Source organism: Oncorhynchus mykiss, chromosome 3 (assembly GCF_057628025.1).
Source record: "Oncorhynchus mykiss isolate SJ-2025 chromosome 3, ASM5762802v1, whole genome shotgun sequence".
Taxonomy (NCBI): domain Eukaryota; kingdom Metazoa; phylum Chordata; class Actinopteri; order Salmoniformes; family Salmonidae; genus Oncorhynchus; species Oncorhynchus mykiss.
In genome coordinates, this window is record NC_143024.1 from 73746983 (window position 1) to 73986982 (window position 240000).

Consider the following 240000-nt stretch of genomic DNA (forward strand, 5'->3'; position numbering starts at 1 on the left):
GCTGTATAGGGAAATGAAACACTGATTATGGCGCCGCAAGACAAAGTGCGTTTAAAAACACGCCAATGAAAACCCAAGGAAAATACAGCCCCAGTCAGCACTGAACGGAACCCACACTTCAGTTAGAGGGAATTGTAAGCCTACTGTTTAGCAAAAAAAATGCTTTCATTAGGCCATACACATTGTTCCATCAGAGCGCTACTCTCTCAGTGCGCCTCTGTATGTCAGTGAGTCTTTATAACTAACCACACTGGCCACATTTATCTATGTTGTTATTTAGACACCATAATTAAGTTAATACATTCTAAATGAAATAATAATTGTTTGTACATTTGGCAGGCAAACTTACCTTAGCTTGATGCTTTGTGCTTTATTTTGCGTCAGTGGAATAAACACCGTCTCCTCATTTGGTCTACAAGAGTAATGGTTTGGCGGAAATCCCCTTCCCGGAACTTTGAACCTATATGAGTAACGTTAGCCTACTTTACGTCTCAGGGAGCGCATCGTATGCCTGGTTCCACTACAAGCCGCCCACTCAGCTAGATGCAGGTGGACTATTCTACTTTCTGCTTCTACCACTCATGTTGTGAGGTTAGTATTGTAGGCCTACAATTGTATTGTAGGCCTTAACTCAACCTGGTGTCACAGTATTTCGTATTATTCAGAAGTCGGAGGTTTACATACACTTTAGCCAAATACATTTAAACTCAGTTTTTCACAAATCCTGACATTTAATCCAAGTAAAAATTCCCTGTTTTAGGTCAGTTAGGATCACCACTTAATTTTAAGAATGTGAAATGTCAGAATAATAGTAGAGAAAATTATTTATTTCAGATTTTATTTATTTCATCACATTCCCAGTGGGTCAGAAGGTCACTTGCCTTTAAATAGCATTGCCTTTAAATGGTTTAACTTGGGTCAAACATTTTGGGTAGCCTTCCACAAACTTCCCACAATAAGTTTGGTGAATTGTGGCCCATTCCTCCTGACAGAGCTGGTGTAACTGAATCAGGTTTGTAGGCCTCCTTGCTCACACACACTTTTTCAGTTCTGCCCACAAATTTTCTATAGGATTGAGGTCAGGGCTTTGTGATGGCCAGTCCAATACCTTGACATTGTTGTCCTTAAGCCATTTTGCCACAACTGTGGAAGTATGCTTGGGGTCTTTGTCCATTTGGAAGACCCAATTGCGATCCACATAATTTTTCTTCCTCACGATGCCATCTATTTTGTGAAGTGCACCAGTCCCTCCTGCAGCAAAGCACCCCCACAACATGATGCTGCCACCCTGTGCTTCACGGTTGGGATGGTGTTCTTCGGCTTCAAAGCCTCCTCCTTTATCCTCCAGACATAACGATGGTCATTATGGCCAAACAGTTATATTTTTGTTTCATCAGACCACAGGACATTTCTCCAAAAAGTATGATCTTTGTCCCCATGTGCAGTTGCAAACCATAGTCTGGCTTTTTTATGGCGGTTATGGAGCAGTGGCTTCTTCCTTGCTGAGCGGCCTTTCAGGTTATGTTGATATAGGACTTGTTTTACTGTGGATATAGATACTTTTGTACCTGTTTCCTCCAGCATCTTCACAAGGTCCTTTGCTGTTGTTCTGGGATTGATTTGCACTTTTCACACCAAAGTACATTCATCTCTAGGAGACAGAACGCGTCTCCTTCCTGAGCTGTATGACGACTGCGTGGTCCCATGGTGTTTATACTTGCGTACTATTGTTTGTACAGTTGAACGTGGTACCTTCAGGCATTTGGAAATTGCTCTCAAAGATGAACAAGACTTGTGGAGTTCTACAAAAAAAAATTCTGAGGTCTTGGCTGATTTCTTTTGATTTTCCCACGATGTCAAGCAAAGAGGCCCTGAGTTTGAAGGTAGGCCTTGCAATACATCCACAGGTACACCTCCAATTGACTCAAATGATGTCAATTAGCCTATCAGAAACTTCTAAAGCCATGAGATCATTTTCTTGAATTTTCCAAGCTGTTTAAAGGCACAGTCAACTATAGTGAATTATAAGTTAAATAATGTGTCTGTAAACAATTGTTGGAAAAATTACTTGTCAAGCACAAAGTAGATATCCTAACCGACTTGCCAAAACTATAGTTTGTTAACCAGAAATGTGTGGAGTGGTTGAAAAACGAGTTTTAATGACTCCAACCTAAGTGTATGTAAACTTCCGACTTCAACTGTAAATCCGAGATGCTCCATTTAGTATAATATCTTATATTTCATATGTTACTGTATGTATTAATTTGAAGATGTCCATCATCCATTTTGCATGATATGTTACAAATTGCAATACTTCGATATGTTACAATTTTGCAAAACGTACAATATTTTACGAATTGTAAAACATGTCACGAATTCCAATTTGTTGTTGCTAATGTTAGCTAGGTGGCTAATGCTAACATTAGCTAGGCTAGGGGTTAGAGTTAGCTCAGCTTTTCCCAAACTTGGTCCTGGGGACCCCAAAGGGTGCATGTTTTTTTATTATTCCCCTAGCACTACACAGCTGATTCAAATAATCAAAGCTTTATGATTAGTTGATTATTTTTATCAGCTGTGTAGTGCTAGGGTATAAACCAAACGTCCACCCCTTGGGGACTCGAGGGCCGAGTTTGGAAAACTCTGGGTTAGCTAAAAGGGTTAAGAGTAGGCTTAGAGTTAAGGGAAAGGTTAGCTAACATGCTAAATAGTTGCAAAGTAGCAAGTAGTTGCAACTTTGTTATTAGCAAAAATTGTCCGTGATGAGATCCGAACACGCAACTAGGCATTCTCGTGATACGCGTTTTTGCCTTAAGTTTGGTCTCATGTAACTAAACCAAACGTAACATATCATACTAATTTGGGTGTCCCAGATGTACTTTACTATGTTATGTAAAGTCAGACAAGGCTACTTAACTTGGCCCAGTAAGAAATTGGAAGGTGACGTGTTTGTAGACCTATTGAAGAAAAGCCATTCCCATCTAAAGTGGTTAAATGTTATTTCCCATAAGTCTACTTGTGAAAACACTTGTCAAAGTTTAGGTAGGCCTATACGCCTACTACTACTACTCCTACAGCACATACCACGCTAATAATTCATTATTAAGCCTTATAGGACTAAATGTCAGCAATATTTTCACTGATCATCATCTTTGAAAACATGATCAGTCCACTTATTAACATTGTTTAATTAAACTATTATAATTAACCATTTGATTATTTTTAATAGTCACTTTATCTCCACTTGACATGAATTAAAATAGGCTACTTAAAATGATATATATATATTAGATGTCAGTAAGTTATTCATAAATACTTAGGCCTACTTATGCATTATTAATTGCATTCATAAATATTACACATATAGCTCAATGGATGATTAACATCAATCTGTGTCACACCCTGACCTTAGTTATCTTTGTTTTTTTATTATTATTTTGGTTAGGTCAGGGTGTGACAAGGGTGGTATGTGTTTTTGTCTTGCCTAGGGTTTTTTGTAATTCTATGGGGTTTTGGTATGTCTAGGTATATGTAGGTCTATGTGGCCTGAATTGGTTCCCAATCAGAGACAGCTGTTTATCGTTGTCTCTGATTGGGGATCCTATTTAGGTTGCCATTTTCCATTTTGGTTTTGTGGGTTATTGTCTGTGTAGTTGCATGTCAGCACTCGTGTTATATAGCGGCACGTTCGTTTTGTTATTTTGTTTAGTGTTCTTCGTTTAATAAAGAAGAACGTATTCATATCACACTGCGCCTTTGTCACGTTCGTCGTATTGATGAGACCATCTGAGAAACCATTCTTTCAACAATCCTTAATAAATAAAGGAACATTTTGGTGGGAGGATTTTTAAAATAGAAACAAAAACATCAAATAAATAATATAGAATATACTGTGAAATCTTTATTAAAGCTCTCACACAGATTTGGTGTGTATGTACAACATGGTAGCAGTGTTCCATAATGTGTGTGCGTGCGTGTGTGACTGGCTCTGCCAATATGGTCACTACCAAGTGTTATTTTATACTCTCCATGGTATCAGAAGATCTTTCATTCAACAGATTTCCTCCTCACGTTGGTCATTTGAACATCCATCCATAACATGTCAACACTGTCCTCTCCCAACCGCCCATCTATCCCTTCAGATGTTCAACAGACTGTTCTTCTCTGGACACTTTGTCCTCTTGCCCCTCACAGGCATATAATACCTCAGTTCCTTCCAGAAGTGTGAGGATGAGGAATGAGAGGGTGAGGAGAAAGAGGGTGAAGACCCTCTCTTCTCCTTCACCTCCTCTTCCCCCCACCTCCCACACCTCAACCCTCTGGTCCTCCTAGTCCTGCTACTCTTCCACCAGCAGACAGCACCCTGGCGCTCCCGGAGGTGGCGCACCGACTCGGGGAAGAAGGCGAGCTGTGTGGGGGTGATCTCTTCCAGCTCCACCAGAACCACCTTAAGGGAACCCTCCAGCAGTGCACGGTGCATAGCCATCTGCCTCTCAAAGCTCTTCCAGGTCTCCAGGACATCGCTGCTGCTGCTGTCACTCTGACCTCCACTGCAGAACGTAGAGCCAGTGTAGACAAGGAGGAGACGCCGGCTGGCCCACATACTCTCCTCCACAGCATCTACTACGGCTAGAGGGTGTGGGCGAGGGAGGAGAAGAGGGAGGGGCAAGAGGGACAATGGGTATTAAAACACTTTTTTATGATTAAGATGGTTTCAGAAGTTCTTTATGATTTCAGAAAAGGTTCCAAATATTTAATCATCATACGACATGTGTACTAACGCCAAGGCTTTAGCTCAGCAGACTAACACAGACCTGTGACGCCCAGGAGCCCCAGGTTTGAACCCAGTCAATCACATATGCAGATGTCTTACCGTCCCCTGGTAGGCTGTCCCGGCCCAGAATAAAGAGCCTGTAGCCACACCTCCCCTCGAGAACCTGGGGCAATGTGTGGAGGGCAAACATTTCCACCTCCCCACTGGCCACGCTCCCAGAGAGATGGGGATACGCCACATATGCATCATACAGCTTTCCATCAGACTCTGCCACATGCAGAAGAGGGTTAAAAACAACAGGTGTGTTAGTGCTGGGCTAGAGCAAAAGCCTCCACTGCACTGCCAAACGGAGGAGTCTTGGTTATGTCTGACACCATAGTTACTTGTGTTTTATGGTTACATGGCCTATTCATTGCCTCGTAGAAAACTGCATCTCCCTCTTTCCTCTGAGTCATGGAAATGATGTGCTGGCATCGCTGTGGGATGTGCTACAGTACCTCGCTACACTTGCTGCTGATTTTACTTGTGGTCAGGTGGGGAGTGTGAAACAAGCAATGCAACGTGCATGTGTGTGGGCCAGGGAGGTTGTGGTGAGATGTACTTTATGTAATCTGGTGTCGGAATGTACGTTTATGTTAGTGCAAGTTGTTTCCGTTGTGTGAATGCACAGTATGTGTCGGAGCCAAAAGGCCCTTTAAAGAAGAATTATAATTTCTGAATCATTTGAAGGATATGCATTATTTTTTAGATGGTCACTTATTTACCTGAGCCATGATTGACAGCTTGAACCTGCCCACTCTACTGGGAAGCAAAAGTCATTATGGGGAGGTAGTTTGGGAAGCTAGGGGGGGCGTGGGGGGGGGGGGGGGGGCGTGGGGGGGGGGGGAGTCCTAGCACTGGTTGGAGGCTAGCACACTAACAACATTTCATATTATACTTTACACATAACACACTGAGGTACAAAAGGCATTGCATTGTCCTTGAAAGTTTAATTTAGTTATGAATGAAGACGTGTGGCACTCTATGGAACCCTGATTCTAAAGGAGAACAAAGGAATGAAAGATGTGTTGAATCTTAAGTCAACTATTGCTAGAGCAGTGGCAAATTTAGACTTGGAAGCTACTACAAGTTGGAAACTGTAGCTCTATGGATTTGGCACGCCAGTGACTGACTATTGGAAAACGAAGCACATGGAGCAGCATTAAATAATGGCATGCGGATGCGGGATTTATGAATGAAAAAAGTAAAAGCTATCGGTAAATAGATTAATTGTGCGTGTAAGGATACAAAACCTACATGGAATAAAGGAATGTTAACAATTTCTGTTGATTGTTGCTACTTGTGGGGATTGTAAATATTAAGAAAATCGTTGAAACGTGTTTGTCGTAAATCTGCTCAATGCGCACTCATGGAATGGAAACAGTAAATAAGTGCGCCTGATCAACACAACTGAAACAAACACGAGATTGCAAATACAGTTTGGATTGGAAATGATCGTGATTGAAATGTGTTTTTGCGTAAATAATTGATGACAACCGAAGACGACATGGACAAAAATGTCTGAGCCCATGGCTGCTGAGCAAAAACTGACTAAGCTTATTGGCTATTGTAGGGCACAGCTTAGAATATTAACGGAATTAAATAAATGCGCTATTGGTTAATAAAGAAAGTGTTGACCAAGTAACTTTTCTTGCTGATGGGTTTCTGAATGAATTCATACAGCTTCATAAATCTATTCAAGCTCTATTATAGGATGATGAAAATGGTGGGGATCAAATGGATTGGTTCGACCCAAAATGATATGGTTTGATGAATTTATGGATAAATGGGTTGGTGATGCAAATTCCCTGGTCACTGAAATAGATGCCGATGACAATGTGTCAAAAAACTCTAGAAGGTTCTCAAAGGCTTCATCCACAACTTCAAGTCGGATAAGAGCTGAAACTGAAAGAGCTGCTCTCTTGGCCAAGGCAGATGCACTCAAAGATAAGCACCAAGTTGAGATAGAAGAAGCAAAAATACTAGCTGAGTTAAAAGCCAAAAAGCCCCTTAAAAGGTATGGAAGAACATGAAGATTCCTTACAAAATGGGACCAAAGACGCCAAAGGATGGCATGAATTTATATCATGAGGAGTCCAGAAGAATGACGCCTCTTAGAACCCTGGAAAAGTTCTCCATAGAAGACGGATTGAACTCACCAGAGGAGGATGAAATGTATGCTAGTCCTCACCTAACTCACCAGAGGAGGATGAAATGTATGCTAGTCCTCACCTGAACCCAAAGTGCAGTCAAGATGCATGGCTAGGAGTAGCCCCCAACATATCATCATGGCCAGCAGGTGGCACCAATATGCCAAGCAATTCTGAGCAGTTTATATTTGCTGATGTCCGACCTACACAGACAAAATTAAGTGACTGAACTCATTGTCAAGCAGCAAAGGCTGTCACTACATCCTGTCAGAAAAATTCTGTGTTTACAGGTGACCTACTTTAATACCAGTCATTCATAATAGCCTTTGAACATGGTATTGACAGCAAAGCTGACAGCAGTCAAGACAAGCTTTATTTCTTAGAGTAATATAAATTACAAATGGTCAAGCAAGAGAACTAGTCTGCAGCTGTCATCATATGGAACCTGGGGTGGGTTACAGGGAAGCTAGGAGGCTATTAGAACAGCATTTTGGAAATGGAATTAGAATATCAACTGCTTACATAGAGAAAGCTTCGGGCTGGTCTGCCATTAAAACTGATGGTAATGCTCTTCACGCATACGCACTGTTCTTGCGACAATGTTGGAATGTTATGCTACATATTGAATTTATGGATGAAATTAATGTCACCTCAAATATGAGAATAATCATTTAAAAATTACCATTCAAACTTAGAGACAACTGGAGATCTGTAGCCTGTGATAGTCAATAATTAACTAAGGAGCATGTTCTCATTGAGAGGCAGGCCCGCATCTCCTCTGATCCCGTCTTTGGAGATGTCCAAGACCCTTTCACTGGGAAAAAAAACTCCAAACCCCAAACTCTAAAACCAAAACTTCAGCTGAAGTCAGGAAGTGAAAGGAGGCTATGCTACACTTTCACCAAAGTGAAAAGGAAACCCGTCAGAAAGTTGCACTGCAAAAACTATGCATCCTTTTACACTATGGAAGCATGTAAAAGGATGAGGTCAAAGCCACATAAAGAAAAAGGTAGCGTTTCTAAATGCATATGCTTAGGATGCTTGATCAAAGGTCATATGAGCAAAGCTGGTGTGCGCAAGGAAATTAACTGATATGTGAGAAAAAAACACCCCAGTATGCTACACATTAAAGTGGAGGAATGGGTTGAAAGAGACAACAGGACACTGTGTGCACTGCTATGGTTTCTCTCCCTACAAGTGGCCACACTGGGGCTGGCAATGAAGGCTGTAGTCTTGCCATCATGCCTGTGCCTGCCTCTTTAGATCCCAGCAGTTCAGCAACATTCTGTACAGAGAAGCTTGTCAGATCTCAACATCAGGGGAAAGAGAATGGACATTCTGTTAAAGACAATGGGACAGAGGAAACCAGTGGGCTGTTACAAAATAAACAGACTGGATGTATGTGGTTTTAGAACTTCCAGAGGTATACACTCATTCCCGTCACAAAGGAAAGTATCCCCTTACAAGATCATATTTATAGCCAGCAGCATACCACCCAGTAGGAGGCACTGATTGGGGACGGTGCCGTAACTATTCCCCAGGTTGTTGCTGTAAATGAGAATGTGTGCTCAGTCAACTTACCTAAAAAAGAAAAAAAATTCAGGCATTGATCATATTTGAATATCAGGCATTGGTCACTCTTTACAGTATTGATGCAGATGTGAAACTTATCATTAGGAGTCAAGAGACCCTATGCTGCAAAAACTGTCCTTGGATGGTAAATGGATCACTCGGTAGCTGTCATGATGGGCCATGTGTGGCAGTGAACAGAGTATCAGTTGATAGCTTAGAACAGCTGCTGATCAAACATTACAGAGACTTTCCAGAGCTCACACTGAGAAAAGTTAATTATCTGTTGAAGACCAGCGCTTCCTTCAAATTGCATCTAACTCTGTTACACTTAAAGAAGGACACTACCACCTTCAACTACACTTTCGGAAGGAGGAAGTGAATATGCCGCTCACAACCTCAAAATTAATTTTGAATATAATAAAGTCTTATTCGAGGAATATAAAGGATTTCTAAATGATGTGTTAAAGCAAGGGCATGCAGAAAAGGTGCCTCAGGACCAGCTGCTCCGGCAGGATGGACGAGTGTGGTACATCCCACAACATGGTGTGTACCAACCAACTAAGAAAATGATGAGTGGTTTTTGACTGTACTGCTTCGTTCAAGGTCACTTCAAGGTCACACATCAAAGAACTGCTTTAAGGCCCAGATTGTTCAAAAACCCTCCTAGGTGTTTGGCCAGGAGCCCATTGCTGTAATGGCTGACATAGTGGGCATGTTTCACCAGGTCAGAGTATCCCCTCAAGATGTGGACTTCCTGCGATTCCGCTGGTGGCCTGATGGAGACAAGCCAACCACTGGCTGAATACCGGATGACAGTTAATCTGTTTGGAGCTGTCTCCTCTCCCAGTTGTGCTAGTTTTGCACTAAATAAAACCACAGATGACAACAGATCTGTAAAACTGTAAAAATGAACTTATGTGGATGACCTTCTGAAATCGGTGCCCTCAGAAAGTGAAGCTTACACTCTTGTCAACGATCTGAGGGCCATCTGTGCAGGAGGAGGATTTAGACTCACAAAATGGATCAGCAACAGTCATGCTTTTCCTGGGCTCATTGCCTGCTGAAGAGAGAGCCAAGGATGTTAAGGAGCTCAACCTGGATATAGAGACCTTACCAGGGGACACAGAACTTGGAGTGCAGTGGGATGTTCAAGAGGACACCCTCTCTTTCAGAACAGCCATGAAAGCCCAACCAATCACCAGAAGAGGCATATTATGAGTCGTCTGCTCTGTGCATGACCCTCAGTGTTTTTGGTTCCATTTGTCCTGACTGGAAGAAAAATACTCCCAAGAGCTATGTAGACTGGACTGTGGATGGGATGAGGAGATCCCAGAGGTCTTTGTTGTGCAGTGAAGGAAATGGCTTTTTGATTTATAACAATTGACTGGTTTCCACGTGTCCAGATGTAATAAACCGTCTGGTTAAGAAAAACTTAAGTCTGCACAGCTTCATCACTTCAGTGATGCCATTTAGGCTGGTGTCACGACTTCTGCTGAAGTCGATGCCTCTCCTTGTTCGGGTGGTGCTAGGCGGTCGACGTCACCAGTCTTCTAGCCATCATTGATCAATTTTTCATTGGTTTTGTCTTGTCTTCCTACACACCTGGTTTCAATCCCATTCATTACCTGTTGTGTATTTAACCCTCTGTTTCCCATCATGTCTTTGTCAGAGATTGTTTCTTGTTTCAGTTTCGTGTTGTTTGTATTTGGTGCGCAACGGGTCCTCGTACCCAATTTGTTTAATTTGTATCCATGGTTTTGGAGTTATGTTTTGTTTTATTAAATTACTCCATTTACCGAGTTTATTCTCCTGCGCCTGACCTCCCTGCCACCTATACACAAAAAAGTCAGCATGGAGGTGGAGGAGCGCATCATGGAACATACGGCGATGATTTTCAAACTGAGCGTTGTCATGGATCACGTTGTCCAGAGACAGGGAGTTTTCCCAGCGCCTCCACCAGCACAACCAGGGTCTCCCCTGAACGCCCCTTTCCCACCTGAACCTAACAGATTTCAGTTATCCATGCCACAGGGATAAGACGGAGATGCTGCCGGCTGCCAGGGTTTCCTTCTCCAACTAAGCCTGTACCTGGCCACGGTCCACCCAGCTCCATCGGACCGTGAGAGGCGTTTCACCCTCGTCGGGAAAGCCCTGGAGTGGGCCAGCGCTGTGTGTGGAGTTCACCCGCTGTTTCCGGACAGTATTCGACCACCCACCTGAGGGCAGAGCGGCGGGTGAGCGCCTCTACCATCTGAGGCAGGAGAAGAAGAGCGCCCAAGAGTTTGCACTGGAGTTTAGGACCCTGGCTGCCGGAGCTGGATGGAGCAACCGGGCCTTAATCGACCATTACTACTGTAGTCTACGTGAGGACGTCCGTCGGGAGCTGGCTTGCAGAGACACCACCCCCACCTTTGACCAGCTGGTGGACCTGTCCATCCGGCTGGACAACCTGCTGGCTACTCACGGACGTCCAGATCGGGGTCTGGTTGTTCCATCCTCCCGCACACCCTCTCCGATACCTATGGAGCTGGGAGGTGCGGTGCACAGGGAGAACGGAGGGGGTTCCTGCTCGTGCCCCATATGTGGACAGAGGCCACACTGCTGGTCGGTGCCGGGTTGGTTCCTCTGGGTATCGAGGCGACAGGCAGGGCACTCTGGCGTCACCCCAGGTGAGTAGGCACCATTCTCATCCAGAGCCCTCTGTTGCACATATGTTTGTCTCTGTTACCTTTCCTGAATTTTCTCCGCGTTCCCAGCATAAGGCGCTAGTAGATTCAGGCGTGGCTGGGAATTGAATTAATAAAGGATTAGCTCATAGTTTTGGGATTCCCATTGTTCCTGTAAATATGCCTTTCCCCGTTCATGCCTTAGATAGTCGACCATTAGGGTCAGGGTTTATCAGGGAGGCCACCGCTCCTTTGAGTATGGTAACACAGGGGGTCACAGGGAAAAGATGAGTATTTTCTTATTGATTCTCCTGTGTATTCCGTGGTGCTGGGCCTACCCTGGTTAGCTTGTCATAACCCTACTGTTTCGTGGCCACAGAGGGCTCTCACGGGGTGGTCGCGAGAGTGTTCAGGTAGGTGTTTAGGGGTTTCCGTTGGTACTACTACGGTGGAAAGTCCAGACCAGGTCTCCACCGTGCGCATCCCCCCAGAATATGCCGATTTGGCTCTCGCCTTCTGTAAAAAGAAGGCGACTCAATTACCACCCCATCGACGGGGGGATTGTGTGATAGATCTCATGGTAGGCGCTGCACTTCCCAGGAGTCACGTGTATCCCCTGTCGCGAGCGGAGATGGTGGCTATAGAGACATATGTCTCCGAATCCCTGCGTCAGGGGTACATTCAGCACTCTATTTCTCCCGTCTCCTCAAGTTTCTTTTTTGTGAAGAAGAAGGATGGAGGTTTGCGCCCGTGCATTGATTATCGAGGTCTCAATAAAATCACGGCGAGGTATAGTTACCCGCTACCTCTTATCGCTACGGCGATTGAGTCAATGCACAGGGAGCACTTCTTCACTAAACTGGATCTCAGGAGTGCGTACAATCTGGTGCGAATTAAGAAGGGAGACGAGTGGAAGGCAGCATTTAGTACCGCGTCATGCCGTATGGGTTGATGAATGCTCCATCAGTCTTCCAATCATTTGTGGATGAGATTTTCAGAGACCTGCACGGGCAGGGTGTAGTGGTGTATATTGAGGACATTCTGAAAGACCGGGAGCTGTTGGCTGTCGTCAGGGCCTTGAAGGCGTGGAGACATTGGCTTGAGGGGGCTAAACACTGATTTTTCTCATCTGGACTGACCATCGCAATCTGGAGTACATCCAGGAGGCGAGGAGACTGAATCCTCGCCAGGCAAGGTGGGCCATGTTTTTCACCCGTTTTGTGTTTACCCTCTCTTACAGACCAGGCTCCCAGAATGTGAAGGCAGACGCACTGTCCTGGCTGTGTGACACAGAGGAGCGGTCCATGGATCCCACTCCCATACTCCCAGCCTCTTTTGGTGGCGCCGGTGGTGTGGGAGCTGGACGCGGACATTGAGCAGGCGTCACGTGCAGAGCCCTTTCCCCTTCAGTGTCCAGCTGGGCGTCTGTACGTTCCGTCTTCTGTCCGCGACCGACTGATCTATTGGGCCCACACGTCACCCTCCTCTGGTCATCCTGGGATAGGTCGGATGGTGCGCTGTCTTGATGGGAGGTACAGGTGGCCCACTTTAGCTAAGGACGTGAGGATTTATGTTTCCTCCTGCTCAGTGTGCGCCCAGAGCAAGGCTCCTATACACCTGCCCAGAGGTAAGTTACAACCCTTACCCGTTCCACAACGGCCGTGGTCACAGCTGTCGGTGGATTTCTTAACTGATCTTTCACCTTCACAGGGTAGCACCACGATCCTGGTCGTTGTGGATCGTTTTTCTATGTCCTGTCATCTCCTCCCTTTGCCCAGTCTCCCTACGGCCTCAGAAACTGCGGAGGATCTGTTTACACACGTCTTCCGGCACTACGGGGTGCCTGAGGATATAGTGTCTGATCGAGGTCCCCAGTTCACGTCAAGGGTCTGGAAGGCGTTCATGGAACATCTGGGGGTCTCGGTCAGCCTTACCTCAGGTTTACACCCCGAGAGTAATGGGCAGGTGGAGAGAGTTAACCAGGATGTGGGTAGGTTTCTGCATTCTTATTACCAGGACAGAGATGGCCCAGAACTCACTACACCACTCCTCCACTAACCTTTCTCCTTTTCAATGTGTATTAGGGTATCAGCCAGTTCTGGCTCCATGGCATCAGAGTCAGACCGAGGCTCCTGCGGTGGACAATTGGTTCCGGCGCGTGGAGGAAACCTGGGAGGCCGCCCACGTCCACCTTCAGCGTGCCATACTGTGCCAGAAAGTTGGCGCAGACCGTCACCGCAGTGAGGCCCCGGTGTTTGCACCAGGGGACAGGGTCTGGCTCTCGACCTGAAACCTGCCCCTCTGCCTGCCCTGCCTGAAGCTGGGTCCGCGGTTTGTGGGGCCGTTTAAAGTCCTGAGGAGAGTGAACGAGGTATGTTATAGGTTACAGCTACCCACTAATTACCGTATTAATCCCTCGTTCCATGTGTCTCTCCTCAGGCCGGTGGTGGCTGGATGTTCCTCCACCCCTCGAGGGGGTCCCGGTGAACTCCGTTCAATACATTTTGGATTCGAGGCGTCGGGCGAGGGGCCTTCAGTACCTCGTGAACTGGGAGGGGTACGGTCCGGAGGAGAGATGCTGGGTTCCGATGGAGGACGTATTAGATCCTTCCATGCTGCGAGAATTTCACCGGCTCCATCCCGATCGCCCTGCGCCTCGCCCTCCGGGTCGTCCCAGAGGCTGGAGCCGCGCGTCAGGGGTGGGGGTACTGTCACTACTTCTGCCGAAGTCGATGCCTCTCCTTGTTCGGGTGGTGCTCGGCGGTTGACGTCACCGGTCTTCTAGCCATCATTGATACATTTTTCATTTTCCATTGGATTGGAGATGTTTAAAAAGAGCTGTAACATGGCTACTGAAAGACTTGTTCTGCAGCAACTGTGTCAGAATAGACAAAGAACTGACAGAAAGTAAAGATAAAAAGACTGTAGAAAAGCATACAAAGAAGTTCAGAGCTTTCTTGTGTGGTCAAAGCTTGTCTGTTGAGGACAAGGCACAGGCTGAGAAAACCATTGTAAGATGCAGCCAATGGCAATCTTTCCCTCAGGAGATTGCTTATCTGGAGGAAGATGGGCATGTCAAAAGAAATAGCACCATCTTCAGACTGGATCCTATTCTGCAGGATGGACTACTGAGAGTTGGAGGAAGGTTAAGGAGGGCTGCAATGCCAGAGGATATTAAACCTCCAGTCATTCTTGGTAAAGGCAGCCACCTCTCCACACTCATCTTGAGAAACATACACAATCAGATTGAACACAGTGGACGGAATCATATGCTCTCCAAATTAAGACAGAGGTATTGGGGAGTGCACGCTAACTCTGCTACAGGGAAGATCTTAAAAGCATGCATCTTCTTTCGACGATAGACAGCCAGAGTGGGAGGACAGAAGACGGCTGACCTCCCCAAGAGCCGTGTATCACCTGACCTGCCACCACATATGTAGGCACTGACTACTTTGAACCGATAGAGGTGAAGTGTGGCCGCTCCAACATCAAAATATATGGTGTTATATTCACGTCTAACCAGCCGCACCCTCAATCTAGAAGTAGCATCTTCCCTTGACATATATTTCTATTTGGGGTCCCTATTTGATTTTTTAATATTGAATTCAGTCTAGTATGAGAACGGTAGCCCCTATCTGCAAAAGCAGGGTGTCTGCGGAAAGCTGAGTATCTTGGCTATTGATCGGAGATGGAGACAGATACAATACCTTGTGGATCTGTTCTGGATTAGATGAATAAAGGAGTACCTTCCTTTGACGGAAGAGGGGTAAAAGCTGAACCTCAAGAAAAGTATTCTCAGAACAGATGATTTCGTGCTTATCGTGGACAGCACAACACCCAGGAACACTTGGATGATGGGAAGTGTCATTAAACCTATTCAAGACTCAAAAGGTCATATTCGGAGCGTAGTCCTTAAGACCAAAACATCTGTCTTGGAACGACACATCACCAAATTAGGTCTGCCCCAGGAAGCAGCAGATAATTAAATATACAGAACAGTACACCCTCATACAGAATGATGGTATTAAATACATTTTGAAGTGTACCATATGAAATTAGGAAGAACTTCAGTTTTGAATATGAAGATAAGTTATGGCTCCTTGAAGATTTCAGTTGAAATTATAATTGTTTTGTTAATGGCAGCCACAATTAGGGTCCGGTAATGTAGGAGCCACAAGGCCCTTTAAAAAAATATTTGAATTTATGATTAATTAGAAGGATATGCATTATTATTTAGATGAGCTTCCCATATTATGGTTACTTATTTCCCTGAGCCATGATTGACAGCTTGAATATGCCCACTATACTGCGGAGCGAATGTCAATATGGGGAGGTAGTTTGGGAAGCTAAGGGGGAGTCCTAGCACTGGTTAGGGACTACACCACTAACAACATTTCATATTATACTTTACATATAACACACTGAGGTACAAAAGGTACATTGTTATTGAAAGTTTAATTTAGTTATGAATGAAGACGTGTGGCACTCTATGGAACCCTGATTCTAAAGGAGAACAAAGGAATGAAAGTGTATGAACTTAAATCAACTATTGCTAGAGCAGTGACTTGGAAACCACTGCAGTATGCAATCAGTCTGCAGATGTGTGCGTGCATTTATGCCTGCGTGATTGCACTCAGGCATGTTTTTGTGAATGTTTCCATGAGTGGGTGTTTGCAATATACAGTACCAGTCAAAAATGTACACACCTACTCATTCAAGGGTTTCTTTATTTTTACTATTTTCAACATTGTAGAATAATAGTGCAGCCATCAAAACTATGAAATAACACATATGGAATCATGTAGTAACCACAAAAAAAGTGGCCGTAGGTGCACAAATATATTTGAGATTTTAGATTCTTCAGAGTAGCCACCCTTTGCCTTGATCACAGCTTTGCACACTCTTGACATTCTCTTAACCAGCTTCATGAGGTAGTCACCTGGAAGGCATTTCAATTAACAGGTGTGCCTTGTTCAAAGTTCATTTGTGAAATGTATTTCCTTCTTAATGCATTTGAGCCAATCAGTTGTGTTGTGACATGGTAGGGGTGGTACAGTGGGGCAAAAAAGTATTTAGTCAGCCACCAATTGTGCAAGTTCTCCCACTTAAAAAGATGAGAGAGGCCTGTAATTTTCATCATAGGATTCACTTCAACTATGACAAACAAAATTAGAAAAAAGAAATCCAGAAAATCACATTGTAGGATTTTTAATTAATTTATTTGCAAATTATGGTAGAAAATAAGTATTTTGTCACCTACAAACAAGCAAGATTTCTGGCTCTCACAGACCTGTAACTTCTTATTTTGTCTGTCATAGTTGTGTACCTATGCACCTAATTACAGGCCTCTCATCTTTTTAAGTGCAAGAACTTGCACAATTGGTGGCTGACTAAATACTTTTTTGCCAAAATGTATACAGAATAAGGTAATATAGCAAATAGGGCTAAGTCCATATTACGACAAGAACAGCTCAAATAAGCAAAGAGAAACGACAGTCCATCATTACTTTAAGATATGAAGGTCAGTTAATTCAGAAAATTAAGAACTTTTAAAGTTTCTTCAGGGTCATTCGCAAAAACCATCAAGCACTGTGATGAAACTGGCTCTCATGAGGACCGCCACAGGAAGACCCAGAGTTACATCCGCTGCAGAGGATAAGTTCATTAGAGTTACCAGCCTCAGAAATTGCAGCCCAAATAAATGTGTCCTGGAGTTCAAATAACAGACATCTCAACATCAACCGTTCAGAGGAGCCTGCATGAATGAGGCCTTCATGGTCGAATTGCGGCAAATAAATCACTACTATAGGACACCAATAATAAGAAGACACTTGCTTGGGCCAAGAAACACAAGCAATGGACATTAGACTTGTGGAAATCTGTCCTTTGGTCTGATGAGTCCAAATTTGAGATTTTTGGTTCCAAACGCTGTGTCTTTCTGAGACGCAGAGTAGGTGAACGGATGATCTCCGCATGTGTGGTTCCCACTGTGAAGCATGGAGGAGGAGGTGTGATGGTGCTTTGCTGGTGACACTGTCTGATTTATTTCAAATCCAAGGCACACTTAACCAGCATGTCTACCACAGCATTCTGTAGTGATACGCCATCCCATCTGGTTTGCACTTAGTGGGACTATAATTTGTTTTTCATCAGGACAATGGCCCAACACACCTCCAGGCTGTGTAAGAGCTACTATTTCATCAAGAAGGAAAGTGATGGAGTGCTGCATCAGATGATCTGGCCTCCACATTTGTAACGAGTACGCTAGTCGGGAAGCAAGTACAGGGAGTGAATATAATAATAAATGAAACATGGAACAAAACAATTAACACGAGTAGCGTACAGACATAACACAGGAACAGAACCAATAACACCTGAAGAAAGAACCAAGGGGAGTGACAGATATAGGGAAGGTAATCAGGAAGGTGATGGAGTCCAGGTGAGTGTCATGAGGCGCAGGTGCGCGTAACCTTGGTGGCTGGTGTGCATAATGAGACAACTGGCAACATCGAGTGCCGGAGAGGGGGAGCGGGAGTAAACGTGACAACAATCATCCGACCTCAACCCAATTGAGATGGTTTGGGATGAGTTGAACTGCAGAGTCTAGGAAAAGCAGCCTACAAGTGCTCAGCATGTGAGAACTCCTTCAATACATAGAAAAGCATTCCAGGTGATGCTGGTTGAGAGAATGCCAAGAGTGTGCAAAGCTGTCATCAAGGCAAAGGGTGGCTACTTTGAAGAATTTGTTTAACACTTTTGGTTACTTAATGATTCCATATGTGTCATTACATACATTTGATGTATTCACTATTATTCTACACTGTATAAAATAGTACAAATAAAGAAAACCCTTGAATGAGTAGGTGTGTCCAAACCTTCGACTGGTACTGTATGTGCTGTAAAGCTTCTCTCAATACATACCTGTGTTTGTGTAGAGAAATGGGAACATCCTCCTGAACGACAGCACTATGTCAATCTTGAAGCGATGGTAAATAACAACACTAACAGTAAACATCAATACCAGACTCGTCAGTAGTACCCCAATAGGGAGCAGGTAGTTTGGATCTGTGCAGAAAAAGTCAAGAAGATAGCATTTATTATTTACGCTACCATTTTTACCCAAAGTCAAGCTGACTGGTTTTAATTCTAAAACATTTTTTTTTGTGTGTGTTGAGGTTGCAAAGTTATGAAATATATTACACTATCAAAACAAGGGTAAAGGGACAGGAGAATACGTGACTCTTCCTTTTTTGAACACCGTTATGTTGTCTTTTTGAATTATGGGGCGTTTCAGGCCCCGAAGTGAACATAATTGTACACTCACAAACTCCATTAAAAATGAGGGCTGAGGGGCTTACGTTGCAAACTTCCCTTGCTTGACCAATCTTTCCCCCAAGGGCATAAGGTGAGGGTAAGTGGACGAGGGTGTGTCTTTTATGAGTTTGAAACGCAGCCTCTGCCTTCCCGTCGTCCCAGAGAGCAAATCACGTGCACTAAAATTCTAGCGCTGGCTAAAAGAACACTGAAGGATAGTTGATAATGTGAGATTTCAAAACTTGTATAACCATGACTAGAGAGAGACTGTCAATGATTACAACAAAGAGTTGCTATTTTTATGAGTGAGTTTGTTTAAGTTCATAATCAGCACTGTCAACACCACAGGAGGTTTGTGGCACCTTACTTGGGGAGGACAGGTAATGGTGGGGGCAGAATTAGTGGAAGGGTATCAAATACACCAAACACATGCTTTCCATGTGTTTGATGCCTTTCCATTTACTCCGTTGTAGCCATTATTATGAGCTGTCCTCCCCTCAGCAGCCTCCACTGGTCAACACTTTTATAAGCCATAAAATGAGCATTCTTCCTACTTCCACTAGCGCTACAACCAGCACTACAGGAAAGTGTATAGATAGGCTTGCATTGTTATTATTAGGGTATTCTTTGATATAGAGGAATATTTCACTTTCTCTGTTCATAGGAGCAACAACATTCATTTGTGTATGGGGTGAGGTAATGCGGTGAGATTCGAATTTCACTATCTGCTGGAAGACGTTCCCTTTTAGTCAGTGTCAGTGGCGGAGTCTGCTGTTCTCCCTCCGCTGAGACTGACCATCAGATGCAAGCACCATCAGCCCAGTAAAAAAAAGTAAATGATTTAGATGTATGCTCATTCAGCTGTGCCTCAAGTAATATAACAACTAATCTATTACCTGTGTGATCATAAAGCCACCTAAAATTTGAAATCTAATTTTAAAACAATGCATTGGTAGGCAATTCAAGCAAAGCCAATATGCAAAGATAATGTATTGGGCCTATAGCCTACTGCCCAAACCTCATAGCTACAATACTGTTTTTAATAGGTTAATGTAGCATACGCTTAAGTTTTTTTAAAGTCATGTTCCAAAAAAATCTGGAGGTAGATCTCAGATTGTATTTTGACTGGTGATAACTGGTCTAACCTGTAGGGTGGAGTGTGAAGGAGGCTGAATAATAGCCTCTGTCGCTCCAGGTCTGACACGTGTAGTCAATGTAAAAGTCTTCCTCTTCCACCTCCAAGAAATTCAACTGACGCTCAATCCACACAGCAGTCTTCTCTTCTTCTCTCCACTCGCTGGTTGGGCGGGAGAGAGGGAGGGAAGATGTCAAACGATTTCCACCCGTGAACAAATAATCAAACCATGTTCACAATTGAATTGACATAAACACGGTTTCCATCCAACCATTTCATGACACATAAAAAAAAGTTACAACAGGGCTGATGGAAACAAGAAATCAAAGTCGGCTCAATTTCATAAATGTCGACAGACAATTGGGTCATTATCATAATTTGCTTGGCTGCCAATTATCATATAAAGTGATTTTGCTATTATTTATATCTCATCATATAACCTGTCTACTTTATCAGCGAACTGTTGTCTAGAGAGTATGTGCCACAACCAGATTGGAAAAGTTAGCTATATATCGCAACAGTGTTTTTGATAAAACCATCGGTTGAGTTGAAAATGCGATGGAAACCCATTTCATATATTTATTTTTTTTCCGGGACATGGGAACTTAACCCGCAAAAGTGTTTTTTCTGTGCATATTGTTTTTATGCATATTTTTAAAAATATTTGCATGATAATATGTCACTAATTGAATGGAAATCTAGCTTTAGACTGTTTGTATTCAGGGATATGAACCCCATCTTGATCTTAATGGTATATCCTTGATATGATTTCAACAGTTTGGATACTATACAGTAGAACATCCATCTGGATGACACAGAATACAGGCATATAGAAGTTTTACAGTATGTGTTGTGATGCTGCTATCTCAACCTACCTTTGTGATTCCTGAAAGACTCGCTCTGAGACATTTTCGGGAATATTGTCATCTCTAGCTATCCAATTCAAGTCCACGCATTGTCCCCCCACACTCAGCACAAACACCCGACACATCTTACTGAAGGAAGAGCCTAGGGGGCAAACATTGAATTCTTTGTAAAGTTCATACATTAATTAATGTGTACAAAGGACCCAACTAGTTGCATATACACTGAGTGTACAAAACATTAAGAACACCTGCTCTTTCCGTGACATAGCCTGACCAGGTGAATCCAAGTGAAAGCTATGATCCTTATTGATATCACCTGTTAAATCCACTTCAATCAGTGTATATGAAGGGGAGGAGACAGGTTAAATAATTATTTTCAATCCCTGAGACAATTGAGACATCGATTGTGTGTGTGTACCATTCAGAGGGTGAATGGGCAAGACAAAAGATTGAAGTGCCTTTGATCAGGGGGATCGTGTGTATCAAGAATGGTCCACCACCCAAAGGACATCCAGCCAACTTGACACAACTGTGGGAATCATTGGAGTCAACATGGGCAGCATCCCTGTGGAACACTTGGGACAACTTTTAGAGTCCATGCCCCGACGAATTGAGGCTGTTCTGAGGGAAAAATGGGGGAGGTGCAACTCAATATTAGGGAGGTGTTCCTCATGTTTTGTACAGTGTAATTACGTAGACTTTGTGTAAACTCTTGTCTGTATTCTGTCTCTAAATGTTGTCTATCACTAGCAGCACCGCATCATCAAGTAAAATTCAGAGTATATGTTAATGTACTTGTCAAATAAAGGTGATTCTGATATTTAGAAGTCATACAGATATAGTAGGAGCATGCACACACACACACACACACTACATGTTCCATAGTGTCTTACCCAAATCTGCTTTGATGATCTTATTAGCAGGTTCAACCACTTTGGGGACAAGGCAATACTCCTCTGAAATTATGACAATGATTCATAAACGTTATAAACAGACGCAAAAATATGCAGTCACCTGACCCTATAGAAAACAACCTCTTCTAAGCTCTCAGAGCAAGCATGAAATCATGAAGTTGCCCATAAATATCTGACCCTGTGTCAGGGGTTATGTAATGGCTAGGTTAAGGATTGTGGGTATATGGTAATAATCTGATCCCAGATCTGTGGTTAGGAGCAACTTCTATGAGCTGTGCCAACAGTACTCACTTTTCACCGTACCCACAAAAGTCTCTGAAATTCTGCCGCTGAGCCCTTCCAGGTCAAAGGTCATGGTGCAAGTGTAGAATCCATGGTCTTCAGGGTGGACCTGAGCTACTAAGAGTTTCTGGCCATCACTGACATAGGTAAACCTGTCCCACAATGGGTCATCTTCCACAATGCGTTCGCATCCCTGAAAGATTTCAAGTAGAAATGCACACTGAAAGGTAATGGAAATGGAATACGGCTCGTGGGTCTTTCTTCAATTACGGTGGCATTTGCAACCATGAAAAACACTTTAAAATGACATATAGTTAGTTACACATCATACATGTTTTTGTTTATTGAACTGTTCATCAATAATAAACCATAATGCAAGTCCTTTATACTTCAAAAACGTTGTTTATGCATTGTTTAAAGTACTTTGGGTAAGCAAATTCACTTATCCCAGTAGTGATTTGTAGTGACATATTTTGGGGATTTAGAGATTATTATTTTGAATTCTAGAAAGTGAATAAATGGTTTTTCATATATTGTTTAGATCAATAAAAGTCTATTAAAAAGCCTTTTTTTATATAGTATAATGTGTGTCCCTAAGTTATGTCATTGGTGTTAACGCCTTGAAAATCACTCATTACAATGATATAAAGTACATAAAGAACCTTGAGCATTCCCTCCAGTGGCTGTTATTTGGGGAAGGGTCTATATTAAAGAAAATGATTAGCTAATCACACCCTTTTAGTATGTGATACATTTGAGGATTGCATAGGAAACTGTGTCTAAATACAATGTGTCATTGTTGTTACTCAACTTCAATGAAGGGAAATTTAATTGTGAGCAAAATTATTAATCATATCAAATTTGAAATTATTTTTTAAAAGGGTTAATGACCTTAGATTTGAGCATCTGTGGCCTCCATTTAAGGAAATCCTCAATAACCAAACATTTGTAATTGGTGTTACCATCATTGGTGTTACTACTCCTACTGGTGGCAGAACGTTATCATAATGATAAAACATTTCATCACGCTGCCATATTAGTTGATTTAGAATGGGAACATGTACCTAAATACATTTAAACATTTAAAAAAAAAAATGAACTTTTGAATTTATTTTGCAAAATGACATGCCCAAATGCCACAGTAACTCAAGAATTACCCTAGTAATACAAAATATACAATATTGCAGTTAAGTTAATGTTAAGATAATGTCTTACCCATGAAGACCTACAGTAAGCCTTCTATGAGAATAATTTGGTGTAAAAGTGTATATTTGATGGAACATTCTCTCACATGTAGTCACCCTACATTCCTATAGTTTTAAAGATAAATGAAGAATACAAAGAGACAAACTTTCCATCACTGCCAGGCCTCAAGGTTCCCCTCAACATTCTCCCTCCCATCTGTTTACCGTATAGGACTCACCTTGTACCACTGGATGGAGTAATTGTCCACTTTCCTGATCTGGTCACTCAATGGGCAGGACAGGAAAGCGCTGGCTGTATTGGTCAGGACCTGTTCAACCTCATTCTGTGGTCGACCGCATTCTTCTGGGTTGATCTGGTTCACAATCAGTAAGGTAGCCTGCTTGTAGCACTGGGAGGGAGTTCTGTTCATCCAAGATAGCAGGCAATATTTACAGCACTGTACAACTGGGTCTGTACCACACACACACACACACACACACACACACATACACACACAAAAGTATGTGGACACCCTTTCAAATTAGTGGATTCAGCTATTTCCGCCACACCCATTGTTGACAGGTGTATAAAAATCGAGCACACAGCCACGCAATCTCCACAGACAAACATTGGCAGTAAAATGGCCTTACTAAAGAGCTCAGTCACTTTCAATGTGGCACCATCATAAGATTCCAACAAGTCCGTTTGTGGAAATGTCTAGGAGCAACAATCGCTCAGCCGCGAAGTAGTAGGCCAGACAAGCTCACAGAACAGGGCCGCGGAGTGCTGAAGCTCGTAAATCGGCTGTTTTCGGTTGCAACACTCACTACCGATTTCCAAACTGCCTTTGGAAGCAATGTCAGCACAATAACTGTTTGTCAGTGTCACACCCTGATCTGTTTCACCTGTCTTGTGCCTGTCTCCACCCCCCACCAGGTGTCTCCTATTCTTCCCCATTATCCCCTGTGTATTTATACATGTGGTTTCTGTTTGTCTGTTCGTGTTGTTTTGTCAGGTCTTACCAGCGTGTTTTCCGTTTCTCAAGTTCTTGTTTTCTAATCTTCCCGGTTCTGACTTTTCTGCCTGTCCTGAGCCTGCCTGCCGTTTTGTCATTGATTGACTCTGCCTTGGATTACGAACCTCGACCTTCCCTCTGCCTGCCCCTTAGTTTGGTTCTCAGAATATTTATTATAACAATCTGCCTCCTGTGTCTGCCTCTGGGTCATATCCTGAGTCGTGATAGTCGGGAGTTTCATGAAATGCAGCCGCACACAAGCCTAAATTCACCATACGCAATGCCAAGCGTCAGCTGCAGTGGTGTAAAACTTGCCGCCATCGGACTCTGGAGCAGTGGAAACGCATTCTCTGAAGTGATGAATCACTCTTCACCATCTGGCAGTCAGACGGACGAATCTGGGTTTGGCAGATGCCAGGATTAAGCTACATGCCCCAATGTATAGTGCCAACTGTAAAGTTTGGTGGATGAGAAATAATGGTCTGGGGCTGTTTTTCATGGTTCGGGCTAGGCCCCTTAGTTCCAGTGAAGGGAAATCTTAACGCTACAGGATACAATGACAGTCTAGACGATTCTGTGCTGCCAACTTTGTGGCATCAGTTATGGGAAGGCTCTTTCCTGTTTCAGCATGACAATGCCCCCGTCCAGAAAGCGAGGTCCATACAGAAATGGTTTGTCGAGATCCGTGTGGAAGAACTTGACTGGCCTGCATAGTGCCCTGACCTCAACCCCATCGAACACCATTGGGATGAATTAGAACGCCGATGGTGAGCCAGGCCTAATCACCCAACATAAGTACCCGACCTCACTAATGCTCTTGTCGCTGAATGGGAAGAAAGTCCCCGCAGAAATGTTCCAACATCTAGTGGAAAGCTTTCCCAGAAGAGTAGAGGCTGTTATAGCAGAAAAGGGGGGACGAACTCCATATTAATGCCCATGATTTTGGTCATGTAGTGTATATATCCTACCTCACAACACAGACATAGTCTCCAGCATCGTCCATCTCAATGTTAAACATCCACAGTGTCTTCCCCTGCACCAATGTTTTCCCCGTCTCGCTGGTCAGCTTTCTCCCAGTCCTTGGGTCGTACCATGAGATGTTATAGGGGACGGTGTGATGGTTGAACACGTTGGGGGCCAACAGGGTGGATGTCAACATGGCGGCATCACCCGGGACTGAAAATACCCGCTCAAACTCTCGTCCATAGTCCTTACAGAGCTCTGTACACAAAGAGTACATAGAGTGAAGACAAACATGCGGCACAGAGACTATTTGAGGCCCCCCTTGAAGAATGTGGATGCGCACACAATTAATGTGGTTTTGTAAATTATGCAATTATACTGTGTGTCATGTAAGTATTGATTTTGTACAGAGATGGTCTCATAAAAAATATCTGTGCTTAAAACCTTTTAGAAAAGGGTTCTGCCCCCTCCCCCAAGAATGGGTGCTCGTTTTGTTTTTTGCCCTAGCACTACACAGCTAATTCAAATAATCTAAGCTTGATGATGAGGTGGTTATTTGAATCAGCCGTGTAGTGCTAGGGAAAAAAACAAAACGTGCACCCATGGCGGGCCCCATGACCGAGTTTGGGAGTACCTGTTTTAGCACACCAATAAACGTGCACACAGATGCTATATTTGCACGGCCGCTGTATCAAAGACTAATTCCATCAACGCCCACCAGAGGTCAAAGTTGAGGTATCCCGAAGTGAAGGGCCATGTTTCAGATTATAGTTAGGGCCATTGAATTGAGACAGTTTTGGTCATTCAAACTGTGCTTCTAGCTGTCCTCATAACTACTACCTGATTGATTGATTAATGGCTGACTGGAAGTCTTTGGTGAAGTGTGTCCTACCTACCTCCTACAGCCTTGGAGCTGCCAGTGAGACAGATGAGTGAGAAGAGGAAGATCTGCAACATCTGACTCCAATCCATAGCTGAAACAGAGAGACACAGGGAACACTCATTACCAAAGCAACACTGAACAAACTAACAGAATCCTACAGGACATATCATAACACTGTTGAAAATCCTCACCAAGTGAAATGATCACACACAAAAAAGTATCATTCCGCTTCCCGACCTTCCACTGAATACCTCACTTGTCAGCTGAATCTCCTACACAAACACGCCACAGGCAATCTGGGGCAGGACTTTATGGAAAACCAATCATATTTGACTACAGGAGTCACCACGGTAAGGCAGGCAGGCAGGATAATACCTCATGCCTAGAGGAGGGACAGACACATTCCCCAGTCCACCACAGGAAGACTGGCTGACTAACTGACTGGGGACGTCTCCAGGGCTCTGCCGGTAACTGGATGAGTAAAGCTAAGACATATAATAACAAAACCCAAGAGAGAAAATGATCAGCAGGGGTCAGCAACCCCCACCCTGGAGTGTTACCCTACAGCACCTGATTTTACTAGCTGCTCAATAGGACGTTGATTAGTTGAATCATGTGTGTTATAGCAGGGTTAAAGCAGAATCCTGCATTCCCAGTAGCTGTCCAGGAGAAGGGTTGATACTGTGTGGCCTAAGAGTCATGAGGTCAGTCAGGGTTATGAAAGCTTAACTGCCTGATCCCAGCTGGTCTAGATTGACTCACTACATGACTTGACTATATAGTACATTTCGATCCCCTTCTATAATACAAGCTTGACTCTTTGTTAAGGGGAAATGGTTGGTTTACAGGCATTTCATACTGTCTGACAGACACACTTCACAGTGGAGGTGTTTAACTGTATAACTGTAAGCCAGCTGTTATAACAACTAAGTTAACTAATGAGGTGTCAAACTACTTATGTCCACTTGTAATTTGATATCACATGTAAATTCTGCAACTAAAATAAATAGTAAGGGAATTAAAACAAACATTTTTGCCAACTTTTAAACTACATACATCCAATGACATGGTGCCATTTTTTGTTGATTTCACATTGAATTCATGCTAGTTGGCAACTCAACCAAATATGAATCAAAACTAGATGTTGAACTGACATCTTTGCCCAATGGGATGTGATCGTGTCTCAATGTATTCAAGGTATGAAATTCTAGTTATTTTCAAATATAATCTCTTTTTGGGCTTAGTTTTGGTCAATTCGCATTGTACAAAGTATTATAATTATGTTCCGGCCCCCCGACCATCCTCTCCAAGAAAAACATGCCTGCGGCTGAATCTTGTCACGATCGTCGTAAGGAGCGGACCAAAATGCAGCGTGGTATGTGTTCATGATGATTTTTTAATTAAAGAAAGCACTGAACACTGAATACAAACTATACAAAACGAATAACAACCGTGAAGCTATAATGAGAACTGTGCTGACACAAGCAACTAACATAGACAATCACCCACAACCCAAAATGACAAAACAGGCTACCTAAATATGGCTCCCAATCAGAGACAACAACTAACACCTGCCTCTGATTGAGAACCATATCAGGCCAAACACAGAAACAGACAAACTAGACATCCAAACAGACAAACTAGACAGCCCACTCAGATCACACCCTGACCAAACAAAACATAGAAACATACAAAGCAAACTATGGTCAGGGTGTGACAAATCTAGTTGGCTACCCCTGCACTACAGGATGTGGAAACAAGAGTGGTAGTGGGTGCCTGAATCTGATTGGCGCGGTGTCAACCACAATGATTGGTGGTGCCATACAGGAAGTGCTATCTCTGCCCTATCTACCTCTCAGCACAACCACAGGAAAACACACTAATAGAGATATTACAGCTAACTGATAGAAATATATAAATAGCAAAAGGTGTACGTACACAGACTGAGAATGAAAATGAATTGTGCCAACAAACAGAGAGAAACAGGATTGATAAAAGTTATCGGGTTAGATTAGTATCAAAGAAAAAAGAGGAGTTGCAGAATTCCAGTAAACCCAGTGTAGAGAGAGAAAATACTGAAAACATGTTGAAGTAGAACCACTTAGCAGTCTTGGTTTTCCATGAGAAATGTATAAATATCAAAACATGGGAAATAAAATCAAAAGACAGGAAAAGTCTAAATCAGAGATCTACTAGATTCAGCCGCGGGCCGATTTTTTTCTTGAGCGAATAGCCCGGGGGGCCGGAACATAATTCAGCAATAAGGCCCGAGGGTGTGTGCTATAACAGCTAAGGGCTGTTCTTATGCACGAAACAACGAAGTGCCTGGATACAGCCCTTAGCCGTGGTATATTGGCCATACACCACTAACCCCTGAGGTGCCTTATTGCTATTATAAACTAGTTACCAAAATAATTACAGCAGTAAAAATAAATGTTTTGTCATACCCGTTGTATACGGATTGATATGCCAGGGCTGTCAGCCAATCAGCATTCAGGGCTCAAACCACCCCGTGTGTCACGACTTCCACCGAAGTCGGCTCCTCTCCTTGTTCGGGCGGCGTTCGGCGGTCAACGTCACCAGCTTTCTAGCCATCGCCGCTCCATTTTTCATGTATCCATTTGTTTTGTCTTGTTCCCTGCACACCTGATTTTCATTCCGCAATCAATCTACATGTATTTATTCCGCTGTTCCCCATCATGTCTTTGTGAAAGATTGTTCGTGTTACGTGTGTATTGTTGACGCAGCAGACTGGTTTGTTTTTTCCGTGTTATTTTTTCCCGAAGATGTTTATTGTTAAACATAATTCTTGTGACTGTTTTGCACATTTTGCTCTTTTGCCTAAATAAAGTGTGCACCTGTTCACAAATCTCTGCTCTCCTGCACCTGACTTCGTTACCAGTATGCACACATTCTGACACAGTGTATAATTACAAATAATTTGTAGACTGCATATTGACTGCAAGAAGCCCAAACAGATCTAACGTTTGACTAAAATATAATTATTTCAAACCTTGCTTACATTTCTATACGATCACTTGTCTCTCTATTATGTGTGGGAATACTTGGGAAGAGATTTCTTGAATTAAAATCACTTGGAGCTCATTTCCTGGTGTTTTTACAGTCTTTTATGTAATTGTATTTATTTATTTTGTTTAGAAAACTTAGGGGGCCGAATAAAACCACTCGTGGACCAAATTCGGCCCGCGGCTGCCAGTTGGGGAACCCTGGTCAAGTTGATTTAATAAAGATCCAAATGAGAGAGCTAGTTCTAGAGCCTGGAGTGGGAAGAGGAGAAGGAGGAGGAGGGGGTAAAGACCGTGCTGGCTGGGACAGGCGCAGACCGAGAGGAGCGTGGGAAGAGAGAGGATAGGAATAGGCGTAGGAGGGACATGCAGGATACAGGGGCCAAGGGCTGTGACTCACTAACCATCAGAAACCTTGTCTGAACAAGTTCTGTCTTGTTTTGCTCCTTTATTTGACTTAAGGGGGTTGGTTCCACTACGGATTAAGACATATCCAGTTGTGACTGGCACTTTCACATTTCCTGTACTTTAAGATTCAGTGTAGGGTAAAATGGGCCTCAACTTTCATGGCCATTTCCAACCCTTCCAAAAACACCCACTGTTGTGTTCAGTAGGGCATAGCGTAACATAATGTTTTGCAAAAGAAAACAAAAATGTGTGTTCTTTTTGGGCAAGATCAGGTAATAACTGCTCATTTTTTTTAAAAGAAGGCCCTACTGAACAAGTCCCAGGTGTAGAACAGAACATGCCTACATGGTAAAAAGTACCTGCTGTGGTGTTGCAAGAGCCCCTAACTGAACACATTTATAAATGTGTGCTTACATAACGACAAACGGTCAGAGCATGGCTATTTAGTTTAGTTACCTCTGGGTACACAGTAAGTAGTGCTGTTTGTCCAAACAGACACAACATAGTTGGACTTTGACTGTCAGTTTTTTGGGGTCAAAGTTACGAGAAATGTCAAGAAAAAAGGGAGCATGAACCCTCTTGCATCTGCCAGAGTACCTAAACTCTACACAGCATGTGTACTTAACCACTACACAACCTCTACACAACGCGCATACAGAAAAACCACACAACATCTGTAGACAGCCTCTACACAACATGTGTACACAACTTCTACCCAAATGTTTACCCAACCTCTGCACTACATCTACACTGCATGAGTACACAACCTATAAACAACCTATAAACCATCTATACACAACACCTGTAAACAACAACTTCATGATCTACTCTTAAAATGTTAACCAAAACTGGGTTTCCAAAGACAACTACTGCATATGTGAAGGATTGTGTTGCATGAAGAGTGTTTAGGAATACTGTGGTACTAGCTGTGATTTAAAACTGTCACCAGAGGGCAATGTCTCAGTTGCCTGTGAGTCATTCTAGATGACCTAAAAGATTAAGCAGTTTGCAGATTAAATGTTTGCTCAGAAATGGGAGCAAGTATGCTGACGTGTATTTGATCAGACATGAATAGGCTAATCTAAAAGGGTGTCATTCTACTGTGACAAAAGGCTCATTGAGAATAATTATACTGTGACCAGAACATACCTGCAAAGACTACAGCCGCGACACACGCATTGGCTTGTTCACATTGCCCTGCTACAATGTGTGGATCGTTGCACACGCCCTGCTACAATGTGTGGATCATTGACAGCAAGCACTCTCACCTACAGTATGTTTACTGTACCTCACTGTGTTGTTTCAATGTATCTGGGGGTAAACACATACTTTTTTGAGAGAGAGATTCGTCTTCATGTATCAACCATTATCATGATTGGATCAGAGAGACAGAATGGTCACGTGGGAATATCCAGATATTGAGATGATGGAAGTCAACTCAATGTGACAGACTGTCAGAAGCTTGGTGATCACTCCCAGTGGCCTTTATATCCCAAATAAATGGCCAGTTAACGTCTTCAGTTCTAGTGGTTAGAGCATTTTGCCAGTAACCAAAAGGTTGCTGGATTGAATCCCCAAGCTCACAAGGTAAAAATATGTCATTCTGCCCCTGAGCAAGGCAGTTAACCCACTGTTCCCCAGGCTCCGAAGACGTGGATGTTGTTGAAGGTAGCCCCCCGCACCTCTCTGATTCAGAGGGGTTGGGTTAAATGTGGAAGACGTATTTCAGTTGAATACATTCAGTTGGACAACTGACTAGGTATCCCCATTTCACTTACTACAGTAATGATGTCCGCCTATTGAAAAGGATGGTGGGAAAGCTCTCTGGTGAGACGAGTACAGTTATAATCATTTTATTAGTGGACGATCACCAGATCTGGCAGAGGTGAAAGTGAATGGAGATTTCTCTCCCACACTGGCTTAATATCATTACGCACATCTGACATCTCACAATAAATCTGATAAATTACGTTAGAGATGTGATTGACTAAAACAATGAGCAGATTTAGTCTGGGGGGAAAGCACGGCAGACTACAAAACAAGAAAAAACACAACTCACAAAGCAACATCAAGAAGAACATCAACACATTGCAAAAGATACAGCAAAAAAGTCAACTAACTGATTGAATCCTAGTCAACACTATACTCCTATGTCAAACACACACACTACTAGACAATTCCAGAAATTATACTCCTGGGGTTGACAGTTAAAGCAGGTTTAAGCAGGTTGCTCATCAGATCATCAAACAAGGCCACAACTTTGCACGAGTGCATGGAACATGTGCATGGCCCATGCTTCGTACTCCATGAACATACAAAGCACAAACTAGCAACCACTAACACATTCTTAGCACTATAGTAAAGCACATGGTAAGATAAGGCTAATCTTTCTGTCACTTGCACACAGAGCACAAATGCCTGATTGAGGAATTCATTTGTGGAGGGTGTCCAAGCCTTCTGAACAATGCTCTCCAAGCAAAATGATGACAACAGGAAGCGTGCAATTTGTGGTAAGTGTTACAACATCATGAGGGAGTTCCTCAAAATCCGGAAATCTCAAAGAATATTAATCTTGCAAGAAACAAATGGTTTAAGTTATATTCTGTAGTTATCACTGGTTAACCTATGCAGGATAATTTAGTAGCATTCTTTTTTTTTTTTACATATGACGATTCAGTCACAGAAACAATGCGAATGTCCTCACCTATCCACACTGCAGGGATCCACACAGGACCGGTTGCAAAAGAGTGTGTTCTCTTTAGGAGTCCAGCCTAGAGAGGAAGCCTGACTCGACCTCAGCAGGAGGTCCTGGGATGAAGCTCAACCAATGATAACACAGTAGCTGTGTCACAGGGACTACAAATTAATTTGAACCATTAGAGGGCCTCTAGACAGAGCTGCATGCTGGGGACTAGGTAAAAAGCTAGTGCAGTTGAGTGACCACAAATGGCCCAACCATGGAGTTGCTTCTTGGTAGCCAGGTGAGCCTTATGACATAGCTGCTGGACCATTTTAAAATCCATTACGTTTTACTCTTAGTGCCTTGCAAAAGTATTCAGACCCCTTGGATTTCTTCACATTTTAATGTGTCACAAAGTGGGACAAAAATGTATTTAATTGTCATTTTTTTGTCAATCTATACAAAATACTCTATAATGTCAAAGTGGAAGATAAAAAATAAAAAAATCAACAAAATTCATAACTAAAATATAGTCATTGCATAAGTATTCAGCCCCTTTGTTTAGCTGAGCCTAAATTAGTTCAGGAGTCAAATTTGGCTCAACAAGTTACATAATAAATTACATGGACTCACTCTGTGAAAGAATAGGGGTTGACATACAACATCTCTAAGGCCTCTCAGTCAAGTATTGAATTTCAAGCACAGATTCAACTGCAAAGACCAGGGAGCTTTTCAAACGCCTCATAAAGAAGGGCAGTGATTGGTAGATGGGTAACAATAACAAATCAGACATTGAATATCTCTTTAAGCATGGTCAAGTTTAATAATTACAGTATGCTGTGGGTTACAGTGCCTTCAGAAAGTATTCACACCCCTTGACTTGTTCCACATTTTGTTGTGTTACATGCAGCCTGAATTTAAAATGGATTAAACTGCGATTTAGGTCACTGGCCTACACACAATACCTCATAATGTCAAAGTGGAATTATGTTTTTAGACATCTTTACAAATTAATAAAAAATGAAAAGCTGAAATATCTTGAGTCAATAACTACTCAACCAATTTGTTATGGCCAGCCTAAATAAGTTCAGGAGTAAAGATTTGCCTAACAAGTCACATAATAATTTGCATGGACTCACTGTGGCAATAATAGTGTTTAAGATCATTTTGAATGACTACCTCATCTCTGTACCCCACAGTGGTGGAAAAATTACGCAATTTTCATACCTTCTAGTAAAGGTAAAGATACCTTAAAAGAAAATGACTCAAGTAAAAGTAAAAGTCACCCAGTAAAATACTACTTGAGTAAAAGTCCAAAAGTATTTGGTTTAAATGTACTTAAGTATCAAAAGTAAAAGTATAAATAATTTTAAATATCTTATATTAAGCAAACCAGACAACACCATTTTCTTGTTTTTTAAATGTACGGACAACCAGGGTCACAGTTCAACACTCAGACATGATTTACAAACGAAGCATTTGTGTTTATTGAGTCTGCTAGATCAGAGGCAGTAGGGATGACCAGGGATGTTCTCATGATGTGTGTGAATTAGACAATTCCTGTCCTGCTAAGCATTCAAAATGTAATGAGTACTTTTGGGTGTCAGGGAAAATGTAAGGAGTAAAAAGTACATTATTTTCTTTAGAAATGTAGTGGAGTAAAAGTAAAAGTTGTCAAAAATATAAATAGTTAAGTAAAGTACAGATAACCCAAAAAACAACGTAAGTAGTACTTAAAAGTATTTTTACTTGAGTACTTTACACCACTGGTACCCCACACATACAATCATCTGTAAGTACCCTCAGTCGAGCAGTGAATTTCAAACACAGATTCAACCACAAAGACCAGGGAGGTTTTCCAGTGCCTCGCAAAGAAGGGAACCTATTGTTAGACATTATTAAAGTAGACATTGAATATCCTTTTGAACAATATTAATTTCACTTTGGATGGTGTATCAATATACCCAATCATTACAATACACCCAGTCCTTCCTAACTCCGTTGCTGTAGAGGAAGGAAACCACTAAGGGATTTCACCATGAATTACAGAGTTTAATGGATGTGATAGAAAACTGAGAATGGATCAACAACATTGTAGTTACTCCATAATACTAACCTAAATGACAGAGTGAAAAGAAGGAAGCCTGTACCGAATAAAAATAACACTTTTCATATTTTCGAGCATGGTGGTAGTTTCATCATGTTATGGGTATGCTTGTCATCAACAAGGACTAGGGATTTTTTTTAGGATAAAAAGAAAAGGAATAGGCCTCCCGAGTGGCGCAGCGGGCTAAAGGCATAACTACAGACTCACGTTTGATCCCGGGCTGTGTCACAGCCGGCCATGACCGGGAGACCCATGAGGCGGTGCACAATTGGCTCAGCATGTCTGGGTTAGGGGAGGGTTTGGCCGGCTGGGATTTCCTTGTCCCATTGCACTCTAGCGACTCCTTGTGGTGGGCTGGGCGTCTGCAAGCTGACTTCAGTCACCAGCTGGATGGTGTTTCCTCGGTTTCCTTGGTGCAACTGGATTTCGGTTTAAGCAAGCAATGTGTCAAGAAGCAGTGCGGCTTGGCAGGGTTGTGTTTCAGAGGACGCATGGCTCTCCACCTTCGCATCTCCCGAGTCCGTAGGGGATTTGCAGCGATGAGACAAGACTGTAACTACCAATTGAATATCATTAAATTAGGGAGGAAAAGGAGGTCAAAGTGAAAAACAAAAAAAGGAATAGAGCTAAGCACAGGAAACATCCTAGAGGAAAACCTGGCTCAGTTTGCTTTCCAACAGACACTGGAAGATGATTGCAAATCTCAGCAGGACAATAACCTAAAACAAACAAAAGGCCAAATATACAGTGGAGTTGCTTACCAAGACGGTATTGAATGTTCATGAGTGGCCTAGTTATAGTTTTGACTTAAATTGTCTTGAAAATCTATGGGAAGACTTGAAAATGGCTGTCTAGCAATGATCAACAACCAACTTGACAGAGCTTGAAGAATTTAAAAACGAATAATGTGAAAATATTGTACAATCCAGGTGTGCAAAGCTTTTAGAGACTTACCCAGAAAGACTGACAGCTGTAATAGCTGCCAAAGGTGATTCTAACATGTATTGACTCAGAAGTGTGAATACTCAAAGCCAATTTATGCCTGATCCGAAAATGTGGTCGGAGGCTCCTTAGGGAGGGTGTGACTCAATTGTGAAGCCTCTGGAGGCATGCAGAGACCAATTCGAGCTCCATACAGCATCACCGTGCGCCTCCCAAATCGTGAAACAATATGGAGGGCTCTGTATATCTCCGTGTAGCTCCGCATTGACATAGATGGGGGCTGGACGGTAGACGGTAGATGGGGGCTGGAGGTCCTGTATAAACACAAGCTCACTTCCTTGACAACTTCCTTCACAACAGCTCTGCTCTGCTACATGAAGCGCAATAAGACTTTAAGACTTTTGCAGAGGCCGTTTCGCAGTAAATGCTGTACGGCCGCTACAGACACGGATTGACCATGCAGAGCCTTGTTTGATATTTAGATATTTCTGTATTTCATTTCAAATACATTTGCATACATTTCTAAAAACATGTGTTCACTTTGTCATTATGGGTTATTGTGGGTAGATGGGTGAGGGAAAAAAAGGTGTTTCATCAATTTTCAATCCAGGCTGTAACACAACAAAATGTGAAATAAGTCAAGGGGTATGAATAGTTTCTGAAGACACTGTATGATTTAAATCGCCAACACACATCAAAGATACAGTCGTCCTTCTGAACTGAGCTGTAGGACAGGAATTAAACTGTTCAGGGATGTTACCATGAGGCCATTGATGATTTTAAAACAGCTACAGAGTTCAATGGCTGTGATGAGAAAAAACTGAGGATGGATCACAATAATGACCTAAATGACAGATTGAAAAGGGAATACAAATATACAACACAAGGTGGCTGAAGTGTGACTTTAAAGGAAGGTGCCTCAGGTTGACAAGACGGTTGTTTTCTTTTTTATGTTTCTTTTTTACCCCCTTTTCTCCCCAATTTTGTGGTATCCAATTGGAAGTTACAGTCTTGTCTCATCACTGCAACTCTAGTAAGGACTCGGGAGAGGCGAAGGTCGAGAGCCGTGCGTCCTCCGAAACACAACCTGGAAGCCAGCCGCATTATTGTGTCTGGGGAAACACTGTACACCTGGCAACCGTGTTAGCGTGCACTGCGCCCGGCCCGCCACAGGAGTCGCTAGTGCACAATGGGACAAGGACATCCCTAACCCGGACAACACTGGGCCAATTGTGCGCCGTCCCATGGGTCTCCCGGTCACGGCCAGCTGTGACAGAGTCTGGACTTGAACTCAGAATCTCTAGTGGCACAGCTAGCACTTCGATGCAGTGCCTTCGACCACTGCGCCACTTGGGAGGCCCTTGCAGGTTGTTTTCTTGTGGTTTGAAACAACTTTAGCTGGATTTTCCCCATTGGATTTGAGAATCCCCAGTTCTAGCCTCACAGAGGTACATGTGTGAGTCAGTATGACACCCCTGCCCTTTAAGGGGCCCTTCCCTTCTTCTGTCCTGGAGCCAGGAAGTGTCTTCTACCTCTCACAGAGGCTCACAGCAACAGATGCACTTCTTGGAACTTCAAGGCCTATCGTGCAGTCACAAACCCACAGGTTCACACAGACACTCGCTCAAACACACACACAGATGCACACAGACCACAGACATGCATAAACACTCACATGCACACTGACACACACTGACACACACACACCCGGTCACATCTGCTCCTGCTACGCCCTCTGGAGTTCATCCGGTGTCTTCTTAACCTGCAGTTACTCCCCCAGTACACTCTCTCTCGCTCTCTGTGTGTGTGTGTGGAGACGGGTGTGCTGGAGTCAGAGCAAATCCCTTCCCAGCTGCAACTCGTTCCATAATCAAGACCTCTACAAATACTTTGTCCTGCCACTTCCACTCTGCCAGATCGTAATCTCTGCTCAGTCAGTTATTATTCTAGCCATTTATGATTACTCAAGATCCTGTTACTCTGCTGTGCCTGTTTCCCTGCCTGACACCGTTTATCCTCTCATTGCAGTTACTGCTCTGTCTCTGTCTCCTGTTCCACATCTCACCACCCAACTACCTTGCTCTGGATTTTACTCACCACCTCTACCTTGGATTCCCTTCAGGATCTGTTTACCCTGTTCTACTCAGCCAACTCCACCTGTCTTCACATCTGTTTTTTCTGCAACACATCCGAGCTTCCCCGGATCTGCACTCCATATCTCTCTGTGTAACAAATGTTTTGGTTCATTCATCCCTATTTCCTCACCGGAGTCTGCTCTTGGGTTCCCCGGTGTCGCTCTGCTTAACAGTACGATCTGTCCAAGTGATGAATCCAGCAGACTCCACTAGTCTTCACCAAATTCTTTTTGGTCAAGGCACCCTTCTTGAACATCAAGGAGTTTTCACACAGCCTGTCTGACCTACAGGTCCGAACCTCCACCCAGAGTTCACAACCAGTCTCAAGTCCCTCTTCTGCACCCCGGGAGCCTTTTGTTCCGACTCCTGAGCGCTATGATGGTAATCTTGGCGCTTGCAGAGCCTTTCTTTTCAATGTTCACTAGTATTTAATCAACTCTTATTCTCTTTACTCTTATTCTAGTGAATGAGCCCAAATGTATTTTTTGATTGGCTGCCTTCTGGGAGCAGCGCTTTCCTGGGCAATTGCGGTGAGGGAGAGACAGTCACCTATCTGCTTCTCCTACGGTGATTTCACAGATGAGATGAGGAAGGTCTTCGACCACCCGGTTTGTGGAAAGGATGCCGCTAACCAAGCTCCATCCTTGTGCCTTCTTGTCCCGCAAGCTCTCCCCTGCAGAGAGACATTTTGACATAGGTAACCGGGAACTTCTGGCTGTTAAGTTGGCTCTTGAGGAGTGGCATCACTGGTTAGTTGGTACGGTTCTTCCCTTCATTGTGTGGACGGATCACAAAAATCTAGCCTACGTCCAGACAGCCAAACGTCTGAACTCTCGGCAGGCCAGGTGGGCATTGTTTTTTGGAAGATTCAACTTTACACTCACTTATCACCCCAAATCTAAGAATACCAACCCTGACGCCCTCTCCCATCAGTTCACCACTGACTACACAGGTTCCCGAGCCAGAAACCATTATGCCTTCCTCCTGCATCGTTGCTGCTGTCTTCTGGGAGATTGAGTCCCGTGTTCGTCAGGCTCAGCTGAACCAGCCTGATCCTAGAAAGGGTCCTTGTAAGGCTATGTTTGTGCCAGATTCAGTTCGTTCTGATGTTCTTCAATGGGCCCATTCTACTCACCTCACCTGTCACCCTGGCATAAACCGGACTGTCGCCTTTCTGCGTCAGAGATTTTGGTGGCCCACCTTGGAGAAAGATGCTTGGGAATTAATCTCAGCCTGCTCGTGTCTGTGCCCAGAACAAAACCTCCACCAAACCTACATCTGGTCTGCTTTGCCCTCTTCCCATACCCAGTCGCCCCTGATCACATATAGCTCTGGACTTTGTCAATGGCCTTCCCCCATCGAATGGTAACTGATGTTGACCGATTCTCCAAAGCTGCTCACTTCATTCCCCTCTCCAAGCTTCCATCCTCCCGGGAAACTGCGGACCTGCTGGTATTCCATGTTTTGCGGCTGCATGGCATTCCTATTGACATTGTTTCTGACAGAAGACCCCAGTTTACATCCCAAGTATGGAGAGCCCTTTACACAGCTCTGGGTATTAATGTTAGCCTTTTGTCTGGATATCACCCCCAGACCAACGGCCAGAACGAGCAGGCCAACCAGGAGTTGGAAACTGCCCTACGCTGTGTGACTTTGGCTAACCCTTCCTCCTGGAGTGCTCAGCTACCCTAGGTGGAATATGCCCACAACACCCTCATCAGGTATGTCACCCTTTGAGTGTGCTCTGGGTTACCAACCTCCCTTGTTCCCTGCCCAAGAGGTCGATGTAGCGGTGTCCTCAGTCCAGGACCACATGTGCCGTTGTCATTGCACCTGGAGGAGGGCCCGGGCTACTCTTCTTCGTGCCTCCGCCAGAAACCAATCCCAAGCTAACTGTTGTTGTGCTTCAGCCCCAGTCTACACTCCAGGCCAAAGGGTATGGCTTTCATCTAAGGACTTGCCCTTGAAAGTCATTTCCAAAAAACTAGCTCCCCGTTTCATTGGCCCCATTGAGATTGTTCGTGTCATAAACCCCTCTGCGATGCACCCAGCTCTCTCAATTTACCCCACCTTCCATGTGTCCTTAATTAAACCAGTCTGCTCCAGTCCCCTGTCCCCTCCTGCAGCTGCTCCTCCACCCCCTCGGCTCATCGACAACCATCCTGCCTACGCTGTCCTCCGGCTTTTGGATGTGCGCCGTTGGGATTCCGGTTGCCAGTATCTGGTGTACTGGGAGGGATATGGGCCTGAGGAGCGCTGCCGAGTACCCCGTCGTCACATTCTGGATCCCTTGTACAGGATTTTCATACCTCACACCCAGACAAGCCGGGTCGTGCACCAGGTGGTGCCCGTGGTGGGTGGGGGGGTACTGTCACATCTGCTCCTGCTACACCCTCTGGTGTTCATCCAGTGTTTTCTTAACCTGCAGTTACTCCCCCAGTACACACTTCTCTGTCTCGGTCTCTCTGTGTGGAGACGGGTGTGCTGGAGTCAGAGCAAATCCCTTCCAGCTGCAACTCGTTCCATAATCAAGACCTCTACAAATACTCAGTCCTGCCACTTCCACTCCGCCAGATAGTAATCTCTGCGCAGTCCGTTATTATTCTAGCCATTTATGATTACTCAAGATCATGTTACTCTGCTGTTCCTGTTTCCCTGCCTGACACCGTTTATCCTCTCATTGCAGTTACTGCTCTGTCTCTGTCTCCTGTTCCACATCTCACCACCCAACTACCTTGCTCTGGATTTTACTCACCACCACTACCTTGGATTCCCCTCAGGATCTGTTTACCCTGTTCTACTCAGCCAACTCCACCTGTCTCCACATCTGTTTTTTCTGCAACACATCCGAGCTTCCCCGGATCTGCACTCCATATCTCTCTGTGTAACAATAAATGTATTGGTTCATTCATCCCTATATAGCATAGCTATACATAGCTTTACATAGCATTGCTGTCCTCAAGGAAAAAAGTCCAACCTAAATGTTATAAAAACCAACACAAACAATTTCAACCAACCACAGATAAGATACTACACAAATACATTGAAAACACTATACATGGACACACTATGTAACACCACCAGAAAAGAGAGTGACATATTGATTGATCTGTGCCAAGGTATCCCTCCCTATCCGTCTGACACAGAGCGGAAAAGTTTGCATACCTGAAGTTTAGTTCTGGTTCCACGCCTTATCCGAACAGCTTGAAGTCCATGTCACATTCCTTTTCTATTAAACAGGCTTCTCCATGTACTTTGTCTAGTAAACGACTGTAAAAACACCATCTTCAATTTTAACCTAAAGGCTATATTGAAGAATATACATTTAAAAAGCATCAGACATGCTCAAAAACACTGTTTTCCCAAACAGAAGTTCTTCTGTAGTCTGGGAGTGTTTCTGGGCTGAATGTGTAACAATTTCCTCTGGATCTTAAGAAACCTTTCTGCTCAAAAGCAAAGAATGCAGCGTTGTGCAACACGGCAGGGAGGGACTTGGAATCTGGCATGATTCCACCAAGAAGGGGAGACACCCACCTATCTGTGTGTTATTTGTTATGTTGCTATTATAAAACTATAGGCACGTAGAGGGAGGGAGAGAGAACAATAGACAGACAGCAGGGTAAATCTCATTCCTTTCCTTCTTGCTGTAGAAAATTACCTCCAACTGTTAACCACAGCAGGACTCAAGTCAGAATCTTTTGTGATTGACTTCACACAGAGAATATATTGAGTGTCAGTCTAATCACCTTGTAATGTATCACCATCTAGTGGCATCTTAGCAAAGGTGTATATAATAAACTGAGTGGTTCAAGCCCTGAATGCTGACAGCCATGGTATATCAGACCGTATACCACAGGTTTGACAAAACATTTATTTTTACTGCTGTAATTATGTTGGTAACCAGTTTATAATAGCAATAAGGCACCTCTGGGGTTTGTGATATGTGGCCAATATACCACGGCTAAGGGCTGTGTCCAGGCACTCCGCGTTGTGTTGTGCTAAAGAACAGCCCTTAGCCGTGGTATATTGGTCATTATTGCTTAACCATAACATGGTTGAAGGGGTCTCATTTCATTCCACCAAAAATAATCATAAACAAATAATTATTGTCATATGCAGGCCTATATGCTAAAATATAATTTTGTGATACTTCTTACTACCTTGGAATCCCTGTGTGACTGTTGCTGTTGTGGTTCACGGGTCACTGATGAACAGGAGTGAATGCTCTTATAGCCTACCAGAACCTTCTGTCGTTGTCACCTCAGCTCCTTATTCTTTATCAGAAATGGATCACGTTCATATAAAAATTAAATATTTTATTTTTGATATTCATTCAAAAATATGTTTAATAACAATAATACATTGTATACATTCTGTTTAAAGTAAGTCAACTTTTGTATACACTGTGTAACAAAACAACAGAAAAATAGCCATCGAGATCACTTGAGAGGTGTTTATGTGGAGCTAAAAGTAGAGCTAAAAGTGCTGTTCTGTCGAGCCAGGAAGTAGTCAGCCTTTCCTCTGGGTTTTAGGAGGAGGTAAAGGAAGATGGAGACCACAGTCAGGAAACAAACAGACCCTGCTACACCCACCATCAGCCATGTGGACCTGGGGTCTGAGAAAGGGAGAGAGCGAGTGAAACACACACATTTCATGGCTTGATTTGAGTTTCAATCACATAATCAATGGTACATTTAAGAAATAAGGCCTGAGGAGGTGTGGTATATGGCCAATATACCATGGCTAAGGGCTGTTCTTATACACAACGCAACGCGGAGTGCATGGATACAGCCATTAGCCGTGCGTGGCGTATTGTCCATATACCACAAACTCCTGAGGTGCCTTATTGCTATTATAAACTGGTTACCAATGTAATTAGAGCAGTAAACAAGTAATTTTGTGTCAAACCTGTGGTATATTGTCTGATATACCACATGCTTTCAGCCAATCAACATCCAGGACCCAAATTGCCTGGTTAAAATTATCAATATGTACAGGTCTAGTGCATGTATCATATGTTAGTTGAGATGGGCCTACCTTCGACTCTGAACTGTGCAATGACCTCCTGTCTTCCTCCCTGGTTTTGAGTGACACACTTCAGCTCCGCCCTTGTATCCTCATCACACAGCTCAATGATGTACAGATTCACCTCAACATAACAACCCCCAGCCACTGTGGTTACCCTGGTAACAAAGCAATAATCTTCATTGAGCTTCCTTGCACATTATATGTGTACACAATTAAAGAGACACATGCAATATGTATTACCTCCTCTGACTCATCAGAGCCCGTCCACCAAGGTTGGACGAATCCAATGAATGGCCGTCCACCAACCATGTGACCATTGTGGCGTCCGCTGATTGGCTCCCTGTGAAAACCTGGCAGGATATCTCCAAAACAGAGCCTGGATGTGGTTAGATAGAGGTGGTACAGTTAGAATACGGATGCAAGCCAAAATCAAAACATAGGTTTTCAAGTTAAACAGAGTATGCAAATGTGATTCACCCACCCAATGGACTTTCAAAGATTGTTCCATTGGCAGGAGACACAATCTTGGGGGACACAACTGCTGGGGCTAAAAAAGGAAAGAAACAGGCATTAGACAAAGCCAGGACCAAGACTACTACACTAGCCTAAGCATAAGTACACGATCAACAACATAAAGTGATACACGCTAAGTAAGCAATTTATGCTTTTGAAGAGGTGAATTGGTCAAAAATAGAAAGTACTGTTATTGACATTTCTTTTCTGAGCCGCATAACGATAGATCCACTCACATTCCACAGTGCTGAGACCAGGGTTAGGGGTTAGGGTTGTGTCTGGGTCAAAGATGGGCCTGGTGGTCTGAATGTAGGGAACTGGGTCAGGCACTGGAGAGAGAGGTCCACAGAACACACCACCATTACAACACAGTATACCAATACAGCCGCACATAAGTCAGGAGCATCATAACTGTCAAAATGGTGGATTAAAAATATTGAGCAAATGATGGGACAACTATGGAGAGGTATTCACAGGATTCAGTCAGTGGGTTCTCAGATAAAGCCATAAAACTGTTGTCGTGCTATGGTATTCCACCTTTTACATTGAGGTTAATGGTCCTGCTGACTGTGTACTGGAGGTTGTTGACGTGGACTCTAAGCTGACAGGTGTAGAGGCCCTGGTCTGCTGGCCTCACGTCTGAGATGAGGATCACATCTTGTCTCTGTCTTTGGTAGCGACCACTGCCAACAGGAAGCACTGTCGGGCTGGAGTCCTATGTGAATGGAAACAGTTGAGTGAGGAAAACTCCAGACATGCTTTAGGTAGATGGTTCATAGCTAGATGCACAAACGACAAAACAAACCCTAAATGAAGTCTGCAATAAAGGTAGCCTATTGTTTGCACACACCTTATACCACTCTATTTCGTCAGTCCTGTTGAAGTCCTTTAAATGAGGACATCTGATTGACAATTTTTTTCCCACGGGTGTAGAGATGGGATAAGACAACTTCTCAATATCAGTTTGCTTGGTCTCATAAACTTGTAGAGTGAAGCTTCCAATTACACATAATGTGTCATTTCTGAAAATGACAGAAGAAAAAGCAATACATATTAAGCACTGATACCACAGGATATAACCTGTGCTTAGGATATGTTAGATATTCCATGACATTGTCCATGTCAAAATATAATAAAGTGTTAAACTGACAGACATCAATATACGACAGGTAGACAGACATATTTACATATTGTACATACTACAGTAAAAGTAAGGAACTAAAGGGAAAGCCTTATGCAAATGGCTGTGATGATTTATCTACCTGTAGATGCAGGAGTACGCTCCGGAGTCAGACGTTCGAGCTGGGAGGAGCCACAGCTGTCGCTCACGCTGCAGGACCCGCCCCTCTTTCCCCTCGTCAGGGTCAATGCCCTCCGTCCCATTTCCCTTGGCGATGACATAGGTGTAACCCGCCTTGGCCTGGGAGAATCGTCTGTAGAGGACCCTGTCAAACACAACGCAGCTAAGGACCACCGCTTCACCCTGCACACGGAACACCTCCGGCTCTGGAGACACCCTGAAACAGCCATCTGGGGAAACACATCAGTTACCATCAATAAATGTATACATACAGTGCCTTCGGAAAGTATTCAGACCCCTTGACTTTTTCCGGTTTCTTTGCAATTTCTCGCATGGAATAGCCTTAATTTCTCAGAACAAGATTAGACTGACAAGATTCAGAAGAAAGTCCTTTGTTTCTGGCCATTTTGAGCCTGTAATCGAACCCACAAATACTGATGCTACACATACTCAACTAGTCTAAAGAAGGCCAGTTTTATTGCTTGTTTAATCAAGACAACAATTTTCAGCTGTGCTAACAAAATTGCAAGGATTTTCTAATGATCAATTAGCCTTTTAAAATGAAAAACTTGGATTAGCTAACACAACGTGCCATTGGAACACAGGAGTGATGGTTGCTGATAATGGGCCTCTGTATGCCTATATAGATTTCCATTTTTTTTTTTTATCAGCCATTTCCAGCTACAATAGTCACTTACAACATTAACAATGTCTACACTGTATTTCTGATCAATTCGATGTTATTTTAATGGACAAAAAATAGTGCTTTCCTTTCAAAGACAAGGACATTTCTAAGTGAACCCAAACTTTTGAACGGTAGTATTTAAAAAAAAGAAAAAAGAAATCCCTTATTTACATAAGTATTCAGACCCTTTTCTAATAGACTCAAAACTGAGCTCATGTGCATTTTGTTTCCATTGATCATCCTTGAGATGTTTCTACAACTTCATTGGAGTTCATCTGTGGTAAATTCAATTAAATTGACATTATTTGGAAAGGCACACACTATATAAGGTCCCACAGATGACAGTGCATATCAGAGCAAAAACCAAGCTATGAGGTCGAAGGAATTGTCCTTAGAGCTCCGAGACAGGATTGTGTTGAGGCACAGATCTGGGGAAGGGTACCAAAACATTTCTGCAGCATTGAAGGTCACCAAGAACACAGTGGCCTCCATCATTCTTAAATTGAAGAAGTTTGGAACCACCAACACTCTTCCAAGTCATGACAGCCTGCTTGGAGTTTGCCAAAAGGCACCTAAAGACTTTCAGACCATGAGAAACAAGATTCTCTGGTCTGATGAAACCAAGATTTTGGCCAAAATGCCAAGCGTCACATCTGGAGGAAACCTGGCATCATCCTTACGGCGCAGCATGGTGGTGGCAGCATCACGCATTGGGGATTTTCTTCAGCAGCAGGGACTGGAAGACTAGTCAGGATCGAGACAAAGATCAACGGAACAAAGTACAGACAGATCCTTGAAAACCTGAACGCTCAGAACCTCAGATTAGGGGCGAAGGTTCACCTTCCAACAGGACAAGCACACAGCCAAGACAAAGCAGGAGAGGCTTCGGGACAAGTCTCTGAATGTCCTTGAGTGGCCCAGCCAGAGCCCGGACTTGAACCCGATCAAACATCTCTGGAGAGACTTGAAAATAGCTGTGCAGCAACCCTCCCCATCCAACCTCACAGAGCTTGAGGTGAACTGCAGAGAATGGGACAAACTCCCCAAATACAGGTGTGCCAAGCTTGTAGCGTCATACCCAAGAAGACTCTCGACTGTAATCGCTGCCAAAAGTGCTTCCACAAAGTACTGAGTAAAGGGTCTGAATACTTATGTAAATGTAACATTTCCGTTTAAAATTAGCAAACATTTCTAAAAAACAGTTTTTGATTTGTCATTATGGGGTAATGTGTGTAGATTGATAAAAAAAAATGTCTCATACATTTTAGAATAAGGCTGTAACCTAACATAATTTGGAAAAGGTCAAAGGGTCTGAATACTTTTCCGGAGGTACTGTACATTCTTAGGAATAAGTCATAGACCAGTCACATTCATATATAGATGCAAATGTACGAGAGAGGGAGAGAGAGAGAGAAAGAGAGAGAGAGAGAGAGAGAGAGAGAGAGAGAGAGAGAGAGAGAGAGAGAGAGAGAGAGAGAGAGAGAGAGAGAGAAAGAGCGAGAGAGAGAGAGAGAGAGAGAGAGAGAGAGAGAAAGAAAGAAAGACAGATACACACACACACTTACCTATCATAGGTAGCGGAGGTAGTCGTAGTCCACAGGCAGAGCGAGCGATGAACAATGCCGAGAGCAGATTGAGGATAACCATGGCATACTGGAGGAATAAGAACATATGTGTAGACCTTGCATCCAGAGTGTTGTTATAATCACATGCTAAATTTGTAATGTTGGAGTGTGTCTGTGAGATTAGGAGAGACACTTTTCACTTGTCTTAAAAATGTAATGTGACATAAAATCCTTTTTGATACACCCACACAGACAGAAGTCGCTGACAAAGGGGTAGCTCTGACGAAAAACAGAACTCCGAGGGTGAAACCCGATATCTATCTATACTGCTGGAAGTTATTAAAAAAAGTGTGTTGTCAAAGTTTCAGTTCAGTAAATGATATAATAGCAAATGTTCAGCAGGAATGTGATTTGATATAATTCTGAAGTCAGCTGATCTAGTAGAAGAGTACCTGCTCTCTGCTTCTCATGGAGAGACTAATAATATCAGTAATATACATTTATTCTAGAGCTGCACCCAGGTAGACATGGTCTAATATAAATACACAGTGTACAAAATATTACAAACACCTTCATATTCAGTTTGCCTTTAGAACAGTCTCAATTCGTCGGGGCATGGACTCTACAAGGTGTCGAAAGCATTCTGCAGGGATGCTGGCCCATGTTGACTCCAATGCTTCCCACAGTTGTGTCAATATATCTTTCATCTTGCCCATTCACCCTCTGAATGCCACACATTAACAATATGTCTCCAGGCTTAAAAATCATTATTTAACCTGTCTCCTCCCCTTCATCTACACGGATTGAAGTGGATTTAACAAGTGACATCAATAAAGGATCATAGCTTTCACCTGGATTCACCTGGTCAGTCTATTTAATGTTTTGTACATTCAGTGTATATTGTAATGTAAAAATATTGAATATAGTGAGACAAGTCTTAACAGCAAATATCTAACTACACTAAAAACAACAGCAGAACAAACTAAAAGTTGAAATCAATATAGTATTGATGTATAGCATTGACAAGACAATTAAACATCTACCTACTATTCCCTTTTCTAAAATTCCTCAGGTGTTCTTTATTCTAAAGATCCTAAAGTGTTCTTTATTCTAAAGATCCTAAAGTGTTCTTTATTCTAAAGATCCTAAAGTGTTCTTTATTCTAAAGATCCTAAAGTGTTCTTTATTCTAAAGATCCTAAAGTGTTCTTCATTCTAAAGATCCTAAAGTGTTCTTTATTCTAAAGATCCTAAAGTGTTCTTTATTCTAAAGATCCTAAAGTGTTCTTTATTCTAAAGATCCTAAAGTGTTCTTTATTCTAAAGATCCTAAAGTGTTCTTTAATCTAAAGATCCTAAAGTGTTCTTTATTCTAAAGTTCCTAAGGTGTTCTTTATTCTAAAGATCCTAAAGTGTTCTTTATTCTAAAGATCCTAAAGTGTTCTTTATTCTAAAGATCCTAAAGTGTTCTTTATTCTAAAGATCCTAAAGTGTTCTTTATTCTAAAGATCCTAAAGTGTTCTTTATTCTAAAGTTCCTAAAGTGTTCTTTATTCTAAAGATCCTAAAGTGTTCTTTATTCTAAAGTTCCTAAAGTTGTCTTTATTCTAAAGTTCCTAAAGTTGTCTTTATTCTACAGTTCCTAAGGTGTTCCTTATTCTAAAGTTCCTAAGGTGTTCCTTATTCTACAGTTCCTAAGGTGTTCCTTATTCTAAAGCACTAACTAATGTACTATGTAGTTTCCACTACTGAATTGAATCAGTACTCACGTTTGCCCAGGTGACCATGATGGTGACAGTGATGAGGTAGTGACAGTGGCTCTGTTCCAGTAAATCCACACCACCAGAGTTAAGAAGACACAGTGGACCTCTGAGTGTGACATGTTCCTTCTTATACATATGTGACTGTCAGTCAAGACAAGCCGCTTCCGGGAAACTCTAAGTCTTAAGATTTCCCTCCCAGCGTAGAAATTTCTGACGTTTCCCAATAAAATGGACAGCTCAGCTCATGATGAAGACATCTCACCACTTCCAAAACAAAAAACCCACACACACACTAACACACATGAGTACAAACATACACAAAGACAATAAGGTATGTTTGGCTTGTACTGTACAAATATACTCGTATATATTTTCCCAACTTAACCCAATATTGGTTGACCTTAACTGCTTTGTAGTAGTAGACAGACATCGGGTATAACTGTTTACATCTGTTATTTTCCTCTTCCCTTAGACATCTTCTGTTTAAACATGTTTGCTTTATGAGAACACAGGCATGTTATACTGTCACACTGAGGAAATAAACAGCAGATTATGCAATCCAGTTCACTCACAAACTGCAAAGATTCAATGATATTCAAGACAGGAGGGATGAAAAGCAGTTGTGTCTCTCTGTGTGGATTGCTGTAATTGTAACTGAACTCCCATAGCTGTGGTGTGTGTGTGTCCGTGTGCATGAGTATGTGTGCAGCCATGTACATGTCCACCATGTGACTAAACTGTTTGTTTTCTTGGTGTTGGGTGTCATATGACCATCAAATTCCCCAGTATACTTACCAGGTGAGTGACAGCACGTATAGTTAGGCGTCTGACTCACTGCATGTCTCAATTCTGTAGTAATAAGCATTCCATTAACCAAGATTAGACTCATATTAGTCACCATGTTGGAAGATGGTAGCCGTCGCCACTGTGCTGATACTAAATGCCAACTAACTCAGTGTATAGTAGTCACACACACTCATCTGCTCTAACAAATATTTATTAACAATGGGGAGTGATGCATCATCTCTAGGGACGGCAGTAGGGTTCAGTGACTTGTATCGACCGTTGACTAAGCGTCATTGCATGTTTTGGGAACTCTCCAACTAGATTGGTTTTGATACGACTCGGCAACATTAACACTGAATCCTATTGAAGAGCAGGGGCTGATATCCCAGAAGCCGTGATGTCATAGATCAAGTCTATTTATTCCTATTCATGGAGGTCACCGGGTGCAGTTGGAGAAAATAGAGAGGGAATAATATATGAAAGAAAGAGGATGACGATGTGTCTCCAGACGTAATGGTTTTTCTGAAACAGACAAAGCTACCTTACATAAGTCAAAGTTAAGTAACATTTTCTGTTAAGAAACATGACATTATCGTGACTTCTCCTTTCCATCTGAGCTTTCACACCCACACACCAATCCAGATTCATGTCTACCACCTACACACTCGCCTCAAACAAACCTTAAGAGATACACCGTTACACAATACTTATAACATAGATACTGTATATTAGAGAACAGCTACAGACCTTCATGACACTGGCTCTACCATCCCTAGTACCAAATCTATAAGTGCAGGTCTGGTATATTCCACCCAATTCCTTGCAGAAGTTATGGACAGATTAGTAAACACATAGAATTTCTTTACGTGAACAAGGCCATCATAATATAAATAGACAAACAGTGAGCTGCCCCGGTCAATTGTAAGTGCTGTTATTGTGAATTGGAAACATCTAGGAGCAACAACGGATCAGCCACAATGGTAGGCCACACAAGCGCACAGAACGGGACCTCTGAGTGCTGAGGTGCGTAAAAATTGTCTGTCCTCGGTTGCAACACTCACTACCGAGTTCCAAACTGCCTCTGGAAGCAACGTCAGCAGAAGAACTGTTCGTCGGGAGCTTCATGAAATGGGTTTCCATGGCAGAGCAGCCGCACACAAGCCTAAGATCACCATGCGCAATGCCAAGTGTTGGCTGGAGTGGTGTAAAGCTTGCAGCCATTGAACTCTGGAGCAGTGGAAATGTGTTCTCTGGAGTGATGAATCACGCTTCAAATCAAATCACATTTTATTGGTCACATACACATGTTTAGTAGATGTTATTGCGGGTGTAGTGAAATGCACCATCTGGCAGTCCGACGGACAAATCTGAGTTTGGCGAATGCCAGGAGAACGCTACCTGCCCCAATGCATAGTGCTAACTGTAAAGTTTGGTGGACAAGGAATAATGTTCTGGGGCTGTTTTTCATGGTTCGAGCTAGGCCCCTTAGTTCCAGTGAAGGGAAATCTTAACGCTACAGCATACAAAGACATTCTAGACAATTATGTGCTTCCAACTTTGCGGCAACAGTTTGGGGAAAGCCCTTTCCTGTTTCAGCATGACAATGCCCCCATGCACAAAGCTTGGTCTATACAAAAATGGTTTGTTGAGATCGTTGTGGAAGAACTTGACTGTCCTGCACAGAGCCCTGACCTCAACCCCATCAAACACCTTTGGGATGAATTGGAACGCAGACTGCGCGCCAGGCCCAATCACCCTACATCAGTGCCTGACCTCACTAATGTTCTTGTGGCTGTAAGAAAGTCCCCACAGCAATGTTCCAACATCTAGTGTAAAGCCTTCCCAGAAGAGTGGAGGCTGTTATAGCCGCATAGGGGTGACCAACAGGGGAAATGATGTAGAGAAATATACTCCAGAAAGTCTTTAAATTACTTTAGTTTATTCAAAGAAAAAAAAACTTCAGGAAAATACAGGACTTCCTGTCATACATAGAGAGGACATAAATTAGAGTAGCATGGCAGAAACACTGGAGAAAAACACCCAAACCTGACTGACATCCAAGCCTGCAGGAAACGGACTGTACATCACAACAATGTCCCCACAACGCTGGATTAATGTTATGGGAACATCTGGAAAATTAAATATTGCAAGTGTATTCTTTATTGTGTTGTGAGTTGGTTATTTGAGCGAGAAAAACAATGGCATCATTTAGGATTATTGACTAAAATAACGTTCAATACAAAACAAGCAACAAAAAAACATAAATATGATGCACATTAGTGTAACAAAACATTGCCTCTGTAAACATTTCAATTTTCTCGACCTAACGTGAGCATTATAATATTCAACCACTGCAGAGTACATAAACTTACAGAAACCATTATTAAGCTTCTTAACCAAGTTAAAACTTAAGAATACAAAATGCTTCAAGTGAGATCAACGAAATGGTTTTGTAATTTAAAGAAAAACATTTAATGTTGCCATCTTAGCACTTTTTTAAAAACGTTAAATCAGCAAGCGACTGCTTTTCAGATTGCAAAAATGTTAAATCTTTTTCCATTAATAAGAATATCAATAACCATAATCTTAATAAAGTAACTTATGCCTCATGAAGGCCTTGATGCAACCAGAAAGACATAGTGGGTCAGCATTGGGAGGCTATTAAACACACACATACAGCATTGGGGTTCGCTCTTCAAACTGGTTTCTTTTTCCATATACAAGTTGGCTCGTGAAACAATTCTGTGACATGTAATTTGCAATGCCTTTCCCACAGCTCTACACACATAATGACATGACTGTTAGTACGAGAAAGACCCAACTCAGAGATCATTGACCCACTGTCGGACACATAGTCAGTGTACAGAGTCTGTCCACTTGGGTGAAATAGCTTTGATCCATCACCACATTACAAAACAAGATTATAGCCTGTTGTTGATGTTGTTCTTGTTTGTCACCATGGTCAACGAAGGTTAGATACACCACTGTTGTGGGAGAGCCGTAGCAGGGGATATTGCAGTTAATTGAATAGTCTTCTTTACATATCTGTACAGACTATAGCCTTTAACAGTGAAAAAAAGGATTCTGCCCAAAGTGGGTTTCCGTCATGAACACCGTCAGACGAGAGCTGTAGAATCACAATGGTCAGGTCACCTGTGTTCTGGCTCCTGGTGACCAGACTGCTCTCCTCTGATTTGAAACAAGTTGTTTTGTATTTTATTGCCTTCCATTGATTGATAAGCTGACATTGCACAAGATGGACAAATGTACCGTGCTCAAGACGACTTAGCTAAGCGTGGTCATGTTGTTTACAGTTACACTAAGGACTAAGCCCTGTTGGTGAATAAGGCTGATTAGGCTACTGTGAGCATACTGGCTCCACAGAAAACTACTATAGCCTAGCATCGTCTCAACTCAGAGCTGCTCCCTCTCCAGCTCTGATGCACTTTAAAACATTGAGTTTCTGAAAGGAAAATCAACATCTTTAATAGCGGAGCCTTCATTTAGTATTCACTTGTGTTACTTTGAAATTGAACATCGAAATCAATCACTTGAGACAAGGAACACAAATAAAAGTCTCATGCCTTTGACCACCACACAGTATACTTCTTTCTACATTCTTGACACTTAGTGCACTGCATTCATGAAAAGATACAAATGAAATATCAAAAGAACAATAAAACACTGTTTTGTTCTATCCACTGACTAGGAGTCCATTGAGTTGTGCTGACCATGTGTAACCTTTCTGCTACAAAAACGTACATCAACACCCCTCCTCTCTCATCTATTGGCCCCTTTAAAACCAACCAACCAACCACACACACACACACACACAAAATACTATCACCTTACCCTTCTCCTCCACTCTCTTTTATTATATCTGTCTATTCACATCCGGACCATGTCCTCCATCCTGGACCCTCTGATGGTCCAAGCCAGATCACCGAGGGATCCACTCCCATGACCACTGAAACTATGGATGAGATTAAATGACATTTTATTATACATAGACATGGTTTCCTTTTCTAACCCACCCACTCTCTCTAACTCCTAAAACACTTCAATGTGTTGTGGGTTGGAATAAAATCAAGCAAACTGGAGACTGTGCAAATGTGATTTTAGAAAATAAGGTAAAAGAAATATTAACTCCACATAGTTTCACTTTTTTTAGGGAATTTATAATAAAAAATACTAGTCTGAAGTCCATCCGGATAAAATCATTTTCTTTGACCGCGCCCATTAAAATACTGTAGCTGTCTTAACTCTATCAACACACAGTCCAGCTGAGTCCTCTCAGATACTACCAGATTTACGGTAAAACGCCTTGGACCCTTCCACCTTCTGTCATCATGGCATCGAACAAATTGGCTCCCTTGCTCGGCTTCTCTACTCCCGCCTCCTCCATGACTGACAGCTTCAACCCCCTCCGCCCCCTTGCAGTCAGCAATCATTGTACCAAACAGAAATACATTTACATACACTACTGTAGCATTAACACTGTATGCTCCACCCCTGCTCCTCCCTCGCTAAGGAAAAGGGTGGGGTGGAAGGGGGTTCCTGAAATACGAGCAGAAGATGCAGAGAGTAGTTAGTAAACTTCAAGCCCACAGCACAGTCAGTTACTAGGAACGACACACACAGAGGTCACAGGTGTTCAGGGCAACGACCCCGCACAGACGTGTCCACAATCAGTTGAGCACCACAGCGGGGCAAACCGTTCCCCCTTTTATTTTTGTTGTTTTATAATCAATTAACTTAATTTTGAACAATTCTCATATCTGGTATTCACGGCTGGGGAGACGGCATCTGGATGTTGTATGTATCCTCAATATAACATGATGCTCCGGGTCGAAGGTCGTAGCTAAGACGGAGATGGTTGGCTTTTGTCCGTTGGCATCACTGAACGTTGGGTAAAACGCGGTTGGTTGGTTTCCAGTGTAGAGGGGGCATGGTCTTTCTCTACCAGCTGAGCAGAGAGGTACGCCCCAGGGTCATAAAGTACACCTGGCTGGCTCCTCCGGACCGCACCGAGGCAAAGAACACCTGCGGATGGAAACACACACAAACACGTCAATAAATAACTAAACTAATCAGTGACACATCATCAGTGATACATCATAAAGGTAGGGGTGAACTTCTTACACAGAGATGCATACGACCATCATGTTTTTCTGATTGAGTCATTTACAATCACTGATCCATTGTAACAAAGGAAATCAAGACGTGTGTCGTAGTGTTAATACTTCGTACACAATGTGTAATGGCGGATGGTTGTAAAGTCCATAGAGGTGTGCTCAGGTGTTCCGCAAGGTTCTATTTTGGGCCCACTGTTTTTCATTTTGTATATCAACAACATTGGGGATCTTATTGAAACAGCGGATGTTAGTTTTTATGCAGATGACACTGTTCTTTATTCAAGTGGTAGTAGTTTATCTTTGGCTTTTGAAAATGCTCAAAGAGCATTTAACATCATACAACAGAATCCAGAATACCATTTGAATGGTATTTTCAAATGCCAGGCATGTTACTAATCATGTCATTGCTACATTGGCTGGACATACTATAGAGCAAGTTAAAGTGTACAAATATTTGGGTGTGTGGGTTGATGATAAGTGTATCATGCAGCCCTCAAGTTCATTACAAATCAAAAATGTCTAACACATCATTGTGATCTCTACAGCGCTGTTGGCTGGTCATCATTGACCTGGCGTAGGCTTAAAGACTGGTATACACTGATTTATAAGACCATATTGGGTAAAATACAATTTTATCTCTGTTCTTTTTTAGTCAGGTCAGTAAACAAATATCTATTACTGTCCCATTCTCATTTGCTTCTAACAATACCAAAAATTAGAACAGGTCATGGTAGAAATAGTTTTAGTTACTTAGCTCCGTGGTCCTGGAATTCTCTCCTGAACATTTAAAAATTTGATGATCTAGTTCCGTTGGTGGAGTTTAAACACTTGATCGATGTATATATCATAGAAGAGTGTAATTGTTTTTAGGCCAGCTGTTTTTAGTCGACTTTCGTGTTTTTAACGTAAAAAAAAATATTGTACTGTATGTGTGTTTATAGTTTTGTTTAATGTTGTGTTGGTGTATGTAAGTTGTTTAGTTGAAACATTGTTCCCCCTGCTGCTATTGGACCAGGTCTCTCTTGGAAAAGAGATGTTATCTCAATGAGAAAAACCTGTATAAATAAAAGGTAAAAAATGAATCATAGGAAAACAATAGTGACAACCACGCAGAGAATTCCTGTATAAGCAGTCAGTAATACAACCCCAAACAATGTATGTTAAAGCCCTAGCTATATCAAACATCAAGAAGTCTAACAACTTCCCGAAAGTATATACACTATAATACAAAGGTATGTGGACACTCCTTCAAATGAGTGGATTCAGCTTAAAAAATAAAAATGCGGGCCTGGATGGCGCAGTGGTTAAGGGCGCTGTACTGCAGCGCCAGCTGTGCCATCAGAGTCCCTGGGTTCGCGTCCAGGCTCTTTCGTAACCGGCCGTGACCGGGAGGTCCGTGGGGCGGCGCACAATTGGCCTAGCGTCGTCCGGGTTAGGGAGGGATTGGTCGGTAGGGATCTCCTTGTCTCATCGCGCAGAGACTCCTGTGGCGGGCCGGGCGCAGTGCGCGCTAGCCAAGGTTGCCAGGTGCACGGTGTAGCCTCCGACACATTTGTGCGGCTGGCTTCCGGGTTGGATGCGCGCTGTGTTAAGAAGCAGTACGGCTGGATGGGTTGTGTATCGGAGGACGCATGCCATTCAGCCTTTGTCTCTCCCGAGCCCGTACGGGAGTTGTAGCAATGAGACATGATAGTAGCTACTACAACAATTGGATACCATGAAATTGGGGAGAAAAAGGGGTAAAATTCAAAAAAAAATAATAATAATCCCCAATTTAGTGGTATCCAATTGTTAGTAGTTACTATCTTGTCTCATCGCTACAACTCCCGTACGGGCTTGGGAGAGACGAAGGTCGAAAGCCATGCGTCCTCCGAAACACAACCAACCAAGAAACACAGCGCGCATCCAACCCGGAAGCCAGCTGCACCAATGTGTCGGAGGAAACACCTTTACCTGGCTACCTGGTTAGCGTGCACTGCGCCCGGCCCGCCACAGGAGTCGGAATTCAGCTATTTCAACCACACCCATTGCTGACAGGTGTACAAAATCGAGCACCCAGCCACACAATCTCCATAGACAAACATTGGCAGTATAATTTTTCAACAGGACAATGACCCAGAACACACCTCCAGGTTGTGTAAGGGCTATGACCAAGAAGGAGAGCGATGGTGCTGCATCAGATGACCTGGCCTCCACAATCACCCAACCTCAACCCAATTGAGATGGTTTGGATGAGTTGAACCCCAGAGTGAAGGAAACGTAGTCAACAAGTGCTCAGCATATGTGGGAACTTCTTCTAGACTGTTGGAAAGGCATTCCTCATGAAGCTGGTTGAGAGTATGCAAAGCTGTCATCAAGGAAAAGGGTGGCTACTTTGAAGAATCTAAAATATATTTAGATTTGTTTAACAATTTCTTTGGTTAGTACATGATTCCATGTGTGTGATTTCATAGTTTTGATGTCTTCACTATTATTCTACAATGTAGAAAATAATAAAAAAAATTAAGAAAAACCCTTGAATGAGTAGGTATGTCCAAACTTTTGACTGTTAATGTAAATTAGAGTAGCATGGCAGAGACACTGGAGAAAAACACACAAGCCTGACTGACATCCAAGCCTGCAGGAAACGGACTGTACATCACAACATTGTCCCCACAACGCTGGATTAATGTAATGGGAACATCTGGAAAATTAAATATTGCAAGTGTATTAAAATGAAGTGAAATCAATTCATTAGGCCCTAATCTATGGATTTCACATGACTGGGCATACAGATATACAGTGCCTTGCGAAAGTATTCGGCCCCCTTGAACTTTGCGACCTTTTGCCACATTTCAGGCTTCAAACATAAAGATATAAAACTGTATTTTTTTGTGAAGAATCAACAACAAGTGGGACACAATCATGAAGTGGAACAACATTTATTGGATATTTCAAACTTTTTTAACAAATCAAAAACTGAAAAATTGGGCGTGCAAAATTATTCAGCCCCTTTACTTTCAGTGCAGCAAACTCTCTCCAGAAGTTCAGTGAGGATCTCTGAATGATCCAATGTTGACCTAAATGACTAATGATGATAAATACAATCCACCTGTGTGTAATCAAGTCTCCGTATAAATGCACCTGCACTGTGATAGTCTCAGAGGTCCGTTAAAAGCGCAGAGAGCATCATGAAAAACCAGGAACACACCAGGCAGGTCCGAGATACTGTTGTGAAGAAGTTTAAAGTCGGATTTGGATACAAAAAGATTTCCCAAGCTTTAAACATCCCAAAGAGCACTGTGCAAGCGATAATATTGAAATGGAAGGAGTATCAGACCACTGCAAATCTACCAAGACCTGGCCGTCCCTCTAAACTTTCAGCTCATACAAGGAGAAGACTGATCAGAGATGCAGCCAAGAGGCCCATGATCACTCTGGATGAACTGCAGAGATCTACAGCTGAGGTGGGAGACTCTGTCCATAGGACAACAATCAGTCATATATTGCACAAATCTGGCCTTTATGGAAGAGTGGCAAGAAGAAAGCCATTTCTTAAAGATATCCATAAAAAGTGTTGTTTAAAGTTTGCCACAAGCCACCTGGGGGAGACACCAAACATGTGGAAGAAGGTGCTCTGGTCAGATGAATCCAAAATTGAACTTTTTGGCAACAATGCAAAACGTTATGTTTGGCAACACAGCAACACAGCTGAACACACCATCCCCACTGTCAAACATGGTGGTGGCAGCATCATGGTTTGGGCCTGCTTTTCTTCAGCAGGGACAGGGAATATGGTTAAAATTGATGGGAAGATGGATGGAGCCAAATACAGGACCATTCTGGAAGAAAACCTGATGGAGTCTGCAAAAGATGTGTCTTCCAACAAGACAATAATCCAAAACATAAAGAAAAATCTACAATGGAATGGTTCAAAAATAAACATATCCAGGTGTTAGAATGGCCAAGTCAAAGTCCAGACCTGAATCCAATCGAGAATCTGTGGAGAGAACTGAAAACTGCTGTTCACAAATGCTCTCCATCCAACCTCACTGAGCTCGAGCTGTTTTGCAAGGAGGAATGGGAAAAAATTTCAGTCTCTCGATGTGCAAAACTGATAGACACATACCCCAAGCGACTTACAGCTGTAATCGCAACAAAAGGTGGCGCTACAAAGTATTAACTTAAGGGGGCTGAATAATTTTGCACGCCCAATTTTTCAGTTTTTGATTTGTTAAAAAAGTTTGAAATATCCAATAAATGTCGTTCCACTTCATGATTGTGTCCCACTTGTTGTTGATTCTTCACAAAAAAATACAGTTTTATATCTTTATGTTTGAAGCCTGAAATGTGGCTAAAGGTCGCAAAGTTCAAGGGGGCTGAATACTTTCGCAAGGCACTGTATATCTGATGGTCACAGATACCTTAAAAAAAAGTGGGCCTCAATCTCGTCGCAGTATTTTTTGTGCATTTAAATTGCCAATAGATAAAACGCTAGTGTGTTCATTGTCCCCAGTTTATGCCTGCCCATACCATAACCCCACCGCCACCATGGGGCACTCTGTTCACAAACCGCTCGCCCACAAGACACCATATACATGGTCTGCGGTTGGGAGGCCAGTTGGGCGTACTGCCAAATTCTCTAAAACTACGTTGGAGGTGGCTTATGTTGGGGAATGAACATTCAATTCAAAGCTCAGGCGGACATTCCTGCAGTCAGCATGCCAATTGCACACTCACTCAAAAATGTAGAAATCTGTTGCATTGTGTTGTGTGACAAAACGGCACATTTTAGAGTGGCCTTTTATTGTCCCCAACACAAGATGCACCTGTGTAATGATCATGCTGTTTAATCAGCTTATTGATATGCCACACCTGTCAGGTGGATGGCTTATCTTGGCAAAGGAGAAATGCTCATAACAGGAATGTAAACAAATTTGTGCACAAAATTTGAGAGAAATACGCTTTTCGTGCGTGTGGAATATTTCTGAGATATTTTATTTCAGTTCATGAAACATGGGACCAACACTTTACATGTTGAGTTTATATTTTTGTTAAGTGTAGTATTTGGTGATTCTCAGAAACACTATATTGGGCTCCCGAGTGGCGCAGCGGTCTAAGGCTACAGACACCCTGGTTCGAATACAGGCTGTATCACAACCGGCTATGATTGTCCAATAGGGCAGTCCCATAGGGCAGTGCACAATTGGCCCAGTGTTGCCTGGGTTTGGCCGGTGTAGGCCGTCATTGTAAATAAGAATTGTGCGACTTGCCTAGTTAAATAAAAGCTACAAAAATATTAATTTCTACCAGATAAAGAAACTGAAAATTATATTGGGATTTTATAACTAACCAATGAGTGCCTTGGAGTTTTTTCAACCTCACATAATGTCTGTACATCTTTCCCATTATTGAGAGACTATAGGAAATGGGGAAACTACGGCTAGACTAGCTCTCTCCACCAGTTTAGCTGCTTCTGCTTTGTGGTTGGTCCCACTCATCTAACATACTAGCTAGTTCAGCTCTTAATTGGTGTGTATAACAGAAATCCAACAGAGGCTAAAAGGTTCCCGAACATGAAATACAAAAAAGGCACCAAAAACCTTATTTTGCCATTCTTAATGAAGCAGGGGGGGTATAGTTGGTGTATAGCTGTGCATTACTTTGCCTACTCCACTAGTTAACAAAGGAGAGTGAAGGGTCAGAAACTAGCTTTGATGGCCACTTTAGCCTAATTGCTGTCTGTCTAAAAATACCCTGTGTTTCAATGGAATGATTGATCGATTGATACTCAGTGAATGGGGTGCCGAGTCTGCTTGGGACACAGGATGAGTCAGCGCTTTGTGACACACAAACAGGAGACGGAGCTCTGAGAGGGACAGAGTTATTAGTGTAAACAGCCATCAACCTAGGTAATTACCTCCAAATGTATGTGTGGTGTGTGTGGTGTGTGTGTGTGTGTGTGTACGTGCCAGGGTTTCCGTTAGGAAAATGTGGCGCCGGACATTTGACAGGCAGCATTTTAATTTACCGGACATTTGAGAAATTTACCGGACCCATACGCATTGGTGTGTAACCTGATTAGGGCGTCCACCCACGGGGCTCAGAATGACAGAAATCACATTTAGGTTATGGTAATTCATCATAACAGAACATGCAAGTCGAGGATGCAACGATGTGCAGTCCTTACTGAATTCTTATGTGCACTTTGAACATTAGAATAACATATTTACTTTTCCACAGCCAACAAGATGAGTAACGAACAGCAAAATCACTAGCCTATGTCAATCTACTATACTAGAAACGTTTAGGCTACCGATTCTATTGGTCAGCTGGTCGAGAAAGAAATAGCCTATTCAAAACAGACTCTGGGACAGTTGTGGGACGGTAGATCCCAAATTCATACAACCAGTAGGTCTAAGTTACATTTTTGAATGTATTTATCTGATTTTCCATTTTTTTGTATCAGACAAAAGCCGGTTATTACCGTCTTAAGGAAACACTGGTTTGTGTATGTGTCTAGGGGTCTAACCTTGTCATTTCTCTCACACAGGAACTTGAGTCTCTGGGCTCTCTTGTGCATGAAGACCCCGTCCAGGTGTCCGGTCTCCACAGACCTGATCTCTATGGCCTTCTCCCCCCAGCCCATAATCTGGTTAGAACGTATGTAGGCTACATAGAAAGACAAAGAGTGGGACAGGGGGGTGAGTGGCTGGTATGACAACCGAGTTAACATGTTCAAACATTTAATTTAAGGACCTATTGTATGAGTGTGTATGTGTATTTGTACGTGTGTGTGTCTCCACCTACCCACAGAAGTGGGCATCTCGCCCCACTGCAGCACCACGTCCTTGGTGATGCGTCCATAGGTGTTGACATAGACACCCTCGTCCTCGTAACACACTAGCAGCTCAATGCCATCTGTGTTGGGCAGGATGATGATGGCATGGGACTGGATACTGGTCTGGATCTACAGAGGGAGACAGAGGGAGAAGGGAGAGAGAAAGACGGGGAACCATGTTAATTCAATCATGTTAATTCAATAGTGAAGTTATCCATGGAAAAATAGAGGAAGAAAAGAAGGGGATGAGGGAGGAGAGGATACACAGACACTAGTGTTTATTTTACATGGGTGGGCAGGTAGATGTCGTAGACTGCCCCCGAGTCCACGTCAACGGCATGAAATCCGTTACTGGAGCCATAGATGACCTTTAATCTCTGACCTTCCTCCACCGTCAGGTCAACCAGCAGGGGCTTATGCACCAGGTCACCAAACGACTGCAGGGGTCAACCAAGGGGCAAAGGTCATTCACATACAGCAGTGTGTGTCATTGTAAGATTGTCATAACAATTCACAATAGCTGCATAACTGATTGAATAGATGGAAGTGACTCGCTCCCATAGGCATCTTAGGTTTCCTTAATGTTCACCTTGAAAGCCATGAACTTGTGGTAGGGCTTCGGTGCCCATGCATAGACCTCCACCGAGTTCTTCAGGGCCAGAACCAAAAACTTGATCCTCTCGTATTTCACTGGGAAATAAAACAGTTGGGATACATGAGGAAGATGAGGAGCCAACTGACAGGGTTAATTCAGAGCATCCTCAAGACTTTTAAATGACAGTATCAAAATCAAATTTAATTTGCCACGTGCTAAATGCAACCTTACTGTGAAATGTGTGCAAGCAATGCAATTTTAAGGTAATTTGATTAATTGTTCAGCAGACTTGTTTTTAAGTTCTCAGTCCCAGTACTATTATTAGTAGGAAATGTAATTCTACCAAAATACTTTTAGCTGACATAATATTACAGTCTTATTATCTTACTCAGAGAAGTGACAGAATTGGGACATGGAGTTCGCTGGGTAGACCGAGGGTATTTCATATTAGGAAGCAGTTGTGTACTTTCCCACAAAAAAAAGTATATACGATTCTAAGGCTTAAACTCATGGGCAGAACATAGATGGCCTGACCGACAGCTGACAGAGAGGCAGGGTTTCCAACAGCAAATTCAGGACTTTGCCCTGTGACATCACTAATCTGGGGAGATGGAACGTGAGACAGAACATTCTGGTCTCGTCTCTTCCAGGAAGTTCATGTACCTATCATTACAAAACTCTGGACTTTCTCTTCCATGTTGCAGTCATGACATGACGTGCTGTGCCAGTGTATTATGTACCCTACTCTGGCTGTCTTTCAGATAGTGATTCTAACATAGTGGATGAAGACCAACTGAGATAAAACATTGTTTGGTTCATTTGGAGGGTCATATGAAAAATCAACAGGTCTTTGGTGGTTCGTAAACATGTTGTGCAGACATGACCATAACATCAATTTCTATGAAAAAACGGTCCTAAAAAAAATGCATTTTCTCCCCACATCATAACATCCCATCCTTTTAACCCTACTGGCCAGATGCATGTTGAAGATGGAACGTACCAACTTTGTAGTGCACAGCGCCCTCCAGGTCTCCCACAGTGACCCAGCCCTGTTTCTTCTCCACCTCAGGGTCGTTGTGCAGGATCTTGTTCCTCAGCCAGGACAGATAGTAAACACGCAGCTTGTTCTTCTTGCCTGCACGAGACAGGGTCAGACAAGGGGAATAGTCAAGGGTCTGGGTACCTACAATGCACCTACGATACAGTATCTAAATGTAATGGCACAGGGGTGAAGTTTCCCTTAGGTACAGATCTAGGATCAGCTTCCGCTCTCCAAATCTACCATTAGTGTGGGCCAAACTGACCCAAGATCAGTGTGTAGGGGGACCTTCATCCTACTTCCATATAATGGGTGGAGAGAGGTTGTTTTATTGTACAAACTTATTGCAATGAATGGAGGTACACAATATATACAAAAACTGTGTGGACACCCCTTCAAATTAGTGGATTCCGCTATTTCAGCCACACCCGTTGCTGACAGGTGTAGAAAACCGTGTACACAGCCATGCAATCTCCATAGACAAATATTGGCAGTAGAATGGCCTTACTGAAGAGCTCAGTGACTTTCAATTTGGCACCGTCATAGGATGCCACCTTTCCAACTAGTCAAATTGACAGGCGTCGGCTGGAGTGGTGTAAAGCTTACCGCTATTGGACTCTTGAGCAGTGGAAACGTGTTCTCTGGAGTGATGAATCACGCTTCACCATCTGGCAGTCCAACAGACGAATCGAAGTTTAGCGGATGCCAGGAAAATGCTACCTACCTGCCCGAATGCGTAGCACCAACTGTCAAGTTTAGTGGAGGAATAATGGCCTGGGGCTGTTTTCCATGGTTCGGGCTAAGCCCCTTAGTTTCAGTGAAGGGAAATCTTAACACTACAGCATACAGTGACATTCTAGATGGTTCTGTGCTTCCAACTTTGTGGCAACAGTTTGTGGAAGGCCCTTTCCTGTTTCAGTATGACAATGCCCCTGTGCACAAAGCTTGGTCCATACAGATTTTTTTTGTTGAGATCGGTGTGGAAGAACTTGACTTGCCTGCACAGAACCATGACCTCAACCCCATCGAACACCTTTAGGATTAATTGGAATGCCGACTGCAAGCCTGACCTAATCGCCCAACATCGGTTCCCAACCTCACTAATGCTCGAGGCTGAATGGATGCAAGTCCCTGCAGCAATGTTTGAATTAGAGAATTGAATTATTTGTTTCAATTGTGATTGACATTATGGATACTAGAACAGAGGAACTGACAGGGTCTGTATTTTTGCACAACCTGTACTGTATATATTTGACAACACGTTGCAACATAATGGAAAACTGTGTTTGTGAATGTACATTGAGGTTGTGGAAATTTTAGAAGACAAATAACATTTTCGGTGAATTGACCAACAAGTCGTCACACACAACTTTCATATTCATCTACTGAGAATGATGCAGTACAACGACAATGGCTTGAAGGATAAAACGTAAGTATTTCTATCTACGCTAAAAATGGAAGAAGCAACGTCAAGTTATCTCCACGTCTCATGAGCATGGACCCGTTTTTTCCTTCATTGCAATATGACATCAAACTGACAGATGACACTGCAATCAGACTGCAATCAGTGTTTCCATCATGGAAATCTTTGTGTGTGTATGTGTGTGTGTGTGTGTGTGTGTCAGTGGACATGCAATACATGTATACATTGTGTGCACAACACATTATGAACACCTGCTCTTTCCATGACACCAGGTGAATCCAGGTGAAAAAGATAGGATCCCTTATTGATGTCACCTGTTAAATCCATTTCAATCAGTGTAGATGAAGGGGAGAAGACAGGTTTAAGAAGGATTTAAGCCTTGAGACAATTGAGACATGGATTGTGCATGTGCCATTCAGAGGGTGATTGGGCAAGACAAAAGGCACACCGGTTTGCATCAACAACTTCAACGCTGCTGGGTTTTTCACACTCAACAGTTTCCCGTGTGTATCAAGAATGGTCCACCAGCCAACTTGACAGAGCTGTGGGAAGCGTTGGATTTAACATGTTCTTAACGTTTTGGACACTCAGTGTATGACGTCCTACACTAACTGGCCATTTACTCAATTTCCTCTGTTGTGACATCCGACGCAACACTGTGTGACACAGACCAGCGAGCGTTGGATGGTTGCTACAGTCAATTATGTGACCACAGCACAGGAAAGAGAAGCAGGAACCTACAGTCAGACACTATGTCTGCTTTGCACGAACGGTCTCAGAGAGATCACTTAGACCCCTTACATCTGTGTGCATGTCTGTTTTTCCATCAATCAATCAAATGTATTTATAAAGCCCTTTTTACATCAGCAGACGCCACAAGTGCTTATACAGAAACCCAGCCTAAAACCCCAGATATAGAAGCAGGGTGGCTAGGAAAAACTCCCTAGAAAGGCCAGAACCTAGGAAGAAACCTAGAGAGGAACCAGGCTATGAGGGGTGGCCAGTCCTCTTCTGGCTGTGCCGGGTGGAGATTATAACAGAACATGGCCAAAATGTTCAAACGTTCATAGATGACCAGCAGGATCAAATAATAATAATCACAGTGGTTGTAGAGGGTGCAACAGGTCAGCACCTCGGGAGAAATGTCAGTTGGCTTTTCATAGCCGAGCATTCAGAGTCGAGACAGGTGCGGAAGAGAGAGTCGAAAACAGCAGGTCAGGAATAAGGTAGCACGTCCGATGAACAGGTCAGGGTACCATAGCCGCAGGCAGAACGGTTAAAACTGGAGCAGCAGCACAACCAGGTGGACTGGGGACAGCAAGGAGTCATCAGGACAGATAGTCCTGAGGCATGGTCCCAGGGCTTAGGTCCTCCGGGAGAGGAGAGAGAGAATTAAAGGGAGCATACTTAAATTCACACAGGACACCGGATAAGACAGGATAATTACTACATCAGATATAACAGACTGACCCTAGCCCTCCAACACCTAAACTATTGCAGCATAGATACTGGAGGCTGAGACAGGAGGGGTCGGGAGACACTGTGGCCCTGTCCAATGATACCCTCGGAAAGGGCCAACCAGGCAGGATATAACCCCATCCACTTTTCCGAAGCACAGCCCCCACACCACTAGAGGGATATCCGCAAACCACCAACTTACTACCCTGAGACAAGGCTGAGTACAGCCCACGAAGATCTCCCCCACGGTACAAACACGAGGGGGGCCGCCAACCCGGACAGGAAGATCACGTCAGTGACTCAACCCACTCAAGTGACGCACCCCTCCTAGGGACGGCATGGAAGAGCACCAGTAAGCCAGTGACTCACCCCTCGTAATAGGGTTAGAGGCAGAGAATCCAAGTGGAGAGAGGGGATCCGGCCAGGCAGAGACCGCAAGGGCGGTTCGTCGCTCCAGTGCTTTTCCGTTCACCTTCGCTCCCCTGGGCCAGACTACACTCAATCATAGGACCTACTGAAGAGATGAGTCTTCAATAAAGACTTAATAAAGGTTGAGACCAAATCTGCGTCTCCCACATGGGCAGGCAGACCATTCCATGAAAATTGAGCTCTATAGGAGAAAGCCCTGCCTCCAGCTGTTTGCTTAGAAATTCTAGGGACAATTAGGAGGCCTGCGTCTTGTGACAGTTGTGTACATGTAGGTATGTACGACAGGACCAAATCGGAAAGATAGATAGGAGCAAGCCCATGTAATGCTTTGTAGGTTAGCAGTAAAACCTTGAAATCAGCCCTAGCCATGTACGTGTAGTAAATGTGTACAATAGTGTGTGTCGCGCACGTGTTTGAATGTCTGTATTCCCATCTATGTATAGTAACTGTGTGTGTGTACCTGATATAGTGACCAGGACGTTGAGTCCCTCTAGTACGTCCATCTGTTGGAAGCGGCGTCGGCTGATTAGGGGGTAGACCTTCCCCTGACCACTACGGTCCAGCAGCATCAGACCACTCTCTGTGCCCACCAGGAGGTTCACTCCTACACACACACAGTTTGGCATTTAGATTGCTGTCACCTGGTAGTGAAGACTAATATTACTGTGATAACTACATAGCAGAGATAATTGTGACCACTCACCCCAGAGTGCTGCACACAGGATCTCAGAGTTAAACCTCTTCTTATACTTGCGGATCTCTGGGGTGTCGCTTTGTGGTCGTGTGTTGACAGGGTTCACATTGACCACGGAGCCTTTACGTGACGGGTCCGCCCTCAGTGCCTCTGCCAGCCTGGCGTCGTTCCCAAAAGCTGCAGAGGACAAGGAAGGGATTCAGTTGGAAATACAAACTGATTATGTATTACTACCATATATATTCAGTTCTGTATATTTAGTATACGTTTCTATAAATGTTCTATATTTAGTATACATCTCTATAACGTTTGTTTGGAATAAACGGGTGTTCTCTGGTGTTGCCTCAGAAACGAACACAAGGTTTGTTGACACTGGAGAGAACCCCTCAGATAATGCTGGTCGCCCAATAAGAGGGCTGGGAGCTGGTGGGAGGGGCTTACCCAGGTTATTGAGAGCGGCGCCGGATGGAGAGACCTGGAGGAGGCGTGGATCAATAAAGGGAGTGAAGGAGGAGGAGGACTTGTGCTTCTGCATGCTGTTGCTGGAAGAATGGCTCTAGAGAAGCAGGTAAATAGAATAACATATAGACATATATAATCATTATGTCATTGACTTACCAGCCAACTCCTAGACCAAGGCTACAATGGCAGCAGTTTGTGTACGTATAAACATGAAACGCCATTTCCCATAGCTCCATAAATACCACAAAACAAAAAAATAGAAATACAGAACCAAGAAACTGGGGCAGGTGTAAGGAGCATAGAGAAATCAGGTACAGGAAAAACAATTCACAAAATCATACAGTGAATTAAAGAGAAACAGGCAAAAACAAGAAGTATCTATAGTGGTGGGTAAAACAGATGGAATGTTCAGGTAATAACAAAAGTTGAGGAACAAAAACATATCTCAAGGAATGGCTTTTCATGGTCAAATAATTACCTGTGTTTATTCCTGAAATATGCTATGTTGTAGCCTAGTCCAACGAGGGTTTCTGGAATATGTCTTTAATCATCTGTGACTAAAAGCCACAAATAATAATCAAAATGAGCCTCCGAGGAGATGTAAGCCAGCACAAACCTAGTCTAAAAAAAAAAAGTATAAAAAATTATAAATTATGTAAAATGCCCCTGTGACAACAATTTTGGACCCCCTTGTGGCCCCCCTAAATGTGGAGTATGAAATCATTTTTACATAACTAATTTTTGCTATCGTTCTTTTTTTTTAAACATCCGTTACTGACCCCTCAACAGTACAACTGGCCCCAGCTTGGCCCCCCCAGTTGAAATGGTCTAGAACCGCCACTGGAGACAACACCAGATAGAGAGAGAGAAAGAGAGAGAGAAAGAGACCACCACCAGGTGACCAGAGACACCACCACTAGGTGGCCAGAGACACCACCACTAGGTGTCCAGAGAGAGAGAGAGAGAGAGAGACAACACCACCAGGTGGCCAGAGACAGAGAGAGCACCACCAGATGCAACCAGTTCCTAACAGACCCAGGCCTGAGGGAGGACCATGGGCCAGAAGGAGGCTAAGAGGGACATACCTCCAGTAGCATGCTGAGCTTGTCCAGGGGGCTCTGGGGGGACATTGACATGGTGGGGCTGGTCAGGCTGGAGGAGGAGGGGGAGGAGGAGGCAGAGGAGGAGGGGGAGTGGTGGCTCTGCTGGATCAGGTCAGGCAGGAGGTGAATGCGGCCTGCAAAGCCATTTCTCTCCTGGTGGCCTTGGAGAACGGGGTGGCCCTGGAGGGCAGGGTGAATTAGCCCGGGGCTGGGGACAAAGCCAAGGACAGGGCCTTGACCAGGGCTGGGGACAGGTCGCTTTTTGCTGTCACCTGCACTCTGGAAGTAAGAACAGGGGCACACTTTGGGTCTAAGTTTATTTCCCTGAGGAGGAGGGATTCTATTGGCTACTTGTGTTAAGGGAAGGCTAGTCTACTGAAGTAGTCTACTGAAGCTACAGTCTACTACTGTAAGAGACTTCAGACTCATTCATTTGGGGATTAAGTAAAAGAGAATTGTCAATAACAGAGACCAACAGTGTAATTTTACTCTATATTATTTCTAGGACTTTAGGACTTTATTGGAGGCATTTTATGATGTTCAATCTGTTGCAGGACTATGCTGTCGTCCAATGGGAGAACCAGTGGTTAATACTGGGAGTGGGTGCATTTCTTCAGGTTAACAAAGCCCTTTCCATTCTAACCCTGACCCATTGGCTTCACCAGCAACACAAAGTAAACAATGAGAGAACAAATAACAAAGCAAGGTCCAACACAATATTAAACACAGTGGATAAACCATAAAAGGACAAATGAGTGAAATATCACAATAAAATAACTAAAAGGGTTTACAGTGTGTGACTGATATGTTGTTATAAGAGAGGTGGATGGGGTGGCCTGGGTGTTGGCCTTACCGGTCTGACGATCAGAGTGCCATCTTTACAGGGTGTGGTTTTAGCGTCACTCTCGCCCTCCTCGTGAACGATCATAGTCTTCACAGACTCCGTCTCCCCGTTGCTCAGCCTCGAAGAGCTGGAGGTGGCATAAACAGAGAATCAGGAAGAGATTGTTCTAATCACATTCATTTTCCTTCACACGCTCAAATGTCATTGCAATATGATGTCATTGTGAGTAGGGATAGGGTTGGGGTTTAGGTACAGTTCCTCCAATACGTACACAGCCCGAGAGTCCTCTGGTCCTGAGGTAGACTCCTCCCCACCCTCCTGGTCCACCTCTTCATCATCATCCTCATCTGTGGTGCCCGACTCTTCACTGGATGAGGAGTAGTCCGTCACCTTGTGGGGGCGTGGAACGTCCTCCACTGCACGCAGCTCTTTGGCCAGTGCCGTCAGGTCCTAGAAAGAAGGGTGGGGGTCAGAGGTTAGAGGTCAAATTCGGTTTCCTTCCCCTTCTCTCTCTCTTTCAGTCTCTCTCTCTCTCTCTCTTTTAGCTCTCGTTTTCCGGGTTGTGGATTTGTTGCCGTGTCATTCGCAGGGTTAAATGCAGGAGACAGGATGCAGGAAGCTGCTTGGGGAGGAAGTGAAGTCACAGGTGCTCCAGCAAATGAGGAGTGGGCCAGTGAGTAGCAAATCCAACAGGAGATTTAACTAGGCAAGTCAGTTAAGAACAAATCCTTATTTTCAATGATGGCCTAGGAACAGTGGGTTAACTGTCTTGTTCAGGGGCAAAACAACAGATTTTTACCTTGTCAGCTCGGGGTACCCACTAGGGTACCTGCCGCCACATGAGTAATAACACACTGCTGCCATAATTCCAATCTGTCTACAAGGCTGGAAGAGGTTAGTGAGTCATCAGATGACAAGACCAGACCCGAGCATACAAGGAAGGAAGGGGCTGCAAGCATGAGAGAGATAGAATGATCCAATAGAAAGAAATATAAGAAGTATGGGGGAGGAGATGTTAAAAGGAGCATGAGTAAAATAGCACCAATCAGGAGAGAGGCAAGTCATTAGTACAGAACCCTTCAGCCAATGAGATTGTCAGTACAAACACACACTATTTCACTCTAGCTTACCATTTCCCCCTACAGAATTCACATGAGTACCAGTAATCCACAGCGCAAAGGGCGAAACACACAAAGAACTATGTCAGATCATTGTAAAACCATCATTCCCACTCAAAACTGTTATTTCCACCGCTTTTTGAATTGTCACAACACCTGGTCTCGTTCAACACCAGTTAGTACACTAGCTAGTACACTAGTCAGCTAGTCCAATAGTTTTACGGGGGTAAGATCTCACCACCGGTTGGTTAGGTCTGACCAATTCCTTCCTCTCCTCTGGGGTTTTCCCAGCATGCTCTGGGCGCTGAAGGGGAGAACCCTCAGACTTTGATGAGGCTGAGAGGGGGACAGCGGGGATACCGGTCAGTAAACTAAAGAGCTATGTGCAGATTTTTTTGTAGTGTATTCAATGGCTAATGTACTCTAATGAATCATATACTGTAATCCAATGCTGCAATGTTGTGCTAAATGTATTATCATTTGATTACCAATAATTGGGTACTTTGTATACAATAGTTATGTGTGTGTGTCTTGAGAGTGTGCATGTGAGAAACTCCTCATGAGACTATGCATGTGTGTGCGCGTGTGTGTGTATCAGGGGAACATAAGACTCACAGCGGGCTCTGAATCTCTCCCCTGAGCCGCTGTGAGAGCTGGAGTTACTGGAGCCAGAGGAACTGCCAGTACTACCACTACTACCACTGCCTGGCCTGGAGACCAGCTTCTCCACCCGCTCCCACAGCAGACGCGGCTCCGCTGCAGCACTGTGGAGAGAGATTATAGACACACATACTTTACATATAAGCAAAATATATACAATACCAGTCAAAAGTTTGGACACGCCTACTCATTCAAGGGTTTTAAGTTATTTTGACTATTTTCTACATTGTAGTATAATGGTAAAGACGTCAAAACAATGAAATGGCACATTTGGAATCATGTAGTAACCAAAAAAAGTGTTAAACAAATCAAAATATCTCTTATATTTTAAACTCTTGAAAGTAGCCACCCTTTGCCTTGATGACAGCTTTCACACTCTTGGCATTCTCTCAACCAGCTTCATCTGGAATGCTTTTCCAACAGTCTTGAAGGAGATCCCACCAATGCTGAGCACTTGTTGGCTGCTTTTCCGTCACTCTGCGGTCCAACTCATTGTTGAAAAACAAATGATAGTCCGGCTAAGCACAAACCAGATGGGATGGCGTATCGCTGCAGAATGCCTTGAATTCAAATAAATCACCAACAATGTCACCAGCAAAGCACCCCCACACCTCCTCCTCCATGCTTCACAGTGGGAACCACACATGCGGAGATCATCCGTTCACCTACTCTGCGTCTCAAAAAGACACGGCGGTTGGAACCAAAAATCTCTCATTTGGACTCATCAAACCAAAGGACAGGTTTCAACCAGTCTGATGTCTATTGCTCGTGTTTCTTGACCCAAGCAAGTCTCTTCTTATCGGTGTCCTTTAGTATTGGTTTCTTTGCAGCAATTCAACCATGATGACCTGATTCACACAGTCTCCTCTGAACAGTTGATGTTGAGATGTGTCTGTTACTTGAACTCTCTGAAGTATTTATTTTGGCTGCAATCTGAGGTGCAGTTAACTCTAATGAACTTATCCTCTGCAGTAGAGGTAACTCTGGGTCTTCCTTTCCTGTGGTGGTCCTCTTGAGAGCCAGTTTCCTCATAGAGCTTGATGGGTTTTGCGACTGCACTTGAAGAAACTTTCAAAGTTTTACTGACCTTCATGTCTTAAAGTTTTGATGGACTGTCGTTTCTCTTTGCTTATTTGAACTGTTCTTGCCATAATATGGACTTAGTCTTTAACCAAATAGGGCTATTCTCTGTATACCACCCCTACCTTGTCACAACACAACTGATTGGCTCAAACGCATTAAGGAGGAAAGAAATTTCACAAATTAACAATTAACAAAAGCACACCTGTTAATTGAAATGCATTCCAGGTGACTATCTCATGAAGCTGGTTGAGAGAATGTCAAGAGTGTGCAGATCTGTTATCAAGGCAAAGTGGTGGCTACTTTGAAGAATGTCAAATCTCAAATATATTTTATTTGGTTACTACCTAATTCCATATGTGTTATTTCATAGTTTTGATGTCTTCACTATTATTCTACAATGTTGAAAATGGTAAAAATAAAGAAAAAACCTGTAGGTGTCCAAACTTTTGCCTGGTACAGTACATTTTAATAGGCAGACATATAGACGCATACATTTTCATAGACACAGACATGCACACAAAGTCTCACAGGAGATGAAGCTCAGCATTATAGAGAATTGCTAAGAGAGAAAAGGTGTGCACACACACACAAATAGGAGACAAGGATATGTATCACAAGGCAGAGCAGTGAGTAATGTTACATAAAAGCCTCCCACACAGTATCCACACACAGAGAAGACCAGGACTCCACAGAGAATAGACAGAATCCACACACAGAGAAGACCAGGAATCTACAGAGAACAGACAGAATCCACACACAGAGAAGACCAGGACTCCACAGAGAAGAGACAGACACACAGTATCCACACACAGAGAAAACCAGGACTCCACAGAGAACAGACAGAATCCACACACAGAGAAGACCAGGACTCCACAGAGAACAGACAGACACACAGTATCCACACACAGAGAAGACCAGGACTCCACAGAGAACAGACAGAATCCACACACAGAGAAGACCAGGACTCCACAGAGAACAGACAGACACACAGTATCCACACACAGAGAAGACCAGGACTCCACAGAGAACAGACAGAATCCACACACAGAGAAAACCAGGACTCCACAGAGAACAGACAGTATCCACACACAGAGAAGACCAGGACTCCACAGAGAACAGACAGACACACAGTGAAGAGGTTTTACAATACAGTACGAACACTCGAAAAGAAGAGGAGAGGAGAGGGGGATGGTGAAATAGCACAATAGAGGGGGAGACAGACAGAGAGACGGACAGAGAAAGACAGAGAAAGGGCAGATAGAAAAAGAAAGAGGGACATGAAAAGGTACCTGCTTGCTTTCCTCTGGCTCACCGGGTTGCTAGGTGTGGCATTGCCATGGGAAGGGGAGTCCCTGCATGACAGTACTGGAGACCTGGACGTTGTCCTCACAGGAACCTTCCATAGAGACAGATGCCAGCTCTCACACAAACTCTACGGACACACACACACTCGGAGCGCGTGTATGCACGAGAGAGCGTGACATAGGGGTGCCAGGAGCACAAATGCTAGACACACTTTTAAGACATCCTTACAAGGTCCCGACAACGTTTCTACAATGTCCAAATGATGTTCCCCCCATACCCACACTGTGTAAAGTCACCCCACTGAAAGAGTTAGGTCTGATACACAGCAAAAGACAACATTATATCCACACTCTTCCCCTTATCAACCCCTGACTTAACACAAACACCGTTGTCAGGTTATATTATTGATTTGTTAGCATTCCTCTGTAGTATTTTCCAGGGGACAGGAGGGAAAATAGCCTAAGAACAGGGTGCAGCATCCAAAGCAGAGCAGAACAAACAGCCACTGCATTCAGAAGGAATACTAACACTGACATTGATTTGAGACACTAACAGAGGCTCGTTTGGGAAGTGGAGGGGGCAGAACAGGAAATTACATACTCATACCTCACCAGGGAAGAGGAAGTGATGTTTGATAGATAGGCCCTATGTGAAGAGAGGACAATAATTCCACCTCTAATTTGTGCAGATGGGGGGGGGGGCAACGTCTAGATTTCAACATGATGAATATTTTCCTAGAACAGACGGAATCCTACCCCTCATTTGTGATAGCCTCCAGCGTCCCATTCATTTGGGAGCATTTGTAAAATGCTGAGATGTAAAAGCACTCAGCATTCAAGTGGTTGCTGCTGCACCTTTCTTTCTCTGCTATTTTTAAAACAGTCTCCTTCTGAGGTCTGGGAGGCTGAACGAGGGAGGGTTCTGTGAGGAGAGACAATAGAGGGGGAATAGAGAACAGAAAATGGACCTCTAATCCTTTCATAACGTTCTGCTCTCTCTGAATCCTCTCAGCAGGCCAGGGTGAGGAGGTGGTAGAGCCCTGCACAGGCTTGAATTTTAAGTCAGAGCCCGAGCCATGTCCGCGACGTTAAGGTCCGATTGATTCTGACAAATTGAAGGCCCGGCCCTGCTCAAAACCCGAAATCAGAAATAACTTCCTCCATTAGTAAATCCATTAGCTGCTCCTCTCTCTCCGTCACTCGCTCATGCACTCTGTTCGCTCTGCATGTGCTTTTCTCATGGCGGCTCTGGGTCTGAGAGTATCCATAGCAACGGTTCCGCTTGGGCTGCTCTGCTCGGGCTGCTCTGCTCAATGACGAGACAGAGAGCAGTTAGCTGTTAGCTACTTTCATCACTCAAAACTCAAGCAACAATGATTTCCAGTGAAATAATCTCTCCTGTTTTATATTTTACTAGGTTGAAGCACTTCTGAAGCCATGTTATGATCTTAGTCAGATATGACTGTACAGCGCAGCAGAGCATGAGCAAATGGCTCAGCTTCAAAATGTTAGTGATCAATTTAGTGATACCCGAGCCCTGCCCGTACCCTACTTACTGATGAAAAAATAAGCCTTACCCTGCCCTAACCCGATGTATAATGTTGGGGCCCGTCGGGCTTGGGTCGGGCAGCAGAGCTCAAGGAGGAGGTCGCCCCATCTTAGTTATTACTGAGACAACGTCACTCTGCTCATTCCCTCCAGTATTGTCCTCTCCAGCATGGCCATCTAGTGACTACCAGTCTACCTGTCTACAGTTCAGACTTCCTAGTAAAGTCGTCAAATGACTAACAGTCTACTCTCCTTTGCCAGGGGATAGGCCTGTTCTTACCCTGGGAGGGGAGTCGTCTGTGGGGGCCTTCTCGAGGGGAGTGGCTCTAGGCTGCGGGTGGGGCTGCAGGTCAGTGTGTGCGGGCGATGATGATGATGATGAGGGTGCAGGTTGATGGTGCTGCTCCTGAGAGCGTAGGTTGAGGTGTGCAAAACCAGGGATGATGGGCTCACTGAAGGAATGAGAGCGTGAGACAACAGGGGGAGTGGCGATGCTGCTCTTTAGAGCAGCCAGGTGGGACCATTGGACCTTCCAGAGACAGATAGACAGACGGGGTTCATCAGAGGGGAAGGACACATTGGTAGGAATGGGGGAGGAGGAGGGAGACACAACAAGAGAACAAGACCACAAACACAGGCGGCAGACAGTGATTGGATACGGAAGCTTCAGGAAGCATAAAAATGGGTGGAGCAGTCATGCAACCAATATGAAGTCTTAGGAAGACAGATTTGATTGGTTCACATCACAGACAGCCAATGACAGCTCTACCTGTTTTGGTGCTCATGATGCTTCAGTCTCATCACCAGTTGTGAGAATGAGCATGGATCACATAAACAAGGCATACACAGATGAGCTAGCATCATGCATGGACAGACACAATCACACATACTCACATATTCAAGGATACTTTTTTGGTGAAAAGTAACTGAGAAGAGTATCATCCAATAGGAACATATCAATACTAGGTTTATAGCTGAAATTATTCCATGTCCTATTACTTTCAAATATGTACTGAGAAGCCCTCAGACATGAAGCTCCTTAGAAAGAGACATATCCCTCAACAAATTAGTATTTTGTAACGAGCCCATGTCATCACGCTTCATATCTGTCTCTAATGACGTGTCACTAACGAGTGCAGTGACTAATGCATTCAAATGGCTCAGCTAAAAAATGTAGCAATCAATTACATCATCATCATTGCCACCAAATTCAACAATGTTTCATCTAATCACCATGACATTACCCAAAAAAAGAATGTTGCCCTGAATGGTGAACTGTAACAATGACTGTATTCATGCTGGGCTGGTTGAGTCTTTCTCCCTGAGCAGTTGAGATGAGAAATATACTGAGTCACTGTGAAAACAGAAAGATGAATTCTGGATGTGTTTGTGTTGTTTAGCACACAGTCCCAATGTAACAGCTATACTTTTATAAAGAATTCACCATCTCAATCAAAAACCTGGCAATGCATACACTCACTCACACACACACACACACACACACACACACACACACACACACACACACACACTCACACACACACACACTCACATACACACACACACACACTCACATACACACACACACACACTCACATACACACACACACACACTCACATACACACACACTCACATACACACACACACTCACATACACACACACACTCACATAATACAGAAGGCAGTCAGAGGTAGAGTGAGTGTGTGAAGCTGGTATTAAACAGTGAGTGGCCAGATCAGAAGCAAGCAGCCTGGACTTCATACTAACACAGGGGTGGAGGATAGGCTGTCACCCAGGGAAGCATCAAAGACATTGGAGGAACCCATTAAGGGACCAGAAAGTTCATCTATGTCATCATTAAGGGACAGAGAACAACGCCCACATTTCTCCGCACAGTGAAAGAATTCAGCTAGAACGGAGGCTAGAACAAAGGGAGGGGGAGAACAGAAAGATAGTGAATACAAAAACAGTCATCTACTGTAGCTAGTTAGACACCACTACTGATACACAACCCGGAGAGAGAGTGAGAGAGAGGGAGAGAGACCGTCCTGTTAGACCTACTTGGAAAGAAGAAGGGATTGGAAAAATAATGAAGGAAAAGGACAGTGTAGCGAAAGGAGGAATAAGCTACTGCCGGTAGGCCATCTTGGTTGCTGTGGTTACCTGGGCTTCCATCGGTCTGTGCATGGCGGGCGGGGCGGCCACGGGGGCGTTTCCATTAGCGACGGTCTCTGCGGCGCGGGGAGGAACTGGGGGCTGGACCTTAACCTGGGCAGCCTGAGGAGATCCTTGGATGTTCTTACGGTACCTCTCATCAGCCTGGAGGGACATACAGCAAGGACAGAGAGAGGGACAGAGTCATTTATCGTCACCAGGCCAAAGAGGATTGAGCCACAGCAGCAGTGGGAGGGGTCAGTAGTAAGATCAGTTAGGACCACCATTAAGACAGGCACACTTGCAGGGACTAGAAAGCATTACCACAACATGACAACCAGAGAGAGATATTATGACATGAAGAACAACAGGGGAGGCTTGTTCATCATGTATTAGTGCATCAAAAGAGGCCTACTGGCAGAACACAGTCAACAAACAAGACCTGTTTAGTATTGCACCTGATGATAGGAGGGACAGGTTAGTTTCAACCATTCAGCTGACAAAAGCCAGACTCCAGACCACTGTCCTCCTGACTCTTTCCCTGCAGGTGATAATGTAAGCAGCAGGTCAGACCAGTAGAGGGTAGAACCAGGGATACACAGCAGAGCAAGGCAGAATGAGCTGCCTCTATATCAAACTGGGTCATTAGCTCTAGGATAGCGACAACAGCAGCATTTTAGCATTTACCCCCCCCCCCCCCCCCCCGGAACAGAGTGGTCCATGTTACTATACCCTCGAAAGGGCTTCAATGAGGGGAAATAATACTTATGTAATCTTTATGTCTGTTAGGAAAACGTGGCAATCATGTTAATGACATTGTTTTACAAACCTCTGGGGCGGTGGGGAATGATGACTGAATAATGGCATTATGTGTGTAAAATGTTAAGAAGTGTGAGGTAGAGAAATAAGTATGGATGGATGTGGACTGAAAGTGGACAGAAACCTTCACATTTGATATATAGTATATTGCCCCCCCCCCCCCCCCCCCAAAAAAAAAAAACATAGGTTTAATTGAATGATGAATAGAGACCACGAGATCCTTCTGGAAATTGATTCAAAACCTAAAACATCATAAGAGGTTTTAGTAGTTGTAAAGCAGGCGTTGACTGACAAAGCACAGCTTCAAGTTTTACAGTGCCTTGCGAAAGTATTCGGCCCCCTTGAACTTTGCGACCTTTTGCCACATTTCAGGCTTCAAACATAAAGATATAAAACTGTATTTTTTTGTGAAGAATCAACAACAAGTGGGACACAATCATGAAGTGGGACGACATTTATTGGATATTTCAAACTTTTTTAACAAATCAAAAACTGAAAAATTGGGCGTGCAAAATTTTTCAGCCCCTTTACTTTCAGTGCAGCAAACTCTCTCCAGAAGTTCAGTGAGAATCTCTGAATGATCCAATGTTGACCTAAATGACTAATGAGGATAAATACAATCCACCTGTGTGTAATCAAGTCTCTGTATAAATGCGCCTGCACTGTGATAGTCTCAGAGGTCCGTCAAAAGCGCAGAGAGCATCATGAAGAACAAGGAACCCACCAGGCAGGTCCGAGATACTGTTGTGAAGATGTTTAAAGCCGGATTTGGATACAAAAAGATTTCCCAAGCTTTAAACATCCCAAGGAGCACTGTGCAAGCGATAATATTGAAATGGAAGGAGTATCAGACCACTGCAAATCTACCAAGACCTGGCCATCCCTCTAAACTTTCAGCTCATACAAGGAGAAGACTGATCAGAGATGCAGCCAAGAGGCCCATGATCACTCTGGATGAACTGCAGAGATCTACAGCTGAGGTGGGAGACTCTGTCCATAGGACAACAATCAGTCGTATATTGCACAAATCTGGCCTTTATGGAAGAGTGGCAAGAAGAAAGCCATTTCTTAAAGATATCCATAAAAAGTGTTGTTTAAAGTTTGCCACAAGCCACCTGGGAGACACACCACCATGTGGAAGAAGGTGCTCTGGTCAGATGAAACCAAAATTGAACTTTTTGGCAACAATGCAAAATGTTATGTTTGGCGTAAAAGCAACACAGCTGAACACACCATGCCCACTGTCAAACATGGTGGTGGCAGCATCATGGTTTGGGCCTGCTTTTCTTCAGCAGGGACAGGGAAGATGGATGGAGCCAAATACAGGACCATTCTGGAAGAAAACCTGATGGAGTCTGCAAAAGACCTGAGACTGGGACGGAGATTTGTCTTCCAACAAGACAATGATCCAAAACATAAAGCAAAATCTACAATGGAATGGTTCAAAAATAAACATATCCAGGTGTTAGAATGGCCAAGTCAAAGTCCAGACCTGAATCCAATCGAGAATCTGTGGAAAGAACTGAAAACTGCTGTTCACAAATGCTCTCCATCCAACCTCACTGAGCTCGAGCTGTTTTGCAAGGAGGAATGGGAAAAAATGTCAGTCTCTCGATGTGCAAAACTGATAGAGACATACCCCAAGCGACTTACAGCTGTAATCGCAGCAAAAGGTGGCGCTACAAAGTATTAACTTAAGGGGGCTGAATAATTTTGCACGCCCAAATAATATTGAAATATCCAATAAATGTCGTTCCACTTCATGATTGTGTCCCACTTGTTGTTGATTCTTCACAAAAAAATACAGTTTTATATCTTTATGTTTGAAGCCTGAAATGTGGCAAAAGGTCGCAAAGTTCAAGGGGGCCGAATACTTTCGCAAGGCACTGTATGTTCATAATCATTTAGTTTGAAGAGGATATAAATATAAAGAGGTGGGCAGTTAAATGTCCAAGATGCTGCATCTCTATCTGACAACAGGCGTCTGTCTCCATTTAGAAAAATGTGCTTAATTCTATAGCCAGAGGACTCCTGATATCTCCATGAGTGATAAGTATAATTTTTGTCTTAAATCGGTTGTTGTCTAGTACCGTCTTTTTGCTATCTAGGGCCATCTACTTTAAGTGCTGCCTGTCTTCACAGTAGCCTACTTGGTGTGGGAACTGCTGACTGATATTAACTTGCAGATGACTGTTGACACATTAACCAGGATTAAGTAGCAGGGCAATTTGTGACTGTTGCCGTTGTAATAAGTGGCTGTATTGGAGGGGGAGTGGTTTCTCCTCTCCTAGGCAATTAGCCATTTTTAAACTTGTTTTATTTCACTTTATTTAACCAGGTTAAGACCTGCGATCTGGCCAAGATAAAGCATAGCAGTTCGACACATACAACAACACAGAGTTACACATGGAATAAACAAAATATACAGTCAATAATACAGTCGAAAAAAAGAAAACACAAAGTATATATACAGTGAGTGCAAATGAGGTAAGATATGGGAGTTAAGGCAATACATAGGCCATGGTGGCAAAGTAGTTACAATATAGCAAGTTTACACTGGAATGGTAGATGTGCAAAAGATGAATGTGCAAGTAGAGATACTGGGGTGCAAAGGAGCAGGATAAATAAATAAATAAATACATTATGGGGATGAGGTAGTTGGATGGGCTGTTCACAGATGGGCTATGTACAGGTGCAGTGATCTGTGAGCTGCTCTCACAGCTGGTGCTTAAAGCTAGTGAGGGAGATATGAGTCTCCAGCTTCAGTGATTTTTGCAGTTCGTTCCAGTCATTGGCAGCAGAGAACTGGAAGGAAAGGTGGCCAAAGGAGTAATTGGCTTTGGGGGTGACCAGTGAGAGATACCTGCTGGAGCACGTGCAACGAGTGGGTGCTGCTATGGTGACCAGTGAGCTGAGATAAGGCGGGGCTTTACCTAGCAGAGACTTGTAGATGACCTGGAGCCAGTGGGTTTGGCGACGAGTATGAAGCGAGGGCCAGCCAACGAGAGCGTATAGGTCGCAGTGGTGGGTAGTATATGGGGCTTTGGTGACAAAACGGATGGCACTGTGATAGACTGCATCCAATTTGGTACCGGCAACAGGTACCGGGAGGTGTGCTCTTTACCTCTACAAGGAAATTAGCAAGTGTTAGTACTTCAGGCTCCCGTTTTTTAAGCGGGAGCTATCAGCGGCAGCTCGTTGCAAAATTAAGAGCGTCGACGAAAAAACAAGGATGGTTCTGCCGAGTTGTTCTGCATAGTCTTTTGTAGCTTTGACAACTATGTACTTTTCTATACCTATTTGCTCCTCTCCATGTAGGCTTTACAGACACTCCCCACCCCTTGGCTGTAACCCTTTTAATTTAGTGTACCATGGGCACAAAACCACAAAATTCCTGGTCTCTGGCAGCATTTGGAACTATGCTGCCATTCAGACCCTTGACTTTCTGGCCCTGACGGAGAAATGGATCACCCCAGAGAACACTGTTACTCCAGCTACTCTCTCTTCATCTGACTATGTTTTCTCTCATAGTCCAAGAGCATCTGGTCATCGTGGAGGTGGCACAGGGCTTCTCCCTCTACTCCAAACCTAGCCACAGCCCCTACCCAGATGGTCATGCGCTATCACAATCTTTGCTCTCTCTCTCACTACTCTCTCCTCTTCTGTCCTCTCTCCCTTTAGATAAATCCTTCTCTCCTCCTGTCCCCTGATTCTGCCTCTTCAACCCTCCTCTCCTCCCTTTACGCATCCTATGACTCACGCTGTCCCCTTTCCTCCCAGCTGGCCCGGCCCTTCCCTCCTGCTCCGTGGCTGAGTGACTCATTGCGAGCTTACAGAACAGGGCTATGGGCAACTGAGCTTAAATGGAGGGAAACAAAACTTCCGGAGGACCTATCATCCTTTCACTCCCTCTATACCTTCTCTTCCTCTGTATCCGCTGCTAAAGCCACTTTCTATAACTCTAAATGTAAAGCTTCTGCTTTACTGTTTTAATCCCTCAATTCTCCACACCCTCCCTCTCCCTCTGTGCCAATGACTTTGTCAACCTCTTTGTAAATAAGGTTGATGACATCCGCTCCTCATTCACTCAGCCTATTGTGTCCAATGGTCCAACTCACACAGAAGTACCCTTCGCCTTGACCTCTTTTTCCCCTCTCTCTTCAGATTAAATCCTGCAACTAGTTAGGTCTGGCAGTCTGACAAGCTTCCCTCTTGACCCCATCCCATCCTCCCTTCTCCAGACCATCTCTGGAGACCTTCTCCCATTCCTCGAATTCATCCCTGACCACTGGCTGCATCCCCTCTGACTTCAAAATGGCCAGAGTCACTCCCCTCAAGAAACCAACACTCGTCCTCTCTGACGTCAAACTACAGACTGGTATCCCTTTATTTTCAACACACTTGAGCATGCTGTCTCTGGCCAAATCTCTAACTAGATCGCTCAGAACGATTTTCTTGACCCTAACCAGTCAGGCTTCAAGACATCTGACTCAATAGAAACGTCTCTTCTCCGTGTTACGGAGGCTCTCTGCACTGCCAAAGCTGACTCTGTCTCCTTTGTTCTCATCCTCCTAGATTTATCCGCTGCCTTCAAAACGGTGAACCATCAGATCCTCCTCTCCACCCTCTCAGGGCTGGGAGGTCTCAGGCTCTGCACACTCTTGGATTGCATCCTACCTGGCAGGCAGCTCCTACCAAGTGACGTCGAGAGGATCTGTGTCTGCGCCACGTAGTCTCACAACTGGTGTCCCCCAAGGCTCGGTTCTAGGTCCTCTCCACTTTTCTCTATACACTAAGTCACTTGGCTCCGTCATATCCTCACATGGTCGCTCTTATCATTGCTATACAGATGACACTCAACTTCTTTTCTCCTTCCCACTTCTGACACCCAGGTGGCGGCACGCATATCTGCGTGTCTGGCAGATATCTCAGCTTGGATGTCGGCCCACCACCTCAAGCACAACAAGATGAAGCTGCTCTTCCACCCGGGGAAAGCTTCCACACTCCAAGTCCTCTCCATCACAGTTGACAACTCCACGGTGTCCCCCAGAGTGCAAAGAACCTTGGTGTGACCCTGGACAACACCCTGTCGTTCTCTGCAAACATCAATGCAGTGACTCACTCCTGCTGGTTCATGTTCTTGAACATCCGTAGAGTACGACCCTACCTCACACAGGAAGCGGAGCAGGTCCTTAACCAGGCACTCCTCATCTCCCGTCTGGACTACTGCAACTCGCTGTCGGCTGGGCTCCCCACTTGTGCCATCAAACACCCCCCTTACTAGCGCTGACTTAGCTGATAGAGTATGTATTTTTCCTCAATAAAGTGATTGTGATGTGTGTGATGTGGTTGTCCCACATATCTATCTTAAGATGAATGCACTAACTGTAACTCGCTAAGAGTGTCTGCTAATGTAAATCCCAAACAGTACTCTTCACTGAATATTTGATTGGACAGATTGGGGAATGGTGAAATGCTAATAGACTGCCATTTGAATGTAGAAAGAATATGGGTCAGTAGTTTAGACAGGGCTGTATCTGTAGTTTCTACACTGAGTGTACAAAACATTAAGAATACCTTCCTAATATTGAGTTGCTTACATCCCCCCCCCCCCCACATTTTACCCTCAGAACAGCCTCAATTCGTCAGGGCATGGACTCGAAAGCGTTTCACAGCGATGCTGGCCCATGTTGAGTCCAATGCTTCCCACAGTTGTGTCAAGTTGGCTGGATGTCCTTTGGGTGGTAGAACATTCTTGATACACACAGGGAACTGTTGAGTGTTGTCTCATCCTGAGCAAGAATAGTAATATGACCAATAAAGTGAAAGTCCCTCACACCAGCAATCAAGCCACACACCCCACAGAGATGCACACCCTACAGTAGATAGTATTCTTAAAGCTGTTTATGTCAGCAGCAGCACAAGCAATGGTAGCATTCAGCAGCAGTGTCATGGCAACGGAGCTGGGTTTCACCTCTCCGATTGTGGCGGGGCCTTTGGGGTCAGAAGTCAGTTGCTGTGGGGACTTGGTCTTCTCTTGAATCAACAGTTGCTGTGGGGACTGAGGCCTGTTGGTAGCTGGCGGCAGGGGTTTGGGCTGCTGTTGGAGAAGCAGTAGGTAGGACTGATCCTGCTGTTGGAGCTTCTGGGCCATACGCTGCTCCTCCAGCTCCTTCCACTTGTGCTCCTGAGTGCAGGGAGGTGTGGTGGTGCATCATCTAAACTTGCCATGGTGTGTGCTGTTCTATTTTAAGGAGTTCTGTAGAATGAGGGCTGGTGTCTTAATGGAAGAAGCTGTATCCATGTAACCAGGAAACTGATTAATGGGTTTGTATTTTCACCGGGGCCCAATTATTCTAAGAGTTTGAATGCTTTGAGAATATTGACTATTCCAGTATAGCCCAAATATTGGTTTAAGATGTAAAGGAAAAATGACTGAGCTAAAAGTTGATGATGAGTAAGAAGACATGGTGGGGGACAGTAAGACCGTGTAACAGAATCAATGACACACAATGGTGGTGTGGAAGGATGTGAGTGATCATATCCTCACATTATCTAATGTCCTCTTCTCAAACCCCTGGAGGAACATAGGCCTTCAACAACATACACAACATAAACACGTTGCCACGCAGATCCGCTAACACACCGTCTCAGCAGAATTAGGAACATTGGGAAAGAAACAATGAAACCCCTCTCTTCCTGTAGATAGGACACATCCTGGTGACATCATCACTTAAGAACTGTAATAAACACTGACTTCCACAACTTGGCCCAGAGAATTCATAACCTCCAAGCTCAATAGTTAGCTTCCTTCAGATCTGCCATACTGTGACATACTCTAACCAGATTTTCTTGAGACAGTTAGAGTAGTGGTACTTCAATAAATCTAAAACTTGCTAGCCATTCTCCAACACCCTACTACAGAGCGAAACCCATACATTACAATCCAATGACTTAGAAGGCTAGAAGAACAGATGGATAATGGAAGATTTCTAGATGGATAGAAGTAGATAGATAGGCTTACAGAGTTTGGTCTCACCAGCAGCATGGCCTGTTCGTGGAGCAGCTGCTGCTGCAGGATCTCCAGGTGCCTCTGCTCCTCCTCCAACTGGCGACGGATGTACTCCTGACAATAAAAACATACACACAGACACACAGGTCATCAAGTGTCAGGGAAGACTACATGTACTATGAAGGAGAGTGTTGTCAATGGAGAGTTCTCCTACCTGCTCGCGGTCAGCCCTCCTCTTCTCCTCCTCTGCCCTCCTGCGCTCCTCCTCCTCTTTACGCCGGCGTTCAACCTCCTCCATACGCCTCTTGTCATCCTGCTCGCGTCGCCGCTGCTCACGCTCCTGCTGCCTCCTCATCTCCCGCTCGCGACGCTGTTGCTATGGACATCCACAGGGGGCGACAGAGAGCAGGTATCAGGAGCACTGACATCACTATCAGTTAACACACGGAGCTAGTTAGCGGTCTTGTTTATGGTCACCATATCTGGCCATTATGAGATAAGCTAGCCATTTCTTGTTGTGCTGGTCTTGCTTCCCAGGGTTCACAGTTGGTTAACTACGCTATGGAGGTGCCAAGTTTTACCTGTAGGCTTATCATCACCATATCAAATTACAGTATGGCTGGCAGTCTCTTAAAAATGGGCTCATTAGCATTGATTTATTAAATCATCTCTATAAGTACAGTAAGTAGCTCTACGCCAGTAGAGTAAGACCTGCAGGACACTGTGTGTGGTCCCTAGTTTTATTAAGTACACTATGGTGGTCCCTGGCTGCATCCTGAAGTAACATGTCTCCATTTTTAACCTTTCAACTTGCAGATGGGGATATCTAAAACAGGAGCACACATTCTCATGCCCCTTAGTCAACTATCCCAAGAGGATTTCCTGAACCTACAGTATAATTCAGAAATGCATTTGCTCATTAATCATAAGAAAGCTTGAGGCTGTCAAGTTGTATGTGAAACTGTATGGGAACATGTGTGATTTTGACCTACTGTACATGGAAGGATATATTTTCTGACTCCATTTTACAGGTTGTGTGTCTTTTAAAGAGGTTCCAAGCTGAGACATTAGACATGGTAATATCATGGGGACTACTGCATTTAGGGCATAGGTCAGAGAATTGGCTGTGCTGATTTCTGCAGACTAAAACAACAGACAAGCAGAAGCTGTCTCCCTCCAGCATGTTCTAAAGTCTCTCTGGCCCAGGTCTCCCAGAGAGGCTGAGATGGAGACAGAGCTCTCTGGTCTTCCTCTGGAAGAGATAACGGCCAATTAGGGAACACAACCCAGAGGCTGTACACAAACACACTAATCACTACTGAAAACACAACACAGAGCAGGGAAACGTCTGTGGGGAGTGTGTTGACTGTTCTAGCACGGTCACAGACATGTTATGCATACATGAACAATTTATGGGTGCAGCCTGCAAAGTAAAAGGAACAAACACACACACACACACACACCATTAAATGGAATGAAACAGCCGGGAGCAGGTCTCGAACCCTCGACCTTCGTCCGGCGCGCTATCGAATGTGCCGCAAAAGCATGTTCGTGCGGCAGGGTCGATTTCAGCGCTTATAAAACCCAGGGTCGCTACACTACTCCCTCCTTTCAAAGAGCGCGTCCTCGCGCTAGCTTGCGACTCTACGTCTTACAGGAACACGCTCACCGGCCAATCACACGCACTGTCGTGGATGCGAGGTCCGATCCCACTTCTGACACCAATGTAATGAAACAGCAGGGAGCAGGTCCCGAACCCTCGACGAGGTCCGGCGCACTATCGACTGTGCCGCAAAAGCATGCTCGTGCGGCAGGGTCGATTTCCGCGCTTATAAACCCAGGGTCACTACATAAACAGGGTGGAAGAACACACACATACACAAACTTAGACACACACAGACACACTCGCTCTCTCTCATACCTCCTCCAGCCTCCTCCTTTGCTCTTTCTGCTGCTCGATGCGTTTCTGCCTCTCTGCCAGTAGTTGGCGCTTGTACTCCTCCTGCTCCCGGAGCTGCTGCTCCTGCAAGAGCTGCTGTCTGCGCAGGGCCTCCGAGCGCTCCTTGTTCTCCTGCTGCAGACGGATGAAGTCCCTACGCAGGGTTGATTCCCCTGGCTGGTTCACTATAGAGCTACAGGACAAAGAGATATGTTAATATGGAGCGCTATGGACTGAAAAGACATGTTAGCTAACGCATTTGCCATTAGTATGTTGGCTAGTTTTTTGGATTGATCCATGTGGGTTAGTTACCTGGGCTCCCCCTCCTGCTCCTGAGCTTCCTCCTCTTCTTCTTCACTTCCACTGTACTCATACTCTGTATCATCTAGAGAAGAGAGGAAAGGGTGAGAATGTTTCAAATGTCTTCTGGAGATGTCTTAGAGAAGACTAGTAGTGTGTGTGTGTGTGTGTGTATTAGTATGTCTAAGACTCACCCTTCTCCCCTCTCTTCTTCTTGGTGCGGTCGATGTGGTCTTTGAGCTGGATGCGGACCTGCCTCTCGTTGGGCTGGTCCCTGATGAAGGGGTGTTTCAGCAGCTGGTCGGTGGGGGGGCGCTGGGTATAGTTCTTCACCAGGGAGCCTTCAATGAAGCTGCAAAACTTCTTAGACCTGAGGAGCAGAGAGAAGCCATTTGTTACTTTTATGAGCCTATCTACCAGGCAATGTCAGATGAGCTATGAAAGCGTTTCACCAGTATCATTTTTCACAGTGGGATTGTAAAATGGTGGTTTAAATGTCTGAAATCACAAGGGCATAGATTAGTTACATACCATTTCTTTGACTTGAGTCGAGGAGGAGGGTTTCTGGGGATGAGGAAGAGCGCTCTCATTGGATGCATATCGCACAGTGCTGGAAGACAAGACAAAACAAACACCACCAATTTCAACCAGGTTAGCTCGCTGGAAAAAAATAGTACTGTAGAAGTCCAATAGTAATGTTTGCAGGGGATTTTTCATTTAACTAGGCAAGCCAGTTAAGAACAAATTCTTATTTTCACTGACTGCCTAACCCGGCCAAACACTCCCCCCCTGGACGACGCTGGGCCAATTGTGCGCCGCCCTATGTGTGGTAATAGAGTGGCTGTACTTACGAGGAGCTCCCTCAGCCATCTCTATAGCTGTGATTCCAGTGGACCACAAGTCACTCTGCAGGAGAAAGCACACTATGAGAGATATGGACACAGCTACCATTGTGTGTGTGTGTGTGTGTGTGTGTGTGTGTGTGTGTGTGTGTGTGTGTGTGTGTGTGTGTGTGTGTGTGTGTGTGTGTGTGTGTGTGTGTGTGTATATGAATATATACGTGCATGCATCTATATAGGATGGTAATTACCACCCTCTCTGGTCATGACAACATCTACCCCAACCTGCTACTGTACTGTCTGTACTGTCCCATCAGCCTACACAGCCACATACAATGGCACAAACGCAAGCAGCTATCATTCAACTAACTTTACATACAACTGGACACTGACAGCCATTAGCAGATAGTGGTATGGTGTTATTGAGTGCATCTTACTCTGTAGTCGTACGTGGCGTCTGGGTTCTCGTCGCAGGCAATGACCTCCGGCGCCATCCAATAGGGTGTCCCAATGAAGGTGTTCCTCCTGCCCACTGTCCGGTCCAGCTGGGCGCTCACACCAAAGTCCACTGGAGGAGGGGGAGAAGACCAGTCAGAACCAGTTCAAACTAGTTTTGTCCCATGTATCATGTTTCAAACCAGCCTCAGTTTGAATCAGACTCATTTGAACCAGTTTAAACCATTCTAGCCTCTTGCATCAAATCATCTCAAACCAGTTGAAACCAGTGAACTCACCCAGTTTGACCTCAGCGTTCTCAGTCAGCAGCACGTTCTGGCCCTTGATGTCACGGTGGATCACATGGTGGGCGTGCAGGTGAGCCAAACCCTGAGGAGAAACACAGACCCTCATGAGACCACAAGATACCAGCATGCAACAGCAAGGGGAACGTGTAGGAAGTAAAAGTAGACTCACCCTGAGGATCTCACGGGAGATGTAGGCGATCCAGTCCTCCTTCAGTGTGTTGCCCTTGGTGTTCTTCACCAGGTCTGTGATAGAGCCTGCACCACAGAACTCCATCACCAGCTAGAGACCAATAGAGAGAGAGCGAGTTAGTCATGTACACATAAGCGTGTCGCGCACACACACACACACACACACTATGCAGCCATAACAGTGTAGATGTAAAAGGTTAGAGACGCAGCTGTGAAAACAATAGTCGTGGTACCAGTGGTGGAAAAAGTACCCAATTGTCATACTTGAGTAAAAGTAAAGATACCTTAATAGAAAATGACTCAAGTAAAAGTGAAAGTCACCCAGTAAAATACTACTTGAGTAAAAGTCTAAAAATATTTGGTCTTAAATATACTTAAGTATAAAAAGTAAATGTAATTGCTAAAATATACTTAAGTATCAAAAGTAAAATTAGGAATATTTTACAATTCCTTATATTAATTAAACCAGGCGGCACAATTTTCTTGTTTTTGTTATTTGCAGATAGCCAGGTGCACACTCCATCACTCAAACATAATTTACAAACAAAGCATGTGTATTTAGTGAGTCCGTCAGATCAGAGGCAGTAGGGATGACCAGGGATGTTCTCTTGATAAGTATGTGAATTGAAAAATGTTCCTGTCCTGATAACCATTCAAAATGTAATGAGTACTTTTGGGTGTCAGAGAAAATGTATGAAGGAAAAGTACATCATTTTTTAAAGAATGTAGTGAAGTAAAAATTGTCAAAAATATAAATAGTCAAGTAAAAAAATGTTTTTACAAATAAAACTACTTAACTACTTTTAAGTATTTTTACTCAAGTCATTTACACCACTGCATGGTACTTGAGTCTAGCGAGAGAACCCCTCACTCCCTTTCCCTCCCTCTCTTTCTAAGTAAAGCAGAGATGGGTGGCAATAAACCGGGAGTAACCCTGTCCTGGAGAAACCTATAGTTAAATCCCTCTCTCTCGCTCCATCCCTCCTCCTTCCCCTATCTTGCTGGTCGCTCGTTCTCCGCAGCACCTCTATCTCTGAGAGATAAAAAGCCCAGAGTCTGAAAGGGGCCATTAAAGGTAACACTAGCAGGCAAACACACAGGGACTGACCGGGGAAGGAGGGAGGAGAGAGATATTGTTGACCCAGAGAGAAAGGAGGAGAGGAAGGGGGAGTTCAAACCACCCAGCCTTTAGGGAAGACTGTTCATTTTTTAAAATTGAACCTTGATTTAACGAGGCAAGTCAGTTAAGAACAAATTCTTATTTACAATGACGGCCTACCAAAAGGCCTCCTGCGGGGACAGGGATAAAAAAAACACACGTCACGACAAGAAAGACACCGCGACATTACATACAGAGAGACCTAAGACAACAACATAGCAAGGCAGAAACACATGACAACACAACATGGCAGCAACACAAAACATGGCAGAAACATTATTGGGCACAGACAACAGCACAAAGGGCAAGAAGGCAGAGACAACAATACATCACGCGAAGCAGACAACTGTCACTTAGTCCATGTTTGAGTCTTTGAATGAGATAAGAGATAAAACGGTCCAGTTTGAGTGTTTGTTGCATCTCGTTGGAGGTGGAGGGAAGGGTGGTTTGAAGGGGATATATCTGTAGCCACTCATTCATAGATGGTTATAGTGAGGAGGACTATGGATGGCGAGGTAGGTAGAGTGAGGATGGTACCTACTATTTAACCTAACTAGCAATGTCATCCTATGACACCGTTATGAAGGCCTTATGCTGGAGGTGTCTAAGTAGTTTAGGCTTGAGTTTTAGGTAGATGTATTTGGGACTGAGGGATAGACTAGGTAAATACACACTCACCCATAGCTGGTCGTCATGTCCTGGTGGGCTCTTCTTGATGAAGGCTCCGTAATAGGTGGCTATGTTTCTGTGGTGGGAGTACTTCTTCAGCATATTAATCTCCAGTTTAATCTCCTCTTCTTCATCCTAGACTCACACACACACACACACACACACACACACACACAGTGAGAGAAAAAGAGAGAGAGAGAGAGAGAAAGCGAGAAAGACCATTAGAGCTAATAAATTCCCATTGCCCTGGAGAGGGGGAGGGGGGTAATTTTATGAAGTAATGGAGCGAATCATAACAAACAAAACAAATATTCATTGTTCTATTTGTCCCGGCCAGAGAACACGTCCTAGAGACATGTGAACTGATAACAGTTCATCTGAGAGCCCCCGGTGACAAACAACCAACCACACACACACCCTAATGAGCTCTTTGTTTTGTGTATGATGGTCGATGAACTGACACTCCATTGGTTGTTTACCCCTCATGGCATTTCCAGAGGGGGAGTTTGTTGTAATCATGACAACAATAACAGAAACAGACTGCTATTTATTCAACCAGATTGAGCCTGGTAAATACCACAATTTATTGACTTTCAGTCACAGCGAGAATGTTGACGAGCATGGAAGTGAAAATGGCACGTTCTATATCGTAAATGATAATGGAGCCAAATAAACCAATATTATCACACAGGCGCGCACACACACAGTGTATGATTCACTCATAAACCATTCTGGCTGGTAAAACATTGATTTAGCAGTGGTAAACATTGATTTAGCAGTGGTAAAACATTGATTTAGCAGTGGTAAACATTGATTTAGCAGTGGTAAAACATTGATTTAGCAGTGGTAAAACATTGATTTAGCAGTGGCAAACATTGATTTAGCAGTGGTAAAACATTGATTTAGCAGTGGTAAACATTGATTTAGCAGTGGTAAAACATTGATTTAGCAGTGGTAAAACATTGATTTAGCAGTGGTAAAACATTGATTTAGCAGTGGTAAACATTGATTTAGCAGTGGTAAAACATTGATTTAGCAGTGGTAAACATTGATTTAGCAGTGGTAAAACATTGATTTAGCAGTGGTAAAACATTGATTTAGCAGTGGTAAAACATTGATTTAGCAGTGGTAAAACATTGATTTAGCAGTGGTAAACATTGATTTAGCAGTGGTAAAACATTGATTTAGCAGTGGTAAAACATTGATTTAGCAGTGGTAAAACATTGATTTAGCAGTGGTAAAACATTGATTTAGCAGTGGTAAACATTGATTTAGCAGTGGTAAAACATTGATTTAGCAGTGGTAAACATTGATTTAGCAGTGGTAAAACATTGATTTAGCAGTGGTAAAACATTGATTTAGCAGTGGTAAAACATTGATTTAGCAGTGGTAAAACATTGATTTAGCAGTGGTAAACATTGATTTAGCAGTGGTAAAACATTGATTTAGCAGTGGTAAAACATTGATTTAGCAGTGGTAAAACATTGATTTAGCAGTGGTAAAACATTGATTTAGCAGTGGTAAAACATTGATTTAGCAGTGGTAAAACATTGATTTAGCAGTGGTAAAACATTGATTTAGCAGTGGTAAAACATTGATTTAGCAGTGGTAAAACATTGATTTAGCAGTGGTAAAACATTGATTTAGCAGTGGTAAAACATTGATTTAGCAGTGGTAAAACATTGATTTAGCAGTGGTAAACATTGATTTAGCAGTGGTAAAACATTGATTTAGCAGTGGTAAAACATTGATTTAGCAGTGGTAAAACATTGATTTAGCAGTGGTAAAACATTGATTTAGCAGTGGTAAAACATTGATTTAGCAGTGGTAAAACATTGATTTAGCAGTGGTAAAACATTGATTTAGCAGTGGTAAAACATTGATTTAGCAGTGGTAAAACATTGATTTAGCAGTGGTAAAACATTGATTTAGCGTCACTTTCTATAACGCTCCCTCAACATGTGGTCTTCCTGTTGCTGGGATGACCTGTCTTTTTTTTTTACTCATCGTCTTATTAATGAAGTAAGCAGGAATGAGCAGGAATGAGGCAGGAATGAGGGAGGACAGAGGTCCTTACGGTCAGATTTGAAAAATGGACTGCGAGCTTTGTAGGCGTCTCTGTGTGTGGAGTAAAGGTAGGTGGTCTAGATTTTTGTAGCCTCCACTTGCTTAGCTGACATTTCTGGTAGATTTAAGTTTTCCTGCATTAAAATCGCCGGCCACTAGGAGTGCCGCCTCTGGATGAGCATTTTTGTTGTTGTTGCTTATACAGCTTGTTGAGTGTGGTCTTGGTGCCAGCATCGGTTTGTGGCGGTAAATAGACAGCTATGGAAAACATAGATGAAAACTCCCTTGGTAAATAATATGGTCCATAGTTTATCATGAGGTATTCTAACTCAGGCGAGCAAAACCTTGAGACTTCCTTAATATTAGAGATTGCGCACCAGCTGATGTTAACCGACGCTGCCGCTCTGTCCTGCCGGTGCATAGAAAAACCAGCTAGAATATTATCCGTGTCCTTGTTCAACCTAGTTTCTGAGAAACATAGGATATTACAGTTTTTCAGGTCCCGTTGATAGGATAGTTTCAAACGGAGCTCATCCAGTTTGTTCTCCAGTGATTGTTGTACATTGGCCAATAGAACAGAGGGTAGAGGCAGATTATTTACTTTCCGCTGTAGCTTCATTAGGGTGCACGCGCATCGGCCTCTATATCGCTGTCTCTTTCTCTTCCGGATCAGGGCCAGGTTTCGGTCATAGGAAATGGAGGAGGAGACATTATGTACAAAAAAAGTTGAGCTCACAAAATAGCAGAATTGGTCAGGAGCATGTGAAACATCCGCTATGCATTTCAGTGCCATTCTTCTCTCAGTCTGCACTTTTCATAACCTCATATTTTCATCACCACATCTTCTATCCCCCAGTTCTCTCATAGTCCGGATGCCATTTTCACAACTCTAAATCATGTGTAGGAAGTGAGATAATGATGGTGGGAGGTGTTAACAAGGGTGGTTCATCTTACAGATAGTATCACACACAATGGAAAGAATAAGGGGGATGGGTCACCCTTTTTAATACCTCCCACCATCATTATCTCACTTTCTACAATAAAGATATTCAGCTAAGAGAGTGAGCCAAGACAGTGAGAAGAGATGAGTTGAGAGAGACAGTGCACGAGAGAGAGAAAGAAGAGAGAGCCAACAAGAGGGAGAGAGGAAAGATGGAGACTGTTTGAATCAGGGCGTTTGCTAATAACTTCTGACTCCTATTGAATCCCAGTGAATTAGCCTCCAAAAGCCGCCTCTCTGCTAGGTTAGCTTGAGGAGCAGGACTCTAGATACTACAGTCCTCTGCTCTAGTACACCTAATGTGATTAGAGGTTATACAGTCACAGAGGCAGGGAGAGGAGTGATAGGGAGAGAAAGAGCAAAAGGAAGGGAGAGAAGAGAGATGGGTAGTGATGGGAAGAGAGCAAGACAGAGAGAGGAGGAGCAAGAAAGAGGGCGGGAAAGCGAGCAATAGAAAAGGGGAGAGCAAGAGAGAGAAAGGAGACAGCAGGCAGGAGAGGTGATGAGAGACGAGTGGCTGAGCGATTTAAAACCCTCCCATAATCCCACTGCACTTCAAATGAACCTTCTGAGAGGAGGAAAGAAAAACAAACTCTTCCCCTTCTCTCTCTTCCACTCTTCTCTATTTCTCCCTCCCTCCCTCGCTCTATGCTGTATGTAGGACAGGAAGTGGTATCTGGGTCAGAGCACAAATGCTGAAATCAGCCTGTAGAGTAGAGTGAAGCTAAAACTATACTGGAGCTGTCTGTAGCTCTACTGTAATATGTTATATTCACAGGAACACACGGAACACACATACATGGTAAGGAGCTTGGGCAGAAGTACTGGGTTTACAATACAAGGATATGTTCTCATCTTAGGTGTAGACCCTATAACTGGTGTGCACCACCACTACACATACATCAATGATGCTACCTGGCTCTCTGCTTCTTCAAGTAGTACTATACCATTGTATACACAGTTAAATAGTACTGGGCAATTCCACTGTAACGGGAAAAATGAATGCCAAACAAAAAAACATTGATTTCAAGTTTAACAAACCATACAACTATATGCACAATGACTACTTTGAACAATTTACAAAGTAAATAAAAAAATAAATATTTACTGAAAAAACTCTGCAGATGCAGTAAAATCTTCTGTTACCAAACATTGTATCTGCACAGTTCTTCCTGTAAATGTGGAAATTGATAAAAGTTGCCTTTTTACAAAGAGGTGTATGGTTTGTTTGTTTGTTTTTTAGGAATACGTTTTCAAGTGAAAAATCTGGGTCTCTGTTTCCAGGCTCTACAAACAGATGTTTTCTGCTGACCAGGAGTTCCTGGATGAAGCATATCATATGTACTGAATCCTGTAAATCCACTAGACTAGCCTATCCCCCTGCAGGACAACGATAGAAGATCAAGATTTTCAAAAATAAACATGCTACCACAACCCAACTAATTCCCTCTCTTGGCAAACGCCTAAACCCCAACTGAAGTGTTTATTTTACAAAACAGCTGAACAGGGGAGAAAATTACCCCTTTCGAAAACTCTCTTCACAGAAAAGAGTTGATATGTGAAAGATCTGTAACAAGTGTAGATCACCAGTAGGACTGTATAAATACAAGCCACACGCCAATACTCAGACAGTCTGGCAAACAGAATCCATCTCTCATTCTCTGTCCTCCTACTCACTCCATCCATCCTTCTCCCTGTCCTAATCGTTTTTTTCTTTTGCCTTATTGACATAAGAAATAAAAGGATGGTGCTTGGATGTTTTTTTTCTCAATCAGTAAAAGGGTAGGAATATGCTTTGTCATGTAGGCAAATACTGTCTGTAACATTTGCCTAGTGACAATAGTCTGAGTCTGTCTTTCTGTTCACACTTAGTATACACGCACGCAAACACACACACAAACTTCTTACATGCAGTATGCCAAGATAAGAGGAGTGTGTAACGCAAATAGCAATGAAACACCAGTTCTTCTTCAACACGGAGTGTAAGAAACTGCTGAGTCACATCCAGTGTGTATTACTGTATTGAGCTCAGATTCTTGACACCACCTTCACTCTCACTGTAGGAGCCGTTTTGGCCCGTTTTATGTGTCATTTTATGTGTTGTGTACACAGTACCAGTCAAAAGTTTGGACACACCTACTCATACTTTATTTTTTTACTATTTTCCACATTGTAGAATAATAATAGAAGAATAGTAAAGACATCAAAACTATGAAATAACACATATCATGTAGTAACCAAAAAAGTGTTAAATAAATCAATATCTTTTTTTTACCCCCTTTTCTCCCCAATTTCGTGGTATCCAATTGTTAGTAGTTACAATATTGTCTCATTGCTACAACTCCCGTACGGTCTTGGGAGAGACAAAGGTCGAAAGCCATGCGTCCTCCGATACACAACCCAACCAAGCCGCACTGATTCTTAACACAGCGCGCATCCAACCCGGAAGCCACCAATGTGTCGGAGGAAACGCTGTGCGGAGACCTGGTTAGCGTGCACTGCGCCCGGCCCGCCCGGCCCGCCACAGGAGTCGCTAGTGCGCGATTAGACAAGGATATCCCTACCAGCAAAACCCTCCCTAACCCGGAAGACGCTATGCCAATTGTGCGTCGCCCCACGGACCTCCCGGTCGCGGCCGGCTGCGACAGAGCCTGGGTGCGTACCCAGAGACTCTAGTGGCACAGCTAGCACTGCGATGCAGTGCCCTAGACCACTGCACCACCCATCAAAATATATTTTTGATATATTTTATATTCTTCAAAGTAGCCAACCTTTGCCTTGATGACAGCTTGCACTCTCTCTGCATTCTCTTAACCAGCTTCGTGAGGAATGCTTTTCTAACAGTCATAAAGGAGTTCCCACATATCATGAGCACTAGTTGGCTGTTTTTCCTTCCCTCTGCGGTCCAACTCATCCAAAACCATCCCAATTGGGTTGAGGTCAGGTGATTGTGGAGGCCAGGTCATCTGATGCAAAACTCTCATCATTCTCCTTGGTCAAATAGCTCTTACACATCCTGGAGGTGTGTTTAGTGTCATTGTCCTATGGAAAAACAAATGATAGTGGGACTAAGCGCAAACCAGATGGGATGGCATATCGCTGCAGAATGCTGTGGTAGCCATGCTGGTTAAGTGTGACTTGAATTCTAAATAAATCACAGACAGTGTCACCAGCAAAGCACCTCCACACCATCACACCTCCTCCTCCATGCTTCACGGTGGGAACCACACATGGAGATCATCTGTTCACCTACTCTGCGTCTCACAAAGACACGGCGGTTGGAACCAAAAATCTCAGATTTGGACTCAAAGGACATATTTCCACTGGTCTAATGTACATTGCTCGTGTTTCTTGTTCCAAGCAAGTGTCTTCTTATTATTGGTGTCTTTTAGTATTGGTTTCTTTGCAGCAATTTGACGATGATGCCTGATTCACGCAGTCTCCTCTGAACAGTTGATGTTGCAATGTGTCTGTTACTTGAACTCTGTGAAGCATTTATTTGGGCTGCAATCGGAGGTGCAGTTAACTCTAATGAAGTTATCCTAAATAGCAGCGGTAACTCTGGGTCTTCCTTTCTTGTGGCGATCCTCATGAGACCAGGTTTCATCATAGCGCTTAATGTTTTTTGCGACTGCACTTGAAGAAACTTAAACATTTCTTGACATTTTCCATAATGACTGACCTTCAAATCTTAAACTATTGATGGACTGTCATTTCTCTTAGCTTATTTGAACTGTTCTTGCCATAATATGGACTTGGTCTTTTACCAAATAGGGCTATCTTCTGTATACCACCCCTACCTTGTCACAACACAACTGAATGGCTCAAACACATTAAGAAGTAAAGAAATTCCCCAAATTAACTTTTAACAAGGCACACCTGTTCATTGAAATGCATTCCAGATGACTACCTCGTGAAACTGGTTGAGAGAATGCCAAGAGTGTGCAAAGCTGCCATCAAGGCAAAGGGTGGCTACTTTGAAGAATCTCAAATAGAAAATATATTTTGATTTGTTAAACACTTTTTTGGTTACTACATGATTCCATATGGGTTATTTCATGTGTTGATGTCTTCACTATTATTCTATATGTTGAAAATTGTAAAAATAAAGAAAAGGACAGGAATGAGTAGGTATGTCCAAACCTTTGACTGGTATTGTATGTCAAGGGTTATTTCTACTTGTTTTGTACACTAGGGGGCACTATATGTTGGGGTCATGGGTCACGTATATGGGTCTTTCTATAAATAATGGGGCCAATGTGTGACATTGGGATAAAAATTTCAAAATGGTTTGAAACAAAAAATAAAAAATATTTTTATGCAGTTCCACATGTGTACTTAGAGGAAATTGGCCCATAACTCCACCTATACAACAACATAGACCTAGGACTATACATTATTTAAGCAGGGTTCATATAGACATTGGCAAGTCAAATTCTAGGACTTTCAGGGACTTTTTCATGCACTTAATTGTTATTTTCACTGACCTCAGTGTTATACAACTGTATCATTTACATATGGCCTAATATTGAATACCCCACCTTCCCCCAAAAAGCATGCAATTAAAAAAAATAAAAAAATAAAGAATAATGCATTTTTTAGGCTTTGCCAATGCATTGATATTCAAAGTATTACATAAAAAAATGTGTGAGAACAATTTGGACATTGCCTGACTAAATAGATTGGATGTATGCATGGCGATTTTTCTGTAGCCCAGTTGCCGACGCAGGTACACATAATAAACCCATGAATAGAGGTAGCATTAATCTCACTATTTGAATCTCACCATTGTTGATTTATATTGAGAAAGTGTCCAAAAACTCGGTTCCTTTTTCAATGAAAGGATTTGAATGGTAAAGCCAAGTTGAAGCAAACAGATGTTATCCTCATAATAAACGCACATGATTTAACCGAAACAGAGTACTGCAACACGCTTCAACTGAAGCGGCAGGAAACAATCGAAAGTGGCCACATCTCTCACAAAAACTGACACAAAATGTAATCACGGATAATTATAAAGGGAGCAGGAGGACTTTTCAAGCACCAAATTGAGGAAATGTCAAATGTTCAAGGTAGGCCTATTCCAGTACTTTCTGAGCTCCAAATTCAAGTTCAAGTGTCATTGGGAAAATTCCTTCCTGGATCAGATGACGATATGTGAAAACATTACAACGTAACTAAATCAGTTGGACACCAAACAAGTATTATGCAAGGTAAGGTGACTCTTTCGGTTGGAAGCATTCGATCTTTCAATCGCATACATCATTTTGGATTTGTGTGCCCATGAAAACAGTTTTCACCCCGTAACATAAGACACAAAATGTTACGGAGTTAGACAGCATTTCTGAGATCTCTATACAAAAAACTGTCCAACAGCTAGATCCAGGATTTTTACAGGGTTCAAGTTGAATGTCTAATTTAACTGATTAATGCTTAATATACAATATAACGACAACTTACACTGCCATACATGCAAGGACAGAAAATTCATATTTGTCACACGATTGTTGGACAAATCCAGACACCAACCATAATAAACAGGTTAAACATAGGTTTTTAAATCAACTCGTGAAATGTATTGAATATAGCTATGACACCCCCCCTTATCTTAATGTAATGACATGGAAAAAAATAGCTGATTATTATCAATGACTTAACAACAGCTGTAAAAAGTTGTCCAGTGTAGGAACACACACACACACACACACAATACGCAGTTCTAAAGGATGTCACGCTGCTTGCTTATCAAGTAACACTTCCTCCCGATTCAGTCCATACCTGGCACGAACTCCAGACCTCTGTCTTGCTAGCAGAAGTGACCACTCTCCTGAAGTGTCTTACCAGTCAGCGCCACATGAAAAGCTAGCGATTCACTCCATCCAGCTCCAAACACAAACTCAGCTTTGTGGCATGAAGAGGAAAAATACTGCGGAGGTTGAAGCCCTACATTCATATTATAGCTATTTTAGGAGGGAAAATATTGACTAGGGGAATTGAGGGAAGGAGAGAGAGCAAGGGGGAGGTGGAGGTTAATCTTGGCAACTACTACTATCCAGCTATTTGTGTTTTGGTTATATTTAAGACATATCTAGGGCCTCAGATGCAATACAAATCGACTTGGGGTATGTCACAAATCTACATGGGCTATAATGTGGGTGGCTATAGAGTACCAAACAATGATCAAACATAGCTGGAACCGTGAGTCAAGTACTATTCTGTGATCCCAGCTTCTTCTTTGGTCTTGAAACCAGGTCTGACATGAGTAAAATTACATCCATCTGGTTCTTAAAAAGGAAATGTTCCTCTCAGGAGCCTATTGGAGGGAATATAAAGTCTAGAATAAGTCCAAGGAAGGATTAGACAGTGATGTCATAAATCACTGGATTATTCAGGAAGTAGTAGTATATGAGCACTGGGAACCAACATGGAACTCCTAATGAATGGAAGTGAATATGTGGGAGACAAAGGACTACCAAGTAAAGGTGTGGAGACTGCCAAGTGAAACTGTCAGTCTAACCAGCGCTCTGTTGTATCACACACAAAACTCTCCCAATCGAGCGAAGGCTTACCTCTGTGACATCCATGACCTTGATGGCCGCCAGTTGTCCTGTCTTGACATGTCGGCCCTGCAGAGAGAGACAGAGAAAGAGACACAAAGACAGAGAGAGAGAGACCGGGAGAGAGACAGAGAGTGAGATGAGTGAACAACATTTCAGCCCTGATATGCAAAGTATCCAAGTGACGTAGTTTCAGTCAGAAAGAGCTTGAGCGCTTCATTCCTAACCATGAGTGGACACTACACATGACAATCATGGAAACTATAACGGCAGATATCAGGTACGTAAGTAACAACCCTGTCCATCTTTACGACCCCTTGCTAGTCTTTAGTTACCTCAGAATGTAAATCAATCTTCAATTACATAATATTTTCTGTTAACAGAGGAAGTAGTGGAATAGTAAGGGAGGGGGTTAATGAGGGGGTCACAGAGCTTTGCTGGACTGACTGGGAGCACAAGCAGACAAGAAGGATGACTAGAGCAAAGAAAGACATGGGTTCACAACCTTAATAAAAAACCTGCTTGCAAATCAGAATCAAATGCTGAACAGAATACAGTAAGCTAGATATAAGAGAGAGAGAGATGGAGAATGAAAAGACAGAGAATCCCAGAGTCATGACAGTTGTATGGGCATATGTCAGTGCTGAGTTTGGGGGTCTGTTTCCCAGCGCCAGTCTGCTTAGTCTTTTCAGTGCCCTGCATGGAACAGTCACCATGACAACGTGTCCTACCACGTTTTTAACGATAGGGATGAGAGAAGGCTGAAGGAAAGAAGGAGCGGAGTGACAGGTCTAGTGTGTGTGTCCCTATCCTCAGCACTTGGCAACCCTGCCTGAGTCGAAATGTGTATTTAAAATTACTCAGGCACTGACAAAGACACCCCACTGAGGGCAGGGAACTCAACCAGGCAGCAGCAACATAGGACCGCACAACACCCCCAGAGGACACTGCCAGCTACCAGACAGACTTTAACACTCCACCCATGGCTGCCCAGGGATTCACCAGACCAGAAATCTCAGCAAGGCCCCATAAATGAACTGCACACTCACAAACCCTCACAACCCCCAATCAAACAAAACTGGACTGCCTATTTGCATGTTTAATGCCAGGCAGGGCGTAGGGCAGCTGTGGTCCTGAGGGATTCTGTCTGGGAGAGGGGGTAATCTAATCTGGTGATCTGTCTAATGACTGTGGGGATTAAAGAATGTCTCACCAGTCCACATTCACACACAAACACACATAGGTACAACACAAGAGCAGCCTGTAAGCATAACAGGAAAAGTCCCATCACTGTTACATACCGGTACCTAGATAAAACTAAATTGCAGGTTTATAATTCCTATACTATTCATATGATGTTCATGCCTTGAAATGGTCTTTCAACAATAATGCAGAATGGTCATCTAACAGCAATGTTATTAACTTGATGAAACCATCACAGTTAGGGATGCACAATATATCGGTGAACATATCGGAATCGGACGATATTAGCGAAAAATGCCAACATTGGTATCGGCCAGAAGTCTAGTTTAACGCTGATGTGCAAAACCAATGTCAAAGCTGACGTGCATACCTATATAACGTAGGTACATGACGTAATGACGCCACGTAAAATGTTGCACTGCACTTGCAACACAGCATTCCTAACCTAGCCCACAATGTCTGCTGTGTGGATCGAGCAGTCAACAAGTCGAGCAGTCATTTGAAAGAGTAAGAAAATTGAATTGAGACAACTCAAAGGCGAAATCCATTAACACCAAGATAATGGAATTCATTGCTCTTGACAATCAACCGTTCTCTGTCGTGGGTGATGTTGGCTTTTGCGACTGGTCGAGCACCGGTACACACTAACGTTACCAAGATGTTGTTCAGATGTTGCCCTACCAGAGTTAGAGAGTAATAGAGTCACTGCTCTTAGCTTCCCGACATACTAGGGAACGCCGTTTGGGTCTTTGCGTGTCAAAAAATATACACGTCAAGTAACACTATTTGACATGTTAAATAAGCTTTTAATTTGACACATCAAATAACACAGTTCTATTATAGAATGTTGTGTGTTCTGTAGCACTGTCAAAGCTGAACAACTATCAGTAGCACTGTCAAAGCTGAACAAAAAAGTCTGCAAACAAGCAAACATCGGCCACGAATGTTGGTAATAAAGCATTATTTGTTTGACCGCAACTTCTGGGTAGCTAGCTAGCTTTAGCTTGGTACCTAGATAGCACCAATACAACCAGCCTGAAAACAGTAGAAACTGCAGTCATTTTCACTATTCTTAGCAATGATTTAGGAATCCTTGTGAGTAAGCATTAGCAAGGTAGCCACTTGTTCGCCTATTGAAATTGAACTTCAATTCATGAAAATAAATAGCAGCCAGCAAGCTTCATCTGGCTAGTGAGGCTCGACCTGACCAGGTTATGTGTTGTGAAGCTAGCCACAATAAGGATTAGGCACAATAGGGAATTTGCGTTTTGCCTTCAAAATAAAAAGTACCTCCTTGAAAGTGATGCAGAAGGTTACAATTGGTGGATTCATGCCATATTTAGACGAGATAATGTTAAACAAGGTTGAAATGTGAAGCAATGAAATGGGGTATCAGTCTACTCGGTGACACCCACAGAACACAACTGTGAAGAGTTTACGCAAATATTAGCATTGTAGCTCTTTTCGTGGGACTGTGACTGTGTGAAATCACCTCCCCAGTCAGCTTATTGTGTGTATTGACATTCATATTGTACTGTACAGCTTTACCTAAGGATTGGAGATCAATGAAATAAGGTAACAGTCTACTGAGAGTTATCAGACTCCAAAACATCCACGCGGCATTGTTTTTTCTCTGGATAGTGTTCAATACACATAGGTTGACAATAAATGTGGCTCAATTCACAGTTGTTTCAGAGTCCCACAATAAGAGCTACGATGCTAATGTTCTCTGGGTGTAGACTGATACCCCATGTCATTGATCCACAATCCATAAGTAAGGATGCCCCCAATGCAATTGTAAAGTATAATACATCCAGTGTGATTTCAACAGATTTGTCAAATTAACAAATTATTGTCTTTTGTTGATTTTATATAACATTCCAACCTCGTTTAGCATGATCTATTAAACTATAGCATAATTCTACTATTTGTATCGCTATCAATGACATACTTTTGTTTTGAAGGCTAACCGCAAAGACCACTGTTGTGGCTAATCCTTATTGTGGCTAGCTTCACATAGATGGGCCCGACCACCATTAATCAAATAAGAACTGTCTTATAAATTAGGGTTATTTTAGACGATGACACCTAGCTATATAGTTAGCTAGCTAACTATAGCAACTGAAACAGATTGTCGCTTTGCTATGTTTTTGGGGAAGAACATTGTTTGCTCCCATGAGCTAGCTAGCTTTTTTTATGACCAGCACTGTAGGTGCATGAGACAACTTTACCAGCACCATAGCATACGTATCGATTAATCGTTGTGACATGAAGTACAAGTGATAGTGTAATCAATGTGTAATAACTACAGTGCCTTGCGAAAGTATTCAGCCCCTTTGAACTTTGCGACCTTTTGCCACATTTCAGGCTTCAAACATAAAGATATAAAACTGTATTTTTTTGTGAAGAATCAACAACAAGTGGGACACAATCACTTGGGGTATGTCTCTATCAGTTTTGCACATCGAGAGACTGACATTTTTTCCCATTCCTCCTTGCAAAACAGCTCGAGCTCAGTGAGGTTGGATGGAGAGCATTTGTGAACAGCAGTTTTCAGTTCTTTCCACAGATTCTCAATTGGATTCAGGTCTGGACTTTGACTTGGCCATTCTAACACCTGGATATGTTTATTTTTGAACCATTCCATTGTAGATTTTGCTTTATGTTTTGGATCATTGTCTTGTTGGAAGACAAATTTCCGTCCCAGTCTCAGGTCTTTTGCAGACTCCATCAGGTTTTCTTCCAGAATGGTCCTGTATTTGGCTCCATCCATCTTCCCTGTCCCTGCTGAAGAAAAGCAGGCCCAAACCATGATGCTGCCACCACCATGTTTGACAGTGGGGATGGTGTGTTCAGCTGTGTTGCTTTTACGCCAAACATAACATTTTGCATTGTTGCCAAAAAGTTCAATTTTGATTTCATCTGACCAGAGCACCTTCTTCCACATGTTTGGTGTGTCTCCCAGGTGGCTTGTGGCAAACTTTACCCAACACTTTTTATGGATATCTTTAAGAAATGGCTTTCTTCTTGCCACTCTTCCATAAAGGCCAGATTTGTGCAATATACGACTGATTGTTGTCCTATGGACAGAGTCTCCCACCTCAGCTGTAGATCTCTGCAGTTCATCCAGAGTGATCATGGGCCTCTTGGCTGCATCTCTGATCAGTCTTCTCCTTGTATGAGCTGAAAGTTTAGAGGGACGGCCAGGTCTTGGTAGATTTGCAGTGGTCTGATACTCCTTCCATTTCAATATTATCGCTTGCACAGTGCTCCTTGGGATGTTTAAAGCTTGGGAAATCTTTTTGTATCCAAATCCGGCTTTAAACTTCTTCACAACAGTATCTCGGACCTGCCTGGTGTGTTCCTTGTTCTTCATGATGCTCTCTGCGCTTTTGACGGACCTCTGAGACTATCACAGTGCAGGTGCATTTATACGGAGACTTGATTACACACAGGTGGACTGTATTTATCATCATTAGTCATTTAGGTCAACATTGGATCATTCAGAGATCCTCACTGAACTTCTCGAGAGAGTTTGCTGCACTGAAAGTAAAGGGGCTGAATAATTTTGCACGCCCAATTTTTCAGTTTTTGATTTGTTAAAAAAGTTTGAAATATCCAATAAATGTCGTTCCACTTCATGATTGTGTCCCACTTGTTGTTGATTCTTCACAAAAAAATACAGTTTTATATCTTTATGTTTGAAGCCTGAAATGTGGCAAAAGGTCGCAAAGTTCAAGGGGGCCGAATACTTTCGCAAGGCACTGTACGTAAAAAATGGATGAACGCATTAAATTATTATGGAACATGCAGTCATATTTAGGTCCTGATTGGTCAATAAGCTTATTTGACACGTCAAATAGTGTTATTGACGTGTATCTTTTTTGACATGCAAAGACCCAAACGGCGTTCCATAGAAATCCTGGTTGAGAATGAAATGACTGAACAAATGAATAACGAAACAGCACAACAAGTAAGTGAAAGAAATAGGTTTTTATTGTGTTTTACTGGTAATGGGGACATACGTAAATGCCAACAAAATAACTTTAGTCAGTGTGTGTGTAACTTTTATTTAACTAGGAAAGTCAGTTAAGAACAAATACTTCTTTAACAATGAAGGCCTACCCCGGCCAAACCCGGACAATGCTGGGCCAATTGGGCGCAGCCCTATGGGACTCCCAATCACGGCTGGATGTGATACAGCCTGGATTTGAACCAGGGACTGTAGTGACGCCTCTTGTACTGAAATGCAGTGCCTTAGACAGCTGCGTCCATGTGTGTGTGTTAACTATTTAACTGTACTACAATGCTTAAAAGGCCGCTAAAATTGTAAATATTGGTTATCAGTATTGGGTTTTTTTTGGCAAGGAAAATATCGGATATCGGTATCGGCCAAAAATGTGATATCGGTGTATCACTAATCACAGTGTGAGAAGGGTTGGCTGAAGACCAGTAAATGGCTTCTATCACTCTCTTCTATCACTCCTATCACTCTTAACAGCGTGCTGTGTTTCTTTCTGGGGACTGTAATGTAACGTGTGTGTGTGTGTGTGTGTGTGTGTGTGTGTGTGTGTGTGTGTGTGTCAAGGGGTAATGGATGACTCAGCAGAGCTGGTGTAATGGCCACACATGCAGGAAGAAGATGGATGCTGCCGTTTAATGGAACCTGATAGAGGTTGACCACTGGGCCCTTTCACTCTGGGCAAACACCATACACTCAGACACACACACATGTACAACAGATGAAGACACACACAATAAATATCCAGTGCTTATTGCCTAATCAGTCTAGACTTATTTCCTCACTTTGAGAATTTGTAGAACACATTTTCTCCCTTTTTAGCAATTTCAAGTACATGAGTGTGTGAGAGAGATGTGGGCGTGCAGAGGTGGCATGGAAGAAGAAGGAGATAGAGGGAGATGGGGAATAAGAGGGAGCAAAGAAAGAAAGAGGCTGAGGGCCAAGTATTTCTGCGGATCTTAGCGGTTATTCAGATTCTCAACAAAAACACACACCCACACACACACACACACACACACACACACACACACACACACACACACACACGACCTGAGGGTGACTCGGTGCATATGGTAAGGAGGGTTGGTATACGTGCCCCTAACTGGAGATCAGAATTCATCACTACCTGTCATGATGTCAGTGTCAACCTTTGGCTTGTCTCAATGAGTTGTCTCTCATTCACTCTCTTTAACTCCATCCCTCCATCGTGAGGTTTGTTTCAGACCTCTTTGAAGTTAAATAACCCACAAGTGATTGGCACCCAACCATTTCACTCTCAGAGCTGTGTATGTGCTTGCATGTGTGCGTTTGTGGACGTGTGTGTGTGTGTATGTGTGTGTGTGTGTGTTTGTGTGTGTTTAGGAGTATGTGTGTGTGTGTGTGTTTAGGAGTATGTGTGTGTGTGTGTGTGTGTGTGTGTGTGTGTGTGTGTGTGTGTGTGTGTGTGTGTGTGTGTGTTCTCTCCAAGGTGAGAGAGGTGATATCGGCAGCACCCAAACCAATCACAGGAGGCCCACTCCCTTATGACATCATCTGCTCAGGTTCCTCTACTCCACAGACACACAGCCTTGTGTCTCCCTCTATCTGCCTAACACACACAGGTGCACACACAAACAGGCACGCGCACACACACACAAAAAGGACAATAATACCCCAGCCATGTGAGTATTTATTTTTTCCATGAGTTCACTTCCCCATCTGCATCTAGTCACAGTCAAATATAGTAAGTATATAAAATAAAATATAACAGATGGGCTTCTGGAGTGTTTCCCCCAGGATTGTTTTCAGCAGTGGTGGCAAAATTATGTTGACACCATCGGAAATATAACTGATTCACGCCACTGCACTGCAGGGAGATGATAAGGAACACAGTGGTTGTGCAATCCTGGCTCTCATTCGCACCACTGCTCACTCTGTTTGCTAAAGATATAGGTTTTAACTTGTCACTCTGATCTTAAAGGGATGGGCTTAACTGCCAAAATCTTGCACTGTTTTCTACTTACCAGCCGCTGCTAAATTAATATCGGGGAAACACTGGCTTCTGACATTAGAGACAAAAAAAAAAATCCACCGTCTCAGTTGACTGTGGAAGACCTGCATCTTTGACCACAAGCAGATCATTTTGGAGTGACTTCCTCCATAACAGTCTCGAAGGCCTCTTTTCCTTCAGCCTTCTTACTCCTTCACCTATCAGTAATCACCAAGGGAAGGAGATGTGGTGATGAAGCCTTCTAGGACTATGGGGACCAGTTCATAAGATAATACTTATGAGAATCTGACCTCTGCCCTCTGACCCCAGCACACATCTGGAGTCCTCATTAAAGGACCAGAGCACAATTTGGCTTCCTGTCTGGTCAACCTCCCAAACCAAAACCCAACCCCCATCCCCAACTATCTTACCTCACCTCTTGTTCTACAAATAGCAACAAATAGAGGAACATGAATTATGCTGATATGCAGTAAATAATCGTGACAGTCCAGGACTGACTGGGACTAGTTAGTACAGATGCTGTGAGAGGAGGACCTATGAGTGTTCTGTGAGACTATTTTTGATTTATATTGTTGTGTTTGACTGGAGGCAGAGATGGGGGATGGGAGGGGTGTTTGTTCTGACTGTGAGCAGTAGAGAGGGGGGCAGCAGTGTGTCTTCACCAGAGTAGAGGAAAGGGACAGTTAAGGTGAACAAATGGAAAATAAGTGTAGTCATATTGGCAATGATGACAGTGCTGCTACTGATGACGACGATAGTGACGTTAAAAGTCATGGATGCAATGATATCAGTAATGGTGATGACAAGTAGCATTAATGTGTCAGTCTGTTGTTTATGAAGTAGCCAATAGAACGTGCCCATTAGGCTTGGAGTGGAACTACAAGAAACACACAGAAGCCAACACACAATAGGAGGAAATCAATACAAACAAAGAACGCAACAGAACACAAAAGCAGTGCTATCAAGTACAGAACACACCAAACTAGAAAACTGAAAAAGAGTTCAAAGTTGAAAAAGTATTAGAGCATTGGAAGTGTGTCGTTCAGCATCTCGTGTCTGAGGAAGATGAAAGCAAGATTAGACGTAGCCCAGAGAGCCACTTCCCTCAGGAAATACCAGGGGAGTATAGTCATCCTGGACCAGCACACACACACACACACACACACACACACACACACACACACACACACACACACACACACGTGAAGGCTCTCGAACACGTATACATTAATATTTTTCTGCGTATATCAATAAGCCAATGCAAACATACAAAAAAATGTACAAAAATTTAAATAAAATAGATCATAAATTATGTTTAGTTTTAGTTTATTTATTCTAAACTTTGGGCAAAAAAATTTAATAGTGTTAAGCTTTTTTTCTAATGGGGTTTTTGAGCTTCTGAATCTGGCAGGTAAATGCTGCCAGTAGATGCCGGTGTTTCAAATATGCCTAGCAAGTGCATCAGTATCACTTGGTATCAGTAGCTAATAGGTAAGAAAATCTGAGGGCGAGCACAGAGTGTGACTGGGACAAGCTAGAGCAGCTTGTGAAGTTGCTGGAGTCGTTTGCAATCCACACCGACCAACTTCAAACTGACAGCCAGTTGCGGTGCCTTGCCTTCTCAACCTTGAGGCACACTTGCAGTCAACTACTGTTGTAAAACAGTTGGCACAGGTCCTCCTGAAGTCACTGTTTGAGCGCTTCGCTCAAACCCTGCAGCAGCTTGCCTAATGGACCCAAGTCTGTCTCAACAGAGATGGAGCCACTGATGAGGGAAGCAGAGTATTTTGTACTTCAGCAAATTAGAGAGTACAGCAGTGGAACAGCAGGACACCAGCAAGATGCCAGCACGTTGAATCCAGCAAGCATCTCGACCAGTTCTTCAGAAATATAGCTTAATCACATTGAAGATTGTGTCTGAGGTCACTGTCCAGCCAGAGGCTCAACCTGGCAGGGCATCAAGTGCCCTGTGTGAGCTGCGGAAATACCTGGAAGAGGTAAAGGGGGGTATGTTTACAGAGTCACCGCTCCAGTTCTGCAAGGCAAGGATGGCTGTTTATCCAAAGTTGTGACACTGGATCTGGTTTCTTCCCCTGCATCCTGAGCGTTCGTGGAGAGAATATTAAGCTTGACATCAGGCTTGGCATACCGAATGACCACCTCTATGGAACGCAGTCTTCTTCAAGATAAACCAGAAAATCTTGGTTGGTTGAGGTACTTGATTCTTCTTACATCTACTACTAAAGTTAAAAAAACATTGGATTGGTGTAAACATGGGAAAGAGAGTTTCCTTTTACCATATTTCTTGCACCAGTCTAGGCGCTTATCCTTTAATCCAAGTCACATTAGGATTGTTTAAAAACTTAAACTTAACCAAACCTATGCCCTGGACATGGAATTGTATGGAGTCCTCGAGTGACCAAAAACCTAGACCCCTTAGGGGTGCATGCACCTGGACCCCTTGTCCCATCCCCCAAGCCCAGAGGGTTGCAATAAAGAACCCCTTGTCCCAAAAGCTGGAGGCATAAACACACACACACACACACACACAAACTAAGAGCTAACTGTCCATGCAGCTTACTAAGACTGCCTCATACTCTATCTCAGCAAGTAAATCTCTAGCATTATTAGCCCCACAGCGTTAACATGCTATTGCATCTACAATAAGGCTTTATTGATCGAACCAATAATGCATGTCATTATACTTATGTTAATTATGCTAATCACTGAGTTAGCAGAGACAACGATTCATCACAGGATGATTTTTGGAATGTGATGTTATAACCATCCCTGTACGAGCTACAGTGCCTGCTCACACACACACACACACACACACACACAGTGGGGTGACATACAGCAGCTGCATACCACTCCAGCCCACTCCCAGAGACACACACACACTAAGGGGGGAGAGAAGAGACAAGAGGACCAGCGGAGAGGAGGAATTAATGTAGAAGCACTGCATTCCAGATAACAGAACCAAACCAATCTCTATTCTCTTCCACCATCTCCACAACCCTTTCTCACTGGGAAGAAGTGCTATGAATTAGCCCACCATATGGTATGGTTGCTTTTCTTACATGTAGACATACACTTATGTATGTATACATATACACAATTGAAGTCAGAAGTTTACATACACTTAGGTTGGAGTCATTAAAACTCATTTTTCAACCACTCCACAAATTTCTTGTTAACAAACTATAGTTTTGGCAAGTTAGGACATCTACTTTGTGCATGACACAAGTAATTTTTCCAACAATTGTTTACAGACAGATTATTTCACTTATAATTCACTGTATCACAATTACAGTGGGTCAGAAGTTAACATACACTAAGTTGACTGTGCCTTTACACAGCTTAGAAAATTCCAGAAAATAATCTCATGGCTTTAGAAGCTTCTTATAGGCTAATTGACATAATTTGAGTCAATTGGAGGTGTACCTGTGGATGTATTTCAAGGCATACCTTTAAACCCAGTGCATCTTTGCTTTACATCATGGAAAATCAAAAGAAATCAGCCAAGACTTCAGAAAAAAAATTGTAGACCTCCACAAGTCTGGTTCATCCTTGAGAGCAATTTCCAAATGCCTGAATGTACCATGTTCATCTGTACAAACGGTATGCAAGTATAACTGGTACGCAAGTATAAACACCATGGGACCATGCAGCCGTCATACCGCTGAGGAAGGAGACACATTCTGTCTCCTAGAGATGAATGTAATTTGGTGCAAAAAGTGCAAATCAATGCCAGAACAACAGCAAAGGACCTTGTGAAGATGCTGGAAGAATAAGTAAAACGTAAAAGTAAAACGAGTGCTATATCGACATAACCTGAAAGGCTGCTCAGCAAGGAAGAAGTCACTGCTCCAAAACCGCCATAAAAAGCCAGACTGTGGTTTGCAACTGCACATGGGGATAAAGATCGTACCTTTTGGAGAAATGTCCTCTGGTCTGATGAAACAAAAATATAACTATTTAGCCACAATGACCATCGTTATGTTTGGAGGAAAAAGGGGAAGGCTTGCAGGCTGAAGAACACAAAGCCCTGACCTCAATACAATAGAACATTTGTGGGAAGAACTGAAAAAACGTGTGTGAGCAAGGAGGCCTACAAACCTGACTCAGTTACACCAGCTGTCAGGAGGAATGGACCAAAATTCACTCAACTTATTGTGGGGAGCTTGTGGAAGGCTACCTGGAATGTTTGACCAAAGGTAAACAATTTAAAGGCAATGCTACCAAATATTAATTGAGTGTATGTAAACTTCTGGCCCACTGGGAATGTGATGAAAGAAATAAAAGCTTAAATAAATCATTCCCTCTACTATTATTCTGACATTTCACATTCTTAAAATAAAGTGGCGATCCTAACTGGCCTAAAACGGGGAATTTTTATTCGGATTAAATGTCAGGAATTGTGAAAAACTGAGTTTAAATGTATTTGGCTAAGGTGTATGTAAACTTCCGACTTCAACTGTATATACAGTAAACTCAGTTTACAATTCCTGACATTTTAAACAAATGATAGTCCCACTAAGCGGAAACTAGATGGGACGGCGTATCACTGCAGAATGCTATGGTAGCCATGCTGGTTAAGTGTGCCTTCAATTCTAAATAAATCACTGACAGTGTCACCAGCAAAGCATCTCCACACTATCACACGTCCTCCTCCTCCATGCTTCACTGTGGGAACCACACATGCGGATATCATCCGTTCATCTACTCTGCATCTCACAAAGACACAGCGGTTGGAACCAAACATCTCAAATTTGGCTCATCAGACCAAGGGACAGATTTCCACCGGTCTAATGTCCATTGCTCATGTTTCTTGGCCCAAGCAAGTCTCTTCTTATTATTGTTGTCCTTCAGTAGTGGTTTCTTTGCAGGAATTTGACCATGAAGGCCTGATTCACAGTCTCCTCTGAACAGTTGATGTGTCTGTTACTTGAACTCTGTGAAGCATTTATTTGGGCTGCAATTTCTGAGGCTGGTAAGTCTAATGAACTTATCCTCTGATGCAGAGGTAACTTTGGGTCTTCCTATCCTGTGGCGGTCCTCATGAGAGCCAGTTTCATCATAGCGCTTGATGGTTTTTGCGACGGCACTTTTCTGTATTGACTGACCTTCATGTCTTAAAGTAATGATGGACTGTAGTTTCTCTTTGCTTATTTGATCTGTTCTTGCCATAATATGGGCTTGGTCTTTTACCAAATAGGGCTATCTTCTGTATACCCCGCTCCCCCCTACCTTGTCACAACACAACTGATTGGCTCAAATGCATTAAGAAGGAAAGAAATTCCCCATATTAACTTTTAACAAGGCACACCTGTTATTTGAAATGCATTCCAGGTGACTACCTCATGAAACTGGTTGAGAGAATGCCAAGAGTGTCCAAAGCTGTCATCAAGGCAAAGGGTGGCTACTTTGAAGAGTCTCAAATATTAAATATATTTTGATTTGTTTAATACTTTTTTGGTTACTACATGATTCCATATGTGTTATTTCATATTTTGATGCCTTCACTATTATTTTGACAATGTATAAAATACAAAAAATATAGGAAAACCCATGAATGACTAGGTGTGTCCAAACTTTTGACTGGTACTGTATATTTGTTTTCCTGATTCTGACATGTCTCGTTCTGATATTTCTAAATTTCTTTCTTTTTGGATTATGTGCATATGGTTGAGTTCTTTTTAGGTATTATTACTATACTGCAATATTCCCTCTAAGCTGTGCGCGTGCAGCAGCGCCGAAATATCAGAGAAGCACGAGATTGAACTTCACTCAACTTTCTGGAGCAGTGATCACCAACCGGTCTATCGGGATCGATTGGTCGACCTCCAAGGCATTCCTAGTCGACCACCAAACCTTTATGTAAAAAACCCAACATTAAAGCCAACATTTTTATTCCTCTGGGCTGTTTGGCAGTAGGTGTACACAATTCAGCTGCTCTGTGTGCCAGTTAGGCAAAAGGTTGCGATTTTGAACCATTTCAGGTGTCTGAAGGTACAAACTCTGTCTTCCCAGTGGGCCCTGAGAGCAAAGTGTGCACTATAAGCTTCCCGCAGGTCAATCGAATGCCTCAGAATACCGTGTCTGCAGTAACGTAGCAGGCATAAGAAATCTACACACAAATGAGATTTCAAAATGTTTAAAACAATGATTAGAGAGAGACTGTCAACAAATAGAGCAAAGAGATGCTGTTGTTATGACTGAGTTCATGTTTAAGTTCTTACTCAGCACTGTCAACACTTTGTATTCAACACCTTTATAAGCCATAAAATGTGCCTTCTTCCCATTTCCACTCAGCGCCACAACAAGACTGCAGTTGGGTATTTTTTAATATCAAGGAATATTTCACTTTCTCTGTTCATAGGAGTAACAACATGAATCTGTGCATGAGGCCGAAATAATGCAGTGCGACTCGAGTTTCGCCATCAGCTGGAAGACAGAGGCCCTTTTGGTCAGTGTCAGTGGAGGAAAGGGAGAGTGGAGGGCTGTTGAGAGGCAGACCCTCAGTCTGCTGTTCTCCCTCCACTGAGACTGAGCATCAGATTCAGGCACCATCAGCCCAGTAATATTGAAATAAAAAGCGAATTATTTAAATGTATGCTCACTCAGCTGTGCCTCACAAGTAATACAACAACGGCTCTACCATCACATAGCCTACCTCAAATTTTGAAATATATATATTTTTAAACGACCTGAAGAACAATGAATTGGCACGGCAATTCAAACAATATGCGCTGATAATGTATTGGGCCATAGCTTACTGCACAAACCTCACTGCTACAGTACTGTTTTAAATTGGTTAATGTTGCACAGGCTTACATTTTTTAAGTCATGTTAAAAAAACAATCGGAGCGGTAGATCTCGGCTTGCATTTTGACTCAAAAAGTGATCTTGACTCAGAAAAGGTTGGTGAACACTGTTCTAGAGTTCTCTGTTAACACTATCAACATTTACCTTTACTGTAGCCACTTTCAACGCAACAAAACAAACTATGCAAAAGATTTTGTTGTAGGCAGAACGCATCGGAGTAGGATTCTATTGCATTGACACACACTACTCAGCCCGTACTCTACACAGACCGGTGTGGCATAAACAAATCAAAGCTGCAGTAGGCCTATATGGATCTGTGCCATTTACGTTCAACTGGACTGTGTTTACAGCATGAGCGGTTCTGAGTACATGCGCCTGTTCTGAGATCAAAGTAAGAGCTGCATGCAGCCACGCGTGCACATTTTGTTCATATCCTTTGCTAGTTAGTGAGAAATTAGCCCTGTTTTAGATAATTTGTAGTCAACAATAGGGGTGATTGCTTCCCACAAAAGCGCAAAACGTGTACATTTCTAGACATCTTTGAAAAGCGAATCAGGTAAAGAGCTTTTTTTTGTCTTAAAGGGGCTGTGTTGTATTTTGAGACAGACTTGAATAAGCTAAGTAGCCAATAGGTAGAGGGTAGTATAATGTGTCTGATTCTCTGTAATAATGGTATGGGAATAATAATGCATTTTATTTTGTAAAGTGGTTTCTTGCGTCAAACAATACAACATTTTCAGTCACCTCCTTGCATAAAGAAGTTCATGTCAAGCCCTGTATGTTTTTTTCAAAAGTCTCATGGAATGTAAGCCTTTATTGAACACCACACATTGGCTGCTACTGTAGGCTGAATGATAGAACAGCCTTTTCCATGTTAAAATGATATGGGATGCATTCATTCCATTATTTTTGATGGTAGGCCACTATGGTAGGCCTACATTATGATCAAATAGTCACAGTAGCCTATATGGTCATTGTTAAAACTGTAACTTAAAGCAGGTACAGCCTCAGTGTTCACAGTAAATGGCGCTGGAAGTTGCACAGAATTTTCACAACATTCAAGTTTGCGCTCAGCAGACCTGAAATGAGCTCAGTGACGAAAAAATGTGAGGGAACATTGCTACACTGCTGGAGCTGGAAACACAAGCATTTCGCTGCACCTGCGATAATATCTGCAAATCTGTGTATGCAACCAATTAATGTTGATTTGACTTGATTTACACACAAACACATGCAACCACCCTGCACTTTAGTGCAGCACCGGTCTATAAAGTAATGTAGAGTCATGTGCAAGAGACTCAGGGGATTACACCACTACCACTCTCCATTGAGGGAGATGGAGAGGTGTGTGGTGAACTGCTGAATGGCCCTGGTGATGAAAACAGGGATGTGGCGAAGCGAACTAATGCTGCTTTGAAATGGAGATGGTTAAAGAAAATGGTCTGAAATGAAGGCTGTTTTAGATGGAGAGATGCTGCTTGCTCTTCCAGCCACAGAGACAGAGGTAGAAATGTGGAGGTTTGAGATGCAGAGAGTGATCTGGTCTGGTCTGCTGTGTCTTGGATGTTTGAACAGGGAGGTCTGTGTAAGTAGGCCAAGAAAACAGCCCTGCTCTGGGGGAGAGAGAGGCATGAGAGAGAGGCAAGGAGGGGTGTGGGAGTCCTCCAGGTCAATAATAAACCTCTATTGATCGTTGCAGTGCAGCTGCAACAAGCAAGGAGGAGTATCGGCTGGCCTGTAAACAGATAGAAATCTCTTAGTACTGCTGTTCCACTCCCACAGAGCGGCTGGGCTGCTGCTTCTGCTATTCAGGTAAGATCTGTGGAGTTAAAGAATGCAAAAGCATACCACTCTCAGACATACAATATCTATAATATGAGCTTGGGTGGGGAGAGGTAGTGAGGAGATAAATAGGCTATCTATTAGTTGAGGACAAAAATGTATGTTAATAAATTGCAAAAATTGACCAGAAAGAGGCATGGGAGGAGGGAGTGCATGCATGTGTGCATTGGTCTGTGTATGGTGAAAGTGTGTGTTGCGCATGCTATCAGGTCAAGTACTAACTAGTAAGTAAGAAGTTCAATTCTGGGCAGTGGCACAACTTTCCATCACCCAAGGATGCTCAGCCCATTTTTAGATACACTGGGGTTTGAGTTACACACACTGACATGGATACGGTTTATAAGCGGTGACAGACCACGACATGAAAGGTGTTCCAAAATCAGCACTCTGGATAGTGTGAAGTAAATCATCACGCTTCCACCAGAAGAGCAGAGACGCATTCTAAACATCTTCAAATCTAAACATAAGACCGTTTGGAGACGGAAATGGACATCCATTTTGCAGCAGCTTTAAATTATACACTATAACGTAGTGAGTTTACAGACTGGCTGACTGTACATACAGCTCAAATGGCTGCTTTGGTTTCCAAAGGCATGACTGGTATCTTCAACCCAGTAAATATGTTGGGCCCCGAGGCCCTGGTTGTTGCTTTGCTTTCCTATTTGTACTGCCTAGAACCTTATAGGGAAGCATTGCTTCAACCATCTACCAGCCATCAGGAGCGAGAAGCTAGGAAAAGACTGCAGCTCCACTATGCATTCCCTGCTCTATTGTGTGTAGCCTACAGACAGACAGACTGACAGACAGACAGACACACACACACAAAAAGAGGACCCCCCCCCAATCATCCACCCATCCCCATTTCACATTCCTCTTTTGAAGCAGGAGGATCACCAGTGAAAACAGCCAAAAGGGTGGAGCTGGAGAGGCAGGGGCAGTGCTGCTCTCTCTCCCCCCAGTCTCCCCCTCTCCCCCTGGGCCAGACCTGAGCCCTTGAATAAAGCCTGGTGAAGCCTTGAGCACACAGGAGGATTACCGCGCTGTCCAACACTATTATTCATGTTAATAAAGAGCGCTATCGTCTGGAACACCGCCTCGCCCAGTCAGATCCACCTCGTCCAGAGAGAGAGAGACGGGGAATGTTTATGATTTTATTTCATAGACTCATTCAGAGAGTGTGGATCTGGGATGAGTGAATTATAGAGATAGGAATCAGAGAGAATTCATACAACAAATGGACTCAAAGGAAAGCTTTCTTATATTAACACTGGGAAACAAAACAATGAGGATTTGGAAGCTGAGGAAGATGGCTACTAAAGCGGCTGCTAGATACAAATCAGATCCGTAGTCCAGAGTTCTTACTAATTACTGCAACAAACTGCCAAAGGAACAAATAGCGTTCCCAAACCACTATGGGCATCCAACTACTGTTCTACTAATCTACGACCTTTGACTCTATTCTCTATGCCCCAAATTAGAGTCTAGTTGGCATTCCTGTTATCCAATGCATGTATGGGTAGCCCAATACGGCGACCAGAGTATGGGGCAAGTAGGTGTGTCGAAAGGAGTGGGTGTATGGAAAGTGAATTGGGCGGATTTGTTGCCACTCAAGACCGTTTTGCGTGGCTGATTGGGCTGCACAACGAGTCGATAAGCTTGAAGTGCTTCCTACTCGGTATCACAATCGTGTCGCTAACGTGGCCATTTTTTTTCTCTTACATGATTTTATTTTCGAGTAGGATAGCAGCCTACGCATCAAATAACTAATATCGATAACCATCTAGATGTCACCTTGATGCATACATAGTCTACTACTCAATGGGGAGGGAATGAACGGCAACGGTATGGAAAGTAGCAACCTAGTAGCCAATATCAGGGTGATAGCTGCACAGCCACACAACGCAAGTACACCCATTATCAACACTTTAAATAAAAAATAAACAATCGTCAGTTTTATAACTAAAATTCTACAATTATTAGTAAAACTAACAGTGAAATACGACTTAGACTCATCCTATGGCTTAAAAACCGAAGTCCTAACTCACGGTACGGTAGCTCAACGTACGGTGAGTTGTGTCGTAAGAAATTAAAGAAAAAACACCACTCAAACAAAAATGTCTAACCTATAGCAGAGCAGTTTCGACTCACCTACTCCTTTCCACATGCCCACTACTTTCCTTTCGACACACCCACCCATACTCCGGTCGCCATATTGGGATGCAGATACCCCCTTCTCATCCGGTGAGGGGCAAACTATTATGGAGTCACTGGAGACGCCTATAGAAAGATTGTGTTCAACATTTACATCCTGTGCCTGGGAAAGGGTTATGATACAATAGTCTCAAAGAGCATGTTATCTCCTCCCATCCCATACTGCCCTCTGATCCAACATCAAACCAGATCAGCTGACCGTTTAAGTCACACTGGTAAACACAGTCAGGGTCAGTGAAGGGGCAGAGTATTTAGGTAAGAGGAAAGAGACAAAAAAAAGCAGAAAGGAGAAGACAGAAAGGGAGAAAAATTGAGAGAATAGAGAAAGGGAGAGAAATTGAGAAAATAGAGAAAGGGAGAGAAATTGAGAGAATAGTGAAACCTGATTTTGCAATGGAATCTGTACCCTTATAGGCCAGAAACGGATTAATTTAAACCTGGAACCAATATTAAAGGCTAATCAGAGAGGGGAGGGCAGGTGAAAGCGCTAACTTGATTAGCGGGCGCTGTCTGTGTTAGCTATTAGCCCCTATGCCCTCAAACTGATGGGGAGTGCTAATGGCTGCGCTAGCCTAGCTCTTAGCAAATAAGAGGAGAAGCTAGGTCTGGCTTTCTGGTATGATTTATTCTCCAAGCTCTGACTTTATTATGCATTATTGCTATGAGAAGTGACAATTGCCCTCAACATCAGATGGGGGAACGGAATAAAACCAGACCATTATAAATAAGCTTAGAAATCCAAGACAACCCAGAACAAGACAACCCAGAACAAAAAAATACCAGGCAGGCAGGCAGGATGAACAGCTGACCCCTATTGGCACACACATGTAGTCAAACAGAGCTCTATCCGATTTTTACACATCAACCATTTCAAGGACAGAAGCCTCATCGGATAGAGTGCAGCCAGCTAGTCATACAGGCAACCATTACGAAACACTGATGCATGTATGTTGTCTGACAGAGCTCTGTTTGACTACACGCATGTGCCAATAGGGGTCAGCTGTTCATCCTGCCTGCCTGCCTGCCTGGTATTTTTTGTTTCTGTCTGTGAGAAGCCAATGGCCTAGTTTCTCTGACTGGGTTGTGAAGCAAGAAGAGCACTGCTACCAGTCCTGGAGTTATGGGCAAGCCTTGGGGGGCCTGGCCTGCCCTACCGTACCCTCCTTTGTCCAAATAAAATATTGAAATATTTATCATTTATTTGACAGAGACACGTGTCGACAGAAAAACACATCAATCTCAGATAAAGCATCAGAGCTAGCGAAACAGCACCCCTATGTCTCAGTATGTGTAGACCATGTATCTGATGTTGTCTGGAGTATGGCATGTCATACTCTTTTTCTCCAGACAGCATCAGATATATGGGTTACATATAGTAAGACAGAGGGGCGCTGTTTTGCTCGCTCGGATGCTTTCTCCAGATGTGATAGTTTTAGCAGAGTAGAAGAGGTGAAGCGAGAGGGCTCATTCTGCCAAAATATGTCCAGAATAAGCCTGCCTTTCTGCCTTTGGGACAACAACTCCCATTGTTAGAGAGTGGAGACATGAGCATCTCATCATTATATACAGATCTCTGGTTTCAGCCACTTGCGAATTGGAAAGGAAAGTTGGCAGGTGCACAGTGCACTGTTCGGATGCTGGCTTCCCCTAAAGTAAATTGATGTTATGCCAAAATTAAATCCTGTCTAAATAAAATCATTCAAAATACTTCACCAGAGAGCATGACTTAGCCACAGAGGATCATTAGCTGTTGATTGTAGATAGGCCTATGCCTATTTGGGTACGCCCACAATTTGGACATCGCGCATGACAATAGGCCTAGGTGATTATTGAGTTGCAGCTGTCAGTGAAAAGCATCTAAAATGTGTGAAGGTAATGTGTTGAGTATAATTTTAAATGTTGAGACAAGAAGAAGGGGTGTGGGTGTGTGGCTAAGATATGTCTCTCTCCAGAATGCACTCAACTGTCTCCCTATAATCCCTGTGCATTCATTGTTTTATTGTGTTATCCGTTTGCCCCGATTACTTTTTATCAACTCCCCATTACATATGTCACCAGTAGTAAACGTACCGTTAATCCCCATCGTTTGGTTACATACATTTCTGTTAATGTATGTATTAATGACAGTAATTTACTTTTTTCATTCTCGGAATGGAAACATTGTTCGCAGAGTTCACAACCTGCTACAGTTTGGGTTTATTTCATAGCCATCAATAACAAGTTTGGTAAATGTTTTAATCGTCTTTTGTGTGGAGTGCTCCATGTGATCAATGAGCATGTATCAGGTTTCTCTGCCTTGATAATGTTGAGGGAATGTGCATGCCTGAGCATGCATAGAAGTACCTGTCCTGCTGCTTGCAAATGTAGAAAAGTGCCCATTTGGGGAGGTCTATTGTCCCCCTTTTCATGAAAACGGAGAAGGGACTGTGGATCCATTCATACATTTATTTGTTTGTAGGTTAGTCACGTGTTCAGTGATTGGGTCTCAGTGTAGGCAGCAGTCTCACTGAGTTAGTGATGACGATTTGACAGTTTGATAGCTATTTTTCAGTCTCTCAGTCCCAGCCTTGATTCACCTGTACCGTCCTCGCCTTCTGGATGATACCGGTGTGAACAGACAGTAGCTCGGGTGGTTGTTGTCCTTGTGATGCGTTGTGCAGACTGCACCACCCTCTGAAGAGCCTTGCGGTTGAGAGCGGTGCAGTTGCCGTACCAGGCTGTGATACACAATCTAGAGCATCCTGGCGGGCTGTATCTGTAAAGGTTTGTCAGGGTTTTGGATAACAGGGAAATTTTCTTCAGCCTCCTGAGGTTGAAGAGGCACTGTTGCGCCTTCTTCACCATACTGTCTGTGTGGGTGGACCATTTCAGTTTGTCTGTGATGTGTACGCCCAGGAACTTAAAACATTCCACCTTCTCCACTGCTGTCCCTTCGATGTGGATAGGGGGTGCTCACTCTGCTGTTTCTACGATCATCTTCTTTGTTTTGTTGACGATGAGTGAGAGGTCTTTTTCCTGACCTCACTTTCCGAGTGCCCTCACCTCCTCCCTGTAGGCTGTCTCGTGGTTGTTGGTGATCAAGCCCACTACTGTTGTGTCGTCTGCAAACTTGATGACTGAGTTGGGGGTGTGCATGGCCATGCAGTCGTAGGAGAACAGGGAGTAGAGGAGAGGGCTGTGCACACACCCTTGTGGGGCCCCAGTGTTGAGGGTCAGAGAGGTGGAGATGTTGTTTCCTACATTCACCACCTGGGGGCGGCCAGTCAGAAAGTCCAGGACACAGTTGCACAGGGAGGGGTTGAGACCCAGGGCCTCCAGCTTGATAATGAGCTTGGAGGGTACTATGGTGTTGAATGCTGAGCTGTAGACAATGAACAGCATTCTTACATACAGTTGAAGTTGGAAGTCTACATACACTTAGGTTGGAGTCATTAAAACTCATTTTTCAACCACTCTCCAAATTTATTGTTAACAAATTATAGTTTTGGCAAGTCGGTTAGGACATCTACTTTGTGCATGACACAAGTAATTTTTCCAACAATTGTTTACAGACACATTATCTCACTTATAATTCACTGTATCACAAGTCCAGTGGGTCAGAATTTTACTGTGCCTTTAAACAGCTTGGAAAATTCCATAAAATGATGTCATGGCTTTAAAAGCTTCTGATAGGCTAATTGACATCATTTGAATATATTGGAGGTGTACCTGTGGATGTATTTCAAGGCCTACTTTCAAACTCGGGGCCTCTTTGCTTGACATCATGGGAAAATCAAAAGAAATCAGCCAAGACCTCAGAAAAATACATTTTGACCTAAAAGTCTGGTTCATCCTTGGGAGCAATTTCCAAATGCCTGAAGGTACCACTTTCAAGTCCAAGTCTAAACACCATGGGACCATGCAGCCGTCATACCACTCAGGAAGGAGACACGTTCTGTCTCCGAGGTGTGAACGTACTTTGGTGCGAAAAGTGCAAATCAATCCCAGAACAACAGCAAAGGACCTTGTGAAGATGCTGGAGGAAACGAGTACAAAAGTATCTATATCCACAGTAAAACGAGTCCTATATTGACATAACCTGAAAAGCCGCTCAGCAAGAAAGAAGCCACTGCTCCGAAACCACCATAAAAAAGCCAGACTGTGGTTTGCAACTGCACATGGGGACAAAGATCGTACCTTTTGGAGAAATGTCCTCTGGTCTGATGAAACAAAAATAAAATTGTTTGGCCATAATGACCATCGTTATGTTTAGAGGAATTAGGGGGAGGCTTGCAAGCCGAAGAATACCATCCCAACCGTGAAGCACAGGGCGGCAGGATAATGTTGTGAGGGTGCTTTGCTGCAGGAGGGACTGGTGCACGTCACAAAATAAATGACATCATGAGGAAAGGAAAATGATGTGGATATATTGAAGCAACATCTCAAGACATCAGTCAGGAAGTTAAAGCTTGGTCGCAAATGGGTCTTCCAAATGGACAATGACCCCAAACATACTTCCAAAGTTGTGGCAAAATGGCTTAAGGACAACAAAGTCAAGGTATTGGAGTGGCCATCACAAAGCCCTGACCTCAATCCTATTAAAAATTTGTGGGCAGAACTAAAAAAGCATGTGCGAGCAAGGAGTCCTACAAACCTGACTCAGTTACACCAGCTCTGTCAGGAGGAATGGGACAAAATTCACCTAACTTATTGTGGGAAGCTTGTGGAAGGCTACCTGAAACGTTTGACCAAAGTTAAACAATTTAAAGGCAATGCTACCAAATACTAATTGAGTGTATGTAAACTTCTGACCCACTGAGAATGTGATGAAAGAAATAAAAGCTGAAATAAATAATTCTCTCTACTATTATTCTGACATTTCACATTCTTAAAATAAAGTGGTGATCCTAACTGACCTAAAACAGGGATTTTTACTAGGATTAAATGTCAGGAATTGGGAAAAACTGGGTTTAAATGTATTTGACTAAGGTGTATATAAACTTCCGACTTCAAATGTAGGTATTATTTTTGTCCAGATGGGATAGGGCAGTGTGCAGTGTGATGGCGAGCCACTCAAAGCATTTCATGATGACAGAAGTGAGTGAGTGCTACACTGAACATTTAGTTCAGTTATCTTTGCCTTCTTGAGTACAGGAACAAAGGTGGCCATCTTGATGCATGTGGGGACAGACTGGGATAGGGAGCTATTAAATATGTCTGTAAACACACCGGCCAGCTGGTCTGCGCATGCTCTGAGGACGCGGGTAGGGATGCCATCTGGGCCAGCAGCCCTGCGAGGATTAACAAGTTTAAATGTTTTATTCACGTCAGCCACTGAGAAGGAGAGGGGTGGCCGCAGTCTTTGTTAGCGATCCGCAACGGTGGCACTGTGTTATCCTCAAAACAGGCAAAGAAGGTGTTTAAGTTTGTCTGGAAGCGTGACGTCGGTATCCGTGACGTGGCTGTTTTTGTTTTGTAGTCCGTGATCTTCTGTAGACCCTGCCACATAAGTCTCTTGTCTGAGCCGTTGAATTGCGACTTCACCTTGTCCCTGTAATGGCATTTCACTTGTTTGATTGCCTTACGGAGCGAAACCATCCACGGTTTCTGGTTAGGTTAGGTTCTAATGGTCACAGTGGGTGCGACGTCTCCAATGCACTTATTTATAAACGCACTCACGGAGTCAGCGTATAGGTCAATATTGTCCTCTGAGGCTGATCGGAACATATTCCAGTTTGCGTGATCAAAACAATCTTGGAGCGTGGCTTCCGATTGGTCAGACCAGCGTTGAATGGTTCTCGTCACTGGTACATCCTGTGAGTTTCTGCCTATAAGCTGGGACGAGCAAGATTGGTTCATGGTCGGCTTTGCCGAAGGGAGAGCGGGGGAGGGCTTTGTATGCATCGCGGAAGTTAGAGTAGCAGTGGTCGAGAGTATTAGCCCTATGTGTCGTGCAATCAATATGCTGATAAAATTTAGGTAGCATTGTTCTCAAATTTTCTTTGTTAAAATACCCAGCTACAATAAATGCAGCCTCCGGATATATAGTTTCCAGTTTACATAGAGTCGAGTGAAGTTCCTTGAGGGCCGTCTTGGTGTTCGCTTGAGGGGGGGGATGTACACAGCTGTGACTATTGCTGATGAGAATTCTATTGGTAGGTAGAATGGCCGACATTTGATTGTAAGGAATTCTAGGTCGGGTGAGCAGAAGGACTTGAGTTCCTGTATGTTGTTATGATTACAACTAGAGTTGTTAATCATAAAACATACACCCCCGCCCTTCCTCTTCCCAGAGAGGTGTTTATCTCTGTCAGCACGATGCATGGAGATGCCCGGTGGCTGAACGGATTCCGACAACATATCCAGAGAGAGCTATGTTTCCGTGAAACAGTGAATGTTACAATCTCTGATGTCTCTCTGGAAGGCAACCCTCGCTCGAATTTTGTCTACCTTGTTGTCAAGAGAAGGGACATTGGCTTGTAATATACTCGGGAGAGGAGAGCGATGTGGCCGTTTTCGAAGCCTGAACAGAAGACCACTCCGCCTGCCCCTTCTGTGTCGCCGTTGTTTTCGGTCAGCTGCTGGAATTAGATCCATTGCCCTGGGTGGTGGTCCAAAGAGAGGATCTGAGAGTGCACGGGGTGTGACTGGTCAGGCACCGTGTGATGCAGAGATGCGCACGGTGTCTCCAGTTCGTATTCATAGCCCGGTGCGCTCTATTCCAGCTCCTCGCATTTACCGGGCTAGAATGGGCATCCAGCCAGGATGGATGTTGCCGGCTCAGCGCTCCTGGTCTCCAGTACACCTCCTTGGACCAGGATATCCTGCGCCGGCTTTGCGTACTGTGTCTCCGGTGTGTCTGCACAGCCCAGTGCATCCTGTGCTAAAGCCCCGCACTTGCCGGGCTAAAGTGAGCATCCAGCCAGGACGCATTGTGCCAGATCTATGCTCCAGATCTCCAGTGCGCCTCCACAGTCAAGTAAGTCCTGTGCCTGCTCCCCGCACTCGCCCTGAGGTGCGTGTCTCCAGCCCGGTACCACCAGTGTTGGTCCCACGCACCAGGCCTCCACTCCAGCGAAGGTCCCCAGTCCGGGGTCTCCAGTGATGATCCAAGGTCCGGTTTTACAAAGGCGGAGAGATCAGAATAAGGAGGGGTGGCTGCATCCAGAACCGGAGCTGCCACCGAGGGTAGATGCCCACCTGGAACCTCCCCTATAGGTTCAGGTTTGCGGCCGGGAGTCCGCACCTTTGGGGGGGGTGGGGGTACTGTGACGCTCTGACCTTTAATATCTGTATTCTATATATTTTAGTTAGGTCAGGGTGTGACGAGGGTGGGTATGCTAGTTTTTGTATTGTCTAGGGCTTTTGTATGTCTAGGAGTTTTGTAGGCCTAGGTCTTTATATGTCTACGGTGGCCTGATATGGTTCCCAATCAGAGGCAGCTGTTTATCGTTGTCTCTGATTGGGGATTATATTTAGGTGGCCATTTTCCCTTTTGTGTTTGTGGGTTTTTGTTCTATGTTTAGTTGCCTGTCTGCACTACTCATATTAGCTTCACGGTTCGTTTTGTTATTTTGTTTGTTCAGTGTTCATTCTTATAATAAAAAAGAATGTAAGCATACCACGCTGCACCTTGGTCTCCTCCTTACAATGAACGTGACAAACACGAAGCGAGGCGACCATCTCTGTTGGCGCCATCTGATATGATGGCGCTGACACATAGGAGGTCCTGTGAAAAAATCCGACCCCCATGGAAATCAAATGCCCATCCAACTGACTCATTCTCATGCCGGCCCTATCTGTTACAGAAATCTATTAACCTCTGTTGTGTTCTAAAAGCACAGGCCTGATTACTGTTCAAATGACTATCCAATAGAGCTACAGTACATGCCCACTGAAGAGAGAGAGAGCAGACACAGAAGTATTTTCTCCTCTTTTCATTCCATTCCATTGGGTTATGGGGGTTAATCCAGAAAGCATGTGTGTTCTTAATCAAGCCATTGGGGAGGTGTGTGTGTGTGGTCCTATATTCAGCTCTCATGTGAGCGCATAGTGTAAAATATCAGTGCATTCGTAAATTAATGTGTGACTGGACACGTGTGTGTGCCGTGTTAATGACCTTCCTGACTGGACACACACCAGTGCTGGGGTTGTGCTGGCGCCGGTGTTGGGGGACTACCTATGTGCACATTCTCATTCCCATAAAACATAAGGCTTCAGTTGCACTACAGAGCGCAAGGATTGCATCACTGTGGAAACAAGCCAACCTCATAACCCTGATTTAGCTCTGTCGTAAGAAGCAATCTATAAAGGTCAAAGGTCACATCCACACTATTTCTAATCACTTACCTATATATTTATGTTTTTGCATTATTGAGTGGCAGTAATGTGATGGAAAGGTTAAAAGGACAGGTAAAGAGAGAGAGCACTGCACACACACACACACACACACACACACACACACACACACACACCCAACCTCCCAGGGCCTAGAAGACCTCTCATACCAGATCATTTTAAGTGCACTGAGCCATAATGTCAATGCACATGCCAAGCTCCAATCTCAGAGGATCGTATATAGAGGGGTGGTATGGTAGACACCCCGGACAATGACGAATCAGGATTCATGCTTCCTTGCCTCCCTCCATGACTCCATGGAAGTTCTTTGGACTTGTCATTCCTAAAGGAGTGGCTAGGAAGGGTAGGAGCCTGGATAACTATGTGTTCTAAAGAAAGAAGAGCTATTCTGGACCTGTGTCAGTGGATGCTATAGGAAAACTAGCACAGAGCTCCACTAGCCTAGTGCATGACAGCATCTTGACAGGGAGAGTCAAGAGTTTCTGAAACCCAAATTACAAACTCTGTCTCTCTAGGATCTATCTTGCTCTGTCATTTCTCCACATCTTCCAGACAGGAAGCTGCTGTCGGGGCCTTTGGATCCACCAGGCCTCACAGCTCCATAACCCTCCATTTTGTGGGAACGAGGGGGGCGATATCTAAACCACTGGAACTTTTTACACAGGCATTTTTATCACCTCCTCAAAGGGCCGGGCTAAATCTAGGTCTTGTGATGAGGAGGTTTCATATTCACAGCAGGCTGTAACAAAAAGAGTGTCTCTTTGGTACAGGGAAGGGTGAGGCTCAGTTAATTAAGACAGAGCTGTTTTAACCTCCAGTAAAAACAAATGTAAAGAAAAGTGGCGAGTGAGAAACAATACAATGGAGATAACAGTCCTTGTGAAGAACATAGTGCCCGGTGTTGTTTCACAGAGATTTTCTTCCTCACGTCACTCCATGGTGGCTCTTCTGACAATGAGCCGCTTCAGAGAAGAGCTTCTCTCCCAAAGCTGAGTAGCTGTATAGACAACCCAAATGGTTTGATTTGACTTTCTTTGCCAAGAACTGAACGGGGCATAGACAGCAAATGTGATGTGGTCCATAGATGTTGTAAAATAGACCGAGCATTCTGCTCGGGCAATAGCATGGAGAGCCCAAATTGTGTGGGTCCTGTCTTCTACCAAAAAAGAAAGTTTGCACTGTGGTCCTTGTGACACCCATTGAAGCCTTAGCATTGGGAGGTAGTGAAGCTTATCCACCCTCTCTGTTCCAAAATGACCCCACATACCAACATGTCAACACAGAGATATTAATGCTCATTGTGACACCGGGTCAAACCCCAGCCCTCTTAGTGAGAGGGTGGCACATTCAACACACATCCACCTCTAGACCAGGGGCTTAGAGCCAGTTGACGCCAGTGACCCAATAACAAGTCCTCAGCCTGGGTGTACCTCAGAGTCCTGTACTGGTACCACTCACTAAGGTGGGGGTTTACAGAACAGCATACAGTCAAAGCACAATGTCATACAAAACAAGCTGACTCTCTTGTGTGCTTTGTTAGCTATACACTCAGGAGAAGGCTGAAACATGTTTGTCTTAGATAAAGTATGTATATGTGTATTGTCATACTAATCATACACCCAACCATAATAACTCCAAGGCTAATAATAGCAGACTGCATGTTGACTGCTATTCAGACCCCTAATGTTGGAACAGAACTCCACCCTGGGTTCTTCCTTCTATAAACATGCACACAGTGCAAAGGTTCTTTCAGTGTGTGTGTGTGTGTGTGTGTGTGTGTGTGTGTGTGTGTGTGTGTGTGTGTGTGTGTGTGTGTGTGTGTGTGTGTGTGTGTGTGTGTGTGTGTTAAAGCAATACATGACATTGTATGTAATGGTGGCCAACTCAGTGGCCTTGTGGTTAGAGTGTCTGCCCTGAGATTGTAGGTTGTTCAATCCTTGGCCGAGTCATAGCAAAGGCTGTAAGAATGGGACCTGATGCATCTCTACTTGGCATTAAGGAGATAGATTTGGGGTAAGGCACTGTGATAGACTAGCATTCTGTTCAGGGGGTGTACTTGTACATCAAGCTGCTAGCCCTCCTGCCCTGTGTGTGTACGCCTATGAGAGATCATATGTGTGTAATCATGATTTGAGGGCTCAGCATTAAATCCCCTGCAGAAACACAGATTTGAGCATTGATGAAATGTTGTAGGGTCTCCTGTTGTAGAGATCTGTTCAGGTGAACTTGCCTCGCCCTTGCATCATCATTCAACTCTCATCATCAGCCTGTCTGTCCCCAATTCCCCCTCCTCCACTATGATGTCATCCACTGTGCTTCATCCTCCCAGAATGCTTTGCTTGAGATGACAGCAGACAAACTAAATGAATCCTTCCAAAAAAAAACTAAAATTGCCCTGGGCAACAGTCCACAAGGAGCGAGAAGTTTGGAAACTGCTGAGGGGTAAAACAGAGTGGTGGTTGGAAGGCACTTCTGAGGACAGGAGTAGCCACTACTCAGCAGGTGGGCAGACAGGAGTCAAATCAGCACAACATGATCTGTTCCTGCCTCACCGGAATTTTACATGACTGTGGTTTTTAGCGGGGTTACCTGATTCTCAGCAATGGAATAGTGCTGGTACAAAAACAACAAACTCCCCTATAAAGCACTGTATGTTCGAGAGGCCAGAGCTCAAAAGTTGCCCCAAAGCAACTGTGCACAACAACAGAGAGACAGAGCTCGCCAAGACTTTGCTATGAACACCACTGAAGCCCTTAACCTACTGGGCCTGATACAGATCATCGGATTCACTAGCTCGGTTTCTTGTTTCACTCAGGGGAACCGCCAAATATAGCAGCTATCGCAGCCTGCCTCACAAGTTGCCATGGGACTAAACAACAGTGGTTGTCAAGGGCTTGTTTTAATCAGATGGAGGGGCTGGTGGGGTGTTAGAAAAAAGGGGGAGGGTGAAGGTGGGAGAGAGGGAGAGAGAGAGCAATTACATAATGATTACAGTGCAGAGTGATGCCATGACGATAAAAGAAAGAGTCAGAGATTTACAGAGTAGGAAGAGGGGAGGAGGGAAAAAGGGAGAGAAAGGTAGGGAAGGAGAGTGTTTTATGAGTGCATAGATCTTCCATGCATCCAATGCTTACACACACACACACACACGGAAGGAGGAGGGGGGCTCACTGTTGCTAGGGCAAACCACACATACACACAAGGAATAAGTTAGCCCTAAATATTTCTAAAACTAAAAGCATTGTATTTGGAACAAAACACTCACTAAACCCTAAACCTCAACTAAATCTTGTACTAAATAATGTGGTGCCACAAGAAAAGGATTTAGGAAAATTGTAATTAGCTCACAACAGGGCAGCACGGCTGGCCATTGGATGTACACAGAGAGCTAATATTAATAATATGCATGTTAATCTCTCCTGGCTGAAAGTGGAGGAGAGATTGACTTCATCACTACTTTTATTTATGAGAGGTATTGACATGTTGAATGCACCAAAGCTGTCTGTCTGAACTACTGGCACACAGCTCTGACACCCATGCATACCCCACAAGACATGCAGGTCTCTTCACAGAGATGGGAGGCACACAGTACTACATAGAGCCATGACTACATGGAACTCTATTCCACATCAAGTAACTGAAGCAAGCAGTAAAATTAGATTTATAAAACAGAAAAATACACCTTGTGGAACAGGGACTGTGAAGCAACACAAACATTGGCACAGACACAGACACAGACAGAGATTTAATACTGTAGATATGTGGTGTTTTTAAAATTGCATACATTTCCTTCATTTTGCGGGACCCCAGGAAGAGTGGGGATCCATAATAAATACAAATACCAGAGGTCGACCGATTATGATTTTTCAACGCCGATACTGATAATTGGAAGACCAAAAAAAGCCAATACCAATTACATCGGACGATATTTTTATATATATATTTGTAATAATGACAATTACAACAATACTGAATGAACAATGAACACTATATAATATAATACACAAATAACATATATTTAGTCTCAAATAAATAATGAAACATGTTCAATTTGGTTTAAATAATGCAAAAACACAGTGTTGGATAAGAAAGTAAAAGTGGCATGTAAAAAAGCTCATGTTTAATTTCTTGCTCAGAACATATGAAAGCTGGTGGTTCAATATTCCCAGTTAAGAAGTTTTAGGTTGTAGTTATTACAGGAATTATGACCCGTCAACTATTTCTCTCTATACCATTTGTATTTCATATACCTTTGACTATTGGATGTTCTTATAGGCACTTTAGTATTGCCAGCCTAATCTCGGGAGTTGACAGGCTTCAATCAAGCATTGCTAAGAGCTGCTGGCAAATGCAGTAAAGTGCTGTTTGAATAAATGCTTATGAGCCTGCTGCTGCCTACCACCTCTCAGTCAGACTGCATTATCAATTATATCAAATCATAGACTTAATTATATATATAATAAATATAATAAAAACAGAAATATGAGCCTTTGGTTATTAATATGGTCAAATCTGGAAACTATCATTTCAAAACCAAAACGTTTATTCTTTCAGTGAAATACGGAACCGTTCCGTATCTAAAAATTGCTGTTACATTGCACAACCTTCAATGTTATGTCATAATTATGTACAATTCTGGAAAATTAATTACGGTCACACAGTTCGCAACGAGCCAGATGGCCCAAACTGTTGCATATACCCTGACTCTGCTTGCAGTGAACGCAAGAGAAGTGACAATTTCCCTAGTTAATATTGCCTGCTAACATGAATTTATTTTAACTAAATATGCAGGTTTAAAAATATGTACTTCTGTATATTGATTTTAAGAAACACGTGGCTGTTTATGGTTAGGTACATTTGTGCAACGATTGTGCTTTTGTTAAATCATCACCCGTTTGGCGAAGTTGAAGTAAGCTGTGATTCGATGATAAATTAACAGGCACCACATTGATTATATGCAACGCAGGACAAGCTAGTTAACCTAGTAATATCATCAACCATGTGTAGTTAACTTGTGATTATGTGTGTCATGTATTGTCATGTTGTGTCTTGTTTCTGTCCTTTCTCTTCACCCTGTCTCCCTCTGCTGGTCGTACTAGGTCACCTTTTCTTCCCCTCTTTCCCCCAGCTGTCCCTTGTCTTCTCTGACTACCTCGTTCACCCCTTTTCCCACCTGTTCCCTTTTTTCCCTCTGATTAGGTCGCTATATCTCTCTCTCTTTCTGCCCCTGTCTTTGTCGGATTCTTGTTTGTGTTATTCATGCCTGAACCAGACTATCGTCGTGTTTTCTGCAACCTTGTCCTGTCCTGTCGGAATCTGCCTGTCCGTCTGAGCCTACGTGTTTCATAATTAAAGAAACTCTGTTTTGTTAATTCGCTTTTGGGTCCTCTTTCACGCACCTGACAGAAGAATCCGACCAAGAATGGACCCAGCGACTTCGGATCCTCTCCACTCTGCCGTCGAGATCCAGGGAGCGATGCTAGGCAGACACGAGCAGGAATTGTCTGCTGCTCGACATGCCGTTGAGACCCTGGCCGCCCAAGTCTCCAACCTCACAGAACAGGTTCACCATCTCCGCCTCGATCCACCGGCCACTTCCAGGGCTTTCGAATCTCCGGAGCCCAGAATCAATAACCCGCCGTGTTACTCTGGGGAGCCCACTGAATGCCGCTCGTTCCTCACCCAGTGTGATATTGTGTTTTCTCTCCAGCCCAACACTTACTCCAGGAGCACAGCTCGTATCGCCTACGTCATATCTCTCCTTACTGGACGGGCTCGTGAGTGGGGCACGGCAATCTGGGAGGCAAGGGCTGAGTGTACTAACCAGTATCAGGACTTTAAGGAGGAGATGATACAGGTTTTTGATCGTTCTGTTTTTGGGGAGGAAGCTTCCAGGGTCCTGTCTTCCCTATGTCAAGGTAATCGATCCATAACAGACTACTCTATTGAGTTTCGCACTCTTGCTGCCTCCAGTGGCTGGAACGAGCCGGCTTTGCTCGCTCGTTTTCTGGAGGGTCTCCGCGCAGAGGTAAAGGATGAGATTCTCTCCCGGGAGGTTCCTTCCAGCGTGGATTCCTTGATTGAACTCGCTATTCGCATTGAGCGACGGGTTGATCTTCGTCACCGAGCTCGTGGAAAGGAGCTTGCGTTCTCCGTTGCCCCCCTCTCCGCATCACTACCATCTTCCTCTGCCGGCTCGGGTGCTGAGCCTATGCAGCTGGGAGGTATCCGCATCTCGACTAAGGAGAGGGAACGGAGAATCACCAACCGCCTCTGTCTCTATTGCGGTTCCGCTGGTCATTTTGTCACTTCATGTCCAGTAAAAGCCAGAGCTCATCAGTAAGCGGAGGGCTACTGGTGAGCGCTACTACTCCTGTCTCTCCTTCAAGATCCTGCACTACCTTGTCGGTCCATCTACGCTGGACCGGTTCGTCAGCTTCCTGCAGTGCTTTGATAGACTCTGGGGCGGAGGGCTGTTTTATGGACGAGACCTGGGCTCGGGAACCTGACATTCCTCTCGGACAGTTAAGGGAGCCCACGGCCTTGTTCGCCTTGGATGGTAGTCCTCTCCCCAGGATTCAGCGTGAGACGCTACCTTTAACCCTCACTGTCTCTGGTAATCATAGCGAAACCATTTCTTTTTTAATTTTTCGTTCACCTTTTACACCTGTTGTTTTGGGCCACCCCTGGCTAGTTTGTCATAATCCTTCTATTAATTGGGCTAGTAATTCTATCCTCTCCTGGAACGTCTCTTGTCATGTGAAATGTTTAATGTCTGCTATCCCTCCTGTTTCCTCTGTCTCTTCTTCACAGGAGGAGCCTGGTGATTTGACAGGGGTGCCGGAGGAATATCACGATCTGCGCACGGTGTTCAGTCGGTCCAGGGCCACCTCTCTTCCTCCACACCGGTCGTATGATTGTAGTATTGATCTCCTTCCGGGAACCACTCCCCCCCGGGGTAGACTATACTCTCTGTCGGCTCCCGAACGTAAGGCTCTCGAAGATTATTTGTCTGTAGCTCTTGACGCCGGTACCGTAGTCCCCTCCTCCTCTCCCGCCGGAGCGGGGTTTTTTTTGTCAAGAAGAAGGACGGGTCTCTGCGCCCCTGCATAGATTATCGAGGGCTGAATGACATAACAGTGAAGAATCGTTATCCGCTTCCTCTTATGTCTTCAGCCTTCGAGATCCTGCAGGGAGCCAGGTTTTTCACTAAGTTGGACCTTCGTAATGCTTACCATCTCGTGCGCATCAGGGAGGGGGACGAGTGGAAGACGGCGTTTAACACTCCGTTAGGGCACTTTGAATACCGGGTTCTTCCTTTCGGCCTCGCTAACGCTCCAGCTGTCTTTCAGGCATTAGTCAATGATGTCCTGAGAGACATGCTGAACATCTTTGTTTTCGTTTACCTTGACGATATCCTGATTTTTTCACCGTCACTCCAGATTCATGTTCAGCACGTTCAACGTGTCCTCCAGCGCCTTTTAGAGAATTGTATTTTTGTGAAGGCTGAGAAGTGCACTTTTCATGCCTCCTCCGTCACATTTCTCGGTTCTGTTATTTCCGCTGAAGGCATTAAGATGGATCCCGCTAAGGTCCAAGCGGTCATTGATTGGCCCGTCCCTAAGTCACGCGTCGAGCTGCAGCGCTTTCTCGGCTTCGCGAACTTCTATCGTCGTTTCATCCGTAATTTCGGTCAGGTGGCAGCTCCTCTCACAGCCCTTACTTCTGTCAAGACGTGCTTTAAGTGGTCCGTTTCCGCCCAGGGAGCTTTTGATCTCCTCAAGAATCGTTTTACATCCGCTCCTATCCTTGTTACACCTGACGTCTCTAGACAGTTCGTTGTCGAGGTTGACGCGTCAGAGGTGGGCGTGGGAGCCATTCTTTCTCAGCGCTCCCTCTCTGACGACAAGGTCCACCCATGCGCGTATTTTTCTCATCGCCTGTCGCCGTCGGAACGTAACTATGATGTGGGAAACCGCGAACTGCTCGCCATCCGCTTAGCCCTAGGCGAATGGCGACAGTGGTTGGAGGGGGCGACCGTTCCTTTTGTCGTTTGGACTGACCATAGGAACCTTGAGTACATCCGTTCTGCCAAACGACTTAATGCGCGTCAGGCGCGTTGGGCGCTGTTTTTCGCTCGTTTCGAGTTCGTGATTTCTTATCGTCCGGGCTCTAAGAACACCAAGCCTGATGCTTTATCTCGTCTCTTCAGTTCTTCAGTAGCCTCCACTGACCCCGAGGGGATTCTCCCTGAGGGGCGTGTTGTCGGGTTGACTGTCTGGGGAATTGAGAGGCAGGTAAAGCAAGCACTCACTCACACTCCGTCGCCGCGCGCTTGTCCTAGGAACCTTCTTTTCGTTCCCGTTCCTACTCGTCTGGCCGTTCTTCAGTGGGCTCACTCTGCCAAGTTAGCCGGCCACCCTGGCGTTCGGGGTACGCTTGCTTCCATTCGCCAGCGTTTTTGGTGGCCCACCCGGGAGCATGACACGCGTCGTTTCGTGGCTGCTTGTTCGGTCTGCGCGCAGACTAAGTCCGGTAACTCCCCTCCTGCCGGCCGTCTCAGGCCGCTTCCCATTCCCTCTCGACCGTGGTCTCACATCGCCTTAGATTTTGTCACCGGACTGCCTTCGTCAGCGGGGAAGACTGTTATTCTTACGGTTGTCGATAGGTTCTCTAAGGCGGCTCATTTCATTCCCCTTGCTAAGCTTCCTTCTGCTAAAGAGACGGCACAAATCATCATCGAGAATGTTTTCAGAATTCATGGCCTTCCGTCAGACGTCGTTTCGGACAGAGGTCCGCAATTCACGTCTCAATTTTGGAGGGAGTTTTGCCGTTTGATTGGGGCTTCCGTCAGTCTCTCTTCCGGCTTTCACCCCCAGTCTAACGGTCAAGCAGAACGGGCCAATCAGACTATTGGTCGCATCTTACGCAGTCTTTCTTTTCGTAACCCTGCGTCTTGGTCAGAACAGCTCCCCTGGGCAGAATACGCCCACAACTCGCTTCCTTCGTCTGCGACCGGGCTATCTCCTTTTCAGAGTAGCCTCGGGTACCAGCCTCCGTTGTTCTCATCTCAGTTCGCCGAGTCCAGCGTCCCCTCCGCTCAGGCTTTTGTCCAACGTTGCGAGCGCACCTGGAAGAGGGTCAGGTCTGCACTTTGCCGTTATAGGGCGCAGACTGTGAGAGCTGCTAATAAGCGTAGAACTAAGAGTCCTAGATATTGTCGCGGTCAGAGAGTTTGGCTCTCCACTCAGAACCTTCCCCTTAAGACGGCTTCTCGCAAGTTGACCCCGCGGTTCATTGGTCCGTTCCGTATTTCTCAGGTCATTAATCCTGTCGCAGTGCGACTTCTTCTTCCGCGATATCTTCGTCGCGTCCACCCGGTCTTCCATGTCTCCTGTGTTAAGCCCGTTCTTCGCGCCCCCGCTCGTCTTCCCCCCCCCCCCCCCCATCCTTGTCGAGGGCGCACCTATCTACAGGGTCCGTAAGATTTTGGACATGCGTCCTCGGGGCCGTGGTCATCAGTACCTAGTGGATTGGGAGGGGTACGGTCCTGAGGAGAGGAGTTGGGTTCCCTCTCGGGACGTGCTGGACCGTTCGCTGATCGATGATTTCCTCCGTTGCCGCCAGGTTTCCTCCTCGAGTGCGCCAGGAGGCGCTCGGTGAGTGGGGGGGTACTGTCATGTATTGTCATGTTGTGTCTTGTTTCTGTCCTTTCTCTTCACCCTGTCTCCCTCTGCTGGTCGTACTAGGTCACCTTTTCTTCCCCTCTTTCCCCCAGCTGTCCCTTGTCTTCTCTGACTACCTCGTTCACCCCTTTTCCCACCTGTTCCCTTTTTTCCCTCTGATTAGGTCGCTATATCTCTCTCTCTTTCTGCCCCTGTCTTTGTCGGATTCTTGTTTGTGTTATTCATGCCTGAACCAGACTATCGTCGTGTTTTCTGCAACCTTGTCCTGTCCTGTCGGAATCTGCCTGTCCGTCTGAGCCTACGTGTTTCATAATTAAAGAAACTCTGTTTTGTTAATTCGCTTTTGGGTCCTCTTTCACGCACCTGACAATGTGAAGATTGATTGTTTTTTATAAGATAAGTTTAACGCTAGCTAGCAACTTACCTTGGCTCATTGTAGCCACAAGGTCCTTTTGACACTGCACTCGCGTAACAGGTAGTCAGCCTGCCATGCAGTTTCCTCATGGATTGCAGTGTAATCGGCCATAATCGGTGTCCAAAAAGGCTGATTTACAGATTGTTATGAAAACTTGAAATCGGTCCTAATTAAATCGGCCATGGCAATTAATCGGTCGACCTCTAACAAATACACACACACCAGTTATGCACAGAATATTTACTGTAATGCATTACTGTTATTGAATATCACCTCTAACCCTGACCCAACCTTAAGCTCTGCAATCATGGGTCTGTTTTTCCCTCATAAGTAAGTGGGATATTGTGCGTGCCTACATGTGCGTGTGTATGTATGGAAAACCTGAACCTGAACTAATGAGCAACATCAGCTGGCACAGTTGGTCATTGAAACAGTTTCTTGTAACGCCTCAACTGTTCAGCTCTCTAAAGTGGCCATGTCATTTACTTACAGTACTTCAGTACCAACGAGATAAAACAATGTGACCTTCTCACGCGACATCACGAGGCACCTAACGTATGTGCACACATAATATGGTGACTTGTTGGTCATGCAGAAGGCACTATGTCAGTCTCAGTCTTTTCAGTGTGTCTGCCCTATAAATGTGTGTATACGGCAACCACGCACCGCAGGCACACGCAACAGACACCAGTCTCAGCCCCGGAGATGAGTACAGTGCAGAAGTAGTTATTTAGGGCAGGGCACTCACCCTCAGCCTTAACCCACCACTGTCTGTTACTGCCACTGTCTGCCCCCTGGCACATAACTAGTACACAGCTACTGCTATGTCGGGATGAGAGAAGGAACAGAGGAGGAAAGGGGGAGGGAAATGGGAGATTTAAAATGAAAGAATACAAGAGAAAGAAAATAACAGAGAGAATGAGGGAAAGGTGAAAACTAACAGCCAGCAGGCCAGAAGTCTTGGGACACCTTCATGGGCATGGCCATTCATTCAATAGAGCTAGGGATTCACCATCAGTAACACACCACTATCCAATGATACCCTGGTCCATCTTCTCTCTATTACACCACCAAGAGCTCTCTCCTCCCCACCCGTCCACTGCCAGCTGGTCCTTGAGCACAGGCATTTAAAAACCTGCCTAAACTCCTCTACCTCCCTGTGTCCTCAGGGTACGGCCCTGCTCCACATGAAACTGATAGGGGATGAGCAAGACACGCATCTGATGGGCTTACCTACAGACAGAGAGATGAGGGGAGCAGGTGCTAGCCCTCCATAGCTCTCTGACTGGCCTCTGCCCTGTGGGCTATGTGGTGAGGGCTGAAAGTGTGTTTATGTTTTGGGGGGAGGGGAGGTTGGGGATTGAGAGGTAGTTACAGGCCACTTAGTTAAATGTCAGTTAACACCTGACTTTCACTACATAGAAAATCTGTTTGGAACTGGAAACAGCAGGTGACCCTTTACACAAAAAAATAATGTGCACACACACTAACCCTCGCTAGAGACAACAGTGCTGCACGACAGAAAGCCAGAGTTTAAATTCAGTGCCATCCTCGGCCCAAACCCAGAGCCAAAACCACGGCAACTCATCGCCATGACAACTATACAACCCCCCTAACCTACCACCCACTCCCCCTCAATCAATACACCCCCACCACCTGTGCAACTGAGCCGAACTTAGTCGGAACTGCAAGGCTTTTGTGGAGAGAGCAAGGAGGTCTTTGTGAATTCAGTTCAATACCTCAGCAGCACCCTTCTGAAGGGAGTCCCAGTTCTGTATACAAGCTGGCTGGCTGGCAGAGAGGAGAGGAGAGAGAGGCAGTTCTGTATACAAGCTGGCTGACTGGCAGAGAGGAGAGGAGAGAGAGGCAGTTCTGTATACAAGCTGGCTGACTGGCAGAGAGGAGAGGAGAGAGAGGCAGTTCTGTATACAAGCTGGCTGGCTGGCAGAGAGGAGAGGAGAGAGAGGCAGTTCTGTATACAAGCTGGCTGGCTGGCAGAGAGGAGAGGAGAGAGAGGCAGTTCTGTATACAAGCTGGCTGACTGGCAGAGAGGAGAGGAGAGAGGCAGTTCTGTATACAAGCTGGCTGGCTGGCAGAGAGGAGAGAGAGGCAGTTCTGTATACAAGCTGGCTGGCTGGCAGAGAGGAGAGGAGAGAGAGGCAGTTCTGTATACAAGCTGGCTGGCTGGCAGAGAGGAGAGGAGAGAGAGGCAGTTCTGTATACAAGCTGGCTGACTGGCAGAGAGGAGAGGAGAGAAGAGAGAGGCAGTTCTGTATACAAGCTGGGTGACTGGCAGAGAGGAGAGGAGAGAGAGGCAGTTCTGTATACAAGCTGGGTGGCTGGTAGAGAGGAGAGGAGAGAGAGGCAGTTCTGTATACAAGCTGGGTGGCTGGCAGAGAGGAGAGGAGAGAGAGGCAGTTCTGTATACAAGCTGGGTGGCTGGCAGAGAGGAGAGGAGAGAGAGGCAGTTCTGTATACAAGCTGGGTGGCTGGCAGAGAGGAGAGGAGAGAGAGGCAGTTCTGTATACAAGCTGGCTGGCTGGCAGAGAGGAGAGGAGAGAGAGGCAGTTCTGTATACAAGCTGGCTGGCTGGCAGAGAGGAGAGGAGAGAGAAGCAGTTCTGTATACAAGCTGGCTGGCTGGCAGAGAGGAGAGGAGAGAGAGGCAGTTCTGTATACAAGCTGGCTGGCTGGCAGAGAGGAGAGGAGAGAGAGGCAGTTCTGTATACAAGCTGGGTGGCTGGCAGAGAGGAGAGAGAGGCAGTTATGTATACAAGCTGGCTGGCTGGCAGAGAGGAGAGGAGAGAGAGGCAGTTCTGTATACAAGCTGGCTGGCTGGCAGAGAGGAGAGAGAGGCAGTTCTGTATACAAGCTGGCTGGCTGGCAGAGAGGAGAGGAGAGAGAGGCAGTTCTGTATACAAGCTGGCTGGCTGGCAGAGAGGAGAGAGAGGCAGTTCTGTATACAAGCTGGCTGACTGGCAGAGAGGAGAGAGAGGCAGTTCTGTATACAAGCTGGCTGACTGGCAGAGAGGAGAGAGAGGCAGTTCTGTATACAAGCTGGCTGGCTGGCAGAGAGGAGAGAGAGGCAGTTCTGTATACAAGCTGGCTGGCTGGCAGAGAGGAGAGGAGAGAGAGGCAGTTCTGTATACAAGCTGGCTGACTGGCAGAGAGGAGAGAGAGGCAGTTCTGTATACAAGCTGGCTGACTGGCAGAGAGGAGAGAGAGGCAGTTCTGTATACAAGCTGGGTGGCTGGCAGAGAGGAGAGGAGAGAGAGGCAGTTCTGTATACAAGCTGGCTGGCTGGCAGAGAGGAGAGGAGAGAGAGGCAGTTCTGTATACAAGCTGGCTGGCTGGCAGAGAGGAGAGAGAGGCAGTTCTGTATACAAGCTGGCTGGCTGGCAGAGAGGAGAGAGAGGCAGTTCTGTATACAAGCTGGCTGGCTGGCAGAGAGGAGAGAGAGGCAGTTCTGTATACAAGCTGGCTGGCTGGCTGAGAGGAGAGGAGAGAGGCAGTTCTGTATACAAGCTGGCTGGCTGGCAGAGAGGAGAGGAGAAGGGCAGTTCTGTATACAAGCTGGGTGGCTGGCAGAGAGGAGAGAGAGGCAGTTCTGTATACAAGCTGGGTGGCTGGCAGAGAGGAGAGAGAGGCAGTTCTGTATACAAGCTGGGTGGCTGGCAGAGAGGAGAGGAGAGAGGCAGTTCTGTATACAAGCTGGGTGGCTGGCAGATAGGAGAGAGAGGCAGTTCTGTATACAAGCTGGCTGGCTGGCAGAGAGGAGAGGAGAGAGAGACAGTTCTGTATACAAGCTGGGTGGCTGGCAGAGAGGAGAGGAGAGAGAGGCAGTTCTGTATACAAGCTGGCTGGCTGGCAGAGAGGAGAGGAGAGAGGCAGTTCTGTATACAAGCTGGCTGGCTGGCAGAGAGGAGAGGAGAGAGGCAGTTCTGTATACAAGCTGGCTGGCTGGCAGAGAGGAGAGAGAGGCAGTTCTGTATACAAGCTGGCTGGCTGGCAGAGAGGAGAGGAGAGAGAGGCAGTTCTGTATACAAGCTGGCTGGCTGGCAGAGAGGAGAGGAGAGAGAGGCAGTTCTGTATACAAGCTGGCTGGCTGGCAGAGAGGAGAGGAGAGAGGCAGTTCTGTATACAAGCTGGCTGGCTGGCAGAGAGGAGAGAGAGGCAGTTCTGTATACAAGCTGGCTGGCTGGCAGAGAGGAGAGAGAGGCAGTTCTGTATACAAGCTGGCTGGCTGGCAGAGAGGAGAGAGAGGCAGTTCTGTATACAAGCTGGCTGGCTGGCAGAGAGGAGAGAGAGGCAGTTCTGTATACAAGCTGGCTGGCTGGCTGAGAGGAGAGGAGAGAGGCAGTTCTGTATACAAGCTGGCTGGCTGGCAGAGAGGAGAGGAGAGAGGCAGTTCTGTATACAAGCTGGGTGGCTGGCAGAGAGGAGAGAGAGGCAGTTCTGTATACAAGCTGGCTGGCTGGCAGAGAGGAGAGGAGAGAGAGGCAGTTCTGTATACAAGCTGGCTGGCTGGCAGAGAGGAGAGGAGAGAGAGGCAGTTCTGTATACAAGCTGGGTGGCTGGCAGAGAGGAGAGAGAGGCAGTTCTGTATACAAGCTGGGTGGCTGGCAGAGAGGAGAGGAGAGAGGCAGTTCTGTATACAAGCTGGGTGGCTGGCAGAGAGGAGAGAGAGGCAGTTCTGTATACAAGCTGGCTGGCTGGCAGAGAGGAGAGAGAGGCAGTTCTGTATACAAGCTGGCTGGCTGGCTGAGAGGAGAGGAGAGAGAGGCAGTTCTGTATACAAGCTGGCTGGCTGGCAGAGAGGAGAGAGAGGCAGTTCTGTATACAAGCTGGCTGGCTGGCAGAGAGGAGAGGAGAGAGAGGCAGTTCTGTATACAAGCTGGCTGACTGGCAGAGAGGAGAGAGAGGCAGTTCTGTATACAAGCTGGCTGGCTGGCAGAGAGGAGAGGAGAGAGAGGCAGTTCTGTATACAAGCTGGCTGGCTGGCAGAGAGGAGAGAGAGGCAGTTCTGTATACAAGCTGGCTGGCTGGCAGAGAGGAGAGGAGAGAGGCAGTTCTGTATACAAGCTGGCTGGCTGGCAGAGAGGAGAGAGAGGCAGTTCTGTATACAAGCTGGCTGGCTGGCAGAGAGGAGAGGAGAGAGAGGCAGTTCTGTATACAAGCTGGCTGACTGGCAGAGAGGAGAGGAGAGAGAGGCAGTTCTGTATACAAGCTGGCTGGCTGGCAGAGAGGAGAGAGAGGCAGTTCTGTATACAAGCTGGCTGGCTGGCAGAGAGGAGAGGAGAGAGGCAGTTCTGTATACAAGCTGGCTGGCTGGCAGAGAGGAGAGGAGAGAGAGGCAGTTCTGTATACAAGCTGGCTGACTGGCAGAGAGGAGAGGAGAGAGAGGCAGTTCTGTATACAAGCTGGCTGGCTGGCAGAGAGGAGAGGAGAGAGGCAGTTCTGTATACAAGCTGGCTGGCTGGCAGAGAGGAGAGGAGAGAGAGGCAGTTCTGTATACAAGCTGGCTGGCTGGCAGAGAGGAGAGGAGAGAGGCAGTTCTGTATACAAGCTGGCTGGCTGGCAGAGAGGAGAGAGAGGCAGTTCTGTATACAAGCTGGCTGGCTGGCAGAGAGGAGAGGAGAGAGGCAGTTCTGTATACAAGCTGGCTGGCTGGCAGAGAGGAGAGAGAGGCAGTTCTGTATACAAGCTGGCTGGCAGGCAGAGAGGAGAGGAGAGAGAGGCAGTTCTGTATACAAGCTGGCTGACTGGCAGAGAGGAGAGAGAGGCAGTTCTGTATACAAGCTGGCTGGCTGGCAGAGAGGAGAGGAGAGAGGCAGTTCTGTATACAAGCTGGGTGGCTGGCAGAGAGGAGAGAGAGGCAGTTCTGTATACAAGCTGGCTGGCTGGCAGAGAGGAGAGGAGAGAGAGGCAGTTCTGTATACAAGCTGGCTGGCAGAGAGGAGAGAGAGGCAGTTCTGTATACAAGCTGGGTGGCTGGCAGAGAGGAGAGAGAGGCAGTTCTGTATACAAGCTGGGTGGCTGGCAGAGAGGAGAGGAGAGAGGCAGTTCTGTATACAAGCTGGCTGACTGGCAGAGAGGAGAGGAGAGAGAGGCAGTTCTGTATACAAGCTGGGTGGCTGGCAGAGAGGAGAGAGAGGCAGTTCTGTATACAAGCTGGGTGGCTGGCAGAGAGGAGAGGAGAGAGGCAGTTCTGTATACAAGCTGGGTGGCTGGCAGAGAGGAGAGGAGAGAGAGGCAGTTCTGTATACAAGCTGGCTGGCTGGCAGAGAGGAGAGGAGAGAGGCAGTTCTGTATACAAGCTGGCTGGCTGGCAGAGAGGAGAGAGAGGCAGTTCTGTATACAAGCTGGGTGGCTGGCAGAGAGGAGAGAGAGGCAGTTCTGTATACAAGCTGGCTGGCTGGCAGAGAGGAGAGAGAGGCAGTTCTGTATACAAGCTGGCTGACTGACAGAGAGGAGAGAGAGGCAGTTCTGTATACAAGCTGGCTGGCTGGCAGAGAGGAGAGGAGAGAGAGGCAGTTCTGTATACAAGCTGGCTGGCTGGCAGAGAGGAGAGAGAGGCAGTTCTGTATACAAGCTGGGTGGCTGGCAGAGAGGAGAGGAGAGAGAGGCAGTTCTGTATACAAGCTGGCTGGCTGGCAGAGAGGAGAGGAGAGAGGCAGTTCTGTATACAAGCTGGCTGGCTGGCAGAGAGGAGAGAGAGGCAGTTCTGTATACAAGCTGGCTGACTGGCAGAGAGGAGAGGAGAGAGAGGCAGTTCTGTATACAAGCTGGCTGGCTGGCAGAGAGGAGAGGAGAGAGGCAGTTCTGTATACAAGCTGGCTGGCTGGCAGAGAGGAGAGGAGAGAGAGGCAGTTCTGTATACAAGCTGGCTGGCTGGCAGAGAGGAGAGGAGAGAGAGGCAGTTCTGTATACAAGCTGGCTGGCTGGCAGAGAGGAGAGAGAGGCAGTTCTGTATACAAGCTGGCTGGCTGGCAGAGAGGAGAGGAGAGAGGCAGTTCTGTATACAAGCTGGCTGGCTGGCAGAGAGGAGAGGAGAGAGAGGCAGTTCTGTATACAAGCTGGCTGGCTGGCAGAGAGGAGAGGAGAGAGAGGCAGTTCTGTATACAAGCTGGCTGGCTGGCAGAGAGGAGAGAGAGGCAGTTCTGTATACAAGCTGGCTGGCTGGCAGAGAGGAGAGGAGAGAGAGGCAGTTCTGTATACAAGCTGGCTGACTGGCAGAGAGGAGAGGAGAGAGAGGCAGTTCTGTATACAAGCTGGCTGGCTGGCAGAGAGGAGAGAGAGGCAGTTCTGTATACAAGCTGGCTGACTGGCAGAGAGGAGAGGAGAGAGAGGCAGTTCTGTATACAAGCTGGCTGGCTGGCAGAGAGGAGAGGAGAGAGAGGCAGTTCTGTATACAAGCTGGCTGACTGGCAGAGAGGAGAGGAGAGAGAGGCAGTTCTGTATACAAGCTGGGTGGCTGGCAGAGAGGAGAGGAGAGAGGCAGTTCTGTATACAAGCTGGCTGGCTGGCAGAGAGGAGAGGAGAGAGAGGCAGTTCTGTATACAAGCTGGGTGGCTGGCAGAGAGGAGAGGAGAGAGGCAGTTCTGTATACAAGCTGGGTGGCTGGCAGAGAGGAGAGGAGAGAGAGGCAGTTCTGTATACAAGCTGGGTGGCTGGCAGAGAGGAGAGAGAGGCAGTTCTGTATACAAGCTGGCTGGCTGGCAGAGAGGAGAGGAGAGAGAGGCAGTTCTGTATACAAGCTGGCTGACTGGCAGAGAGGAGAGGAGAGAGAGGCAGTTCTGTATACAAGCTGGCTGGCTGGCAGAGAGGAGAGGAGAGAGAGGCAGTTCTGTATACAAGCTGGCTGGCTGGCAGAGAGGAGAGGAGAGAGAGGCAGTTCTGTATACAAGCTGGCTGGCTGGCAGAGAGGAGAGGAGAGAGAGGCAGTTCTGTATACAAGCTGGCTGACTGGCAGAGAGGAGAGGAGAGAGGCAGTTCTGTATACAAGCTGGCTGGCTGGCAGAGAGGAGAGAGAGGCAGTTCTGTATACAAGCTGGCTGGCAGGCAGAGAGGAGAGGAGAGAGAGGCAGTTCTGTATACAAGCTGGCTGACTGGCAGAGAGGAGAGAGAGGCAGTTCTGTATACAAGCTGGCTGGCTGGCAGAGAGGAGAGGAGAGAGGCAGTTCTGTATACAAGCTGGGTGGCTGGCAGAGAGGAGAGAGAGGCAGTTCTGTATACAAGCTGGCTGGCTGGCAGAGAGGAGAGGAGAGAGAGGCAGTTCTGTATACAAGCTGGCTGGCAGAGAGGAGAGAGAGGCAGTTCTGTATACAAGCTGGGTGGCTGGCAGAGAGGAGAGAGAGGCAGTTCTGTATACAAGCTGGGTGGCTGGCAGAGAGGAGAGGAGAGAGGCAGTTCTGTATACAAGCTGGCTGACTGGCAGAGAGGAGAGGAGAGAGAGGCAGTTCTGTATACAAGCTGGGTGGCTGGCAGAGAGGAGAGAGAGGCAGTTCTGTATACAAGCTGGGTGGCTGGCAGAGAGGAGAGGAGAGAGGCAGTTCTGTATACAAGCTGGGTGGCTGGCAGAGAGGAGAGGAGAGAGAGGCAGTTCTGTATACAAGCTGGCTGGCTGGCAGAGAGGAGAGGAGAGAGGCAGTTCTGTATACAAGCTGGCTGGCTGGCAGAGAGGAGAGAGAGGCAGTTCTGTATACAAGCTGGGTGGCTGGCAGAGAGGAGAGAGAGGCAGTTCTGTATACAAGCTGGCTGGCTGGCAGAGAGGAGAGAGAGGCAGTTCTGTATACAAGCTGGCTGACTGACAGAGAGGAGAGAGAGGCAGTTCTGTATACAAGCTGGCTGGCTGGCAGAGAGGAGAGGAGAGAGAGGCAGTTCTGTATACAAGCTGGCTGGCTGGCAGAGAGGAGAGAGAGGCAGTTCTGTATACAAGCTGGGTGGCTGGCAGAGAGGAGAGGAGAGAGAGGCAGTTCTGTATACAAGCTGGCTGGCTGGCAGAGAGGAGAGGAGAGAGGCAGTTCTGTATACAAGCTGGCTGGCTGGCAGAGAGGAGAGAGAGGCAGTTCTGTATACAAGCTGGCTGACTGGCAGAGAGGAGAGGAGAGAGAGGCAGTTCTGTATACAAGCTGGCTGGCTGGCAGAGAGGAGAGGAGAGAGGCAGTTCTGTATACAAGCTGGCTGGCTGGCAGAGAGGAGAGGAGAGAGAGGCAGTTCTGTATACAAGCTGGCTGGCTGGCAGAGAGGAGAGGAGAGAGAGGCAGTTCTGTATACAAGCTGGCTGGCTGGCAGAGAGGAGAGAGAGGCAGTTCTGTATACAAGCTGGCTGGCTGGCAGAGAGGAGAGGAGAGAGGCAGTTCTGTATACAAGCTGGCTGGCTGGCAGAGAGGAGAGGAGAGAGAGGCAGTTCTGTATACAAGCTGGCTGGCTGGCAGAGAGGAGAGGAGAGAGAGGCAGTTCTGTATACAAGCTGGCTGGCTGGCAGAGAGGAGAGAGAGGCAGTTCTGTATACAAGCTGGCTGGCTGGCAGAGAGGAGAGGAGAGAGAGGCAGTTCTGTATACAAGCTGGCTGACTGGCAGAGAGGAGAGGAGAGAGAGGCAGTTCTGTATACAAGCTGGCTGGCTGGCAGAGAGGAGAGAGAGGCAGTTCTGTATACAAGCTGGCTGACTGGCAGAGAGGAGAGGAGAGAGAGGCAGTTCTGTATACAAGCTGGCTGGCTGGCAGAGAGGAGAGGAGAGAGAGGCAGTTCTGTATACAAGCTGGCTGACTGGCAGAGAGGAGAGGAGAGAGAGGCAGTTCTGTATACAAGCTGGGTGGCTGGCAGAGAGGAGAGGAGAGAGGCAGTTCTGTATACAAGCTGGCTGGCTGGCAGAGAGGAGAGGAGAGAGAGGCAGTTCTGTATACAAGCTGGGTGGCTGGCAGAGAGGAGAGGAGAGAGGCAGTTCTGTATACAAGCTGGGTGGCTGGCAGAGAGGAGAGGAGAGAGAGGCAGTTCTGTATACAAGCTGGGTGGCTGGCAGAGAGGAGAGAGAGGCAGTTCTGTATACAAGCTGGCTGGCTGGCAGAGAGGAGAGGAGAGAGAGGCAGTTCTGTATACAAGCTGGCTGACTGGCAGAGAGGAGAGGAGAGAGAGGCAGTTCTGTATACAAGCTGGCTGGCTGGCAGAGAGGAGAGGAGAGAGAGGCAGTTCTGTATACAAGCTGGCTGGCTGGCAGAGAGGAGAGGAGAGAGAGGCAGTTCTGTATACAAGCTGGCTGGCTGGCAGAGAGGAGAGGAGAGAGAGGCAGTTCTGTATACAAGCTGGCTGACTGGCAGAGAGGAGAGAGAGGCAGTTCTGTATACAAGCTGGCTGGCTGGCAGAGAGGAGAGGAGAGAGAGGCAGTTCTGTATACAAGCTGGCTGACTGGCAGAGAGGAGAGGAGAGAGAGGCAGTTCTGTATACAAGCTGGGTGGCTGGCAGAGAGGAGAGGAGAGAGAGACAGTTCTGTATACAAGCTGGCTGGCTGGCAGAGAGGAGAGGAGAGAGGCAGTTCTGTATACAAGCTGGCTGGCTGGCAGAGAGGAGAGAGAGGCAGTTCTGTATACAAGCTGGCTGGCTGGCAGAGAGGAGAGAGAGGCAGTGCTGGCGTGTAGAACACCTTGCTAATGAGTCTCAGTTAAGAGCACAGAGTTGGTACAGACAAAGGAGAGAAGCGAGGAGGAGGAGGAAGGGCGAGAGAGGCTGCCCTTCTCCTGCCAACATGCCCACGGCTGCATCCACAACTACCGCCTACGATGAGACGAGGCTTTCACTATCCGCCTCCACTTCCACTGTAGCAAACATGTTGGTTGTCTATATCTGTGTGCTACTCTGTGTACTCAAATCATTTAAATGTGCATCTGTAGGTCCTATCTGTATAAGTGTTTGTGTGGGAGAGAGTGTCTGTGTGTGTGTGTCTGTGTTTGAGAGAGAGCAAGTCAATCTCTCCAAACAAGCATGTGTGTACAGTCAGTGCATGCGAGAGAGTGTCAATATTCAACTCTGTGAATCTGCATCAGAGTGTGTGGGAGTATATATGTGTTAGATAGACTATGAGGATGTATCTTTGTGTGTATATGTGCGTTTGAAGCCCCCGTTCTCTCGGGTGTTTAGAGAGTCTGCCCAGCTACAGGAGGAAGTGCTCTGGTACTCTGCTCAAATCACAGGCATTGGTTCAAGTCAGGTGACCTGGGCAGACCTCAAGTATTGTGAATCAGATGAAAACAAACTTAATGAGGCCCACAGTCATTCAGTCAGTCAGTCAAACCGTTCAGTCAGCCAGTCAGTGCAACCAGCTGCCTGGCCCTGACAGTGGAGGAGAAGGGTCTGAAAGGGAAGAGGCTGTCCCCAATAAAGAAAAACAGCCATTACAAGAATCAGGGACAGATGGAGATCACATGGAAGTGTGTGTGTGTGTGTGTGTGTGTGTGTGTGTGTGTGTGTGTGTGTGTGTGTGTGTGTGTGTGTGTGTGTGTGTGTGTGTGTGTGTGTGTGTGTGTGTGTAGGGAGGGAGGGAGGGTAATGTGAAGGACAACTTCTAAATAAAATATAAATTAAACTTTGTATTTACAAATAAACTGATAAACTGATCCATTTTAAGTTCAACAAAATAGAAGACAATAGGGGCATGGTCAGAAATGTGTTTCCAGGAGATACAACTTTTATGCAATCCATCACGATTCTCTTTCAGGTAAATACAAAATGCCAATAAAACAAACCAAAGCACTTGTGGGGTGAAACACTACAGCATTGTTTCCCGTATGATTTTTTTCAGCAGTGGTGTCAAGGATTGTATTGTTACTAGCGTTAGCGCAATGACATGCTAGCAGTTCCCATTTATTTAGAGTCATTGAGCCAAATAACTATCAATTTAAAAGAATGTCTCGGCAGAAATAAATATATATATTTTATAACTACATAATGTTTTTTTTGCTGCGGTGGCAACAATTTAGCAGCAGTGGGCAACCACTGCTACATTAATATAGGGGAAACACTGCTACATTAATATATGGGAAACACTGCTACATTAATATAGGGGAAACACTGCTACATTAATATAGGGGAAACACTGCTACATTAATATAGGGGAAACACTACTACATTAATATAGGGAAAACACTTCTAAATTAATATAGGGGAAACACTGCTAAATTAATATAGGGCAACCACTGCTAAATTAATATAGGGAAAACACTGCTAAATTAATATAGGGGAAACTCTGCTACATTAATATAGGGGAAACACTGCTACATTAATATAGGGGAAACACTGCTACATTAATATAGGGGAAACACTGCTACATTAATATAGGGCAACCACTGCTACATTAATATAGGGGAAACACTGCTACATTAATATAGGGGAAACACTGCTACATTAATATAGGGGAAACACTGATAAATTCATATAGGGGAAACACTGATACATTAATATAGGGGAAACACTGATACATTCATATAGGGGAAACACTGCTACATTAATATAGGGGAAACACTGCTACATTAATATATGGAAAACACTGCTACATTAATATAGGGGAAACACTTCTACATTAATATAGGGGAAACACTGCTACATTAATATAGGGGAAACACTGATACATTAATATAGGGGAAACACTGATACATTAATATAGGGGAAACACTGATATATTAATATAGGGGAAACACTGCTACATTAATATAGGGGAAACACTGATAAATTAATATAGGGGAAACACTGATAAATTAATATAGGGGAAACACTGCTACATTAATATAGGGGAAACACTGCTACATTAATATAGGGGAAACTCTACTGCATTAATATAGGGGAAACTCTGCTACATTAATATAGGGGAAACACTGATACATTAATATAGGGGAAACACTGATACATTAATATAGGGGAAACACTGATACATTAATATAGGGCAACCACTGCTAAATTAATATAGGGAAAACACTGCTAAATTAATATAGGGGAAACTCTGCTACATTAATATAGGGGAAACACTGCTACATTAATATAGGGGAAACACTGATAAATTAATATAGGGGAAACACTGATACATTAATATAGGGGAAACACTGCTACATTAATATAGGGGAAACACTGCTACATTAATATAGGGGAAACACTGATAAATTAATATAGGGGAAACACTGATACATTAATATAGGGGAAACACTGATAAATTAATATAGGGGAAACACTGATAAATTAATATAGGGGAAACACTGATACATTAATATAGGGGAAACACTGATACATTAATATAGGGGAAACACTGATACATTAATATAGGGGAAACACTGCTACATTAATATAGGGGAAACACTGCTACATTAATATAGGGGAAACTCTGATAAATTAATATAGGGCAACCACTGCAAAATTAATATAGGGCAACAACTGCTAAATTAATATAGGGCAACCACTGCTAAATTAATATAGGGAAACCACTGCTAAATTAATATAGGGCAACCACTGCTAAATTATAATATAGGGGAAACACTGCTAAATTATAATATAGGGGAAACACTGATACATTAATATAGGGGAAACACTGCTAAATTATAATATGGGGAATCACTGCTACGTTAATATAGGGGAATCACTGCTACAGGGAATACAGCCTTATTCACAACACAATCTCAATACTGAGAGGGGTATATAGTCCAATGGACACCTGTTGTTATTCGTCTTCTTTTTTTATTCAAGTTCTGCTACATTCATCCATATCTCCCTAAATCCTTGTGCCCACACAGACTGCATCAGCCTCTAACCCCCCTCCTTATATCCCCTATACCCAATCCAGATGGCAAATCGCCACCCATACAGTAGAATGCTAAACCCTAAAACCTCAGACAATCCACAACTGTCATTAACCCCACACAAGAAAATGAGTAACACTTCCAAGAGCTAGTACCTGAGGATATATATCCAAGACCTAGTACCTGAGGATGCATATCCAAGAGCTAGAACCTGAGGATATATATCCATGTCACGACTTCCGCCAAAGTCGGCTCCTCTCCTTGTTCAGGCGGCGTTCGGCGGTCGACGTCACCGGCTTTCTAGCCATCGCCGCTCCATTTCATGTATCCATTTGTTTTGTCTTGTTCCCTGCACACCTGGTTTTCATTCCCCAATCAATCTACATGTATTTATTCCGCTGTTCCCCATCATGTCTTTGTGTAAGATTGTTTGTGTTAAGTGTGTATTGTTGACGCGCCCGACTGGCTTGTTTTTAGGTGTTCTTTTTTTACGAAGATGTTTATTTTTAAACATAATTCTTGTGACTGTTTTGCGCTTTTGCCTAAATAAAGTGTGCGCCTGTTCACAAATCTCTGCTCTCCTGCACCTGACTTCGCTACCAGTACACACACATATTTTTTTATTTTTTTATTTATCCGTTAACTTACCAGGTAAGTTGACTAAGAACACGTTCTTATTTGCAGCAACAACCTGGGGAATAGTTACAGGGGAGAGGAGGGGGATAAATGGGCCAATTGTAAACTGGGGATTATTAGGTGACCGTGATGATTTGAGGGCCAGACTGGGAATTTAGCCAGGACACCGGGGTTAACACCCCTACTTTTACGATAAGTGCCATGGGATCTTTAATGACCTCAGAGAGTCAGGACACCCGTTTAACATCCCATCTGAAAGACAGCACCCTACACAGGGCAGTGTCACCAATCACTGCCCTGGGGATTTGGGATATTTTTTTAGACCAGAGGAAAGAGTTCCTCCTACTGGCCCTCCAACACCACTTCCAGCAGCATCTGGTCTCCCATCCAGGAACTGAGCAGGACCAACGCTGCTTAGCTTCAGAAGCAAGCCAGCAGTTGTATGCAGGGTGGTATGCTGACAATCTTGGCTCTGACAATCCAAGAGTTAGATCCTGAGGATATACAGTGCCTTGCGAAAGTATTCGGCCCCCTTGAACTTTGCGACCTTTTGCCACATTTCAGGCTTCAAACATAAAGATATAAAACTGTATTTTTTTGTGAAGAATCAACAAGTGGGACACAATCATGAAGTGGAACGACATTTATTGGATATTTCAAACTTTTTTAACAAATCAAAAACTGAAAAATTGGGCGTGCAAAATTATTCAGCCCCCTTAAGTTAATACTTTGTAGCGCCACCTTTTGCTGCGATTACAGCTGTAAGTCGCTTGGGGTATGTGTCTATCAGTTTTGCACATCGAGAGACTGACATTTTTTCCCATTCCTCCTTGCAAAACAGCTCGAGCTCAGTGAGGTTGGATGGAGAGCATTTGTGAACAGCAGTTTTCAGTTCTTTCCACAGATTCTCGATTGGATTCAGGTCTGGACTTTGACTTGGCCATTCTAACACCTGGTTATGTTTATTTTTGAACCATTCCATTGTAGATTTTGCTTTATGTTTTGGATCATTGTCTTGTTGGAAGACAAATCTCCGTCCCAGTCTCCCAGGTGGCTTGTGGCAAACTTTAAACAACACTTTTTATGGATATCTTTAAGAAATGGCTTTCTTCTTGCCACTCTTCCATAAAGGCCAGATTTGTGCAATATACAACGGATTGTTGTCCTATAGACAGAGTCTCCCACCTCAGCTGTAGATCTCTGCAGTTCATCCAGAGTGATCATGGGCCTCTTGGCTGCATCTCTGATCAGTCTTCTCCTTGTATGAGCTGAAAGTTTAGAGGGACGGCCAGGTCTTGGTAGATTTGCAGTGGTCTGATACTCCTTCCATTTCAATATTATCGCTTGCACAGTGCTCCTTGGGATGTTTAAAGCTTGGGAAATCTTTTTGTATCCAAATCCGGCTTTAAACTTCTTCACAACAGTATCTCGGACCTGCCTGGTGTGTTCCTTGTTCTTCATGATGCTCTCTGCGCTTTTAACGGACCTCTGAGACTATCACAGTGCAGGTGCATTTATACGGAGACTAGATTACACACAGGTGGATTGTATTTATCATCATTAGTCATTTAGGTCAACATTGGATCATTCAGAGATCCTCACTGAACTTCTGGAGAGAGTTTGCTGCACTGAAAGTAAAGGGGCTGAATAATTTTGCACGCCCAATTTTTCAGTTTTTGATTTGTTAAAAAAGTTTGAAATATCCAATAAATGTCGTTCCACTTCATGATTGTGTCCCACTTGTTGTTGATTCTTCACAAAAAAATACAGTTTTATATCTTTATGTTTGAAGCCTGAAATGTGGCAAAAGGTCGCAAAGTTCAAGGGGGCCGAATACTTTCGCAAGGCACTGTATGTCCAAGAGCTAGTGAATGACATGCAGTCAGCAGCCACAGGACAATGTCTCTCATCCTAAAAGTGCTAGTATCACCATTCATCGGACAGTGATTGATTGACAACACTAATGGACCGAATACATGGGCCAGGCATACTATCTCCTTGTGTCTAAACCCATCTCAGCTGCCCGGCCCGGGCCCAAACATTATACATTGGTTTAGGGCAGAGTAAGGTTTATTTTTTTCTTCATTAACTAGGGTACGGGCAGGGTTCGGGTATCACTAAATTGATCATTAACATTTTGAAGTTGAGCCATTTACTTGTGCTCTGCTGCGCTGTACAGTCATATCTGACTAAGATCATAAAATGTTGTTAGAAGTGCTTTGACCTTGTCAAATATAAGACAGGAGAGGTTATTTCACAGAAAATAATAATGTTCCTTGAGTTTGGTCAGAGTGACGAAAATGAGCTAACAGCTAACTGCTCTCTAATGTCTCACCATTAAGCAGGGCAGCCGAGAAGCCCAAGTGGAGTCGTTGCTATGTCGCCATGAGCAGAGTGCATGCAGAGTGAAGGAGAGACAGATAGAAGCAGCTAATGGATTTACTAACAAGGAAGTTATTTTGGGTTTCGGGCAGGGTTAGGGCCTTCAATTTGGCAGAAGCAATCGGGCCTGGGTAGGGTAGGACCTGAACATCACGGACATGGCTAGGGCTCGGGCTTAAAATTCATGCCCGAGCTGGGCTCTAAGGCAGAGGGTAGCCCTGTGGGATTTCTCCAGAGCTTCTGTCTTTCTGCTACACATGGAGCTGATAGCAGCCGGCCGGCCACGGCAGCCATTTTGGTGTGGGACAGAAGCCTTATCAGTCAGGAGGAGGTCAGACATAGATAGCAGAATGAAGGAGGAGTTGTCTGTGAGGCCAGATAGTGCCAGGCTCTCTGGGTCTAACAGACCACTCTATTAAGAATCAATCTAGCCTGGTCTCAGAGAGAGGGAGAGAGATAGAGGGTGGAAGAAAGAGAGATGGAGAGACATCTGACTTAGCTAAAGCCTACCACCCCACACAGACATGAGTGGTGTGTCACACGGGAGGCCTATCAGGACACATCGAACACACATGACATGATGAACTGACAGTGACATGGGTTCCCTTGGACGTATGTGCGTGCCTGTTTAGACCTATGACTCAAAGCATACTTAGCCATCCACTGGTCTCCTTCCTATTGACTCCTGCAGGCTTCATGTCTAGCTAATCCTCTCTAGGATAGAGCTGCAGCCACATTTTTAAAGACACAATGTTAATTATGTGAAGAAACTATCCAGTGAACTGTCCACACAGAGGAAATGGCGTTTTCAAAGAAACGCACTCGAAAAGATCAGTACTGTTACTGTCTCTGGGAGCTAGAACAGCACTCTATCTACCTCATTTTGAGAATGTATTATTCCATTGCGCACTCTATTACAGAGCATTAACATACTAAGTGATTTGTGTAACAATCCGTCTCCTCACCCACAGAGAACAGGGGACATAAAGATGCTTATGGTTTGGAAATGAATTACATTGAAGGCGATCAGGACAAACAAGCAGCTAGTGCTTGAGATAATTGTCTTTTGTTGGAGGCACGCGAGCGAACATCAATGCTTGGCCCTTATTGATCGCGTCGCAACTCGCCTCACTGCATCTTCATAATCCTATCATGACCTTTATATGGGGGAGTGGGTGGGCATGGTGCATGGAGGGGCGAGGGGAGGGGTCACTAGCTAGTAAGCCAGGAGATCTAGCTGGGTAGATGGAAGGACCAAAGCCATCTTAATAATCAGGGGGACAAGTTAAAAGAGGGAGGGGTAAAAGGACAAGATGGGGGTAAAATCTAAATAAGGTGGTAAAAGGCCCACAAGCTGCTCATTAGATGTGGCTATGAATGGCGAGATAATGGGCCGGCCAGCCAGCCAGGCAGCTGACCTGAGGGCAGTCAATGCTGGGCCAAAGGCCAGGCCACAGTCTATAAAATGAAACTAGAATGCAAGTGTGTGTTACTGGATGGACTGAAAGCCTGCTCCTTACCAAGTAGCTCTCCAGAACCTTGTCTATTCTCTTCCGCATCTTCTATCTGTCTCCATTTATTTATCTCCCTCTTTCTCGGCATGTGGCGTCACCTGCTGTGGGATTACTGCAGCCATGATGCACACCATCCCTTCCCCCATCTTCCTCACTGAGTCATGTAACCTTGGCTGTGAAGTAGGCTAGATTTGCTCAGTGACCAAAAACCAATGACCTTCCACTCAACCTCTCCCATTTAACCTCATTGTCCCTCTCTCTCTCCATTCCTGTTCTCCCGTATTTACTTTCTATTTCACTTTGTCTTCTCTCTTTCCTCCCTTCTCTACCCCTGTACCCTTTCTACATTCTCATGGACACTGCCCAGGCCTTGCATTCCACAGTGAGGGATGGTCCACTACTGCCAGAGCAGAGGGAGAGAAGAGAGGTGGACCACTGTGTGTTTACAGCTTTTTCCACCTTTCACAGCAGGCTGTCAGGGGGCTAGGCAGTAGGCAGAGCCTCTGTGCTTGGGTGGGCTGGCTCTGGGACGGAAAGGAGTACAGCAGTCCCTCTATTAAACTCTTGTTTAGTGCGAGTCGAGCCAGTGGTTCAGTATGCAGTAGCAGTGACTTAATCTGGATAGAAAGCCGGTATGTTCATGAAGGACCTACACCTGAGCAGGTAATAGAGGGGAAACTATGTGTTAACCACAAACAGTGAGTGAATTAGGTTGTAGCTAACAACATGGACTGGTGAGCACTAGATTACTGTGAGAAGGGGCAAGCCAGTGTTTAATTGACACTTTAGCTCACTGTTTTTTTAAAGGCACGACCAGGGATGATGGTTTGAATCAGCAGAGGGTGGAAATTAAAATCAGGTTAAAATCAGGCCTTCCTTCTTGCCAGGTTTATAGTACCTTTAGCCTTAGACTGCTTTAAGGGAGTGCAGGCGCCCACTACAAACTACATGGACAAGAGTCTGTAGTTGGTACTGCACCGTATCACACCTCCCACCACAGACCATTAACCCTGTTCCTCCAGTTCCTAGTCCTGGCTCACTCTCTCCCTCATCAACCTTATCTATCATCTCTTGTAGACCTTTGGGAGATGGAGGAGGAGGTGGAGGGTCAGGGGAGGGTGAGATCTCTAAAGCTGACAGCTTCTGCAGAGCCAAGCCAACATCCCCCTGGCCCATCTGTAAAGTGATCCAACGCTGTCTCTGCCAGTATTTCCTCTGTGATGTACAGCACTGCTGCCTGACCCCAACAAAAGCCCTTGGTCCCGAGGAGAGAAGGCGGAGAAAAAAAGAAGCCACAGTTCAATTAGAAAGCTCAGCAAATTACTCCTAAGTGCTTCAAATGAATGGAAAAGATGGAGACTGACACAGAACCTTCCTTCCACAATGATCCAAAAATGTGAACTGGAGTTTTCCATTGTAAACGTAATGATAGCTGCGGGATATGATCTTGAGGTGCAGCCATACACGGATGTGTTATGCGTAGGTGTGGGTGAGGCACATATGTATGTGCATAGTAAATTCAAGAATCTCTGACGATGCATACAATAATCTACACAAAAATTGAACTCATTTGATGTCTTTCTCTGTGTCCAAAATCGAAACTCAGAATGACAATGAATCAAACAGTGTGGAGAACTACCTTGTGGTATACACTGTGGCGTGCCAAGCCACCTACTTCTCATCATTACATGGATGACTTCCACAATTTTTCTACTTCCTCACGTCTGACTAACATCCAACATCCTCTACAGAAAAGATGACAATGACTAAGTTCCTTAAAAATAACCATGTCAGACTAACTAGAATTAACTGAACTGTTGACCAATAATGGATTATAACGGAGACATTCACATGCTGCCAAGCCATTATAGTTGTAGAATGGACTAGACCAGCCTTTAAAGTATGGGTCGCGACCCAAACCTGTTAAATGGTGGGTCGCGGTAAATTTATTATTATTTCATTAATTACTGGAATTGATTTTGGCCAAGTGCAACTGCATTCTCTGTTCAGTGCGCTCTCTGCTTAGCAGCGGTGTCTCGGCTCAGTTTGGCAGCGGTGTCTCGGCTCAGTTTGGCAGCGGTGTCTCGGCTCAGTTTGGCAGCGGTGTCTCGGCTCAGTTTGGCAGCGGCGTCTCGGCTCAGTTTGGCAGCGGCGTCTCGGCTCAGTTTGGCAGCGGTGTCTCGGCTCAGTTTGGCAGCGGTGTCTCGGCTCAGTTTGGCAGCGGTGTCTCGGCTCAGTTTGACAGCGGTGTCTCGGCTCAGTTTGGCAGCGGTGTCTCGGCTCAGTTTGGCAGCGGTGTCTCGGCTCAGTTTGGCAGCGGTGTCTCGGCTCAGTTTGACAGCGGAGTCTCGGCTCAGTTTGACAGCGGTGTCTCGGCTCAGTTTGACAGCGGTGTCTCGGCTCAGTTTGACAGCGGTGTCTCGGCTCAGTTTGACAGCGGTGTCTCGGCTCAGTTTGGCAGCGGTGTCTCGGCTCAGTTTGGCAGCGGTGTCTCGGCTCAGTTTGGCAGCGGTGTCTCGGCTCAGTTTGGCAGCGGTGTCTCGGCTCAGTTTGGCAGCGGTGTCTCGGCTCAGTTTGACAGCGGTGTCTCGGCTCAGTTTGACAGCGGTGTCTCGGCTCAGTTTGACAGCGGTGTCTCGGCTCAGTTTGGCAGCGGTGTCTCGGCTCAGTTTGGCAGCGGTGTCTCGGCTCAGTTTGGCAGCGGTGTCTCGGCTCAGTTTGGCAGCGGTGTCTCGGCTCAGTTTGACAGCGGTGTCTCGGCTCAGTTTGGCAGCGGTGTCTCGGCTCAGTTTGGCAGCGGTGTCTCGGCTCAGTTTGACAGCGGTGTCTCGGCTCAGTTTGGCAGCGGTGTCTCGGCTCAGTTTGGCAGCGGTGTCTCGGCTCAGTTTGACAGCGGTGTCTCGGCTCAGTTTGGCAGCTGCGCGAGTGGGTGGAAGATGCCCGTGTGCTTCACGGTTTACCAGATCTTTTTTGGGCAGTTTTCTTGAAGATCACTCTGCGACCCACACACTGTAGTGCTGTTGTTCAGCAGCAGATGAAGTGCTTTCAGCCACTGGCTTGTCATTCCCACTCGCCATCATCGAATTGACTCAAACTAGCCAGATCTGACTGAGCTCAATTGTCATGGAACGCAAATACAGCAATGAGTTTCTCTCTCTTGGTTTAATACAAACTTTGATAAATAACAAGGAGCGCCAACAATGTGTTTTGTGCAGGGAAGTGAGTCTCTCAAAACTAAACAAATTAAAAACGACAGGTCTTGACCAAACATCCACAGTATGATGGTAAACCCAGGGAGTTCTTTCAGAACAGGGCAGAATGCTTCAGGAAACAGTGCTTCCACAGTGGAAAAGTAAGTCAGCTAGCAAGGCATTTTTGTCATTTTATAAAAGGTGATGACAAGCAGAAATAAGGGAGTATACTATCTCTCATAGTAGTCAATGTGAGTTTCTCTTTCAAACAATCCCCTTCTACACAGCTAATAGCTAGCTAGCTAATGTTAGCCAAAGCAAGCTATCTAGCTACTGATAGTGCTACCCTAAGTAACAACACAGATGAAGATGAAAAAAATAAAAACTGTTGCTGTTAAAAAACAAGTAATCATTTTTATTCTGAACTGGAATACATTGATTGACTTTTGAGGCAAACACACTCACACACTTCTGGGTTGCTCATCTACAGCAGGTTGCGGTCTCCTGCCTGGCTGAGAAAACAGTAGATGTTCTGATCCAGTTTGATGCAACTCTGGCATACTTAAGAAACAAGTAAAGTAACAGACTCAATGCTGAACATGACCTCAGGGTTACACTGTCAAAAACTGAGCCCAGAATAGACCTGCTTGTTGAAAACTTCCACCAGTCACACACCTCTCATTAGGACTGTGTGTTTTCTGGTCTAAATCGGTGTGATGTGATCAATCAGTTTAGTCCAGTTCAGAATTAAAATGATTTATTGTATTTTAACAGCAACAGTTCCAACCTAGACAGCTATGTAAGAGTGTTTTTAATAGGGAAAGAAACATGAGTAGCTATTTATATGGGTATTTCATTTAATTGTTATGTTGCATTTGTTAATGGGCATAAGGGCAATGAAATGTACCGATATTCCATATAGTTGCGTGTTTTGTAAACTTGGATCCCAGGAAAACTGAGAATTTCGGATGGGTCCCATGCTGAAAACGTTTAAGAACCCAGGGGTTCACACGAGGGAATGCCAGATTTCCTTGCTGACTGACTGTTGGCAGTGTGGGTAGGATGTTTTTAGGACCAGATAGTGTGAGACATGCATGCTGTTTTTCCATTACAACTCCTGCAGGGACTTACCCTCAAAACAAAAGCACCTTTGATTAAGGGATGTCTCTTTCTCTCCCTCTCCCTCTTACCATCTGAACAGCTGCAGTCCACACAGCTACAAAGGCACACAGCTGCCATTGGCTAGTCTGAGTATGATGGCCAATCAAAATGGGTTGTGAATCGAATATACACATGCAGATCCTAACACAAACACACAGCCATAGATCAAAACATGTGCAAACTCCAAACACACACACCTAGCCACTAAATGAATGTGGTTCATGGAAGAAAAGCTTGGTTTATTCTTGCCAAACTTGCAGCATATGAGATGATTCACTAAGACTTAAGGAAGTTAAACTCCAAAAGTCAAGGCCAATTTGTGTTACAGAGCATTTCTAAACGGCCTGGCTCCCAGTTAATGACATGGTCTCACTACTGCCATGCCCGCCATGCGCTAGAGCAAAATTACGCTTTTTAAACCCCCAAAGCATATAGACTTATTCTTCATGCTGTGTTGTTTCCAGAGACACAAGCCAATACCAGGGGAACTCAGAACAGTTTATTCAGTCTATGGCCTCTACTAGCTCACCAAGACGTGCATAGGCAGTCTTCAAAGTGTGCATTGCATAGTAGTAAAACACACACACACACAGGAATGATTAGGCTTTATCCATCGGCAGCCTTAAGGGCCTTCACGATATTGGCAGACAAGTCAACATGATTTGACTTCTCTCCACTCGGCTATATATGTGTTTACTATATATAGCCGAGTGGAGAGAAGTCAAATCAAATGCAAATTGTTTGTGCCACTCCCCAGAGCTAACATGCTGACCAGACCACGATCGCGCAAATTTTGATTTTGTTCACCCACACCAGACACAATCAGGACACGCAGTTTGAAATATCTGAGCCAACTATATTAATTTGGGGACAGGTCGAAAAGCATTTAACATTTCCTAGGGTCCCTGGTGTCAACATCACCAACAAACTAACATGGTCCAAGCACACCAACACAGTCTTGAAGAGGGCACGACAAACCCTGTTCCCCCCTGAGGAGACTGAAAAGATTTGGCATGGGTCCTCAGATCCTCAAAAGGTTCTACCACTGCACCATCGAGAGCATCCTGACTGGTTGCATCACTGTCTTGTATGGCAACTGCTCGGCCTCCGACCGCAAGGCACTACAGAGGATAGTGCGAAAGGGTCCAGTACATCAATGCGGCTAAGCTTCCTGCAATCCAGGACCTCTACACCAGGCGGTGGCAGGGGAAGGCCTGAAAAATTGTCAAAGACTCCAGCCACCATAGTCATAGACTGTTCTCTCTGCTACTGCACAGCAAGCGGTACATGAGAGCCAAGTCTAGGTCCAAGAGACTTCTAAACAGCTTCTACCCCCAAGCCATAAGTCTCCTGAACCCCTAATCAAATGGCTACCCAGACTATTGTCCCTAAAAGGAAGACTTCCTGTCAGCACACACCCAAATGCAAAGTGGATGGTTTTAGACAGAAGGGTCATTCCATATGATTTCAATCACCTTCTGATTTCACCCCTTTTGATTTGAATGAAGCCTTCCATACATGGTTGCCCATGGTAGAAGTGGTCAGAAAGTGACTTTTTGGACCTGAATGACAAAACATTCATGAGATAGAGGTGCTCAAAGTTGACCCATTTGGCATATCCCACCCTTCATCACTAAAAAAGATAATCACTTCAGCTTGCTATTATTTTAAAGCTTATAAACAGGGTTTATAAACTGCTTCATGACTTCGTTGAGAAAAAAGTGTGTTTTACAAAATTTAAGCTTTAAAGTTAAATTATCTAAATACGAGTCATCTCCCCTAAAAAAAAAATATGTTCAAATATGTTGTAGCTTCAACCCTATTTACATCATCTGGGGTGTTTGTTGTGCCTGCACACGCTTGAAGAAAGAAAAGGTGGTGGCCAAACATGTATGAAAGGTTTCATTCAAATCAAAAGGGGTGCAGTCAGAAAGTGATTGAAATCATTTGGAATGACCCAGAATCAAGATAATGACACACTACAGAAAACTCATGGTTGCATCTTGATGTTGACCATCTTGATGTCAACCTTCTGAGGAAGGAGCGGTCTTTATCTCCACTCTCAATGTCTTCTGGTATGATTATTACATGTTTTTGTCATACCCTGCTGCTGAACAGCTATGTAGGGCTAATGGAGGTCTGCTTTGATCACTGTGTGTGAATAACAAAGCCCACCAAGGGACCAGGGGATATTGACTCAGTCCTTTACTAGGCCCCTGACTGTGATCTGCAATGAATCAGACCTGGTCAGCCCAGTCATGGTATACAGTAGGGTATAGTGTACATTATTGTGAATCCATATGTTTGTTGGAGTGTTTCCATCAATTCATGAATAAAAAAAACTATTTATTTTATTGAACCTTTATTTAACTAGACAAGTCAGTTAAGAATGGGGGTGCCACAGGGTTAAATTCTTGGACCGACTCTCTTCTCTGTATACATCAAAGATGTCGCTCTTGCTGCTGGTGAGTCTCTGATCCAACTCTACGCAGACGACACCATTCTGTATACTTCTGGCCCTTCTTTGGACACTGTTAACAACACTCCAGGCGAGCTTCATTGCCATACAACTCTCCTTCCGTGGCCTCCAATTGCTCTTAAATACAAGTAAAACTAAATGCATGCTCTTCAACCGATTGCTGCCTGCACCTGCCCGCCTGTCCAACATCACTACTCTGGATGGCTCTGACTTAGAATATGTGGACAACTACAAATACCTAGATGTCTGGTTAGACTGTAAACTCTCCTTACAGACTCACAAAACATCTCCAATCCAAAGTTAAATCTAAAAATGGCTTCATATTTCGCAACAAAGCCTCCTTCACTCATGCTGCCAAACATACCCTTGTAAAACTGACCATCCAACCGATCCTCGACTTCGGTGATGTCATTTACAAAATAGCCTCCAATGCCCTACTCAATAAATTGGATGCAGTCTATCACAGTGCCATCCGTTTTGTCACCAAAGCCCCATATACTACCCACCACTGCGACCTGTACGATCTCGTTGGCTGGCCCTCGCTTCATACTCGTCCCCAAACCCACTGGCTCCAGGTCATCTACAAGACCCTGCTAGGTAAAGTCCCCCCTTATCTCAGCTCGCTGGTCACCATAGCAGCACCCACCTGTAGCACGCGCTCCAGCAGGTATATCTCTCTGGTCACCTCCAAAACTAATTCTTCCTTTGGCCGCCTCCCCTTCCAGTTCTCTGCTGCCAATGACTGGAACAAACTACAAAAATCTCTGAAACTGGAAACACTTATCTCCCTCACTAGCTTTAAGCACCAGCTGTCAGAGCAGCTCCCAGATTACTGCACCTGTACATAGCCCATCTATAATTTAGCCCAAACAACTACCTCTTTCCCTACTGTATTTATTTATTTATTTTGCTCCTTTGCACCCCATTATTTTTATTTCTACTTTGCACATTCTTCCACTGCCAATCAACCATTCCAGTGTTTTACTTGCTATATTGTATTTACTTTGCCACCATGGCCTTTTTTTGTCTTTATCTTCCTTATCTTACCTCACTTGCTCACATTGTATATAGACCTGATTTTCTACTGTATTATTGACTGTATGTTTGTTTTATTCCATGTGTAACTCTGTGTTGTTGTATGTGTCGAACTGCTATGCTTTATCTTGGCCAGGTCGCAATTGTAGGTGAGAACTTGTTCTCAACTTGCCTACCTGGTTAAATAAAGGTGAAATAAAAATAAATAAATAAATAAATAAAGAACAAATTCTTATTTACAATGACGGCCTACGCCAGCCAAACCCGGCCAACGTTGGGCCAATTGTGCGCCACCCTATGGGACTCCCAATCACGGGCGGTTGTGATACAGCCTGGACAGGGTCTGTAGTATTTGTATTTATTATCAGCTACTCTTCCTGGGGTCCGGCAAAACTAAGGCAGTTATACCATTTAAAAAAAATTACAATACATTCATTACAGAACTTACAACACACTAATGTGGGCCCTCAGGCCCCTACTCCACTACAACATATCTACAACACACTAAGTGTGTGCCTTCAGGCCCCTACTCCACTACCACATATCTACAACACACTAAGTGTGTGCCTTCAGGCCCCTACTCCACTACCACATATCTACAACACACTAAGTGTGTGCCCTCAGGCCCCTACTCCACTACCACATATCTACAAGGCAAAATACATGTGTGCGTGTGTGTATAGTGTGTATGTTATCATGTGTTTGTATGCATGTGTCTGTGCCTATGTAGTTACGCCTCTAGCACGGAGATGCAGTGCCTTAGACTGCGCCACTCGGAAGAGGGCTCAATTGCCCAAATGTTCATTTAACAGATTATTTGTTACGGATCAAATGCATATTTTAAATGCTTTTAAATCTTTTAGTATTTTACATATGTAAATATTAATATAACAAAAATAATATGGTACAATTGATTTGGCTTTGAGTTTGCACTTTTGGGATTATCCCGTTGCATAGATTGCCAGGTAAGCTAAATCAAGTGAGAATCAAATTGGCCATTCAAAAGTTTTTAAGCAATACACTTGACCAAGGTCTTATAATTTTCCATCGGCAACCATTTGTGACCAATAAATCAGGTGACAACAGGTCTGGACATATTCTCCCAATCTCCCTTCCGTTCTACCAGATAACAGCAGCTTCAAAACAACAGGATGTGATGTAGTCTGCTCTATCCACTCCGGTGAGACGTGATGGCTGTAGCTAGATACTATCGGCACAATTTTACATTTTGTCATATAGCTGACGCGCTTATCCAGAATGACTTACAGTAAGTGGTGAGTGCATATATTCTAATATTTTTTTCCGTACTGGTCCACCGTGGGAATCGAACCCACAACCCTGTCCATGCTCTACCAACTGGGCTACACGGGACAATCGCTTCCACATCGAATCCCATACTTTGCTAATCGACTAAGTGGCATGTCAATAATAGCTCATCACTGCATTGGATCTGAATACAGTATGCGCAACGGTGCACACCCAGTAGCGCACGGGGAGAAGTCGGTCAGGCGCCTATGATAAGGATCGCCAGACAAATTAGAGCTGGTTTGGCTTGTTAAATCTGATGGGTTGCAGTTAGTTAGTCCTAACACAATAAAACACACGACAAAATCGTTAAGAAAAGGAAATGCACATGCCTAAATCTTTAGGCTATACCTTACATCTCAGCGCAGTAATAATCCAGTCCGCAACTGGTCCAACCGTCTATAGGCTATTTGCCATTTCTCTCAAACTGGGAGAAAAATACATGTTTGCGCTACAGTTTACGCCTATTTTCGGTGGTCTCTGACAGCCTACAATAGGCTATATATTGCCTATATGAAATTGGGAAACGCAAACAAACCTTGTATACTTGTCCATACGTGCCATTGCCGACCACTTCCACCAGTTCGAAAATACCAGCTGGGTCCTGAAAATGAAATTAAGAAATGGTTAACATTTATCAAATAACTTGGTGAAAGATGGGTGGTTTTCATAGTATCATGGCCAACGTTACAACCCGTTCAATTAGGCAGTAGCGCCAGATTTGCCTCACATGCCAGTGCATTGCCAACAAAGGAAAGATAGAGGAATGTATTATCCTCCTATCCTACCAAGAACAACACATCCCATTTGTAAAACATTTTACGCTGGTTTAGCCCATGGTTGAGTCAATAAATGGATTTGGACAGCAAACAATGTACATCCTCAGAGATAAGATGTATTGCACTCACCCGCAAAGAGGCAAGGTCTATGTCAACTAGACTTTTAGCTGGAGACTCGTTCGCCATTTTTCAATAATACATAGAAATTGCTAAGTCTATTTTATTCCCTTCAAGTTGATTGTGTGTATGCAATGTCGTATCTCATTATTGGAAGTGATCCCTTATTCCTTGTGAATGTAATTTCGATCCAAAACGGGTTGTTCTTTGTACTCCCGTCGTTGTCGAGCCTACGCGGTTACTCCATATTGAGCTACCGCGGCTGGCAGTGCAGAGTGCTGCTTGCTTTCTCTATTCTCCCCCTGCCTCCCTCTCTCTTGTTGTCGCTCTCTCACTCACTCCCCTGTAAAGCATCACCAACAGAGGAAGCTGAATCGGTCAGGGCCTGAATGAGGGCAGTAGAGAGATAGGGGGAGCAGCGGCTCCCTCTCCCCAAAATAAATTAATCCAAACATGCTGAATGTATGTGCCATGCTGATTAGCTCACAATAATGTATTTTTAAGCATTTTTTTGTAGTCTTCATAAAACGACATCCACTTACATTTTAGCAGACGTTTTATCCAGAGCGATTTACAGGCGCAATTAGGGTTATGTGCCTTGCTCAGGGCCACATTACCAGATTGTTCACCTAGTCGGTTTGGTGATTCAAACCAGCGACCTTTTTTGGTTACTGGCCAAACACACTTAACTGCTAGGCTACCTGCCATCCATGCATATAGCCTACCTAAACTAGGTATGAACAATAATATAAACACAACATGCAACAACTTCAAAGATTTTACCAAGTTACAGTTCATATAAGGAAATAAATAAATTAGTCCTTAATCTAAAGATTTCACATGACTGGGAATACAGATATGCATTTGTTGGTCACAGATACATTTAAAAAAAAGGTAGGGACATGGATCAGAAAACCAGTCAGTATCTGGTGAGACTATCATTTTCCTCATGAGCATGACACATCTCCTTTGCATAGAGTTGATCAGGCTGTTGATTGTGGCCTGTGGAATGTTGTCCCACTCCTCTTGAATGGCTGTGTGAAGTTGCTGTTATTGGCGGGAACTGGACAGGTCGATCCAGAGCATCCCAAATATGCTCAATGGGTGACATGTCTGGTGAGTATGCAGGCCATGGAAGAACTGGGACATTTTCAGCTTCCATTGTGTACAGATCCTTGCGACATGGGGCCGTGCATTATCATGCTGAAACATGAGGTGATGGCGGCTGATGAATGACACAACAATGGGCCTCAGGATCTCGTCACGGTATCTTTGTGCATTCAAATTGCCATTGATAAAATGCAATTGTGTTCGTTGTCCGTAGCTTATGCCTGCCCATACCATAACCCCACCTCCACATGGGGCACTCTGTTCACAATGTTGACATTAGCAAACCGCTTGCCCACACAGCGCCATACACACGGTCTGTGGTTGTGAGGCCGTTTGGACGTACTGCTAAATTCTCTAAAACTATGATGGAAGTGGTTTATGGTAGAGAAATTAACATTAAATTATCTGGCAAGAGCTCTGGTGGACATTCCTGCAGTCAGCATGCCAATTGTCAATCTGTGGCCTTGTGTTGTGTGACAAACTGCACATTTTAGAGTGGCCTTTTATTGTCCCCAGCACAAGGTGCACTTGTGTAATGATCATGCTGTTTAATCAGCTTCTTGATATTCCACACCTGTCAGGTGGATGGATTATTTTGGCAAAGGTGAAATACTCACTAACAGGGATGTAAATTAATTTGTGCACAAAATCTGAGAGAAACAAGCTTTTTGTGTGTATGGGATCTTTAATTTCAGCTCATGAAACATGGGACCAAAGTGTTTATATTTTGTTTACAATGTATCAATAAACCGTTTATTATATTACAGTATGGTGTAACTCACAATATGTTTATGTGCTCTCTCTCTCTTCTGTCTGTTAGATTAGGCTTTCGGCCAGTTTTCTCTTGTCAGTTAACGCTTATCTTATTGCGTCAAGATGTCCACCATTGTTCCTGTACCCAAGAAAGCAAAGATAACTTAACTAAATGACTACCACCCTGTAGCACTCACTTCTGTCATCATGAAATGCTTTGAGAGGCTAGTTAAGGATCATTTCACCTCCACCTTACCTGACACCCTAGACTCACTTCAATTTGCGTACCGCCCCAATAGATTCACAAACCATGCAACCACCATCGCACTGCACACTGCCCTAACCCATCTGGACAAGAGGAATACCTATGTAAGAATGCTGTTCATTGACTGTAACTCAGCCTTCAACACCATAGTTCCCTCACCCATAGTGAACCTCGCCCTGTGCAACTGGGTCCTGAACTTCCTGACGGGCCGCCCCCAAGTGGTGAAGGTAGGAAACAACACCTCCACTACACTGATCCGCAACACAGGAGTCCCACATGGGTGCATGCTCAGACCCCTCCTGTAATCCCTGTTCACCCATGACTGCGTTGCCAGGCACACCTCCAACTTGATCACCAGGCACCGACTCTTCAATGCAGATAACACAACAGTAGTTGGCCTGATTACCAACAATGACAATAACCTCTCCCTTAACGTCAACAAAAAGCTGATCGTGGACTTCAAGAGACAGCAGAGGGAGCACGCCCCGGTCCACACAGGACCGCAGTGGAGAAGGTGAAGAGCTTCAAGATCCTCGGTGTACTCGGCATACACATCACACTCCCCCATTCTCATCGACGGGAATGTAGTGGAGCAGGTTGAGAGCTTCAAGTTCCTTGGTGTCCACATCAACAACAAACTAACATGGTCTAAGCACACCAAGACAGTTGTGAAGAGGGTACAACAAAACCTATTCCCCCTCATGAGACTGAAAATATTTTGCATGGGTCCTTAGATGCTCAAAAGATTTTACAGCTGCACCAGAGAGCATACAGACGGGTTGCATCACTGCCTGGTATGGAAACTGCTCGGTACATCACCGGCCAAGCTTCCTACCATCCAGGACCTCTATACCAGGCGGTGTCAGAGGAAGGCCCTAAAAATCGTCAAAGACTCCAGCCAACCCTACCTGCCATCAAAGACTCTTTAACAACCCTACCTGCATGTACATAATTATCACAAATACCTCAACACTGGTGCCCCCGCACATTTACACATTGACTCTGCACAGGTACCCCCTGTATACAGCCCCGCTATTGTTATTTACTGCTGCTCTTTAATTATTTGTTTTTCTTATTTAACTCTTACTTTTTTTAACTTTACATTTTTTTTTGTATTTTCTTAAAACTGCATCGTTGGTTATGGCCTTGTAATTAAGCATTTTGTATTCGGCGCATGTGACAAATAAAATTTGATTTGACAATCTGAAACGGTCCACCCACACAGACAGTGTGGTGAAGGCGGCGCAACAACGCCTATTCAACCTCAGTAGGCTGAAGAAATTTGGCTTGGCCCCTAAGACCCTTACAAACTTTTACAGATGCACAATTGAGAGCATCCTGCCGGGCTGTATCACTGCCTGGGATGGCAACCACTGGGCTCTCCAGAGGGTGGTGCGGTCTGCCCAATGCATCACTGCCTGCCCTCCAGGACACCTACAGCACCCGATGTCACAGGAACAAAAACAAAATCAAGGACATCAACCACCTGAGCCACGGCCTGCTCACCATGCTATCATCCAGAAGGCGAGGTCAGTACAGGTGCATCAAAGCCCAGGACCCGAGAGACTGAAAAACAGCTTCTATGTCAATGCCATCAGACTGTTAACTAGCCATCACTAGCCAGCTACCACCGGTTACTCAACCCTGCACCTTAGAGGCTGCTGCCCTATGTACATAGATATTACATCACTGGTCACTTTAATAATGTTTACATACTGTTTTACTCATTTCATATGTATATACTGTATTCTGGTCAATGCCACTCTGACATTGCTCATCCTAATATTTATATATTTCTTAATTCCCTTCTTTTACTTTTAGATTTGTGTGTATTGTTAGATACTACTGCACTGTTGGAGCTAGGAACACGGGCATTTTGCTACACCCACAATAACATCTGCTAAATATATGTATGTGACCAATGCAATTTTATATCAGTCTATCACAGCGACAAACTGTAACATCTGCTTCCAACTCACTCTCAAACACATAGATCCCCTGAACGCAGCCCACAATCCAGATCCCAATCACCTGAATTTTAATCACCTGTTCACACACCTGTATGTCATTATCACACACTATTTAGTTCAGTTCTTTGCACCCCATCACTGTGAGGTATTGTTTGTTTTGTGACACACTTCTATTCGGAGAGCTGTTTTCCCCTGTAATTTAATCCTCCTGTGTATGATAGTGAGGCAGGCAAAAACTAACTACGCCTTTTGCGTATTCCCTGCCTGTACTGTAGCCTATCAGATTTCCTGTTATCTACCTATTGCCTGATCTCCCGGACTACGTTACTAGCCTTTTCCCTGCCTGTACTGTTAAACTTTTGGGCCCCCTGTGTATGACCTTCTGCCTGCCCCTGGACCCAGCTACCGACCTCCCCCTGTGTATGACCTTCTGCCTGCCCCTGGACCCAGCTACCGACCTCCCCCTGTGTATGACCTTCTGCCTGCCCCTGGACCCAGCTACCTGCCTCCCCCTGTGGTCCTTTACAAATAAACACCTGCTGCACTTGAAACCAGCTCTCTGTCTCCCTTCGTGTTCATTACACAAACAGTCTGTCATTCAGAAAAGGAACTCTTGTCGCCTTAGTGTAGACAATATTTACAATGGTAAATGAGCTAAACGGCTGAATCATCCTGAATCAATACATCCTCTCAAAACAACCAACATCAACCTACAAGAACACCCTCCATCTTTCTCAGAGACCTGTGTTGTAGGCTACACAGTAACATTGTGAATGTCGCCAACCGCCAGCTCTGTCAGATGAGTTAATTAGAGCATGTGAAATGGAAGCAGTGATAAATATTTCACCACTGATGTCAACCCTGGTATTTTTCTTGGGTTCTGTCCCCTTTCCTGCATCATGTCCCATTGCTTCCACCACCACAACAGATATCAGCAGAATTGTTGCAAGCTCCTCTCATGTCATTCACAATGGCTGAATTGTCAGTGTGCAGGCAGTCCCTGTGTCCCAAATCCTGGTGCTCTTTACACAGATCAGTTCCCTACATGTACCCCGTGACTCAACTAAAACAGGCCCAAAATGTATAAAGTATATAACAGTAGTCTTCGATGATGAAGAACTAGGTTAGTCTAACTGTCCCGTCAACATCACAGTACTAAAGGCTGTAACCGTGTTTATCTTGATGCCATCGTTAAAGTGGCTCCCTAGTTCTCATGGCCACAGCTGCCTATACAATGTGGTGACGTCACAGTTCCTCTAGCTGCCAGAAATAGGACATGCTGGGTATTGTTTGACCAGGCTGCTTAGGCCCTGGACTGTGGGAAAATGTATTGAATTATGTATGTTACATGCCACATGACTGGTTCACTGCTGTGGGGATGTAATAGTGGGATTCTGGAGTGTGTGGGGTGGAGGCTGGTAGGTGATGTAATACAAGGTTGAATTCTATTTCTCTGGCATCACATGGCTGTTATGATTTGTTCATCTCAGTCAAAAGGTTTTTCATTGCAACATAAGAGCATTTCATTCTGTGTTTGCACTGCGACATCACTCATACTGCAGTCTATTGTTATTCTCTCATATACACTGAGTGTACAAAATATTAAGAATACCTGCTCTTTCCAAGACAGACTGACCAGGTGAATCCAGGTGAAAGCTATGATCCCTTATTGATGTCATTTGTTAAATCCACTTCAATCAGTGTAGATGAAGGGCAGGATACAATTTAAATGAGGATGTTTAAGCCTTGAGACAATTGAGACATGGATTGTGTATGTGCCATTCAGAGGGTGATTGGGCAAGACAAAAGGCACACCGGTTTGTGTCAAACTGCAACGCTGCTGGGTTTTTCACACTCAACAGTTTCCGGTGTATCAAGAATGGATGGTGGACCAAAGGAAATCCAGGCATTTTGACAACTGTGGAAAGCATTGTAGTCAACATGGGCCAGCATCACTGTGAAACTCTTTCGACACCTCAGAGTCCATGCCCTGACAAATTGAGGCTGTTCTGAGGGCAAAGGGGGGGAGGTGCAACTCAATATTAGGATGTTGTCCTTAATGTTTTGTACACTCTGTGTATAATGTACCTTCAATGTCAATACCCTATACATTACTAAGATGTGACTTTGCAAATTGTATTCCCTCATAAAATCTAAATTGGCAAAATGGGAATAAAACAGTTGTTTCGCTCATGCAAGCAGGTCCAAAAGATTCCCATAATGTCTCATCAATAATTGCAGTCTATAAAAGTACAGTAAAGTTCCATATCTGAGCATCCAGACATAATATTTGAACATTGTCTATCCCAACAGACCTGTCCTTCTATCAGAAAGATACTGTAGATGGTTGGGTAAACAGAAGAGATTCAACTGTGTGTGTGGTCTGCCCCATCAACAGTGAGCCCCCTCCTCCTTCCATCCCTCCATACACACACTGTGACCCAACTGAAGCCGTCGATCAGGTCAGACCAGTGCCAAGCAACATCAATTAACCTGGGGGGGGGGGAATGCCAGGCAGTGTGTGTGAACACCTACTTGCCTCAGGGAAGCAAGAATGGAAAACGAGCAGACACATTGAAGAGGCGGGAGGCACCGACTTGGGAGCGCAAATTAACGAATACTCAGAGCGATTAAATTCTTCCCATTTTTACAGCCTTACAGTTAACTACCTTCACAACCTGTGGTGTTTGATAACAGTCACACCTTGCTCACACACATGTGAAGTGAAACTCATAGCTGTGGAGGCCCACAGTAATGTTTGACCACATGGTGGCAGTGGAGAGTTGCAGTAGATGAGTCACACCGTGCTCATCTACTTCTTCCTCCTCCAGCCACAGAGAAAAGCAGAAAAGAGGAACCGTTTGCATAATTGGGCAGCAGGCAGGGGCAAACAGGCATTGTTGGTTCTGGACCTGTACAGCAAACAGGTGCATGTGTAACTAAAAACCCTCAGCCAATTTCACACACCTCCAGGGGATAGGTTCATTACAAAAATATAATCAAAATCAAATGGGATGCCATCAAATAATATCTCATGGGATCTGTTGGTTCAAGCATCATGCCAAGATAAAGTGATCAGAGGTTACGGTTGCAGGCTTCTGTACTGTCCGGCAGCACTGAGGGAGTGAGTGCGCACCTGCGTGTTTGAGGGTGTTGGTCATGTTATTTTGGGAAACAGGAAAGGGCTGCAGCAGGATCAGCCTGAAATTACAGTTGGATGATGACTTACACAAGTCTCCTGCCACAACAGAAATATCACACAACAAATATTTTACAGAGACCCCTCAACCCTAGTGCTTCTGTCTCATGTATAGACACGTATAGATAGATATACCTTAAACCATGTATAAACATACATAGACTGTAAGCTATACACATTCTCAAGCTGATTGATGTAAACACACTGCACACATACTTCAAATGACTCTATTGGGCAATAGATTACTGTTCTGAATCAATATGTTCACCTTATGAACAAGGCCTGATGTTGACATTTGTGCTGAGCATCTAAGTGCCCGTCAAAGTCAGATTGGGGTGTGGTCTATCTGTCGGTCTGTTGTTACAAAGGGAGAACATGAGCTGTTTCTGTCTGTGTGTCTGTCAACTCAGCACCCCAAAAATCCACACAGTGACTCATCTACTGTAACTCTCCACTGCCACCATGCGGTCAAACATTACTGCAGGCCATCATAGCTATGATCTCAACTTCACTTTGCCCAGCAACAGCCACACTGTGGAGTCTATATAAAAATCACCTCCAATGACGGGGCCCAGGAGAAAAATGAAAAACTTAAAAATTCTGTCATTCCCCCTGAGCTGCTCATATAAACTGTACCCAAAAACAGAAGGGTGACCCAAACTAAATCTCAATGTCTTGGAAAATAAATGATCCTCTTCCTTTGTGTTAGAAAACTAACAATAGTGTAGTCTTTCTACCTATAGCCATGTAGCTGGTGGCCCTTTAACCTGAGCAGGCCTCACTCCAGGCCTGTGTTAGACTGCCCTTCAGTTTGGGTCTGGAGTTATTCCTGAAGATGAAAAACTCCTGACCCTAAATCTTCATTGGGCAAGCATAATTGGGAGTCAATCTATAGTTGTGTATTTTTCTAACCAAGGGCTGAGATTTGTATGGACTGATTGAGACCCAGTCTGTTATGGCTGGTTTATAAATCTAACAGACACTGCCTGAGGTGAAACAGTCCCTGTGAAGTTACGTAAGCAGAGCGTCCACATCAAGGCCAGAAAGTAACATTCCATAAACCCTTCCAGGATAAACAGACAACAGCAAGTAAACAGGTTATAAAACAAGACATTTAAGTAAAACAAGCCAAATGGAGCCGCAAGAACTACAGTCCAAGAATATGTCCTATTTAATCTATCACATACTTACCAGGTTGATAGTAGAGACAACACTAAGAAAAGGACTCAAAACATCTCGCAGTAGACACGTCTTGGGGTATTCTACAAAGATTTAAATAAATACTTGAGATTTATCTTCCTCGATGAGTCATTTGCATGTAACGTTCTCGGTCTCCTCAACATGCTCTTAATCTGTTTTGTACTGTGGCTTAAGTTGGTTCAGCTTCCTCTTCAGAGACACTATATATACACAAAAGTATGTGGACACCCTTTCAAATTAGTGTATTCGGCTATTTTAGACAGACCGGTTGCTGACAGATGTATAAAAATAAAAATATATTTTTTTAAATCGAGCACACTGCCATGCAATCTCCATAGACAAACAATGGCATTAGAAAGGCCTTACTGAAGTGCTCAGTGACTTTCAACGTGCCACCGTCATAAGACGCCAACAACTGTAAGTGCGGTTATTGTGAAGTGGAAACGTGTAGGAGCACCAACGGCTCAGCCCCGAATTGGTAGGCCACACAAGCTCACAGAACAGGACCGCGGAGAGCTGAATCGCGTAGCGAGTAAAAATAGTCTGTCCTCGGTTTCAACACTCACTACAGATTTCCAAAGTGCACTAATGTACTAATGCACTACTAATGTTTAGCGATCAGGCCTGGCTCGCAGTCAGCGTTCCAATTAATCCCAAAGGCGTTCAATGGGGTTGCGGTCAGGGCTTTGTGCAGGCCAGTCAAGTTCTTCCTCACTAATGCTCGTGGCTGAACGGAAGCAAGCCACCCACTAGATGTTGGAACATTGCTGCGAAAGCCTTCCCAGAAGAGTAGAAGCTATTATGGCAGCAAGGGGGGGGGGTCCAACTCCACATTAATGCCCATGATTTTGGAATGAGATGTTCAACAAGGTGTCCACATACTTTCGGTCATGTAATGTCACATCGCAATGAAATGACGATAGCGAAATCTTTCTTTCTGAACACTTCAAGGAAAACAATCAGAAACCAAATACATCTCAGGCATCTCTTTTTCCAGAAAAAAAATGCTATATCTTCTTTTATAAATAAACAAGTCATAACACCAGCCAAAAGAGGAGCTACACATGTCATACAGATCAGGAGAAACAACTAAATACACTTAAATAAGACATTGTAAAGGCCTCAGAGAGTTAACATTGATAATCACAGTTAAATCCTCCAATTCACATTGACCATACATCATATATATATATAGCAGAAGAGAAACAAGACATGAAACAGAATAGTTTAACCCCATTTCCTTCCCAAAGACACTTACAGTACATACATTACCATTGTTGTTTTGGACTATCATTCAGATTATCATAGTTTGATTACATGTTCATAAACAATGTCAAGTTACAGTAGGGAAATTGTTTTAAATGTCTTAATTTTACTGAAAGTAAAAAATAAATGTAAAAAAAAAGTTGCATTTAGATTATGTCTACCAATAAGTGAGTTTAACCCCAAATCTCTTACATTTACTTACATACCAATTTCAGGACTCTTTTGCATTTCTTTCAGATGCACTACTCCTTCACCACTCTATTGGGGCACATGCCTGGGCAAGACGCAGGCTTACGGTTCTGCATCTATTTCCCTAGTCATGTAGAAATGAATGCAGAAAAGCCATTTAAACAGGAGCACATTCTCATATGTAGACCTTCTACTCCATTCGGTGGTTTCTATCTCTCTGGGTCTTACATGTGTCTCTCACCATAGTCAGCAGGGATTGAACAGAAACATAACATCCAAACTAAAGACAACCCAATACAATCGGTGTTGTATTATTTTTCAGTCATACAAATTATTTTTTGGTACGTGTCAGGTCTTTTTTAAATATGTTTTTATACTAAATTTACAATATTAAGAAAATTGGATAAGTCACACCATCATGGACTCGACACAGTTATGTGGTCAGCTTAGTTCTGGTGCATCATGACAGTCACCAGTTCTATTATCTTGACCTCTTATTCCCTCCCTAAGAGAGGGGACAGAGGAAGCTGAGAGATAGCGTGACATAATTCAGTCAACCCTAATGTCTAAGGGAGTCAAAGACATTGCTCTCATATCAAGTCTGATGAGTGGGTTTAATGAACGAGTGAATGACCATGCATGGTCCTAGCAGTTGTGGTGGCGGCTGAGCGGTCATCGGGGTCTCTTGCGCGTGACGAAGATAAGGACCCTGCGGATGGCGATGAGGCGGTCCTTGAGGGAGGGCATGGCCAGGATGGTGAGCTGGGCACGGTTGTCCAGAGGCAGCACAGCCAACAGCCACCAAGCCCACGCTGGACCACTGGGATTACTCTGGAGGGAGGGATAAATGCAGCCCATTCAATCCCTATATGGCATACAAGTGTGATTCTCACCAGGTGTGTGTGTGTAATGGTTAGGTTAGTGTCATACCTGTGGGTCAGGGTCCTTCCCGGGCAAGTGTCCAAAGTGGCTGATTATCTGGCTCTTCATGTTATCTTTGAGGGAGGTGAACCAGCCACTGGCCTGGTCGTACACAGAGACATAAAGCTTCTGCATCTCTGCTAGTTCCTGGCCCTCCACCTGACCACAAAATATATAATGCAGTTAGCACACAAAGTACACATACAATGGAACACACACGGTTGGGATGGAAGACTGAGGATCACATACACACTCCAATCATACACATATCAAACACACACACACAAAACTTACAAAAGTGAGGATATGAATATCTATCAAGATCTATCCAAATACCTCTAATGCACTCTTTGTATCCACATGTATGCAAAACCTTCCTCACACACAGCATTAGCCAGTACACACACCTTCTTATCCTCCAGGTACTCAATCTTGGCCGTGTTGTATCCGTCTCTCTGACCGTGGCTCAGCACTTTGAAGCGGGACACTCCAATGGTGTCGACCACGGACCTCCCATCGGGGAAGAACTTGACATCCCGGACCTCCAGCATGCAGCCATAGTCAGCGAAACCCTTCAACTCATCAGCGATGCACATGCCAAACCGCTTGGTTCCGGTCTCCATGGAGCGGCGGATCATGAGGCGGTAGCATGGTTCGAAGACGTGCAGTGGACAGGGGATGGTGGGGAAGGCCATGGTGCACACAAAGATTGGTACTTCCTGGTTCAAGCTAGGGTGTAAGGAGGGATATGAGATTGGTCAGCAATTAGCTGAAAAAGCAGGACTGTTGAAGTGCAGTTAACTCACTGACGATGCTACTACGCAATTAATTTACCATAAAATCAATAGCTATGTAAAGTGATCAAATCTGTGTTTGTGTGCTAATGCGTTTGTGAGTGCGAGAGACTCACTTCGACAGTTCCTTCATCTCCTCCTCGTGGATCTTCTTCCTCTCCGCCAGCTCATCTCCAAGGTAACGCTGCAGCACCTCCTCCATCAGCAGCGTCTTGTTGTACCCTCTAGTGGCCAGATACTGGTATTATACAGAACACAGAGGAATAGGATGTTACATTCACATCCTACTGGATCATCCATGTCTTTGGTGAATTATCCTTTAAATTATATATTGTCCCAATATACTACTTCACTCTCTGTGTCGGAGGAAGCTTTGTGCTAACTTTTTTTGGTCACGCTAAACCATCCCTCAAGACACTCAAACACAGAACAGAAATTATATTGTATTACAGTCAGCCCTAAGCCATCATTTTTCATAATCACCAGGTCTGCCTTAAGCCATCTATCCACATATAGAGTACAGCTACTTCCTGTGTGTGTGTTTACCTCTGAGAGGTTCTCTTTGCAGAGAGGGCAATTGGGGTTGTGGTCCAGACAGCGCTCCAGACACTTGAGGCAGAAGGTGTGTCCACAGGGGGTGGTGACGGGCTCATAGAACAGCCTGGAGGAAACACAATAACATAGGCTTTATCAGTTGAAGTAATTGTCAGTATTGACTGAAAATCAAACACTGAGTGGCTAATCGTAAATGCATAATTGTGTGGTGGTTGGTGGTTGGTGGTCCTCTTACCTCATACAGAGGGAGCACTCCATATCTCTACTGTCGAGCAGGTCTGCAGCCACTGTCCTCCTCCCAGGGGAAGCAGCAGGAGGTTGAGAGGAGGAATAGGCTTCATCTGGTCTGGGCAGTTTGGAGGGGGCGTTGAAGGCTGGGCTGTCCCCACTATGTCTCCTCTTGAGGCCTCCTGGGGGGGCAGGTAGGGCAGCCAGGACACTGGCCAGGCTCTTGGCGTCTTCTAGCAGAGGCTTCTCAGCTTCGCTACTGGGGGACAGGGGGTGTTTGGAGGAGAAGGAGGGACCCTCGCGAGGAGAACTCTTACTTGCAATAAACGCTGGGTCCTGGAGAGGAGAAGAGTGGAGTTACTATGAGAAGTAGGTGTGTGGGGAGGTAAGTGTGTGTGTGTGTGTGTGCGCCGACCTGAGAGGAGCAGCCAGGCCTCTGTCGGGTGGTGGGGGGGTGTAGAGAGCTGAGCAGGGCGGGAGGCTTGAGGCGGCGAGTGGAGGGACCACCCTGTAGGGGATGTAGGGGAGTGGGCTGACCGTCCTTTTCAAACGCTGACGAGAACAGCTCACTAAGCAGCTACAGAAACACACACTGTCAGTCAACACGCTCATACAATGTCATAGCATTCATAAGTAGCTTATAACTAGTACCCAGAGTTTAAAAGGGAATATGGTGGAAATACAGGACAATGGCTCAAACTGGACAGACTGTCTTGACATAGTTACAGACCTAGTGGTGGAAAAAGTACCCAATTGTCATACTTGAGTAAAAGTAAAGATACCTTAATAGAAAATGACTCAAGTAGAAGTGAAAGTCACCCAGTAAATTACTACTTGAGTAAAAGTATTTGGTTTTAAATATACTTAAGTATCAAAGTAAAACGTAATATACAAATGAAGCATGTGCGTTTAGTGAGTCCGCCAGATTAAAGGCAGTAGGGTATGTTAATAAGTGTGTGAATTTTACCATTTTCCTGTCCTGCTACGCATTCAAAATGTAATGAGTACTTTTGGGTTTTAGGGAAAATGTAGTGAAGTAAAAGTTTTAAAAAATATATAAATAGAGTACAGATACCACAAAAAACGACTTAAGTAGTATTTTTACTTTACACCACCGGACAGTACATATTGCAGTGAATATGTAACAGCAGTGGAGCTACTAAAACAGGCCACAGTGACAGCAGGGGATAGGCCTGGAATAGCTCCCCAGCTAAGACAGCTGGAATGGGGGCATTGCATCATCACCTAGTGTGGAGCAGAGCAGGATTTTTTTTTTAAACTAATCCGGTCTGGTAAGCATAAAGACAGATTTACACTGTCATATCGTACATAGTAATACTGCATTTTTATATAATTGATATGTGACATTAAGGGGCAAGTAAATGGACAAAAGTTTTTTTTAAACTTGTGTATTACCTTCTGAGCTTCCAGCTTCACCGTCATCCAATCAGGCTTGAGCGCTACACACATGAAGTACTCTTTTAAGGCCTCATCATTGTAGTTGGCTTTACTCAGGGCTGAGGCCTTGATGTAGTGGGCCTGGGAAAAAACAGACAAGAGGGTGTTTTGAGTAGGGAAACACCAAAGTGAGTAGGAAATATTCTGATGGCATTTCAACTATACCTCTAAAGTACACTGCTCAAAAAAATAAAGGGAACACTTAAACACAATGTATCTCCAAGTCAATCACACTTCTGTGAAATCAAACTGTCCACTTAGGAAGCAACACTGATTGACAATAACTTGCACATGCTGTTGCGCAAATGGAATAGACAACAGGTGAAAATTATAGGCAATTAGCAAGACACCCCCAATAAAGGAGTGGTTCTGCAGGTGGTGACCACAGACCACTTCTCAGTTCCTATACTTCCTGGCTGATGTTTTGGTCACTTTTGAATGCTGGCGGTGCTTTCACTCTAGTGGTAGCATGAGACGGAGTCTAGAACCCACACAAGTGGCTCAGGTAGTGCAGCTCATCCAGGATGGCACATCAATGCGAGCTGTGGCAAGAAGGTTTGCTGTGTCTGTCAGCGTAGTGTCCAGACGATGGAGGCGCTACCAGGAGACAGGCCCGTACATCAGGAGACGTGGAGGAGGCCGTAGGAGGGCAACAACCCAGCAGCAGGACCGCTACCTCCGCCTTTGTGCAAGGAGGAGCACTGCCAGAGCCCTGCAAAATGATCTCCAGCAGGCCACAAATGTGCATGTGTCTGCTCAAACAGTCAGAAACAGACTCCATGAGGGCCCGACGTCCACAGGTGGGGATTGTGCTTACAGCCCAACACCGTGCAGGACGTTTGGCATTTGCCAGAGAACACCAAGATTGGCAAATTCGCCACAGGCGCCCTGTGCTCTTCACAGATGAAAGCAGGTTCACACTGAGCACGTGACAGACGTGACAGTCTGGAGACGCAGTGGAGAACGTTCTGCTGCCTGCAACATCCTCCAGCATGACCGGTTTGGCGGTGGGTCAGTCATGGTGTGGGGTGGCATTTCTTTGGGGGGCCTCCATGTGCTCGCCAGAGGTAGCCTGACTGCCATTAGGTACCGAGATGAGATCCTCATACCCCTTGTGAGACCATATGCTGGTGCGGTTGGCCCTGGGTTCCTCCTTATGCAAGACAATGCTAGACCTCATGTGGCTAGAGTGTGTCAGCAGTTCCTGCAAGAGGAAGGCATTGATGCTATGGACTGGCCCGCCCGTTCCCCAGACCTGAATCCAATTGAGCACATCTGGAACATCATGTCTCGCTCCATCCACCAACAGACTGTCGCTCCATCCACCACAGACTGTCCAGGAGTCGGCGGATGCTTTAGTCCAGGTCTGGGAGGAGATCCCTCAGGAGACCATCCGCCACCTCATCAGGAGCATGCTCAGATGTTGTAGGGAGGTCATACAGGCACGTGGAGGCCACACACACTACTGAGCCTCATTTTGACTTGTTTTAAGAACATTACATCAAAGTTGGATCAGTCTGTAGTGTGGTTTTCCACTTTAATTTTGAGTGTGACTCCAAATCCAGACCTTGATACATTTGATTTCCATTGATAATTGTGTGATTTTGTTGTCAGCACATTCAACTATGTAAAGAAAAAAGTATTTAATAAGAATATTTCATTCATTCAGAGCTAGGATATGTTATTTTAGTGTTCCTTTTATTTTTTTGAGCAGTGTATATTCAAAACACTGATCATCTATAATCTGAATATTGTTTCAGTGAGCGCCCTAAACGACCTAAGAGAGAACCATTTAAAAACAGAGGAAACATGGGAATATAAGGTCATTCTTGTCATAACCCCTCGGTTATATTTCCAGGGGCTCTTCAACCTGGTCAACATAAGCTCTTCCCTATTGACACTAGTGCCTGGTTTTCAGGTCTATATGATCTATTTTGCATGTGTATCAGCTGCTATAATTTGCATATTAACATACACAAGCTTGTAGCATCCAACCTCACTTACGAACAGACTTGGCAGCATCCGATAATACTTTCACACATACACTATACATGCTCAGGACTGTATGTATTGGGTGCAGACTGGGTCAGACTGTGGTTGTGGAGATGTGATGGGTAGTTCATGACACGACTAGAGACAGATATTCAGACACCATCTGGTGGTCTAGGTCTATACTCTGCTGGGTTAGGTAGATTGAGTTACATATCAATTTCTCTCACCTTTGGACAGAGAGGTTTGAGTCTGCACAAGCTCTCTGCGTCCTGGATGGCCTGGCTGTAGTTCCTACTGTCCATGTGCAGCTCAGCACGCTGTCCCAGTAGCCTACCTATAGATGGCGCTGTAGAACAGAGAGAACACAGGAAGAATGACAAAATGTAATTTACACCTTTCCACACAGGTACAATGTTGTCAGTGTATACAAGACCACAAAGAACAGTATCAGGTACTATGCAACAATATGTCAACTTATTTAATGTGTCTTTTCTACAGAAATGTAATTCGACATTGGATGTTATTCACCCCACACAGTATGAGTAGGGAACACTGGACCAAACCGGAGCATTTCCATTGAATCAAAATACTGCACCATAGTCGACCATGCAGTCTGTGCCAGGAATAGGTCTACAATGACATGCAACAACCTTCTGGCTAGTGGGGAGGGGAGGGGAGAGAAGAGAGGGTCAACATTCTATTCCTGATGAATGATTCTGTCCTGTGTGGCTCAGTTGGTAGAGCATGGCGTTTGCACTCACTACTATAAGCAACTCTGGATACGAACATCTGGTAAATTACTCAAATGTAAAAAGTTGAGGCCTCCCGAGTAGCGTGGCGGTCTAAGGCGTCACTACACACCCAGGTTCGATCCCAGGCTGTGTCCCATAGAGTGGCACACAATTGGCCCAGCGTCATCCGGGTTAGGGGATGTCCTTGGCCCATCGCACTCTAGCAACTCCTTGTGGTGGGCCGGGCGCCTGCAGGCTGACTTCAGTCGTCAGTTGAACAGTGTTTCCTCCGACACATTGGTGCAGCTGGCTTCCGTGTTAAGCAGGCGGGTGTTAAGAAGCGCAGTTTGGTGGGTCATGTTTTGGAGGACGCATGACTCAACCTTAGCCTCTCCCAAGCTCGTTGGGGAGTTTCAGCGATAAGACAAGATTGTAATTGGACACCACGAAATTGGGGAGAAAAAAAACGGCATTTTAACATGTAAAAGTTTATGAATCTTTGGCTCAGTGGATGATATGCCGCCTCTGTGGGTAAAAACAGTCTGCGTCACCCCCCCTCCTGACTTAAATAAGCAGGTCAGTAGCTGACATTAAAGCAAAAATAATGGGGTCAGTCAGAGCTTCTGTGCTATGCTGTTGCGCCGGCCTCTACTGAAGCACCAAAGGGCCTCTGACTCTGGCTCGCTCTCATTCCTGACTATGCCTAAAAGCTCTCTCTGTAGTAAGGGTCAGCACAGAAGCTTTTTCTAGGGAGTTAGGCTAATTACGGGCCCAAGTTTATCCTGGTAAAACTCAGGTCACAAGGTTGGGGAAAACAACTCCTGGCCATCTATATGGAGTGAACTGTCCAGGGCTGACCTGGTGTTTCAACTTTAAATCAAATAACATTTTATTGGTCACATACACATGGTTAGCAGATGTTAATGCGAGTGTAGCGAAATGCTTGTGCTTCTAGTTCCGACTATGCAGTAAAATCTAACAAGTAGACTTTAGGAGTGACCTGCATGCCTGCATCTTGCCTAAAATGAGAAACACGTGGAGCATGTTGGAGAAAATAAAACTAACTGGGGCCTGTCTGTGGTAAATACTGTTTTTCATTCAAAAGGGGAGTGAATTTGAAAACGTAAATGAATAATACCTTAACATACCTTAGGAATAATAAAAAATAGTAGTGGACTACCCTTTGATTTAAAATGTAGTGTCTTTTAGAGAGAAGGGTAATGCATTAATTGTCATGGTAAAGCTTTCATAAGAGTCCAACTTACATCAGGAGTTGCAAAAGAGGACTTGTTTTTACTGGGTTAAATAATGGCCATTTTGCAGGTGATACCACTCGAGGAAATACAAGCAACTTATTTCACCATTTGAAACACAGGTATGTAATACAGCGTGACAGATGAATGCCGAAAACTTAGGAAGGAGGCCAACAAGCACCATCACAAGAGAAAACAAAGCCCAGGCAAGAATCCATTACGGAATTGTTTGCACACACAACTCCATATGCAACACAATCTCACCAATGGAATTAAATAACAGATGCCATAACGTACAACATTGCATTTTGATTGTGTTTGGAGCAAATAATATGCAACAATTACCAAATGCCAATATACTAATGGACTTGTACATGGTTTGAAATACGGTTACATTTAAAATCAGCAATAAATGCAAAACTAAATGAATGTTTAAAAAAATAGGTCTCTTTTGTAGCAGCATTATATCATCTTAGAAATCATATGCTGGATCACCTGGTAAGCAAATAACTTTCTTTGACCTGGTGTAAAAAGGGCGCTAATGGAGAGTAACTGTAATCTTGCTAAAACCAGCCTCTCTACGTCCTTGCAGCTGGCTGTGTAGAAACGTGGGTCGCGTGTCTGCCAGGCTAGCATACATGCTGACCACACTGCCTGTCTTGCTAAATAAATTTACACATACATGTTATTCAATCATTTCATCCAAACTGCTAGAGAGCGTATGCGTAGCCAGGCGCAAAAATAGAACGTGGTTCCATTTGACGCCCTGAAAGTCCCACCACTCCCATCTCCTTATTGTTTTTTTGGAGCATATACCCACGTGGGTGATTGAAAGATGAACTGAAGTACACATTCCAGTCAAAGTTGGTTGCCAACCACCATATAAAGTCCACAGAATAATAAGACTGAAGGACGAGAGATTACTATAAACTAATTAGGTTTCCCCTTTTATCTGAGGATTAATTGTTGGAGTAGAAAACACACAATTGTGTGTGACTCAAAATGGGTGAAAATTCTACAAAAGATCCAGAAAAAAAGGACCTTGTGCATTTCAGGTAAAATAACAACCCAATGTTTATACCCAAAGACAAATTAGCTACCAACAGCAAGCTAGCTTGCTAAATGTTTCAGAGACCATGTTGCCTAAGGCAGGTTGACATTTATTGTCATTTATTGTCATGAATCTTGCTCTGGAGGCAATTCTACAAAAAACTATTTGCTTTTTGGCTTTAAAAGGTGCAAAATGTTAGCTAGTGACCATTCTGCAGAGCTGCCTCCAGGTCAAGATTCATGACAAATGCCAACATGCTTACATCCAATAATGTAATATGTCCCAATAAAAGGCCTACTTATTCTACATAGCCAGTGAGGAAAAGACAACACGTAGTCCAGTCATTTTTAATTTAACAGCACAACCAGTGTGAATATTATTAAATAAATCCATGGGCTATGTGACTCAGAAGAAGTAGAATGTGGGTTTGGCAATAAGGGGGGGGGGGGGGCTACTGGGTTTATGAAAGGATTTCTTCGAGAACTGAAATGGGTACAGTGTCACCCACTATCGGTGACACAATGTAACCTTTATTTAACTAGGCAAGTCACAATGCGGAGTAGTGAAAAGTAGGTAATCTAGACTCCCAGATATTTGGTTTTAAATAGGTAAAAGGGAAACATAAAATACACAATCTGTTCTAAAACATATGAATTCGACAATTGCTTAGTCAAACTCACTGTAAATGTTACATTATCTTACCCAGTTCTACGGCTTTGTTGTATTTGTCCAGGGCATCAGTGTAATCGTGCTTCTTTCGTGAGCCCTCGCCTTCTATCCAATGTCTCCTGGCTTTACTTTCAGAGTCGAAACATTTATCCAACAAACTACTGAGAATGACGTTTACTCTAAACCCAATGGACAGGATCTGTCCGTCTTTTTTGTTCAGTTTATGTTTGCATTGTATGCAGTCTTTGACAGTTTCTTCTTCTAAACAATGTTTGCAAAACGTGTGGCCGCACTCCAATGTGGTTGGTTCTGACAGTAAACACCTACAAAGGCGGCATGAAAACAAGTCCAAGGGTTCTTCCTCAAACGTCCCATCGGCCTCAACCCCATCGTTTCCATTCCCACTATTATGACAACTCGTTGCCTTCGAATTAATGTTTAACGTTAGCTCCTTCTCGCGAAGAGTCCGTGCTATGTTTTCAACCAGAAGCTGCAATTCGCCTGGCCGAAGTTCGCCAATGTTGGCCGCGGTGCAGTACGAGTCAAGCGCCTCTGCTATCCGCCCGGTCTGGGCCAAAGCGTCAGCTTTGCGCAAACAGAGGCCCCGGTCTGGATGCTGGAGGTCCGCCAGCTGAGAACTATAGATCTCCGCAGCAAGGTCGTAGTCACCTGCCCGGTTTGCTTCCTCTGCCACCTCGAGCATTTCAGGGCATATACCCGCTGCTCCAGGGTCGTATACCGGGTGGACAAACTGCGCCGACTGGTGAGATTGGATTACCGTCTCCATGTTCATCTTGGAATATTACACATAGCAAACTGTGTTCAAAAACACTCCTTCTCACAAAACGTCGTCAGACTAACGTTATAAGGGTACATGTGCCATCGTGAAAGACTCCTGTCGTCTTCCAAGAGAAGAGCTGGTTAGGCCTCGTTCCGCGATAGCCGAATTGAATACGCACCAAACTGGTGACTCCTGAAATTTCAAAATAGTTTGTATGTAGACTTCCCAAATGTCAGACTATAACGTTGCATGTGCCATAGTGAACGATTCGTGTCGTTTTCCAAGAGAAGAGCTGGTTAAGAGGCCTCGTTACACGACAGCCGAATAGAATTCGCACCAGTCATTTGCTAAAATGTCAAATTAGTTTGTATGTAGACTTCCCGTTTTTCAAACCCGATATATTCGGACTCTGTGTTACAGCACTGTAATGCCTATTTACCTACCCAGCTTTGCTGAATAAACCAGTTCAGTAATTCACGAACTGAGGAAGTAACGTTAAACGTCGAGTCAATCCTCTTGTTTGGCTGACAACGGCATAACGCCTCCCCAAATAACAGCAAGTAACGCTAGGTATGTACTTCTAGTCAGCTAAACATTGTTGGCAACTCAAATCCTTCATCGGAGGTTGGCAGGCTTTAAGTCATTAAAGGCAAAAGGACGGTTTCCTGGGAGTAACGTTCTGTGGAGCAAAGTTCCGAGTGCAATTTCACGTTACCTGTTTTTATGTAAGACCCGAAACAACCCAATTAATTTCCCTAGCTGGCTAACCTCTCGCGCTCACTGTTGCTGGAAAGCTTAGTTAGTTTCTCTGCCCGGGTCTTGACATTCAAACTTTTCTTGTTCGGTTATAACAATTGATGCCAAAATACTATTAAAATGAAAGTATCTGGTCCACGCCGTACTCCATACTGTTGCTCAGTTAGCGACTTCAAATTCAGCTATGATGATTCGCCGAACGAAGCACGTGACGGTAAGTGTGAAACGTTATTGGTCCATTAAATGGCTCACTTGTATAACATATCAACATTGCATAACCACTTAACACTTAACGTCAGTGTAGATCGCCGGGCACTCAGTTCATGTAACAACCTGACATTTATCATCGTTACACTATGTTTTAGAGAAATATATCTGACTAGAGAGACTATCCAGGTATGGTAATAGACTACCTAGACCTAGTTGTTTCATCTTCATTAGAATTGCACTGGTTATATCACTGTTCTGAGGGGGAGGGGTGCATTGTTTTATGTAATCCTTTATATAAGAAGCAGAGCTTGAATTACCCTTACATTTGTTTGAGAACACTGCCAAAACGTAATTGCAGTGATTTAAAAGACACAGAAAACAGCTAAAGGTTATTGCTTTAGATAAAGAAAATGATGTCCAAAATGATATACAGTACCTCTCAAATGTAATTTAGGCAGCAGGCTATTTGTATACTATAAATAATCTGTTGAATAATTTGTGCAATCTATTTTGTTGTGGTTCAAAAAAACTTTGTCATTCTTATACTCTTAGCATATGGATTTGTATTATTATTATTTTTTCCAATGTCTATCATACTGAGTGTAGTCCTATCCTTTGAAAATGTGGGTAGAATTACGGGTGGATGTCAGAACATTTAGCCATTGTCAAAACATAAACTTTAGCCATTATTCAATATGATAAATATGATGACAAGAATATGTCCACCTCAGGTAGCAGGCTACTACTAAGTAGCTACAAATAAGAACACAAATCATCATATCTCAGAGTCAATGTGTAATTGCTGTGGATGACTCTCCCTAACTAGCTCTTCCTCTCTCCAACTCTCAGCCAGGTAACAATGTTTATGTAATTTCAAAGTTGCATAAGGATGACCTCAGCTTTTATGATGACTCACATCTCCCAACATTTCACACACTTATGATGCTGCTGCTCTACCAATCTTAATGAGGGGATGGTCTAAACTTAACAAAGAAAATAGACATTTGAACATTAACAATCACAGGGAAGATAAATCCTTTATCTTTAAGAAAACATGTTTTATTTTAAGGTTACATGACACAGATGTTGCACTCCTCAGGGTAAACTCATTACTTCTCTCATTTTGTATGACCTGTCTAGTCTATGACATAACCCATCCGTCATAGGAAGGAACACAGTGTTCCCTGTTAAGGAGATCTATTGCTCACGTCTGATTAAATACTTATTTTCATTTTCATGTTATGCACTGTATAACAATGTATAACAGTTTTATGACAGGGCACACAAACTCATGCAAAAGCAGAACAGGGCCTTATGGTCTCCTCTGGTCAGTATGCATGCAGAAGTCAGAGAGGTGAAGGAAAGCCCAAACCTCCGCTACAAGAACCATTTAATCCCCGTAGCACAATAATCCAGGGCCAACCTGAGATTCTGGTTAAGAAGAGTAGTCCGTACGTTTCCCCTAAGGAAGAAACTCACTATTATATGTGTTTCACCACATTCATCACAGTTAAGTAATGAGTATTTACACAGTATCTCATGAGTCACCATGACTACTGTAGTAATGTTATAAGATGCTGACATAAGAGTTAGATTTCATAATAGTTGGCATAAAATAATGCCAAGAGGTGCTGAACTTGTTTGAGCAAAATGGCAGATTTGAGCCAGTAATACAGTTGGGGTTATTGACCATATCATTTACTGGTATTTGGAGACCACAAACACAGAACAGGTTTTGACATTATCAGGATAATGTAGGATGTTTATGCCTACACTCTTAGGGGGGGGAAAGGTGCTATCTAGAACCTAAAAGGGTTATTTGGCTGTCCCAATAAGATAGCCATTTGAATAAACCCTTTTTGGTTCCAGGTAGAACGAACCCAAATAAATTATACCTGGAACCAAAAAGGATTCTCCTATGGGGACAGCGAAAAACCCCTTTGTAGCCCTTTTTTCAAAGTATTAAGAAAAAATAAAAAATACATTTGGGAAAAGTCCCAGGTGCCACTTACCTCGAATTAAAAAACAATCTGGAGCATCAGACAGGAAAGTTGTTCGCTTGGCATACCTGTTTGGGTAAAACAGTGATAATGCAATACTGACTAATTTGCCCTTCCCTAACACTTTATGCAAGGTTCATCACCTATGTTGTGTGGATGACGTATTATATTGTATATATTAGATTTATATAGCGCTTTTCTACCAACTGAGGTACTCAAAGCACTTTACATAGTACGAGGGGAAATCACCTCACCCACCTTCAATGTGCACCACCAACCTGGGTGATGCATGGCGACCATTTTTGTGACACAACGCTCATCACCCATCAGGTGAGGAGTGATATGCCAATTAGAAATGAGGGGAAGGATTAGGTGGCCTTGATGGAATGGGGCTAGGTTGGGAATTTAGCCAGGACACCAGGGTTAACACCCCTACTCTTAAGATAAGTGCCATTTTTATTGCCCACAGTGTTAGCACAACCATTTAACATCCCATCCGAAAGACTGCACCCTACACAGGGCAAGGGTGGTATGCTGCTGGCAATTGTTTTAAGTCATAAGTCAAACTAATCACAACCTTTTTACCATTTGAATTTACTACAAACACTTACATCAAACTTCCAAATGATATTTCATGACAATAAGAAAACACATATCCTTTAGAATACATATTTATAGATGTAGAAACCTAAGGCAGTGACAAGTCACTGATTTATATTGCCCATCTTGAAATAGCAGTAAAATACATTTAACATGTAATATCATTAGAAATAGGCATAGAACAAGTCTGAGGTTTATACAGTCCATCATAACAGGCTAGACCATTGAATCAATCAGTTAGTCTACACAATGCTAACCTGTGGAGATCAGGGCCTGTATCCACAAAGCATCATAGTAGGAGTGCTGATCCAGGATCTGTCCACATAATCTTATTCACTCTGATTTAAAAAGGTAAAAATGATCCTAGATCAGCAGAGATCAACAGCTGTAGTTCTGAGGGGTAAAAGTAAATAAAAAGCACCCTTTCTATCGACACTATACTGACACAATGTTAAAAAACTGAAACATTAACATATAATAAAAAGGTACACAGATAGACCATGTATGTATTAAACAAGCCTGCAAATGGATAAAATGAATTCACAAAATAATTTTGAGTATAATGGGTTCCCTGTGTTTGGTTTTAGTATGTTGCCATTGGCCTGAAATTGAGAAGTCTCATGATCAAATTTAAAAACTGATGGTGTGATTAAGGTGTGCTGGAAAAGAGCTTCAGATAGTGGACAGTCCGTGTCCACTAACAATTGCTGATGAATCCTCTGACGTCTTCAAAGACTGCTGTACTATAGTCTGTGTTATAGGCAACTTTATCATACATCAATGGTTTTGGTAATAGTCCGAAACAAAGAAAGAACAGGGCAAATCTGAAAGGAAAGGGTTGAGGCCTCATCCGCATGGTTTTTGATAAAGCTGTTCCCAGACAATCTCTCAGTTGTTTAGTTCAGTGAGAGATGCAATCACCACCTCCCCCTGAAGATATAATGTTTATAACTAGGGGCTTTTTGTTGAGCTTAAGAGGCAAACAGTGCTATGGGAGAACAACAATCATGTTGGTTTTGCACTTCTTTAGCCTCAAATTGCCAGCCGTGACCACTTGATGAGGTGATTAGCCAGGGTTGGGATATGCCTTCAGTGGCTACACGTGATGTAACCACTTGATGAGGTGATTAGCCAGGGTTGGGATATGCCTTCAGTGGCTACACGTGATGTAACCACTTGATGAGGTGATTAGCCAGGGTTGGGATATGCCTTCAGTGGCTACACGTGATGTAACCACTTGATGAGGTGAGTAGCCAGGGTTGGGATATGCCTTCAGTGGCTACACGTGACGGTCAGGTCTGGTAACTAGGCTGACAGAAACTTGAGGCTGAAGATAGCTATACTTCATCTAAAGGCTTAGTTCAATCAAACCTGTACTCCAGTATTTGCCCATTAGCTATTTTTCCCATTGTCAAATAAAATGACAGATTTTACATTAAAAACATTCTACCACCAGCCCAGTTAGATACCCTCACAGGTAGATACTGTACTTCCAGAATACATTCTCTCTCTCTCTCTCACTCACTCACTCACTCACTCACTCACTCACTCAGGAAGTGAAGGCTTAGCCACTAGTGCATTGGGCTGGCCCCATATAATCCCCTCTAATCAAGGCTATGCCTATTTCATTGCTAGATTTTTTTTGAATTTGTGGAATGCCATTGGCATAGTTATTGTTTTGATTGTCATTGACTGCAACGTAATTGAATTGACACTACATATGACATTTATATATATATATTTTTAAACAGAATTTCTTCCATCTCCTTTTATTATTGTTATTGCTTGTCACTACTAATGTGAATGGTTTTTTTGGGGATTGCGGTGGCATTTGGGCATGGCAATTTGGGGGAAATCAACTTAATTAAAAAATTGATACAGTACCAGCCAAAAGTTTGGACAAACCTATTAATTCCAGGATTTTCTTTATTTTGACTATTTTCTACAATAACACATATGGAATCATGCAGTAACCAAAAAGTGTTAAACAAACATTCTTTGCCTTGATGACAGCTTTACACACTCTTGGAATTCTCTCAACCAGCTTCATGAGGAAGTCACCTGGAGTGCATTTCAATTAACAGGTGTGCCTTGTTCAAAGTTCATTTGTGGAATTTCTTTCCTTCTTAATGCGTTTGAGCCAATCAGCTGTGTTGTGACAAGGTAGGGGTGGTAATGTATACAGAAGATAGCCCTATGTGGTAAAAGACCAAGTCCATATTATGGCAAGAACAGCTCAAATAAGCAAAGAGAAACGACAGTCCATTATTACTTTAAGACATGAAGGTCAGTCAATCCGGAAAATGTTAAGAACTTTGAAAGTTTCGTCAAGCGCAGTCGCAAAAACCCTCAAGCGCTATGATGAAACTGTCTCTCATGAGGACCGCCACAGGAAAGGAAGACCCAGAGTTTCCTCTGCTGCAGAGGATAAGTTCATTAGAGTTAACTGCACCTCAGATTGCAGCCCAAATAAATGCTTCACAGAGTTCAAGTAACAGACGCATCTCAACATCAACTGTTCAGAGGATTTTTGCTTCCAACCGCCATGTCTTTGTGAGACACAGAGTAGGTGAACGGATGATCTCCGCATGTGTGGTTCCCACCGTGAAGCATGGAGTAGGAGGTGTGATGGTGTGGGGGTGCTTTGCTGGGACACTGTCTGTGATGCATTTAGAATTCAAGGTACACTTAACTAACATGACTACCACAGCATTCTGCAGCGATACGCCATCCCATCTGGTTTGCGCTTAGTGAGACTATCATTTGTTTTTCAACAGGACAATGACCCAACACAGCTCCACGTTGTGTAAGAGCTGTTTGACCAAGAAGGAGAGTGATGGAGTGCTGCATCAGATGACCTGGCCTATACAATCACCTGACCACAACCCAATTGAGATGGTTTGGGATTAGTTGGACCGCAAAGTGAAGGAAAAGCAGCCAACAAGTGCTCAGCATATGTGGGAACTCCTTCAAGACTGTTGGAAAAGCATTCCAGATTAAGCTGGTTGAGAGAATGCCAAGATTGTGCAGCTGTCATCAAGGCGAAGGGTGGCCACCTTGAATAATATAAAATCTATTTTGATTTGTTTAACACTTTTTTACTTACTACGGGATTCCATATGTGTTAATTCATAGTTTTGATGTCTTCACTATTACTCTACAATGTAGAAAATAGTAAAAATAAAGAAAATCCCTTGAATGAGTAGGTGTGTACAAACTTTTGACTGGTACTGTATATATATATATTTAAATGTATTTGGGTACATCTTCCCATACTAAGTCAACTAATATGGCAGCTTAATTTTAATTAAGCTTCTTTTTTTTTACAATTATGATAACATTGGGCCCCCAGTAATAGGTGTAAGTAACACCAATGATGAAATTATAGGTCATTTAGGATTTAATTTTCTTGAATGGAGGCCACAGATGCGCAAATCTAAGGTCATTAACCCATTACAAGACATTTGCTCATTAAACACCAGTGACATAACACTTAAAGACACAAAAATGTGTAAAAAGATTAAAAAATAGTTTAATAGCCTTCTTTGTTTGTATTGATCTACAATATATTAAATATTATTGTTTACATTGTAGCATTCAAGATAATAGATATCTACAGGAACAAGCCAATTTGCTTACCTTCAGAACTTTAAACTATGCATAAACACCAAGTTTTGCACGATAATGGACTTGCATTATGTTTTATCATCAACAGTTCAATATTAACAAAAACATGTATGATGTGTAACTATTTTACATTTTAAAATGTTTTTCAGGGTTGCAAAAGAGAGATGCAAATGCCTACGCAATTCAACAACAACCCATATTTGTTTTTGGGCAGAATCCCATTTTTTTCTTCTGTAATTCACTCAATTGAGGGAGTGAATACATACAATGTTCTTTTACGGTTGTCCATATCCCCAGTCCGTTTCACCACATGCAGTCCCAGCTGGACGAGGTAACCGGCCCCGCATGTCCCTGTTCTCTCTCTATGATCACCTGTCAGATTCTCTCCCACCTGCAGCACGGTCTCCTCACCTCCACCATGTGCAGCACAGCACGTGGCAGTTAGGGTATCATTAAAGAACACAGCCTCACAGTCCTACTGCCTGTGTTTCACTGAGGTTATGAAAGAAAACGCAACAGCAAAACATCCACAACAACCATCTATCCCACTGAGGGGCTGAGTGGGATGATTGTTTAATGAGTTCTTCTCTCTCACACTCACGCAGGCACACATACACACAGCTGCAGTCAGGGGGTTTAGAGTGCTCATGGTGTTGTTGCTATGGCAGCAGTGTTCAGTTGATCCCCAGTGTAGCAGGTGTCAAAAATAAACCTAATTTTATATTATGCCATATTCTATCCAGGTAAAATAGCAACACATTATCCTTGAGAATGACACATCAAATGCTCATCAATTTTACAAACCTTTTTCCATTACCTTGAGCATTTAGAGGTAATTGTATTTCCTGCCAAAAGCAATCATTATAAACTGTGACGTATGTTTGTGTCTATAGGCTACATGTTTTGTACTGGTGTTGACTCTCAACCTCCTCAGAGCAAAATAGCATGGTCCATTTTGATATAGTCTCTGTCAAATCTAAATTAATTTAAAGCTCAGTTTTCCTGTTGTCATGTGTGGATGACGTAGTCTGAAATAGGTTCATCAATGATTCACACTATGTATTGCCTATAGTCTCTTCTTACACTATAAATATACATTTATGTGGAGACCCCTTCAAATTTGTGGATTCGGCTATTTCAGCCACACCCGTTGCTGACAGGTGTATAAAATCGAGCACGCCGCCATGCAATCTCCATAGACAAACATTGGCAGTAGAATGGCCTTACTGAAGAGCTTAGTGACTTTCAACGTGGCACCGTCATAGGTTGCCACCTTTCCAGCAGGTCAGTTTGTCAAATTTCTGTCCCGCTAGAGCTCCCCCAATCAACTGTAAGTGCTGTTATTGTGAAGTGGAAACGTCTAAGAGCAACAACGGCTCAGCCCTGAAGTGTTAGGCGACACAAGCTCACAGAACGGGAGTGCTGAAGCGCATAGTGCGTAAAAATCGTCTGTCCTCGGTTGCATCACTCACTATTGAATTCCAATCTGCCTCTTGAAGCAATTTTAGCACAAGAACTGTTCGTCGGGAGCTTCATGAAATTGGTTTCCATGGCCGAGCAGCCGCACACAAGCCTAAGATCACCATGGGCAATGCCAAGCGTCGGCTGGAGTGGTGTAAAGCTCACCGACACTGAACTCTGAAGCAGTGGAAAAGCGTTCTTTGGAGTAATGAATCGCGCTTCAACATGTGGCAGTCAGACAGATACATCTGGGTTTGGAGGATGCCAGGAGAACTCTACCTGCCCGAAGGCATAGTGTCAACTGTAAAGTTTGGTGGAGGAGGAATAATGGTCTGGGGCTGTTTTTCATGGTTTGGGCTCCTTAGTTCCAGAGAAGGGAAATCTTAATGCTATGTCATACATTCTAGATGATTCTGTGCTTCCAACTTTGTGGCAACAGTTTGGAGAAGGCCCTTTCCTGTTTCAGCATAACAATGCCCCTGTGGACAAAGCAAGGTCCATACAGAAATGATTTGTCGAAATCAGTGTGGAAGAACTTGATTGCCCTACACAGAGCCCTGACCTCAACCCCAACGAACCCCTTTGGGGTCAGTGCCAACATCAGTGCCTGACCTCACTAATGCTCTTGTGGCTGAATGGAAGCAAGTCCCTGCAGCAATTCTTTTTAAACATATATATTTCACCTTTATTTAACCAGGTAGGACAGTTGAGAACATGTTCTCATTTACAACTACGACCTGGCCAAGATAAAGCAAAGCAGTGCTACAAAAACAACAACACAGAGTTACACATGGGATAAACAAACGTAGAGTCAATAGCACAATGTTCCAACATCTAGTGGAAAGCCTTCCCAGAAGAGTGTAGGCTGTTATAGCAGCAAAGGGGGAACCAACTCCATATTTTTGCCCATGATTTTGGAATGAGATGTTAGACGAGCAGGTGTCCACATGCTTTTGATCATGTAGTGTATGTAGTGTCCTGGGACATAGACCACAGAGACTGTCATATTTTTGAGTCAGTAACATTTCAGTCACATAGTTCATTGGACTGTTATGTCCCTCATATGAAATAAATTAGGCTTTGATGAGATAGATGAAAAATCTCGCCAGAGCTCAAGCAGACACTAGTGCTTGTTTAGGACTTGTGCCAAGAGCTCTTTAACCTCTTAACATGTCCATTATCTGATTCTAAACAGAGGAGGTTTGTCTACCACCATTTTACACCACAAGATGGCACCATGTCCTTTACTTCCTCATTCCAGTTTTGTTTTCATTTGACATTTTAAACCCTTTTATACCGTTGGATGTAAGACAATAAACCATTTAGTCATCGACAGATGCGTAGGTTCCAGCCTGGCATAAACTGAGAATATGACCTTTGTTGAAGAGAGAAGTGTTCTGTCATTGATTGGGCAAGGATAACAAACCTAGTCAATATATATACAGTTTAACAGAGTCATGATGACAGCATCACAGTGTCAAATTCCTGGAAGGAAGTTTTATGACCGTCAATCAACTGGATCATATCTAGACTTGGTTCTTCCCTATCCGGACTGACTCACCCCTAGTTAATGTTGTACATAAAATATATTGTCATGGAGACTTGGCAACAGAGGTGGTTATGTGACCAATGGAAGTTTACATGGCTGACTAGACAAACATTTTAAAAAACTAGAGTCGATGTCACCGCCCCTGCGGAAATTTAATTAGCATAATAAACAAATCACCATAACAATCTGTCTGTTTAAACTAGCGATATCTGTCTCAATCCACCGCATCCTCCGATGTCGCACTTCCGCGTCTGAGATGAAAGGTGACAGGGCTAGAATGGTGTTTGTCAGACCAGACCGAAAATCGTTCTTATCACAAGACTTCGTCTGTAGCACCTGAACAGTTATGACCCCTCTATGGAAAGATGAGACTCCCCACAAGTGTCTTGGGACTGGCTGTACCGACTACAGACAAATCTGTCAACTCCTGACAGTAGCGCTCAAACAGTTTGGGCTACCCACTAATATGACCCCTCTGTGGAAAAGGTGAGACTCTCATAAACACTTACATGTCGGTTATTTTGCTCTAGGACGGACACATGCCTCACAGATCAGCTTTAATTTTGCAGATAGATTGTGGCTTCTATCAATGTAATTGTCTCCATCATTTCCAGTCCCAGATATATATTTTTTGTAAATATATATGTAATTTTAAATATATACAGTGCCTTGCGAAAGTATTCGGCCCCCTTGAACTTTGCGACCTTTTGCCACATTTCAGGCTTCAAACATAAAGATATAAAACTGTATTTTTTTGTGAAGAATCAACAACAAGTGGGACACAATCATGAAGTGGAACGACATTTATTGGATATTTCAAACTTTTTTAACAAATCCAAAACTGAAAAATTGGGCGTGCAAAATTATTCAGCCCCCTTAAGTTAATACTTTGTAGCGCCACCTTTTGATGCGATTACAGCTGTAAGTCGCTTGGGGTATGTCTCTATCAGTTTTGCACATCGAGAGACTGAAATTGTTTCCCATTCCTCCTTGCAAAACAGCTCGAGCTCAGTGAGGTTGGATGGAGAGCATTTGTGAACAGCAGTTTTCAGTTCTTTCCACAGATTCTCGATTGGATTAAGGTCTGGACTTTTACTTGGCCATTCTAACATAATATGTTTATTATTGAACCATTCCATTGTAGATTTTGCTTTATGTTTTGGATCATTGTCTTGTTGGAAGACAAATCTCCGTCCCAGTCTCAGGTCTTTTGCAGACTCCATCAGGTTTTCTTCCAGAATGGTCCTGTATTTGGCTCCATCCATCTTCCCATCAATTTTAACCATCTTCTCTGTCCCTGCTGAAGAAAAGCAGGCCCAAACCATGATGCTGCCACCACCATGTTTGACAGTGGTGATGGTGTGTTCAGGGTGATGAGCTCTGTTGCTTTTACGCCAAACATAACGTTTTGCATTGTTGCCAAAAAGTTCAATTTTGGTTTCATCTGACCAAAGCACCTTCTTCCACATGTTTGGTGTGTCTCCCAGGTGGCTTGTGGCAAACTTTAAACAACACTTTTTATGGATATCTTTAAGAAATGGCTTTCTTCTTGCCACTCTTCCATAAAGGCCAGATTTGTGCAATATATGACTGATTGTTGTCCTATGGACAGAGTCTCCCACCTCAGCTGTAGATCTCTGCAGTTCATCCAGAGTGATCATGGGCCTCTTGGCTGCATCTCTGATCAGTCTTCTCCTTGTATGAGCTGAAAGTTTAGAGGGACGGCCAGGTCTTGGTAGATTTGCAGTGGTCTGATACTCCTTCCATTTCAATATTATCGCTTGCACAGTGCTCCTTGGGATGTTTAAAGCTTGGGAAATCTTTTTGTATCCAAATCCGGCTTTAAACTTCTTCACAACAGTATCTCGGACCTGCCTGGTGTGTTCCTTGTTCTTCATGATGCTCTCTGCGCTTTTGACGGACCTCTGAGACTATCACAGTGCAGGTGCATTTATACGGAGACTTGATTACACACAGGTGGATTGTATTTATCATCATTAGTCATTTAGGTCAACATTGGATCATCAACATTGTGTCCCACTTGTTGTTGATTCTTCACAAAAAAATACAGTTTTATATCTTTATGTTTGAAGCCTGAAATGTGGCAAAAGGTCGCAAAGTTCAAGGGGGCCGAATACTTTCGCAAGGCACTGTATGTCTCCGAATCCCTGTGTCAGGGGTACATTCGGTCCTCCACTTGACCCACCTCCTCGAGTTTATTTTTGTGACGAAGAAGGATAGGGTCTGCGCCCGTGTATTGACTATCGGGGTCAGAACCAGATCACGGTGAGGTATAGTTACTCGCTACCGCTCATAGCCATAGCGATTGAGTCAATGCACGGGGTGCGCTTCTTCACCAAACTAGATCGCAGGAGCGCTTACAACCTGGTGCCTATCAGAGAGGAAGACGGCTTTCAGTACCACCTCGGGGCACTATGAGTACCTCGTCATGACGTACGGGTTGATGAATGCGCCATCAGTCTTCCAAGCCTTTGTAGACGAGATGTTCAGGGACCTGCATGGGCAGGGTGTAGTGGTATATATTGATGACATTCGGATATACTCTGCTACACGCGCCGAGCATGTGTCCCTGGTGTGCAGGGTGCTTGGTCACCTGTTGGAGCATGACCTGTATGTCAAGGCTGAGAAATGGCTGTTCTTCCAGCAGTCCGTTTCCTTCCTTGGGTATCGCATTCCCACCTCAGGGGTGGAGATGGAGAGTGACCGCATTTCAGCTGTGCGTAATTGGCCGACTCCCACCACAGTAAAGGAGGTGCAGCTAGGGTTTGCCAACTACTAACTGAGGTTTATCCGGGGTTTTGGTCAAGTGGCGGCTCCCATTACCTCACTGCTGAAGGGGGGCCCGGTACTTTTGCGGTGGTCAGCTGAGGCGGACAGGGCTTTTGGTCACCTGAGGGCTCTGTTTACCTCGTCTCCCGTGCTGGCCCATCCGGATCCCTCTTTGGCGTTCATAGTGGAGGTGGACGTGTCCGAGGCTGAGAAAGGAGCTGTGCTCTCTCAACGCTCGGGTACGCCATCGAAGCTCCGCCCCTGTGCCTTCTTCTCAAAGAAGCTCATCCCGGCGGAGTGAAACTATGATGTGGGGGACCGGTAGCTGTTGGCTGTCGTCAAGGCCTTGAAGGCATGGAGACATTGGCCTGAGGGGGCTAAGCACCCTTTTCTCATCTGGACTGACCACCGCAATCTGGAGTACATCCAGGCAGCGAGGAGACTGAACCCTCACCAGGCAAGGTGGGCCATGTTTTTCACCCATTTTGTGTTCACCCTTTCCTATAGACCAGGCTCCCAGAACGTGAAGGCAGACGCATTGTCCCGGCTGTATGACACAGAGGAGCGGCCCATGGATCCCGCTACCATACTCCCCACCTCCTGCCTGGTGGTGCCGGTAGTGTGGGAGCTGGACGCAGACATTGAGCAGGCATTACGTGCAGAGCCCGTTCCTGTCCAGTGTCCCGCTGGGGGTCTGTACGGCCTGTCTGCTGTTCATGACCGGTTGATCTATTGGGCCCACACGTCACCCTCCTCTAGTCATCCTGGGATCGGTCGGACAGTGAGCTGTTTGAGCAAGAGGTACTGGTTGCCTACCTTGGCTAAGGACGTGAGGGTTTATGTTTCCTCCTGCTCGGTGTGCGCCCAGTGTAATGCTCCTAGGCACCTGCCCAGAGGGAAGCTACACCCCTTACCCGATCCACAACGGCCTTGGTCGCACCTGTCGGTGGATTTTCTTACCGATCTTCCCCCCTCACAGGGTAACACCACCATCCTGGTCGTTGGGGATCGTTTCTCTAAGTCCTGTAGTCTCCTACCTCTGCCCGGTCTCCCTACGGCCCTACAGACTGCGGAGGCCTTGTTTACGCACGTCTTCCGGCACTACGAGGTGCCTGGGGATATAGTGTCTGATTGAGGTCCCCAATTCACGTCTAAGGTCTGGAATGCGTTCATGGAACGTCTGGGGGTCTCGATCAGCCTTACTTCAGGGTTTCACCCAGGAAGTAATGGGCAAGTGGAGAGAGTAAACCAGGATGTGGGCAGGTTACTGCGGTTCTGTTGCCAGTACCGGCCGGGGGAGTGGCCGGCGTTCGTGCCCTGGGCCGAGATGGCACAGAACTCGCTTCGCCACTCCTCCACTAACCTCTCTCCCTTCCAGTGCGTACTGGGGTACCAGTCGGTTCTGGCGCCTTGGCATCAGAGTCAGGTCGAGGCTCCTGTGGTGGACGACTGGTTCAGGCGCACGGAGGAGACATGGGAAGCTGCCCGTGTTCACCTTCAGCGGGCCGTACTGCGCCAAAAAGAGAGTGCAGACCGTCACCACAGTGAGGCCCCGGTGTTCGCACCTGAACCTGCCCCTCCGCCTGCCCTGCCGGAAGCTGGGTCCGCGGTTTGTCGGGCCATTTAAAGTCCTGAGGAGAGTGAATGAGGTTTGTTATAGGTTACCCCTCGTTCCATGTGTCTCTCCTCAGGCCGGTGGTGGCTGGTCCGCTCCAGGAGTCTGAGGTGCGGGAGGTTCCTCCGCCCCCTCTGGACATTGAGGGGAACCCGGCATACTCCGTTCGCTCCATACTAGATTCGAGGCGTCGGGTGAGGGTCCTTCAGTATCTCGTGGAGTGGGAGGGGTACAGTCCGGAGGAAAGGTGCTCGGTGCCGGTCAAGGACGTGTTGGACCCTTCAATTCTGCAGGAGTTCCACCATCTTCGTCCAGATCGCCCTGCGCCTCGCCCTCAGCGCGCTGTTGGAGCCGCGTGTCAAGTGGGGGGTACTGTCACGACTTCCGCCGAAGTTGGTCCCTCTCCTTGTTTGGGCCGGTCTTCTAGCCATCGCCGATCCACCTTTCATTTTCCATTTGTTTTGTTTTGTCTTCCCAAACACCTGGTTTCAATTCCATCATTACATGTTGTGTATTTAACCCTCTGTTCCCCCCATGTCCTTGTCCGGAAATGTTTATTGTAGTCCTTGTGCACGTTATGCTGGTGCGTAACATGTTTTGTTTACCCATTGAGTTAGTGTTCTGTTTACGGTGGTTTGGTTTATAAAGCTGCGCCGTTGTAAGTCAGTTTTTGCTCTCCTGCGCCTGACTTCTCTGCCCCCAGTACGCACCCCCTACAGTTTCACAGTGTTATTCCAACAACATAGTGTGGAAATATAAATAAAACACAGGAAATGCACTGGGCCTTTAAGGCAAGACAACATTCATTTTCAGCTGTGAGACAGTGTGTTTGGAATCAGTTAGTCAATAAAACAATATTCACTGTCTGAAAGAACAGGGACAGGTGATTTGACTCCTAGGGTTCCCCTGACATTTGACTCATTTGTGCCCTGTCCCTGGAACTGGTCATGTTGCTATGTGCTAATGTCACACTCCGTTATAGCCATGTCTCTCTGTGAGGCTAATTGACACACTGCTGAATGACTCACACCTTCACTCAATTAGGCGTTAACACTCTCTACTCCCTCAGAGGTTAATACCGAGCAATGGCAGGGAGAGTGAGGTGGATATTGTAACATTTACTGACAGGTCTAAAACACAGGAAGGATTGGGAGCCAATAATTAAAGGATTGGGAGCAAATAACTAGTATATAATTAAGGAAACTCAACAATTTGTGTGATGTTAACTTTTACTACTCAGCTGAGTGTGCGTAGGAGATCAGGATCAAATCACATCAAATACTTGTAAAATTAAACTGAAATGGATGAATCATGGGAGATTCCATTGAAGTGCAGTGCCTGAGGCAAATCTTCTTCCTCAGCCATCCCCATAGTCCCATGAAGGCCAATGGCAAATCGGAGACGAAATGCAGCCTAACACTAGTGTGTTGGGTTGCTGCACTGTGGGAGAGGTGCATCACTGTTTTTTGAGTCCTTCACTGAAATGGGTTAGGTCATCACTTTGTGTCTTATTGTTGTGCATCCATCTCTCCCCCAGCTGTTGTTTGCTCGCTGTTTGACAGGTCTGACCAAAGGGAGGGCTTACTTAATCCTTACTAGAGAGCACAATACCCACACAACACAAACAGATCCTTTCAAGGACACAAATACACACTCTCTCTCTCACTCAATGTAACACACACACACACACACACATACACACGTAGGGCCGGCTCCAGGAATAAGCGACATAAGCGGTCGCTTAGAGCCCCCGGCCGCTGGGAACTCAGTCGTGGTCTCAGCTTACTGTTGAGAGTTAAAATAGAAGAATATACCAGGTGCAAGTTCAACATTTTGCTGGGCATCAGCAGGTTTTTTCTTGTTTTGTCAGTCACTGACAGTCACTCATTTAGTCATGTCAGCTAGCAATTTTTACATTGGTAAGTTAGTCTAGCTAGTTATCTAAAGTTTAATCATGGTCGAATACCGACCGGATACGTGTCCATGGGCCCGGGCCAAAAGGGGGCCCCCATTGATTTTGTTAGACACTCTCACTCATATCATTAACATGGCATAATGCATGGCAAAATGTGTAGAATTGCAGGAAATTAGCTTTAAAGCTGCAAAAATGTCCCTCCGCCCAATGGCAAAATGAGTAGAACGCAAAAAACAACAGGTTTAATTGGTGTTCTGTATTCTGATATTTACGAAGGAGCAAGTGAAGAGTTTATTTCCAAAACATTATATCCACCAATGTTTCATCAGAAATGATTGCTTATCAGTACCTTCATGTGTGTGTAAGATATTACTGTTCTCAGATTTTTTTATTCATAGATTTTAGATGTGTATGAAAATTAGATTTTTTTGCTAAACTCTATACTTAGAACAGCCTTAATTCATCGGGTCATGCACAAGGTGTTAAAAGCATTCCACAGGGATGCTGGCCCATGTTGACGCCAATGCTTCCTACAGTTGCGTCAAGTTGGCTGGATGTCCTTTGAGTGGTGGCCATTGTTGATAGATACAGGAAACTGTTGAGCGTGGAAAAACCCAGCAGCATTGCAGTTCATGACAAACCGGTACATCTGGCACCTACTACCATACCCCGTTCAAAGGCACTTAAGCCATTCACCCTCTGAATGGCACATACAGTGCCTTGCGAAAGTATTCGGCCCCCTTGAACTTTGCGACTTTTTGCCACATTTCAGGCTTCAAACATAAAGATATAAAACTGTATTTTTTTGTGAAGAATCATCAACAAGTGGGACACAATCATGAAGTGGAACGACATTTATTGGATATTTCAAACTATTTTAACAAATCAAAAACTGAAATATTGGGCGTGCAAAATTGAGCCCCCTTAAGTTAATACTTTGTAGCGCCACCTTTTGCTGCGATTACAGCTGTAAGTCGCTTGGGGTATGTCTCTATCAGTTTTGCACATTGAGAGACTGACATTTTTTCCCATTCCTCCTTGCAAAACAGCTCGAGCTCAGTGAGGTTGGATGGAGAGCATTTGTGAACAGCAGTTTTCAGTTCTCTCCACAGATTCTCGACTGGATTCAGGTCTGGACTTTGACTTGGCCATTCTAACACCTGGATATGTTTATTTTTGAACCATTCCATTGTAGATTTTGCTTTATGTTTTGGATCATTGTCTTGTTGGACGACAAATCTCCATCCCAGTCTCAGGTCTTTTGCAGACTCCATCAGGTTTTCTTCCAGAATGGTCCTGTATTTGGCTCCATCCATCTTCCCATCAATTTTAACCATTTTCCCTGTCCCTGCTGAAGAAAAGCAGGCCCAAACCATGATGCTGCCACCACCATGTTTGACAGTGGGGATGGTGTGTTCAGCTGTGTTGCTTTTACGCCAAACATAACGTTTTGCATTGTTGCCAAAAAGTTCAATTTTGGTTTCATCTGACCAGAGCACCTTCTTCCACATGTTTGGTGTGTCTCCCAGGTGGCTTGTGGCAAACTTTAAACGACACTTTTTATGGATATCTTTAAGAAATGGCTTTCTTCTTGCCACTCTTCCATAAAGGCCAGATTTGTGCAATATACGACTGATTGTTGTCCTATGGACAGAGTCTCCCACCTCAGCTGTAGATCTCTGCAGTTCATCCAGAGTGATCATGGGCCTCTTGGCTGCATCTCTGATCAGTCTTCTCCTTGTATGAGCTGAAAGTTTAGAGGGACGGCCAGGTCTTGGTAGATTTGCAGTGGTCTGATACTCCTTCCATTTCAATATTATCGCTTGCACAGTGCTCCTTGGGATGTTTAAAGCTTGGGAAATATTTTTGTATCCAAATCCGGCTTTAAACTTCTTCACAACAGTATCTCTGACCTGCCTGGTGTGTTCCTTGTTCTTCATGATGCTCTCTGCACTTTTAACGGACCTCTGAGACTATCACAGTGCAGGTGCATTTATACGGAGACTTGATTACACACAGGTGGATTGTATTTATCATCATTAGTCATTTAGGTCAACATTGGATCATTCAGAGATCCTCACTGAACTTCTGGAGAGAGTTTGCTGCACTGAAAGTAAAGGGGCTGAATAATTTTGCACGCCCAATTTTTCAGTTTTTGATTTGTTAAAAAAGTTTGAAATATCCAATAAATGTTGTTCCACTTCATGATTGTGTCCCACTTGTTGTTGATTCTTCACAAAAAAATACAGTTTTATATCTTTATGTTTGAAGCCTGAAATGTGGCAAAAGGTCGCAAAGTTCAAGGGGGCCGAATACTTTCGCAAGGCACTGTATACACAATCCATGTCTCAACTGTCTCAAGGTCTTTAACCTGTCTCCTCCCCTTCATCTGCACTGATTGAAATGGATTTAACAAGTAAAATGAATAGGGGATCATAGCGTTCACCTGGATTCACCTGGTCATTCTATGTCATGGAAAGAGCAGGTGTTCTTAATGTTTTGTACACTCAGTGCATATTCATTGTTTAGCTGAAATGGAATGTTCGTACCCTATATATTTGACTGTGATATGGGGTTGTCTCACCGAGCAACCTTAGGATGAATGCACTTACTGTAAGTCGCTCTGGATAAGAGCATCTGCTAAATGACTCAAATTTAAAATGTAAATGTTTTACATACAGATCTCATATTACTGTAATGAATTGAGGTACCTAGCAGAACTATTTATCTGGAAGTGAAGCAGATAAACATATAGCATTTAGCAACAAAAAAAAAACGTGATTATTTGTCTCTCTGATATTAAACCATCAAAATTTCAAACAAAGACATGTCTGCCATTGAACAACCCCATGCCATGATTAGATAATGAAAAAATACACCAATGTTTTTCATAATTTCTTTAAACAATAAAAGCTAATTTACCAACATTTATGAAAATGGATATAGAACGTTTTTGAATGAAACTCGTGTGCTATCATCGAACAGAGGAGCAATGAGTTCTGTGACGTGAACACTTGCGTCAATGTAACACTCAATAGTCATGCAGTGTCAAGCATATGCAAATGTTTTAATCATCGTACAGTGTGATTGCCCTGAAAATAACAGCATCAGCAAAAACAGGAATCTAGTGATGAAGAGGCCGTTTGAGAGAGATGGTGGCCTTCTAGAGGACTCTTCAGACCCTGAGGCAGTCTCAGCGCTGCACATACAAAACAAGGTTCACCCTTGATGGGGAATATGAGCATAGGCTATCAGCACTCTCTCTCATTCCACCTCTCTCCTTTTTGGCATTTCTTTCTCTGCATCTCCCCCTCTATCACTCGCATGTGAGGTTTTAGCTTTATGTGTGGAATCTCTCTGGAGTTTCCTGTGGGAACAGTGGAAGCCATTAATAGAGTTGAACAGGAAAGGTTCCTATTGATGACTAGCGGTGATTAGAATCAGTTGGAATAATTAATAAAATGCAGGGGGATGATTTAAAATGCAGATCAATGCCGAGGGTCAAGTCATCCCAGACATTACACCCCTTTCTGTTTGTGCATTAATGTGTTTGCTTGAGTGTATTCTATTTTGTTTGTATGTCAGTCTGTGTGTGTGGCTGTGGGATGATTGTGGGGATGATTGCTGTCTCAAATGCTTTTGTGTGACGTGTGCTGTTTTACTAGTGTGGTGGTGATTGGGAAAGCATCTGATTGTTGATTGTAAGTTTCCATGAGGGAAACACAAGAAGACAAAATATTCCTCCACAATGAATGTCATTCAAATAAAAAACTGAGGAAAGATAGACACACACACAAAACACACACAAGGGTGTCCATCATGTCTCTGGGTTGGCTGTAGTTGGTCCCTCAGTCCAGATGAAAGTGCTGGCAAATCCATACAATGGCTTATTAACAGTATAAATCTCCCCCACCTGTCTGTGAGGCTCGTCTCTAAAATGAACTGAAGAGTCCTTTCCAATATGGTTGATATAACATACAATCACTGCTCAGGGGACCTACAACAAAGACAAACATACAGTAAAGGCCTGTTCTAAATGTAATGATCAATATGTTGAGCTGAAGTGTAACTGCAAAAGCTCTTGTTTTTCTATTGGTTCCATCATAGAGCGAAGTGACTATAGGATTTCATAAGCATTCATAACCATGTTATATGCAACCATAACTACTAATTAACACAAACTGAACTGACCCAGAATAGAGACGTTATATGTTCGAGGGTGGGGGTCTGGGTCTCCCCCTTGAGTGTTCTACGCTATTTTCCATTCAAGGACCACCGGGCAGGTACAGCTAATCCACAGTCTCTCTGGAATATTGTTTCAGATTCATCCAGGAGAAACTCGATCCACTGACCCACACATTCAGCTTTCATGCTTACACAGGGAAACCGGGCCCCAGCAGTCACAATAACTCTCTGTAGTCAATCTAATGAAAAATACTAATTTATCAGTAAATGTACACAACACTGATAAATTGATGTAGTGAGATTAGAGGAGACAAATTATATGATAATAAATGTTGACATTTCAACTCTGTGTCACTTCCACAGGATCACAGAGTAAAAAGGTTGTTAACACAGTTAGGCCTACATAATACATTTATTTGGTAGCCTACTTCATGGTTTTGACTGACTGAACATGAGCATCATCTGGTCATCCAAAGATAATTTCCTTTAATCAAGTGCACTGGGAAAAAAATGGAGACCAATTTTATAACCTCCATTTTGATTTTATATTCAGTGGCATCCTGTTTTTGATGAATTTATTTTATTTAGTTTCCGATCTAAATGTATCTAAAAACCATTATCAAAATTGACTTACACAAGTTGTTATTGTCTGACAGGCAAGAGAGAGGACACCTGCGCTCTAAGACTCAGATGATGATCAAGGAGACCAGTGGGATGTTGATTGGTCACTTCTACGTGGGAGATGATGCTTCTCCCATCAAAGTTATAGCCTATATAATTCTCTCGGTTGAGAAAGTCATTAGTGTTGAGTTCTAGGACCTGATTTTGCGATATAACAAGACTTACTCCTGCAGCACCAAACCACACACAGAGAAGCTATACTCTCACCAAAGCGCATGAGAATCTGATTGCTCGAGATGAGCGCAACGTATCTGCGACAACTTTGCCTCCTTCATTTGGTCTGGTGCCTTGGATGTTGGAAGGTGACAGGTGAGAGAATATTATTTATATAATTTAAGTTAACTTCAATATTTCAATATAACTTATTTTAAACTAATCATTTAATTGTAAGTCTTCTAAAAAATTTTTTCAACATTCAATTGATTTCTCTTTTGGTTTAGCTATTCATTGATATTGTTGATAATAGTTGACAATTACATGCATTTTGTTAATGTTGATGTTGATTATAGATTAATAACATTATAAATATATGCTTTTTAAACTGACAATGTTCTATCTATTTTTAGAAGCTAATCCCAGCAAAGAGTGTGAACATGGAATTGTTTTGACAAAGGTATGGGAAAAAGGCTACATTTACACAGGCAGCCCGATTCAGATTATTTCCCGCTAATTGGTCTATTAAACCAATCAGATCAGCTGAGAAAAATATCTGATGTGATTGGTCAAAAGACCAATTAGTGAAAAAAAAGATCAGAATTGGCATTGTGAAATTAGTTTTTAAAACAAATAGATTATTGTGAAATTAGTTTTCAAACAAATAATTATTAATTTATTACCATTACATTCCCTTATTTGATACCAAAGTCAACATTTTGAAGGTGTACTAGACTCAAAACTATCAATATGTGCCTTGAATGCGAATCACTCTGGCTGCGTTTAGACAGGCAGCCCAATTCTGATGTTTTTTTTCACTAATTGGTCTTTTCATCTATCAACTCTGAAAAAGATCTGATGTGAAAAGATCTGTGATTTGTCAAAAGACCAATTAGCGGAAAAAATTGGCCTCCCTGTCTATGAGCGGCCTTAAAGACGCTGCATTGGCCGTGAATCATTTACATTGATACGACCTCTGCAGATGTCAGGGCATTCATTATTTTTGCGCTTCACGAAGCAGCACAGAGCTGTTGAGTTGAGCTGTAAAGTAAGTTGTCAAGGAAGTGAGTTTGTGTTTATACACCACCTACCGTCTACCAATCATGTCAATGCGGAGCTATACAGAGCTAAACGGAGCACTCTGCATTGTTACAAAAATTGGGAGGCACATGGCATTGCAGTACGGAACTCAATTTGGCCTCTGCATGCCTCTGACCACATATCCAGATCAAGCATAAATTGGCTTTCGGTCTGTATCTTTGGTTGTCTTTACACAGGCAGCCCAATTCTGATCTTTTGCCACTAATTGGTCTTTTGACCAATCAGATCAGATCTTTTGACAACATTTTGGCCAATAATTGGGCAAAATATCAGAATTGGGCTACCTGTGTAAACGCAGCCTCTCACTGTTTAAACATCATGGGTTGCTTTAGTTGCACACCTCTAGAAAAATCTATTCTGCGTCTGAGTAGGTGGTCTGCAGGTAATTCCATTCAAATTAAATGGTTTTCTTGTGGTGGCTGGGGCAGGGTAAATGTGTTGAGGGGGTAGAGAACACAGAAGTGAGTCACACTGTAACTTGAATTAGACTGGTGGGGGATGAGACATGAGGGGCATAAGAACATTTATGACTTTAACCTGCTCTCATCAGCTGGATACACAGGTTACAGAGACATGATTATTACTTTGCAACCTGTATAGTATAGTATAGTACATAATGGATTCTTGTCCAACAGATTTAAGGTTTTCTTGGGTTTAGTGATGTCTTATAGACTTATGTTTGATCGCCATTGGTTTGCCTGCTGCAGGGTCCTGGGATCCAGACTGATGTGGGAGATATGTGGAGAGATCAGAATGAGGTAAGGCTAAGTAACTGCATGACTCAATCATATCACAAATAATGTATAATATCAGTTCTGTCAGGATGCTTACTCTCTCCCTTTCCCTCTTCCCTCACAGCAGCAAGTTCAGAATGTATTCAAAAGAGTAAGTTCCTCAACAATATAAAAATGTTATTCCTACCCTGTACATATATACCGTATCCTTCAAAAAGGCAATACACTCTTTGGAACAGTGTGTTTACTTCGTATATTCTCTTTTTGTCAGTTCCTGTTCCACTATTCAAAGGCAAACTCAGTAGGCTCTATACAGCATGCGGTAAGTAAAGGAGGACTCCTCACTGTACAAAATGGCAACTTGCAGTGCTTTCGGAACGTATTCAGACCCCTTGACTTTTTCACCTTCCAACAGGACAACAACCCTAAGCACATGTGACCGATGTGAAATGGCTAGCTAGTTAGCGGTGGTGCTCACTAATAGCGCTTCGATCGGTGACGTCACTCGCTCTGAGACCTTGAAATAGTGGTTCCCCTTGCTCTGCAAGGGCCGTGGCTTTTGTGGCGCGATGGGTAACGATACTTCGTGAGTTACTGAGGTTGATGTGTGCAGAGGGTACCTGGTTCAAGCCCAGGTTGGGGCGAGGAGAGGGACGGAAGCTATACTGTTACACACACAGTCAAAACAACATAGGCTTTGGGATTTCTCGGAATATCCTTGAGTGGCCCAGCCAGAGCCTGGACTTGATCCCGATCTAACATCTCTGGAGAGACCTGAAAATGGCCATGCAGCGACGCTCCTCATCCAACCTGATAGAGCTTGAGGATCTGCAGAGAAGAATGGGAGAAACTCACCCATTGTGGTGAGACCCACAGGTGTGCCAAGCTTGTAGCGTCATACCCAAGACGACTCAATGCTGTAATTGCTGCCAAAGGTGCATCAACAAAGTACTGAATACTTATGTAAATGTAATATTTCCATTTTTTTTATACATTTGCAAACATTTATAAAAACTTGTTTTTGCTTTGTCATTATGGGTTATTGTGTGTAGATTGATGGGGGGGGAACATATTTTAGAATAAGGCTAACGTAACAAAATGTGTAAAAAGTCAAGGGGTCTGAATATTTTCCAAATGCACTGCATCTTTAGATTATAATATTGCAACATTATGCAATTGATATGTGACTGGTCTAACAGGCCTTTCCCTCTCTAGTCCCATTCAGTGCACCCATTGATGCGCCTGTCACCAAAACTGTCTCAGAGGAGAAAGAAGCAGCTCCTGCTTTTGGTAAGAATCCTGTACCTTTTAAACTTGAATGGTTAGCAGAATGTTTAGGAAACTGAAGAAGTTCCTTTGAGACAGGGTTATTCCCGATCAGCGATGCAGAGGACCATAGCCTTCCCACTGGGCACAGACATCAGATCAACATCTAGTTATTCCTTTAGTTTGTAGAGTTATCAAATAACATGATTTCAATGTGAACAAAACATTTCACCATGTCATTGGATTTAGGTTAAAAGTTCAATTACATTGATTACTTTTTGCAAATCCAATTAGTTTTCCACATTCATTCAACCAGTTTTTGCAGTGGGTGAGGCCAGTCAGTAAGGCTCAATCAAGGCATACATAAATGTATTTAAGACACACAGTATATGGAACCTCAGACCGGTGTTAGAACCATTATTTTAAGACAATTCAAATGTACCAAAACTATAACTGAGGCTTTCACTCTTCCCTATTACACAGAAGCTCCGGGATCTCCCTGAAGGTGTGATGTAAAAATCAGACTGTGGAATAACTTGAAGGCAGACACCAGCAAGTTGCATACCCCTGAACACAAAATGGTAGACAGACAGAAGCAGCATTCTCAGCTCTCGCTGGACTTGATATTTTTGAGAAATAAATTAAGATAAATGTGACTGCATTGCAGAATGTAAAGTGTCTTCCTGATTACCATTGGTGAACATAAATATGTTGTGATTTAAAATTAGGTGGCAATTACACATACAGGCATTATTAAGTACATCGCTATCAGAACAGTGAACATACACAAGAGTCAAATATAACCAAAGCAGGCCTTCATGTGATGGTTACACAGATCACAGCGAACACTTTATTTAAAAAACTGTCAACTGTGATTATGGCATGGGTGAATGTCTACTTACATTTAATTTTACAATTAGATGTATACATTTATATTGTCATATTATAAAACGTATATGTAAAAAAGGACAATATTCAACCAAAGGTTCTGTAGAAACCCTATTGAAGAGTGATCTGATTTAGGAGAATGATCACTTAACACGAGATCCTTTAAATCGGGAAGGCATAGAACCGACGGAGCCTCTCTGCGGTAAGCATAGGAAGAGGTGTGCATTTTAATACATCCCCACAGGAGAAAGCCATCCCCATTCAGAGACCGTGGAGCATTAGATGAATGTTATTTGGAGGTTAGGGGGCTAGTTCTCTTCTGAGTCACTGTCTTTCCGTGTGGGGAGAGTGGATCGAATCGACGACATTAGCTTGTCTTCAATCTGCTTCTTGGGGTTTTCTTCCAGGTCTGTCTTGACAGCGCCAGATTCCGATAACCTCCACTCCAGCTCTGAGGATGATAGGATAATGGATAGTTTAATATCTAAAATATTGTCACTAATAAAACTGAGGGTGTTATGCTAGATTTCATATCATGTAACTAATACCATCCTAACTTAGTATAAATAAAAAAAAGTCCTTCTTGAGAGTATAGCTTACCTTCAACTTTGAGGTTCATGCCTCCGAATACCAGAGGCCCGATGTACTGTGCCTTCATCTCTCCCTCGTGGTAGACAAATATTGTGGGCAGGTTGCGGTCGGGGTAGTTTGGGATGCAGGTGGTGGAGATGGACTTGAGGAACTTGGTCTGGGGGAACTTCCTGGCCAGCTCTGATAGATGCTGGTTTATCAGGGTACACAGAGGTACTCTGGGAGGACAGAAGATTAGAACAGGACATGTTAGAGAGAACAGATGTCACAATGAGTAAATTAGTTAAATCAGATATTTTGGTAGATAGGTCTATTCAGAGCAAATTAAAATGGACCACTGTAAATCAGGCTTAGGCTAAATGAAAACCTTGAATCATGATTTTCAAATAAGGTCTTGGTCATCAATGTTTTCACAATTTTCTGGTTTATCAGATCTTGTCAAAAATCAAACATCACTTTTTGAGAGCATGAATTGGTGTGCTCAACTGCAATCCTTTGAGAGAGAGAGAGGGTAGAGAATGGCTCACCCCTGTTTGTAGAGATGGAGCACAACCCAGATTCCCTCTCCAGCTTTGTTCACCTCCTTGATGTAGTCCTGCCCAGATATCTCCACTACTTCACCGAAGCAATTCTTTATCTGGGTGGCTTTCCATTCTGCAAGCCTCTTCTGTCTGGTAAGAGGGAAATGCAGAGGGTGTAAAGAAAGGTAGGCTAATCAGAAAGATCAGTTTTAGCGTGCTGAAAAACATCTGCCCAATGGGGCAAACAATCACAGAACAGGGTCAACTTGCCCGATTGCTCAGCTCACATGCCCCAGGCAATAGGGCAGCCGTTCATTCTTATCAACCCCTGTTGTATGTACCATCTAAGTGATGCTTTAAAGAGATCACTGACCTGTACATCTCGATGGCGGCCTCGTCCTCTTCACTGAAGTCATCCTCGTTCTCATCCAGCTCGTCCAGAGTCATGCTCTCATAGGTTTTCACTGGTCACAAAACACCATATGCGTCACAAGTTTTTTTTTTAAGTACAATTTAAGCTATTAAAACAACATGTTAGAATCAGCCTTCCTAAACCATGTCCTGTTAGTTAAGAATAACATCAGCATTTGTTTGCCCTAGATCAGTTCAGTAGAAACTTAGTCCCATAGAAGTAGCCAACTAGAACTCGCCATCTCTTACCAACAGATGACTGCTCAAGAACTATCTGCTTCTCTAGAGCTTCCTCCTCAACCTCATCCTGAGTTCTCTCCTTGGGAGGAAGGACCCCCTTCTTTCTCAGGATGTCATTCCACTCTGTATCTGCATTAGGGTCCTGAGAAATAAGAGATCATGTTGGAATGTTATTGTAACTTGGCTGTTTGCCATTCTGTACCACCACAGAGTTAAAAACACAACATCTATATAGCTAGGCCCTTTGGTATTACTGCTAGCGAACATTACCTAATGTTTAGCCATCTAGTTAGCCAACATTTAGCTCTCAAACTCTAAGCATTCTGCCTTCTCCCTACAGTTTTTAGTCATTAGCTTTGCCCCCGACTGGCTCATGTGAACTACAATCAGGATACTATGTTTTAACTATTAGAAACGTAAATCATCAGTGGCGATATGGCTTTCGAACCATGGCCCTCAGCGAAAAAAAAAATTAATTCTGATAAACTGCTAGAGATGCCTCCATCAGACGAAACTACATTTCCCGAGTTAGCTTACATACAGGTGTTCGAGCACGCTAGATCACTAATTATCACAGATGGTCCGTGATCGTAAACAAGCGCTGCAACATGGATATATCGCCATGTGGGAACAGTAAGTGTATTCATGTAACATTTTGGTTTTTAGAAAATGAATTATCGCTGATATGATATGCATCCAAAACCGTACCGCAAGAGACGCGTGTTAATGTTCAGATTGAGCGTTGGGGCTCTTAACAAAACGCCCCTGTACAGAAGACGCCTTCCTCCAACAATTACTTATGTAACGTTATAATGGAACTGGGAGTCATGATCAAGGGTTAAATAACGTTATGTGCCAATCGAGGTGGCGTGCGAACAGATAATCATATTAATCGAAACATCGGCTAAGTCCTTCATACGATCAGAGTTATAGCTAGAAAAAGTTATCGAAGTTTACCAACCTGCATTTTTTTAACCGTTCAAAACAGACGCTGAAAACACCACTGCTCTTCCCAGACACGGAAATAGAAGGACCTCACCCATATTTATTCCGGAGTAAAACAAGATCTTTAATGTGACAAAACTTAAATACTTGTCAGATATCTCAAATATAGAATCGTTACAAAATAATTTATTTTCTGAGGACAAATCTATTCCATCACCTGTTTTATATGTATTATTATCATAAACCTGGCTAGGGCAAGACATTCAAGGGACAATAATAAAGGTTGCACCAATATCCGGTTTAGGTCCTGTATGTCTATATTAGGAGTGGGAAAGCTGTACTACATTCCATGTGTGGCATCTGATTGAGACAACAGCTGCACCTGAAAATCACACTGCTGTGCTGTCAGTGTCTGGGTTGACCATACATTTATGGGGGTTGCATAGAGGTCCAAACATCTCTGAAAATTGTTGGCCTGTTTTTTGGTGTGTAGATGTGCTTCAATATGATATCCTTATACTGTATTTGTTTATTTTCAATGTAGTTATGATGACTATAGCAAGTATAGATGATGCGTTTATGAATCATATACTTAGGTACATGTTCTACTGTGCAAATATATTTTCAAATCCTTTATTATGGGTATGGTTATAAATCTTCATGTCAGTCTTGATCTTGTGAAACTCAATAAGATTGCTGCTCTAAAAATATGATAATTTTCTTTAATTTCAGTGTTACTCTACACCTGTTGTTTACGAAGCATGTGACAAATAACATTTGATTTTAATAAAGTATTTTATGATAGGGGCCTTTGACAACTCTGACCTCGTGTGTTTATTCTAATCAAATCAACCATAGTTTAAAACAGACATCATAATGCAATCCTGTATTTGTTATTTGTTGATTACATGTCAAGCATGCATGTTGCAACCTCTATTTTACCACAGAAGTAGGCTATAGGGATGGGTATGTATGTCCATATAGAACATTATGTAAAGTGTTATATTGTCTAGACTCTATAGGTACTTTATCATTGAAAAGAAAAGTGACCATGTCACCGACATGGCATTGATGTCATTAAATTAATATGTGGTATGATCAAAAATTTTAACATTTAAAACTATAATATAAAGCGAAAGCAAACAAATATTTTGTCATTGTAAGCATAATGCAGCATTGAGATAATAGGTACTGTACATCATCTTCTGACGTATTTTTTGCACACATCAGACAGCATATGGCACATGACTAAACCCCTTTACTATGGGCAAACAATGTGTTTACAATCCAATTATATTCTCAGATTTAGTTTTGTATGATGTTTAATGAATAGGCTACTACTGCATAATAACTATTCACAAAGCAAAGGGACAGTGAAATTAAACTTCCTCGCTTTCGCCGGAACTATGGGAAGGATGTTGGGAAGGAAAGGTTGGGTTAAATGCGGAAATAAGACGCTCGCTGTGTAGGCTACAGTTGCAACCGGTGTGAGAGAAAATATGAGCACAAGACGCCTGCTATCTCGGACAGCGCTTGAGATCAGTCATGGATGATTCTGAAATCACCTAATTTTCTCCGACGCGTGGAACTGTTGAAGAAGTGTGCATTCTATCAATAGCACAACAAAAACTACAATCGGCTTTGTTTTGTTTTCGTCCATTCTCTTTGTAAATATCTTGTTTTGAAAGCATGTGGTTGAATCCGGAGGAAGTTTTGCTGAAAAATGCATTGAAGCTTTGGGTTACCGAAAAATCTAACGAATTCTTCCTTTTGCAGCGCAGAAGAGGGCATGGGGACACAGGGGGGAAATTTACAGGTAATACGCCCCCTCCCATCTTCATCTCACTGTCTGTCGTCTGATTTCAGCAGCTTTGGCAGCCTATACGGATACACCAGTCTACGGAATACACTTGCAACACAGTAACAAATCATTTATAAACAATTTTGCAACTTGCCATTATCGGGGCAACAATGTATCACTTTAAATAGGCTCAGGATTTTTACACAGCATTACTTGGGAAACAAGTGTTTTCTCCATATTTGGTGTCGTCAACACCTTGGAGCAATAACAGGCAACTTTCTTGCATATAGTATTTAGACATTTATTTTGTTTCAGGTCTTCCTTGATTTCTTTAAGTTCGATACAGTGTTTGTCTGATGATGAACTTTGATAAGGTGCCACCTGGTCTTGTTTTTGTTTAATCACCATTGGGACTTTCATACTTAACTGAACACATCAAGGACAGGAGGATAGAGAGTAGACATCTCATAAAAGGAACAATATAAAAACGGCCCATGATTTACAGTATTTGTTTGTCACCATGGTGACAGGTAAGACAAAGCCCTAGCTGTATTGGGGTTGGCTCTTCTTACAAAACCACACCATAGTATGTTTTGTTATATGAAGAGAATAACAAGTACAATATCAATTGGAAGAAGAAATCCATGATTCGATTAAGATAGAGGTTGCAGATGTTTTTATGTTCTATCACTTTGTGTCACTAACTAAAGTATCTTCTGCTTCCTATTTCACAAAGAGCACTTTGCTACAAGGGAATTTTTAGTTATTTATATACATAGGGTTTATTTTCTCTCTACATCTGAGCACACTGTACATGTCCATTGTCCACAGCCATACAAACTCAGTGAAATATATAAGCAGAACACAATACATGATTTACAGTAGTTTAAGTTGGGACTTACAATGTAAGCGGTTTGGTGACAAATACGTTTGTGTTGCCAGGGTGTCATGGTTCAGAGCAGCAGATGGGCAGAGCTTATAGATGTGGTGTGGTCTGGAATGGGCAGTGCTCTAGGAGAGGGTTATTTGTCAGGAGTTCAGTTTGTCTTCCGTCCCTCTCCTCTTTTGTGGCGGGCGGTTGGGCGGGAGTGAGAATGCCAAACACTAGATAGTGATCTCATACAGACTAGACTGTAGCCTATTGAACGTAGTAAGCCTTGTCTTGCCTGCTGTGTGCTTATTACACATTTGATTGGCCAAATCATTAACAGACTGTTCTTGCTAACTTGATTTTTTATTGTAGTTGAGGGATGTAATGTGTTGCTATTAGGACTGTTTTTACTAGCGCTCCTTAAATGCTCCATTCTGTTGAAAATGGCAAAGAAAACCCAGAATTAAAACTAGACAAGAGGGACTAGTGTTTGGTGCCTTTGGCCTCAGTGGGAAAGCATGACCATGAATAGCAGTGGAGTTAAAGAGATACTATGATGATGAGTGTAGGCTCTGTTACCTCAGGGTATTCGTGAGCCTATCTGGTTCCATTAGGCTGATGACTGGTGGGGATGACTGGATGTGTAAGTTCTCCCTAAATGCTGGTTCCAGGGTTAATGTAGCCTTCACAATGCCTAATAGGTACAAATTAGTTAGGTCTGGATGGAAATTGAAAGCTTGGGGTAGAGTAGTGCAGTTTCTCTTGAACGTCAACTGGGGTGTCACTGTCAACCATATTGGATGAGATGTTAGGGGCTCTGTATTAAGTTTGTATTTTTTAGACCATGGCTTTAGGGCTTCATATGTGGAGGATATGGGGGGGGTCTCCAATCCAATACTATTAGCCATTGGTTCTAGTGGACCAATATAGTGACAAACAGAGAACAGCAATACTTGTGAGTCTCTCAATAGCTTGTAAGCCTATGTTATGCTCTCACATAATGTGGCCATTATGAGACTGTTAGTGACCGTAAGTTGTATCAGTTTATGTCCTATCCAGTGCCAATCTTCTTCTGCTTGGCACCTCACTGTGGAATGTCTTGGTCTGTGATAGACATGGTAATGACTTTAGCCTTCTGGCGTTATGTGTAATAGGTACCTTTGTGTCCCATCTGCTTAAAGGCACAATCTGTAAACTTCCTGCTGTTCAAAAGTAATTCCACTAATGCTAAACATTGATTATGTATGTTAGAGTATATCTTATTAATGCCTTATGAGCTTAATACAATTGTCTTATCTTTTGAAAATGTGATTTCAGTTTATATGGGTTGGTATAATGTGGCCTCTCTCTCCCATATGTCAATGAGCTCATTGACATGTATGTGTTGTCAGATGGTATTTCTCAGTATTTTCTGGTCTCTTTCTGTGTCTGACTGCTCTGGTCTGTCCAGGTCTTCTGGTGGGAGCTCTGGACTCAGTGCTGGACTCCAATGCCCGGGTCACACCGTTCCGTATCCTACTACAGATGCCTGGGTCACAGGTCAGCTGGACAATAGCTTGTGGTAAGCTCTCTGACATTTCTCTCCTTTGCTTTCTATCTCTCTGATTCTCATATTTGTCTGTCTCTCTCTATCTCTCTCTCTTTCTCTCTCTGTGTATCTATCTCTCTGATGGGTGTTGTATGTGTGTGTGTTGTTATACAGGTGCTGCTGTTGGAGAGATGAACAGACATTGGGACTGGCTGGTCCAGAACCTACTCCACTCTCTCTCAGTGTTTGAGAACAAGGAGGATGTCGCCAGCTTCGTAAAAGGGAAAGTCAAGGTACTGTACTATTAGAATAAGACCTACTGTAAAGACCTGTGGTACACTGTAAATACTTTGTAGGCCTACTATCGAAAATCACAGTATTCAACCTAATCTCAACTGTTGATCTCTCTCCTCCTGACTTTCTTTTCTATTTGTGTCTCTTGCTCTCCTTTTATTTTCTCTTTCTCTCATTTATTTCTCCTCCTCCCCCAGGGTCTGATAGCGGAGGAGGTAAGGGGGAGGCAGGCGGCTCAGGAGGAGGAGCCTGAGAAGTTCCGGGAGGCGCTGCTGAAGTTTGAGCTATGTTTCGGCCTGCCCTCCTCAGAGAAGCTGGTCACCACCTACTCCTGCTGCTGCTGGAAGGGGCGGGTCCCCCGGCAGGGCTGGCTCTACCTCAGCATCAACCACATGGCCTTCTACTCCTTCCTGTTGGGAAAGGAAGGTCAGTCCCCTTACATGCTCTTCCTTTCAATAGCACACAGAATAGCCCCCAGTATTACTGGTTGTGAACTGGTTGTGAACTTTTAATGTTTGACCGCTTCTCTCTCCCTTAGTGAAGTTTGTGATCCCGTGGGCGGAGGTGACGAGGCTGGAGCGGGTCTCTACGGGTCTCATGACGGACATGGTGCGTGTGATGACGCGGCGGTGCCAGTTGGACTTCTCCATGTTCCTGAGCCTGGATGAGGCGTTTGGGGTCATTGGTCAGCTGGCTGACATCGCCCTGCGACGCCTGCTGGACAGTGAAGGCCTGGAGCTGGACCGAGTCCTCCAGCAGTCCTCCAACATAACCAAGAGGTCAGCAGGCAACGCAGAAAAAGTTAAAGTTGTATCGTATTGTAGTGTAAAGGAGGGCAGGGGATTTTGTGTGGTTGTATCATTCGCTTTGTTCAGATTCACATCATCTGAGAGGATTAGAACAGTTGCTTGCCTGATTAATCAGTTTGATAAACAGTAATTTAATAAGGTTCTCATTCTTATCTGTTTTGGTCAAAAGAGACCTCATCAAGCGCTTCCTGAAAACCCCTCATATCTTAACTGATTTACTTCCCTTTAGTTTCCGACCATCCTTTGTATAACCATAGCATCATAGTGCAACTGATCTTCCTTTGAGCCGAGAGGGACGTTCAGTCATGTTCTTCAGACAAACATTATATGAGGCTGATGAGCTCATAAAGACTTGTAAATACCTAGACTTTGCCCCTAGGTGTTTCAGCCATAACAGGAAGACAGCGTATCGTGTTAGTCTATGGGAAAATATATATATTTTTAAAATGTTCCTTCCTTCCACTGCCTGTGTATTGGGTTCCGGCTGGTCTCAGAACAGTTGTGTAGTGATTGATGGGCCGCGTTCCACGACACAGCACTGCACCATACGTTATAAATCAGTGTTTGTCTCAGTGTGACTGGAAGGCACTTCAGCTCTATCCTGTGGGAAATGATACCTTCGCTTGGAGAGGTAGCTCATAAATACACCCCTGTTCTTCGTTCAGTCTTAGTTCTGTGTGTGTGTGTGTGTACACGTGTGTGTACGTGTGTGTGTACGTGTGTGTGTGTCTAAGTTCCACCTGTAGTACATTCACCATAACATTTTCAGTTTCAGGTTTTGTGTGTAAAATGACAACTTGCGGTGGTAAACATTGTACTTGAGCTAGGCTAGAGCATTTAGTTCTCTCTCTATGGGTGTAACAGACTGTTTAATAATTCATTTGGTAACTTCCTCACATTCAACCCTTCTCAAATGAATGATATTTTTGTCCCTCCCCATCATTCAAACTAGTGACTTTATGTAAATTCCTCATCACAATACCATAACAGGAAGTTAAAAATTACCTGACCTAAATTGTAGTGACCAAAATAGTCTGCCTTTATCTAATTGTCTGTGGGTACATGTGGATTATTTCAAGAGCAACTCTTTTTAACCTCGTATTCATTATCTCCAGCACCAAAACAGTGTCTACATTACTTCTTCTAATTTTTTTCTTGCACAGGCTTGAGGTACACTCACTGAACTCTAGCCACACACTCACACATACTACACTGACATTCCAACACACACACATACAGTAGTGTAAACTACTAACGTAAAAATACTTTAAAGTACTACTTAAGTCTTTTTTGGGGGGTACCTGTACTTTATTATTTATATTTTTAACTACTTTTACTTCACTACATTCCTTAAGAAAATATTGTACTTTTTACTCCATACATTTTCCTTGACACCCGAAAGTACTCGTTAAATTTTGAATGCTTAGCAGTTGTAATGAATCCTCAGGTAGAAAAAGGTGTAGATTCACACACAGATTTTTATTAAGCCTTCGCAGAAGTCAGGAATTGTGGTCACAGGCAATGGTCAAACACAGGTAGGCAGTCAAAAACAAACAATACCTCACAACCATACAAACAGAAATAAATGAACTAAATAAGGAGCTAGTGAGAAACAAACACAGGTGAAATCAATGACCAAAAATGAAAGACAGGGCTACGTTCCAGAACACAAAGAAACAGGGCTATGTTCAAGAACACAAGAAAAAGAACACACGGTTGACTAAGAAAAGAAAAGCAGAACCTTACAGCAGGACAGGAAAATTGTGAAATTCAAGTACTTATCAACCGAACATCCCTGGTCATCTCTACTGCCTCTGGTCTGGTGGACTCACTAAACACACCTGCTTAGTTTTTAAATTATGTCTGAATGTTGAAGTGTGCCCGTGGCTTTCCCTAAATGAAAAAAAAACAAGAAAATAGTGTCATCAGGTTTTTTAACATCAGAAAATTTTAATTATTTCTACTTTTACCTTTGATACTTAAGTATATTTTAAAACAAATACTTTTAGACTCATACTCAAGAATAATTTTGCTTTTACTTGAGTTATTTTCTATTAAGGTATTTTTACTTTTACTCAAGTATGACAGTTGGGTACTTTTTCCACCACTGCAGATATACATTCACAATCTTTCACACTCTTCACATACGCTGCTGCTACTCTCTGTTTATTATCTATGGAGTCACTTTATCCCTACCTACATGTACACTACTGGTCAAAAGTTTTAGAACACCTACTCATTCAAGGGTTTTCTTTATTTTTACTATTTTCTACATTGTAGAATAATAGTGAAGACATCAAAACTATGAAATAACACATATGGAATCATGTAGTAACCAAAAAAGTGTTAAACAAATCCAAATATATTTAATATTTGAGATTCTTCAAATAGCCACCCTTTTCTTTGATGACAGCTTTGCACACTCTTGGCATTCTCTCAACCAGCTTAATGAGGTAGTCACCTGGAATGCAATTCAATTAACAGGTGTGCCTTCTTAAAAGTGAATTTGTGGAATTTCTTTCCATCTTAAGGGGGTATACAGAAGACAGCCCTATTTGGTAAAATACCAAGTCCATATAATGGAAAGAACAGCTCAAATAAGCAAAGAAAAACTACAGTCCATCATCACTTTCATACATGAAGGTCAGTCAATATGGAACATTTCAAGAACTTTGAAAGTTTCTTCAAATGCAGTTGCAAAAGCCATCAAGCGCTATGATGCAACTGGCTCTCATGAGGACCACCACAGGAAAGGAAGACCCAGAGTTACCTCTGCTGCAGAGGATAACTTCATTAGAGTTACACGCCTCAGAAATTGCAGCCCAAATAAATGCTTCACAGAGTTCAAGTAACAGACTCATCTCAACATCAACTGTTCACAGGAGACTGGGTGAATCAGGCCTTAATGGTCGAATTGCTACAAAGAAACCCCCTACTAATGGACACCAATAAGAAGAAGGGACTTGCTTGGGCCAAGAAACACGACCAATGGACATTAGACCGGTGGAACTTTGTCCTTTGGTCTGGAGTCCAAATGCCGTGTCTTTGTGAGATGCGGTGTGGGTGAACGGATGATCTCTGCATGTGTATTTCCCATCGTAAAGCATGGATGAGGAGGTGTTATGGTGTGGGGATGCTTTACTGGTGGCACTCTGTGATTCAGTTAGAATTCAAAGCACACTTAACCACTGTGGCTACCACAGCATTCTGCAGCGATACGCCATCCCATCAGCTTCGCACTTAGTAGGACTATAATTTGTTTTTCAACAGGAAAATGACCCAACACACCTCCAGGTTGTGTAAGGGCTATTTGACCAAGAAGGAGAGTGATGGAGTGCTGCATCAGATGACCTGGCCTCCACAATCCCCCAACCTCAACCAAATTGAGATGGTTTGGGATGAGTCTGACCACAGATGGAAAATGGATGGAAAAGCAGGCAACAAGAGCTCAGCATATGTGGGAACTTCTTCAAGACTGTTGGAAAAGGATTCCAGGTGAAGCTGGTTGAGAGAATGCCCTTGTAAATAGCCTCGTTATTGTTAATTTATTGTGTTACTATTTTTAATTTAGTTTAATTAGTAAATTATTATTTTTGTATTTTTTTGTCCACCTATTTCTCCACCATTTTCGAAATATCCAATTGTGATCCAGTTACGATCTTGTCTCATTGCTGCAACTCCCAAATTGGTTTGGGAGCGACGAAGGTCGAGTCATGTTTCGGTGGATGCATGACTCGCATGACTGCTCTCCTTAACACCCACTTAACCTGGAAGCAAACTGCTCTCCTTAACACCCACTTAACCTAGAAGCCAGCTGCATCAATGTGTCGGAGGAAACACCATTCAACTGACGATCGAAATCAGCCTGCAGGCGCCTGGCCCGCCACAAGGCGTCACTAGAACACGATGAGCCAGGTAAAGCCCCCCTAGCCAAATCCTCCCCTAACCCGGATGACGCTGGGCCAATTGTTTGCCGCCCTATGGGACCCCCGGTCACGGCCGGATGTGACACAGCCTGGGGTCGAACCTGGATCTGTAGTGACGCCTCAAGCAATGCAATGCCTTAGACCGCTGCGCCACTCGCGAGGCTCCAAATTGTAAGGGCTGCACCTGTTGTATTCGGCGCATGTGACAAATAAGATTTGATTTGAAGACGCGTTTCTATGATCATTGGTTAAAAAGATAAGAACAAAAGGTCCTAAACCACCAGGGTACGATTAAAAATAAAGAAACTGTGATTTTCAAAACCTGCAATGAGTTTCTAGCCACAAGGAGGGTATTTTCCTGCTCCCCACGTCACAGTGAATCTCATAGTGTTTGAAAATCAATGTTTTTTAAATGTTTAAACTTTTGATGATGTCATTGAGTAGAAGTAAATGTAGAAATACGCCATTTCCATGTAGACACTTGTATTGTGCTGGAGATAATGAAAATGAGATTGAAAATTGGTGGAATTATCATTCAAGTGTTCCTGACTCTCAGTTAGAAATGTCTAGGTCACTAAAGGCAACAAGGCCTTGAGGATTCACCCACAATCTATCATTTACACTCTCCTTCTCTCTATCCTGGAGGTTGAATTCCTAGCTGTCACTCATTTGCAACAGAACGTTTCACTGTATCTCTTTCCCCCTGCCAGCTAAGTATCTCTTTCTGAGTGTCCCTCTAACTCTTCCCCCTCAGGGTTCTGGAGGAGCAGGCGTTAAGGACGTATGTCCTGGCTCTATTTCGGCTACCACGGGGCGAACGTCTTCAGGAGGTGGCGCTGTGTTCAGTGTGGACGCCCCATGCCCGCTGTCACACGACAGGAACACTCTTCACCACCGACAGCTACCTATGCTTCGCCAGCCGAGAGGAGGGCCACTGCAGCCTGCTTATCCCTCTCTCAGAGGTACCCATTGTACCATATTGCAGTGCCTCCCTATTTGATTTATAGAAAGGTCTCACACAAAAATCCCTCACAAGTTCCCCTAGCTTAGCTCTTAAGGTTAATCCAGCCTTCCCAGAGGAGAGCCTTTATCAGTGTACTGCAGTGTATTTTGGAGGGGTGGTGTATTTTGGCTACATACTATGTTGACCCTGCTTCTCTGCTGGTTAAAGTGTAACGCAGGTGGAATGTGGCTACTGCTGTTTACACAGTGTTGTTGGAAGTGTTAGAGTTTACACCTTTAGCTTTACCATGGTTATCTACATTATATACCAGTCAGTCATACATGAAGCTATATATAAATGTATGTATGGCTCTGCTATACATAAAAGCTATTCATAGTTTATTACTGTGTTATTACTGTTTTACAAGTAAATAGCGCTACAGTTATTTCTTTGGCTGTTCACCTCTGACCCCTGTCTCCTCCTGTTTTATTGTCAGGTGATCTCCATAGAGAAGGCGGAGAGCACCAGCCTGCTGCCAAACCCAGTGATCGTCAGCGTGAGGGGTAAGAAAGCCTTCCAGCTGATTGAGCTGCAGGACAGAGACAGCCTGGTGGACGGCCTGACATCACGCCTCAGAGCCCTCCAGTGGAAACACTCCATGTTCCGCAGCAAGAAATCTCTGGTATGATACAGCAACACTACTAACTGCTAAATGTCTGTTGTCAATTACACACATCATATCTCATGGTGATGCCCAACAGGCCTAGTCCACAAAGCAGAATTGCTGCATATTAATTGTGTATATTTGACTAATTCTGGTGTTTGGCTGCTCCAGACCTCCTCGTCTCCCTACTACACCTTCTGCTATGACACCATGTACTGTGATGGGGAGGATATCGAGGAGAGAGCACTACGTCAAACAGTGAACACAGAGGCTCTGATGGCATGCTATCATCACTCTCAACCTGACCCCAACAACAGCACGGCTGTGAGTATGGAAACTGGCGCACCATAGGCTGTAGCCCTGATATGAATAGGGCCTCTATTATTATGGTGTTTAGATAGCAGATACCATAATAATGGTGGCTGCAGCCATTTCAGGACTAGATTGGCCAATGTGTTTTCAGTCTAGGTGTAACGGATGTGAAACGGCTAGCTTAGTTAGCGGTGGTGCGTGCTAAATAGCGTTTCAATCGGTGACGTCACTTACTCTGTGACCTTGAAGTAGTGGTTCCCCTTGCTCTGCAAGGGCCGCGGCTTTTGTGGAGCGATGGGTAACGATGCTTCATGGGTGACTATTGTTGATGTGTGCAGAGGGTCCCTGGTTCGCGCCCGGGAATGGGCGAGGGGACGGTCTAAAGTTATACTGTTACATAGGCTTGATGTTTAGCATTGTGAATTAGGACTGGTTTAAGGTTTAGCTTGGTTTCCAGTTTCTAGTTGAAATAGGGTGATTCTTGGATTTCGGTGGTAAATGCTGTCTCTTGATTTTGGCACCATGTAAAAACACTTTAAAATTACAAAGACATTACAAATAAATGTTCTATTTATTTGACTGTTATTTAATAAGAGCATATGTAAGTCCTTTATACTGCAAAACATTTATTTGTATTCATTGTAAAAAAACTACTGGGGGCAAGCAAATTGGCTTGTCCCACTGGTGATATGTAGAGAGAGGTAGAGTGAAATGTTTTGGGGATATAGTGATATCTATCTACTATATTGAATCCTAGACAGTGAACAAAAGTATTTAATATATTGTATAGATCAACAAAAACAAATAAGGCTATTAAAATACCCTATTTTTACCAGTACCAGTGTGTGTCACTCAGTTTTATGCCATTGGTGTTACCGCCTTATTTACTGCTGCTCTTTAAATAATTAAAGAACAGCAGTAAATAACAATAGTTGGGCTATAGACAGGGAGTACTGGTACAGAGCAATGTGTCAATGTGTGGGGGCACCGGTGTCGAGGTAATATGTACAGTCGTGGCCAAAAGTTTTGAGAATGACACAAATATTAATTTTCAAAGTTTGCTGCTTCAGTGTCATTAGATATTTTTGTCAGATGTTACTATGGTATACTGAAGTATAATTACAAGCATTTCATAAGTATCAAAGGCTTTTATTTACAATTACATGAAGTTGATGCAAAGAGTCAATATATCCAGTGTTGACCCTTCTTTTTCAAGACCTCTGCAATCCGCCCTGGCATGCTGTCAATTAACTTCTGGGCCACATGGCAGCCCATTCTTGCGTAATCAATGCTTGGAGTTTGTCAGAATTTGTGGGTTTTTATTTGTCCACCCGCCTCTTGAGGATTGACCACAAGTTCTCAATGGGATTAAGGTCTGGGGAGTTTCCGGGCCATGGACCCAAAATATCGATGTTTTGTTCCCCGAGACACTTAGTTATCACTTTTGCCTTATGGCAAGGTGCTCCATCATACTGGAAAAGGCATTGTTTGTCACCAAACTGTTCCTGGATGTTTGGGAGAAGTTGCTCTCGGAGGATGTGTTGGTACCACTCCCTTGGCTGAGAAGCAACCCCACACATGAATGGTCTCAGGATGCTTTACTGTTGGCATGACACAGGACTGATGGTAGCGCTCACCTTGTCTTCTCCGGAAAAGCTTTTTTCCGGATGCCCCAAACAATCTGAAAGGGGATTCATCAGAGAAAATGACTTTACCCCAGTCCTCAGCAGTCCAATCCCTGTACCTTTTGTAGAATATCAGTCTGTCCCTGATGTTTTTCCTGGAGAGAAGTGGCTTCTTTGCTGCCCTTCTTGACACCAGGACATCCTCCAAAAGTCTTCACCTCACTGTGCGTGCAGATGCACTCACACCTGCGACAATTTTTAGGGCCTTCCTCTGACCCTGCCTGGTATAGAGGTCCTGGATGGTGGGAAGCTTAGCCCTGGGGATGTACTGGGCCGTATGCACTACCCTCTGTAGTGCCTTGTGGTCGGAGGCCGCAGGCAGTTATGCAACCTGTCAGGATGCTCTCGATGGTGCAGCTGTAAAAACCTTCGAGGATCTGAGAACCCATTTTAAATATTTTCTGTCTCCTGAGGGGGAATAGGTTTTGTTGTGCCCTCTTCACGACTGTCTTGGTGTGCTTGGACCATGTTAGTTTGTTGGTGATGTGGACGCCAAGGAACTTGAAGCTCTGAACTTGCTCCACTACAGCCCCGTCGATGACAATGGGGGCGTGCTCGGTCCTCCTTTTCCTGTAGTCCACAATCATCTGCCTTGTCTTGGTCACGTTGAGGGAGAGGTTGTTGTCCTTGCACCACACGGTCAGGTCTCTGACCTCCTCCCTATAGGCTGGCTCATTGTTGCTAGTGATCAAGCCTACCACTGTTGTCATCAGCAAACTTAATGATGGTGTTGGAGTCGTGCCTGGCCATGCAGTCATGAGTGAACAGGGAGTACAGGAGGGGAATGAGCACGCACCCCTGAGGGGCCCCCGTGTTGAGGATCAGCGTGGCGGATGTGTTGTTACCTACCCTTACCACCTGGGGGCGGCACGTCAGAAAGTCCAGGATCCAGTTGCAGAGGGAGGTGTTTAGTCCCAGGGTCCTTAGCTTATGGTGTTGAATGCTGAGCTATAGTCAATGAATAGCATTCTCACACAGGTGTTCCTTTTGTCCAGGTGTGAAAGAGCAGTGTGGAGTGCAATAGAGATTGCATCATCTGTGGATCTGTTGGTGCGGTATGCAAATTGGAGTGGGTCTAGGGTTTCTGGGATAATGGTGTTAATGTGAGCCATGACGAGCCTTTCAAAGCATTTCATGGCTACAGACGTGAGTGCTACGGGTCGGTAGTCATTTAGGCAGGTCACCTTAGTGTTCTTGGGCACAGGGACTATGGTGGTCTGCTTGAAACATGTTGGTATTACAGACTCAGACAGGGAGAGGTTGAAAATGTCAGTGAAGACACTTGCCAGTTTGTCAGCGGATGCTCGGAGTACACGTCCTGGTAATCTTTCTGGCCCTGCGGCCTTGTGAATGTTGACCTGTTTAAAGGTCTTACTCACATCGGCTACGGAGAGCGTGATCACACAGTCATCCGGACCAGCTGGTGCTCTCATGCATGTTTCAGTGTTGTTTGCCTCAAAGCGAGCATAGAAGTTATTTAGCTTGTCTGGTAGGCTCATGTCACTGGGCAGCTCTCGGCTGTGCTTCTCGTTGTAGTCTGTAATAGTTTGCAAGCCCTGACACATCCGACGAGCGTCGGAGCCGGTGTAGTACTATTCGATTTAGTCCTGTATTGACACTTTGCCTGTTTGATGGTTCGTCGGAGCGCATAGCGGGATTTCTGATAAGATTCCGGGTTAGAGTCCCGCTCCTTGGAAGCAGCAGCTCTCCCCTATAGCTCTGTTTGAATGTTGCCTGTAATCCATGGCTTCTGGTTGGGGTATGTACAGTTGAAGTGGGAGGTTTACGTACACCTTAGCCAAATACATTTAAACTCGGGTTTTCACAATTCCTGACATGTAATCCTAGTAAAAATTCCCTGTCTTAGGTCGGGATAGCAGGTAGCCTTGTGGTTAGAGCGTTGGACTAGTAACCGGAAGGTTGCAAGATCAAATCCCAGAGCTGACAAGATAAAAATCTGTTGTTCTCTCCCTGAACAAAGCACCCTTTAAATTGTTTAACTTGGGTCAAACATTTCGGATAGCCTTCCACAAGCTTCCCACGATAAGTTGGGTGAATTTTTGCCCATTCCTCCTGACAGAGCTGATGTAACTGAGTCAGGTTTGTTGGCTTCCTTGCACACAAATGCTTTTTCAGTTCTGCCCATAAATGTTCTATAGGATTAGGGTCAGGGCTTTGTGATGGCCACTCCAATTCCTTGACTTTGTTGTCCTTAAGCCATTTTGCCACAACTTTGGAAGTATGCTTGGGGTCATTGTCCATTTGGAAGACCATTTGTGACCAAGCTTTAACTTTCTGACTGGTGTCTTGAGATGTTGCTTCAAAATATCCACATAATTTTCCATCCTTATGATGCCATCTATTTTGTGAAGTGCACCAGTCCCTCCTTCAGCGAAGCACACCCACAACACGATGCTGCCACCCCCGTGCTTCATGGTTGGGATGGTGTTCTTCGGCTTGCAAGCCTCCCCCTTTTTCCTCCAAACATAACAATGGTTATTATTGCCAAACAATTTCATCAGACCAGAGGACATTTCTCCAAAAAGTACGATCTTTGTCCCCATGTGCAGTTACAAACCGTAGTCTGGCTTTTTTATGGCGGTTTTGGAGCCGTGGCTTCTTCCTTGCTGAGCGGCCTTTCAGGTTATGTCGATATAGGCCTCGTTTTACATTGGCTATAGATACTTTTGTACCTGTTTCCTCCAGTTTCTTTTTTAATTTATTTAACCAGGTAGGCTAGTTGAGAACAAGTTCTCATTTGCAACTGCTACCTGGCCAAGATAAAGCAAAGCAGTGTGACACAGACCACAACACAGAGTTACACATGGAGTAAACAATAAACATGCCAATAACACAATAAACAAATCAATGACACAGTAGAAAAAAATATAGTCTATATACAGTGTGTGCAAAAGGCATGAGGAAGTAGGCAATAATAGGCCATAGGAGCGAATAGTTACAATTTAGCAGATTAACACTGGAGTGATAAATGAGCAGATGATGATGTGCAAGTAGAGATACTGGTGTGCAAAAGAGCAGAAAAGTAAATCAAATAAAAACAGTATGGGGATGAGGTAGATAGGTTGGGGGGGCTATTTACAGATGGACTATGTACAGCTGCAGCGATCGGTTAGCTGCTCAGATAGTTTATGTTTAAAGTTGGTAAGGGAAATAAAAGTCTCCAACTTCAGCGATTTTTGCAATTCGTTCCAGTCAGTGGCAGCAGAGAACTAGAAGGAGAGGCGGCCAAATGAGGTGTTGGCTTTGGGAATGATCAGTGAGATATACCTGCTGGATTGTGTGCTATGGGTGGGTGTTGTTATCGTGACCAGTGAACTGAGATAAGGCGTAGCTTTACCTAGCATAGACTTATAGATGACCTGGGGCCAGTGGTTCTGGCGACGAATATGTAGCGAGGGCCAGCCGACTAGAGCATACAGGTCGCAGTGGTGGGTGGTATAAGGTGATTTGGTAACAAAACGAATGGCACTGTGATAGACTGCATCCAGTTTGCTGAGTAGAGTGTTGGAAGCTATTTTGTAGATGACATCGCCGAAGTCGAGGAGTTTTACTAGGGTAAGTTTGGCGGCGTGAGTGAAGGAGGCTTTGTTGCGAAATAGAAAGCCGATTCTAGATTTGATTTTTGATTGGAGATGTTTAATATGAGTCTGGAAGGAGAGTTTACAGTCTAGCCAGACACCTAGGTATTTATAGTTGTCCACATATTCTAGGTCGGAACCGTCCAGGGTGGTGATGCTAGTCGGGCGGGCTGGTGCGGGCAGCGAACGGTTGAAAAGCATGCATTTGGTTTTACTAGCTTTTAAGAGCAGTTGGAGGCCACGGAAGGAGTGTTGTATGGCATTGAAGCTCGATTGGAGGTTAGTTAGTACAGTGTCCAAGGAAGGGCCAGAAGTATACAAAATGGTGTCGTCTGCGTAGAGGTGGATCAGGGAATCGCCCGCAGCAAGAGCGACATCATTGATATATACAGAGAAAAGAGTCAGCCCTAGAATTTAACCCTGTGGTACCCCCATAGAGACTGCCAGAGGTCCGGACAACATGCCCTCCGATTTGACACACTGAACTCTGTCTGCAAAGTAGTTGGTGAACCAGGCGAGGCAGTCATTAGAAAAACCAAGGCTATTGAGTCTGCCAATAAGAATATGGTGATTGACAGAGTCAAAAGCCTTGGCCAGGTCGATAAAGACGGCTGCACAGTACTGTCTTTTATCGATGGCGGTTATGATATCGTTTAGTACCTTGAGCGTGGCTGAGGTGCACCCGTGACCGGCTCAGAAGCCGGATTGCACAGCGGAGAAGGTACGGTGGGATTCTAAATGATCAGTGATCTGTTTATTAACTTGGCTTTCGAAGACGTTAGATAGGCAGGGCAGGATGGATATAGGTCCGTAACAGTTTGGGTCTAGGGTGTCACCCCCTTTGAAGAGGGGGATGACCGCGGCAGCTTTCCAATCTTTAGGGATCTCGGATGATACGAAAGAGAGGTTGAACAGGCTGGTAATAGGGGTTGCAACAATGGCGGCAGATCGTTTTAGAAAGAGAGGGTCCAGGTTGTCTAGCCCAGCTGATTTGTACGGGTCCAGGTTTTGCAGCTCTTTCAGAACATCTGCTGTCTGGATTTGGGTGAAGGAGAAGCTGGGGAGGCTTGGTATGTTCACAAGGTCTTTTACTGTTCTGGGATTGATTTGCACTTTTCGCACCAAAGTACGTCCATCTCTAGTAGACAGAGAGCGGTATAACGGCTGCATGGTTCCATCGTGTTTATATTTGCGTACTATTGTTTGTACAGATGAAAGTGGTACCTTCAGGCATTTGGAAATTGCTCCCAAGGATGAACCAGACTTGGATTTTTTTTTCTGAGGCCTTGGCTGATTTATTTTGATTTTCCCATGATGTCAAGCAAAGAGGCACTGAGTTTGAAGGTAGGCCTTGAAATACATCCACAGGTACACCTCCAATATACTCTAATTATTTCAATTTGCCTATCAGAAGCTTCTAAAGCGACAGTCAATTTTGTATATGTGAACTTTTGACCCACTGGAATTGTGATACAGGGAATTATAAGTGTAATAATCTGTCTGTAAACAATTGTTGGAAAAATTACTTGTGTCATTGCACAAATTAGATGTCCTAACCGACTTGCCAAAAATCTAGTTTGTTAACAAGAAATTTGTTGAGTGGTTTAAAACGAGTTTTAATGACTCTAAACTAAGTGTATGTAAACTTCTGACTTCAACTGTACGTACAGTCACTGTGGGGACGACGTCCTCGATGCACTTATTGATAAAGCCAGTGACTGATGTGGTGTACTCCTCAATGCCATCGGAAGAATCCCGGAACATATTCCAGTCTGTGCTAGCAAAACAATTTTGTAGTTTAGCATCTGTTTCATCTGACCACTTTTTTATAGATCGAGTCACTGGTGCTTCCTGCTTAAATTTTTGCTTGTAAGCAGGAATCAGGAGGATAGAATTATGGTCAGATTTGCCAAATGGAGAGCGAGGGAGAGCTTTGTACGTGTTTCTGTGTGTGGAGGAAAGGTGGTCTAGAATGTTTTTTACATATAACATATAACACTGCTAAACAGTGTACATGATTGATTTATTTGTTCCAAAGTGTATTGGTGTTAGTCAATTTAAATTAAGGTAAATAACATTGTGAGCAAAATTATTAATCATATCGGTTTAGTAAATTATTTTTAAAGAATTGAGGAACTTTTGTGGCATTAATTTCATAAAATACTAATTTACCTAAATTGTCTCATTGGTGTTACCATGATTCATGTTACTACTCCTAATGGTCGCACAAAATTATTTAAAGTCATTAAGCTACCATATTCGTAGATTTAGGATGGAAAGATGTACCCGCATACATAAAAAACAAATGCCAACGTAATTCAAGAACGACACAGCAACTCCTTTGTTGTTGTCATACCACAAATGTAGTAGAACGAATCAGAAACAGACTGGAAACCAGGGTATGCTAAATGTGATAAAGTGTGACTCTGTACATCTCTTTTATTATTTACACATATTGATCCCTGTTCTCCCCCTGGCTGGCATCCTGGGTAACTTGACCTCCTAATACAGGCCACGGCTATTGTGGTTAATAGTGCTAAGAATGTGCTTACAGTACTATATTCAATTTGCTGAAGGTTATGTGTGTGTCCTGTAGACCATGGAGCAGGTGAAAGAGCGTCTATGGGAGGACCACTTCCCGGAGTACGGTCGAGGTGTCCACATGTTCCGCACAGAGAAGATCCAGAAGCTGGTTGCCATGGGGATACCAGAGTCGCTACGGGGAGAGCTATGGATGACCTTCTCTGGTGAGGGACGGAGGAGTCTGAGGTTATTGGTTACTATATCAACAGGCCACATACACTACATGACCAAAAGTATGTGGACACTTGCTCGTTGAACATCTCATTCCAAAATCATGGGCATTAATAAGTTGGTCCACCCCTTTGTTGCTATAACAGCCTCCACTATCCTGGGAAGGCTTTCCACTAGATATTGGAACATTGCTTGCTTCCATTCAGCCATAAGCATTAGTGAGGTCGGGCACTGATGTTGGGTGATTAGGCCTGGCTGGCAGTCGGCATTCCAATTCATCCCAAAGGTGTTAAATGGGGTTGAAGTCAGGGCTCTGTGCAGGCAAGTCAAGTTCTTCAACACCGATCTTGACAAGCCATTTCTGTATGGACCTTGCTTTGTGCTTGAGGGCATTGTCATGCTGAAAAAGGAAAGGGCCTTCACCAAACTGTTGCCACAAATCTGTATTCACAGAATTGTCTAGAATGTCATTGTATGCTGTAACGTTAAGATTTATCTTCACTGGAACTAAGGGGCCATGAAAAGCAGCCCCATTATTCCTCCTCCACCAAACTTTACAGTTGCCAATATGCATTCGGTTAGGTAGTGTCATCCTGGCATTCGCCAAACCCAGATTCGTCCATCGGACTGCCAGACGGTGAAGCGTGATTCATCACTCCAGAGAACGCGTTTCCACTGCTCCAGAGTCCATTGGCGGCAAGCTTTACACCACTCCAGCCAACGCTTGGCATTGTGCATGATGTTCTTAGGCTTGTGTGCGGCTGCTCGGCCATGGAAACCCTTTTCATGAAGCTCCCGACGAACAGTTCTTATGCTGACGTTGCTTCCAGAGGCAGTTTGGAACTCGGTAGTGAGTGTTGCTACCGTTGACTGGCGATTTTTACACGCTTAAGCACTTGGCGGTCCCGTTCTGTGAGCTTGTGTGGCCTACCACTTCGCGGCTGAGCCATTTTTGCTCCTAGACGTTTCCACTTCACAATAACAGCACTTACAGTTGACCGGGGCAGAAATTTGACAAACTGACTTGTTGGAAGTTGGCATCCTATGACAGTGCCACGTTAAAAGTCACTGAGTAAGCTCATTCTACTGCCAATGTTTGTCTATGGAGATTGCATGGCGGTGTGCTCCATTTTAAACACCTGTCAGCAACCGGTGTGGCTGAAATAGTCAAATCCACTAATTTGAAAGGGTGTCCACTTACTTTTGTATATATAGTGTATATTTAATAGTAGAGTGATGGTTAGGGTAGATATTTGTATATCCCCAAAGGAGGGAGAGAGAGAGAGTGCTGTTCTGTTCTGTTCTACTGCCTACTTTCCGTTCCTTTCCTGTGTACTGTACCATACCTAGCAATTCTAGTATGTGCCTTTTTTCTTAAAGTTTGTGGAGTGGCTTTTACCAGGCAAGCAGTTCCCTTTTTTAGAACATTGTAGAGTCCATTCTCTGGGACCCTACTTTGTCATAACTGTTAGCATCAAATTGAATGTAATATGGAATCCAGAGCAGCAGGATTTAGTGGGCATACAAATAACTTGTGACCACATCTCCAATGGAAACAAGCAATTAGGCCTGTGAGCACCCTGCACACACTGCACCAGAAACAGACAGGCAACCGATTGTGGCTTCTCCACTCACTGGGATAGAACTGAACAGACTGTTTTATTTGGCCCCATATCAAACTATCCTAGGTCCATGTTTACTCCCTCTCAATGATCTGAAAGCATCCTTTCACATCCTAGAGGGGGAGTCAACAAAGGGAAAGAGCTAGTTTTTAAAAAACAAGCCTTGTCCCAAAGTCATCTCGGTTAACCCAGAACTAAAGTCTTGCGTAATCCCAAAGTAACCCCTACCTTTTTGGTGTTTGCAGATCTGAAAGAACCGGAAAGGTGATTTATCCATTCCTTTTAGATCGAAAGGAAAGGGAAAGGGAATGTTGTTTGACCAGGCCTTCATGTATGTAGTTATATGCTGTTGCTGTGTAACACTGATACCTTTCCCCCTGGAAACACAGATGCCTCATCAGAGTTGGCATCCCACCCAGGCTACTACTCGGGGCTGGTGACAGAGTCTATGGGGCAAAGCAGTCTGGCCACGGAGGAGATCGAGAGAGACCTGCACCGCTCTCTGCCAGACCACCCCGCCTTCCAGAATGTCAAAGGCATTGCCGCGTTGCGCCGTGTCCTCACCGCATATGCCCACCGCAACCCCAAGATTGGCTACTGCCAGGTAAGGTACCCACCACCATACAGTATGTCACAGTGTGTACACATGTGTACAGTCAACTGTATAGTGTGTCCAGTGTCCATAACCATACAGTTACAGACAATATAACTGACTGTCTGCCTGTCTGTCTTTTTAGTCGATGAATATCCTGGCATCTGTGCTGCTGCTGTACACTAAAGAGGAGGAGGCCTTCTCACTGCTAGTGGCTGTGTGTGAGAGAATGCTACCTGACTACTTCAACCGCAGAGTTATAGGTGAGATGTCAAACTGACCTGTATAGGTTTACCACTGCTACTACAGTACTTTTACTACAGCGATGGTTTGTTTACTTCAGCTAGTATTGTACATTAGAGAAGTATTATCAAAGACACAGCAGAGAGACTATTAGTACACATGCATTTTCCTGTAGAGCTGTTCTGGTGTTTAGGTGATTTGAATGTGGTTTCCTTGTGGCATGTTTATTCTGTCAGGGCTGTTTTTCTGCCCCGACTGCCATTGGAGCCAACAATATCCAAAGGCTTTCTTTAGCCATGTGAAGCGTGTGCTGAAACACAAGCTAATTTCCTCTGCTTTGTGTTGCTATTTATTTATGGCGCATATGAAATGCGTTCAAAGTAATTTCCTCTTCCTTTAACTGTTCTGTCTGAATGAGTGTCTGGCCTGTTCTGCTTTGAAAGGGCAGTTGTTTACTTATTCTCCTTAGAAAATAGATTGTTAATCTCCAGGCAACTTCCTGGCTCAAATAGTCTTTAAAATATAACTTATCTGGGATATTTCACAATGAGTATACATCATGAGTATGCACCCATAGTATTTCCATGAGAACAAAACCCATTTCCTTCGATGGGATACAAAATATGTTTTATTTTATACTTCTATGTGTGTGTTTATCTATAATATTGTAGATTTCCACTTGTGTTTGAGTTTGCAGGTGCTCAGGTGGACCAGTCAGTGTTTGAAGAGCTGATCCGGGATCGTCTTCCCGAGCTGGCCGAGCACATTCCCGACCTCTCCCCCCTCTCCTCCATCTCCCTGTCCTGGTTTCTCACCCTCTTCCTCAGCGTGCTTCCCTTCCGCAGCGCTGTCTGTGTGGTAGACTGCTTCTTCTTTCACGGCATCAAAGCCATCTTCCAGCTGGGGCTAGCTGTGCTGGATGCTAACGCTACGGCACTGTGTGCTAGTGCAGACGACAGCCAGGCACTCATGATCCTCACTGGGTAATGTTTGACGGAAACAAAAGCCTACACACACAGGCACTCTGTAGACAAGATTGGCCAACCCTGATGTGTGGGATGTTAATAGTTAATCATGCCTTTTATTTTCACTCTTGGCTCTGTCTGCAGTTTTCTGGACCAGGTGAAGTACGATGAGGATCCAGCTCCCCCTACCCCTCACCCTCTCTCGTCTCAGAGTGGGGAGGAGGAGGGCAGACCGCCTGTTAAACAACACACCCTGATCACTGACCTCATCGCTGACTCCTATGAGGTAAGACGGCACTGCAATATTCCCTCCACACCACCAGAGGGTTGTAGTGACAGTGTGGAGCTGATCTTTGTTCTTGTTGTGTGTTCTGTCTTGTCAGAAATTTGGAGACCTGACGGTGAGACAAATTGAGAAGTTGCGATGCAGACACCGGATCCAGGTTCTCCAAGCACACGAGGACACCACCAAGGAGAATGCGGTGGTTCTCTCATTTCACATAAACAGTCACAAACCTTATGCTTTTCCTCTCCAAACTTCTCTGACCTTGCCCCGCCCTCTCTGTGTATTTAGCTCAGGGTGGTGACCCCAGATGTCTCTCTCTCCCCTGAAAACCTGGCTGATGTCTACGACCTCTTCAAGGTACTTCAGTTCAATTCAATACACCTTCATTTATCTCCCCAGGACCACTAAGAAAGGCATTGCCAGAACACAATAATAACATCCTCTGCTTATAGTCCAACTGTACAACAACACTTCTGTTTCTGTTTGTCTTATAGACAGAGCACTTCATCAACCTGTACTGGGGCGATGGGGGCACCACATTGGCCCTCCAGCACCATGACCCAGGCCGGCCCTATGTGGAGCAGTACAGAGTGGACCGGGTCCAGTTTAAGAGCCTGTACATGCTGCTGGTTCCCTGGCTTTGTGGCTTTCATACTGACACCGTGGCCCACCGGACCTTCACACTACTGGACCAGGACAGAGACTCACTCATCACCTTCAGAGAGTTCGCTGGGTGGCTGGGTATGTGAGCGAGTGTTTGTGTGTGAAAGAGAAAGAGAGGGAGGTTGTGTTTCTAAAGGGAGGGAGAGTAAGTGAGTGCCTGAAGAGAGACTGTGTGTAATATGAGTTTGTGTGCGTGACTGTGCCTGCGAGTATATACAAAAACCAAGAAAACATACACCAGGCTATCTCACATTCAAATTCCCTTGTAAGGCATATAAGTCATGAACATTGGAAACCTGCCCACTATGCTTTTATGGGCATCTGGAATTCAGCCCACAAAGCTTTTATGGGAATCAATATCCAGCCAAGGCTTTTAGGAGTAGATGTTGTGTACAGTACAGTGAGAACCACTGAAGTTGAGGAAGATCAAGATGATGTAAATTCACCTCTTAAACTCACACATCTGAAGGGCTCCCTCTGTGGCCCTCTATCATTCAGAATAAACACTAACCTAGAATTTACTGACAGTATAAGCACTAACCTTTCATTTATTGACACACATTGTGATTTAAGGCCAATGACATTTCTGTGTGTGTGTCTCTCCGTTTCAGATACGCTATACTTTGAGGAACTGAATGAAAAGGTCAGACTACTGTATCGTTTGCACATACCTCCAGGTGGGTCACATAGTCTTCCTGTGGTGTTGTGCTTCTCTTTCATGTACTTTAGTTGGACATGCTATTATCTTTAAATAACATGTGCACTTTGTGATAACTGCTGATGTAAAAAGGACCTTCTAAAATATATTTGATTGATGAATTAACTAGAGATGAACATTCTTCATAATGGGACTGTTTCCTGTAGCTCTGACTGAGAGTGAGGATGACCCATCTCCACTGAAGAGCCCTCAGCTGTCCACTACCGGACCACTCCATGTAGAGCTGCCCAATGGTAAGTATTCACACACTGTTCCAGATTCACATTTACAGCGCAGGTCTGTTTAGATTATCACGTTGATGTAGCTCCTGATGTGTGTGTTCATGTTGAAGGGGAGATGAGAGACTTTCAGGAACAGTTGAAACAGATGTTGAAAGACCTGGCTAAAGAGAAGGAGAAGGATGTGGAGCAACCTGTACCTCCAATGAACCAGGTACATACAATAAAAAAATGAATTAAATCAGGGATCTATTAAACAAAGAGTCATTGAAAGGTACTAAGTAAGTCACAATAAACTTGTATAATTGTTTTCTACAGAGGGAGTTCATCCAGTTCTGTAAGACCCTCTACAGCATGTTCCATGGCAACCCAGACGAGAATGAGCTCTTTCAGGCCATCGCTACAGTGACCAGCCTGGTGCTGCAGATCGGCGAGGTCGGGCACCGCAGCCGCTGCTCAGGGTCAGAGGTCAGCAGCAAGGGTGGGGCCGGGGACGAGGTAGAGGACGATCACAGGGAGGGGAGTCAAGAAGAACATCCCGTCTTCAGCACCAAAGAAGAAGAAGAAGGAGAGAGAAAGGAGGGGACCAGCAAGAGTTCAGGGTCTGAGAGTCAGAGCGAGTGGGCGGTCAGCTACGCTCAGATCCTGGCTTCTCTCCTCACAGAACAGCAGCTAGTCAACTTCTTTGAGAAACCGATGGACCTGTCAGCAAAGGTGGCTGAGGCAAAAGTGAAACAGTACCATGAAAGGGCTGGTCTGCTTATGCTCCAGCAAGGGACCAGCTGATTTCAACATGACCAACAGAACCTCGATGTGAGAACCATAGTGTGACCCAATACTGGGTTTCCAATCTAGTTTCTTATCTAGTTGTCCAGGCACCTTTGTCCCCAATAAGTGTTGTCTGTGTCCTCCGTCTTAAAAGGATGAGTGGGTACCAAGAGTCCGTATGTGCCTATATTGAGTCGTTGGTCGAGCACAAAGGAGAAGTAATGTAGATGTGTAGGTCTTCCTCTCCTGATGTAGCCGTGAAGAAAGGTGGCCTTGTCTTTTGGGATCAACAACTGTCTGAAAGCAGGTTAACCAAAACCAAGACATGCATGATAATCAAGAGACTACATGATGCATCAGTCATAATCATATATACTACTGTGAGAACGTCACACACCATGCACTACACATAGCACCATGAAAAGGGTTATTTTTCGTTCAGTATTTATACACACGTTTTCATTCTGCTTCATCCGGTCTATGAAATGGGAACAAACTCAAATGTGCCCAGTTTTAGTGACATTTTACTTGACTTAACATTGGCTGCCTGGTTGGTGATACACTTGTTTACCATATTGTCCAATCAAGTAGAGCAGACAAGTGTTATTTTCTGCCCAAATATGTTATGCGTGTACGCCTGCAGTGTATCATTTTGGCAAGCTTTTTCATTTTCCTTTTTTTATATGTAGCCCAAGGAGTCAAGAACTATTAACTGCCAAATGTTTGTCATACAATAATGGACATTGGAATCTTGCTTTTATGTGCGACACATTAAAAATGTGCACCTATATATTTTGTCAAATCACATTCGTCACAGTTTACAGCAAGTATAAAAGGTGCAGCGAAATACTTGCGCTAGCTCCTCAACAATGCAGTACATTAATCAATAGTGTTTATCCTGTATTGATTGAATGATTTTGTTCTTTAAGAAGTCTTATTTTAGGTGTTCTAAAACTGTTTGAGCCTTATTATTCTACCAAGCATATTTCTTCATTCCAGCCTTAAGTCTAAGTGACCAGTGTTATGTTATAGACTAAAGTCCTACACACTTTCTTAAAATCAGTTGATACTAAACAAACAGAACTGCTGTACCTCAGATTTAGTTGAATAAGTCTTCTATATAGAGAACTTGATTTTTCCATTTCAAATCAGTGGTGGTGTTAAATTTAGGTTTTGGTTATTCCAGAACCAGTCTGATGCCTTCTAATTGACTACAGATGCACCTTGATGTTATTCGTAGTGCACACTCACAAGTTCACTTGATGTGCATTCTCACAAATCAGGCCATTTATCACTTCTTTAACGTGTCTGCTGCAAAATATCGGACATGGTTTGTTTGTAAATCATTAAAAA

General features: G+C 44.0%; 8 protein-coding genes across 49 annotated transcripts in view; 2 read left to right on the top strand and 6 right to left on the bottom strand.

Annotated features, from left to right (window-relative positions):
- il1rl2 (interleukin 1 receptor-like 2) overlaps window positions 1-590 on the bottom strand; it is a 26486-nt gene extending 25896 nt beyond the window's left edge. The window contains exon 1 of one of the 3 annotated variants that reach the window (XM_021581389.3): window positions 350-590. The gene's annotated coding sequence lies outside the window, so the exon portion shown is untranslated. 3 annotated transcript variants of the gene reach the window in all.
- A 3288-nt stretch (window positions 591-3878) lies between these two features.
- zmp:0000000936 (interleukin-1 receptor type 1) lies at window positions 3879-40719 on the bottom strand. 4 transcript variants are annotated; one of them, XM_036974836.2, is made up of 11 exons: window positions 40219-40719; window positions 25769-25846; window positions 24878-25130; window positions 23133-23316; window positions 21719-21902; window positions 21407-21469; window positions 20523-20655; window positions 19658-19809; window positions 18120-18263; window positions 4871-5038; window positions 3879-4626 (listed from the first exon to the last, which is right to left on the bottom strand). In XM_036974836.2, the coding sequence occupies exons 2-11, from the start codon at window positions 25842-25844 to the stop codon at window positions 4136-4138; spliced, it is 1848 nt and encodes a 615-aa protein (XP_036830731.1). In that variant the 5' UTR covers window positions 25845-25846; window positions 40219-40719; the 3' UTR covers window positions 3879-4135. The 4 variants fall into 4 exon arrangements, with proteins under 4 accessions (XP_036830731.1, XP_036830730.1, XP_036830732.1 ...); XM_036974835.2 differs by lacking the exon at window positions 40219-40719 and adding an exon at window positions 31894-32004; XM_036974837.2 differs by lacking the exon at window positions 40219-40719 and adding an exon at window positions 25947-26084.
- Window positions 40720-41354: 635 nt separating this feature from the next.
- Window positions 41355-47994, bottom strand: il-1rii (interleukin-1 receptor type II). The gene is given in 10 exon segments (NM_001124355.1): window positions 41355-41668; window positions 42091-42236; window positions 42322-42457; window positions 42563-42628; window positions 42831-42923; window positions 43132-43309; window positions 43445-43616; window positions 43857-44124; window positions 46145-46232; window positions 47911-47994. Coding segments are annotated over 10 exon segments (1326 nt in total). The 5' UTR covers window positions 47929-47994; the 3' UTR covers window positions 41355-41507.
- Window positions 47995-50612: 2618 nt separating this feature from the next.
- map4k4 (mitogen-activated protein kinase kinase kinase kinase 4) lies at window positions 50613-165142 on the bottom strand. Of its 31 annotated transcripts, none has more exons than XM_090230098.1 (33): window positions 164775-165105; window positions 164405-164470; window positions 164223-164293; window positions 99867-99923; window positions 90240-90365; window positions 88383-88493; window positions 88205-88295; window positions 87908-88038; window positions 87483-87537; window positions 87163-87241; window positions 86826-87001; window positions 86644-86716; window positions 86314-86524; window positions 84607-84768; window positions 84405-84506; window positions 83355-83567; window positions 76571-76726; window positions 74686-74934; window positions 72843-72949; window positions 70426-70574; window positions 70049-70146; window positions 68964-69142; window positions 68702-68819; window positions 67831-68127; window positions 66725-66839; window positions 66293-66460; window positions 66050-66193; window positions 62241-62375; window positions 61235-61335; window positions 60933-61082; window positions 60615-60774; window positions 60337-60476; window positions 50613-53733 (listed from the first exon to the last, which is right to left on the bottom strand). In XM_090230098.1, the coding sequence occupies exons 4-33, from the start codon at window positions 99879-99881 to the stop codon at window positions 53650-53652; spliced, it is 4095 nt and encodes a 1364-aa protein (XP_090086224.1). In that variant the 5' UTR covers window positions 99882-99923; window positions 164223-164293; window positions 164405-164470; window positions 164775-165105; the 3' UTR covers window positions 50613-53649. The 31 variants fall into 31 exon arrangements, with proteins under 31 accessions (XP_090086224.1, XP_090086223.1, XP_090086226.1 ...); XM_090230097.1 differs by having other exon boundaries at window positions 164218-164293; window positions 164775-165073; XM_090230100.1 differs by having other exon boundaries at window positions 84420-84506; window positions 164775-165034.
- Window positions 165143-174230: 9088 nt separating this feature from the next.
- LOC110520328 (LON peptidase N-terminal domain and RING finger protein 2) lies at window positions 174231-188133 on the bottom strand. Of its 2 annotated transcripts, none has more exons than XM_021597575.3 (10): window positions 184400-188133; window positions 180890-181008; window positions 178629-178751; window positions 177628-177789; window positions 177220-177548; window positions 176976-177090; window positions 176546-176667; window positions 176043-176364; window positions 175645-175794; window positions 174231-175545 (listed from the first exon to the last, which is right to left on the bottom strand). In XM_021597575.3, exons 1-10 carry the CDS (start codon window positions 185157-185159, stop codon window positions 175387-175389), a joined length of 2361 nt encoding a protein of 786 aa, XP_021453250.2. In that variant the 5' UTR covers window positions 185160-188133; the 3' UTR covers window positions 174231-175386. The 2 variants fall into 2 exon arrangements, with proteins under 2 accessions (XP_021453250.2, XP_090086246.1); XM_090230120.1 differs by having other exon boundaries at window positions 185591-186064.
- An 18378-nt stretch (window positions 188134-206511) lies between these two features.
- Window positions 206512-210451, top strand: LOC110520332 (uncharacterized). The gene is made up of 7 exons (XM_021597579.3): window positions 206512-206845; window positions 207103-207149; window positions 208498-208548; window positions 208649-208675; window positions 208796-208846; window positions 209740-209814; window positions 210274-210451. The coding sequence occupies exons 1-7, from the start codon at window positions 206773-206775 to the stop codon at window positions 210304-210306; spliced, it is 357 nt and encodes a 118-aa protein (XP_021453254.1). The 5' UTR covers window positions 206512-206772; the 3' UTR covers window positions 210307-210451.
- A 160-nt stretch (window positions 210452-210611) lies between these two features.
- On the bottom strand, window positions 210612-213679 carry LOC110520331 (phosducin-like protein 3). Its single transcript, XM_021597577.3, has 6 exons — window positions 213403-213679; window positions 212451-212583; window positions 212164-212254; window positions 211797-211940; window positions 211279-211487; window positions 210612-211129 (listed from the first exon to the last, which is right to left on the bottom strand). Exons 1-6 carry the CDS (start codon window positions 213406-213408, stop codon window positions 210987-210989), a joined length of 726 nt encoding a protein of 241 aa, XP_021453252.1. The 5' UTR covers window positions 213409-213679; the 3' UTR covers window positions 210612-210986.
- LOC110520333 (TBC1 domain family member 8) lies at window positions 212972-239437 on the top strand. 6 transcript variants are annotated; one of them, XM_036974863.2, is made up of 21 exons: window positions 212972-213074; window positions 215163-215202; window positions 217509-217619; window positions 217761-217879; window positions 218078-218306; window positions 218419-218659; window positions 223370-223577; window positions 224055-224240; window positions 224394-224546; window positions 232415-232565; window positions 234584-234798; window positions 234932-235049; window positions 235727-236012; window positions 236139-236280; window positions 236378-236476; window positions 236569-236637; window positions 236775-237021; window positions 237555-237620; window positions 237808-237894; window positions 237966-238093; window positions 238198-239437. In XM_036974863.2, exons 3-21 carry the CDS (start codon window positions 217583-217585, stop codon window positions 238663-238665), a joined length of 3249 nt encoding a protein of 1082 aa, XP_036830758.1. In that variant the 5' UTR covers window positions 212972-213074; window positions 215163-215202; window positions 217509-217582; the 3' UTR covers window positions 238666-239437. The 6 variants fall into 6 exon arrangements, with proteins under 6 accessions (XP_036830758.1, XP_090086248.1, XP_021453257.1 ...); XM_090230122.1 differs by having other exon boundaries at window positions 237993-238093; XM_090230121.1 differs by lacking the exon at window positions 212972-213074 and adding an exon at window positions 214615-215053 and having other exon boundaries at window positions 237993-238093.
- Window positions 239438-240000: the final 563 nt, after the last annotated feature.

What these genes read in the sequence shown, in the direction of transcription:
- zmp:0000000936 (XM_036974836.2), bottom strand. Translation starts at nt 25,844, where the DNA reads ATGGATTGGAGTCAGATGTTGCAGATCTTCCTCTTCTCACTCATCTGT. An exon ending in GACTATGTCTGTGTTGTGAG is followed by an intron (nt 23,317 to 24,877) that starts GTAGGATATATA and finishes TTGGATGAACAG; the next exon opens with AACTCCCTCCCAGTGCTACA. An exon ending in CTTCACACTCCACCCTACAG is followed by an intron (nt 18,264 to 19,657) that starts GTTAGACCAGTT and finishes TTTTCTGCACAG; the next exon opens with ATCCAAACTACCTGCTCCCT.
- map4k4 (XM_036974839.2), bottom strand. Translation starts at nt 164,831, where the DNA reads ATGGCGAACGAGTCTCCAGCTAAAAGTCTAGTTGACATAGACCTTGCC. An exon ending in ACAGACCGATGGAAGCCCAG is followed by an intron (nt 74,935 to 76,570) that starts GTAACCACAGCA and finishes TGTCTCTGGAAG; the next exon opens with GTCCAATGGTCCCACCTGGC. An exon ending in ACATCTACCTGCCCACCCAT is followed by an intron (nt 60,775 to 60,932) that starts GTAAAATAAACA and finishes CTCCCTCTGTAG; the next exon opens with ATCCAGACCAGTATCCAGTC.
- LOC110520328 (XM_021597575.3), bottom strand. Translation starts at nt 185,159, where the DNA reads ATGAACATGGAGACGGTAATCCAATCTCACCAGTCGGCGCAGTTTGTC. An exon ending in CAACAAAGCCGTAGAACTGG is followed by an intron (nt 181,009 to 184,399) that starts GTAAGATAATGT and finishes TCTGTTCTACAG; the next exon opens with CGCCATCTATAGGTAGGCTA. An exon ending in GAGATGAAGGAACTGTCGAA is followed by an intron (nt 176,365 to 176,545) that starts GTGAGTCTCTCG and finishes CTTACACCCTAG; the next exon opens with CTTGAACCAGGAAGTACCAA.
- LOC110520332 (XM_021597579.3), top strand. Translation starts at nt 206,773, where the DNA reads ATGAGCGCAACGTATCTGCGACAACTTTGCCTCCTTCATTTGGTCTGG. An exon ending in TTCAGAATGTATTCAAAAGA is followed by an intron (nt 208,676 to 208,795) that starts GTAAGTTCCTCA and finishes TCTTTTTGTCAG; the next exon opens with TTCCTGTTCCACTATTCAAA. An exon ending in TAGGCTCTATACAGCATGCG is followed by an intron (nt 208,847 to 209,739) that starts GTAAGTAAAGGA and finishes TTCCCTCTCTAG; the next exon opens with TCCCATTCAGTGCACCCATT.
- LOC110520331 (XM_021597577.3), bottom strand. An exon ending in CTCCATCTCTACAAACAGGG is followed by an intron (nt 211,488 to 211,796) that starts GTGAGCCATTCT and finishes CTGTCCTCCCAG; the next exon opens with AGTACCTCTGTGTACCCTGA. An exon ending in CATGAACCTCAAAGTTGAAG is followed by an intron (nt 211,130 to 211,278) that starts GTAAGCTATACT and finishes TATCATCCTCAG; the next exon opens with AGCTGGAGTGGAGGTTATCG.
- LOC110520333 (XM_021597581.3), top strand. Translation starts at nt 215,076, where the DNA reads ATGTGGTTGAATCCGGAGGAAGTTTTGCTGAAAAATGCATTGAAGCTT. An exon ending in CAGCTGGACAATAGCTTGTG is followed by an intron (nt 217,620 to 217,760) that starts GTAAGCTCTCTG and finishes GTTGTTATACAG; the next exon opens with GTGCTGCTGTTGGAGAGATG. An exon ending in ACCCCAACAACAGCACGGCT is followed by an intron (nt 224,547 to 232,414) that starts GTGAGTATGGAA and finishes TGTGTCCTGTAG; the next exon opens with ACCATGGAGCAGGTGAAAGA.